The 245,425-nt window shown below is 42.5% G+C and overlaps 2 protein-coding genes across 2 annotated transcripts; both read right to left on the reverse strand.

Annotated features, from left to right (window-relative positions):
* Positions 1–15,004: 15,004 nt before the first annotated feature.
* On the reverse strand, positions 15,005–17,433 carry MRLN (myoregulin). Its single transcript, XM_088842463.1, has 2 exons — positions 17,328–17,433; positions 15,005–15,481 (listed from the first exon to the last, which is right to left on the reverse strand). The coding sequence occupies exon 2, from the start codon at positions 15,459–15,461 to the stop codon at positions 15,321–15,323; it is 141 nt and encodes a 46-aa protein (XP_088698589.1). The 5' UTR covers positions 15,462–15,481; positions 17,328–17,433; the 3' UTR covers positions 15,005–15,320.
* A 41,568-nt stretch (positions 17,434–59,001) lies between these two features.
* On the reverse strand, positions 59,002–171,444 carry CCDC6 (coiled-coil domain containing 6). The gene is made up of 9 exons (XM_055425668.2): positions 170,314–171,444; positions 116,657–116,806; positions 101,686–101,814; positions 87,614–87,717; positions 82,762–82,922; positions 76,882–77,038; positions 73,303–73,403; positions 64,415–64,539; positions 59,002–63,356 (listed from the first exon to the last, which is right to left on the reverse strand). The coding sequence occupies exons 1-9, from the start codon at positions 170,620–170,622 to the stop codon at positions 63,162–63,164; spliced, it is 1,431 nt and encodes a 476-aa protein (XP_055281643.1). The 5' UTR covers positions 170,623–171,444; the 3' UTR covers positions 59,002–63,161.
* Between the last annotated feature and the right edge of the window lie 73,981 nt (positions 171,445–245,425).

The following is a 245,425-nucleotide window of genomic DNA, read 5'->3' on the forward strand; positions in this document are numbered from 1 at the left end:
TGAGCCACCTGAGAAGCCCAATGATGGGTAGGCTGGGGTTCAAATCAGGCATCCAAGCTCTGAACCACCACCCTGTTTCATGAAAATAGAAATCAGAAATGTAAAATTATATAGAATGTGCATGCCTTCTGTGTGTGTGTGTGTACATATATACCCAGTTTACATCCTTCTGCCCTACGTTGCATGGTTTCAAGGCCATAACCAAAAGGAACCGACATCTTTATGCATACCATTTCCAAAACCCTCAGTTTATCTCCAGGTGTTAGACTGACAGCATCTGTAATGTCCTCACTGTCTGTTTGCATAGCAAAACTATAACCTCCTGAGAGCAGGTACCAGATGTGTCCTGTTCATCACTGTTCCCTAGAACACAGTGGCAGCAGCAGAACAGAACTTCACTTAATGAGCTTTTGTTGAAGGAAGGAAGGATCGAACAAGCAAAGGAACGGGTGCATGCTCAAAGTATCGGCAGTATTTTTGCTACAGCAGATAATTGAAATTCTTCAGTTGCCTTACTCTGCCAAGCTCTATTCTAAGTAATTATTGCAATCATCTCATTGAATCTCATAGGGCAACTACTACTTTTTACTCCTGTTACAGTTGGGGAACTAAGGCCCCCTGACGTTAAGTGAGCTGCCCAAGGTGAGGCACCAAAGCAGAGGCAGAGGCAGGAGGTAAACACAGGTAGAGAAGTCCAGGATGCATGCTTCTAAGTCTAGGCTGTGGCCCCTCACTCTGCTAGTTCACAGCTTACTCTAGCCCAGGATCAAGTATGGTGCTTGGGACACAGTCGACTCTCCATAAAGGTATTAACCAAGAAAAGGAGGAAACTCCCTCATGTTTCCAGGATGGTTTAAGACCCTTTACCACATTTAAATTCACTCATGAAATCGTGTCTCCCACAAATAAACAAGAGGCACCCAGACTGGACAGTGGGCAGTGATTACTGATTCTGGGCTTTAAGTAATAAAAGGAAGATCTAGTGTTACCAATGCCTGGGAGAGAAGAACCTGAAAAGCAGGATCACCCAGTGGGAGCCAGAATTTGGAAGAGATTTTGTTTTATTGCCAGAGACAGAGTCCAGGTGCGTGTGCAGAGAATACTCCCACCTCTATCTTTGCTTTCAGAGTTCTTGGTGGCATCTACCATTGGCCAAAACCAGGCAGAAGCCAGGCCCTGAGAGAGGCCAGAAAATGCTGCCCACCCAGGGTCAGCCTCTGGCGCACAGAGCAGGGCAAAGAAGGTAGACGCTGGGTTGGGCTGGGGAGAGTGGCAGAGGGAGAATGACCAGGACCACCAGGCACTTAACTGAGCTCTGCATCTACCACATGACTGAGGCCTTATCATTGCTACTTTGATCAATTTGCCTTAATCTTGTCAGCAATTTAGATTACAGGGAGTTTCATGCATTTTATGTTGATTCTATGGACTGCAACTTATAAGCGATTTCTTGAATTCTGGAAATGTGCCTCAATTTTTGCTTGTAACATAAATCTCCACACAGGGACTCCAAACTATACAGTCAGTTCTTCTTTGTTCATTCATCCAAATAATTCTTAATCATTATGCTGTGCCAGGCAGTATATGAAAACAAAGAGTCTTGCAATCAAGGGGGGAAGAGCTTCAGGTGAACAATCACTAGAATGTGTTAAGTACCTCAGTCAAGGTACTTAGGCTCTGTTAAGAGAGCAGAGAGGAGGAAACACTGCTTGAGTTGGGAAGGGGACATTCCAGGACTGACGGAAGAACATTTACAGAGTCTTAATGGTGTAAAATGCTCCTGGACTATGGAAATACAATGGATAATTACAAGTGATCCAAGGTCAGAGTACTTATGGGAAGTGGGAGGTAAACAGGAAGAGGCCTTTTGATCATCAGCAACAGCTCCTATCTCTTGGCTGCTGCTGCTGCTGCTGCTAAGTCACTTCAGTCGTGTCCGACTCTGTGTGACCCCACAGACGGAAGCCAACCAGGTTCCCCCGTCCCTGGGATTCTCCAGGCAAGAACACTGGAGTGGGTTGCCATTTCCTTCTCCAATGTGTGAAAAGTGAAAGTGAAGTCGCTCAGTCGAGTTTGACCCTTAGCGACCCCACGGACTGCAGCCTACCAGGCTCCTCCGTCCATGGGATTTTCCAGGCAAGAGTATCTCTTGGCAGGACAACATAAATAGAGAACTGGGGAGAACTCTGGTGTACTTGGAGATCTACAGGACAGGGGCTACATTGCCTCAACAGGAAATGAATGGTCTCTGTCTGTTTTCTCCAGCCTTACAGGATTTTGTTAAGATTAAGTCCCGGAAGAAAGAGTGTGACTGGCCTGGTGTGGGCAATATAACCATCACTCAGGAAGAGGAGGCACTTTGAGAGGACTCTCCAAAAGTACATTGGAATGCCACCTAGCCTAAACATGTAAATATCCTCTTCAGTGGGTTAGACTCTGTGTCTCTATCATGAAAGGGTTCTCCAGGAAGCAAAGAGGAACCATCGAAGGATTCTAAACCCTGGAATAATATAGTTGGCTTTGTGTTTCAAAACCATCACTCTTAGAAGCCATGTTAAAAGACGGATTGGGAGAGAAGTAGTCAGAGTCTGCTTTAACAGCTGAGGCAAAAATACATATCTGAAAATTTATTACCTAGAAAATTTCAAAATAAGGGGACCAATTTGAGAGATTAAGAATTCAAAGTGAAATTCTTAATGCACTTATGAAATTAAGTGCCATATAACTGATGGATACAGGGATGAGTAGAAAGAAAGGCTGGGAGTGGCTTCCAGGTTTCCCATAAGAGCTTGTAAAGAACTGTTGTAAAATTTGTAAAATTAGGGTAGTATGCCTCACACTGCAGGATCCTCTTCAGTTCAGTTCAGTCGCTCAGTCGTGTCTGACTCTTTGTGACCCCATGGACCGCAGCACGCCAGGCCTCCCCGTCCATCACCAACTCCTGGCGCCTACTCAAACTCATGTTCATCGAATCAGTGATGCCATCCAGCCATCTCATCCTCTGTCGTCCCCTTCTCCTCCCACCTTCAATCTTTCCCAGCACCAGGGTCTTTTCAAATGAGTCAGTTCTTTGCATCAGATAGCCAAACTATTGGAGCTTCAGCTTCAACATCAGTCCTTCCAATGAACACTCAGGACTGATCTCCTTTAAGATGGACTGGTTGGATCTCCTTGAGAGTCCAAGGGACTCTCAAAAGTCCTCTCCAACACCACAGTTCAAAAGCACCAATTCTTTGGCGTTCAGCCTTCTTTATAGTCCAACTCTCACATCCATACGTGACTACTAGAAAAACCATAATCCTCTAGAATAGTACAAATTTCAAACACTGGATCTCATTGTTCCAATAAAACATTAAAAAATTTCCAAGAAACCTCAAGTTAAAATACATCTCTAACATTCTTTTTGCAGTTGGGTATGGTTCAAAGTTCTTTGGTCTGACTCTCCTGACTTCTGGTATGGATAATATGATCATGGATGAGTGAATATATGCAACAGAAATAAAAAGCAGGAAACATTCAATATCAGTATAGGGAGTAGTGGGCTTCACTGGTGGCCCAGACAGTAAAGAATCTGACTGCACTGTGGGAGACCCAGGTTTGATCCCTGGGTTGGGAAGATCCCCTGGAGAAGGGAATGGCAACCCACTCCAGTATTCTCGTCTGGGAAACCCCACAGATAGAGGAGCCTGGTGGGCGACAGTCCATGGGGTTGCAAAGAGACAGACACAACTGAGTGACTAACACACACACACACACACATAATGAGTAGTGGTGCCTGAAAGGTATATGCTAGGGTTTTACAGGAAAAAGGCTTATTCTAATTGAGAAGAATCTGGGTTGATTATCAGGTTAAAGAGACCTTAGAAGGAAAGAGCCAGATCCTTTGGCAGCAACAAGCAAACATCGATAAAATACCAGATGTACAGCTGGCTCAGATGGAGAAATGCCAACAACACTAATATCAACAAACAAGATATCCACAACCAAATCCATCAGTCTGTATATAAAGAAAAATCTACATTTCTAAATCTGGTGTGGTATGACCCACAGTACAAATACTTGGATTGATCAAACAGACCCTGGCACTCACCAAGTGAAAGCTGAATTAACTCTCAATATCATGGACAATAATAATTGCAGGCATTTCCTTCCATTGAACCTGGTCCTCCTGACCCTGTTGGACAGCCAAAGAGGCTGCTTCTGGGTATTTCAACAACATACTTTGTGTCTTGATTGTTTCTCTTAGTTACACAGTCATGAATGCTTCTTTAGAGACAGGTGAATTTGAATCAGAGTCTAAGAACTGGAAGAGGTCTTGAAGATTAGCAGGTAGAACATCATACTTGCTGTAGCATTTAATCTACTAATTTTTCAGATGAAGAAACAGAGGCCCCAAGAGGTTGAATGATAAGAGGTGGAAAGTGTAGAGGATATGAGCACACAACTTGAAGCCAGAATGACTAGCTCTGTAACCTTGACGAGGTTCCTTCTCCCTGTGTGGAGAATGATACCTATCTCGTATGATAGTTAAGAAGAATCAGTGCATTAAACCACATAAAGTGTTCCTAACACATAATAAGTGTCATATAAATGCTTGTATTCATGAGCCCCACTTCAACTGGGAAACTGATCCTACCTTTCCTATACATAGTTAAAAGAGGAAATTTTTACCTACTGGCAAATTTACAATGATTACAGATAGCTGTCATATATAATATCTTTTAAGGATGTCTTATCAAAATTCGCATTTGAGTTCGTAAAATTCACTCAAGAAGAGCTCCTTGACAGGCAGGAATGATAACCAACCCAGGAAATCAATAAAGTCCAGTGACCAACAGAGTCTGAAAATGATCGTTTTTACCAAGTAGATCCTAATTGCTCCTCAAGTGTTAGCCTCACTCCACATCACATGAATATTTCTACAACTTGGGTCTATCTCTGTCAACTATGGTCTTAATGAACTGAAGATGTTTGGCTCAGATGCCGTTTCTGGCAAGACTCTTAGTTCAACTTTTCTTTGGCTGGTCAAGATTATTTTTCAACAGGTTCTTTAGCGGACAATGTTACAGTATAGCTCCAAAGAAATCAAAAAATGAATATTGCTGTGGGTGGAAAAAGAAATACAGAATAGAACTCCTGTCATGCTGATAATTATAATCTACAACATGTTTGATTTACTGAGTGTGGCCAAAGCGCACACTTTATAAGGAGAAGTTTGAAGCATAGATATCAAAGGTTAAAAACTCAACTGGCAAAAAGACTGTTTATGGAAAATGACATTTAAGAGTCACTTGCACCATAACCATATGACTAATGAAGTTGATTACATCACTGCAGATGGTGACTGTAGCCACGCAATTAAAAGACACTTGCTCCTTGGAAGAAAAGCTATGACCAACCTAGACAGCATACTAAAAAGCAAAGACATTACTTTGCCAACAAAGGTCCGTCTGTCTAGTCAAAGCTATGGTTTTTCCAGTAGTCATGTATGGATATGAGAGTGGGACCATAAAGAAGTCCAGTTCTTCGGCTGAGCGCCAAAGAATTAATGCTTTTGAACTCTGGTGTTGGAGAAGGTTCTTGAGAGTTCTTGGACTGCAAGGAGATCCAACCAGTCCATCCTAAAGGAGATCAGTCCTGGGTGTTCATTGAAAGGACTGATGCTAAAGCTGGAACTCCAATACTTTGGCCACCTGACATGAAGAACTGACTCACTAGAAAAGACCCTGATGCTGGGAAAGATTGAAGGCAGGAGGAGAAGGGGATGACAAAGGATGAGATGGTTGGATGGCATCACTGATTTGATGGACATGAGTTTGAGTAAGCTCTGGGAGTTGGTGATGGACAGGGAAGCCTGGTGTGCTTCAGTCCACGGGGTCGCAAAGAGTCGGACACGACTGAGTGACTGAACTGAACTGAATGAAGTTGAACCTCCTAGAATTGAAAACAGCCCAGAAAATATACAGCACCTCAAACATACTTGGCTTAGAGTAGGTATCCAGTGAAAATTAATTGAATAAATCTAATCTTCATCAATTAAAAATTAACTCACATTAACTTGGATATTTATTATCTGACCTACGGTACTTGAAAGAAATGTGATAAATTTCTTATGTAATGAACTCTTTGATATGGAATGGGTAATAACCTAGATAGCATATTAAAAAGCAGAGACATTACTTTGCCAACCAAGGTCCGTCTAGTCAAGGCTATGGTTTTTCCCATGGTCACGTATGGATGTGAGAGTTGGACTGTAAGAAAGCTGATCACCGAAGAATTGATGCTTTTGAACTGTGGTGTTGGAGGAGACTCTTGAGAGTCCCTTGGGCTGCAAGGAGATCCAACCAGTTCATTCTAGAGGAGATCAATCCTGGGTGTTCATTGGAAGGACTGATGCTAAAGCTGAAACTGCAATACTTTGGCCACCTCATGCGATGAGTTGACTCACTGGAAAAGACTCTGATGCTGGGAGGGATTGGGGGCAGGAGGAGACGGGGACGACAGAGAATGAGATGGCTGGATGGCATCACCGACTCTGTGGACTTGAGTTGGAGTGAACTCCGGGAGTTGGTGATGGACAGGGAGGCCTGGTGTGCTGTGATTCATGGAGTCGCAGAGTCGGACACGACTGAGCGACTGAACTGAACTGAACTGAATTAAGAAGACCAAATAATGAGTTCTGATAGTAGACAGCATAAAATAGAAATTTAAAGAAAATCGATAAAGGTTTTAATACTGTAATGAAGAGAGTAAATACTTTCATTTTTCACCTTTATTTCATAACCTACCTGTTTAATATTTGAAATCCTGAGGATTATCAGGATGACAAAAATTTTCTCTTTCCTTTAGAGATCAGGAGACAACCTTCTCAAAGATTATAGTTGCAGGCGTCTGCCTTGTAAAATCGGAGAAGGCAATGGCAAGCCACTCCAGTACTATTGCCTAGAAAATCCCATGGATGGAGGAGCCTGGTAGGCTGCAGTCCGTGGGGTCGCTAAGGGTCGGACACGACTGAGCGACTTCACTTTCACTTTTCACTTTCCACTTTCACACATTGGAGAAGGAAATGGCAACCCACTCCAGTGTTCTTGCCTGGAGAATCCCAGGGACGGGGGAGCCTGGTGGGCTTCCGTCTATGGGGTCACACAGAGTCGGACACTACTGAAGTGACTTAGCAGCAGCAGCAGCAGCCTTGTAAAATAGTCTGGCAGTTTCTGAAAAGGTTAAAGGAAGAATTACCATCAGTTCTGTCCAGTTCCGTCTGACGCAATAATTTCACAAATTGATGTATATCCAAGAGAAATGAAAACATATGCCCTAGCAAAAATTAGTACATGAGTTTTCATAGCAACTTTATTCATAGTTGACAAAAATTAAAAAACTGCAAATACCTATCCACTGATCAATAGATAAATAAAATGTGGTATATGCATACAGTGGAATATTATTTGGCCATAAAAAAGACAGGCATAAAAGGCTATATATTGTATGACTGTTTTTATATGAAATGCCCAGAACTGGTGAATCGATAAAGAAAAATGTATATTAGTATTGCCCAGGGACGGCAGCAGAGGTGGTTGGGGGAGGTTAGGTTGAGGGAAAATAGGAAGTAACTGCTTGCTCATGGGGACTAATAGGTATGAGTCTTTTTAGGGTAATAAAATTTTTCCAAAATTGATTGTGGTGAGAGTTGCACAACTCTATAAATATACTAAAAAATCATTGAATTGTACATTTTAAATAGATTAATCATATGGTATAGGAACTATGGCTTCCTGGTGGCTCAGTGGTAAAGAATCCACCTGCCAATGCAGGAGATGCAGGTTTGATTCCTGTGTTGGGAAGATTTCCTAGAGTAAATGGCAACCTGCTCCAGTATTCTTGCCTGGGAAATCCCATGGACAGAAGAGCCTGGCAGGCTACAGTTCATGGGCTTGGAAGAGTCGGACACAACTTAGCATCTAAAAACAACAAACAATAATAGGAACTATATGTCAATAAGGCTGCTATTAAAATAAGTTACAAACTGATGCAGTTTTAGCTCTGCTTACATTATTTTTAAAAAGCTGTCCCCAAAAGAGAGCTTTTAAATTCATCTAGTAGAGCAACAGTACTCCCTAACACCTGTGACAAGTTAGAGATCAGACATGATCTGCCTAGAATAATCATGAAAAGAACTGCAACCCCCAGAAAGAGGATTTCGTGTTTAATTTAAGCTGTGATGTACACCGTGCAAAGGACAAAGAACACTAGAGAGTCTCATATTCTCTCTTTAGTCTGCCATGAGAAAATTTCACTAAACCCGAGAAACTACGTAGAAGCTGATTTTTATCAGTCCTAAAAAATTAACTCCCAGGTTCTTCACTAAGTTGTACTCACACTTGTCTTGCTAATGCTTTGCTGAGCCCTCTCTACCTCAGGGCTCTTGAATCGGCTGTTCTCCCCGTATGAAGTCCTCACTTGTCCCCACATCTCCACCAGCTGACTCCTCCTTGATTAAGCCTCTGCTCCAATGTTGCCTTCTCAGGAAAAGTTCCTTAGCTCCTGCAGTTAAAATTTTCTTCCCCCATATAAACCCTCTCTTATGCCTCACTTTATTTTCTGTACAGCATGGCACTATCTGAAATTCTCACATGTTTATCAATTATTGTCTGGTTTCCCTGGTGGCTTAGACGGTGAAGAATCTGCCTGCAATGCAGAAAACCGAAGTTCCATTCCTGGGTCAGGAAGATCCCCTGGAGAAGGGAATGGCGATCCATTCCAGTATTCTTGCCTGCAGAATCTCATAGACGGAGGAGCCTGGTGGGTTACAGCCCATGAGGTCAGAAAGAGTTGGACACCACTGAGCAACTAACCCTTTCACTTTCCTCCAGCAGAAGACAAGCACTATGAGGCTTATACCCGAGCAGGACTCTCTGGGTCTCCTGGGCATAAAAGCCTTTCTGTGTCCCTATTTCTCGATTACAGAAAATAGGCATCATTCAGCCTCAAGGACCTTCGCAGAGTTCCAAGAGCAGGTTGGAACAGATACTAATCAGTGAAGGGAGGGGACGCAGAAAAAAGGGAGGAATAGTTAAGGAACAATAGTGCAGTCCCGGGGTTGAGTCCTGGTTCCCCCTCAAGGGATACACATAACAATGTCTTTGAGCTGATTTGCAGATAATGAAACCCCCACCAGGTGGGACTAGTTAAGTTAAAGTATGCTGCCCACAAGCATAGAGACTCCAGACTGGTTGGAACCAGAAGGTTGAAGATGCTGACTCCTACTTAACTCATGGCGAACCACTCAGAAGAATGTCCACGAGCTGATCACGCCCTCTTTGAACCATTACCATGGAGTTCCTCACCACCCTCTCCAGGCTGAGACACAGTTATGAGGGCATTAGCCTGCTGTGGCTCCCTTTGCCTGGCAAAGCAATAAAGCTATTATTTTTCAGTTCAGTTCAGACGCTCAGTTGTGTCCAACTCTTTGAGACCCCATGAACCGCAGCTCGCCAGGCCTCCCTGTCCATCACCAACTCCCAGAGTCCACCCAAACCCATGTCCATTGAGTCAGTGATTCCATCCAACCATCTCATCCTCTGTCATCCCCTTCTCCTCCTGCCTTCAATCTTTCCCACCATCAGGGTCTTTTCAAATGAGTCAGCTCTTCACATCAGATGGCCAAAGTATTGGAGTTTCAGCTTCAACATCAGCCCTACCAATGAACACCCAGGACTGATCTCCTTTAGGATGGACTGGTTGGATCTCCTTGCAGCCCAAGGGACTCTCGAGAGTCTTCTCCAACACCACAGTTCAAAAGCGTCAATTCTTCGGCGCTCAGCTTTCTTTATGGTCCAACTCTCACATCCATACATGACCACTGGAAAAACCATAGCCTTGACTAGACGGACCTTTGTTGGCAAAGTAACGTCTCTGCTTTTTAATATGCTGTCTAGGTTGGGCATAACTTTCCTTCCAAGGAGTAAGTGTCTTTTAATTTCATGGCTGCAATCACCATCTGCAGTGATTTTGGAGCCCAGAAAAATAAAATCAACCACTGTTTCCACTCTTTCCCATCTATTTGCCATGAAGTGATGGGACCAGATGCCATAATCTTAGTTTTCTGAATGTTGAGCTTTAAGCCAACTTTTTCACTCTCCTCTTTCACTTTCATCAAGAGGATCTTTAGTTCTTCTTCACTTTCTGCCATAAGAGTGGTGTCATCTGCATATCTGAGGTTATTGATATTTCTCCCAGCAATCTTGATTCTAGCTTGTGCTTCCTTCAGCCCAGTATTTCTCATGATGTACTCTGCATATAAGTTAAATAACCAGGGTGACAATATACAGCCTTGACAGACTCCTTTTCCTATTTGGAACCAGTCTGTTGTTCCAGACTGTTGTCCAGTTTTAATTGTTGCTTCCTGACCTGCATACAGGTTTCTCAAGAGGCAGGTCAGGTGGTCTGGTATTCCCATCTCTTTCAGAATTTTCCACAGTTTCTTGTGATCCACACAGTCAAAGGCTTTGGCATAGTCAATAAAGCAGAAATAGATGTTTTTCTGGAACTCTCTTGCTTTTTCCATGATTCAGCGGATGTTGGCAATTTGATTTCTTGTTCCTCTGCTTTTCTAAAACCATCTTGAACATCTGGAAGTTCACAGTTCACGTATTGCTGAGCCTGGCTTGGAGAATTTTGAGCATTACTTTGCTAGCGTGTGAGATGAGTGCAATTGTGCAGTAGTTTGAGCATTCTTTGGCATTGCCTTTCTTTGGGATTCTTTTTTACTTCACTCAAAACTCTGCCTCCAAAAATTAACTCGGTGTTGGGGTACAGAGGCCACGTTTGTCTTCAAGAACAGGGACTGAAATATTTCCCTGTGCCCAGAGAGCTACCAGATTGTTAGTGAATGCTTGATAAATATTTATTGAGTACATGATCTCCACGGGGCAAGTCATAATCAACTTCGTAAGCAATACCCGAAAGGTCAGGCTCTGTACCTTGAGATCACACCTCAGACAGGAGTCCTGGGACACTGACTCTTCAGAGAACAGTCTGTAGCCACCTCCAAGCTGAAAGGGCAAAGGGCTGAGTCTGAAAGCCCAGTTGGCCACCAAGGACTTCCTGTGTTCCTGCACCAGTATTCCCTCACTGCGGTCCCGGGTCAGGTGGTGGATGGCTCTGGGGCCTTTCCTGTGGGTTTATAAATAAATCTGGGCTCATGGCTGACCCCAGAGTGGCCCACATGGCAGCTTGCCCTCAGTGTGCTCCATTAGTAGGACTGCTCACGGGAAGCACAGCAAGCAAGAGCCATGCAGCAGCAACCCAGAACAGCAGCCTGCGTCTGTGCGGTCACACACACATCACAGGCTTCAGATTCTCTCTCAAAGGACCTACTGTACAGCACAGAGAACTCTGCTCAGTATTCTGTAATAACCTAAGTGGGAACAGAATCTGAAAAAGAATAGATATTTAATAACTGTGTATGTATAACTGAATCACTTTGCTGTATATGGAAAATAAACACAACATTGGTAATCGACTTTCAGTTCAGTTCAGTTCAGTTCAGTCACTCAGTTGTGACCGACTCTTTGTGACCCCATGAATCGCAGCACACCAGGCCTCCCTGTCCATCACCAACTCCCAGAGTTCACTCAAACTCATGTCCATCGAGTCGGTGATGCCATCCAGTCATCTCATTCTCTGTCGTCCCCTTCTCCTCCTGCCCCCAATCCTTCCCATAATCAACTTTACTCCAATATAAAATATAATCTGATCTCAGTCTTTACAGAAGCAGTTCATCCACATCATACCCCAAAGTTAGGAAATATCCATTATAAATCAGAATGGCTTTCTGGCTCAGTATTCTTGCCAGTCATTTCATTCAAGTGAATATTTAATCATAATGTTTCATTGGTTGTAGAGGGCTTGTCACTCAGTTCCAGGAAGTACCTGTTTACCTAACCCAGACTGCATACATACTTATATGCCGTGGGTATTGCGTGGATATTGTTGCCACTAAGGAAAACAATCCTTTCCCAATCATACTGAAGGTAGTCACAGGTCCCTTACTTTACAGAGCTACTCCTGTCTTCTTGATATTTAAACAACATCTTAGATTTCTAGAACTCCTTTCTGTTGTATGTCTTCCTGCAAATAGCAGTCCAGTTCATTTAATAACTATGGTGTTTCTATGTGATATACAAAGCCAATGGTATTAATGCCACTTTTGATCTTTTCTTGGTTCTGTTTTGACACGGGAGGCATAGGAGACCCAGAGAAGTTAAGCGGTGTAATCCGAGGTCACAGATCTGTTCAGTAGCCAGACAGTAGGAACATGTAGTCCGTGAACTTCCCTCCGCATCAGCATTTCTCAAATGCATAGTAATCTCTGGGGATCTGGTTACAATGCAGATTCTGAATATAACAGGTCTGGGGGTTGAGGGGCAAAACTGGGATCCTGTGTGTTTCCTAAGCTCCCAGGACTTGTTGCTGCTGGTGGTCCTCAGAACATCTTTCCCCACACCCTTATGACACCCCAGACATGTCCATCCTACTGTCTCCTCCAATGGCAGTTGTAGTATTTGGGTATTCTTTAATTTCCACCACTAACGTATCAAGCTCCATGAGAGCAGGAACTAGGTTTTTATTCACTGCTTTGACCTGGCCACCCAGCACCATGCACACCAAAAAGAAACCAAATGAATATTTTTGAAAGGTAAAGTGACCTATTTCCAACTGCACAGGCATAATAATTAAGACTCTGATTTCTGATACAAATGAAATTATTTACAAAACCAAAACAGACTCATGGACTTAGAAAACAAATTTATGGTTACCGGAAGGAAGTGATAAATTGGGAGTTTGGAATTAACATATATACACTACTACATTAAAAATAGATAGCCAACAAGGACTTACTGTATAGCACAGGGAAATCTGCTTAATATTCTGTAATAACCTAAATGGGAAAAAGAATTTGAAAAAGAATAGATATATGTATATGTATAACTAAATCATTTTGCTATACACCCAAAACACAAAACTATAAATCAGCTATAGTCCAATATACAGTATAAATTTTAAAAAGAATCAGCCATTTAATCAGTCTTTTAAAAGGCTATTCATCAAGTATCCTTTGTTGTCTGGAGTCTCATTATGATATCCAGTTGTCATCGCCAGGTACCAAAATAACCAAATAAAAGCCACATAGGGTCAACCAGTTTATACTGGCTACAGAACACTGTAAGGGGTCAGGGAGACAGAATCACATCCTTGGGCCTACAGGACTGGTTAACCTAAGGTCATTCCAAGGGCAAGGGGAGGGTGTAGAACCGTTAGGGTAATGGAGGCTCGCTGAAACTCAGCATCACCTGTGGATGCTGACAACCCCAGTCCTCCATGGATGGCGCCTTTTTCATATGCCAGGCACTCAACTAAGCACTTTGCACCTATCATCTCATGCCATCCTCTGGACAAACCTATGACACAGGCACTTTTTTTTTATAGGTAAGGAAGCAGAGACTTAGGGTTATTAAATCACAGGAGATGAAGCCAAGATCTGGACCTGGCAATGTGGCTTCAGCATCAGTGCTTCTAAGCATATCATTGATTGCTAGAAATACACAGGGAAAAGAAGCAATTGCCCAGGCCTGGGAGTGACTCAACTGGCCTCTCAATAACCTGATAACAGGCTCCAACAAATCCCAAATAGAGGAAAAAACATATCATATCCATATTATATCCCAAAGGATGTCCAATGATATAGCATAGGAAAAAAGATTCTGTTACAGCAAATGCTCACATAGTGTGATTCTATTTGGCTTATGGTTAAATATACAACACCACTGAAAGGTTAAGTAAGAGTCAGTGAAGTAATAAGTCTCAAAGGCCTCAGATTCCTTTCACACTTCATTAGGTTTCTTATGAAACCTTGCACTAATGTCTGAACCAAAGCTGAGAAGATGGTCATCACATGGAAGAGATCAGGATTTTGTGAAGCAAGTGTGTCCAATGTAAAAAGTCAAAAAGTCTAAAGGACAGAGAAAACTCCATTTTTCAAAGACTTAAAGAGCAGGATTCAACAGTTATCGTTTAATACTGTCAGAAAATGAGGCAGTCAAAAAAACAGGAAGAGAACACATTGTTCAATTGGATATGAGAAAAGGGTAAATTTAATCTGTTTTTGATAGATTTTTAAAGTGGAATAAGAAAATAAATCAGGACTATACTAAAATATACCCACAGGGTCTTGAATAAAACATTACTGTGAAAAAAGCTGAACTGTATAGTTTTTTAATTGCACTTGTTTCATTATTATTACCTTTGGGGGCAACATGATATGATGGATTGTGAAGGCACAAGGCCTGGTTCTGCCACTTCCTAGGTATGGTCTCCAGCAGCATAAGTCTTCCAGTATTCAGTGTGCTCATCTGTGAAATGGGACAACACACTCTTGCCTCCTAGGATTACTGGGAGTCTTATGTTAAATGACATACTGTGAGCATTTAGTTCCAAACAGAAAATCAACACAGGTTGCATCCTGTATTCTCTCCTTTCTTATAAGTTCTGTTTTCCTAAAAGAATCTCTTTTTAAGCATTTCTATTCCTAACTTAAAGTTTTGTGTGTTGGTAGAAACATAAAACTGTGGAGGATTAAGAAAAACAATCTACCTACACACAGAGGAAATGCATATATAAGAAAATGAGAACAAACTATTAGTATATCATATGGAAAGATTATCTTATGCTAAGTTTGGTGTGTTAAAAAATAAAATCACATAATAAAACAACAAGGTCCTATTGTATAGGAGAGAAAACTATATTCAATATCCTGTGACAACACATAATGGAACAGAATATGAAAAAGAATGTATATATATGTACAACTTAAACATTTTTCTATATAGTAGAAATTAATACAACACTGTAAATCAGCTACACTTCATAAAATAAATTTTAAAAACAAATTAAAAATTTTAAAATAGAACCATATAAAATTTCACATAGGTATGCATCCGTAATAAAAAAAAAACACTCATAATTACACTTACACATTGTAGTCAGTCTATTAACTATATCAATCATGTTAAAAATCAAGAAGTTTTATGACAGTAGTATAGATTTTTGAAAAAAATTCCATTTCAATTTATGTGAATGTTTTATAAACCATAAAGTTCTAAATAAGACACAATGTTGTTTTTATTGCAATGTCCTATTAGCTTTTAGAATAACTGGAAATGTCATCAAATTAAAATCACTCAATGTATTAAATTATAAAATTTTATTCACTGGAGTTAAGTATGAAATTCACAAGTAAAGTAAAGGAAGTCAGTTTTCTAAGAAGTTATAACAACATATATAATAGACAGGAAGTCAACAAAGATTACAAACAAAATTTTTAGAAGTCTTCCCACAATTTCATCTTCTAGACTTGTGGGGGTAGTAGTAGAAATTAATATCCAATTTTTACACGTCATATCCAAAATGCTTCTGCTTCCTAAGAAGTAAAATAAAGAGAAAATATCCTTGAATAAACACGTTTGTAATCCTGATTTTTTTTAACTCAATCTAATAATTTGCACAGTAAAGAAACAGTGATCAAGAAGTGTCTTTCAGTCAGGACTTTGTACATTTTAGTAACCAATCAATGAACTAAAATATTTTTCTCCTTAATGAATTAATGAACTTTTACCCACTAATTTTGACCATCTTATGTCATAATCATTGAATTTTCTTTTTGTTTATTTTTTGGCTGAGCTGTGAAGCCTGTGGGATCCAAAGGGGGATCAAATCTGGGCTGCAGCAGTGAATGCACAGAGTCCTAACCACAGGACCACTAGGGAATTCTCTTATCTTTCTTTCTTCAAAAAAAAAAAAGCAAAAAATTTTAAAAAGCTCAAGAACTACCAGAATTACCACTCTCTTCCCAATGATATAAATTATCAGTTTATTTTTGAAGTCTTTTCTGCAAAGTCATTTATAACAGTTTTTATGGCATCAGTGAAACTGCCACTTTTCTAACCTACAGCCAGTATTACCAGGAAATAAGAGTTTGAAGACATGCAAAAAGACAGGTGATAAAATTTTTAAAAATTAAACAAAAGGTTTGTTTCATTTCCTTGATCTTTCCTCAAAATCCTCTTTCTTATATTTTGGTCACTTATTAAGACATTAAATATTTTCATTTCCACCACACTTCTATGTTCAGATGGTAAAGAATCCCTCTGCAATGCAGGAGACCTGGATTTGATCCCTGGGTCAGGAAAATCCCCTGGAGGAGGGAATGGCTACCCACTCCAGTATTCTTGCCTGGAGAATCCCATGGACAGAGAAGCCTGGCGGGCTACAGTCCTTGGGGTCGCAAAGAGCCAGATACCGCTGAGCAACTAACACTTTCTGTGTTAATCAGTTTTTTTAAAAATGTCTGGAATATTTTAAAGTATTATGGAATTACAAAAGGTATTAATTTGTAGTCTGTTGAGCACATTGTTGGAATGTTTTACTGAATGCCTGTCAGGTAGGGAATTTAGAACCATTCCCAACTCCTTTTTCCAGGAATGTAAGGTCAAATGAGTTAAGTAATTTTCAAAGCCTTGTATCCAAGTCCCTTATATACACTCAACTTAAAATGAGCATCAGTACTTTTTTAAAAGTGGCAAGATTGGGGTGGGAAAATATTTTCTCCAATTTTTGCTCAAACCCAAAAAGGCAGGTAGAGTTTTAGGAGAGAACATGAAAGAGAAACAGGGAGATAGATGAGATGTATACAAATACCTCTCCCTCTTTTGATTGACACCTTCTCCCTTTTGATTCATCTCTGTGATAACTAACCCCTCCCTGAAGCAGGGGATGATTTGCCCAAAATTTAGCAGCAATCATTGGCAAAGTGGTGATGGTGGTTTGTGACCATAGAGAGCCCTTCAGGATCCTCTGTCCATGGAATTTCCCAGGCAAGAATACTGGAGTGGGTTGCCATTTCCTTCTCCAGGGGATCTTCCCAACCCAGGGATGGAACCAGCATCTCCTGCACTGCAGGTGTATTCTTTACTGCTGAGCCACCAGGGAAGCCCACATTGGCAAAGTAAACACCTAGAATTTCCCTTCAGTTCAACAATTCCTTGTGCCGTGTTTGGGAAGCAAGGGGTAAGAATAACACATGAATTTGCAAAGTGATTTTCCTTGCCTCGTATTTCCTCCACCTCCAGCTTGCGTTTCTTCAGTCTGTACTTCGAGGGGTACCTTCAATTTTATCCAATTACAGTAAGAGAGAGACGGAATAGGAAGCACGGGAAAGATCAGATGAGTGGTGGGGATTGAAGAGTGCACAGAAACCCGCTTCTCACCTGATGTAGTCCGGATAGAGGCAGATAATGCTGCTCCTCGGTTTTCTCTCTGGCCGCCCTTCCTAGGACAAAGTGCATTCAGCACAGGTGGTCTCTTAGCAAACTTGGTTCCTGTGTCAAAGCACATTAAAAGCCTTTATTGAATGGTGAGGTGGTCTGGGAAGTGGACAGGCAGGGAGCCTGCGTGGAGAAACTCGCGAAGAAGTTGGAAAAATGGGATACATTAATTTTAGTGGACTACAGAAACTACAGCTAAAAACTACACCTTTCACAGAAAAGTTAAACAGAATTCTAGAATTTTCCTGACAGGGCAAACATTTACCATTCTTTTAAAACAATAGTTCTTGGGGGGTGGGGGGAACAGAAGAGATGCTGTTTAAGGGTTACATATATGCAGCTGATAGACAAGTAAGTTCCAGAGAGGTAATACACAGCACAGTGCGCATAGTCATAAAAGTGTATTATACACATTGAACTCGCTAAGAGACTAGATGTCAATTGCTTTCAGCACAGAAGAAATGACAATCATGTGATGTGATAGAGGTGTTAGCTAACGCTACCACGGCAGTCATATTACAATATAAACCTATCAGATCAGTATACTGTACACCTTAAACTTACACAATGTTTGTGTCAAATATAACTTAAATTTTGAAAGTTCCTGAAATTATTTTTAAAATATATGTTTCATTATCTTCCATAGTACAACACACAAAATTTCTCTTTCTGCATGAGAAGGAATACTTCATGAGAGTTTATATCTGCTATAAATTTGGTAAGTTTTAAGATTTTGTATCACTTTTACAAACAAACTAGAAAGTGGAGGAGTGAATTTATTTGCAAAGACCAGGCTGTAAAATTCAGACACAACTGAAAAATTATTTATCCAACAAAATGATGATTATTACAACTACAAAATGACAGAAACATTACTTAGAAAATCATGTTGAAATATTTAAGTATGACTTAAACGAATACCTTAGGACCAGTCATTATACTCCTAGGTATATACTAGAAATACAAGCATGGATATCCACAACAGGACACACATTCAAACTTTATTTGTAATACATTGAAGTGACTTAGCAGCAGCAGCAACTTAAAAACAAACCAAATGCCTATTAGTGGATAGATAAATCCATATAATGGAATATTATACAATAATGAAAATTAAGTTACAACTACATGAAAATACAGTGGTGAATTTTACAAACATAATATTGAGTTTTTAAAAAGCAAGACACAAAAGAAAACACATGGTAAATATACATATGTAAAGTAGGGAAACGATGAAACCTGCATGACTTAGGGGTGCATAATATGGGTAGCAATGGTGTAGGTGATTAATTGACCAAGTAAAGCAAAGGACTGACTACCATAAAGTCAGCATAGTGGTGGTGTTAATAAAAGGGGTGGAGAGCTTCCAGAAGCATTTCATTTCTTTCTTTCTTTTTAAATCTGGCCCGCCACGTGCCATGCAAGGAGCTTAATTCTCCCTGCAGTGGAGGCGCTGAGTCTCAGTCTTCATCACTGGACCACTGGGAAGCCTCCTTCATTTTAAAATTTTCACTTTCTGTCCTTGGTGGTGGTTATGTTGATAATAAGTTTTTAATTACTTCCTAAACTGAACACAGAAATTGTATAGGCCTTTCTACAGGTATGTTCAGTTCAGTTCAGTTCAGTCGCTCAGTCGTGTCCGACTCTCCGCGACCCCATGAATCACCGAACGCCAGGCCTCCCTGTCCAGCACCAACTCCCGGAGTTCACTCAAACTCATGTCCACAGAGTCGGTGATGCCATACAGCCATCTCATTCTCTGTCGTCCCCTTCTCCTCCCGCCCCCAACCTTTCCCAGCATCAGAGTCTTTTCCAGTGAGTCAACTCGTCGCATGAGGTGGCCAAAGTATTGCAGTTTCAGCTTTAGCAGCAGTCCTTCCAATGAACACCCAGGATTGATCTCCTTTAGAATGGACTAGTTGGATCTCCTTGCAGTACAAGGGACTCTCAAGAGTCTTCTCCAACACCACAGTTCAAAAGCATCAATTCTTTGGCGATCAGCTTTCTTCACAGTCCAACTCTCACATCCATACATGACCATGGGAAAAACCATAGCCTTGACTAGACGGACCTTTGTTGGCAAAGTAATGTCTCTGCTTTTCAATATACTATCTAGGTTGGTCATAACTTTCCTTCCAAGGAGTAAGCGTCTTTTAATTTCATGGCTGCAATCAGCATCTGCAGTGATTTTGGAGCCCCCAAAAATAAAGTCTGACACTGTTTCCACTGTTTTTCCATCTATTTCCCATGAAGTGATGGGACCAGATGCCATGATCTTTGTTTTCTGAATGTTGAGCTTCAAGCCAACCTTTTCACTCTCCTCTTTCACTTTCATCAAGAGGCTTTTGAGTTCCTCTTCACTTTCTGCCATAAGGGTGGTGTCATCTGCATATCTGAGGTGATTGATATTTCTCCCGGCAATCTTGATTCCAGCTTGTGCTTCTTCCAGCCCAGCGTTCCTCATGATGTACTCTGCATAGAAGTTAAATAAGCAAAGTGACAATATACAGCCTTGACGTACTCCTTTTCCTATTTGGAACCAGTCTGTTGTTCCATGTACAGTTCTGACTGTTGCTTCCTGACCTGTATACAGGTTTCTCAAGAGACAGGTCAGGTGGTCTGGTATTCCCATCTCTTTCAGAATTTTCCACAGTTTATTGTGATCCACACAGTCAAAGGCTTTGGCATAGTCAATGAAGCAGAAATAGATGTTTTTCTGGAACTCTCTTGCTTTCTCCATGATCCAGCGGATGTTGGCCATTTGATCTCTGGTGCCTCTGCCTTTTCTAAAACCTGCTTGAACATCTGGGAGTTCATGGTTCACATATTGCTGAAGCCTGGCTTGGTGAATTTTGAGCATGACTTTACTAGCGTGTGAGATGAGTGCAATTGTGCAGTAGTTTGAGCATTCTTTGGCATTGCCTTTCTTTGGGATTGGAATGAAGACTGACCTTTTCCAGTTCTGTGGCCACTGCTGAGTTTTCCAAATTTGCTGGCATATTGAGTGCAGCACTTTCACAGCATCATCTTTCAAGATTTGAAATAGCTCAACTGGAATTCCATCACCTCCACTAGCTTTGTTCGTAGTGATGCTTTCTAAGGCCCACTTGACTTCACATTCCAAGATGTCTGGCTCTAGGTCAGTGATCACGTTATCGTGACTATCTTGGTCGTGAAGATCTTTTTTGTACAGTTCTCCTGTGTATTCTTGCCACCTCTTCTTGATATCTTCTGCTTCTGTTAGGTCCACACCATTTCTGTCCTTTATCGAGCCCATCTTTGCATGAAATGTTCCCTTAGAATCTCTAATTTTCTTGAAGAGATCTCTTGTTTTTCCTATTTTGTTGTTTTCCTCTATTTCTTTGCATTGATCGCTGAGGAAGGCTTTCTTATCTCTCCTTGCTATTCTTTGGAACTCTGCATTCAGATGCTTATATCTTTCCTTTTCTCCTTTGCTTTTCGCTTCTCTTCTTTTCACAGCTATTTGTAAGGCCTCCTCAGACAGCCATTTGGCTTTTTTGCATTTCTTTTCCATGGGGATGGTCTTGGTCCCTGTCTCCTTACAATGTCACGAACCTCGATCCAGAGTTCATCAGGCACTCTATCTGTCAGATCTAGTCCCTTAAATCTATTCCTCACTTCCACTGTATAATCATAAGGGATTTGATTTAGGTCATATCTGAATGGTCTAGTGGTTTTCCCTACTTTCTTCAATTTAAGTCCTAATTTGGCAATAAGGAGTTCATGATCTGAGCCACAGTCAGCTCCTGGTCTTGTTTTTGCTAACTGTATACAGCTTCTCCATCTTTGGCTGCCAAGAATATAATCAGTCTGATTTCGGTGTTGACCATCTGGTGATGTCCATGTGTAGAGTCTTCTCTTGTGTTGTTGGAAGAGGGTGTTTGCTATGACCAGTGCATTCTCTTGGCAATTTCAATCCTATAGGTATGTAGGACTTCACAATTGAAATATTCTTTAAAAAGTCAAAGAATTCTCTACAAATGTCAATAATGGCTTTCAGTTCAGTTCAGTCGCTCAGTCATGTCCAACTCTTTGCGATCCCATGATCACAGCATGCCAGGCCTCCCTGTCCATCACCAACTCCCGGAGTTCACTCAAACCCACGTCCACAGAGTCGGTGATGCCATCCAGCCATCTCATTCTCTGTCCTCCCCTTCTCCTCCCGCCCCCAACCTTTCCCAGCATCAGAGTCTTTTCCAGTGAGTCAACTCATCGCATGAGGTGGCCAAAGTATTGCAATTTCAGCTTTAGCATCAGTCCTTCCATTGGGTGAAGGACTATACGTGATTTTTTTCCACTTGTTTCTTTCATTTCTCACATTTTCATGTAAAGGATGTTGCTTATGAAACTTCAGAACACTAAAGAAAAGTCTTCTAACTCCCTGTCCTCTTTCTTGTCCATCTATTTAAAAGTAATGACCTTATTTTTGTCAAACAAATCATTTTAACAAATATGAACTCAGGAAAATTAAATGTATCAGTGAGAGATTTGAATGAAAATATGTAACCTACACTTTATCCAATAAATTATGCATTTTCATTAAAATGTTTCACTGACCCATTTATTTTTCTTGAGTTTATATTAAATCTCTTTGGCTAAAGAACATGTTCTTGCTTCATTCCAAAATGCTCATGAAGAACAGGAATGTGGGTGGTTCCTGTTTGGGTCTTCTCCGTAATGTTAGATCTGTTTCTAGAACTAAATCACTGGAAGCACTCAAATCTGTACCACAAGTTTACTAGCACACTCAGATCTTACTGGGGATTAAATGATGCTTGATTTACATTTTGCCTAATTAGTCCTTGCTATGCTAGAAGCTTGCTAATCATGTGTTTTTTCTCTTAGGAACATTCTTTTGGAGGAATGGCTATTTCACAGCAGCCTCTTCAGAAAAAAAGATGATTTGTAGTGTTTTTTATTGGATAAAACATGCACTGAATAAACAAATTTCAAAAATAAGTTGATTAATTTTAAACAAGCTAACACACTTCTTAAAGTGTAATAGAATGTATTGAGTGGAACTATCTTATTTTGAATATACCATTTAAAAATCCTAGCTAAAATAACATTAACTCCAATTTCTGATATAAGACATCCTAGGGTATTTGGGACCTAACATATTTCATGTTGAAATTTCAGATGGCTGCAAATAATTGCCCCTATCTTTTGAATGTCTCTCTATACCTTTCTTTTCCCTATTTCCAAAAGGCAGTGAGAAACAATTTATTTTGTAGAAGTTAATTTCTATAAAGTTATACTGAAAGTAGTATGAATAATCTCTTATCTAGTTTTCAAAACTTGTCTTTATTTTATTCTCTTTTGACTCCACCAAGAGTCCAAATAATCTAACCCAAATTAATCTGTTTATTGAATGCTTGAACAGTGGTATCCCACAAAGAAAGATAGACAAATGTCTAGTAGTAGTCACTTTTGGTCTCTGGAGGTTGAATTTCATTGCATTCTCTGTTTTTTACTCTGCCATCAACTTGTAGGCACTAGTCTTTCAAATCTCTACAATCTTGTAGATTGTAGAGACTCCTGGGACCCCAAGAAGGGTGTATTTGCTAAATGGTTTGGTCCCCTAGGGAAATAAAAACAATGGAAATGAACCAGTAAAACCCCCTCTATTTCATAAAATTATTACTTGTCCTAAGACTTAACCCATTTTTCAATCTCTCCCAACCTATACTATTTCCACTTTTTAGGCGTGGAGTCTCAGTCAAGACAAAGAAGAGAACATACTTTGCAAAGTCTGTTTTTCCAGTCAGAAGAAAAACACTTTTTATTGGATTCAAGATTATAGTCTTAAACACATGAGTCACATTTCAAAAATATTTTCTGCTTTGATAAGAATTTCCTAATCCTACTTATTTCCATCAATATCTAATGGTCAAGATAATATTCACAGAAGTTCCCTAGAGACACAAATAGAAAAATGAGACACCATTGACATCTGTCTACTCTTGCTTAACAAGTCACTTGAAGTGGCTCAGACAGTAAGGAATCTGCCTGCAATGCAGGAGACCTGGGTTCAGTCCGTGGATTGAGACAATCCCCTAGAGAAAGAAACAGCTAGCCACTCCGGGATTCTCACCTGGAGAATCCCACGGACAGAGGAGCCTGGCAGGTTACAGTCCATGGGGTCATGAAGAGTTAGATAGGACTGAGCAACGACCTCTTCCACTTTTACTTTTAAGTAAAGTATAATAATGGCCATTTCTCATGGGTCTAGTATGTGCCAGGTTGTGATTAGGCACTCTTGGGACATGGAGCAACTGCCCAAGGTTCGAAGCTAGAGCCTTGACACTAGTAACCTAGAACTTTAGCCCCCAGATGCCACTCTGCTTCAACTACGTGGATTTATTAATGCTTTCAAATGAAAAGGAAACTGACTGAAATGGAAATATCCGCATGTAATTACCAACAGCCATTCTTTCTCTTTAGTCCTGACTCCTTTCCGTATATGTGTACTGCTGGGTGAACAAAGGGATGGATAGTCTTGAAGTTTCCTCTCTGGGCCTGATAACCCCAAATTTGCTGGAATACTGTTACAACAGCCAGTTTTATTCACATCAAAACCATCTTCTCTTTATAAATGGATTTTTCACAGGCCACTACTACAAGTTTACTATCTAGCAACCTGATTAGCTGAAAGTTCAGTTTTTTTAATCTTTTTTTGTGTGTGTGAGTTTTTACTCCTGCAATTTTATTCTCTCCTATTATTAGTTTTGTTATTGACCCACTGATCATCTTATGACTGACAAGTTTGTCCCCTTGATGTTTTTTTTTTTTTGGCTGTGCCAGCGGCTTGTGGGATCTTAGTTTCTCAATCAGGGATTGAACCCATGTCCCCTGCAGTGGAAGCAAGAAATCTTAACCACTGGCCCACCAGGGAATTTCTCCTCTTGATCTCATTAACATTAGCTGGATGGAGAAATAACAAGAATGCTTCCAGGACTTGGTAGTTGAGAGATGGGTCAGGAATAAGATTGGTGGTATTTGACTTGGATCTGCCACTTACCAGGAGACCCTGGGCAAGTCATATTAACTCTCTGTGCCTCTGTTTGTTCAGTTCAGTTCAGTCGCTCAGTCGTGTCCGACTCTCTGCGACCCCATGAATCACCGAACGCCAGGCCTCCCTGTCCATCACCAACTCCCGGAGTTCACTCAAACTCAAGTCCACAGAGTCGGTGATGCCATCCAGCCATCTCATTCTCTGTCGTCCCCTTCTGCTCCCACCCCCAATCCCTCCCAGTATCAGAGTCTTTTCCAGTGAGTCAATTCGTCGCATGAGGTGGCCAAAGTATTGGAGTTTGAGCTTTAGCATCAGTCCTTCCAATGAACACCCAGGATCAATCTCCCTTAGAATGGACTGGTTGGATCTCCTTGCAGTCCAAGGGACTCTCAAGAGTCTTCTCCAGCACCACAGTTCAAAAGCATCAATTCTTCGGCGATCAGCTTTAGCACTTCTATAAAACGGAGATGATAATAACTGTGTGTGTGTGTGTGTGTGTGCGCACGCTCAGTTGTGTCTGACTCTTTGTGACCCCATGGACTGTATCCCACAATGCTCTGCTGTCCATGGAATTTTCCAGGCAAGAATACTAGAGTGAGTTGCCATTTCCTACTCCAAGGGAATCGTCCTGAACCAGGGATCGAACCTGAGTCTCTTGTGTCTCCTACACTGGGAGGCGATTCTTTACTACTGTGCCACCTGGGAAGCCCAGTAATGACAGTAGCCACTTCTCAGGGCAGTGTGAGAATTAAATGAGATAATACTTGTGCCTAGCGAGTAAACACTTAATAAGCAAGGATAACTATCATTATCAATTATACTCTACCATATTACCTCCCTTAAATGAATCAGTTTCCTCAGCTTCTCTTTAGGTATCCAAACATGCAAAACTGTCACACACCTACTCATCATTTGAAGCCCAACATATCTCCTCTGTGATCCTGCCTGATGTCCTCGGGCAGAATTTAGTATCCACTTATCTGGAATGTATTGAAACTCACTACAGTGTATTATGGTTATTTGTTTGCATGCAACCCCCATGGGCAGTTGCTGTCTTCCTAGAAAGTGGGGATGGACTTACCCATCCTGAATCCCACTGCATCATGGTATTTGATGTTAATCATTTTTAACAATATGATTTAATAATTGCACATCAAGCAGAAGCTTTCGTGGAAGACTGAAAGCTCATTTTGCCCAAAAGATAACTACAACAAGAAAAACACATATAGTAAGTCTACTTTTACCACCAAAATTTCAAAAATAAAATCCCAAAGTTGGGTAGTTTCAATTTTGTCTCCGGAAAATGTCTCTCTCCCACAAAATTTATGTTTAATGAAATTTATCTTTTAGAAACCTGAGAAATCATATAGGAATCATACCTTGTTGATGTTTTTTCTTTTTTTTTTTTGCCCTGTAATTATGAGACCTAGTCAAATGTTGGAAGAGAACAAAACCCTTACAGTGTTTCATGATGGAAATGTCCTGTTGGGATGGTTACTGTTTCTCCAGCAAAATGGTGATTTGTCTCCTTAAGGTTCTAGAAACAGACGAAAGCCTGGTAGGATAGGAGACATCAACTCCTTAATTTTGAGTCATTCAGAAGTTAACTAAAAAATCAGGCATATTCAATAGTTAAAAGGATTTTGTGCATTCTGTAAGTTTCCAAAATAGAGTTCAAGGTGCATTTTCTGAATTAATTATGTGAGGAATTACATGAGGAAGAGAATTTAACAGATGTCTGAGAAATTAACTCATCAATAATATGAGCGTTGTACAGAGAAAGTCTGAACGAGAATAATAATAAATGGCATACGGTTTTACACCGAAGTGATTATGAGCATGATTGTTAAGCCTTGATTCCTCATTAAAATACGATTTCAAGGAGACCTTTCTCTCTCTAGCTAAGAAAAACAACTGTAGTGAAAAAAATCTCAACTATGATAGAAATGTTAGCACTGGCAAAGAAATTTGAGATTTCTTCCAGCTTCTCATTTGACAAGCGAGGCCCAGAGAAGTACAGTAACTTGTCTGAGGTCACACAGTTATTTTTCTTCTGAGCTACCATATTAATTGCCTCAGCAAGTTTTTGATACATTTATGATAAATTGGATTCTGCATTTCACCAGACTTGGCTATTTGAAGATATTCTACATTCACCACCTCCCAATTGCTTTGATTCAGGCCAAGGGAAAGCCAATGTCCAGGATAAAATAAGCCACAAGGAGAACTTGGAAACTTGGGAGGTAAGACTTGCCAGAATTGACAAAGTGGACTTTGCTTGGAGACAGAAACACATGCCCTGTCACAGAGATGGGGGTCAGGAAGGTTGTGGAGCCAGATGGAACTGGCTTGAGATCCTGGTTCTGGCTGGTATTAGCATGATAGCCATTGACAAGACATTTAACCTCATCTGCTATCTCATCTGGAGATAGACATAACCAGTCTTGCATGGGATTGAAAGGGTTTTATTGATGACTATAGTTAAGAAGGGCCTGCACATATTCTGATTTTAATCTCATAAAGCCACGTGAGGTGAGTGCTAATGCTTCTATTTCCTTAGTTGGAGAGACTGATGACCAGAGACCTCAGGGAGCTATTTGAGATCAGACTCCAGGGGATGACCAGGGATTTGAATGGAAGTCAGTTTGGCTTTAAAGTCTAAGCCACTGCAGCATCTCAGGAGTGGTCAAAAGAAAAAGGTGAGCTAAGAGCCCAGCATGTTGCCTGGCAATGGATAAAATAACGTTGATATGATGAAGCTTGGGAGTCAAAAAGGTGGACACTTCCTGCAGTCCGACAATGATGGAGGGAAGTGAGGGACTCAGATGGACTTAAGAGATGGCAAGCCCCAGGAAGCAGAGACAGACGCACAGACATGTGGGCCAGAGGGCACTGTCTGGCCCGGCAGAGCCCCATGAGGGTCCACGTGACCCCCCAGGAGTGCAGAGAGGGTCCCAGACCTCTGTGGAATCCCTCTGCTCTCCTCCCCTTCGACTAGTTCTCATGCTTTCTCTCTATGTCAATAGCTGTCCAATCTGGGCTTTCCCAAGCCATATATGACCAGGCCTCACAGTTTTTAAAAACATTAATTAATTAATTAATTGTTTTGGCCATGTGCACAGCATGTGGCAGGGCTTCCCAGGTAGCTCAGTGGTAAATAATCTGCCTCCCAATGCAGGAGATGCAGGAGACTCAGGTCAAGAAGATCCCCTGGAGGAGGAAATGGCAACCCGCTCCAGTATTCTTGCCTCGGAAATCCCATGGACAGAGGAGCCTGGTGGGCTACAGTCCAAGGGGTTGCAAAGAGTCGGACACGACTGAGTGAGCACACAGGCACACACAGCATGTGGGATCTCAGTTCCCTGACCAGGGAAGGACCCCATATTCCCCGCTTTGGAAGTGCAGAGCCTTAACCCCTGGAGCACCAGAGAAGTCCCTTGCCTCACACATCTTGAGTAAATATTCCGGCCCTAAAATGAACAGTTTTTCTACCTATGAACAAACATCTCCTCTTAATCATCCAGTACCAAGACTCCTGAAGGCTGAAATTTTCCGAGACCTTGTTCCTAAACCAAATAGGAGATTGCACTGCCCCTAAGAAGACATGAATTACTCAGTCACAGGCACTTAACATTAAGAAAGATTCTGGAACCAAAACAATCAAAATGTTTTCAACCTTCTCTCTGCCAAGTTCCCCAACCCTTGCCAGGAATCACAGCTGTAGTGCAGTCTTATGAGGCCAGACGAACTGTCCAGAGTTGTGGTGAGGACCAGCTTCCTTGTGGAGCCCCACAGGGTGGTCCCACATGACACCTTCCATGGTGTGATGAGGCAGGAGTGGAGCTGAGGCCAGGTGCTTCTTTGTTGGATTTGGGGGTTTTATCTGCAGAGCTCTCATATCGAAACAAGTGTCCTCCCAGGTTTGGCGAGTGGAGGGGAGGTCTCTGGACCTGTTTGGCTTCTTAAAAGCATTCAGGAAAACCTTTTAAACTACTTTCTTGGCCTGCAACACACACTCCTTTGCCTGAATTCATTGCTAGCAGTTTTGTCATTTTAATCTAATATTTGATTTTTGAAACCAGCTAAGTGTTATTTGGAGTCAAGTTAAGCTGAGAAGGCAGATGGCCAGGTTGGAGAACAGAATTTCAGGTTCAATGAAAGACTGTAACCTCTTCTAAGGCCAAATTAAATTTCTAGCATTTAGCACGGGACTGGGGCTTCCCTGATAGCTCAATTGGTAAAGAATCCGCCTGCAATGCAGGAGACACTGGTTCTATTCCTGGGTTGGGAAGATCTGCTGGAGAAGGGATAGGCTACCCACTCCAGTATTCTTGGGCTTCTCTTGTGGCTCAGCTGATAAAGAATCTGCCTGCAATGAGGGAGACGTGGGTTCAATCCCTGGGTTGGGAAGATCCCCTGGAGAAGGAAAAGGCTACCCACACCAGTATTCTGGCCTAAAGAATTCCATGAACTGTATAGTTCACTTTCATTTTGGAACAAAACAGGTACTCAAAAAAAAAAAAACACAAAAACTGGGGTGGGGAGGATGAGATTTTACTTTATGGTGAGTTTTTCTGTGCCTCCCAAGCTTGTTGCACAGAAGGTAAACACAGGGAGGAACACTGAAAAGCAATGAGTTGTTTTCTAAGAACGCACAGCTCTCCAAGGTGAGGTCTGATGATAATACCCATCCTCAGTGAATAAGTTTTGGGGATGATGGCCCTGTGGAATACCTGCCCACTGTTTGTACTTCTCATGTACCATGGATCAAGGCCATTCTGACTTATATCAGTTACTCATGAAATGACTTCTCTCTCCTATTTCTGAGTTTAGTGACCCTTTGCTAATCTAGCACTGTGTATTCACACAGTGGGAATTAAATAAACATTTGCAGAATGAAAGCTTGCAGTGGAAAACAAAAATCTCATCCTGTCTCCCGAGCATACAGGGTACCACTTTGGGAAGTAGGTATTCTCTGAAACAACCTTCCTTTCTGTCTCATCCAGACACAGAATTGGAGCTAGGAAGAGGGGTAATCAGTCTTTAGGAACCACAGAAGCATGGAACAAAAAGAAAAATTTCAGAATGCTGATTATAGAAAAGCAGAAAAGTTTATTAAAATAATAGTTTGTGTTTTGAAATCATTTTGAAAGTTTCCCCAGCATCATTGATCTTGTTGTAGTTGTTTAGTCACTAAGTCACGTCCAACTCTTTGCGACCCCATGGACTGCAGCATGCCAGGTTCATCTTTCACTATATCTTGTAGTTTAGCCATAGCCTAATGTCCTGAACTGCTCACCATATGGCATCCTCCAATGGTCCCAGCCTCAGCATTCCCCTGGCTGACACGATCCTAAGGATGATGTTATTAAAAGCACTAAAAGCCAATTATTGTCTCTACAGTTTAAACTTTCCCATCAAAGACCATGTTGGAGGTTCTAGGTTAAGAAGATTCAAGAAAAAAATTCAAATGAGGGACTTCATCAATAATGTTCCCATACTCGGCCACTTAGAAACACTGTGAGTAAAACCCACCACCTTATCAAAGAGGTTATAACTCTCATCTCATAAACAAGGAAACTGAGGCTCAGAGAGGCTGAGTACTTGCTTAAGGTCACACAGCTTGTTGAGCCAGGCCTCAGTACCAAGCCAGCATCTGCCTCCTTCCCGTTCCTTGTGATGCCTCTCTCATTTAGAAGCCTGATGCCCGTGTTCAAGAGGACTGAACACACGTAACCAAAGCAGAAAGCTCTCTTAGTCTGTAATCCTGAGGAGGGACTGGAGAGTCAGCTTTCATCTTTTCTGAGAGGGCTGGGCAGGGCCCCAGGTTCAGGGTCCTCCTTTTCCAGACAGAAAACACAGTGACCTACTTTGCAGGACTCTCAGAAACAACCATTATTTCAAAAGAAAACCTTTCGCTAAACACTCAAGAAGGCAATAAATTCAAGCAACATGACAGGTGCCCTCTCTCTGCAGCAAACCTCAAACATGGAAAAATGACAGATAAGGCCCAAGTGTCCAGTCCAATATTCCCCTGCAGACGCTTTCCATACGTGAAATTTCTCTTTGAAATCACTGAAATCCTCTCTTTGGGGAGGGAACACAGAAAGGCAGAAATAATGTTAATAATAATAATTAATATTATAAAATAATCAATAATAAATACTAATATCTGGTGTGACCACAAGGCTGGGTCAAGCTTTGAGATCATATTAATCCCTTGCTTCTCCTTCTGTCTTTATTAAGCCAGAAGGAAATGGAGGGGATAGAATTCTAATTCATATTAGATCATATAAATAACCTTATAAAAACTGGAGAGACATTGAAAGACAGGGAGAGAAAACAGGCTTCCAGAGTCTTTGAGCTTCCTGTATTCCCCTACCAGAAGCAAGCAAGACTTCTGCTAAACTTTCCTCTTGTCAACATTTTAAAAGGCCACTGAAAAAAAAAAACAACTTACTGTTCAGGGGTTCGATAAGTGAAGTCCAAAGTCAAGGAGATGATCTCTCTCTTTTGTGAAAAACACCATCTGCTCCTAGGTGGCTCAGGAGACTCGCTGGGCTGTTATTAATAACTGGCTTAGCGCTTTCCTGAGAAACATGAGCCAGGCTGTCGTGGGAGGAGGCGAGTGGGGAGGAACTGACAGACACAGGTGGGATAAATGATGACAAAAATACCCTTAGGCCCACCGAGGAGTGCAAATAACCCATAAGTAGGGGGTGGGCCCCTCCACAATCAGTACTCATGTCAAAGGTGCTGAAAGTCCAACATCAACTAACCAAACACTCTACTATCTTACTCTCTTGGAAAACGTCATGACTCAAGCAATATCAAGCTTTCCTTTGTTCTTCTGAGCAATTCTTTTCCATGGATATTAATATTTGAATATCTTCTCAAACTACACATTTTTGCTTTGTTTATGTTGAATTTCCTGTTTTTCAAATACATAAACAAATGGATTTTCAAATGCACATTATCAGTTTGTTAAGGTTTGTTTTCTGTGAACGTATCAGTCTCTCTCCCTCAAATAATCCCCAAACCTTTCCTGGCAAAGTGCATGTATATGTGTGTTGGGGGAGGGGTGCATTGTGACAGCATCATAATAAAGGGAAACCTGTAGAATTCAAGTTCAAAGAATGGAAATAGTCATGACCTGGCTACTGGTTTACAGTGGGTCTTCCCTTTTGAAAAACTATCAACTATTTCCAAAAAATCTAAGTCTATGCCTCCTTTCCCCTAACCACTGACACCAAATTGTTCAGACCAACAACTACCTGTCTTCTAACTTACATGATCTAACTTACATTAAACACTGGTTCTGTATCTGTCTAAAGCATTAAAAGAAAACTGAGGATCACACAAAAGTTATTAGATTATATAAAGATACAAAATTGAAGGGAACAAATGCTCATCAATTGTCCAATTTGTAAGGATCCAGCTGCCACCCTGGTTCAGGCCTGGTAACTATTCTTTTTTTCAAACTTGACTGGGGCTTCTCCTCTCCCGCCAGGCCCCTGACATTTGACCCACCTTCAACCTGAATCGGCATAATTCAGAACAACCCTTCCTTAATCATCCTCCCCCAGCCCAAAAGCTGACCATGAACATGGACCTTCCCTGATCAATGGTCCAGCCATCAAGTCGTTCACTCCATAGGCAACATCCAGCTCCTTCTGGTCTGTTTACTCCCCTTTAGGGAAACAGTGGAAGCAGTGACAGACTTTATTTTCTTGGGGTCCGAAATCACTATGGATGGTGACTGCAGCCATGAAAATAAAAAACACTTGTTCCTTGGAAAAAAAGCTATGATAAACCTAGACAGTGTATTAAAAAGCAGAGACATCACTTTGCTGACAAAGGTCTGTATAGTGAGAGCTATGGTTTTTCCAGTAGTCATGTACAAATGTGAGAGTTGAACCATAAAGAAGACTGAGCATTAAAGAATGGATGCTTTTGGATTGTGGAGCTGGAGAAGACTCTTGAGAGTTCCTTGAACAGCAAGGGGATCAAACCAGTCAATCTTAAAGGAAATCAACCCTGAATATTCATTGGAAGGACTGATGATGCTGAAGCTGAAGCTCCAATACTTTGGCCAGCTGAGGCGAAGAGCGGACTCATTGGAAAAGACTCTGATGCTGGGAAAGACTGAGGGCAGGAGGAGAAGGGGGCAGTAGAGGATGAGAGAGTTAGATAGCATGGACATGAATTTGAGCAAACTCTGGGAGATAGTGAAGGACAGAGAAGCCGGATGTGCTGCAGTCCATGGGGTCGCAGAATCAGACATGACTTACTGACTGAACAACAAAATTAAAAAAAGTCATTTTCCACCTGACCTTTGAGATGCTTGCAATCTTGTGGTCAATGTGTTATTTTGCAGTGGGCCCCTTCCCCATATTATAAGCCTTTCTCTTTTTTGAGTATTTTTTTAAGTTGTGGTAAAAGGCACATAGCGTAAACATTAGCACCCTAAACATTTTTAAGTGGGTGGTTTGGTCATGTTAAGCACGCTCACTTTATTGTGTTACAGATCTCCAGAACTTTTTCATCTTGCAAAACTGAAACTCTCATCCCCATTAGAGAGCCACTGTCCACTGCCTGCCTTTTCTCCAACCTCTGGCAACCACTTACAATAGTCCTTTCAAATATTCCCCCTTACCCAAATCTGGATTTGTCTTGGACAGTTTGCTGGTGCTATGTCTCAGACCGAATGCCAGCCCTCCCGTGGACCATGCCGTCTTCACCTAGGTTTTCACATTGGCTTCTCTGATCCTCTGTGTCCTGGGGATCTGGGATCTTCATTCAGGGCTTTGGATGGCCATCTCACATGACATGCTGAGTTCAGTGATTCTTCCAGGCAAGGTGACTTTCCTCCAGCTCTTCTGCAAGGCCCCTCCTATTTCTCTTTGGTTCCTCTTGTGAGATTTTTCCAGGAAGTTCCTTCAGCTCCTCAACTGAAGATTGAATGAAGGAGGATTCTTTGCATTGGGACAGTGTGAGAAGCATTAGAGCAGTAACATGAGGGGGATTTCCTGTCTTCTTTAAGGTCTTTATGTCTGATGTGATTATCTAATCCCATGGGTTACTAACTGGATGAGTTTCCTAGGGCTGTCCTAACAAAATGCTATAAACTGGGTGGCTTTGAGCAACAGAAATTTGTTGTCTCAGAGTTCTGGAGGCTAGAATCTGAAATTGAGATGTCCGCAGGGCCATCCTTCTTCTGCAGGTTCTAAGGGACGATTTTTTCTTGTCTGGTCCTAGAGCTTGGTGACTGCCTGCAGTCCTTGGCATGTTCCGGTTTATGCTAGATGATTTACATACATCATTTCCTCTTTTTTTTAAATTTCCCTGTCCAGTTCAGTTCAGTTCACTTCAGTCACTCAGCCGTGTCTGATTCTTCATGACTCCATGTATGGCAGTACGCCAGGCCTCCCTGTCCATCACCAACTCCCGGAGTTCACTCAAACTCATGTCCATCGAGTCAGTGATGCCATCCAGCCATCTCATCCTCTGTCAACTCCTTCTCCTCCTGCCCCCAATCCCTCCCAGCATCAGGGTCTTTTCCAGTGAGTCAACTCTTCGCATGAGGTGGCCAAAGTATTGGAATTTCAGCTTTAGCATCAGTCCTTCCAATGAACACCCAGCATTGATCTCCTTTAGAATGGACTGGTTGGATCTCCTTGCAGTCCAAGGGACTCTCGAGAGTCTTCTCCAACACCACAGTTCAAAAGCATCAATTCTTCAGCGATCAGCTTTCTTCACAGTCCAACTCTCACATCCATACATGACCACTGGAAAAACTATAGCCTTGACTAGACGGACCTTTGTTGGCAAAGTAATTTCCCTGTAAACCATCTCAAATAACTATTTTTAAAAAATAACTTTATTTATTTATTTATTTTTGGCTGTGCTGAGTCTTCATTGCTGTCGGGCTTTTCTCTAGCTGGAGAGTGGGAGCTACTGTCTAGTTGTGGTACAGGGTCTTCTCACTGTGGTGGCTTCTCCTGTTGCATAGCACAGGTTCTAGGGCACAGGGGCTTCAGTAGTTGCAGCACGTGGCCCAGCAGTTGAGGCTCCCCGGCTTTACAGCACAGGCTCAATTGTTGTGGCACATGGGTCTAGCTCTTCACAGCATATGGGATCTTACAGGGATCAAACTTGTGTCTCCTGCATTGGCAGGCAGATTATTTACCACCGAGCCACCAGGGAAACCCTACATCATATCTAATAAGATAAAATACTGAAATATTAACAACTAAGCATACTTTTAAGCCTTTATATATTTTGATCTGTTAGTGAATGTGTTTTCTTTTGCCACATCAAGAAGTTGTACTGTAAAGATGTATATGGCCATAAAAAGTTGTGAGATGTACATTCATAAGCTTTGCTATAAAATGGTGTGTGACAGTTCACAATTATCCACTTTACAGTTACTTCTGTGGAACAGAAGTTGCTGGGGTTAAAAGTTATGATCATTCTATGTGAATGAGTCTCTGGGAGAAATAACTGCATAGGAAAATAAATTTGTATGCAAGGTATTCAGGATGTGCTTTTGTTAAGGGAAAGAAGAGTAGCTTTGTCCTAAAGTAAGATGACTCATTGTTTGAGAGCAAGCAACAGGGATGCAGAGGACAAAATCTGCACGGATATAGAAAGTTGTACAAGGTTCACAGAAAGGGAACTGTATTTGTCATGGTCAACATTTGTTAAGGGTTGGTGGTGGTTTAGTCACTAAGTCGTGTCTGGCTCTTCCCAACCCAGGAACTGAACCCAGGTCTCCTCCATTACAGGCAGATTCTTTATCAACTGAGCTATGAGAGAAACCTCCTTTGTTAAGGGTTAATGAGTTTATTATAAGATTGCCTTTAAAAGATCACTAGTATCAAATATTATACTGGTGAAAAACTGAAATTCTATTTTCTTGTTGCCAAATGACAAAATTTTCTTGGATTACTCATCTGCTTCTTAAGAGATTAGAAAAGTGTTCTCAGTCTGCCTAAAAGGCAAAAGATTCTACGTCTTACCGGGATACTTTCCTGAGCCTCACTCTGACTTTACCATGTCCTTGATGACTTAAAGGAACAGAGTTTTCTCACTTTGGGAAGAGCTAAAGTTCTTTACAATCATCTCATCTTCTACTTTAAAAAATATTTGGCACTTTGATTTCAAATTGATTTTATTTTGTTTTACATGGCTAGAAACAACCACATTTCTTCATCAATTGCATTGCTTTTGTAATAAACTTTTAAAAATTGATATATAGATGATTTATATTTTTTATTTTTTTTTTTACAGTTTCTTCCTAGCTGCATATTTCAGCCCCCAAACAAACAACAAACAAAACATTGTTGTATGTTAGGTATAAAAGCTGTTAAGAGAGTAAATCCTAAGAGTACTCATCACAAAAGAAATATTTTTTTCTATTGCTTTATATAAATATAAATATATATTATATATGATACATATAGGATATGATATATGATATATATATGATGATGGATGGTCACTAAACTCACTGTGGCAACCATCTCATGATATATGTAAGTCAAATCATTATGCTGTACACTTTAAACTTAATATAGTGCTGTATGTCAATTATATCTCAATAAAATGGGAAGAAAAAAAACACCCTTCATGTAACATAGATAAGATTCATATATACTCTCTCATTTACTTAGGATGAAGCCAGACACAAATTCCAGTTCCCCTTATTTGTCTATCAATGATTAGCTAAATTGTTTGAGCCCACTGACCATCAGGCGTCCCTGGTGGCTCAAACGGTAAAGAATCTGCCTGCAATGCTGCTGCTGCTAAGTCACTTCAGTCGTGTCCGACTCTGTGTGACCCCATAGACGGAAGCCCACCAGGCTCCCCCGTCCCTGGGATTCTCCAGGCAAGAACACTGGAGTGGGTTGCCATTTCCTTCTCCAATGTGTGAAAGTGAAAAGTGAAAGTGAAGTCACTCAGCCATGTCCAACTCGTAGCGACCCCGTGGACTACAGCCCACCAGGCTCCTCCGTCCATGGGATTCTCCAGGCAAGAGTACTGGAGTGGCTTGTCATTGCCTTCTGGAGACCCCAATCTCTGGGTCGGGAAGATCCCCTGGAGAAGAGAATGGCTATCCACTCCAGTATTCTTGCCTGGAGAATTTCATGGACGGAGAAACCTGGCAGGCTACAGTCCACAGGGTCATAAAGAATCTGACACAACTAAGCAACTAACACTATCGACCATTGTGGACGAAACACCTGCTGACATGACTTGACCTAACTTTGCTCTGGCTTCTTCCCTCCCCTCAGGGGCCTGAACTTTGACCCACTTTCAACCTGAGCCAGCATCAGAATACCGCACAGCCCTTCCTGACCACACCTGTGGGAGACCCTTGCAAATCTCCGGCTCCAAGCACTCTATTACAACAGTGCCCTCCCCCCATTGCCATGGTCTTCTCAAATAAAATATCTCCATATCTTCCTCTAGAAATTTTTTTCTTAATTTGACTGTAAGAAAGTCCTGAGAGGTGCACCCAGTGTTATAAACATTGAGGGCTATGGAAAGTGAAAGTGAAAGTCGCTCAGTTGTGTCCAACTCTTTGGGACTCCATGGACTATAAAGTCCAAGGAATTCTCCAGGCCAGAATACTGGTGTGGGTAGCCTTTTCCTTCTCCAGGAGATCTTCCCAACCCAGGGATTGAACCCACATCTCCCGCATTGCAGGCGGATTCTTTACCAGCTGAGCCACAAGGGAAGCCCAAGAATACTGGAGTGGGTAGCCTATCCCTTCTCCAGCAGATCTTCCCAACCCAGGAACAGAACCAGTGTCTCCTATATTGCAGGCGGATTCTTTACCAACTAAGCTATCAGGGAAGCCCCGAGGACTATGGGGTATGGTCCAAATACTTAAGCAGACAATCATGTCTTAGTCCTATTTTACAGATAAGGAGATGGAAGTAGCAGAAGTCTAAAAGACTTGCTGACTCACAGCACCGAGCACAGATTTGGGAATCCAGGTGTTACTTCTTATCTCCTAGAAAACAGTGCTCTTTCCAGCACGTGCATGCATGCTAAGTCGCTCCAGTCCTGTCGAACTCTTTGTGACCCTATGGACAGTAGCCCGCCTGGCTCTTCTGTCCATGGGATTCTCCAGGTAAGAGTACTGGAGTGGGCTGCCATGTTCTCCTCCAGGGGATCTTCCCGACCCAGGGATCGAACTCGCGTCTCCCATGTCTCCTACATTGGCAGGTGGGTTCTTACCACTAGCACCACGCAGCACAAACATGCTCAATTCTGGTCATTGTTTAGAGTAGTTTTGGGGAAATTATTGAAAAGCGTCGGTTAGAAACAATCTCGTGTTTAAAGAAAGGGAAATTGTATCCAAGAGTGAAAAAAATCCATGGAACACCCTGAGCTTCAGGAAACTTCTGATCTGTGGAAGTGAATGAAGACCACCCAAATGAGAACAAGCAAAGGCCATTGATTTAGAGCTTGCTGTAGCAAGGGAGTGGACTACCATCCCTTGCATGTGACAGAAACTGAAAAGCAGGCAGAAGGGCTTCCCAGGTGGCTCAGTGGTTAAGAATCCGCCTGCTGATGCAGGAGACATGAGTGCAATCCCTGGTCCGGGAAGCTCCCACCTCCCATGGAGCAAGTAAGCCTGTGTGCCACAACTCCTGAGCCTGTGCTCTAGAGCCCGGGAACTAGAACTACTGAACCCATGTGCTGCAACTACTGAAGCCTATGTGCCTAGAGTCCATGCTCAGAAACAAGAGAAGCCACCACAGTGAGAAGCCCACACACCTCAATGAGGAATAGCCCCCGCTCACCAAAACTAGAGAAAAGCCTGTGCAGCGACACAGTCACAAATAAGTTAATAAAAATTATTTTTTAAAAAAATGCAGGAGTTAGAGTGTGACAGTTTTCTGGTGGATAAAAAAGGTAGGAAGCCCTGACTGGAGGTTGTTAGCGTGGAGGAGCAGTAGACAGGCCAGTGAGACATGGAGCTTTCCTGCATAATTGGTTAGGGGTGCATTCTGGCTTTCTCCTGTCTGTCCTATAGCGGAAGTAGGTACAAAAATTAGGGAGGCTGTCAGTTATTAATCAAGTCCTGGCTGTTTGGGATCAATTGCCACAGGGATTAAGATTTGGCTTTCTGGACTGGCTACTATTGTCAGGAGGATGGCTTCCTGGGCAGACTGCAGCAAGCTGTGGGCCAGGGTTCTATTTTTATTTATAATCTGGCCAATGTATGTTCAGTCTCTCAGGGCTCCCCAGGGACCCTGCATTTAGAAGAGGCTTTCAGATATCTGACCAGTCCTGCAGAGGAGTCTGTACACAGGCCAGGAATATTGGCAAGAGGTTTTCCACTTCCAGTCTGGAGAAGGGAAAGTATTGTCGACTTGTAAAGTATCTACAATTTCCTACCTGACAGAAGGGGGTGAAGGTGGTCACTTGCAACCCAGCAATCCCACTGCTGGGCATACACACCGAGGAAACCAGAACTGAGACACACATGTACCCCATTGTTCATCGCAGCACTGTTTACAATAGCCAGGACATGGAAGCAACCTAGATGTCCATCGGCAGACGAATGGATAAGAAAGCTTTGGTACATATTCACAATGGAATATTCAGCCATTAAAAAGAATGCATTTGAATCAGTTCTAATGAGGTGGATGGAACTGGAGCCTATTACACAGAGTAAAGTAAGTCAGAAAAACAGCAATACAGTATATTAACTCATATATATGGAATTTAGAAAGATGGTAACAATGACCCTGTATGCAAGCAGCAAGAGACAGAGATATAAAGAATAGTCTTTTGGACTCTGTGGAAGAGGGCGAGGGTGGGACGATTTGAGAGAAGAGCATTGAAACATGTATATTATCATATGTGAAACAGATGACCAGTCCAAGTTTGATGCATGAAACAGGGCACTCAAAGCTGATGTACTGGGACAACCCAGAGGGTTGGGATGGGGAGGGAGGTAGGAGGGGGGTTCAGGATGGGGGACACATGTACACCCGTGGCTGATTCATATCAATGTATGGCAAAAATCACCACAATATTGTAAAGTTATTAGCCTTCAATTAAAATAAATAAATTAATTTTAAAAAAAAATTAGTTACAAGCTATAAGTTGAGAGTTATATTTTATTTGGTGGGAATTTTTAGGGCTTCAAGCCCAGGAGACAGCATCTCAAGGGACTCTGAGAGAACTGTTCCAAGGGGGTGGGGAGAGGAGTCAAGGCAAACATAAGTTTGCAGCAAGGGGCAGGTCCACTGAGATCTCTGTGAGTCATGCAGAAGGGACTTGATATCCTCAAGTTCAGCCAAGTGTGAGAGACAAGCAAATAGATGAATGCACTCAATTATTTCCCCAGGCCTACCATGAGCTGTCTTGGCTCTGAGCTTGCAAATGGCCATTCCTTCTGTCTAGATGGCCTTTCCTTGCCCTAGTTCCTCACTGTGAATTTCTTTCTAGTTTCCCCGAGCCCCAGGCTATAGTCCCCTGAGTGACCTGTGTCCACCTTTCCAGGATTGCTTGTGCTATTCTGCTCCAGGGTTTTTGCCTCTTTTCCCTAAATGATTCTGAAATCCTGAAAACCACCTCTCGATCTGGGTTTCCATCATCTGTCTCATTCCTAATTCAAGGCAGCCCTTCAGATATTTGAAGGTGTGCATGGAGCACAAGTGCAACCCAGATGGGAAGACTGAGTGGTGGAGGTGGTGATGCCAGGGTCAAGTCTGAAAGTGATGCCAAAAGCTCAGCTTCTCTGTACACCGGTGCCGAATAAAATCTCGGAGACAGAGTGTTTGGGGGCAAAGTAGAAAAGGATAGCTTTATTGCTTTGCCAGGCAAAGGGGGAACCCAGCAGGCTCATGCCCTCAAAAGCATATGTCCCCACTTGGGAAAGACTATGAGAAGTTTCACGGTAATTGTTCAAAGAGGGAGTGATTGACTCTCATGAACATTCTTCTGATGGGGTGGTGGTGAGGTAAGGACTCTGCATCACCAACCTTCAGGTCCAACTGGTCTGGGGTCTACATCCTTGTGGGCAGCATACCATTGTTGTTAACCTGTCCCACCTGGAGGGGTTTCAATATCTGCAAAATAGCTCAAAGATATTGTGTGTATCACTTGATGGGGAAACAGGACCCTGCTCCAAGGCTGCTCTTAGCTATTTGTTTCTCTCTGGTCTCGTCTCCTTTCCCTTCCCTAATTAACAACTGCTTGAATCGACCCATTGGAACTCAGGGAAGGTCATGGAGGCTGAATGAAGGCTGTTTGCTATAATCAAAGAAACTTTGAGAAACTCTGTGCCCAGGAACCCTAGAGGACCCTGCTCAGTATCAAAAGGATAAGTAGGAACTTGCCAGGGAGTCAACAGGAAACGCATTCCAAGCAGAGCTATTAACGGAAGCAAAAATATGGGAGGAGGAGAATGGATATGGGTGGGAGGAGGAGAATGGATATGGGTGGGATGAGAACATCAAGGGGCTTGCACACCTGAAGGCTAAAGAACAAGGCAGGGACTTCCCTGGTGGTCCAGAGGTTAAGAATCTGCCTGCCAATGCAGGGGACACAGGGTCAATCCCTGGTCCGGGAAGATACCACATGCTTTGGAGCAACTATGCCCATGTACATCTACTGATGGAACTGCTGAAGCTCACGTGCCCTAGAACCTGTGCTCCGCAACGGGAGAAGCTATCGCAACGAGAAGCCCATGCACCAAGAGTAGCCCCTGCTTGACACAACTAGAAAAAACCTATGCACAGACGCAGCGTGGCAAAAAATATATTAAAAAAAAAAAAAAGAACAAGGCAGAAGTGGCCAGAGACAAGACAGACTGAGAAGAGACGTATGAAATTTTAATATTCTGCGTTCTCATTTACTAGCAGTCTAACTCCAACCAAGTTATTCAACCTCTCTACACCTCAGTTTCTTCATCTGTCAACTAAAAATCAGAACAGACATCATCACATAAAAATGTTGCAAGGATTAAGTAAGTTAACATACACGACCCCTTTATCAATAGAAGAGCACAGAGTGAGAATTGTAAGATTGCTTGCTGTTTTTATTATTTTATAGGCAAGATCTGGCTAATTCTCCTATTCTTAGCAGGAGTGAGAGATGGTTATTGGAGCGGGACCTGTGGCCAGCACAGAGGAACGATTTCCTACAAGAGTCCAGTGAACAATAAGGGCTGGACTGACCTGGGGCAGGGGTGGGGAAGATAAGCAGGATTCAGCAGCATTTAGCAGGTAAAACTGGTCAGACTTACTGCCTGGCTGGAACTGGGTGGGAAAGACTACAAGAAGCCCAGGAAGCATCAGATGTGTGGTTTAGAGTGGGTAAGACACAGAAAGATAAGGCGTTTGTAAGCGCTTCATATGTGCTAGGCACATAGCTAGATGCTTGATGCCAAGAGATGCTGAGGAACTGATCCAGGGCCAGGACAAGCAAGTGGCCAAAGAAGGCCTGAAACTCTGTCTCCTGAAACCCAGTTTATGCTCTTTCCAACACACCCCACTCCAGTCAGAGAACGGGGTCCTTCCCATGGATAACATGTCTGCCTCGCATATCACAGCTCTTAACCCCTAGGAACCAACAAGGAAAATTCAACACTGGGGGAGATGACAGGCGGTATTTTTGAATTGTCAGGGCTTTCCACAACAAAATAAATACATAATAGAAGTGTACCTCAAGCCACTTTCCCTCCGCAAATTCCTTTATTTATTTTAGCGTAACCCATGTCATATAAACTTAAATACCTCTAACACCCATTTCTTATTCCTGGTTCAGTTCTTCGCATCAGGTGGCCAAAGTATTGGAATTTCAGCTTCATATCAGTCCTTTCAATGAATATTCAAGACTGATTTTCTTTAGGATTGACTGGTTGGATCTCCTTGCTGTCCAAGGGACTCTCAAGAATCTTCTCCAACACCACAGTTCAAAAGCATCAGTTCTTCGGCACTCAGCTTTCTTTATAGTCCAACTCTCACATCCACACACAACTACTGGAAAACTATACCTTTGACTAGATGGACATTTGTTGGCAAAGTAGTGTCTCTGCTTTTTAATATGCTGTCTAGGTTGGTCATAACTTTCCTTCCAAGGAACAAGTGTCTTTTAATTTCATGGCTGCAATCACCATCTCCAGTGATTTTGGAGCCCCCCCAAAATAAAGTCTGTCACCTTTTCCACTGTTTCCCCATCTATTTGCCATGAAGTGATGGAACCAGATGCCGTGATCTTAGTTTTCTGAATGTTGAGATTTAAGCCAACTTTTTCTCTCTCCTCTTTCACTTTCATCAAGAGGATCTTTAGTTCTTCTTCAATTTCTGCCATAAGCAGTTCTTTAATTCCTTCTAACAGCCCTTTTCACTTTCCTCTTTCACTTTCACCAAGAAGCTCTTGAGTTCTTCTTCACTTTCTGCCATAAGGGTGGTGTCATCTGCATATCTGAGGTTATTAATATTTCTCTGGGAATCTTGATTCCAGCTTGTGCTTCATCCAGTCCATCATTTCCCATGATGTACTCTGCATATAAGCTAAATAAGCAGGGTGACAATATACAGCCTTGACGTACTCCTTTCCCAGTTTGCAACCAGTCTATTGTTCCATGTCCGGTTCTAACTGTTGCTTCTTGGCCTGCATACAGATTTCTCAGGAGGCAGGTCAGGTGGTCCGGTATACTTACCTCTTAGAGAATTTTCCACATTTTGCTGTGATCCACACAGTCAAAGGCTTTGGCATAGTCAATAAAGCAGTAGTAGATGTTTTTCTGGAACTCTCTTGCTTTCCTGATGATCCGATGGATGTTAGCAATTTGATCTCTGGTTCCTCTGCCTTTTCCAAATCCAGCTTGAACATCTGGAAGTTCTCAGTTCACGTACTGTTGAAGCCTCACTTGGAGAATTTTGAGCATTACTTTGCTAGCGTGTGAGATGAGTGCAATTGTGCAGTAGTTTGAACATTCTTTGGCATTGCCTATCTTTGGGATTGGGAATGAAAACTGATGTTTTCCAGTCCTGAGGCCACTGCTGAGTTTTCCAGATTTGCTGGCATATTGAGTGCAGCACTTTAACAGCATCATCATTTAGGACTTGAAATAGCTCAGCTGGAAGTCCATCACCTCCAGTAGCTTTGTTAGTAGTGATGCTTCCTAAGGCCCACTTGACTTTTCACTCCAGGATATCTGGCTCTAGATGAGTTATCACACCATCATGATTATTGGGTCATGAAGATCTTTTTTGTACAGTTCTTCTGTGTATTCCTGCCACCTCTTCTTAATATCTTCTGCTTCTGTTAGGTCCATCCCATTTCTGTCCTTTATTGAGCCCATCTTTGCATGAAATGTTCCCTTGGAATCTCTAATTTTCTTGAAGAGGTCTCTTGTTTTTCCTATTCTGTTGTTTTTCTCTATTTCTTTGCATTGATCACTGAGGAAGGGTTTCTTATCTCTCCTTGCTATTCTTTGGAACTCTGCATTCAGATGCTTATATCTTTCCTTTTCTCCTTTGCTTTTCGCCTCTCTTCTTTTCACAGCTATTTGTAAGGCCTCCTCAGACAGCCATTTCGCTCTTCTGCATTTCTTTTCCATGGGGATGGTCTTGGTCCCTGTCTCCTGTACAATGTCACGAACCTCCGTCCAGAGTTCATGAGGCACTCTATCTATCAGATCTAGTCCCTTAAATCTATTTCTCACTTCCACTGTATAATCATAACGGATTTGATTGAGGTCATATCTGAATGGTCTAGTGGTTTTCCCTACTTTCTTCAATTTAAGTCTGAATTTGGCAATAAGGAGTTCATGATCTGAGCCACAGTTAGCTCCTGGTCTTGTTTTCGCTAACTGTATACAGCTTCTCCATCTTTGGTTGCAAAGAATATAATCAATCTGATTTCAGTGTTGACCATCTGGTGATGTCCATGTGTATAGAGTCTTCTCTTGTGTTGTTGGAAGAGGGTGTTTGCTATGACCAGTGCATTCTCTAGACAAAACTCTATTAGCCTTTGCCCTGCTTCATTCCGTGCTCCAACGCCAAATTTGCCAGTTACTCCAGGTGTTTCTTGACTTCCTACTTTTGCATTCCAGTCCCCTATAATGAAAAGGACATCTTTTTTGGGTGTTAGTTCTAAAAGGTCGTGTAGGTCTTCATAGAACCGGTTAACTCGGCTTCTTCAGCATTACTGGTTGGGGCATAGGCCTGGATTACTGTAATATTGAATGGTTTGCCTTGGAAACGAACAGAAATCATTCTGTCATTTTTAAGATTGCATCCAAGTACTGCATTTCGGACTCTTTTGTTGACCATGATGGCTACTCCATTTCTTCTAAGGGATTCCTGCCCACAGTAGTAGATATAATGGTCATCCGAGTTAAATTCACCCATTCCAGTCCATTTTAATTCACTGATTCCTAGAATGTCAGCGTTCACTCTTGCCATCTCCCGTTTGACCACTTCCAATTTGCCTTGATTCATGGACCTAACATTCCAGGTTCCTATGCAATATTGCTCTTTACAGCACCGGACCTTGCTTCTATCACTGGTCACATCCACAACTGGGTATTGGTTTTTCTTTTGCTCCATCCCTTTATTCCTTCTATAGTTATTTCTCCACTGATCTCCAGTAGCATACTGGGCACCTACCGACCTGGGGAATTCCTCATTCAGTATCCTAGCATTTTGCCCTTTGATACTGTTCATGGGGTTCTCAAGGCAAGTATACTGAAGTGGTTTGCCATTCCCTTCTCCAGTGGACCACATTCGGCTGTGGTCCATGTGATCAGATCGGCTAGTTTCCTGTGATTATGATTTCAGTGTGTCTGCCCTCTGATGCCCCCTAGCAATACCTACCGTCTTATTTGGGTTTCTCTTACCTCGTTCGTGGAAAATCTCTTTACAGCCTCAATTTATGTCCTTTATTGTGTCCATTTTTGCATGAAATGTTCCCTTGGTATCTCTGATTTTCTTGAAGAGATCTCTAGTCTTTCCCATTGTATTGCTTTCCTCTATTTTTTTGTATTGACCACTGAGGAAAGCTTTCTTATCTCTCTTTGCTGTTCTTTGGCACTCTACATTCTAATGGGTATATCTTTCCTTTTCTCCTTTGCCTTTAGCTTCTCTTCTTTTCTCAGCTATTTGTAAGGCCTTCTCAGACAACCATTTTGCCTTTTTGCATTCCTTTTTCTTGGGGATGGTCTTGATCACTGCCTCCTCTACAATGTCATGAACCTCCATCCAAAGTTCTTCAGACACTCTATCATATCTAATCCCTTGAATCTATTTGTCACTTCCACTGTATAATCGTAAGGGATTTATGTTATACCTGAATGGTCTAATGGTTTTCCCTATTTTCTTCTATTTAAATCTGAATTTGGCAATAAGGAGTTCATGATGTGAGCCACAGTCAGCTCTTGGTCTTGATTTTTGCTGATTGTAGAGAGATTTAAATTGCACTTTCAGAAAGTAAACATTAAAAAAGAAAAACTTGGAGCTATGAGAAGTTGATATCTATCATTAGAACTTAATATGATTGACAATCCTAGAGTGGTAAAGTCATGGAATTCAGAAATGTTTAATACCCATTCTCATATAATGAGGGTTTAACTGGTTCTAAGTTCCTGACCTAAGAGCTTCATCTACAGTAAGATATTTATTCCACACAGCTCTGTGAAGATGTGAAAATGGTCTCTGGCTGGTTATGCAAACTGTCCAAGGATCTAAATATCAGATCCAATATCTAATCAGGCACTCAGGTACGAATGCCTAGTCTCTCACCTTTGCTTTCAAAATATACATGGGTAGCTATAACAGTGGGCTTTCCTTGTGGCTCAGCTGGTAAAGAATCCGCCTACAATGCAGGAGATCTGGGTTTGATCCCTGGAAAAGGGAAAGGCTACCCATTCCAGTAGTCTGGCCTCAAGAATTCCATGAACTGTATATAGTCCATGGGTTGCAAAGAGTCAGACATGACTGAGCAACATTTTTAAATTTGGCCATGCCATGCTGATTGTGGTACCTTGGTTCCCCAACCAGAGATTGAGCCCACACCCTCTGTGCTGAAAGTGTAGAGTCCTAATCACTGGACTGCTAGGGAATTCCCACAAAGCACATGTTTTGATGCAAAGGAAAAAGGAGAGAAGAGCCACACCTCAAACCAGCTGATCAGAGAGATCATTATGATGAGCACCAGCACCCTTTTTAAATACCACTGAACTTTCCGTCAGAGACATAAATAGGCTGATCCAAGCTTATAGATAACCTGGGGCTCAGGTTTGAAGGGCATTTCACGCCTAATCTTTGGAGAGAGACAGTGAATGCAGTTTTAAAAAGCCAATAACATGAATAATGTGCACTTCAGCTAAATGGTAATAAAACTTGTTTAACCACTGAGGATCTTAATGACAATTTAAGGCACTTGTTTTCCTAACACACAGAGAGTAATTAACATTAAAGAGCACTTGGTTTTTAAATGTTTTACAAATAAAATCATTCCTTTTCCCTTTTAAGCTATTACAATTGCCATCTGGTAAATCAACTCTGTAGATGAGCTAATGTTAAAGTATTTTCTTTAGTATCAAGGAAACCAAGGATCTGAAGCCAAATATTTCAGATGAGGGATTGGAATTTGAAGACAGGGTTCCTCAGGAGAGGAAAGTAAAAATGATAGTCACTCAGTCGTATATGACTCTTTGTGACCCCATAGACTGAAGCCCACCAGGCTCCTCTGTCCATGGAATTCTCCAGGCAAGAATACTGTAGTGGGTAGCCATTCCCTTCTCCAGGGGATCTTCTCAATCCAGGGATCGAACCCAGGTCTCCTGCATTGCAAGCAGATTTTTTACTGTCTGAGCCACCAGGGAGAAAGGTGGCTAGAAATCTGGGGGCGTAGAGTCTAACCAAACTTTCGCTGATTCCATGGCTCAGTGTCACTGTCCCAAACTCTCACCCAATCGCATGAACAAAATATACCCTTGGGGGTAACTAGGAGCAGAGTAGAGAATTTAAGAGCTTTCTTCCCATCCTAAAATTCTTTACATTTAGTTTTATTAAACCATTTGACTTAACAGCCAACACTAAATATGTGATGATCCCTTCAGAGAAGGAGCTCAGAGTATCAGAAATGTGCTATCCACACTCATGTGGTCATTTAGATTTTTTAAATGACTATTCTTAAGTATTGACCTGGGGCTAGTGGGACAAGACAAAAGCTGCTCCCAAGGTATGGAGCTGGTCAGACTTGATATTAAGATACTTTAGAGCTGGACTCTCAGAGGACCAACCCTTTTCTGCATCTCACCTTACTTTATGCCCAGCTGTGCTACCCAACCCGGAGTCATATGTTATATAACCTGAAAGGCTTATACAGTGAGTCACGAACACCCACCACAGGGAAAGTTCAGCAACTTAAAAACCATCTACAGAGGAGGCTTCCCTGGAAGTCCAGTGGTTAAGACTCTGTGCTTCCAATGCAGGGGGCCCAGGTTCAATCCCTGGTCTGGGAACTAAGATCCCACATGCCCATGGCTCAGTCAAAAAATAAATAAATAAAAGCAACCAGAAGTTGACACTCACAGTCCCACAAAGAGATTGAAAAGCCAAAATAAAATGAGGCCCAGTGATTTCCTTCCCCTAATCTAGTCATAAGCTCAGGTGTTCTAATGGGAGTCTCACTTGATACTCAGGTACAGATTGTCTCTTTAGAAACCTTATTACAAAATATGCTTTCTTTAGGACTCCCAAACTACATGAATTTATCGCAACCCTCTTATGGTCCCAAAGTTCCATAAGGCCAACCCCAAATGTAATGACAGCAACCTTACATCTTGACTGAAAAAATGAGAACTCCATAGGACACCTGCAAGCAATGGCCATTCTCAAGCAAAAGAGAAGCCCCACCACACCAGCCAGCCCTGCTTTCTGTGGAAATATGGATATGAGATCAAAATGGGAGAAAAGAAGAGGACATCCTCGTGCAGTGAATTTCACTAGGTTATCAGTCACTCCAAGCCAGTTGCCCAGAGTCCACAAGTCCCAAACCCAGAAACTCACACTCAGTTCAGAGCAACTTCCCCCCAGGTTCCTCACATTGGAGGGTGGGGTACAGAATACTCCTGCTTTCCTGCAAAAATGAGAATTTTCTATGGTGGCATCTCTAGCACTGTCTTTCCTGAGATGCCCTTCCCCCTTTCTATCCTTAAAATCTCTTGATCCCCTCCCTTGTATTTCTGAAAAATTTACTAAGAAAATCTCAAACATACAAGAGTCTAGTGTAACAAACTCTCAGGTGGCCATCACCTAATTCAGTATTCTCCCCTTCTTGTTTTCTCTATACACACATCAACCTGCCTAACCCCCATGAACCGTTTTAAAGAGAACCCCAAATATCATATGATTGCATCAGTAAGTATTTATGAACTTCTAAAAGACACAGATCTTTTAGAAATATTTACAGATAAGAAATAGGATGAAGGCATCTTATATATAAATAAGAAACAGAAAACAAAAAAGGAAAATTATAGAGAGATTTAGGAACTTCCATGAAGTCATGAGTCAGGCAAGAGTTAGTCTATCTCTAAACTGCATCTTCTGTTGCTTGGAATTCTGCCCTTTTGCAGTTATACTTTGTGACCTCTCAGCAACCCTATCTCTGATGGCTCTGCTGAGTAAGGCTCTGAACTTAATGTTTAAGGGCAAAGCTCCCCCAAGTAAATAACCCACCCAAAGCCCTGAGAAAGGTCTCTTGGTGAATCTGGAATCTTTCCTGGATGGAGTTCTGTTTCTGTGGCCCTCTCTAGCACCTTCATTCCAGGGTCCTGATATTTCTCATGGATCTGGGACCCAGGTTCTATGGGAAATAGTCATTGGCTAAAACAAAAACTTTTTTTTTTTTAAAGGGAAATAGCTATAATACCATTATCACAGCTGGGAAAGAAATCAACAATATAGGAAGAAAACCCAAAAAAGAGAGGATATATGTATACATGTGGCTGATTCACTTTGCTGCTCAGCAGAAACTAATACAACTTTGGAAAGCAACTATACTCTAATAAAAATTTTTAAAAGGAAAACGAAATTAACAATAATCCTTCAGCATCAGCTATCCAGGGGGTGTTCGATCCACTTCTCCTTTGATCTAGGTGGCCTTGGGGTCTTGGGTGGTATACTGGAAGTGGAGAGAGGAGGCCTCTGTTTCTGAGAGCCCAGTTCCCTCTACCCACCCCACACCTAAACACACAGATGAATGGTGAACCAAACAACGTTCATAGGCTTCCCTTCACCCCAATCTGAACCAACACCCCCAACCCCAACCCCGCTTCTCTGCTCTCATAGTCCCAACATCTCCCCAAGGATTTTGAGCAGCTGCAAATGACCACTGCTCTGGAATTTCCTGTCATTAGGAATGATACACCCACCCAGTTGCCACATTTCTTTTTCATGGTGAAGATTGCATGCTCTGGAGCCAGACGGTCTGGCCTTGCCACTTACTGTGTGATTCTGGGCAAGTTATTTATTTAAAAATTTTTTTATTTATTTTTGGCTGTGCTGACTCTTCACTGCTTGTCTCTAGTTGCGGTGAGCGGGGGCTACTCCTTGTTGCAGTCCTCGGTCTTCTTATGGCAGTGCCTTCTCTTGTTGCAAAGCATGGATCGAACCCATGTCTCCTGCATTGGCAGGAAGATTCTTTACCATGGAGCCATCAGGGAAGCCCTGGGCAAGTTATTTAAATTTTACGTGTGGTGTTCAGTTTAATAGTCTGACCCAGACAGAGAGGAACAGGACAAGGGGAGGCCAGTCTCAAGTACAGCTGAGGGACAACCCGTACCCCCTACAGAGCTCCTCAGCCCCTCTGGTAACATCCCTGCTTCTGCTGAATGAAGTTCCAACCTCCTCTCCCCGCTGAAACTTAGGATGGTGAGGAGGGAAGCAGAGCGCAGGGAAAACTGACTGCAGAGACTGTGCCACCTGAGTGTGACTGAGGCCAGTGTGCCTGGGTCTAATCTTGGGGTCTCTCCCACAAGGGCAGCTGCCATAAGATCCCAAAGGGAGTCTCACCCTCAACCTTTGTCTTCTGCAAAGTCCAGATCCAGCCTTGCTCGGTGCTTGCACCTGTGCTTGGGGTTTGAGAGCCCCCAAATAAATCACTCCCTCTCCCATCACCCCTTGTAATGGGACTTGTAAACACTAGAGGCCTCTGATACAGAAGCCTCCTTTGACCTTTGGCCCAGAGGTATCATAGAGCAAGCTCAAAAGTCTCAATAGAGTGGACTGTTAAACTGCCAGGAATGTTGTGAGCTGGTTGTTAAACACAAACACTATTAGAATAAAATTATTTAAGATAATTTGAAAGATTGTATTAAAAACACAGGTTAAGCGACTTCCCTGTGGTCCAGTAGTTAGGACTCCATGCTTCCACTGCAGGGGTCATGGAGTCGATCCCTGGTAGGGGAACTAAGGTGCTCTGCTGCTGCTAAGTCGCTTCAGTCATGTCCGACTCTGTGCGACCCCATAGACGGCAGCCCACCAGGATCCCTTGTCCCTGGGATTCTCCAGGCAAGAACACTGGAATGGGTTGCCATTTCCTTCTCCAGTGCATGAAAGTGAAAAGTGAAAGTGAAATCGCTCAGTCGTGTCCGACTCTTCACGACCCCATGGACTGTAGCCTATCAGGCTCCTCCGCCCATGGGATTTTCCAGGCAAGAGTACTGGAGTGGGGTGACATTGCCTTCTCCGAAGGTCCCTTATGGCCACCCAAACCACAAAACTCATAAATTAAAAAAAACACATCGGTAACAAATACATAAACCACCCCACTTCCTAACGATTTTACTCTATTTTCACTGTTTGTTGTTTAGTCGCTAAGTCAAGTCCAACTCTGTAACCCCATGGACTGCAGCATGACAGGCTTCCAGATCCTTCATTCTCTCCCAGAGTTTGCTCAAACTCATGTCCCTTGACCTGGTAGTGTCATCCAACCCTCTCATCCTCTGTCGCCCCCTTCTCCTCCTCCTGTCCTCAACCTTCCCCAGCATCAGGGTCTTTTCCAAGGAGTCGGCTCTTTGCATCAGGTGGCCAAAGTACTGGAGCTTCAGCTTCAGCATAATTTTACTATTATTATGTATTTAAGGTTAGAAGGAAAGTTATGACCAACCTAGATAGCATATTAAAAAGCAGAGACATTACTTTTTCAACAAAGGTCTGTCTAGTCAAGGCTATGGTTTTTCCAGTGGTCATGTATGGATGTGAGAGTTGGGACTGTGAAGAAAGCTGATTGCCGAAGAATTGATGCTTTTGAACTGTGGTGCTGGAGAAGACTCTTGAGAGTCCCTTGGACTGAGGAGATCCAACCAGTCTATCCTAATGGAGATCAGTCCTGGGTTTTCATTGGAAGGACTGATGCTAAAGCTGAAACTCCAATACTTTGGCCACCTCACGCAAAGAGTTGACTCACTGGAAAAGACCCTGATTCTGGGAGGGATTGGGGGTAGGAGGAGAAGGGGATGACAAAGAATGAGATGGCTGGATGGCATCATCGACTTGATGGACATGAGTTTGAGTGAACTCCGGGAGTTGGTGATGGACAGGGAGGTCTGGTGTGCTGTGATTCATGGGGTCACAAAGAGTCGGACACGACTGAGCGACTGAACTGAGCTAAATATATCTGTACAGTAGAAATACCATATAATGGTGTTACTATTGTACCGCTCTCTCCAAGTTTAGTGACTTCATATTGCTGACTTATAATCGGCCATGGTGGGGAGAATTTACACCATGACCATTGGCATGCAATACAAACCAAGGCTTATTCTCCCAGAAGGCAGACAGTTACACTTCTCAACATCCCTTTCTGACTCATCTCTTCTACAGTTCTCCATCCATGGGCACATCCTCCTCCTCAGCCTGCTGAAACCGTGCTGTCTGTTCTATTTGGAGAGAGCAAGGGGCAAATTAGATGGCACCACAGCTAAGAGAATCCAGGAATACTTTCATATCTTCTCAAATCCTGGCCAATCTTCCCTATGAGGCTCACAAGTAAGAATGATTACCTGAGACTTCCTTGTTGGCCCAGTGGTAGAGAATCCACTTTCCAACGTAGGGAACATGGATTTGATTCCAGGTCAGGGAACTAAGATCCCACATACTACAGGGTAACATGCCTGCCTGCTCCAACTACTGAGCCCATGCAACTAGAGAGCTCGCGCACCACGACGAAGACCCAGTGCAGCCAAAAAGACACACGTACGTAAATGAAAGACTAACTTCCCAAAGTCCACTGTGCGTCTCCAAGCCACCTTCTTACCAGCTGGACTTCTGCTGGGAGCTTCTGGTGTAAGCCTCTCTCCAAACAGTGCTTCAGTTTTCACTTCTCATTCACTCTCCGACTCTTCCCCCACCTTTCTTTCTCATTCCTAGAGGACCCTATGCCAGGGGTTCAGAAACTCAAAGCCTGCAGGGCCCACTGTGGCTCTGGGGCAGATGTTCTCTGCATCCTGGGCATAGCTTCTGCTGAGCCTGGCTGACTGAGCAATGGAGGGGTGAGGCCCTGCTGAGCTCTTATTTTTTTGAATAATCAGAAATCTGGACTTTTTTAAAAAAGGCTCCCTTATTGTAAATCCCAAGGTATTACAAATTTCATAAACTGTAAGTAACTATGTGAGGTGACAGACGTGTTCACCAACCTTATTGTGGTCATCATTACACAATATAGATTAAACTTACACCACGTGATGGGTCAGTTATTTTTCAATGAAGCTGGGAAAAAAGAGAAAAAAGGAAAATAAAACATATTACAGGGACTTCCCTGTTGGCCCAGTGGCTAAGACTCCACGCTCAAAATGCAGGAGTCCTGGGTTTGATGCCTGGTCAGGGAACTAGATCCCACATGCTGCAACTAAAGATCCTGTTTGCCACTAGTAAAACCTGGGGCAACCAAATAAATATTTTTTAAAAAACACATTACATCTCTCCACTTTGGGGGGAAAGTGTTTTTCATGCATACTTGGGTCAAATCAAATGATTTTTGTTGTTGTTCATTCTCTAAATCACGTCTAACTAACTCTGTGACCCCATGAACTGTTCTGTCCTTCATTATCTCCTGGAATTTCCTCAAACTTATGTACACTGAGTCAGTGATGCCATCCAACCATATCATCCTCTGTCATTCCCCTACTCCTCTTGCCTTCAATCTTTCCCAGCATCAGGGTCATTTCCAATGAGTCTGCTTTTTGCATCAGGTGGCCAAAGTATTGGAGCTTGAGCTTCAGCTTCAGCATCAGTCCTTTCAATGAATATTCAGGACTGATCTTTTACGATTGACTGGTGTGATCTCCTTGCTGTCCAAGGGACTCTAAAGAGTCTTCTCTGCTGCTGCTGCTAAGTCACTTCAGTCGTGTCCGACTCTGTGTGACCCCATAGATGGAAGCCCACCAGGCTCCCCTGTCCCTGGGATTCTCCAGGCAAGAACACTGGAGTGGGTTGCCATTTCCTTCTCCAACAAAGCAGGTAACAGTAATTGTCACTCCAGGCAACAATGCTGGTTTGCCAAAGAAAAGTCAGCCTCTACTTTTAAAAGTCTGGCAGCTGGAAAAACTGGAACTCCCTCCAAAGAATATAAATTCCCCACTGTTAAAGAGTGGGACAAGTTTCAGAACCAGCCCAAGGCCTCTCCTTTCTGACTGGTGAGGCTCTGGCTAGTAGAGATGTCCCTGGGCGGTCATGTGGAAGGTACGGACAACCCCAGGGCTGCCTTTCCCTATTCCTCGCCTGTTCCCACGTGTCCCCGACTGAAGCAGGAGGTTACCAAAGAACTGAGCTACCTGCACAATTCAAAAGCATCAATTCTCCAGCACTCAGCCTTCTTTATGGTCCAGTTCTCACATCCATGCATGACTACTGGAAAAACCATAGTTTTGACTATCTGGACCTTTGTCGGCAAAGTGATATCTCTGCTTTTTAATACTCTGCCTAGGTTTGTCATAGCTTTCCTTCTAAGGAGTAAGCATCTTCTAATTTTGTGGCTACAGTCACTGTCCCCAGTGATTTTGGAGCCCAAGAAAATAAAATTGGTCACTGTTTTCACTTTTCCCCCATCTATTTGCCATGAAGTGGTGGGACCTGGTGGTTAGAGGTATTTAACCCCCAGGCCACCTGTAGCAGACCTGATGCAATGCGTCACACTCCCTGGCTCACCTCATTTTTACTGAGATCCCTCATACACCTTTTTAGCACCCCTCATCAAACACGGGATGGCCATCATGGGGACACAAAACAGATCAGTAGCTGCCCAGTAGTGGTGGAAGGAGGTGACTAGATATAAAAGGGAAGAAGGAAACTTCCAGGTAGACCATGAAAATGATCTACTGATAAAAGAGAAAACTGCTGCTGGGTCTTGGGAGATGGTGTGAAAAGGGACAAAGGATATTCTTGGAAGGTTATTCCAACATAGATTACAGTTCTGTTGTCTTCAGAAATAGGGTCATTTGCCGAGGCTTCAGCACATGGCACAAATTTCATTCCTATGTCCTTTAGAACATCAGTGAGGAGCTGGAAACACAAGACTCTGTGGAAGACTGAAAATACCCTGTCAGCTGAACCTCAGTTTTATCTTCAAAAGGCCCTAAATGGATTAAATTATGGTTCAACATTTTTTTCCCCTTTGACTGCACCATGCGACACGCAGGACCTTAGTTTCCAGACCAGGGATTGAAACCCAGGCCCCTCTGCAGTGGAAGTGCAGAGCCCTAACCACTGGACCACCAGAGAAGGACAGGGAAGCCTGGCGTGCTGCAGTCCCTGGGGTCTCAAAGAGTCAGACACGACTGAGTGAGGGAACAACTACAAGAATGAATGAAATACTAGAAGCAGTTAAGAAGTGACAACATGAAGACTTAGATTCTCCCAAGTTTTAACAATGTTCACTGGATCCCAACAATTCCATTTGTAACAGAGAACAAATCTGACTCCACATTGAGTCTATGCCTTTAGCTCAAACCCTTGGGCTCCGTTGACTGTGCTTACTCGTGCTGATTCTCCATCTTTTGAAAAAAGAATGTCATCTACAGCCTGAAATATATAGGAAAGCCCATTCTCAAGGCTCTGACCTTGAAAGGTATAACACTTTTCTCATCATATAGAGATGAAAAGTTGCAGAATAGAGAAGAATATTTGTGTTGTCGGAGGTTTATAGGAACAGAGTGACCTGACCTACATGGACAGCTACAAGAACAAAGGATTCTTGACACCAAATAGTTTGCAACAACCAACCAACCCCTGTCCCCACATCCATCCCTTTCTATCTCATGAACATGGTTGTTTGGGACATGAGTCCACCATCTTCTCAGTTTGCTGGCTTTCCAGATAAAGTTGCTGTTCCTTGCCCCAACACCTTGTCTCTTGATTCACTGGCACTGGCCTGTCGTTCGGTAAGAAATAAGAATTCTCATTCTTATTTTACAGGTGAGGAAGCCAAAACCCAGACAACTGAATTTAGACCAGATCTGAACTCACAGGACACTTTTTACTCCACCTAGCTACAATAAATCTGAGGCTTCATGTCCAGCATTAATGTGATGAACAGCAGTAGTCAGGTAGTTTCCAAGATTAATAATTTCCCAAAAGCATTTAACCAGCACCCAGACAAAGCCATCTCAGGGGAGAGGGGTGGAAGAAAAGTAGGTTAACTGGATTTAACTTGAATTTCATCAGTTGCCTTTCAAAGGAACATTTAAAGAGCACAGATGCAACCCCACAGGAGTTAAGACAAGTTTTTGTTGCTTTACATATTTCAGATGCTGTATTTCTTTTCTCTAGAAGTTGAAATCTTTTTTATATGTTCCATTTTCTTCATCATGCTCATGTAGTCTACCTTCCAGAACATGTAAAGAATGTCTATAATGGCTGTTCTTACATCCTTGTCTACTAATTCTATCATCTGTTTCACTTCTGAGTCTGGTTTTTTCTTTCTTGATTTTTAATATGAAAAATCTTCAGATTAATGACTCAGATCTCTTTTTGGGATAATTGAAAGTCACTCAGTCATGTTCGACTCTTTACAACCCCGTGGACTATACAGTCCATGGCATTCTCCAGGCCAGAACACTACAGTGGATAGCTGTTTCCTTCTCCAGGGGATCTTCCCAACCCAGGGGTTGAACCCAGGTCTCCCGCATTGTAGGCAGATTCTTTACCAGCTGAGCCACTAGGGAAGCCCAAGAATACTGGAGTGGGTAGGCTATCCTTTCTCCAGTGGATCTTCTGGACCCAGGAATCAAACCGGGGTCTCATGCGTTGCAGGCAGACTCTTAACCAGCTGAGCTACCAGGGAATCCCTTAGGATAATTAGTAGTCTTAAAAAGTTGCACTCAATCTAGCGTATCAGAAAATAAGATCTTTAGAAAAACAGCTAATACATTTAGTTCAAATGAATTCAATGTAATATGGAATTAGGGGAGATATGAAAGACAGAAAAGTTTTAAAGGACAGAAACTCAATGTCAATGTTGACATAAACATTTGACACAAACCATACCTTCAGAGTCCCTTGGACAGCAAACTAGTCAATCGTAAAGGAAATCAGTCCTGAATATACATTGGAAGGATTGATGCTGAAGCTGATGCTCCAATACTTTGGCCACCTGAAGGGAAGAGCCACCTCACTGGAAAAGACCCTGATGCTGGGAAACACTGAGGACAGGAGGAGAAGGGGGTGGCAGAAGATGAGATGGTTGGATGGCATCACCAACTCAATGGATATGAGTTTGAGCAAATTCAGGGAGAGTGTGAAGGACAGGGAAGCCTGGTGTGCTGCAGCCCACAGGGTCAGGAAGAGTTGGATACGATTTAGCCACTGAACAATATTTACCAAGCACTGACTTCTTCCTCTATTTCTAAGGAAAACGTTTAAAAGTTTGGGTCTGAATTGTATCAATACATTAGTCACTGAAAATAACTGTTTTTCCCCAAGTATTTTTAAATTCAAACAGCTTATACATTAAAGCAAGGGCCCAGATTTACCTATAGAGTTTTACATAAACACCAAAAGTTTCTAAACCATTTTGATTTTAGAAGCACCATGTAAAAAAAAGAAGTGCATATATAGCTTAAACTTTATAACTTACATGTTGTTGAAGTACTCTGCTTGAAATCCCATTTTCTTCCAATTCTACCTGAAATAAGAACAGCTATTTCCAACATGTAGATTAGAAAACAGAAGCTGGCAAATGAAGCCAAGTCCTGAATTCAGAGGTCATGGGTAATTTCTTGGTCAATATTTTCAACTAAAACCTTGCTGCCTCGAGATTTTGGTCAACTCATCAAACGACCAATCAAATTGAAAACTCTTCTCATTTTTGCTTAGTCACTCAGTCGTGTCCAACTCTTTGCAACCCCATGGACTGTAGGCCCCCAGGCTCCTCTGCCAATGGGATTCCCCAGGCAAGAATACTGGAGTAGGTAGCCATTTCCTTCTTTAGGTGATGTTCCCAACCCAGGGGTTAAACTTGGGTCTCCTGTATTGCAAACAGATTCTTCATCATCTGAGCCAGTGAAGGAACTGGTACTCAAACCTAGAACTGACCCTAAAGCTATGCTTCCTACAACTAGGAAGAGAAAACCCTACAGATGGATTTAAGTATATCCAATGTATTTTCCCAAGCCTGACTGTGTATGTGTGTGTACATATAATGAGATTCCCAGGTGATGCTAGTGGTAAAGAACCTGCCTGCCAAACTTATATGCAGGAGATGTAAGAGACACGGGTTCAATCCCTGGATTGGGAAAATCCCCTGGAGGAGGGCATGGCAACCCACTCCAGTATTCTTGCCAGTAAAATACTATGGGCAGAGGAGCCCGGAGGGCTATAGTCCATGAGGTTGTAAAGAGTCAGACATGACTGAAGTGACTGAGTACATATATTGTGTGTGTGTGTGTAATGAAATTACATAACCAGGTTATGTGCTCATAGTGCTACAAAGGTTCCCTAACAGAGTAGACTGTTTGGACTCAGACATCCATCTCTCCACTTACAATGCAGGGGGCCCAACAATGCAGGTTCCTCATTCCTCACTCTTGCTGAGACCAGAAAATTTTATCTTCCTGAGGAACAGAAAGGCACTATGGAGCCACACCCACTCAGATCCTTGCTCCCAAGTATACCGATCACCTTTGTAGGGTCGAAGAGTCGGACACAACTGAAGCTACTCAGCACGTGTGTGTGTATATATACATGTATCTAACTGTTTATGGGTAACATTTTGAGAACAAGTGTGGTTTTTCTTTCCTTTTCATAATCTCCCAGGTTTATGGTTTTCAAGTGAAATACAACACATATATGGTACAGAGCACAGATCATAAACTCACAGTTCAATGTAGTTTCAAAACCTCAGTACATCCAGATAACCAGCATCCTGATTAAGAAACAGAGCAGTACCAGTCTCTTGTTTCTTCTTCTTAAGGTCACTTTCTAAGGCAGCTTTCAGTATTCAGAATCCAAGATGAATGTCTATCAGGAGCCACAGGGAAACAATATTCATTTTCTAACTCAAAGACCAGAAAGAAAGAGATAGGGTATAAGGCTCAAGAGGTTCATTTTAAAAAATTATCTTTATTTAGGTTCTGATTCAGCACATGTATCAAAGGCTAATCAACATAAAGAAGTAAATAAGACATTAATTGGAAGTCTTACATCTCTCTAAATTCTGACCAAGAAATGTCAAGATTGCCACTATTAGCAGAACTCCAACCTAGTCAAGTTGTAGACAAGCTATTATGAACGACACACAGTGTGCACAGATACGCAGAGGCCAAAGACATGCTGGCACTTGGCTCTCTCCTCTTCCTTGCTGATGTCTTTCCTTGGGACAGTCCACTTTTGCTTTCCATGCCTCGTTCCAAACAAAGTCCAAAGGCTCAGGGTCAACCTGATCCAACACTCTTCTAGAGGAATGCATTCTCAAACTGTTGTGCCTGCAACTTTGCTTTTGCCAGGATGAAGTTCAGATCGAGATGTACAATACAATCTAGATGACAGTGCAGACTAGGTCAAGAACTAAAGTTGAGCAGTAACCCAAGTTAAGGCATGAATGCACACACACACGCTTGCACACACACATCACCCACACTATCATGAACAGAAGATTCCTTCCATTGCCTAGCAAGAGGCAACCAGGGCTTGGCAGTTAACCAAAACTGCTGAGCACTCTGGAACAAGCTCCTGATAATTTTATACTAACAGCTGTGTGTGTTTTATCCAAAAAAGAAAAAAAGAGAGAGAGAAAGAAAAAGGAAAGAAACTAAAAAAAAAAAAACAAAAACCTAACAATAACAAAAAAGCAAAACCAAAACAAAACCCCAAAACCTAAAAACCCCTTAATCTCTTACAATGGCTCTTGAGCATGGAACTCACGTAGCAGCGTCAATGGCTGGCTCTTTAGTAATTTGGAAATAAAAGGTTGTTTTACTATGCATTTCTTTGGTAGTCATCGCTACAAAGTTATCAGTGTTGGTTACCTATAATACAAGTACTAGATAGAAGAATCAAGTTACGCAGAAATTATTTCTTCTGTATTGGTAAGATAAAAATAGTGAGCTCTCCAAGCACAAGTTACTATGCTTTTTCTTGCCTTATTGTAAGGGCATCCTCTACAAGCAAGGCTTCGTGCAGGAAAAGTTCATGTCTACCTAACAAAGGGCGATAACATATTCTATCTTTCTACAAGTGAACGGTTAACAAAAATTCACATTATCCATTATTTCTGGTCACATCAGTGAGAAGCCAATTACAAAGGGGCAGCAGCAGCACTTGGTGTCAAAGCCACATTCTGGTCACACATTCATTCCATGGTTGTGGTCAGGCTCTCAGGAGATCAAAATTTCAAACTCCTTTCAATGAACAAAGGAGTGAGTTAAATCAAATCTTAAATACTTCCACCATCTGCCACATCACTAGAAGTCTGTCTAGAATGCCAGCATGCTGGATGACAGAGAGCAGTTCAGAGCCCAGAGAGGCATCAGGTGTTAGGGAAAGTAATTTGGTTTTGTATAAAAGGCATGGTCATCTGGCGACAAGTACTTATTCTATTAGCAGCACAGTGATAGCCAAGGGTCTCTGTCAGTGAGACAGGAAAACGAAGCTATTGAACCTGCTGTGGCTCCCACCTGCCTTCCAAGGCCTCTGGGAGTCAGTCCAGGGTTGCGGCTGGGCAACAGGAATAGCAGAAACTGCATTCAGCCCCCAAAAGACATGCCCCAGGTATGTCAGCTTCCTGTGGGCGAGGGGGCTTTTGCCTTTGTGGGCTTGAGGTGGAAATCTTTGGGTCCTTGGGGGCTAAACAACTGCCAAGGAGCTGCCCTAGCAGGTACTGCCCAAGTGTGACAGGCTCCCCATGGGGTTATAAAACACTCAAACAGGACCCGAAATGGCATCAGTTCAAAAGAGTAGTGTTTGTTCCATCAATCCAGAATGTCCACTGGGAGAGGCAACAGATTTATAGTGAAAAAGTGCTATTTGAAGGAGCTGTGTATTATTTTTCAATGAAATGACTAGTCTAGGGAAACTGGTGTCACCTTCCTGTAGAAATCTGAATGTTAAGAACCTGTCTCTAGAAGGCATTTATCAGAACTGTTTGCTCCTCCAAGTGCTTTTTCTGTCACCATAGGACAATGTTTTAACTTTTGTGCTTTCCGGAGATCACTAGCAAGCAGAGGGAAGGTCATTAGATTTTAGACCCTCTTGTTTGCGTGCAAGACCCTCCATCCAACAGCACTGAAACCTACAGTCTTGTAGAAAATTCCTGTAAACAGAGACCATAATTATCCTATAAGAAAAACTGAGAACTGTACCATGCAGACAACACCTGTTTGCCTGCTCTCAGAATTCCTCAAAATGGCCAGGTGCCAGGAGGGACAATGAGCCAACGGCGAAATCCCCAGGTTAGACAGGACCCCATCTGATTGAATTAAAAACCTCAAGCCTCAATAATCAAATGCCAAACTTCTTCCCCATATTTGAGAACTGTACTATGATTATGTATATTACACATTATAAATAAAATTTACATAGATTTATGATTTCTTTTAAACAATTGAGGAGCGATGCTCTCAGTTTGGGGGTGGAAACTGAAAGAGCCAGAAAAAAAAAATCCTATTGTTGCTTTTACTCTCAAGCTCTTAAGATGCTAGTCAAACACTATTAGCCAACAAGACTTTTTCTCATCCTGTAACTCTTAAATATGCATTTGAAGGCAAAAATGGAGGTTTCTCTACTGTACAATATTAAGTATCTACAATGTTATGGTTCCTTATACTTAGGAGTGTGTTCAGTAAAGAGCTAGCTATGAGAGGTGGTAGTCACAAAACATGGACTCTTAAAAATTACGGATAAATTAATTTTCAGTTCTCTGATTATATCCAACAGATACACATTCTTATCATAAAATATACATTCTCTAGTAAGTTATTTCCATCCACAGCATATATAAATATGCAAACACAGGTGGTAAAAATCACTTTACTACCAAAGTACAAAACAGTAACTGCTGAAAAGCCAAAATAAAGGTGTTCTAAGTGTCAAGAAAAGAGTGACTTCACAGTGTTCCACTTTAAAGTGAAACCAAACAATTTATTTGTGCTGAATGAATGAAAATAACGCATTCAGGATATACTTCTTTGAACACTGCACTTGTTTTTACTGGGCAAAATAAGCAGTCCTCAAGGCTAATGTGCTACTTGCCTCTACAGCTCTTTCCTGCTAAGAGATAAAGTATTTTGTGGCCATTACGCCAAGGTATTCCTATAATGTTCATTTCAAACAGTATTTTCTAATAGTATTTTTGCACCTTTAAAATATCTGTTCGAACTCTATTTTAGGGGAACACAAGTAAAGAATGGAAAGGGAAAATAGCTGTTTTTGTTACAATCACACTGCCTTTGGCAGCAGAAATCACACGGCACGTTCTTATCAGCCATTGCAACCACCGGTGGGTAGTTAGCAACTCACAGGAGAGGGGGCCAGCGTGGGTAGGTTAACATCAGGGTAAAGACAGAATCACACCTAGATATACAATAATTATCCATCCCATGTATATGGAAAAGATACAGCCATGTGAGCCAACACTTTAGGTGACCTCTTTTACAAGAGATGTGGGTGTTGAGATATACTGAACATACCCCATACGAAGCATATCTAGCTCTATTAAACATGATCTTGGGCACTGTTCCAGCTAACTTTCTGTTCTGTACTGAGAGCTAGATTTTCAAAGGTCTGAACTGTAGTGCTGAATTATTGGTATGCTAGGTAAACACCATTATATTGGGGGAGATGGGGGGAGTCAACATCTCAGTAATTTTCTGCAAATTCATGGGAAAAAATATAAAAAAAGAGATCCCTTTTTATTTTACAAACCTAAAAGCCAGGAAAATGAAGCTCTGGGGGCCAAGCGAAAAATTGCACACTGCTGCTTAACTACCAAAGAGTCGAAAAGCCGAGGTCCCAGCCAGGGAATGGACGCACATGTAGATTCAAGTAGAACACCGATGGAAAAAAGCCGTCTGTTTAGTGTTGTAGACCCACAACACTGGCTGCGTTTCCGACACACATTTACAACACAATGAATAGTGAAGCCTAGATAACCTCAGTGCAAATAAGTCAGATCCGAATATGCCAGGGAAGGAAGCCTTTGGCGTCGAGTCGACGGCTCCACTGTATGAACGAGTCCCCGCGAGGGGTCTGGACTAAGCACATGCGTTAAGGCTGGGAGGAGGGGTGCACCGAATGTTGAGAGGGGGCAGGCTGCGAGGTGGCTGCCGAGGGGACCGCGGGCTGCATGGGTGGCGGAGGTGGAGGTGGCGGTGGCTGGACGGGGGTCTGTGTGTTGGGAGACGGAGGCGGTGTGGGCCGTTTGAATTTGTCAGGACTGTTGCTTCTCCGCGGTGAAGGCCTCTGTAGAGAGGACAGGAACAGCAGGTCAGACCAGGCATACAGGCTCACCCCTAACCCAGCCTGACTCGGGCTAAGGCTGCCCAGAAGCAGACCCACAGAGACAAAACACCAGCCATGTCCTTATCTGTCCCCAGTGGTTTTCAAACTCATTGTGAAAACTTCAACAACGTAGAGTGTGCATTGACACCTATGAAAAGGCTACACAAAATCACTATGAAATGTGCATTAACCAAACGACTGGACTTGGGTCCTTCAATGAGACTGTCCAAAAATGAAAAAACAGCTTGTCACATCCTCCCCTTAAATTTTTTCTGTTATGTGTCTCCAGCTCCTTCCATCCCTCAAACAAGTTTTCGATGTCCTGAAAGCTATGGCCCAACCAAAAATATCTGCTTTTATGTAAAGCTCATCAAACCAGCATAACAGTTTCAGAAACATCGTACACACTTTTTTTTTTTGTAGAATAGGGTTATTCTTTTCAAGATTCCCTCATTGGGAACATCCTCCATTCTACCCTGTTCTCAAACCTCTATTAGCAACATTTCCAACAAGCCTCTTATTCAACTACATAGCCAGCTCTAAAGAAAACACTCCACTGAGTAGGGTCCGAACCAGATACACATAAGGTTCCTTCTAATTTCAGGAAAGAAAATTCTGGATGAAACTAGAAATGAATCTAATTTCAGGAAGAATATTGAGGGTCAGCGAACTGTGAAGATGCAGATAATAAATACTTTTAGATGTGATGGCAACCAACAATAATTCACTATAGCAAGGAGCTGGATAGAGTTCAATCACGGCATTGGCAAGAGTTCAAACTACATTTCATGAAGGGCAATTTTTCAAAGAAAGTGAAGGTCAAGTTTCTGCCTCCTGAGAAGGATTTTAGTTTCAACACCACAATGCGGCATTGAATCGTTGGGAGATATCTAGAAGTTTAAGATGAACTGAAGGAATAAGAGAGGTAAAGTGCCAAGGGCATCAATACCAGCTCCCATGTCCCTATACCAGTCGCTACCACCATCAGCCATAAAGTGCTGCTTCCTGCAGATACTTACTGTGATACCATGGGACGCTCCCATATGCTGCACGTGAAGACCGGGGGAATTGTAATAAGACATTCCGGCTCGAGTCAGTGAAGTTGGTGGCGTGAAACCAACTGTGTGACTTGCATATGAGAGACCTGAAATATAACAACAACTTGTGAGTATTACTCTGGACTCGACTCTCTGGTGTCTTAAGCATCTAGGAGGCTTAAAAATAGGTAAGTTCCTGGTGGTCTAGTGGTCAAGACTCCATGATGCCAATGCAGGGGGCACAGGGTTGATCCCTGGTTAGGGAACTAAGATCCCACATGCCTTGAGGCCAAAAAAAAAAATAATGTAGAAGTTCTTATTCATCCACAAAAATGCAAAAGGATAAGAGGAGTGATGGGCTCACCAAATGGCCTGATGGATGGATAACAAAGGATATAAAAGTCAAGCCCTAGAACAGACTAGACAGTCCAGATAAAAGTCCATGTATAAATGGTCAGATGATTTCAACGAAGGTGCCGGGAAATATGCAATGGTAAAAGGGTGGTCTCTTCAACAAATGGTGCTGGGAAAACTTGACATTCACATGCAAAAAGAATGAAACTGGAGCCCTAACTTACACCACACACAAAAATGAACTCAAAATGAATTAAAGACTTACACATAAAACCTGAAACCATTGTGCTTTGTACCATTTATTAAATAAAAACTATTTAAAAAAAGAATAAAACCTGAAACCATAAAACTCCTATAAGGAAACACAGGGAAAAGCTTTATAACGTTGGTATTGGCAATGATTTCTTAGATATGACACCAAAAACACAGCCACAAAAGCAGAAATAGCCAAATGGGACTACAGCATACTAAAAAGCTTCTGCTCAGCAAAGGAAATAATCAACACAAAGGTAACCTATGGAATGGGAGAAAATATTTATCAATCATGTATCAGATAAGGGAATAATATCCAAAATATGTAAGGAACTCATCCAATGCAAAAGCAAACAAACAAATAAGCTGATAAAAAATGGGCAGAGAATCTCCGCAGACACTTTTCCAAAGAAGGCCAACAGATGGCCAATAGACACATGAAAAGATGCCCAACATCATTAATCATCAGTGAAAAGCAAATCAAAACCACAACAGGATATGATCTTACATCTGTTAGCACAGCTATTATAAAAAATAAAAATAAACATTTTTACAGGTCGGCAAAGATGTGGAGGAAAAGGGAACCCCCTGCACTGCTGATGGGAATGTAAATTGGTGTGAATGCTACAGAAAACATTATGGAGCTTCCTCAAAAATCAAAAACAGAACTACCATAAATGATCCAGCAATCCCACTTCAGGGTATTTATCCAAAAGAATTGAAAACAGGACCGTGAAAAGAAATTTGCACCCACAGGTTCATTGCAACACTATTCACAGTAGCCAAGACATAGAAACAGCCCGAAAGTTCATCAGCAGATGAGTGGATAAAGAAAACATGATATAAACATGCAATGTTTATATTGCATAATAATGAATAGCCTTTAAAAAGAAGAAAACTTTTTTTTAAAAAAGAACATGGATGAACCTGGAGGACATTATGTTAACTAATGTAAGCCAGGCACAGAAGGATGGATACTGCACAACAACACTTACACAAAGGGTCGAGGTCTAACTCACAGAAGCAGAGAGCAGGAGGGTGGCTGGCAGGGGGCTGGGGTCGAGGAAACAGGGGAACTGTTATGTGATGGGTGCAACGTTTCAGTTTGATAAGAAGAGTAAGTTACAGAGATATGCTGCACTACACTGGACCTATTTAACAATACTGTACAGAACAGTTAAACAGGTGTTAAGAGGGTAGATCTCATGTTAAGTGTTCTTATCGCCACTAAAAAAAAAAAGTCAAGGCTTGAGAGGAGTACAACTGAGACATTACAAAAGTAGAAGACAGGAGAAGAAATAAGAGTAAAGTGGAAAAAATAGAGTGAAGAGGTAAAGACCAGATGCAAGGAAAGGGAAAGTGTCAAAACATACACCAATAATAACAAGACCAAACCTCCCTGTTTGCTGTAGCCACAAAGGCACGCAAAAAGCCACCACTGAAAACTTGGCAACCTCAGGATAATACATGAAGAAAACAAAAACCCCTATATATCCCAATGTTCCTCCCGAAAGAAACAGATATTTAACCACTTCCAGAATCGAAGTTTTCAAATTGTGGTGCTGGAGAAGGCTCCTGAGAATCCCTGTGACTGCAAGGAGATCAAACCAGTCCATCCTAAAGGAAATCAACCCTGAATATTCATTGGAAGGACAGATGCTGAAGCTGAAGCTCCAATACTTTGGCCACCGGCTGTAAAGAGCCGACTCACTGGAAAAAACTTTGATGCTGGAAAAGTCTGAAGGCAGGAGAAGGGGATGACAGAGGACAATGTGGTTAGAGGGCATCACCGACTCAATGGACATGAATTTTAGCAAACTCTGGGACACAGTGAAGGACAGGGAAGCCTGGGCTGCAGTCCACAGGGTCACAAAGAGCTGGACACAACTTAGCAACTGAACAACAACAACCTCTCCTTCAAGGCTCGTCTCAAAAGCGCTCTTAGCTGGTAGCTCTCTCTCTTTTGAAATTCACTTGAAATTAGTTTTTTTAATTATAGCTTCTAATTTTATCATAAATTTTTTATTTTGAAATAGCTTATGATTCATAAGAAGTTGCAAAAATACTACAGGATCTTTGTCTACCCTTCACCCAGCTTCCCCCAAAGATATCTTACATAACCGCAGTACGTTGTCAAAAACAGAAAATTGACATTGGCCCCAAACAAGTGACTAAGATACAAACTCATTGTGTGTGTGTGTGTGTGTGTGTAATTACGTACAGGTGTAACTCTATCACTTGTGCTGATCCAAGTAATTATCACCACAATCAGCATACAGAATTGTTACAAAACCACAGCAAACTCTTTGTGTTGTCCCTTTAATTGTTATGCCCTCTCTCTAATCCTAACCCCTGGCAAGGACTGATCTGTTTTCCATCACTGTAATTTTCTCACTTTGAGCATGCTGTATTAATAGACATGAAATTATACAGTATACAATCCTTTGAGATTAGTTTTTCATTCATCACAATGCCCCTGTGATCCTTCCAAGTCATTGTGTGTATCGAGTTACTTCCTTTTTAGTGCTGGGTAATACGTCACTGAGTATGGATGCCCCACAGCTTAACATTTTAGGGGAGATAAAATATATAAAACTCATTATATTTGGCCTTGCATTAACAGTATCTTATTTCTTATGTTTCCTTAGGCCCTGTTGTTGATCATAAGCATTAGAGGCCAGAGACCATGTCTTACAAATTTTCTTTTTCTCCTAAGTTATAATCATCATACATCTGTCCCTCAGGCCCAGGAATATAATAAAGGATAAAAATCCCCCAAAAAACCTAAATAGAAAATGCCTCCTAAACAGAATACTGTGGCTTTATGAAGTTATTGTTGGAATAAATTGCTCTTGCTCTACTACAGAAATGCATTGCCTAGAGAAAAATTTTAAGATTTCATTGTCCACTAGATCAAGATTGTGAATTTTTAAAAAATGATTCATTAAAAGCAATTCATGACAAAATACCACTAAGCAAAATGAAGATACCAACGTATATAACCAACAGAAAATCAACTACGGAAAGGGAAGTTGCAAGACGTGGGGGAGGGGAGGCATGGTGAGAGAAGACACTGGAAAACACTAAAGTACCAACACTGACTTTGGGTGCACGGATTCTGGATGGTTTTACGAATACTTCTGCTTCTTCCAAGTGCCCCCAAATTCCCTCTATTACACCTCTGCTAAAGGAAAAAAAAAACAGCAATCAACCACCATACAACCAAACAAAAGGCAGAAGTTTGAAGATTCTGTTCCTTTGGAGATTATTTTAGTTCTACAAGTCATTCATGGAAACACCGTCTCTGTGAACACTCACACCCTTAGAGATGCGAATTCTTCTTTAGCTCTCCCTGATCTAGCTCTGTCCTCATCAGTCCATCAGGGCTGCTCTGGCCAACGTAGGCAGCGTTTCGGTGCTGCCAGCTGCACTGCTACTCTCTGCTCGTTATTGCAATTGACCTTGGGGCAATGAGGGACAGAGCTGACCCTCCCTTCTTGCTGAAAGGCTCTGTCTTCACCTCAGTGATATCAGATACTGGTTTTCCTTCCCCTTCCCCGGGAGCAACTTCCCAATCTCCTTCGCCAGGTTTCCTTCCATACATGACCTCTAAATATTACAGTCACTTGTGGATCAGATGGGAGGACTTTTCTCTTCTCCCTCTACCTTCCATGACTAGGTGATCTTATCTATTTTAGTAGCTTTAAAATAGAGTTTTTATTTTAGGATAGTTTTTGGTTTACAGAAAAGTGGCAAAAATAAGTATAGAGAGTTCCTGCACTTCACACAGTCAGATTCCATATTATCATTATTTGATCACACCACATGATTTGCAGGATCTTAGCATCCCACTCCAGTACTCTTGCCTGGAAAATCCCATGGACGGAGGAGCCTGGTGGGCTGCAGTTCATGGGGTTGCAAAGAGTCGGACACGACTGAGCGACTTCACTTTCACTTTCATGCACTGGAGAAGGAAATGGCAACCGACTCCACTGTTCTTGCCTGGAGAATCCCAGGGACAGGGGAGGCTGGTGGGCTGCCATCTATGGGGTCGCACAGAGTCGGACACGACTGAAGTGACTTAGCAGCAGTTCCTCAACCAGGGACTGAACCCACGACCTTGGGATTGAAAGAGTGCAGTCCTAACCACTGGATTGCTGGGGAATTCCAACATACTCCCTATTATTAACTTTTTATGCCACTGTGGTACTTTTGTCACAACTAATGACACATGACTACTAACTCAGTTCATACACTATCTGGATTTCCTGAGGTTTTCCCTATTGTCCTCTTCCTGTTTCAGGAATCCATTTAGGATACCATGTCCTATGCATAGTTGTCATGTCTCATTAGGCACCTCTTGGCTGAGATAGTTCCTCAAATTTCCTTGTTTTTTTATGACCTCATCAGTTTTAAGGTGTACTGATCAGGTATTTTACAGACAGAGTGCCCCTCGACTGTCTGACATTTTCCACGTGGAGTGATGGGCTTTGGGGAGGAAGACCGCAGAGGAAAAGGCCTCTTCTCATCACATCATATCAAGGGTGTGTGTGAGCTAAGTTGCTTCAGTCATGTCTGATTCTCTGTGACCCTATGGTCTGGAGCCCACCAGCCTCCTCTGTCCATGGGATTCTCCAGGCAAGAATACTGGAGTGGGTTGCCATGCTCTCCTCCAGGGGATCTTCCTGATCCAAGGACCGAACCTGCATCTCGTATGTCTCCTGCATTGGCAGGTGGGTTCTTTACCACTAGTGCCAAACGGGAAGCCCTCATATCAAGGGTACATACTACCAACATGACTGACCACTGTCGATGTTGACCTTGATCTCCTGGCTGAGGCAGTACCTGTGAAGTTTCTCCACTATAAAGGTATTCTTCCCCCTTCCTTTTCACACTGTATTCTCTGCAAGTCCTCATCTGCGATCCACATTTAGAGATCAGGGAGCTAGTTCAACTTCCATGAGGACAGAGTATCTACATCAATTATTGGGCATTCCTCTGTAATGAGAGATTTATCTCTTCTCCCCGTTTACCTGCTACTGCTGCTGCTACTGCTAAGTCACTTCAGTCGTGTCCGACTCTGTGTGACCCCATAGACGGAAGCCCACCAGGCTCCCCCGTCCCTGGGATTCTCCAGGCAAGAACACTGGAGTGGGTTGCCATTTCCTTCTCCCATGTGTGAAAGTGAAAAGTGAAAGTGAAGTCGCTCAGTCATGTCCGACCCTTAGCGACCCCACAGACTGCAGCCTACCAGGCTCCTCCATCCATGGGATTTTCTAGGCAAGAGTACTGGAGTGGCTTGCCATTGCCTTCTCCGATTACCTACTTAGTCATTTAGTGCGAACTGATGGATATTTGTTTTCTGTTTGGGTTACAATCTACTATTACACTATTTGTCGTTCAAATGTTCCAGCTTTGGCCTTCGGGAGCCCTTTCAGTTAGCTCCTGTGTCTCTTGGAACTATCCTTATCTTTGTGTTTTTTGCGCTTCTCCTTACTATGTTGGCATTACTGGAATATCCACATTCATTTCATACATTCCGTGCCCCAGGCCCCAGAAACATACATTTCTACAAAGAGCCTCAGTTCTTTTAACTGGAGAATGGAATCAGAAACCAAGATAGGGGCAGCAGCTTTATTTGTTGCTAGTGCGGTACACATCCTTTTAAAAACTTCATTATTCCCCATGCCTGATGCAGGCACATGAAAACGTGCTAATTGGGAATGGCTTTTTCTTAGGCTATATAAAATAGTGAACAACTTAAAAAAAAATTGCTGGAAAAAATAATACTCTATATAATCCACACGTAGAAGTCCACATATAAGCAAGAATTTTTCGTTAAGTTCTGGGAAACGTTCCTTTCAATCAAGTTGTGAGATAGCCCTCAAAATATTCCAACAAGTTAGTGAAAATACAAGACTGCCAATGATAACCAGAAATGGTAAGGGAAGAAGAGCCAAAATACTTAAAATGGAAATGAAAACTATACAAACAGCACAGTTCCACTAAAGAAGTGATTAGATATTCATAATATTGAGAACCACAAATTCTTTCAATAAAAAATGAAGTGAAAATAAAACTTGAAAATTCAGATGTTGCTCATGTATCATGCACGTAATGGACTAGAAATGGGAGTAATTCCACTGCCAAAAGGAGTTTATAATCTACTTTGATGATATTCTAGAATTTCAAAGATGGTACAAATGTTCTCATTAAAGCTGGCTGAAATTTAAAATGAAAAAATCTAGTTGTTACTTACTATGATGTAGTATTAATGGGCGACCAACTAGCTTGCCTATACCAGGAAGCCCCACATTATAGCAACAGGGGCAGCAAAAGCCAAAATTCTGTGCGTGCAATACACCTTCCTACAGAGTATTTGTTTCCATAGCAGTTAATACTCCCAACCAAGGTCTCACTTTTGTTTTTGATTTCTTCAGTGACCACAACACTACATTTAATGAATCAGAAATCACATGCATTTAGGTTTAACTAAATCAAAGAAAACACTAAATTATACTTAACATGAATCAGCATCACTATGAGCTATAAAAGCCTTCCTCTTTCTTGCTTCTTCCTAACTCATGACTTTCTTCCCCATCAATAAATCAGAAAGCAAAGAAGACCTTTATCCTCCTGGTAGTGAAACCCAAACGCTCTTTGGGGAAACCTGAGAGACAGCTCAGGAAAGAAGCTTCTGGAGAGATCTCAAGGCCACTGCAGAGCAAGAGAAACAGACTCAGGAACATCTTTTGGGGCAAGAACAAGTGATGATTGTGCTGAAGATCCACAAGAGAACCCTGTCAGATGCCCGAGAGCATGCCGACCCCAACTGGACAAAATTTGCCACACTTTGTGTTGGGCTTTTAAAAAATGACCCTTCTAGAGATGTCCTTGGTGGGCCAGTGGTTAAGACTCTGCACTTCCACTGCAGGCAGCATGAGTTCGATTCCTAGTCGGGGAACTAAGATTCTGCATGCCACGTGTGGCTTGGGCAAAACCAGACAGACAAACAAAACCCAAAAAGTGTGACCCCTCTTACAAAAAGTCATAGCAGCATAGTGCTGGGCTGGATCCTAAACTCACAAAACCAAGCCATTTTTGCCTCCTGCTGTCCCTCAGCCACCTGCATCGCTGCGGCACTTCCCCTGTCAACCTGAAGGGCGTCCATCCTTGGTGTCGCATTATTACAACAGACAAAATGAGATGACAGCCTAACGTGCAGCTGTTTCACAGTCCCAGGCCACAAAACCTTCATTGCTGCCACGCTTTGAAGCCATCACCTCACTTTATTCTGCTGTGAAACTGTCCCTCCAGCTCCCTTCCCCCACCCCCCACACTTTTCCCCCCAGCTCTGCTGAAAATCTGTTTACCAGCAAGCACAAGAAGAGCAGCCTGGACACTTCAGTCACAAGACACAAGCCCTTGGCCGGCTGCCTTTCTTTCCTCCCTCCACTCACTGCCCTCCCTCCCTTGCCTTCCTCTTTCCTCCCTGCTGGATCATTAATTTGCCCTCCTGGCCCGAGAGTCCCAGGCTGTGTGGGTATGGAGCCAGGGACCCCGGAGAGAGAGTTTTTTGGGGTCAGATGAAGACAAGCCTGCCTTTGAGGGAAGGTTTCTGAGGAGCAAAGCCAGAGACAGAAGCAAAGCCAGTTCCTTCTTGCCCAGGCTGCGTCCCAGGGCCGAGGCCCACTCACCATCACTAGAAATAGCAGGAGGCAGCCTGTGCTCGGAAGGACTCAGGCCTTGGAAATAAGACATGCCCTGCCTCGCCGCCACTTCCTGGCCATCTGACCAGTAGCTATGGAACCTCCGCATCACTGCTCCCTCAATTTTAATATGACACGTGCATTAATTATGCTGAGAATAAAAAGGAGATGTTGAATACAGAACATAACGAGAGAACCCATAATAAGCTATGATGCATCTCAGAAAAATCTACCCAAGGTTCTTGTCAATTCACTGGCACCTAAAATCATAGTCAAAGATAGTCTTTTCACAAAGGATTTTTAGAGTTAAATTACATTTTTTGGTTCCAGAAAAGCTGAAGAAAACCACCCGCTGGCATTACAACATTTGTGCTTAAAAATCTGAAGCAAAGACTCTATTGCGATGGTATTGATCATTTTTTTTTTAATGTTTCTGGACAACACATGAGCCCTCTCTGTTTACAAGACTTGTATATGCTGGGAGGGAACGTATTCGGGGTACCTAATAAATACAGCAGAAATGAGTCGCAGAGGCAGCTGAGAACACATACTCACCGGGTGATATTGGCCGGCTTGAACTGGGAGAAGGTGTGTAAGGGATCGGGCTGGACACAGTGCGAGGTCTTAATCCTTGTGCAGACATCTCGTTAAAATACCTAAGAGGCAGGATGACATGGTTAGCGCTGGCTGCATCCCAGCAGTGCCTCAGAAAGCTCCCCTGAGAAAACGCCAGACGTTCGCATGGTGAGGCAGAACTCCTGAACGTGCAGAAAGTGTCACTGCCGCAAGGACACGTGTATAATACAGTCGCCAGAGCCATGCGGCTGCACTGCCTGGCACAGCTCTCTCTGCAGGGGCACGGGTGAGGGAATCCAGGCTGCCTTTACTCAGGATGGAGGCCTGGTGACAGGAGCATCACAGAGGACCAGGCTTTTCTCCATCACAGCACAGTTATGTAGGGATTCATTGCCCCTGTCCCAAGAGTGATACACAACCATGTTCTAAGTGTGCGTGGTGTGTGTGTACGTTAGTTGCTCAGTTGTGTTGGACTCTTTGTGACTTCTGCCAGGATCCTCTGTCCATGGGATTCTCCAGGCAAGAATACTAGAGTGAGTTGCCATTTCCTTCTCCTGGGGGACCTTCCCGACCCAGGGATCAAATCCAAGTCTCCCACATTGTAGGTAGATTCCTTATGCTCTGAGCAACCAATGGGGCTCAGTGGCTACATGTAAATGCTATAATGGCTACATGTAAATCATTCCTTGAAAGGCCAAACCAAACAAGCCTTCTGAAATGTATGTCATCAAATTAAAGGTATGTGGTTCCTTGAAGTGGATGTCAATTGTTTACAAGGCAGGCCTTGCTTAACAAACAGTCACGTGTTTGAATAGGGGATGGAATAAAAGACACTCGGGTGAGTACCTCGGCAGGTTCACACCGTGCGCGTCAGACTTCTTCCTGGACTCAGAAATCACACTAGACCTCACTTGGTGAGCAAGCACAGAGAGCTGACGAGGGCGAATTTCTGCTTGAGAGACTCTCTAATAAGCGATCCTTCCCAGGCTTTCCAGCCAAAGGAAGGAACACGTGCAGACACGTCTACCCTAGAGGCGATCTTTGCCCTGACGTTTAATCAGTTCACACGAGGAACTTGAACACAGTTATTTCTATGCCGGTTTAGTCAACGCGAAGAAAACAAGGCTCCCAAGTTTGGCACGCACCTGTCAGTGAGCTGCCCACCACCGATTCTCCCTGATCTCTTTAGCGCAGCCCACCATGGTGCTGCTAGACCGGATGCCTTGGAATTCTGCAGCCAGCAAGGCGACTAAGAGCACTTCTTGGTCTTTAAGGAATTAAACATATATAAGTCTCAAGTGTCTATTTTCTTTCTCCCAAATGTGATATTATCCCCAGCAGGGACAGCAGACGTCTTTATTGGGCAGCTGTACTTGACTCCTGATAATCCAACCTAAAAAAGGTAACATGGACCTACTGCAGAGCACAGGGAACTACATTCAATATTCTATATTAACCTATATGGAAAAGAATATGGAAAAGAATAGATAGATGAATACGTGTTAGCCGCTCAGTCACATCTGACTCTGCAATCCCATGACTGTAGCCCACCAAGCTTTGCTGTCCCTGAACTTCTCCAGGCAAGAATACTGGAGTGAGTAGCCATTCCCTTCTCCAGGGAAATCTTCCTAACCCAGGGACTGAACCCAGGTCTCCTGCATTGCAGGCGGATTCTTTGCCATCTGAGTCACCAGGGAAGCCCAGATATCTGGATTTGTGTAACTAAATCACCTTGCTGTATACCTGAAACAAACACAATGTTGAAAATCAACTACACTCCAACATTTAAAAAAAAAAAAAGAGTGGGAGAGTGGGACTAAGAGTCGAACCTTGTTTCTGATGCTACCATGCACACTGGACAAGTCAAAAAAAAAAAAAAAAGAAAGAAAGAAAGCATGGCAAAGCTGCAGTAAATACCAATTCTGGGGAAAAAACGATTTTTGTCCAGAAGCCTGAAGTAGCCTTATTGCTGTGACTGTAGTCAGAGAACTTGTCCCTCAGAGTGCGTCATATTAAAATTCAAAAAGGAGGGGATATATGTATACAGACAGGTGATTCACTTAGCTGTACAGTAGAAACAAAAGTATAAAGCAACTATATCCCAATTTAAAAAAGAAAAAAATCAAGCACAGGGTGCTGTGTATATTCATACACCCTCTGCTCCATGTCTTCAGGTAGTTGATAAAGCAGTAAGTTAACAAATATTCTAGCTGATGGTTTTAGTCAAAATGGTTTTCAGAGGATAAGCATTTCAGGAAGAATGAGACGCTGTCAGAAACAGATAAGTGAAATTCAGAGTTAAGGATGAGAATTTTAGAATATAAACTTCTAAGAAAAAAAGACTCACTTTTACTCTTTTCAAACAAGGAAGATAGTTTTAAAAACAGATTTAAGTCTGTTTTTATTAAAATATTTTAAATGATAAAAGTAGATCTTCATTATAAAAAAATCATACATTTTTCATGAAATATTAATACTACCACTGTCCACAGAGAATTAATCAGAATGCCTGTTGGCCCTCTGGATCTGTTCAATAAGAGAAATGGAGTGCTGATCTGCTAGAACTGCCCACATGTGTTCAAACAACGTGCTCTGGTGTCAACAGCAAGTATGAGTCATCACAGCCATTGGCAGACCCTGGTCAGAGACTGGCTGCCCAGCCCAGTGGGACGGTGGTTGTCTTAACAATCACCTCTCTTCAAAGAACAGAGCAGGAGGGCGGGCAGGGAAGGAAAGGAAAATCTGTCTAGCTAACCAACGGATGACTCTTATTCCAAACCATTTCTCAGTGGGACAACGAGGGGTCTTGATATTGAGGCCTGGGCAGATAAATTTATTTGTTTTTGAAAAATAGCTACAAAAAGGCTGAAAAGTCACCAAGTGTGTTAAAGCAAAACCTCTGTGGCTTTCAACAACTTTCGCCCATCTCTGGCAGATTGTTTCACCCCCTGGACACATTTGCTTTCTTAGGCTGTACCATGCATGGCCTGCTCATCTTTTCTGTGAATTAAGATGCTCCCACCCATACTCTAAGGGCTTCCCCGGTGGTTCAGTAGTAGCAAAAGAAGGAGATGTGGGTTCAATCCCTGGGTCAGGAAGGTTCCCTGGAGAAGGACATGGCAACCCACTCCAGTATCCTTGCCTGGGAAATCCCATGAACAGAGAACCCTGGCAGGCTACAGTCCACGGGGTCGCTAAAGAGTCAGACGTGACTTAGCGTCTAAAGAACAATCGCCCATGCTCTAAAGAGACATGACACAGGATCAGACGATTTCAACAACACACGTCGATGCTGCCTCTCTACACATGGCCTGCCCCACTTCTCTCCTATCAATAATTTGGGAAAGGCGATTTTCTTCATCTTTCTGTGTTTAAGAAGGATGGTCAATCGTCTTCATTTATCCCATTCTCGGCAATCACTTTGAGGTGACAGTATTCACCGTGACAATAAACAAAGGTTCCAGCCATCTCCCACCACATCTCACAGGAGGTGCAGCGGGGCTGGAGGCGGGTTTCTGTTGCTGTCGTTAGCGCGAGGTTTGCAGGCCGTGCACGCACCTTTCATCGTCCATCTCCAGGCTGGACTCGCTCTCGGAGAGCTGCCGACAGAGCGCCTCTCTCCGCTCCATCTCCCTCTGCAGCTTCCTCTGCAGCCGCAGGTTCTCCTCTCTCATGTGGCGCTCCTCCTCCAAATACTGCGCCATCTTCTCGGAATCTGAAAAGCCAGAGTTCTCGATTAAACCGAGGTCCGCGCAGTCAGAGTTCGCTCTTAAAAAGACACGGCTTGTCCAGCCTCTGTGCCACAGACCAAGAACAAGACAGCCCTTCTCACTCCCCACACACAGATGACACCCGGATTTCAGGTTTATCCCAAGTACCAAGGCTCACCAAAGACCTGCACTTAGGGAAAACCAATGTGAAAAGCAGTGCTGAAGGGTTGCTGCTGCTGCTGCTAAGTCACTTCAGTCGTGTCCGACTCTGTGCGACCCCATAGACGGAAGCCCACCAGGCTCCCCCGTCCCTGGGATTCTCCAGGCAAGAACACTGGAGTGGGCTGCCATTTCCTTCTCCAATGTGTGAAAGTGAAAAGTGAAAGTGAAGTCGCTCAGTCATGTCTGACTCATAGCGACCCCATGGACTGCAGCCTACCAGGCTCCTCCATCCATGGGATTTTCTAGGCAAGAGTACTGGAGTGGCTTGCCATTGCCTTCTCCGGCTGAAGGGTTAGGCAGCATCAATTCCACCTCCTCGCTTATTCTAAAGTGCTCTATGTAGAGGAAGACATGCTGGGGGGCTCTGTCTGGCCTGAGTGGTTACCAGAGCTCTCACTACCTTGCTGGAGTGGAGAGGGGGAGGGCTCTGGATAGGGAAATAAATTCAGCCCCTGGGCTCCCCTCAGGGCACCAATTCTGCTGTCAACACCAGACACAGTGGGGCAGGCCATCTATGGGAGCACACTCAGAGATCACACTTGTTAGCACACCCCCAGTGCAAGTGGTGGCGGCGGGGGTGGCTGCACATGGAGAACCTGTATACGCAACGAGCTAGGTAACAGTTATAAATCTTTCTATAAAACCAGAAACTGACAATGTGATCAACATTTCCAACATTAGATCAACATTTCCAATCAGTCTAAGTTTTGGTGTATGTGTTACCATCTCCTAACTGATGCACCGTTTTGGAGGCAGACAGCAAATCAAGACCTACGTGCAGCCAGGTTCTTGGGATGGCTCTTGCTTATGACAAGTACCCCTTCCTCGGGAGCTGCTCCATATGTGCTGCAGTCAGAACTAATCGGCCCCAGGGCTAGACACTATAGACTCAGGCTGAACCAACCAGATTATCTGCTGGAGGAATCTGAAACATGGAACCAACATCTTCCTGGGGCTTTGGAATCCCCTTCTGCTGAGCTATCTGCCCTCTGGAGTGACTCTGCAGGATTCTGTGGCATCCTTGCCACCAAAGAAAAACATGACCCTCTGCCCTTTCCTGGTTTACCCTAGACAGACCTCCCCCTCTTTCCTGGTTTACCCCAGACAGAATGTGTTGTTACTAAGTAACAAAAATAACCTTCATAAAAAATTCAGTGTCTACCCATCTTCTTGGCTCCTTCATTTTCCCGTCTCAGCCAAAGAACTTGAGAAAAGTACAATCTCCATCTACTTCTCTTTTCCGAAAAGTATTTACAAGTTTAGAGTGGAGGTGATCACGTCTAACAGATAGTCCTACAGGAAACTACCCCATATTATCAGTCTGGTTCAAATTTAAGAAGGAAGGAAGGTGGTGACTGCTACACTGACAATTTCTCTCCCATAGACTGAAGCTATTTCAACTCCCAAGTCTACCAAATTAGTTCCAGTTTTACATAACTCAAAGGAGGTCTGGCATTTTTAGCAAATAATGACTTCTGATAAGTACTCAATGATTTCCAAGAGACCATCGTGACAGAATGCATCCAAATTTTTGAAAATCCTTATTTTAGAAATTCAAATGAAAACACCCAAATTATCAAACACTGTTATGTGCGCTAAATCTCTCAGCTGTTTTCAATCTAACCAGAAACCCTGCTGTCTAATCCAGATGCAAAAATCTCCTTAATTGAAGGCATGCTGGGAAAATATTTACAAAGTCCACTTTTAATATAAATGATTAAAGGTATTTCATCCCAAATATGTTCAGGGGCAGCATTTTTCACTTGCTCTACAGGAAGTGCTCTATAAGCCTCTTGGAATATTTATTGTTTCTAGAACGAGAGGGGCAGCTGTCAGAGCAAGTTGCCTTTCTTTTCCATAAATAGGAGAGAACTGAGGATTCTTGAAACTTTGAGAATAATTATTTAAGAGGAAACCCTGTCTTTCAAAGAAAAATGGCAATCCTTTAGCATCTGGGGAAACCAGCAGGGGGATCCTTAAACAATAAGCTATAGACAAGAACATCAGTCACCAGGAGTGAAGGCTGAAAAGACTGCCTGGCAGCTTGGCAATTAACCCAGAAGCCAGAGGCACAGAGAAGGCACCAGGCCCACAGCCTCTGGGTGTGAGAGACCCAGGCACAGATGGCTGAGACCGTGGCGTTCTTTGGCTGCCCTCTACCGGCAGGTCACCACACCTGATTTCACGGGGCTGGATTTACTCCTGGGGCTCCCATGGTGGCTCAGATGGTAAAGAATCTACCTGCAATGTGGGAGACCTGGGTTCAGTCCGGGGGTCAGGAAGATCCCTTGGAGAAGGAAATGGCAACCCACTCCAGTGTTCTTGGCTGGGAAATCCCATGGACAGAGGAGCCTGGTGGGCTACAGTCCATGGGGGTGCAAAGAGTCGGACACAACTCCGCAACTAACATTTCATTTACTCTCAGGAGTCATCCTCCTCCTCCCACGCTGAGCTCCCGAAGGCTCTGAAGTCGCAGTTATACTTCCGCCATCTTCAGCCACCTCACAAATTCAGTCAAAAATAATGGACCATCAGGGAAGTCCCAAAGCCTGTACCTTCTGCCTTCCCTTTCAAGTTTATGGTAAGAAAAATACTTCTGCCCAGATCCCATCCAAACCAATGAAATTAAAATCTACGAGGATGAAGCCTCGCCACTCGTCTACAAAAACTCCCCTGAGGCTTCTAACGTTCATCCAGAGTTGAGAGCCATTTGGAGAGAGGTTCAAGCTCAGACTCAGCTTGACTTACGGCAAAAGGCCCAAGTGCCCTAAGAGCTTTCAAAGGGGACTAGATTACACGACCCCAGGAGGCAGATGCAGGTGGATGAGGAAAGTCTCATGAACTCATCCTCTAAACCCAACCTAAATCAACTTTGAGCAGCTAGGAGCCACACACAGCTGCTTCAGGTCAGCTTTCCCTGTCCTCTCAAAATCGAAACAGCATTTACAGATGCCTCTGCTGATATCCACAGTCTCTCCGGGGACCAAACATTGCAGTAGGAAGGAAGTAGAGGAAATAAGATACCCGTCCCAAATTTCTTCCAAAAATGTTGTCTGGGGAACAACAAGGCAAGTATACACAGGAAAGAAAAATAGCACTGGAAAGATTTCAGAAAGGGGCTAAAAGACCTTTGCCTGTCCAACACAGCAAAAACTCAAAAAACACCCAAACCTAAAACAACTAATACTTGAGAACTCTTTTGAGTTGTTTTCACGGAATACACATCCATGGTGATTCTGAAACTGGGGTACATGATCAGAATTGCTTTTAAAAACAATACAGACGACAAAGCTCCACCCCTAGAGTAAGCCCAGAAGCCTGTATAGGGTTAGACAGGATGGTGGCCTACAGATGTCCACATCCTACTCTCTGAAGCCTGTGGCCATGCTGCCTGACATGGCAAAAGAGACCTGTCAACATGGTGAGGTTAAGGCCCTGAAATGGGAACTCATCCTGGATTATCTGGGTGGGTTCGATGCAGCCCCAGGCTCTTTCAGGGGCAGGCAGGAGGGTCAGAGTGAAAAGATGTGGCAAGGGTGGCAGAGGTGGGAGGGGTACCCATGCAAAGGAGGAGTCATGAGCCAAAGAATGCAGACGCCTTCAGAAGCTGAAGCAAGCAAGCAAGCAGTTTCTCCTTTCGAGCCTCTTACAAGGAAACGAGGCCTGCTGACACCTTGATTTTAGCCCAGTGGACCTGTTTTGAACCCAGACCTCCAAAAACTGAAACAATAAATTAGTGTTGTTTTAAATCACTGAGTCTGTATCTTTTTTCTTCTTCACCATCCTAAGTGTGGTTGAATTTATTTCTCGCCATGTCTTGCCTCCCACGAGACTTTCGGGGTCAAGTGATTCCTGGCCAAGAAACAAAAGCAGAATTGTCCCACTCCCCAAAGGATTTGAATGAAAACTGGTAATAAAATCAGGTACAATTTCAAGAGAATACATGCTGGGTCTAAGGAGCCTCACACATGAACGGCACACATTTATGCCATGTCAAGGTCACTTTCATCCTACCGTATCATTTGCATCTTAACCACACAACTGCTATCTGAACAGCCGCATGTATTCTATAGAAGAGATGGAACGGCTGGTTCTCCTGTTGGGTTTCTCAGCTAGTACTTCATCTTACTAACAAATACGTGAGATCTTTTGTTGAAAATAAATGACTAAGTTTGTGTTCCTTTGTTAACAGCAAGCAATAGGACATGAAACACATTGTATTTCTTAAAGGTTCCCAAGATGACCTTGATGTCCCATCCCAGACACTGTACTGAACTAGAGCCTGCAATACACTTCAGAGAAGAAAACAAAGATAAGAATCACTGAAATTTTAAATGCGCATTTCATCTGACTCAGCAAATCCATGCCCTGGAGTTCACCCTGAAGGTATTCTTACACAGGTATCAAAAAATGTGCAGAGATGTGCTCTGTGGTTGCACAGGGCAGCTCAAAGGGGTCTGTTGATAAGCTACAGCATATCCATACAATCAAATACTGCATAGCCTTTAAAAGGAGTAAGGCAGTTCTGTATGTATCCACCAGGGAAAAATTGCAAGAGAGAGTAAGTGAAAAGAGAAAAATGCAAAGAAAAAAAAAAAGTATGTTCATTGTGCTACTATTTATAAAGAAGTCTATACACACACACACATCTGAGGACTATATTAAAAATGTATTAATTGTGAAAATTGGAAGGTCGGGGGTCAGGGGTAAAAGAGACTTATTTTTTCCCTTCATACTTTGTACTATATTATCTATTCAAATAAATTTGAACAAGCTGAAATAGGAGAAATGCAAGCAAATACACCGTGACCGATCATGTATCCAGCAGTTAGTTCCTTTGCTTTCCAAAAATAAAAAGAATATACTTCAAAAGCATTAATTTGTCAAGTACCATGAACAACTGTTAGCTGAGGCCCCATTTTGGTAGTAAAGAAGATAAATACTCTTCTCTGCATTAATGCTCCCAAAGTACACTGAGGCCTCCAGCATCGCTTCTGTTAGCACCATCTAAGAGATGAACACCAGGGGTAGTACTACCTCTGATATAACACAGATAACTAATGGGGACCTACTGTATAGCACAGGAAACTCTCTATTCAATATTCTGTAATGACCAATATGGGAAAAGAATCCCCAAGAAAGAGTGGACGTATGTAAATGGATAACTGATCAGTCTGCTTGCTGTATAACAGAAAGTAACACACACTGTTAATCAACTATATCCCAACTAAAATCAATTAAAAGAAAAGAAATAGTGCCTCTGATCCTGGACCCTCCTGAAACTATGTGATTCTCTAGTATTCTTAACTATTTGCCCTGCCCTATTATAATTTTTTAAAAAATAAACTATTCCAGGATGACAGACATAATTCTGTACTGGCAATGAAACACAATATGAATTTAATTTATACGAATTCAATGGGAAATATACGTATTTAATAAAACGCTCTTCTTGGTAAGTGGATTGCTTCTGCGGACAGATGACAGGGACAGCAAGCCTACGTACGCTGTAACTGGGCAGCTCTCAGTTGCTTCTTCAGCCTCTCCACTTCATTCTTTAAAAACCTGATGTGTCGCATCATGTTTTCCGGAGAGTCAATCTCCATGGAGATGTCTCTAGGCGATGGGGGAGCAGACACCGGCTGGTCTAATTTCTCCTGCAGGATTCTTTATTGAAAAGAAAAATCCAACAATGAAAAACAGCTTGTCTTCAAAAGAGAAAACATTGATTTGATGCTCACCATAATCTATTTTAAAAATACGCACATAAATTCTTAGTAATCGAAAAATAAATAAAGACAAAACAACATATTCTAGCTGGGAGGTTTGTTTTAATAGCACACTCATATTAATCACCAAAATTCACTAAACTGTTTAACTCCTCTGCCCATTTTCCAGTACTTTCAATCACCCTTACTTGACAGTCAAGTCAAAGGACAGAGCTGAAGAATCCACCTTCCCTTTCTTCCTGTTAAATGGCCGCTGGTAATTAAGCCTTACATTAAAAGTCTCTAACACTGGTTTCTGATCATCATGCCGGGCATACCCTGGGCAGTCAGGATGATTTGCTGACTAAATGGTCCACATGTTGGGCATGAGGGAATGGAGACCCTGGAGGAATTTCCTCTCAGTGCTTTTAGCTGAAACGTTTAAGAACTATAGATCATGAATCTCTTTGGAGGATTGTGTCAAATAGACAGATACACTTCTCAACTTCCCTCCTGAAAAACCAATCCTAAGATTTCCCTGGTCCAGTGGCTAAGACTCTGTACTCCCAATGCAGGGGGCCCAGGTCGATCCCTGGTCAGGGAACTAAATCCCACATGCAACTAAAGATCCTGCTTGCTGACACTAAGACTTGGCACAGTCAAATAAATTAAAAAATAAATATTTTCAAAGAGAGAAAACGAGGGCAAGGCTAACTGGATGGAAGGCCCTTTGCTTCTGGCCACAGCAAGAGTAAAAAGAGTTAAAGACAAAACAACAACAACAAAAAAAATGTACTGGGTTAATAAGTGGTGGTGCCACCTTCTCTATCAATTATTTTTAGTCTGAAGTACATAAAGCTCTAATATGTGACAAAATGATAATTTCATAAAGTTCCATGTAATAATCTGGTTCCGTTCCGTTGCTCAGTCGTGTCCAACTCTTTGCGACCCCGTGGACTGTAGCCTACCAGTCTTCTTCGTCCATGGGATTCTCCAGGCAAGAATACTGGAGTGGGTTACCGTTTCCTTCTCCAGGGGATCTTCCCGATCCAGGGATCGAACCCGAGTCTCCCGCATTGGAGGCAGACGCTTTAACCTCTGAGCCACCAGGTAATCTGGTGTATATATATATATATATATATATGTGTGTGTGTGTGTGTGTGTGTGTATATATATAACCTTCCACTGCTTTCTTCAAAGAAACATTGGCAACAGACCTCTCTGACTCCTTTTTATAAACTGTTGGGAAGTTTTTGGTTTAGTTTGGTTTTTACCTTTGAGTTTACCCCTTGCTGAGAAAACTAGTTGGTTAAATATTTAATGGTCTCTCCATCTATTAGATGAAATAACTTTTCATGATTCAATTAGTACTACTATAATAAGGCAAAACATAACTGATTTAACTACTGCTTGAATAATTCCATATAGGTACACCTTGGATCTTCACTTTTTTTAAAGCCTGTGGAAGATTCCCTGGAGAAGGGCATGGCAACTCACTCCAGTATTCTTGGCTAGAGAATTGGATGAACAAAGGAGCCTGGCAGGCTACAGGCCATGGGCTGCAAAGAGTCAGACACAACTGAGCGACTAACACACAACCCACACATGAATCTGTTTTGCAGATCTTGAGATGAACTCAATCTATGGTTATTCATACGAACCAAATATTTATGGCAAATATTTCTGGTCAGTAAACTAAAGTTCCTGGTGAAGTAGGTGAATGAATATTTTCAAGAAGTTTCCTTTCTACACCCAAACACACATCCCATCTACAAAACTTCCCTGCCATTAGCCCTGTTCCACCCACCCCAAAGCACACATGCTTAAATCTAAGGACCCCACCAGATCTTTTTTTGGTGGGGGACTGTGTGGCACAGCATGGAGGATCTTAGTTCCCCAAACAGGGGTTGAACCCATGCCCGTTGCATTGAGAGCTCAGAGTCTTAACCACTGGACCACCAGGGAAGCACTACCACCCCAGTTCTTGCACAAAGGGATTCAAGATGACATGTGTTGCTGAGTTTTTCATATCCATGTACATACATTTAACAGTAAAAACACTAACCTTAAATATGTACAACTAAATCTATAAAAAACAAAGTTTTATAGACTTTAGTAAGTCTTAATACACAAAGATGAACGTTTTGCTATTAAAATCTTAGCCTTCCTAACGAAGTATGCTCTAGAGATATGTGATCAGTCATGGTACACAGCACACATCCTAAGCACTTCAGAAAATAACTGGGGAAGCCAGTTCAATATGGTAAAAAGTTGCAATTGCAGCTATCCTTCAGAACTCAGGGGTGGACAACAGCTCCTTAACTAATTTCTTCATAGCCTCCAACGTCAAATGAAAAGAAATCCTACCAGGACAGTAAGAGGGCAGTATAAAGATGGACCAACAGAAGGATAGTTCAATTCAGCTGCTCAGTCATGTCTGACTCTTTGTCACCCCATGGACTGCGGCATGCCAGGCTTCCCTGTCCATCACCAACTCCCAGAGTTTGCTCAAACTCATGTCCATTGAGTCGGTGATGCCATCCAACCATCTCCCCAATCATCATCCCCTTCTCCTCCTGCCTTCGATGGTTCCCAGCATCAGGGTCTTTTCCAATCAGTCAGTTCTTCCCATTAGGTGGCCAAAGTATTGGAGTTTCAGCTTCAGCATCAGTCCTTTCAATGAATATTCAGGACTGACTTCCTTTACGATTGGCTGGTTTGATGTCCTTGCAGTCCAAGGGACTCTCAAGGATCTTCTCCAACACCACAGTTCAAAAGCATCAATTCTTCGGTGCTCAGCTTTCTTCACAGTCCAACTCTCACATCCATACATGACCACTGGAAAAACCATAGCTTTGACTAGATGGACATTTGTTGGCAAAGTAATGTCTCTGCTTTTTAATATGCTGTCTAGGTTGGTCATAGCTTTTCTTCCAATTCCAAGGAGTAAGTGCCTTTTAATTTCATGGTTGCAGTCACCATCTGCAGTGATTTTGGAGCCCAAAAAAATAAAGCCTCTTACTGTTTCCATTGTTTCTCCATCTATTTGCCATGAAGTGATGCCATGATCTTAGTTTTTTGAATGTTGACTTTTAAGCCAACTTTTCCACTCTCCTCTTTCAACAAGAGGCTCTTTAGTTCTTTTTCACTTTCTGCCATAAGTGTAGCATCATCTGCATATCTGAGGTTATTGATATTTCTCCCAGCAATGTTGATTTCAGCTTGTGCTTCATCCAGCCTGGCATTTCACATGAGGTACTCTTCATAGAAGTTAAATAAGCAGGGTGACAATATACACAGCCTTGACATATTCCTTTCCCGATTTGGAACCAGTCTGTTGTCCCATGTCCAGTTCTAACTGCTGCCTCTTGACCTGCAGACAGATTTCTCAGGAGGCAGATCAGGTGGTCTGGTATTCCCATCTCTTTAAGAATTTTCTAGAGTTTGCTGTGAGCCACACAGTCAAAGGCTTTGGCAGAGTCAATAAAGCAGAAATAGAAGTTTTTCTGGAACTCTCTTGCTTTCTGATTTGATCTCTGGTTCCTCTGCCTTTTCCAAATCCAGCTTGAACATCTGGAAGTTCATGGTTCACGTACTGTTGAAGCCTCACTTGGAGAATTTTGAGCACTACTTTGCTAGCGCGTGAGATGAATGCAACTGTGCAGTAGTTTGAACATTCTTTGGCATTGCCTTTCTTTGGGACTAGAACGAAAACAGACCTTTTCCAGTCCTGTGGCCACTGCTGAGTTTTCCAAATTTGCTGGCATATTGAGTGCAGCATTTAACAGTATCATCTTTTAGGATTTGAAATAGCTCAGCTGGAATTCCATCACCTCCAGTAGCTTTGTTCACAGTGATGCTTCCTAAGGCCTACCTGACTTCACATTCCAGGATGTCTGGCTCAAGATGAGTGATCACACCATCATGGTTCTCTGGGTCGTGGGGGTCTTTTTTGTACAGTTCTTCTGTGTATTCTTGCCACCTCTTCTTAATATCTTCTGCTTCTGTTAGGTACATATCATTTGTGTTCCTTATTGTGCCCATCTTTGCATGAAATGTTCCCTCGGTATCTCTGATTTTCTTGAAGAGATCTCTAGTCTTTCCCATTCTATTGCTTTCCTCTATTCTTTGCACTGATCACTGAGGAAGGCTTTCTTATCTCTCCTTACTATTTTTTGGAACTCTGCATTCAGATGGGTGTATCTTTCCTTTGCTCCTTTGCCTTTCACGTCTCTTCTTTTCTCAGCTATTTGTAAGGCCTCCTCAGACAACCATTTTGCCTTTTTGCATTCCTTTTTCTTGGGGACAGTCTTGATCCCTGTCTCCTGTACAATGTCACAAACCTCCATCTATAGTTCTTCAGACACTGTGTCTATCAGATCTAATCCCTTGAATCTATTTGTCACTTCTACTGTATACTCGTAAGAGATTTTATTTAGGTCATACCTGAATGGTCTAGTGGTTTCCCCTATTTTCAGGAGGAAAGGCTATCAACATTTTCCCCATTTGTCAAATTAAAACAGCGTGCATCCACCAAGGCATTAAAATGTCCCACTTTACTCCTTGGTCACATTCAGCATGGTCCCCCGACCTCACCTCCAACACACACACATTTACATACACTACACTCAACAGCAAGACTCAACAAACCGCTTTTCAGCCTCAAGCTTATCCATCCTCTTCCAGAGACGGTTCACTAGTGCTTCTTGTTCTTGTTCCAAAGTATTTTCAAGGTCAATCTTCTCCCGTCTCAACTGAAGGAAAAGAAAGAAATTTTACTGAGAATTGTAGGCCAATTAAACTTTGTTAATTAGATTTTTTTATTGGAACACTAGGATCCCTTTCCATGGAGAAAACTGCAAAGAAATGGTCAATTTTCTGGCACAGACACATTAAGTGCATTTAGTTTTTAAACTTTAATTGAGAAAACTGAGATACGTTCATTCTCTGATGTTAACGCTTAATTGCTCTCTGGTAGGGGGATCACAGTGGTTGCTTCAGCAGTTACTCAAGGTACATGGAAAGTCTTCTTTAAAGAGAGTTTGAGGAGCTTTGCTTGCCAGTTGTCCCAGGACATAAGTGAATTTGTCTCCCTATCCCTGCATGCATTTCAACATTAAACCAGAAAGGTTATACTTCCACTTACAGAAATAACTCCAGCACTAAAGACAATTCTACCAAGTGGTTAATGGGTACATAGAAATGTGTCCTAAGATATAAAAACATGTGCAAAAAGGATAAACACCACATTCCCAATACTGGTTACTTCTGGGGAGGTGGGGAAGAAGGAAAATGTGATTTAGGGGAAGGCAAACGGTAGCAGAGGGAACCCCACACTGCATTCTGCTTCATAAAAAGAAGCAATTTGGGGAAGCAATTAATTTAATCTATTAACATAGAAAGTGAAAGTGTTAAGTCACTCAGTCCTGTCTGACTCTTTGCAACCCCATGGACTGTAGCCCGCCAGGTTCCTCTGTCCATGGGACTCTCCAGGCAAGAATATTGGAGTGGGTTGCCATGCCCTTCTCCAGGGGATCTTCCTGACCCAGGAATCGAAGCTGGGTCTCCCGCACTGCAGGCAGATTCTTTACTATTTGAGCCAACACAGAGCAACATGCAAATACTGAGACCAACAGCAGACACAGGTTAATAGGGATGTAGCAGAGAATTTCACGCATTGGAGAAGGAAATAGCAACCCACTCCAGTGTTCTTGCCTGGAGAATCCCAGGGAAAGCAGAGCCGGGTGGGCTGCCATCCACGGGGTTGCACAGAGTCTGACACGACTGAAGTGACTTAGGAGCAGCAAAGAACTGAGAAATCAGAAAGGTCTGCCCTCTGGGGACTTCTTTGGTTGGCCAAAAAGTTCGTTCAGGTTTTTCCATTACAGTTTGTGAAACCCAAATTAACTTACTGGCCAGCCCAATACATTCTCGTAGTGGTGAAGACATTAAAAGAAACCATTTATATGTTTTAGTATAGAGAATGAGACAGATATGAAGAAAAAGAGGGCTGGTGATGGGGACAGAAAGTGCCATGATCAACAGAATTCACAGGACCAGGAAGGAGGAAACGTGTGGAATCATCTTTTGTATACTTGTCTATCGGCTTGGGATAGTAAGTAATTTTAACAGAATTCAGTTTTTAAAAAGGGGGCAACATTATGTTACTGCCCCCATACTGTCTCTTCAACCAACTGGAATTTATCATTTCAACCACTGACTTAACAGATTATTTTTGATTGCACAGCTACACAGCTGTCCAGGTATTACTAGCAGAGCTCACACTTCTTTAGCAGGTGAGAGGCAAGCTCCTCACTGAGCAAAGACCCCTATGTAGACACAAAGTGAGACCAATTCCATGGACAAAAAGCAGCCTTTTACAGCAACCAAAGCAGACATACCTTACTCCACCAGTCAATGAGCCAAGATCACAGAGTCAACGGAAAACATAGCTTCACTGTATTTCCTTTGTGTGAGCAAAGGGAGAGGAATCAGACTAAGCTGGAAGCATCCTGTGCAGTGAAGCTGGGAGGGGGCTAATAGACAAAAGCTCCTCAAGATATTAAACAGTTCCTTTTCCCTGCAAGGAAGAAAAACCCAGGAACACCTCACAGAACTCCTATGAATCTTTGTGACACTCTGACCACATTTTGGGTCAAGGTTTGAAGTACTGATACAATTCACAGTCATTTATTTAAAGAAACAAAATGCCAAGTCATTTACCCTTTAAGGACTCTATTGCCATGTTTAACTAAAACATGACAAGGGGTACTTGGTAGGTGAGAAAAAATTCAAGCAAGGCATCGTTTTGTAGTAGAGATGCCTAGTAGAGAAACTAATGCCCAATGGCTTATTTTTAGAGTAATTATGCACCATGCAAATCTATAACTCTAAAAAACAAAATCAAGACAAAGCTGTCTTTACCCACATATGACTGACTCAGCATGTGGTTTTGAGGAGATACTAACCTGCCCTCAGGCTTCCCAGGTGGTGCTAGTGGTAAAGAACCCGTCTGCCAATGCAGGAGACATAAGAGACGCAGGTTTGATCCCTGGGTGGGGAAGATCCCCTGGAGGAGAGCATGGCAACCCACTCCAAGTATTCTCGCCTGGAGAATCCCATGGACAGAGGAGCCTGGAGGGCTAGAGTCTATAGGATCAGAGAGTTGGACATGACTGAAGTGACTTAGGATGCACGCACACAACCTGCCCTCATCTATGAAATGAGAAGGCTGGCCTCGATGACATCTGAGGTCCCTTCCAGGGCCACCCATTCTATCATTCTGTCAGACTCAAGATGGCACATGTCTCAGTCTGCGCTAGTTCCGCTCAGATTTTTAGAAACAGAAGCAGCAAAAGAAACCATCTAAATCCATTCTTTCATTTGAGAGTTGAGGGACCACTGATTCGGAGAAAGAGATGCTGCCAGCATAGGAGTGGGGATCAGTCACCATGGTGACCAAAGAAGCTGGGCCCCATCTAACCAGCGAGTTCAGAGCATCTGGAGGGGCAAACAGGATTTGGGATAAATTATCCAGTAATTCTTGGAAGTAGTGGAGCAGGGGGTACCTTAGTGAATCTTAGAGTATGCAGGAGCAGATAAGAAAGCAGGAAAAACAGAAGTTGAATGTGAACCTCAGCTTCTTTTTGGTACCAGTTAGTACAGCTATGTGTGAGTGTGCATGTGTGTGTCTGTTAAGTCACTTCAGTTGTGTCCAACTCTTTGCGACTCTATGGACTGTAGCCTGCCAGGCTCCTCTGTCCATGGGATTCTCCAGGCAAGAATACTGGAGTGGGTTGCTATGTCCTGCTCCAGGGGACCTTCCCGACCCAGAGATTGAATCCACGTCTCTTATATCTCCTGCATTGGCAGGCAGGTTCCTCACCACTAGTGCCACCTGGGAAGCCTGTTAGTAGAAACCAAAGTTTCACTCTCTGGAGGCCTTGGTTCACCGAAGTGGGCAGCTGAAGAACTTCAGAACCTCCTGAAGTTCTTTATCAGTGCTGCCCTTCCAACTCCTGTCCATCTAATCCCACAGCCTATTTATTTATAGCCAAAGAGTATAAACCAGTACTGCCGTTTCAGACCTAAGTAGATTTTCTGTGCTTGCTCTGCCATGATATCAAACAACCCTCAAATCTGACAGTGTGTGTTAAACTGACAGGGTACAGGGTCAGAAATTCTTGCTGGCATGGGAACATCAGCTCAGGGCTGCATTCATTGTTTTGCAGTGCTGATCTCCATCTCCAACAGTCTTCCCTATCTCCTTTTAAATTCAGCGTTCATGCCACAGGTACCCACTCTTCCATTACCAAACATCAAATTCTCAGGCAAACCCAAGCCCCTGCTGACTACACTGTCTATGAGCACGCAGCACCAGTGGATACAGCTGATTTGTAGAATATTCATTTTAAGGGTGGCTTTGTAATTAAGTCAGGTCAATGGACTGTCAGCCAAACTCCTTACTCGTCTTCAGTAGCTCTTCCTACCACTGAAAGTCAATTAACATTGTACCAAGAGTTCTTATTATGTTTCCCAAATAAATAACTTCTTTAATGGATAAATCTAGTGTATAAAAGTAGAGCTGGCTCATTTGAATTCACAGCCCTTCTCAGTGGGCTGACACTCACCACCCAAATAGCAGAGAAAGCAGGGGGCAGCTCCATTACCACACTTCTCTCTCAGTGGCGCATTTTCCCACTTACAGAGAACCAGGATGCTCGCAGAGGTCAGGGAAAGGAATACTTGGCAAAAAAGCCTGATGAGAACTTTAGCATGATCATGTGCTTAACTACAGAATTTTGAAAGATTTTAGTGGATCATTTCAATCTACCTTGAAAAGTTTTAGTCTGACCACTAAATTACCATCATTCCTATGTGAAAATATATTTTGAACTCCCAACGTTTGACTTAAAAATCCAATTTTGGAAGGCAGCCCATGACAACTGCCTGTCCTATGTGCACCAGAAATATACAGAGGAGGGAATTCCCTTGCGGCCCGGTGGTTAGGACTCCACTATGTTTGCTGAGGCCAGGTATGGTCCCTGGTCAGGGAACTAGGATCCTACATGCTGTGCAGTGTGGCCAAAACAAAAAGAACAGAAAATATATATATATACTGATAAAAAGACACACAAAAAAATCACAGAGAATAGCAAGATAAATAGGGTTGGCCCTTGGGTGAAAGTATTAATTATACTGGTGGTAATTTATCTTCATATCTTCTCCTGCTCCCACACAATTTTTAAAAATATTTATGTATTTTGGCTGTTTTGGGCTTCATAGTTGCAGCTCACAGGCTCGGTTGCCTTATGGCACATTCCTTAGTGGGGAACTAAGGAACTGCCTTAGTTCCCCACCCAGGGATCGAATTCGCATCCCCTGCATTGACAGGTAGATTCTTAACCACTGGACCACCAGGGAAGTGCGCCCCACACAATTTTTTAATGAACACTTACTATGCTTATAACAAAAAAACGGGAAGACAATCAATCTCACAAATTAACAATTTCCTAATTTAGGATATTAATTCATATACCTAAAACACAGAATGAATTCATACACTCTAAGAGGAGAAATTATACTGAAGGCTCAGCTAGTTATCTGGAAGACTGAGAATCTTCCAGAGAGCCTTTAGTTATTAACCTTCTTTACCAGAGCTTGTGCATCTGTATAAAAATTAGATTTGTTCTTTGAAATGGGTAGCACTTCAGGACAATAGTAATACCTTATTAATATTTAATATATGAAAAGTGACACTTTCATAGTTTTACCAGCTCAATAAATTTTGCTTTTGTTCAATGATATTGAAAAATGAAGGTCTTTTATGAAACAGATACACATATAATTAGTCATATTTATATGGTTTCCAGGCTTAAGTTTTCATCACTTTGACATCAGTGCAATATTATACAAATTTGCACAACGGGTTCATAATTCTAGGGGATTCTTTTACCAAATAATTACCATCAGTGGAAAGCAAGCAGGTTTCAAAGTCTTGGGTATACAGGGTTTTTTTACTCCATCAAGAACACAGTGGAGAAATCCTCGGGAAAGAACACATACCACAGTGCATGCTGCAAATACACTGTCACATCAGGGGCTACCTTCAGCTCATCATCTAAAATAAGCCTCTGTGAGAGACAAATATCATGTATCATGCAGAATTCAAAAAGGATACAAATCAACTTATTTACATAAACAGACTCACAGACAGAAAACTTACCATTACTAAAGAGGGAAGGCTGGGGGAGGGATATATTAGGAATTGGTGGGTAACATAGAGATGCAGGATTTAGCCATTCACTCATTTGCCACATATGTTTAGCTAAGGAGAATACCTTTTCTAAGTTACCCACCAAATTCTTGTTCTGTTTTTTTGTTGTTTTTAAAGTCGACTTCATGAAATGAACTTATGGTTGCCAGACGGAAGGAATAGTTAGGGACTTTGGGAAGGTCATGCATATACTGCTATATTTAAGTTGGATAACTAACAGAGACCCATTGTATAGCACATGGAACTCTGCTCAATGTCACGTGCCATCCTGGATGGGAGGAGGCTTTGGGGGAGAAAGGATATATGTATATATAGGGTTGAATCCCTTCACTGTTCACCTGAAAGTACCACAACATTATTAATTGGCTATACCCCAATCAGAATAAAAAGTTTAAAGTTACAAAGAACTGACTTCACCCATTCTAATTACAAGCAACTAGAAAGTCTCAATACAGTATCTCTGGATTCTATTGCCCTTACTGTACATAGCACACCCATGCCCTACAATTTCACAGGCAAAGTCTTTACCGCCAGTGCATGACCAGGAACATACATGGTTGGATCACGGTGAGGTACTTCTTTCTTTATAAATAAAACTCATTTTTAATTTTGTCCCTGCCATCATCTGCTCAAACTGATGCATAAGGCAAATGTCATCTTGGTGTTTCAAAATAACACCTGACAAGATGGAATCCAGTCTTGGTACTTAATTGAAACAAGGCCTAAGGAAGGACTTCTTTCATTCCACATCCTGCAGAGGGACTTGTCTGTGTCCCTGACGGAGCTCAATGTCTGCTCTCACAGGTGTGGAGGGGAGGCCCCTCAGCTGGCTGCAGCACACTCTGACAGCGCCTCAATTACACAACAACTGAAAAGGGAGCCTGCTGAAGCTCCTTGAGTGCCACTGACTACTGCCCCTGGCTTGTTTACGATCAAGGCACAGACTCTCACTTACATTCCAGTATGCTCTGAGGCTTTTCCCCACCTCTCCCTGATAAGCAGTAGGTAGGGCTTCCCTGGTGGCTCAGACAGTAAAGAAACCGCCTGCAATGTGGGAGACCTGGGTTCGACCCCTGGGTTGGGAAGATCCCCTGGAGGAGGGCATGGCAATCCATTCCAGTGTAGTTGCCTGGAGAATCCCATGGACAGAGGAGCCTGGCAGGCTACAGTCCATAGGGTCATAAGAATCGGACATGGCTGAATGACTGAACAAAACACAGCACAGGATGTCTGTACTTGAGCTTCAGGTGACCCACACATCCTCAAGGATTTGCTACAAATCCCCATCAAGCTGACTTCAAGGTTTACTGTGATTATGTCTGGCTGTGTACCTTGTCTCAAACGTGCAGAAACAGGTTGTAACATTTTACTTTATAAAATTAAAAGCAGGGCAGCAAATTACAATACACCATTATTCAGTTCAGTTGCTCAGTTATGTCCGACTCTTCGTCACCCCAATGGACTACAGCACGCCAGGCCTCCCTGTCCATCACAAACTCCAGGAGCTTGCTCAAATTCATGTCCATTGAGTCAGTGACACCATCCAACCATCTCATCCTCTGTCGTCCCCTTCTCCTCCTGCCTTCAGCATCAGGGTCTTTTCCAATCAGTCAGTTCTTCCCATCAGGTGGCCAAGTATTGGAGTTTCAGCTTCGGCATCAGTCCTTTCAATGAATATTCAGGACTGACTTCCTTTAGGATGGACTGGTTGGATCTCCTTGCAGTCCAAGGGACTCTCAAGGACCTTCTCCAACACCACAGTCCAAAAGCATCATTTCTTCAGTGCTCTGCTTCTTTATAGCTCAACTCTCACATCCATACGTGGCTACTAGAAAAACCACAGCTTTGACTAGATGGACCTTTGTTAGCAAAGTAATGTCTCTACTTTTTAATATGCTGTTTAGGTTGGTCATAGCTTTTCTTCCAAGGAGCAAGCATCTTTTAATTTCATAGCTGCGGTCACCATCTGCAGTGATTTTGGAGCCCCATATATAAAGCCTCTCACTGTTTCCACTGTTACCCCATCTATTTGCCATGAAGTGATGGGACCATGGGGTCATGGATGCCATGATCTTAGTTTTTTGAATGCTGACTTTTAAGCCAACTTTTTCACTCTCCTCTTTCACTTTCATCAAGAGGCTCTTCAGTTCCTCTTCGCTTTCTGCCATAAATGTAGTGTCATCTGTGTATCTGAAGTTGTTGATATTTCTCCCGGCAATCTTGATTCCTGCTTGTGCTTCATCCAGTCCAGCATTTCGCATGATGTACTCTGCACAGAAGTTAAATAGGCAGGGTGACAATATACACCTTTGACATACTCCTTTCCGAATTTGGAAACAGTCTGTTGTTCCATGTCCGGTTCTAACTGTTGCTTCTTGACCTGCATACAGATTTCTCAAGAGGCAGATCAGGTGGTCTGGTATTCCCATCTCTTTAAGAACTTTCCAGTTTGTTGTGATCCACATAGTCAAAGCCTTTGGTGTAGTCAATAAAGCAGAAGCAGATGTTTTTCTGGAAATCTCTTGCTTTTTTGATGATCCAACGGATATTGACAATTTGATCTCTGATTCCTCTGCCTTTTCTAAATCCATCCTGAACATCTGGAAGTTCATGGTTCACATACTGTCGAAGCCTGGCTTGGAGAATTTTGAGCATTACTTTGCTAGCATGTGAGATGAGGGCAATTGTGCAGTAGTTTGAGCATTCTTTAGCAATGCCTTTCTTTGGAATGGCAATGAAAACTGACCTTTTCCAGTCCTGTGGCCACTGCTGAGTTTTCCAAATTTGCTGGCATATTGAGTGCAGCACTTTAACAGCACCATTTTTCAGGATCTGAAATAGCTCAACTGGAATTCCATCACCTCCACTAGCTTTGTTCATAGTGATGCTTTGTAAGGCCCACTTGACTTCATATTCCTGTCTGGCTCTAGGTGAGTGATCACACCATCGTGGTTATCTGGGTCATGAAGATCTTTTTTTCTATAGTTCTTCTGTGTATTCTTGCCACTTCTTCTTAATATCTTCTGCTTCTGTTAGGTCCATACCATTTGTGTTCCTTATTGTGCCCATCTTTGCATGAAATGTCCCTTGGTATCTCTAATTTCTTTTACTCTTGTTGCTGCTGCTGCTAAGTCGCTTCAGTTGTGTCCGACTCTGTGCGACACCATAGACGGCAGCCCACCAGGCTCCCCCGTCCCTGGGGTTCTCCAGGCAAGAACACTGGAGTGGGTTGCCATTTCCTTCTCCAACGCATGAAAGTGAAGTAGCTCAGTCATGTCCGACTCCTAGTGACACTGATTAGTGTTATTACTAGTGTTAGACAACACTATATGTTGTTGACAACACTATCCCTTGGTATCTCTAATTTTCTCTATTATTGTTAGACACATTATTATTAGTGTTATTACTAGTGTTAGACAACAGTATGTATTATTCACAATACTATTGTTGGAGGAAAAAGAAGACAAAGGTAAGGAAGATGATGAAGAAATACGAATAGCAGTTGTTGGGGGGGACTGTAGTCCAGGTGATGCTTTTTCAAAATGTTTGTATTTCCATGTTTAGGTTTTCCACATTTTCTTGAAAGCGCAATGGATTAGTCTTATAATTTAAAAAGTTTAAGACTTCCATAACTTAGATGAGTCTGTGAAATCAAACTTCAAAAGATGCACAGGGGTCACTAAGTTTCCTCTATGCACGCATGTGTGCTAAGTCGCTTCAGTCGTGTCCGACTCTGCGACCCTGTGGACCACAGCCTGCCAGGTTTCTGTGGCCATGGGACTCTCCAGGCAAGAATACTGGAGTGGTTTGCCATTCCCTTCTCCAAGGGATCTTCCCCACCCAGGGATCGATCCTGCATCTCCTGTATTGGCAGGCAGGTTCTTTACTCGGGAAGCCCCAAGTTTCTTCTCCTTAATGCAAATGAAGGCTCATGGAACCTGGTCGTTCTCCAAAGCCAGCAGCTGCTCCTCAGAGCTCCTGCAACAGAGCCTGCCAGGGCAAGCCGCCAGCAAGAATGGAATTCTAAGAAAACCCAGTATGCCCACATTACCCATGAACTGAGGAAATACCTTACTCCAACTTAAAAGAAAAAATCAACCAATCAAAGATGCAGACCTGAACACAAGTCACTAGCCACTCAATTAGCTGCTACGTCACACGGACAACAGATGATCTGTGTAACTCACTGGAATTAGTCATTGCAGCCACTAAAAATAAGCAGCATCAGAATTGTACGTGGACCGCTTGTGACGTCAGTTGGCTTGTATCACCTGCTAGACCAGTAAGCAGAAAGGCCGTCTTATATTCTTAACTCAGAACCACTGTACGAAGAGCTAGAAAGCGACAATGTTCCTTTCTTCTTTGTGGAACTTAAAATACTCTAAATGTCTCCTTATTACCTTTTTAAAAATTGAACAAAAAAAAACCACTGGACTTCCCTGATAGTCCAGTAGTTAAGAATCCAACTGCCAATGCCGGGGATACAGGTTCCACCCGTGGTTCGGGAAGACGCTCCAACTCCTGAACCCAAGTGCCGCAACAAGAAAAGCCACTGCAATGAGAAGCCTGCACACTGCGACTGAGCAGCCCCTGCTCCCCTTGACTAGAGCAAGTCCAGGCAGCAAGAAGACCCAGCGCAGCCATCAACAGATCAACAGAGAGAACAACAACAAATTTCGTGCTGAGGACTGACATTCATTCTAAAGCCTTGCTTCTAGGATAAAGTTACATATGGTGATGGGCACTGGGAGAAGTGGGTGCTGCCCCTGGAAGATGGGGTCTTCTCAAACCTCTGCAGTCACCTGACGTTGGCTAGTGGCTGACGGTAAGCGCTGGGCACCGTCCAACACAGGCCTGCAAGAGTCATACTACGGCTACGCGGCTGCCTCTGCAAGACAGGCACTGGGAAGACAAGCGTACGCCCTCAAAGACACCACACGTGCAGTCTGCCGAAAGCCAGTCTCTTCCGCTGCCCAGTAACAAAGAAGAGGGATTCAACTTTACATCTTCACCATCTTTTCCGTGTTCTCAGCACCTCTACACCGTGCAGAACCTCTATTCACTTGTTTACTGCGGAGCTATCCCATTTCTGGCTCCTCACACATCCCTGCTCCTGCAGCAAGGCTGGCATTGGGTCTATCCAAGTCCATCACTCATGCCCTGAACCAACCCGATCCTACACTGCCTTCGGAAGTACAAATGACAGCTCTCCAGTAACCTGTCCAAACCCACACTTTATTTAAACTCTTCCAACAAAGCAGTGCTAAGGTGCCAGACCCAAAGGATAAATGCTTTCAAATAGCTTTTAGTTCTAAAAATGTGTTGTCAGAGACAAGAGCAAAGGCATGTACCACATATATATCCTCATAATGAGTAATAGAACACCTGTCTTGGCTCTTCTTATAGTAACTTTACTACAGGATATATTATACAGACTATGACATATATAGTAAATATTATAATACAGATGACAATCCCAAAAGATGGCCACGAGAGGGTCAGAGCATATCCATGGAAACACAGAAGAGATTTGTTTCTACTGTAGAACATAAACGTTTTCTCCAAACACAGACTAAAATTACTTGTAGCTAAACAAAATATAGTGAAATCCCCAACATTTAATCATCCTGCTGCTGCTGCTAAGTCACTTCAGTCGTGTCAGACTCTGTGTGACCCCTTAGACGGAAGCCCACCAGGCTCCCCCGTCCCTGGGATTCTCCATGCAAGAACACTGACATACCCAAAAGAAAGGGGGCAATGTTTCATGATGATGTTACATTTTTCCATCTTAATTAAAACAAGGACTTGATGTAATGATCTCTATGGGAAAACAATCTAAAGAAGAGTGGATTTATGTGTATGTATAACTGATTCACTTTGCTGTATACTTGAAACACAACGTTGTATATCAACTATACTCCAATAAAAAATTTTAATTAAAAAAATAAAATAAAGACTTGATATCCCACAAACACTTTCACTTTTTTTCACTTCATCCCACACCTGAAGTTAAGTTTCCAGTTAAGGACTTTACAATGTACACGTTCCACTGTGGAAATCCATTTCTTTAGTGTTGAGGTATGATATAAGTCTTGCTGCTGCTGCTGCTGCTGCTGCTAAGTCACTTCAGTCGTGTCCAACTCTGTGCGACCCCATAGACGGCAGCCCACCAGGCTCCACTGTCCCTGGGATTCTCCAGGCAAGAATACTGGAGTGGGTTGCCATTTCCTTCTCCAATGCATGAAAGTGAAAAGTGAAAGTGAAGTCGCTCAGTCATGTCTGACTCGTTGCAACCCCATGGACTGCAGCCTTCAGTTCAGTTCAGTTGCTCAGTCGTGTCCGACTCTCCGCGACCCCATGAATCACAGCACGCCAGGCCTCCCTGTCCATCACCAACCCCCGGAGTTCACTCAAACTCATGTCCACAGAGTCGGTGATGCCATCCAGCCACCTCATTCTCTGTCGTCCCCTTCTTCTCTCGCCCCCAACCTTTCCCAGCATCAGAGTCTTTTCCAGTGAGTCAACTCGTCGCATGAGGTGGCCAGAGTATTGCAGTTTCAGACTGCAGCCTCACAGTGGACTAAATCACTAACTGGGGAGAAGCTATGCCTTGTGCCTAGTTTTAAAAGCATTTAGTTACTAAAGTTTCCAATGAGCCTTAACACGGGGAAGCCATCCATCCTCTCTCCCTTCTCTTTCTGACTCTAGGCCACTACCTCCACCTTGTGGCCACAGCTAAACTTTGGGGGTCAGGGTTCCAAAGTCTCTTCTAGAATCTATAAGCAAATACAAGATAGAAGCTGCTTCCATTACTGAGAGCCATCACAGAGAAGGTGTTGACCAAGTAAAGTTCTCACAATACCAACCAGGGTGAGAATTCCACTTGGTCACTTGGATACATCTTGATTAACAATTACCAGTCACAAGTCTGTGAGACGTCAGGGGCTTACACAAGAATTTTCAAAACTAACGTGAATGGAACTGGCTACCGTCTATCCTGGAAATTAAACAGGAGGACTTCGGAACAAGATGTTTTTAAGCTGTGAGAGGTGGAGGAGTCTTCTAAATTTGGAAACTACATCTGAATTCCAAAGAGGAATAGTAGGACTAGATTATTCTGGATTTTTGCAAAATAGCCAGCCCATAGAAATGGAACTTTTTTGTTCTTTAACCTAGAAGGGATGGAAAAAAAAACTTCAAGCCCATTATTCAAAGTCTTGGAAAACACTGTAACCCATCCTTTGATATAGGTAGACAGAAGAATAACACAAAAAAATAAAAGTCAGTTCAATTAGTTTAAAATAAACCCTCACTTTCTCTTACACCTGATAATCCCACAACAATTCAGTCTCAAGTACAGTGATAAAATGAGAATGGTCCTGAGGGTGATTCAAAAACCAGTTAGCATGGACTAAGATCCACATATGAAAGACACTAAAGTTGGGATAAATCAGACAACTTTGCACAGAAGCCTTGGCCAAATCATCAAAATGACATTTGGGATCCAAATCGTTAAGAGATAGAAAATGTCAATATACTGAATTTTATATGGAAACCAGGGAGCAGTACACTATGCTTGGTCTCTTCCAACTTCAGGAAGATAAATTAGCATGGGAACAGCATTAGGGGCACTTAGGCCAGAGACAACAGGAACTTCTGTCTGACACACCAACCCGGCAGGACCGATAATGCTGAGCCATGATTCTGGGTTGGCAGATAAGGACCAGCCTGGCCTCCTAAGGCAAATACTAATGTCTACCAAGGGGGATGGACAAACAGACTGTGTATTGTTACCTTCCACCTTTTGTACCTTTCTAAGCTTTCCACTCCTGAATGGAGCTTGTGCTTCTCTTGTTTACAAATGGAAAACTTGGACCCCCGCAAAGTTAATGAAGTTAATGCAAGGTCACAAAACTAATTAGTGGCTGAACCAGGATGAGTGACTGAGTCTAGGACTCCATACCTGTATCCACAAATCTAGGTGGGAAAAGACAAGGTTCATCATACAAGGTTGCTAATAATTCAAAGACAAAAATGCTAATTGTTCTGAAGAACCCTTGAAAGAGAACTTTTTGCTCCACAGTCCCACTGTCTCAGGAACTTTCACAGAAGCGATCCTGTGGTTCAAAACATATTCTTCCCTCTTTTGCAAAAGGAACCTAACATTTCCTGCCCATAAACCAGTGCATCACAACACATCTCTTAAAACCTTATTAGTTGTGGTTAAAAAGAACAAAAGAGTATTTGAGAGTAAGGAGGTGCTATGCAGAACTGTCAATGCATACTTCAGATAGGAAGTCCCCACTGTGTGAAGAAAAAGTTGAAAAATGTTTTTCACTGATATGCCACAGAACCTTTAAAAGTCTGAAAGAACAGTTGATGATATGAGAAAAATAAAAAGAACTATCCTAATTAAGGATACAGAGAGAGAACCATACATTTTTACCTGTTCTAAGGTAAGCTGTTTAGAAATGGTATCATTCTCCAGTTTTTTAATTTTCTTCATCAGTTTGTTGACCTGGAATTCCTGCTCCTGCTCAAGATGCTGTTCTAGTTCAGCTTTCTCATGCTGCAACTGGAAAATGAAAAAAAAACACAGATGTGGAAATCAAGACACTCAAAAGCCATGATAATGCTGGCTCTAAAAGCTGGTTAAACCAAGGATAGGAGGTCATCATAAAGGTTACCTTACTCATTTCTGCTCGTATATCTAAATGTACACCTAGTAACCCACTCCTGATTCCTCTAACTTATAACCAAAAATTATAGTGTATAATCAGAGGCACTTGTCTGTATGTATGTATACGTGTGTGTATACAAATATATATGTGTATGTATATATATGTCTATCAGAGCATCAAACCATGATTAAATACCAATTTCAATTTTGAAGAACATGTAAGTGGTTGTCTCTGTAGGGAAGAACTGGGGATGAGGAAAGGAAGGAAACGTACTTTTCAGCATACATATAACCCTTGGAGACTTGAAAATTTTTATACCTTGGCCATAAAAATTATTTAAAAAATAGAAAATGTGCAACTGTCAGTTTTTATTTAATGAATTACAGCTTACTTGCATTCATGCAATTTACTTGCATTCATACAATGTATGTAGACAGGGAAGAGAAGTTACAATCACAAAAAATATCTGGTAAAGTATCTGAATGCTATTTACGAGTGTACTAGTAAGCATACTTGGCAAAAATCAGTATACATAATTAACTTCTTGTAATCAGACCAACCTCACACCTTCTGCATCTTTTCTGAAAACCAAGAGGGAAAGCCTCTTATTTATGCAATTAAAAGATAAGGTTATGGTGCCATTGCAAAAGAAATCTTAAAAAAAATGTACTCCAAACTTCAAAACCAAAAGAGAATAAAAGAAATTCAGTGGACACACAGCTGGGGTTCTCATGAATCACTTATTTCCAATGTTCTCAGCTGGGAGGGGCTATTGATTCATAGTAGAGGTTAATAGGAATGAGCCACAGGGCCTGATATTTTCAGAACCATGGGCAAATTAAGCAAAAGCTATTAAAAACAATGAAGCACACAGTTGGATTCTGAGGTCTAAGATGACCAATGCTCCCTAATTCTACCTCCAAAACCATTTCTTCAGGCAGGCACTGCGTACCATGCTCGTGTTAGGCAGGCATGACAACCCCCATATCTAATGTGATAAAACAGGTTACCAGACCAAAGTAATCCAGCTGGAGAATTTGGCAGAGACTGGGGCCCAAACCATGCTCTCAACTCTAAACCAGAGTTCTCCTACCAGATCCTGAGCTAATCTCAGAGGGGCTGGCTAAATACCCTTCCATCCACAAGTGCCCAGTGCGCCCCAGGTGTTCGGAAGGTTAAATGGCTAAATACAGACATGGATGCTTGCCCAGGGAAAGCTATGTCTCTTTGTGAACCCGCAGAGGATGCACTGGACAAGAGAGAGAGCTCAGTGGGCCTAAAACCCTCAAAAGGTTACACTTAATCATCTCCTCATTTGAAACAGTTTCCATTGCTCTGAAAGTACCATCAGTTCTGTTCAGTTCAGTTGCTCAGTTGTGACCGACTCTTTGCGACCCCATGAATCACAGCACACCAGGCCTCCCTGTCCATCATACTTGGTGTTTAAAAAGAAAACAAAAATGTTCAAAATTTGACATTGTCTTTCAACACGGGAAATGTTGACTAAACAGATGCTGATTTTCCTCCACCTGTTTTTTACAGGCAACTCCAAAAAAGCTGGTCAATCTTGCAGGGACTCAGAAAGCAAGCAGATGTGAAGAGGTGCTTACAGTGACAAGTCTATTTTTAGCTAGCCCATTAAAATTCAGGTTCTGGAAGATCAAGCAGTAATTAAAAGAACTAAGAGGAATGGTCAGAGACTGAGAACAGTTCTCAGCATTTCAGACACAAACACCCACAATGGGACAGGCATCAGTTACGAGTGAAAAAACAGCAACAAGTACATCTTCATCTGACTCTTGCATTCTATAAAAATTACCTGTGTGGTGTGTCTTCCACCTGCACAGTAGAGGCAGAAGGGAGTGAAATCTATAGTTAAGACATTATCTTTGCCCTAAAATAGTTTATGTATGCTAAGCTTAAATGATATCTACTGATTTTAGAAAAATGAACTTTTGTCTTAAAGCTTTTAAACCTTTTGCATAGTTTTCTTTAAATATTAGATGTGTTTTCCTCCAATACGCTTTTCAAAATATTGGCTGCGCCGTTCTCAGCTGCGGCACACAGGATCTTTGCTGCATCGTGCGTGATTTTTCACTGCACAAGGATTCTCTAGTTGTGGTGCACGGGCTCAGTAGTTGTGGTGCACGGGCTCAGTAGTTGTGGCACATGGGCTTAGTTGCTCCACAGCATGTGGGATCTTAGTTCCCCGACCACAGATCGAACCTGCCTCCCCTGCATTGCAGGGTAGATTTTTAACCACTGGACTACCAGGGAAGTCTCTCCAATATGTTTTCAACTACTGCCACTTTTATTTCAAAGAGCCTCCTTCTTCCCTTTTTTTTTTTAGTTTTATACTTGTGCTCTTAAGTAAATTAAAACAATAAAGAGAAAGTGTTCATTGCTCAGTTGTGTCCATCTCTTTGCGACCCTATGGACCATACCCTGCCAGTCTCCTCTGTCCATGGAATTCTCCAGACAAGAATACTGGATGGAGTGGGTAGCCATTTCCTTCTCCAGGGGATCTTCCCAACCCAGGGATCAAACCTGAGTCTCCTGCATTTCAGGTGGATTCTTTACCATCTGAGCTGCCAGGGAAGCCCAAAACAATAAAGGATGCAACCTAATGCCAAAAAATCTCTCCCCCGACCCAGGCAGCAATTTGTCACAGAATATTAATCTGAGCAAAGGTAAGATTCTCATTGTCCTAGAGGAAAAGACTCATATACAGACAGATGGTCTAACACCGTCAATAACTGGATAAGGTATTTCCTTTAAGAATACTGATTCAGCTAGTAATGAAATCTATAAAAGCTCTCAATTTTAAAAGGCTTTTTCCTTTCAAGAGCTATACCCAAAGGAAAATGTGATGGTGCAGCTGTCGTTACCAGAACTCAAGCAAGGTCCCTGGGTTGTATGAACCATTTGGAAAATATCAAGCCATCCTGAGATATAACTCAGCCAAACACTCACAGTTTTCAACATTCCCCAAAGACAGACCTGGAACAAACAGCTTTGCTGCCTGTTTTGTTCTGCCATCTCTTGGGTGACAGGCAACTTAGGGGCAGGGCACAGAGTTAGTATTTGGAATTCACTGTTTCTAGAAACAGAAAATCTGGTTCTCCCTTGGAACCAAGAAATCATCAATAAAAAGAGAAATACAGCAAGAAATACAAAAACAACCCCCCAGAACAATCATGAGAAGAGAGTTAAGATGGCAAGAAGAGAGGGCAGAGAAAGAGATATTCAGGAATTAATAGCCAGAGTTTTCCTCATGACAACGAGCCTGAGAAAATTTCAGAAATTATTTGTTTCAAACAGATACCATGTAAATTCAACTATTTGGCCCCAACAGGACTTGAACCAACACCCTGAATCCATCTAGTTTATTTTTCTTTTTAGTTTTTTTATTTGGCTGCGCCTCACGGCATACAGGATTTTAATTCCCCAACCAAGGATAGAACCCATGCCCTCCATGCAGTGGAAGCATGAAGCCCTAACTACTGGACTGCCAGGGAATTCCCTCCACGTGCCTGTTTTAAAGCTGTAGTCCATGATACCATAAACAAAAACCGACTGGTTTAGGCTGACCCAGGACATATCAGAGATGATTTCCTGGTGGCTCAGTGGTAAAGAATCTGCCTTCAGTGGAGGAGACCGAGGTTGGATCCTTTGGTTGGGAAGATTCCCTGGAGAAGGGAATGGCTACCCACTCCAGTAGTCTTGCCTGAATAATCCCATGGACAGAGGAGCCTGGCAGGCTACGGTTCATGGGGTCACAAAGAGTCAGACACGACTGAGCGACTAACACTTTCACTTTTACTTTTCAGGACCTATTAGGAAAACTAAACTCCAGTTTCATTTCTGAGTAGCATCTTAAACATGGGCATAAAATTTAAGACGTGATTTTAAATTTCTAATCAAAGGTCTTAACGTCGTAAGCAATTCTTAATCTTACTAATCAGGTCAGAGATCCTGAACTGGAACAAAAATCATTCAAACTGAGAAGTAAATAGGCAAGTAAATTCTATTAATGTGTTTGGAAAAAAAACCTCATTTGCTTGCCTTTAATATATCTAAAGTAAAATGCTTAGGTAGATTAAAATTTGTTGTCAGAATCAGCATTTTCTGTAAATATACTTCTTACAAAGTCAATCTCACAGATTATGGAAGAGCTTTAGAACTCTTAACCGTGCAATATATTGTACCATTAACAACAAGAAACCTTGTAGAATGGAAATTACATAACTGACGATCCACAAGCAGCACATTTACAATGGAATTAGGGTTATATAAATAAAGATTTGTTCCTTGGGATTCAGCATGAAAAATATATTAACATAAGTGAAAAAGCCATAAGCAAAAACACAACTACAAACCTGGAAAATTCTAAGCAGTCAAATGTGAGCATTTTCTCATTGTATCCACTCACATATGAAATCCCAAAGCCAATTTCCAGGCCATTAAAAAACATGAGTATAGCATTAAGTTGATCTAACACAGACTAGCCTAAGCATCATTGAATTACCAATAATTGTCTTTCTCATAATTTCCAAACTTCTCTGGAGCCACTTCAGTGAACCAGGCTTCTTATATCAGAGATTCAAAAACTCTTCACTGAATGGCTTTTATTCTGGGCAAAACCGTCTCCAGCAGGTACAGGCACCACTGCAGGTGCCCGTGGAGGCTGGCTGCTAAGCCAGCCCACCCACCCAGTATGCAGCAGGTTTGCCAAATCCCAGGCTTGGCGAAGCGTGTTTGCAAGTCTGGGCCTGTTGTTGGTCCACCCAGAGCCAAGGGAGGCACACCTGCTTGCCACCAGCCCAGGACTCAGCTTTTTCAATTCAACTTGAGGATAAACCCAAGATGCCCCCAGTTCTGTTTACACTAGTCAATGCTAACCATTCTCTGTATGACCTGAAGTTTTGCAAAAAACATCCCTCATTTATTGACAACTACCAATAACTAGAGCCACCTGCACTGAACCAGGTAAAGGCCACCACAGGACAGTGACTACATTAATTCACTGGATGGCCAAAAATAATTGTCAAGCAGTTAACACAGTAAGCCTTCTACATACGAACAAGTTTTGTTCCAAGGGCATGTTCTTAAGTCCAATTTGGCAAAGTAAGCCTAGGTACCTGACTAACATAATCAGCTCTGTAGGGCTGCTTTTATCCTTGCTTCCAGACATCTTTGGCTTGAAATAAAGATATTGTACTCTATACAGAACTGCACAGCAAGTACACAAAAGCACAACCACTTGTAGAGGAAGCATGCGTGTGACAGCGTACGCTGGACATGTGAACTAACTAACGTGAATGGACAAGTGAACAAACATTCGCATCTTTTGAAGTTTGCAGCTTAAAGGTTCATGTGTAAGGGACTTACTGTTGCAAGTAGTTAACACGGGCTTTGAAGAAACATTGAGTCTCTCACAGCATTGAGTCTCCAAACCAATCTGAACAGCTGCTGAGCAGAAAGTCAACCTCCCACCTTCAATTCAGTGCATCAGCACTAAACGCCTCCTGGGCCCACACTTAAGCCCACCTCCTTCCCCCTTGGGTTACTGGTACTGTTATTCTCAGTCAATACCTCCCATCTCATCAGTTACCAAATGGCATTAAGTCAGCCCCCAGAACAGCTGTCCAACACACCCTGCGCTTTCTGTGCTCTGGTTCAAGTCTTTTACTCCTCTTCACTGGGCCGCTGCCAAAGCTCCTAATCGATACCCCAGGTCCAGTGTAGATCATGCTAAACTAAACTAGTACGGTTTTCTATTCATTCAACACCCTGCTCAAAACCTTATAATGGCTCCCTCATTCCTGCAGAGTAAGCCCAAACTCATCGGAACGATGTTCAAGTCCACCTTCGATCCAGCCCCCTTGCAAGTTCTCCATACTTTCACACAGCCCAAGTGACAGTCTAAGGTTCGCACACACAAATGCCTTCAGGGTCCAGGCACCTGACAAACAATGATGAATCTCAGCACAGAGAGTGGCGGTGACTATGATTAAAGGCCCATCTCATGTCTTTCTCTAAAGACCCTTTTCCTGGAGGAAAAAAAAAAAACAGCCACATTTTAAAAACTGAAGGGACTGCCCTGGCAGTCCAGTGGTTAAGACTGCACCTTCCAACTCAGGGGGTGTAGGTTTGGTCCCTGGTCAGGGAGCTAAAGACCACATGCCTCATGACCAAAAAATTAAAACATAAACCAGAAGCAATATTGTAACAAATTCAACATAGACTTAAAAAAAATCGTCCACATCAAAAAAAGAAAAATGAAACCCATCATCCTGGGCAAACATGTCTGGAGACCACTCTGGTCCAGGGGCTTCCAGACCCCAAGTCCTGCTGGTCACCAAGCTAACAACAAGAGCCACTGCACCGCAAGCCCACAGTCCTGACCATGCTGTATCCTCTGCCTAGAGTACCTGAAGCCGTTTCCTCCAAATTTCTGGAACTTTGGGACGGCTCCAAAGACACCTCCCACAGCGCCTTCCCACACACGCTCAGCATCATGTACACTCCCCCTCCTTCAGGCTGGGATGAGCATGGTCTGCCTTAATCCAAAACCAAAGTTTTGTGTTCTCTGATTCATCCAGATGAAGCAAAAAAAAAAAATTCACTCTTTTCTGACGGAATAGCTCTTCATGATTCCAGATTCAAGTGGGGGTGATTTATCTTTGTCCCCACCTTTGGCCAGCCCTGAGCTCTGACTTCTGAAACCCCAGCTCCACACAACTGCCAAAAGCACAATTCAGCTTCTCAGCTGTTCTGTAACAAATAAATAGCAAATGTGCTCAGGAAAAAGGGAGCCTTGGGTGCTGGGTCTCCTCTCAATTTCCACCTTCCCCAGATCTCCCCCCAGCAGTTCTTCATGATCTTGTTAATTCTTCCACTTAGCTTCAGTGAAGCTTGCCTGAACTATCTAATTGTCATTTTCAAAAAGGGAAAAAGTATACATAACTTTGCAAGGAAAATAAATCGGTAGGCCCTTCCACAAAATAAATTATTTTTTGGGTGTTATTTTCTTGTCAGCCTCCTCAACACTGAGGACAAGCTCTCACCTGAGTGGAGGGCTCCAATACGAGGCTTCCTGCCTACTTAGAATACCTCAGGGGCTAAGTCTGACCTTCCGAGATTTGATTCCTAATAGCATCATGCTGCTTAAAGTGTTAACACCTTTGAAAAAATCTAGTTAGGAGGAAGGTTTAAAAAAGATGCTCCATGAATAAGATAAAGGAATTCTTGAGGCTCTGCAGTCAACCTGCAAAATAAAAATCCTTTTTATAAAAATTAACCCTTTCTTCTTTGAGGAGTAAAGAATATTTAACCCAAAGAAAGAATTTATTCTAAGCTGAGACCTTATCATAAATTAAAAGGAAAATAAAAAAACAAAAGGAAAGTAAAGATAATTAGTAGTAGGATATATCTCTGTATTTTAAGGCAATTACTAACTGGGCTGACTGTAAACTTTTTAAAACGAAAAAAAAAAAAAATTACCTAAGAAATGCAAAACACTGCGACATTTATAACTGCAAAGTTTTGAAACCATCTGCACAGCATTTCCAGTGATAGTTCAAGTCCCTCTACAGTGCAGCCAACTATCTTTCAATCTCCAAGATTCACCTTTTCAACTAGAAATAACAATGCTTACTTACCTCTACCCTAGTGAGTAAAGCAACTTCTCACTCCAGCTTCATCTTATTATTTTTCATTTCCTTCTCATACTTTTACTTTCTACCTGCATTTCTCCATATTTTGTCAAAGAAGTCAACAGCCCTGACCCTTGCTCTTACATTTTGGGGAATCCAGGCTGGCACATTAACTCCAGCCATAATGGTAACATACTACACACATTTTTGGGAAAAAAAAAAAACAACAAACTCAGTGATCTGTGAAGACTAAAAGAACTGCCTCAAGTTTACTGTATTTTCTAATCATAATGCAAATTACATTGGCCTGAGAGATTTCTGGCATCCTGCTAACAGGAAAATTCTGCCTTATAATTTGGCCTCTGGTGGTTGTGGCATTTAAAATGCAATAAACACATCCCAGAAGCCCTCTGCAGATGTATCATGAACACAATGTATAAGCCCCCTGTTCCATGAAAAGAAACAAAGAACACACAGAGCTGAGAGTCAGATAATGTGGAATGAAAAACAAGGAGAATGACAAAAAAAACCACACAACTCAACTTTGCCCCAAATGTTCTGTTAGCTACTAGGTGACGGGCAATTTTTCCGCTCGGCATTAATAGCCCTGAAAAACTAAAAGCCAAGAGGGCCACTGGTCGAGCCAGCTTAATGAAGAACATATTTCAAGGTTTCTTCTCCCCTGCCACGGGAGAACAAGTCTTCACCTGAATGGATGTGACAGCAGTGTTCGCCTCGGTGCTTTAAAATGAACTAAACAGGGTTTCATACATATTTATCACCCTGACATGTGATTCTGCTGCCTGAACAAACAAGATCACTACACTGCCATCTTAGCGACTTGGAGAACTTGGAGTAAAATCTGTATGCCTCAGATTCCAGCATGCAGGCTTGAGAAGAGAACTGGGCCTCTACGCTCACTTCTAGGGCCTGAAGACAAGTCTGCCCTCCACGGATACTGCCTTGAAGGGACTAAAGAAGGGCACACCGCAGAAGAAAACCTGCCTCCGTGCAGAAGGGAACGGAAGGAGACTACTACTCCAGGTTGAGGGGCGGGGAGAGAGGAGGTACGTGAATGTCAGCCTTTGTCTAGGTCAACGGGCAGATTCAGGGACTTCTCGCAAGCCTTACTCTGTTTCATTCCCGTGCGAACACAGATGGAAGAATAATGCTCTTACAGAACAGCCTTCCGAACGTCTCAGCTCTGTATCACTTGGCAGTGGCGGCTTCAGCAGTGGTTTTTGCCCACAACTTCCTTCCTTCCCTCCATCTATCATCTTTCCACAGATGCTAGGAAACTGCAACTGCTGTAATTCCCAGAGGCGTTCTCACCTCGGGGACCAAGTCAATAATAGGAACAATAAGTCGTGCCACTTAACAACAGATCCAGAAAACTTTTGTCTTTGAGTGCTTTCCGCCATCAATAAGAAAAATGTGTCTCCTCAGTAAGAGAATGAGTACCATCATTTCTACTATATTAATAGCTACAGTGGCATTGTTTTCTGAGGACCAGATCCAATTTCAAATGTGACTCTACAGGACAAGACTACAAACTTGTTATTTTAAGGTCTAAAATTTGAAAACTGGATTAGAATGAAAACCAGAGATATAGAATACTCGGTACTCCTATCTCAGTCCTGTTCCAGGCTTTTAAATAAAGAAAAATATATATATTCATTAACTTTTGGCAGCAGTATTGGTGGAGAAAAGTGTAGGCAACAATTGAACAGGGCTTCCCAAGAGCAGGAAGTGAACCTGATGCGTTGGGCTTACATAAAAGCAAGTGAGAAAATCCACAGGGGCTAAAATAGCTATCCACCTCAGCAACAATAGGTCTTCCAGTTGGTATTGGTGGCCGGTGCTTAACTGTGAGCCAGAGGAATTAGGGGTTTTTTTTGTTTTTGTTTTTAAAAGCGGCCAGTGGAATGAATCGTATCACAGCTGACAAGACAGTTAAGCCAATCATAAGAGCATTTTTTTTATGCTAGCTCTAAATGAACAATCTGGGTAGTCCAGAATCCTCCTGACTTTGCAAGGAAGGGGCTCCAGTGCACTGCAGTCTATGCGGTCTATAATAAACTGATGCAATTATGATAGTGAAACCGGGTAAGACCCTGCAGGACCACCCTAGGGACAGACCTCCATCTTACCCCGCCCCCGGCCTTGGCCCCCCTGCCTCTTGTTTGTAGAAAAGCTTTAAATTTGCTCTTTGGTTACAGACCAGATTTAATTTAGAGAAGTGAGAAAATAGTCAAGCAAGACAAAATAATAATAGTTAAGCCATACAACAAAGACAAAGACCTTTATTTTATTTCCTCCTCAGGGCTATAAATAATATCCTGAGCTGAGTCCTTGAGTTGTTGTGCAGATACTAAAACCCCCACTAAAGGTGGAAGAAGTTAGCTGCATGCTGACCACCAGTACACATAAATCCCAGACTGGTTGGAACCAGACTGATGGCTGAGATTCCTGAAACATCACTATTTCCTCACCATCAACCCATCAGAGAATTGTGCATGAGCTGATCATGCACCCTGTATCTCTCTCCCCTCAATGTCTTTCAAAACCCTTCCCGAAAAGCCATTGAGGAGCTCGTGTCTTTTGAGCACAAGCTGCCCATTCTCCTTGTTTGGGGCCCTGCAGTAAACACTGTATGTTCTTTCACCACAGCCCTGTCAGTGGACCAGCTTTGCTGCACATCAGGTAAGCAGACCCCAGTCTGGTTTGGTAACAACTGCAAGACTGTGAGCTCTCAAGTTCAGTGATACAGCTGGAGGTTTCAAAACATAAGAACAAAATAGGTATTTAAAAAATTTTCTTCTTAGGAAGTAAGATGTTTTCTAATTACAAAAGGAATGCATGTTGCTTCTACAAACTGAGAAGGAAAGGAGCACAAGAAAATTAACATCCCTAAGCTCAGCACCCAAGAATAATTACAGCCAACATTTCAGAAAATAGTCTTTTAGACTTTTTTTTCCTAGCACAGATATTAAGAATCAAATTCTGATGAAGAATTTGATCACAAAACATTCCTTATACATTTTAATTACAAATTATGATTAAGCAATAAACATCTCTTCAAGGCATTCCAGAGCTGAATTTAGTTCTAACAGCTTGGCATTAGACTAGAAGGCTCCTTTTTAGGACAATTCTTACCAGTCAAGTCATCGATCCCATGGTCCAGGCTCAGAAGGAAGCAGATTTTTCAGACAAGAGTCTTTGCAAAACCAAGGTATCTATCTAGCAGATATACACAAAAATAAAGGAGGGAACCTGCATGCTGTTTTGTGCATGTGTCTTTGTTATATGCTTCAGACAGGATTAACATATTTGGAGGTGGTCAACCTATCTTCCAAACATGATCTTTTAACAGGGCAGAGAGATTTCTATTCATCTACTTAAATACATTTGGTTCAGTTTTTAAAGGTATTCGATACCATCTGTATCATGGCAGATGGGAAAGGAGGTATCTCCTTTATAGTAATAATCTCATTTTGTTCTCAAGACCAAAGAATTCCTTTGAAATGCACATAAAAGCAACACTCAGTATCAAAGACAACAGCCACAGCACAAGCAACAAAACCAAAATTGCTCCATAAATAGCCTCTAAGCGGCCTGTGGGTGAAAAATGTTAAACACTTCCCTGGTGAACAGGTCAATTTACTCCTCTGTCCATCAGTGCCACCAGCAGCACGGTTTCTCTTAGTAGGCTATCATAACAAGTTCTTATCCAGAAGCAAGCATCCTAGAGAGTCATATTAAAGTAATTACACAGTTGGAAAAGTCTATTGGTACCAATTACTCTAAAAATCTTCCAGATGGAGATTAGTTCTACCACACTGGGTGGCAGAAAATGTGAGACTGCAACAAAGGACTGGCTGAAATCCTTCAGGAAAGCCTGGGGGATGGGCACAGCAGGCCTACGGCCCTTCTTTCCAGCGGTTATACAAGAGCCTGCCAGCTGGCCAAAGGTACAGGGATTTACCACAAAATGGCGAGGAGCTGATACCTGGTGTCTAAAGTGAGGGATCACTATCATGTCACAGTAGGCACAGCTCTGGAACTTGCCAGAGACCTCAACCTCACACTACCTGCCACCTGCGTCTTTTCAAAAGTCTTAGAAAGAACCAGGAGCATGGAATAAGGGGTCATTTCTTATGGATTCAGTTTCAGTTTGAAAAAGTTATTGGGGCTGGGTGGTGGGAATGGTTGTACAACAGTGTGAGTGTACCTAATGCCACTGAATTATACACTCAAAAATGGCTGCAGTGGGAAACTTTATGTCTATGTTATATCTACTTTTGTGAAAGTTGCTCAGTTGTGTCCCACTCTTTGCGACCCCATGGACTGTACAGTCCACGGAATTCTCCAGGCTAGAATACTGGAGTGGGGAGTCATTCCCTTCTCCAGGGCATGTTCCCAACCCAGGGATCGAACCCAGGTTTCCCACATTACAGGTGGATTCTTTACCAGCTGAGCTATGAGGGAAGCCCAAGGGTACCGGAGTGGAGTCTATCTCTTCTCCAGAGGATCTTCCCGACCCAGAACTCAAACCAGAGGCTCCTGCATTTTATTACTATATATACATGTGGAATTCCCATATATATGGCTTCCCTGATGACTCTGTGGGTAAAGAATCTGCCTGCAATGCAGGAGACACAGGAGACATGGGTTCAATGCCTGGGTTGGGAAGATCCCCTGGAAGAGGAAATGGCAACCCACTCCAGTATTCTTGCCTGAAAACTCCCATGGACAGAGGAGCCTGGTGGGCTGCAGTTCAAAGGGTCACAAAGAGTCAGACATGATTGAGAGACTAAGCACACACACTCTCTATACACACATATGTGTATATATACATAATATATGAAAATAAAACCTAGGCACCAAGTGGGGATTTATGTCTCAGAGACATGTTGACCATCCATTTGCCCATATTCTACAAGTGGGATTACTAATGAGCTACAGACCCACCTAGAACTCCCCAAACAACAGACTTACATCCTTATACTGAACACTTTGTTTTGACTGAGGGCGAACCTAAGACCCAGCCATGTGAAGACCAGGGCTCCACATTACAAACTACTTTGGATAACATTTTTTTGCATTGTCCAGTTTGTATTAATGTGTTACCCAGTCTCTTCAGAAAGATTCATGCACCTCAAAAAATTTGTTTTTAATATATGAAAAATTTTCTCCTGACCAAGCAAAACTATTTCTTTTAATGTAGGAATTCTGAAAAAATAATCTGGAAAAAATAATAATCTGAAAAAATAATTCTGGAAAAAAAAAACACGCCACCTACATTTCTCCAAGTTATAGCTTTATTTATGGGATGTTCAGAGTTTAAATTTTCAGTTCAAACCTTCTCATGCCAAGTATATTACTATAATTAACCTCTTTCTGTTGCACATGGCTCTTAGGCGTTCACTCTATCCAATAGCTTGCTTTAAGGGACATCAGTGTCCTTGGAAAGTAGGTGGGTCATGATAATAAGCTAATGAGAGGCTAGTTTAAACTACACATTACAGAACAACTCACAATGCAAATTATTCTTTCTAGAGAAAAAGAAGGCATGATCTGGCTAGGATATTGACTGCTTTATAATGTACTTTAATCAAAGATTCCAAATACCAATGAGTATGCAAGTTGAAAACAAAAAAACGTTTCTCAAAATGTTAAAAATTAGGGCATCTGATTACATACAAAACTCAGAAAAGGAAGCCATAATCATATCCTTACAGTTCTGAAAGCAACATGCAGAATAATTAGTCTAACGTTGCCAAGGTGTGATAAGAGTCAAAAGTCAAACTAATCTTCTACCTCATTTTTCCTCTAAAACAGATGCACAGGAATAAAGAAACATTTCAACACAGGAATTCCACCATAAATCTCCACTAGATAATACTGACCAGGATCTCTATCCTTCACATTGCAACAGCTACCATATAAATCAAATTTTGTACAAGCTTATAGTGGTATCTTTATTCAGTAATTAGGTAGGAAAATAAGAATAAAAAGATGGGGTAAAAGGTGCCTAGACCATTGCATGGTCTTAACACTAGAGTTTCCGGTCTCTTCTTCCAACATTTGATATGTTAGAAGGTAAGAGAAGAATTTAGGAAGGCTTTTTAGGCTCCAAATACCCTTTTGCTATAATCTCATTAGAATACATATTTCGATCAAATTAATGAGTTAAATTGTTAGTAATACCAGTGAATAGAAAATACAAGGAAAGATTTCTACCTTTTACAGCCACCTGAAAAAAATACCAATAATGGTTCTCTTTGGATAATTTTATACCTACTCACTATTTTGGACATGTTGTGTTAAATAATGAAAACTCAATGTCCCACTTGTTCTCAAGTTCATACTAAATAACCTGCATGATATTTGCCCTAAACAAATCTTACTTTTGTAATTAGGAAGCTTCAAGGAGAGGAAAACAAAACAAACAGGAGGGGAAGGTAGAAAAACCTAACTAGAAAAATAAAAATTTCTGTATGTTTTGTGTGTTGCTTCTATACACTATTAGTGATTAATGTTAAGTTTCAACATTTTTTATATGCTCAGTAACATGTTATTCACCCATCTGAACACAACTGATTGTGCATAATTTTAACTATCACAGATATATATATTTTTCTCCCCTCAAAGTGGCATTTCCCTTTGTATCTTCATATATTAGTTCAAAAGTCCCACTTCTGGTTGCCAAAAATGTCCATATATTCATAGATTCAACATAAAAGGAGAAAGAAATCTCACATTTGGCATTAATTCTCATAATCCCAAAATACTGCATACATCACTGACTCCTGTGCTAAGGCCTCAGGCTCATCAGCAATTTCTTAAAATGGTCAGTGTATAAAATATCTTACCTCACCTAAGCAAATGAGCTGGGAACCACAGTCTTGAGTATTACACTGCTGCCATCTTCACTTAGGTATTTTAATCTCTAAAAGAATTTTAGCTACAACCTCATCAGCAAATATTTCAAGCAAAGTGCTAGATCAAAGTCATCTTTTTTCCCCTAGAGAAGAAAACAGGCAGGGAAGATAAGAGGGGAGAAAAGGTAATTTACCTGCATCAATTTTCTGGAGAGCTCATTAGTAAGGAACTCTTCTTCCTTCTCGTAATTTACAGCAAGGGTTTCTTTCTCCTTCTGCAAAGCTTGAATTTTCTTGAACAAAGTGTTACTTATGAATTCTTCTTCCTGCTCAGCTCGGGCTTGCTGTTAAAATTTTCAAAAAAAAAAAGAGAAAAACAAAACAAAACAAAAATATGTTAAGCAAATAGGAATTTACTAATTGAAATATAGTTCTTATTTTCAGGGAGGGCACCCATTTTAATTAGAACTCTATTTTTAACTGTGAACCAATATACCCCAAGATGACAAAACAGAGGAACTGAGTAGCAACCATAAAAGTAAATGTTACCCCAAAGGGACTCCCTGTACTATCATCTTAAATGGACAGTGTGTCAGTCGCTCAGTTGTGTCTGACTCTTTGTGACCCCTTGGACTGTAGCCTGCTAGGCTCCTCTGTCCATGGGATTCTCCAGGCAAAAATACTGGAGTGGGTAGCTATTCCCTTTTCCAGGGGATCTTCCCAACCCACGGGTCGAACCCAGATCTCCTGCACTGCAGGCAGATTCTTTACTGTCTGAGCCACCAGGCAAGCCCTATTAAAGGGATATTTCAAAGAAATTAACAAAGATAGTTTGCAGTTTTTAGAAGCTATCCCAAATCAATCACCAGAATACAGAAACCTCCTTCTCCTGTGGCAGACGGGTCCAATGCTGAGGTATGAGTATCAATTCATGACAACTCTCCACAAGTCTCCTCATTTGAAGGGTTCAGAGTTAAAACACCTAGGTAACATCTTTTACTGAAGCAAAGAAGTACCGTTTACCAAAAGTAAAATCATGTCCTTTTCAAGATGTTACTGAAAGGGTTTGGGTATGCAATTTGAAAAGCAATACAGATAGACACAGATTAATTTGCTGCTGCTGCTGCTGCTGAGTCACTTCAGTCGTGTCCGACTCTGTGTGACCCCATAGACGGAAGCCCACCAGGCTCCCCCGTCCCTGTGATTCTCCAGGCAAGAACACTGGAGTGGGCTGCCATTTCCTTCTCCAATGTGTGAAGGTGAAAAGTGAAAGTGAAGTCGCTCAGTCGTGTCCGACCCTTTAGCAACCCCACGGACTGCAGCCTAACAGGCTCCTCCATCCATGGGATTTTCTAGGATTAATTTACATGTTCATTAAATACTTATTGGAAGGAAATATAGCAAACAGCTAAAAAGCAGCTGTTGCAAAGAGTCCAGGGGATAGAAGACAAGGATGCATGAGAGGAGTGTCGTTTTTCACTTATTTATTTCCCTACTGGGAATTTTTTGGAGGTGAGGGCAAGGACAGGCATTACTAAATGTTAAAAACAGAAGAAAAGGGCGTCAGGCATCCTTCAATGGAGATGAAAATATTCTCCCCTAGATTCCTCCCTCCACTTGTGTTTTAACAGAATAAACAGAAAAACCTAGTCATCCTTGCAGGAAACTAATTTTTTCAGAAAACAGGGGCTTGTTCCAAATGGACTCAACTCTCTTCAAAGTACCTTTTAAATTGCAACATTTTGATGCATGAGTCCCCAGTAACGCAGTCCTATTTCATCTGCCAAGTCCAGGAAGGAAAGAACTGCAGCAATTCCAAGCCTCCAACACCTGTCACTTACACAAGACAGCCAGAGGGCAGGAGAAGAAAGGGCACCTACCTGAAACAATCGCCACCTTTTATTGTAAAAGGTCTGACAGCCACTCCCAACTCGCCTGGCTGGGCTGGCTGGGATTGCCACCCCCACCTGGAGAGTCCTGCTTTCTGGGGAGTTCATCCTTCCTGCTCCCCATCACACGCAGGAAGGACGCCAGTGCCTGGAACTGCCTGCCAAGCAAATCTACCAAAGAAAGTCACGTGAATGTAGTACTAGGACTGAAAAAAGAGCTACATAGAAAATGGAAGCTTGGGGAGGAGGTCTGGCTCTCCAGTTATTTAAGACACCATCTGGCAGAGGCCGGGAGAGGTAAGCAACAAAGAACGCATCACCCAGCTAACAAGGTTTTATGACCAGCCAGGCGCACCCGGGGAGCAGGCCGGAGGTTCCCAGGGTTCCCTTATACACTCAGTAATTCATCAGCGCTTCTCAAGGTCGTGCTCTTTACCCAATGGTCAAGGGAGCACAGCCCAGGACTGGCACTTCCTCTCCCCTTTAAATTGACCCCAACTCGGCTTCAAAACTCGCAGACGTCAAGATCTCATACTAGTGCACTGGGCAGGAATCCAAAGCATTTCTTTCGGGCATATATGACACACATATCCAAGCCCGCAATCTGTTCGAGTTACCTGTTTTTCTGGTTTTGACTGACAAAGTTCTATATGATTTGAATTCTGATTATTCTAAAAGGGACAGGACAAAAAGGTAGAGAGGGGAGCTGTAATGCCTTTGCAGGTGATTCTGCACTTAAATTTCCAAAGGATGTTTACCATAAACTCACTTCATTATCAGACCAGACTCAACTTCTTGTGTGTTACCTGGCATTCTCTATTTAGATCACTGGTAAATTTACCCACAGTCCAGAAACAGAGAACCAGGCTCCAAGGCCCAGCAGACTACCACTCCCTTTGCACAGGGACCTAGAAGTGAGAATCTGAAAATAAGAAGCCACGCCCTAAAAGTTTAAAAATAAAAAGGATTGGGGGCAAGCTAGGTCTGTTCTGTAAGTGCCTTCCAAAGTAAGTGACGGTTGTGAGAGACCCAGGCTTTAGTCCACAAAACTTGTCACCATTTTAGAATGGCCACTTATTTCTAGGCAATAGAAATAGAAAAAGCCCTCCAAGGACCCACCAACGACATGAGGAACTGTTCTATAGAGGCTGGTTAAAGTGTATCTAATTTAACAAGGGATTAACCAGGCCTGACACAGACCTCCTTTCACTAACTTTTTGCACTAGGGACGGTTTCTCTGCTTCCCATAGCATCTAAACACACAGAGGAAAAAACATCTATCTGGGGGATAAGACTCCAGGTCCCCAAACATAAAACTAGTTCACCCTTTCTCGAACTGGTCACACAGCATTTTTAGGAATTAACTCACAAATGAGGGAACAAAACAGGGTGTTATATCCAATATGGCTCCAGAGAAAACGGTTTTAAAACTCAGCTCTAGTGTACTGATGACCCTGGGTAAGCATGATCATCACAGTAGGTGCCATGTATCACAGACAAGCAAGAAGTATCCATTTGGATTTTCCCTGCAGCTTTCCCCCTACTCTTTAGGCATTATCTTCTCACTCTTCATCTCAAATTCTGGCTTTTTCTTCCGCTTAAGTCCAAGACAGGCTTTCCAGGTGGCGTTAGTGGTAAAGAAACTGCTTGCCAATGCAGGAGATGTGAGAGACAGAGGTTCGATCTCTGGGTGGGGAAGTTCCCCTGGAGTAGGAAATGGCAACCCACTCCAGTATTCTTGCCTGGAGAATCCCATGGAAAGAAAGAGCCTGGCAGATTACAGTCCACAGGGTCGCAGAGTTGACCAGCCTAAAGTGACTTAGCACGTATGCACACACACACATTCCAAAACATATATTCCTTTTCATTTAAGCTGTAAAAGCAATCACTTTTCCAATTTATCTCCCCCAAAGAAGACAAAAGCTAAGTAGACCACAGCCTAGGAGCAAAACAGGCCACCTGCTATTTGCAAGGAGCTTGGGGTTGGACAGGTGGACAGACAGAGATAAAACCAGCTGACATGAAATCTCAGTTTTATCAATCTATTTCCCTTTTATCTGAAATGCTTGAAAATCTCAGCATACCTAAACACATCCAAATTCAAAAATCAAAATCTATTCTCAAAACTGAAAAAAAAACCTCAATCAAGGTTAGCTTCAGTTTAGTTCAGTTGCTCAGTCATGTCCAACTCTTTGCAACCCCATGAACTGCAACACGCCAGGCCTCCCTGTCCATCACCAACTCCCGAAGTTTACCCAAACTCATGTCCATCAAGTCGGTGATGCCATCCAGCCATCTCATCCTTTGTCAGCCCCATCTCCTCCTGCCCTCAGTCCCTCCCAGCATCAGGGTCTTTTCCAATGATTCAACTTTTCGCATCAGGCGGCCAAAGTACTGGAGTTTCAGCTTCAACATCAGTCCTTCCAATGAACACCCAGGACTGATCTTTAGGTTGGACTGGTTGGATCTTCTTACAGTCCAAGAGACTCTCAAGAGTCTTCTCCAACACCACAGTTCAAAAGCATCAATTCTTCGGAGATCAGCTTTCTTCACAGTCCAACTCTCACATCCATACGTGACCACTGGAAAAACCATAGCCTTGACTAGACGGACCTTGGTTGGCAAAGTAATGTCTCTGCTTTTTAATATGGTATCTAGGTTGGTCATAACTTTCCTTCCAAGGAGTAAGCGTCTTTTAATTTCATGGCTGCGGTCACCATCTGCAGTGATTTTGGAGCCCCAAAAATAAAGTCAGCCACTGTTTCCACTGTTTTCCCATCTATTTCCCATGAAGTGATGGGACTGGATGCCATGATCTTAGTTTTCTGAATGTTGAGCTTTAAGCCAACTTTTTCACTCTCCTCTTTCACTTTCATCAAGAGGCTCTTTAGTTCTGCACTTTCTGCCATAAGGGTGGTGTCATCTGCATATCTGAGGTTATTGATATTTCTCCCGGCAATCTTGATTCCAGCTTGTGCTTCTTCCAGCCCAGCATTCCTCATGATGTACTCTGCATATAAGTTAAAGAAGCAGGGTGACAGTATACAGCCTTGACGTACTCCTTTTCCTATTTGGAACCAGTCAGTTGTTCCATGTCCAGTTCTAACTGTTGCTTCCTGACCTGCATACAGGTTTCTCAAGAGGCAGGTCAGGTGGTCTGGTATTCCCATCTCTAACTCCCTAAACTCTCAAAAGAAAGATGAGCCAAACAATTATAAACTCTTTGTTTTGCATATGTTTGTAGAGTTGAAGACTGCAGAAATCTGGGGGAAATAAAAAATCTGTGATTACAGCTATAAAGAACAAACTAGTGGTTACCAGTGGGGGAAAGCGACTAAAGAAGGAAGGAAATAAGAGGTACAAACAATCAGGCATAAAATAAGATACAAGGAAATATTGTACAACATGGAGGATATAGCCAATACTTTATAATAACTATAAATAAACTTTAAAAAATTGTTAATCACAATATTGTACACTTTGAAATGTACATAATATTGTGCAGCAACTATACTTCTGTTTTATAAATGTGGTTATATTTTCATGTTCGATAAGGTTCTAACTGCTATGTTCAGAAGTTGAATGAATGCTCGCATTACCTTTTTCATTGATTGGTGTCTGCTACTTTGCCCCCCACCCAGCAGGGCTCACCTGACTTCTGCTGATGTGAGGAGCACAAGGAGTGCAAAGCAAATCTCAGTCTCCATCACTCTGTACTCACTCTACAAAAGTCTGATCAAAAAAAAGAAAATGAAAAAAAGAAAGGGACGGGTAGGGGAGACACAAGGGCAATTTACCAAGGTCTTTGGAAAAAATGTCAGCCCACTCCAGCATTCTCGACTTCTGATTAAAAAAAAAAAGAAAATGAAAAAAAGAAAGGGACGGGTGGGGGAGACACAGGAGCAATTTACCAAGGTCTTAAAAAAAAAATGGCAGCCCACTCCAGCATTCTTGACTGGAGAATCCCATGGACAGAGGAGCCTGGTGAACTACAGTCCATGGGGTTGCAAAGAGTCAGACAGGACATAGCGAGTAAACAACAAATTGGGAAAAATAAACATCCATCAAAAAATTCTTAGAAAACAATTATTTTCTCCTGAGTCACCTCATATTTATTTAGGCAACCATACTCAAATGAGTACAATTTTCTGCTGATAAGGAAATCATTCTGCCCCACTGCTATTATGAGCAGGGCACAAATTTGATAGGAGATTCCCCTGTGATTATTTAGTGCTTCTGTTCTCTATCAGTGATGTTCTGGACATCAAGGGTTAGTACGGAAAGGAGAATTTGAAAACTCTCAACAAGAGCGCTCACTACTGGCAAGAAAACCCAAGTACCAAGACCAAAATTATGTAAGATGATGCAACTCATCATCTGTCAAGAGTAAGAAAAGGATGGTTTCCAAAGCAAAAAAAAAAAAATACAGGCATTTATCTATCTGATAGCAGGCACAGGTAAAGGATATAATGAAGAGAAAGCTCAAGTGCCTACCAAGATTTTGCAACTGTTTTCCAAAATTACCTTTAATTTGAATGCTGTTTGCTTTAATAACAAAAAATCGTAATACTAAGATACCTTGGGGGTTGGGAGGGAGGCTCAAAAGGGAGGGGGAATATACACACATACTTATAGCTGATTCTTGTTGTTGTACTGCAGAAAACAAGACAGCATTGTAAAGCAGTTATCCTCCAATTTAAAAAAACACCTGGAAGCTCTAATTTTTAAAATTCAGGCAGACTGGTATTTATTATTTAAATTCCTTAAATTTAGGAACCTATTTACATACATTATTCTAATTATTTAAATTTATTATTCTGTTGCTTAGTAACTTACGATTCAAATTTTAACGATCTTAACACCTCAGTTTGAAAAAGCATGTGAAACCAAATTGTCAGGATGGCAGAAACCAATACCAAGCCAGGAAACCGAGTAACACTGTGTTCTCTCTCTGCTCTCATTTATGAGGTACACCATTGCCTGCATCGATTGTTCTGGGAGATGCTTAGCATTCAGTGGAGCTCATGACAGAGGGCTGGCACCTTTTACAAGATTAACCTGGACATCGGTCACACCCACGGGATTTATCAGAACAAGCTACTATCCTGCAATGGTCCTGCACTGGCTAACGTTTTAAGTGCCAGTAGCTCCCCTGGAGAAGGGAATGGCAACCCATTACAGTATTCTTGCCCGCAGAATTCATGGACAGAGGGCCCAGCGGGCTACAGTCCATGGGTCACAGAGAGTCAGACAAGACTGAGCGACTAACACAGACACACTGCAGTGGGGGTGACAGGGACGACATGCGACAAGCCCAAGCCCACACCTGTGATTCCTCTACTAGAAGAACTAAGGAAGTGATGTCAATTACATGCCTGAGAATCACAATCCTCTATTTAGGCCACGGAAGCACCAGGTTATCTTGTGCTCCCTGCACACACTGTGCACCAGCCCACAGGAAAAGCAATTGATAACTGATAGATGAAAGCATTTGTATTATTTATTTCCTCCCAGGATTCTCAGCAGATCACTAAGTACATGGGGTCAGAAAGGACTCATTATTAGCCCTCACAAGTGTGCTAAGCTGCCCCAGACACCGTGTTCAGGCCATTGTTCCAGGACTGCAGGGCAAGGGCGGAAACAGCAACAACAGGGGACTTTCGGGACAAGAACTCAGAGAATCTCGATGTTAAAAAGGACCTTAATGGTTAACCAGTTCCATCAAGCTGCAAGGCCTCTCAAACCAGCTTAGTGAAAGACCAGCCATCACCACCAGTCTGCAGGGGACAACACGTGCACGTCCTATTGGACACGAGCAGAAACAGCTCTACGGACAAGCTTCGCCCCATGAATTCAACAACACCCAGACTGGTCCATGCCCAGTTCAGGAAGATAAGTGCCCTGGTCACTTGCTTGGATACAGAGCAATGAGAAATTGCTAGGGAAGTTACTAAATGTTTACAGTGAATGATGGGTTAAGAATTTATCTCCCCTTGGGCCAGTGACACACAGAACAAGTCCATAGGCCAAACTTTGCACAGTATGGCTTGGGGTGGAGAGGGGGACAGTGCAGACATGCCATCAGACTCTGGAGTCAGGCTGCCTGGTTTATAAGGCGCCTACGCCCACCTCCAGCTGTGTAACCCCAGCTAAGTCACGGGACCTCTCTGGGCCATGACATTCTCCTCTAGAAAGTGAAAATAATAGCACCTCCCTCCAGGCTGGCTATGAAGATAAATTCACACAATTCACATCAAGAGCTTATCATGCTCATACCTTGCATGAGTAAGCACTTGAGAGACATTTAGCAGAAGAGCTTGAAGGGGGGTATGTACAGGATGATTCATGAGAAAACAGTGACATCTTAGGGAATTCTCGCTTCATTTAGCTAAAAGGGGCGATGGACCTATTTGCAAAAGCACAAATAAAGACAGAGACGTGGAGAACACACACACGGACACCAAGGGGGAATGAAGGAGTAGAGTGAATTGGAGGACTGGGAATGACATATATACACACTACAAAACAGATACCGAACGAGAACTTAATGTACAGCACAGAGAGCTCAACTCAATGCTCTGCGAGGACCGAAATGGGAAGGCAATCCAGAAAGAGAGGCACTGTCTGCATACACATAGCTGAGTCACTTTGGTGTACAGCAGAAATTGGCAAAATATTGTAAAGCAACTATACTCCAATCAAGATTTTAAAAAGAAAAAAGGAGAAATGGACACAGTTGTGGCACAGAAAAAAATATATATAGTGGAAGAATTAAAAAAAAAAACAACAACATGATTTGTATGCACTGTCATAAAAAGATGTCTAGGGACTTCCCTGGTGGTCCACCGGTTAAGACTCCGCGCTCCTGACGCAGGGGGCCTGGATTTGATCCCTGGTCAGGGAACTAGATCCCACATACCACAATTAAAGATCCCAAGTGCTGTAACTAAGACCCAGTGCAGCCCAATAAAGAAATAAAATACTTAAAAAGATGTCTAGCAAAAAATGGTTAAGTGAAATAGAGAAAGTAAAGGTGGGAGGGCCCTACATTGAGCTCCCAGACAAAAACCACACACCAAGGACACAAAACACTTGTCAGTCAGTTAACAGAAACTGTTGATAATTCCACACAGACACTAACCGCCCTACTCTCATGATAGGCAATGGCTGCAGACCTCCAAATTCTCATAAACCATAAAATAATTTTACCTAAAACATGTACAAACAAGAAGACCAAAAATATGGAAGATATCAATAGATATAGGAAGGAAAATGAAAAGATTTCACGCACAAGTAATTGTAAGACTAGGAAGAAAAACAAGAAAGAGAAAAAGAGATGGAGTATTTAAAAAGATGATGGCTTCTATACAATCTGAGAGTACCCCACAACCAATCCAGTGAAAGACTGTCCAATGGTTAGGACTCGGCACTTTCACTCCAGGGACCTGGGTTCAATCCCTGATCTGGGAACTAAGATCCTGCAAGCCGAGGGGTGTGACCAAAAAAAAAAATAAAATAAACCCAGCTCCTCATCCTGCGTTTGTTTTGGCCGAACCTGACCACCCTATCTGGTTCCCAAGTGGCTCTCTCTTAAAAGTTCAGGTTTGGGGGTACAGCACCATACTCACATCCTTGCCCCTTCTTTGGCAAAAGACTGCTGTTCAAGATAGCTTTCAAAAAGTTTCTTTAGTATTACTTTCTCATTTTTTCCTCTCAAAATTTTTTATCTCCTACTGCAACAGTTCCCAGATCTTGTAGTATACAGGAACACTGAGTTTCGAACCATGTCCCCACTGTTGTGACACAAGCAGTGGTCAGCCTCAACACTACTTCTAGAAGCGCCTCTTCCCCCAGTAATAAACTCCCAACCAGAACCGCTGACAAGTAAAAGCAAACTATAGTCATCAGATTTTTAAAATGTAATCCAACACTCATGACACAGCATCTCTTACACAGGAAGCTCTATGTGGATATGGCAGTGAATACCACAGACATTGCCCCTGCCCTGAAGGGATATATAATCCTTCCAGCAATTAAAGAAAAGCAACACAGTTAATCCATACATTTAGCAGTTGGCTTTGGAATACTCTTAGCTCTATAAAACAGCCTGAAGAACCAAGGAATTTAAAATGAGATTGAGTGGTCAGATGGTAAAGAGTTTGCGTACAATACATGAGACCTGGGTTTGATCCCTGGGTTGGCAAGTTCCCCTGGAGAAGAGAATGGCTACCCATTCCAGTATTCTTGCCTGGAGAATTTAACAGACAGAGGAGCCCAGTGTGCTACAGTCCATAGGGTCGCAAAGAATTGAACACAACAGAGTGACTGATACACACACAACATAATTAACCCTTACATTTAGCAACTAGCCTCAGAATAATCTTAGGCATATAAAATAGCCTGCAAGAACCATGGGATTTAAAATGAGATTGAGATGCACAGAAACTGGAAAATACTGAAAGAGATGGGCATACCAGACCACCTGACCTGCCTCTTGAGAAACCTGTATGCAGGTCAGGAAACAACAGTTAGAACTGGACATGGAACAACAGACTGGTTCCAAATAGGAAAAGGAGTACGTCAGGGCTGTATACTGTCACCCCGCTTATTTAACTTATATGCAGAGTACATCATGAGGAACGCTGGGCTGGAAGAAGCACAAGCTGGAATCAAGATTGCCGGGAGAAATATCAATAACTTCAGATATGCAGATGACACCACCCTTATGGCAGAAAGTGAAGAAGAACTAAAGACCCCCTTGATGAAAGTGAAAGAGGAGAGTGAAAAAGTTGGCTTAAAGTTCAACCTTCAGAAAACTAAAGATCATGGCATCCGGTCCCATCACGTCACGGCAGATAGATGGGCAAACAGTGGAAACAGTGACAAACTTTATTATTCTGGGCTCCAAAATCACTGAAGATGGTGATTGCAGCCATGAAATTAAAAGACACTTACTCCTTGAAAGGAAAGTTATGACCAATCTAGATAGCATATTAAAAAGCAGAGACATTACTTTGCCAACCAAGGTCCGTCTAGTCAAGGCTATGGTTTTTCCAGTGGTCATGATGTATGGATGTGAGAGTTGGACTGTGAAGAAAGCTGAGTGCCGAAGAATTGATGCTTTTGAACTGTGGTGTTGGAGAAGGCTCCTGAGAGTCTCTTGGACTGCAAGGAGATCCAACCACTCCAACCTAAAGGAGATCAGTCCTGGGTGTTCATTGGAAGGACTGATGTTGAAGCTGAAACTCCAATACTTTGGCCACCTGATGCGAAGAGCTGACTCATTTGAAAAGACCCTGATGCTGGGAAAGATTGAGGGCAGGAGGAGAAGGGGATGACAGAGGATGAGATGGTTGGATGGCATCATCAACTCGATGGGCATGGGTTTGGGTGGACTCCGGGAATTGGTGATGGACAGGGAGGCCTGGTGTGCTGCGGTTCATGGGGTCGCAAAGAGTTGGACATGACTGAGCAACTGAACTGAACTGAGATGCACAGAAGAAAAAGCTAAGTATTTTATCTACTATGGTAACAAAAGAAATGCCCTAGTACATGAGCACCCATACACCTGTTGAATAATGAGGAGCATAATCATATATGATGATATAAATTCTATATTATACACATATATGTGTGTTTGTATATATATTTATAAATGAATACTTAACTCTATGGACTCTCTCTCAGTAATAAATGATAACAGCACTCAATGTGAAGGAATGATTATATTTCTGGCACTGCAGCAGGCTCTTTCATACAGTCTCTCATTTCATCCACACCTTGGCTCCACCATTTCAGCTCTACATCATACAAGGGGAGACAGGAGCGGAGAATGGCCAAGCAACTTGCGCAATGATCCAAACTACTAAATATCAGGGTTACAATTCAATCCTCAATCCTGGACTAGCTCCAAAGCGCCGAGTCCTTCTATGGACCCCACTATCCAAGAACAATGTCTTTCACTGGTTCAAGAGATGTAGAACCAACCAAGCTCCAGAAGGCAAACCCGCTAACTACTAACACCAACATCATCTGCACTGTCGCACAGTGCCTGAGCATCCCAAAGCAGCTCACCTTTGGGAGGAGACATCCTGTAATTTCCTTGCCTGAACAAGGCAACAAAATGTTAAGTGAATGGCAGGTGATCTTTTAGAACTGAAAAGAGCCACTTTCTGCCACTGCTGCTACAAGAAGGAGACCACATGTATCCTGGTGGCACACGCATCACATGTGTACGGGAATGTGTTGCTTCCGGGTGCTAACAGGAAGCTCTTCTCCCCTCCTCCTTCAGACAGTGAATGAAGGGGTAGTTTTCAGGGCTACAGAAAGGCATGTCAAGGAGACCAGGGGGACAGGTTTGCCTTAAGCAGGTCAATGAGGATATGGATTCAAGTCTACAAGGAAGAACTGCAGGATAAGAAAAGTCACATGCTAAGTAGAAAAGAGTTAAAGTAGTAGGCTGAACTCCTATCTTCTGGAAAACTGTTTGCAAAGGTAGCTCTGGGCTGGTGACTGAGAACTTGGATTTGGGGTGGGTTCCCATCAGGATGGTGAAAGTGGCTCTACTGTGTCAAAACTTTTCAAACAAAATGGTCTGTGGGACTTTCCTGGTGGTCCAGTGGTTAAGAATCTGCCTGCTAATGCATGGGGCATAGATGCCCTCCGTGGTCCAGGACGATTCCACGCACAGGGGAGCAACTAAGCCCACGCATCACAACTCCTGAGACCACACGCTCTAGAGCCTGCGCTCCACAGCAGGAGAAGCCGTGACGACGAGAAGCCTGTGTCCTGCACTAGAGAGTAGCCTCCGCGTGCTGCAACTAGAGAAAGCCCATGGACAGCGATGAAGACTCAGTGTAGCCATAAATAAATTAAAAAAAACTAAAAAGAATTGGTTTGTGATGAACACCTGCTTTCCTGAAGGAGTCTAGAATTTTGGTGTATGTTAAGCAGAGGGTACCTACAGGACCAGCCCCCAAATAAAAAGCGTCAGTGCTGTGTCTCTTAGTGAGCTTCCCTGGTAGACAGCATTTCACAGGTGCTGTCACGACTTGCTGCTGGGGCATTAAGTACATCCTGATTAGCTCTCCCAGGAGAAAACTCCCAGAAGCTCGTGCCTGGTTTCCCCTGGACTTCACTCTGTACTTTTCTCCTCTGCTGATTTTGCTTTAAGGCCTTTCACTGTAATAAATCTTAGCCACAAGTATGACTAGATTCTGAGTCCTGTGAGTTCTCCCATTAAACCAGAGGGTGATGTTGGGGACCCTTGACAACCCTGTATCTAAAAAGAATCCCCTGCTCTGTAGTGACCTAAATGGGAAGCAAATCCAAAAAAAGAGGGCTTATATGTATACATGCAGCTGATTCATTTTGCTATATGGTAGAAACTAACACCACACGCCAACAAAAATTAATTTAAAATTTTGTTTTAAATATAAAAAAAAAAGAATGCCCTTTCATCTTTCTAAAGCCACAGGGAGCCATAGAACAGAGCACACCTCACACCTACTGTGCCCTAATGATCTCAGTGCAATGGTATAAGCTATAATCCAAAGACCTGAATTTAAGTGCAACCTAAGATGGACCTGAGACCACTTAGCCAGAAAAATCTCCCCCTATCTCCAGACTCTGGAGATCATTAAGGCACTTCAAACAAGCCAAACCCGTCTCTTGAGTGGACCTTGGTTTTTCTTTTCTTCCCTGCTATGTGCCCATGCAATCTATCAGAAAGCCCCATTTCTAACTGAAACAGATCCAGAATGTTCCTTTCTCCTCATCACCTAAAGGGCAGAACTGGCACCACCAGTTCTCTTCATGTTTACAACAGCCGCCTTGCTGGCCCTGCTGATTCTTCTACTCTTGTTCTCACACAATCTACACTCCAGCCAGCATCCACAGTGTATTAGAGGCAGAAAACTGATCACTGCCCTGCTTCAAGCTCTCCAAAGACTCCTCACCATCCTCAGAAATAGTGATTTCCTCCCAAATCCACCAGTCCTCCCACCTGTGATGAAGCCTCTGCCTGCCTTCTGCTCAAGCTCACAACACATGGTCCACACCAGCAAGCCTATTCCCACCCAGGCCACGGTCACGGTTCCTGCGGGGGGAGTTGGCCACCTGTCATTTCCCATCTCCCCAAGAGGCTGGCTCTATGCCGAACAGAGTCAGCCCTAAGTCGTCTGCCCCCCACCCCCATGACCTTGCTTTCTTTTCAGCAGGGGATCCACTGGGATTTCTTTTTCTCTTTTCTTTCGTGTTTGCCACCCTGCCACTCCTCACTAGAAGACGGGCTTATGAGGCAGGGCTGGGTCTGCTGGGGCCTGACGTGGGCTCAGAGCCTAGAACTGCACCTGGCAGAGGGCAGCCACTCAGACGCCGGATCAACGTGCTTACAGGCAGGAAAACCTCCTCTTCATCTTCGGGCCTTTTCCCCCTCCCCTCCTCAGTTGGCCAGCTCATGGTCAAAGCATCAGGAAAGGTTCTCAGGACAGAGCAAATGATGGAGGTACTATCACTGCTCTTGGAGGAGCTCACAGTCCAGTTTCTCCAGACCCTTCCCAGCCCTTCATGACCCAACATCAGCTCTCACAGACGCTGTCACTGCCAAACTGTAGCCTGTGCTTGGCAGCCTGGACTTCCATCCTGTTCCCCCATCGTCGGTGCTGCCATGCTCCCGCTGCACCCGACAGTAAGCGACGGACCACCCACATGCACTCCCTCCTTCCTAACAGTATCTCCCACATCAGAGCTGAACACGTGTCCACCAGCTGGACTACACCTCCCAGCCTCTCCGCCAGCTAGGTGCTGCCATGAGACTCATTTCTGGTCAACAGGAGGCAAGTAGAAGTGGCAGGCGATAACTCTGGAGACACAGCTTTAAAAAGGGAAAAGGTTTCATCTAGGCTCATGTCTGCTTCCCACAGGCTGGAACCAGACCTGGCAGATAGGAGCCGGCTCCCACCCCAGAGGCCAGGTTTACCACCCCCTCACAGTGCCCCACTGGCAAGAGAACAACCTCATGGAGCCCTGGGCGGTTAAATGGGAGCAAAAGACACACAGAGCCACCGAAGTTGTGGGGGGAGGTGGGGGGGGGGTCAGGTCTCCCTTTCAGCAGTTCAGCATCTACTGTAACTAACACAATTTCTGAAATGAAAACTCATCAGTATGAGAGGAGAGGCAGGTCTAAGTTTAGAAAATCTCCCCCAAATTAAAAAGACAGAAAGCTACAGCAGCATTATGATCCCATGAACAAAGGTTTTTAACGAGGACATGTAAAATGCACTCATTTAATAAAAAGTATAAATTATAACAAGTGTATTATATAAATGTATATAAATACCACACATCCAAATCACTGTAAATATTTTAAAAATTAATAAAAGTGCACCCCAGAAATGTTAAAAGTGCCTTCAGAGCTGTTAAGTGACTAATTTGTCATACAACATCCACTAGTCTGAGAGCATCGCCTTGTACATACTAAGCACTCAAGTACTATAAAAATAAATGCTCATCTTGGATCTGTATTTGTGTATGTACACACACACACCCCTACCCCTGGCAGGGACTGCCTTGCAGGCAAAGAAAGGATTCCCGAAACCCAGTACCAAGAATTAATTGTGCTTAGTCGCTCAGTCGTGTCCAACTCTTTGCGACCCCATGGACTATACCCTGCCAGGCTCCTCTGTCCATGGGGATTCTCCAGACAAGAATACTGGAGTGGGTTGCCATGCCCTCCTCCAGGGGATCTTCCCGACCCAGGAATCGAACCCAGGTCTCCCACACTGCAGGCGGATTCTTTACCATCTGAGTCACCAGAGAAGCCCAAGATTGCATTAGCATCACCAAATAATAATTTAAAAACGGGGGGCGGGGGAGGTGGTGGTAGTCAAAACTACTGATGCCCAGCCCCTTCCCTGGCACTCTGGGCCAGCTCTGAGAAGGGGGTCCAGAGGTTCTGGCCAGCAGTCCAGTTGGCAAACCAGGAGCAGAAGAATGGACACAGTAGCAGACCTTGGAAGACCTCAGAACTGGTCTTGGATTTGCTGTTAATGTCTAATGAACCTCAGCAAGCTTCCTTCTCCCCTAACCAGACACTCACCCTCTGTAAAATTGGAGATAATCTTTTATGACACAGCAGTTGAGAAAAATCAGTCACCTACTCAAAAGGGACTCTAGGGAAAACCTGTTGTCATGGGAGGAACTGAGGCCATGCAATTGGGCTGCTCAGGAGGGAAGCAAGAACCAGAGCCAAAGATCCCCTTCCCCCATCAGGTTCTCTTTCTCCATCACCATCCTGCCCTGGGGGTACTGGGCATCCTGCTTGGAACAGTAATTTCTATGACATCCCCCAAACTCAGCTGATATCTGGCCGCAATGAGGACAGTGCTGTGATTGAACGTAAGAGAAAACAACTTTCCCCGCAAGGACAGCAGGCCCCTGGACCAAGGGACTTAGTTGGGAGGAGGGGAAAGAAAAGAGAAAGAACAGATTTATTACAGAGAAGCAGAAGACTCTGAAGTAAATAAGCAGTCTATTACAAAAAGCATTGTTATCCATCCCTGTTAGACCTTATACATTTGATAAAAATTGGTGCATCATGTTATAGGGCTTCCTGATAGCTCAGCTGGTAAAGAATCCACCTGCAATGCAGGAGACCCTGATTCGATTCCTGGGTCGGGAAGATCCCCTGGTGAAGGGAAAGGCTACCCACTGCAGTATTCTGGCCTGGAGAATTCCATGGACTGTATAGTCCATGGGGTCGCAAAGAGTCAGACACGACTGAGCGACTTTTACTTCACCAGATAGGTTTACTGTGTCCCTCCACCACACTTATCATATTGTAAGTATTCTTTTTGACTAAATGTTCCTCTGAAGATTTCTGATATCACAAATGTCCCATCTCACTGATAGGCATCTCCCTGACATTCCAGATGTTTTCAACACTTCTGCCCTAAGGACTGTTACAACGAACATGCTTCAGCAATGTCCAATACTGTTCTGGATGGATGTTCCTTCTAGCAGCTTTTGGTAAGCAGTTACGACATGGGAATGTAAGCAAACTGCTCCCACTTTCGCAGCTACGAAGCTGTGTCTGTCTCCTCTGCTGCTGCTGGCGGGGAGTGGCAGCCAGTTGACTCCCCACTCACGCTCTGCTTGCTTCTTCTAAGGTAGCTCGGGGTTTGGCTTCTGTGCTGACGTTCTGTGGACGCCAGCCCCTCTGGGGAGGGGAAAGGCATGGTGCTTTGGTTAAACCGAAGCCTGGCTTTGTGACTTGGGGGCTGTTGGTGTCTAGAGAGGATCTGCTTTGCTGTGAGGGAGACAGAAGGTTTCACATCAAGCAAGGGATGAATTTTCAGAATAAAGTTTCTATTCTGGTTGGCATGAAGATGTGGTGGTCAAACTAAGTCAGCGTCTTGATACCTCGGGTTGAGTCACTTTCCAGATAGGGAAAGAGGAAAAAAAAAATTAGTCCATGTGTAGTAACTCTCCCTTGACAGAAGTGTCCAGAAAGCTCACTATAACGAATCAAGGATCGATTGGGTCATTGATCCAAATCCAAGAGATTTTGAAAACCAAAAGCTGCACCTATTGGGCAGGAAGCCAACCAGCCTGACCTGCGTTCATTTGGTGGTGAAGCCTGACCCAAAAGCACATGAGGCTACTTGCAACTTTATTATGAGCCCTTGAGTGGGCTGCTCATGCCTGCTTGTGCGTTTGATGATGGACCACTGTTCCAACCCAGTGGAGGTGTTGTGCTGTATGTGACAGATGCTCAGTGTGACCTTTCCACAGCCCACCCGGTTATTGGCTAAAAGTGTGCCCCCCGACCCCCACCACAAAAAAATACACTGAAGGCCTAACCCCATGGTACCTGTGAGTGTGGCCTTATTTGGAAATAGGGGCTTTGCAGATGTAATGAAACTGAGATGAGGTCATTAGGATGGGCCCTCATCCAACATGACTGGTGTCCTTACAAGAAGGGGAAACACAGACGCACAGGGACAATGCCACGTGACTGCGGAGGCAGAGACTGCAATGCTGCAGCTGCAAGCCCAGGAACGCCTGGAACTACCAGAAACTGGCAGAGGCAGGAAGGATCCTCCCGCAAGGCTTCCGGGGAGCACAGCCCTGCCAATGCTTTGATTTCAGACTGTTAGCCTCCAAAACAGTGAGAGAATACATTTCTGTCATTTTGTGTGTGTGTGTGTGTGTTTGTTTTTTTTTCATTTTGGCTGCACTGGGTCTTCGCTGCATGCAGGCTTGTACCCTGTAGCAGGTGGTAGTTCCCTGACCAGGGTTTGAACCTGTGTCCTCTGCATTGGAAGGTAGACTCTTAACCACTGGACCACCAAAGAAGTCCCAAATTTCTGCAGTTTTAGGCCACCAAGTTTGTGGTACTTTGTTATGGCAACCCTGGGACATGAAGACACATTCATTCCTCCCACCCAAAAGCCTTAATTCTCAAAGACATCTGGTCCCAAGGAAAAAGGGTTGTGTAAGGGTCATTTCAAGCATTGTTTTATTCTGACTATATCAAAGTAATGCTTGGTGTCATTCGTTCTTTCTGATAACTGGTATTTAAATAAATTTGTGGAGTTCTTATGATAACGTTTTGTATTAAAAAAAGAAGAAAGGAGGGAATGAGAACATAGGACACATGCTTAGCCTTTAAAATGAGCAAAACTGGGGAACTGCCTGGCAGTCCAGTGGTCAGGACTCAGTGCTTCCACTACAAGAGGCACAGGTTTGATCCCTGGTCGGGGAACTAAAATTCTGGATTCTTCACTGTGCAGCCAAAAAAAAAAATTGCAAAACAGAACAATTAAAATCATCCAAGTACATGCTTGGTATGAGAACCAACGGCCCTCATATATCCATGATGTTGAGACAGTACTACATTTAAACACAAAACAACTGGCAGTGTCCAAAACACTAAAGAATTAACCATGGTAAATCTACTAGGATTTAATATTAGAAAAGAACGGAGTGAAAAAAAGGAATTCAATGGTGAAGTGTGTGTGTGTGTGTATGCACGTGTGTGTAACTTCCTTACTTATTTAGCAAATAGATACCAAATAAACATGTCTAACATACATCAGAAGCCACAGGGAATACAATAAAGCTCTAATGAGAAACAGAACCGTACACTCTAAGTGGGATGCGACAGAGGGTCAAAATGATCCCCTCCCAGCTCTGCAAATCTCTCTTCAGCACTAAACTTACCTCCTGTTCTCCTACACAGTCAAGACTGGAGTTTTAATATTTTGACTTTTTGTCAAGTGTATGAAAACGCTTGAAATATTCCAACTTTGAAATATTCCATTTACATGAAGGTGGTCCATGGATTAACCAGAGATACACAGAGATGGACATATGAAGGCATTCACTGAGCTGTCATCCACACTAATGCAAACACCAATTCATCAACCACAGGAGACAAGCAAGGGCAGAATAATGCCTCCTGCCCCGCCCCGCCCCAAAGATATAGACATCTTAAATCCCAGAGCCTATGAATATGTAACTTACATGTCAAAGGGGAAATTAAGGGAAGAAGGAATCCAAATGGAATCATCTGACCTTAAAATAAGGAGATTATCCTAGGATATCTGAGTGAGATTAGTGTAATCACAAGGGTCCTTTAAAATGGTAAATAGAGGCAGAGAAGAGGTTAGAGTGAGGCCAAGTGAGAGGGACTTATCCTGCCATTGCTGGCTTGGAACACGGAGGAGGAACCACCAGCCAAAGAACAGAGGCAGCCTCTACAAGTGGGACCAAGCAGAAATGGATTCTCTTGAACCTCCAGAAATGAAGGCAGCCCTGCCACACCTTGGTTTTAGCTCAGGGAGACCTGTGCTGTACTTCTACGGAACTGTAAGAAAATGCATTTATGTTGTCCCAAACCACAAACATGGTGGGCTACAGATCATGGGGTTGCAAAGAGGTGGACACGACTTAGCAACTAAACCACTACGTGTGTGTGTGTAATCTGTTACCGCAGAAGCAGGAAATATAGGCACCAACAAATATTAGTTTATTCTAACAAAGGAATAATTACACTACCATAATTAAGAACAAGCAATGACTGTCACTGGCACTCAAAAGCAGAAGAACAGGGTGGGATGAACAACACGATCCCCATTTTGGTTGCTGAAAGATGCACATCAATCCTTGGATGCACTAGAAATGATAGACGCACATAACCCAGAGCAATAAAGGGGTTCTGCGGGATGGCACTGATGACACAGTCTTTGTACAATGAATCTGTTTTTCAAAGTTTCTACAATAAGTAGTTGTTTATCCTCCAGAAAAAACATACTGAAAACAGGCAGAGGTCTGGTCATCTAGTGTGACTGTAACAGGCCCCTTCACGCCTGAACCAGGGAAGGCCTGAGACAGACAAATTCTAAGGGGTGACGAAGAACTTTCAGAGGGACTAAGAGGTCAGAAGACCATAGAAGTTCAAAGACTCTTGTCCAGGTGAACTTCAAGGACAAAGACCTTTTTTATCTTTCTATCTCCAAAGGCTGAGTCCTGGGCACACAGCGGGGACTCCGAACATTGGCAGTTCACTTGAAAGCTGCTGATCTATTGAAAACTACTCCACAAGTCCAAGTTACATCTCCCAAGTTACCAAAACTGTCTGGTTTGTTCTCCGGTTACATGACATAGCGACTGGTCTGCCTTAAAACTATTGTCCCCGTAAGCCTTGATACCTTTAGTGTGTGATTTTGCAGAATCCAACATTTTTAAGGAACACATAGATCATGTTAGTATGTTAGAACAGAAATCCTATACTCAATTGGATGTTTTGAGACCTGCACAGGCACTGAACTGGCTGAAACTAACCAAGCCTAAAGCTCTGACCAGCCCAAGTCTGCCAAATGGTATTCTGAATAGGTCTGATGATAATTATGCAAAGAACATTGATACGTGGACATAATCTGGTACTATTTACTCCGACCAAAATACTAAGGTAAATTCTGCAATCCTGAAAAAACAGTGGTTACTAAAAAGCCTTGAGGAGCATTTTCATGACCCCAACCGTGTATGAGCAACACACACACATTTTTGTCTCAATACAGACAAGAATGTGTGGACACACCTGTCATTTTTTAAAAAGCATCATCACTGATGTGTGACATGCCCACCTGCATCCCTAATAGGTTACTTGCCACAACTATTTTCCCACCATGAAATCGTCCGTTTCTCAAAGTCTCTCCTATCTAGAAAAGATACAATGCCAGATTTTTTTTACATAAAGTTCCACCAAATATTCATGATAAAGATAACTGCCATGTTATACAAACTTAAAAAAAATCAAGAAAAGCTACCCAAAATGACCCTGCTTCCAAAACTGTACAACAAAGAAGCCAAAGGCTATTTCTGTATAATATATGTAAGGAAATCTTGACTAAAATATCAGCAGAATGAATACGAACACAGCAATGTATTAAAATGAAAAATATTACCTAGTAAAGTTCATCTCAAGAACAAGTGGATAGTTCAACATGAGGTGTTGTATGACTGTATTTCATTATACTAAGATTTTTAAAGATATTAACAGATGCAAAACATTCACCAAAAATTCAGCTCACATGAGATACCAAACAAAGCAAAATCCGACATTCAGACTTCTACCCAAATGCTCTTGTCAGACAACGTATTCACCAATAAGGCACTAGAAGCGCTCCCAATTGAAGCAGTGAAGGTGGGAACAAGTGAAGGACACCCGCTATCGCCAGTGTCATTCAACTCTGTACAAACTCTGTACACAACGTCTGAACACAATTAACCCGGAAATACGGTGGGGGGAGGGGGCTCTTACAATTAGGGTTAGCTTCCAAAGTCGGCTTGTGAGTGGGAAATGACACAGTCAGTTTTCCTTTGATTATGATATGGTTGGGATATGTGTGTTTCAAACAAACAAAAAACACATGCACTTGTGCAAAGGTACAAGGAAATATCAGTAGCCAACCAAGGGAAGGAGAGACTGACCCAGGGCCCAGAAATGCTCCTGGAGTAAGAAAGAGGAGCCAGCATTGTTGAAATCAATACTCTCTTCTGTTTACTAGGTGTAAATAGCTGAACGTGCTAAGTCGCTTCATTCGTGTCCAACTCTTTGTGCCCCTATAGACCGTAGCCTGCCAGGCTCCTCTGTCCATGGGATTCTTTAGGCAAGAATACTAGAGTGGGTTGCCATGCCCTCCTCCAGGAGATCTTCCTGACCCAGCGATCAAACCCATGTCTCTTATGTCTCCTGCACCAGCAGGTGGGTTCTTTACCACTAGCGCCACCCAGGGAGCCCCAAGTAGCTGACATATTCAGTTAAATGTATGGCCTGATTCTACAGTAAAAGATTAGAAGTTGCTAGAAAGGAGTCTGTCATTTTCAGATGTCACCCACCTAGAAACCGAGAAACAACCAATAATTGTTGAGAAACACAGAAAAAAAATACATACACAGAAATCATTCCTGACTATGATAAAGTAAAACAGAAAAATTTCTATTCATAATGGCAAGAACAAGGTACCTAAGAAAAACATGATGAATTTGCAAAACCTACATGAAGGAAAACACTTTAGAAAGCCTCACGAGAGGGTTAAAGAAGAAGTGTGTGTGTGTCTGTGTGTGTGTCTAACTCTTTGCGACCCCATGGATTGTAGCCCTCCAGGCTCCTCTCTCCATGGGATTTCCCAGGCAAGAATGCTGGAGTGGGTTGCCATTTCCTCCTCCAGGGGACTTTCCTGAAAAGGAAAATGATGGAGAGTCTGCAAAACCTAAATGAAGGAAAACAGTTTCAAAAACCTCACTAGCAGATTAAAGAAATATGAACCTTAATCAATGGACAAACGGGACATTTTTTAAGATGTTAATTCTTCTCAAACTAAAACTCCCACAGGATTTAAGGGCTGTGACTGTTTCTTTCACCTCCTCACATTGGTTTGAGGCTCTTATTCAATTGTTCCAAGTCCTCCTCTCTTCTCCCTCCCTTTTCTTGAATATGGTCAGGCTGGATGATGCAAGGTAAAACTCACCACTCGCACCAGCTGGCTTCCCATGCTGGTCCACGAAACCAGATGAGAAGTCACACACACAGCCGCAGCTCACAGATAAGGCTACATTTACAAGCATGGAAGCAGCAAAGGAGGGGCCAGGAATCAGGAAGTAAAATGCTCTGTTGGACAAGAAAATTAGAAAAGCACGTGCTCATCAAGCCCCGTCCCTTGCCCCTGTGAAAGGGCAGGAGTCTAAGAGGATCCCATGTGACACACAAGCCCCTAACACTTCATGAACAACCAGAATGCAGGGTTCATCCAAGTAAGAGACTTCTGCTCACTCCCTACTTGAAAAGCCATCAGGGACTTCCCTGGCGGTTCAATGCCTAAGACTCCATGTTCCCAATGCAAGGGGCATGGGTTTGATCCCTGGTCAGAGAACTAAGGTCCCACAATGCCACAACCAAAAAATCCTTGGAGCTGCAACTAAGACCCGGTACAGCCAAATAAAAATAAGCATTAAAAAAAAAAAAGAAAGCAATCAGAACATATATGGTGAATTAATGGCTACCAGTGGGAAAGAAGGAAGGCCAAGTTAGGTGTAGCAGAGTAAGAGACACAAACTATTATGTATAAAACAAGCTACTGCTGCTGCTGCTGCTGCTGCTGCCAAGTCACTTCAGTCGTGTCCGACTCTGTGTGACCCCATAGACAGCAGCCCACCAGGCTCCCCCATCCCTGGGATTCTCCAGGCAAGAACACTGGAGTGGGTTGCCATTTCCTTCTCCAATGTGTGAAAGTGAAAAGTGAAAGTGAAGTCGCTCAGTCGTGTCTGACCCTTAGTGACCCCACGGACTGCAGCCCACCAGGCTCCTCCGTCCATGGGATTTTCCAGGGAAGAGTACTGGAGTGGGGTGCCATTGCCTTCTCTGAAATAAGCTACAAGGATACACTGTACAGCATAGGAAACACAGCCAATACTTCACAATAGCTAAAAATGGAGTATAACCTTTAAAAGTTGTGAACCTCTATGCTGTACACCTGAAACATGATATTGTACATCAACTGCACTTCAATTTTTTCTTAAGTTAAAAAATTATGAAAAAATTTTAAAAACATTTTAAAGCAAAGACAATGAATTATTTCAGTACTTCCATGGGGTATCCTTAGATGTAGTTTTCTTACATGAAGAACCACCCCCACTTCCGAAAAATTTTGTGGGCAAAGAGCTGTCTCACATCATGACTGTTCATTTAGGCCATAAGGGAAAGGAAAGAAAGAAAGCGGGGAAAGACATGGCTGGAATGCTCAGTGGGAAGGAATATCACTTGGGGCATCTCGAATTCTTTTTGGAGGCAAGTACAGTATAAATTAGCAGGTATCATATAATCATGAGACTAGAACATGACATCACAGAGGGCCTTTAAGAAATCTGGGTCAGTGTTATAACTACCCTCACTCAACAGGTAAGGAGAGAAGGGTCTGGTATGAAAGCGCAACTGCCAAAGGCTCATGTGACTTCACGCGGATTACCTAAAACCACTAAAAACCAGTCCACGTAGGGCAACCCAGTCACTTAAGAAGCCTGGAAACAAGCATCCAAAGGGCAATGTTCTAAATATACTTTCTGTTCAGAATTCTTATCTAGCATCTTAAGGCATCAGTATCTACCAAAGGTCAATCCTATGTTAAGAACACCCATACTGTAAAGTGTAGATTTATGGCAAACAAAAGCCTCAAAGATTTCCTTGAGAAATAAAAAACAAAACAGCAGCCCCCGATATCCATGAGCTGATCTGAGGCTCACAGCCAAAGCTCAACATTACAAACCCATGTGACACAGCCAGGACATAATGTTCTCCCGTAGGATGTGAACAATTTCACAGAACGTCCACATCAAACAAGGTCACTCTGAGACCAGGACAGGATGAGACCAAACAAGATCACCGTGAAACCCACAAACTACCTAACATCCCCTCTCTCGGATGAAGTCAATGACTGCTGCTTCTTTTCCAATTACAGCTTCTGATTCTACTCTGCTCTCACTCGAAATGGTGGGTTCGATCCCTGGTCAAGGAACTAAGATCCCTGAAGCAAGTGGAGCATCTAAAGGCCCCCAGCCACAACAACTGAGCCAGTGTGCTCTGCAGCCTGTAGGTCACAACTAGAGAAAGACCACACGTGACAACAAAGACCCAGAGAAGTCAAAAAAAGTTACACAAGTACCTTCAACCTGTGAAAAATCACCAGGCTGTACATTGAGCATATGTGTAAATTATTTAAGTTATACTTCAAAATAATTTTGTGTTTTTTTTTTAAAGGGAAAGATGAAGCAGCGTATCACAGAGCAGCCTCCGCTTAACTAAGACTCTGGAGGCAGCACAGATCCACGTTTTAAGGCCGGTTTCTGAGCCTCTCTAAGCGTAAATTTTTCCATCCGTAAATGAGGAAAGCTCCTTATACCTCACAGGGTTCCAGGAGGGTTACTACACGAGACAGCGCCTGCACACAGCCCAGTGCACAGAACATGGTGGGTTCCAGCTGCATGTCCTGCCATCCAGCCTCTGCCCTCAGGGAGGGTGGTCACTCCTGGCATGATCCGAGCAGGTCAACCCCACGATCTGACCAACCCCATCTGCAATCCCTTTATCTCCCCTGCCCCCGACCTGGGTCTCTCATCCTGCTCAGCAGGTCTCAGCAAGCTCCTCCAGCTGCTTGTGCCTTCTGACCATCTCTATACTCATTCTGGCAATACCCATCCCCATTCTCAAAACCGCACAGTGCCGTCTGTACCATACAGTCAAGACCCTTCCTACTATCTTCACTTCGCACAGATGCAGCCCTCAAAGGATGCTCACTCCAGGTCCCACTGGGCAGAGCTCTCTCAAATAGACCGTGAGGCCTGGGGATTTCTCTGAGAGGTGGGTGTGGGTGCGTTGCAGTGTGACACGTCCTGTGAGACTTAAGATGAGAATGCCCTTAAGATGAGCATCGAGGCGGTATATTCAAAAGAAAAAAAGAAAGTAGTGGGGGAAATTCCACCCCCTTTGCCCTGAGGACCCAGAAGGAGCATGAAGAGGCTGGATAATGAGGACCTGTTCCTCTGGGAGGGGCCAGCTGAGGGCACACTGCAATTTCAGATTCACTCCGAGTTAAGCATTGCAGGGGTGGGGTAGGGGTGGGGGCCCTCGCTGTGCAGCTCATAGGATCTTAAGTTTTCCAGCCAGGGATTGAACCTGGGTCCTCAGCAGAGAAAGTGCTGAGTCCTAACCACTGGACTGCCAGGGAAGTCCCGAGTTAATTTTTATTCACCAATTCATTCTCAGGTTCATGGGGGTTCTCTGCATAAATATGTAAGGTTTTTAAAAGGAAAAGAGATATGAATGGTCATGGGCGGGGGAAGAGTCTTAAGAGTCAAATAAAGTTAAAAGTTATACAGATGCTAATCGACAGGTCCTATGCATTTTGAAAATCTAGTTCTGACTGTCCTAGCAGCCTAGCAGTTGGTATGGCCTGAAAGCTGAAGAGCTTTACTTGGTATTAAGACCTAAGAAAACAGACCCAGAAAGGGGACACAGTGTGACAGGGTGGATAGCAGTCTCAAAAATATTTTTGTTCTCATGTCCATGCTCCTGGGAGATGCACACTGAATACTTAGGAATGAAGTGGCCTGATATTTGAAACCTCCTTTCAGGTGGTTGGGCAAAAGGAAACAGAGAGGAAGGGAGGAACGGAGAGGCCTGTGTGATAGAATCCTGTGTTAAAAATCGGTGAGCTCAGGTGAGCAGTATACAAGTGTTCATTGCCCTGGTCTACATGTTTTGTTTGGACGCACAGTTTGTCGGACCAACCAGGGATCAAACCTGGGCCTGCAGCAGTGAAAGCACAGAGTCTTAACCACTGGACAGCCATGAAATTCCCTGATCTGTCTACATTTTAATTTTTAAAAAAAGTAATTCAGTAGGGAAAAGAAAAAAAGGGATATATTGTTACCCCCAGAGTACCGTGAGTAACCAGGATTCTAAAGGGTCACGTCACGTTAGTAATTGGCTCGGTTCACTACCCATGGTGCTCTCTGTCCATTTCTCTGTTCCAGCAATGCCCTCAGGATCCGAGGCTTTGAGTTCAGACACTATGAGTCTTTGCAATATACATCAGTTCTGCAAAAGACTGAAGTTTAGCCGTGAGTGTAAATGTGATAGTGACGCTGGGGGACTGGGAAGGGAGATAAATGCACCATTTTATGATCGCCAAGTGAGCGGATAGCACTGACACCTTGCAAAGGGTCAAAAACAGACATACTCGGACGCAGCTGATGACCCAACTTGTCACGAGCAATACTAGAAGTAGTGCTAGTACTTCTGTGGGAGCCACTACCTCACGTGGCTCTGTTTCCACAAATCCAGGCTTCCCTTCTCCCTCTCTTTGCATCTTCCTTTTCTGTCATCTGAACACATGCAAGCACAAGTTAATGATAGGAAACTATTATTAACCAATTAGAAAGTTTTATTGAGATGTTGCTCAAATTATAAATCCTGTCTGACCAAACCGTGATATTAAGAGTATTCCTTTTACTGGTTCAATTTATATAATTTGGAGTGAATTCAATTGATTATGTATTTAATGAGGAAATCCACTTTAAAACTCCCTAAAATATATTTGAGAACATGGAGCTAAGATTCCTATCATGACACTGAACTGATGGAGCTCGGAGTACAGCCCGTTTTGTGAAACTGAACCTATACTGTAAATCAATTATATGCCAATACAAATTTAAAAAATGAAAGTGTACCACTGACTTTGTACACACTACACACCAGACTGGACAAATTTCCTAATGTTTCCTAGCATTTTACAAAGACCATCACCTCTTTCTGTCAGTTGAAGCAGGAGGTCACACTAGTGACAAGTCTTGAGTGGTATTCCAAAAACAGTTTTGAACTTTTAATATCTAGCAATTCACAGGTTCTTAGTAAAAGGAGAGTTGGTCATAAAAGTCATGTGTTCAATTTATCTCTGTTCTCTCACTGACTTCTACATTGTTGAGACAAAAAAGAGTTTTCAGTGCGAAGTTTGGGGGTGAGGTAGGTAAGTAACACAGCAGTTATTTCGAAGGAAAACCAATCCCTTCAAAACTCAATAAAGAATAAGGGAAAGAGATAAAGAAAAGGCCAAAACACACGAGAGTGAAAAGAAGAAAGGATAACAAGTGCAGAGACATGACAATCAGCAAAAGTGACTTAAAACTGCCCAAGTGAATACACAAGAGCATTGAAGAACACACACTCGAACTCGGGCTTCCCTGGTGCTTCAGTGGTAAAGAATTTGCCTGCCAACGCAGAAGACACAGGTTTGATCCCTGATCCGGGAAGATCCCACATACTGTGAAGTCACTGCGCCCTTGCTCCGCAACTTCCAAGCCTGTGCTCCATAACAGGAGAAACCACCAAAATGAGAAGCCCACATATTGCAACTACAGTAGCTTCTGCTCACTGCAATGAGAGAAAAGTCTGCGCAGCAATGAAGACCCAGCACAGCCAAAAATAAATATATGAAATTACATATATATATATATATAAAGAACACATACTCTTTCAGACTCCCTTGGTGGTCCAGTGGTTAAGAATTTGCCTTGATGTGTAGGGGAAGCGGGTTCAATCCCTGGTTGAGGAACTAAGATTCCACTTGCCACCCAGCAACTAAGCCTGCGTGCCGCAACGACTAAGCCTGCACGCTCTGGAGCCCATGTGCCACAACTAGACAGTTTGTGTGCTGCAACTACTGAGCCCCTGCCACAACTAGAGAGTACGGGAGCCACAACAGAAGGCTCCCCAGGCTGCAACTAAAGATCCCACGTGCCAAAACTAAGACCCAACACAGCCAAATAAACATTTTAAATAAATAAAAAAACATCAAACCTACTCAAAAAAAAGAACCCATACTCCTTGAATCTATAATTCCAACCCCTAGATATTTATTCCATAAATACTCACCAACTATTGCTAAGATTTATGCAAATGTATTTTTAAAAGAATGTTTACTGTAGGGAATTTCCTGGCAGTCCAGTGGGTAAAACTCGGGCTTTCACTGCTATGGATCCAGGCTCAATCACTGGTAGAGGAATTAAGATTCCATAAGCTGAGCTAAAGCTGCCTCAGTCATGTCCGACTCTTTGCAACCCCATGGATTGCAGCTCTGCAGGGTCCTCTGTCCATGGGATTCTCCAGGCAAGAATACTGGAGTGGGGTGCCACGCCTTCCTCCAGGGGATCGTCCCAACCCAGGGACTGAACCCATGTCTCTTATGTCTCCTGCATTGGCAGGCAGGTTCTTTACCACTAATGCCACCTGGGAAACCCTATAAGCTGTGCAGTGTCACTAAATAAACAAATATTATTACAGGTGCCCCCTCCAAAAAAAAAATCAAAGAAAAGAATGTTTACTGTGGTTTTGTTTGTAAAAAAGCAAACTACTGGGAACAATCGAAAGAGGAAGAGTTGCAGAAATAGAGTTCCCATTTCATGGAACCCTTACGCATGAGTGTGTGCTCGGTCATTCAGTCGTGTTCGACTCTGCGAGCCCATGGACTGGAACCCTTTATAAGAATGAGGCAGCTCTATGGCCAACAGGGATGAACTCGTGAGACATGCTGCTAAGTGAAAAAAGCTCTCTGTTGTGTCTCTGTTCCCAGAGACAGAACAGCATGTACGGTGCGCTCCCATTTCTGTGTATGGTTTAAGGGGGACCACAGAGGCCCACAAGTGCATCTGTATAAAACATACCCAGAAAAACCCTTAAGAAACTGCCTAAGAAACTAGTGACAGTGTTTACGTCTATGAGGACAAACTAGGGTCCACAACAGGGGGGACCTATCTTTCACGTTTATGTGGCTTGATTTCTAAAAGCACCAACTATGTAACTTCTAAAACCCATCTTCCTTAAAAAACTAATAGAACCATGTATGTATTTTCAGTGTGAACACGGCGCCTGTGCATTTTCTATCAGTGAAAGAGGGGCCTCATATGACCCCCACAAAGCAAACAGCAGTAGAGCGCTCAGCCCTGGGGACAAAGCATGAACAGTTAGTAAGAGTTAATGACGCGGGACTTGTCCTGGTGGTTCAGGGGCTAAGACTCTGCACTCCCAAAGCAGGGGGCCCGGGTTCGACCCCTGGTCAGGGCACTAGACTCCACATGCCAAAACTGAAGATCCTGCATGCCGCAGTGAAGATCAAGGATCCCAAGTGACAGGTCCTAATTGCAGCACTTGGGATCCTCAATCCTCTCTGAGGCATGAGGGATCCAGTTTCCTGACCAGGGATCGAACCTGGGGCTCCAGTGTTGGGAGCATAGTCTTAGCTGCAACTAAGACCCAGCACAGCCAAAATGGACAATAATATTTAAAATAATAATATTCAGTGATGGAAGGGAGAAAAGAAAGAATACAGAATACAAAATGGAAAAATGCCAGTAGGACATTGCTGGTTGTCTTCATCTATAGACTTAAGCAGAGATTTGACAACCTTGGGCAGAAAATACAAAAAACAGCTTTCTACCTTCCCACCTTGATAAGCAAGTCCTGTCCAGACTCCTTGTGCCCTCTGCTGACCAGACCACTTCCTAGGTAACCTGACTCTTTTCCACTCACTTCCCCAGGCAGCTGATTCCAACAGGAAGGAACTTTCCTATGTCTGACCCCTGCCTATCTAAGACTCTAAAATTAATTGTTCCTCCCCACTCACCTTAACCTCCCCTCTGGTGCCAGCCTCTGGCCTACCTCATTGCTAACACCAGTACATCCACCTTTTCTTCCAGACTTTCTTTCCATTTCCCACATAAGCAGCCAAGATTTGAAACATGCACATGAGACACTTCAGAGGTAAATACAGCACAAAAATGTGTGTGCTAAGTCACTAAGTCGTGTCTGACTCTGCGATCCCATGGACTATAGACTGTCAGGCTCCTCTGTCCATGGGATTCTCCAGGCAAGAATACTGGAGTGGGGTACCACTTCCTCCTCCAGGGGATCTTCCCAACCCAGGGATCGAACCTATGTCTCCTGCGACTCCTGCATTACAGGCGGATAAATGTACAGGGTCCAATAAGGGAAGGTCTTGAGGCTTTGACTCACTCAAGGTGCAGGTTACAGGACTCAACATATTAATAAGATGTCAAAGAATCCCACTGAGGACTGGGAAGAGCCCTCCACCACCTAAGGACTCTTACAGATGTAGGAAGAACATACCCTTGACCATCTCCCCTTTTCCCTTCCCTTGTACAAAAAAAGCACAGAGCAGGCTTGAGTGAGTGAGTGAAGTCATTCAGTTGTATCTGACTCTTTGCGACCCCATGGACTGTAGCCTACCAGGCTCCTCGGTCCATGGAATTCTCCAGGCAAGAATACTGGAGTGGGTTGCCATTTCCTTCTCCAGGGGATCTTCCCAACCTAGGGATCGAACCGGGGTCTCCTGCATTGTAGGCAGACGCTTCACCCTCTGAGCCATCAGGGAAGCCCTCATCCTTTAACTTCAAAGGGGGACATCATAAAGTGTGAACTGGGGGAGGAGGACAAAACCCATCTGGACACATTTGCTACATACGACGGTCCTCCCGCCTTTGTTCTTTCTTCAGTCCTCCAGTGAAGTGAAGGTTTGCTTAACTAGCAGTAAATCTTCTTGCCACATAGGGGCTTTGAAACATGAAGATGATTGGCAAAAACGTCCTGAAGAAAAACTAAAAAAAGGATGGATTAAAATGCCATGTTTGCAGGCCAAATTCATTCATCCAAAGAATGTTCTAGATTGGCACAGACCCTGGAATAAACACCTATTCCTGATTTGAAAGACACACATGCCAGCACTGCTACTTGAATAAGACGCTCCAGATACTAAAGCATATACAGAGCATGTAAGATTAGAGGCACGCACAGTCTCAGTAGATCCCTCCATCGAGAAGACAGTCTCCGCTTTTGCATGGTGTTTTTTTAATAAATGCCATTCAACAAACTTCTTAAAGGATTTACTTTTCATACTGTCATAAGTGTCCTCATGAAAATCAGAAAAAAACTACACATCACAACACATTTCCATTTTTAGACAGAACCCATGTTCTCTAAGGGAAGAGGAAGTGCAGAGTACAAAGAACATGGTCTACAAACCAGGAGACCAAAGCTCAAGTTCTGACACTGGCTGCCAGCGTGCACTCCCACCAGTCACTGGCTTTCCCTGGACTGTCGTCTGTAAAAGTGAGCATTAGATTAGCAACAAGCAACACTGAAGGTGTTCTCCAGCTCAGAAATTCGAAGACAAAGCTAACAAGTACGTCTTTTCTCTTCAAATGGACATCTTACAGATTTCACTAAGTGGTCACAGTTTATTCAAAGGAAAACTCGGTAGCGTAGGAGGCAGACTGTCAACCTCATTAACATGGGCCCCACCTACTTCCAGATCCTTCCTCAGCCCACATCCAGACTGTGCTCTGATCACACATCTTTCAGTTCCTCAAACTTACCCTGCTGCTGTTGCTTTCAGGATTTTTGCATGGCCTGTTATCTTGGCCCAGAACATGTTTTACCAATCCTCTGTGTAGCTACCTTTTACTCATCTTTCAGAGACAGCAGCCTACACGTCGTCTCTGGGGAACTCTGCTGGGCTGCCCCACATTAGCTCAGTTCCCCCATCACATCCTCTGAGAACCACAGGCAGATTTTTGAAACCATCTATCACAATTTTAATTCTATAACTTAAAGTTAGATGTCTGATGTCTATTCCCCCTAGAATATGAGCTCCAAGACTCAAGGACTGTCTCCTAAAACCCAGTACAGTAGCTGGCACACAGCCGATCCTCAAAAATATTTGTGAGACGAAGTGACTTGCTAATTGGTCAATATGGAAGATGATTAAATTTAAGGTCCAGAGCTTCTAAGCTCTCTTTAAAGCAGGGGAAGTGGAAAATACAGCAGAGTAAAATAAAACCACCAGATAAACAGTCTGAAACTGACCAGGAGAGAGAAATAATGCCAATTAGATGTAAAGTCATTTAAGAAGGTTCTGGAGAAAGGAAACAGCTACAGTAATAATATCCAAAATGAACATAATTCAGGAATTGACCAGTTCCTAAGAGGATTTCTCCTAATTCAAGATATTACATGAAATATAAAGTGATACTGTAGAGGAAGATGTGGAGAACATTGTTAAATCAACCACACTCCAATAAAAACTTAAAGATGAGGCACACCAGTAGATGTGCCTTTACTATTCAGCTATGAACTCAAGTTTAACATAACTCAAGAGTATCTAGCATGCTTTCTTCTATGATGTCTTCTGAATCCCTTTTAAATGTACTGTTTACCATTGAAACAAAATCGTAATCATCTGTCCTACTTTTTTTCCAAAAGCAAAAATATACAGTAGTTTTACCATAATATCATAACAGTAATTCCTGTAGATTAAAAATTGCATCAAAAAAGCATAAACATATTTCACTGTGGCTTAAAAAAACCCACCAAAGCCAAGTCAAAAGATAAATGACAAGTGGGAAACTTTTTTGCAACTGGAAATTAGAAGAAAAAAAAAAAAAGGGCAATTCTCTGTAATATACAAAGTATTGAGAAAAATGTGTAAGAGGAAGACCAACATCCCCAAAGATAGATGAGAAAGATTATAACCAGGCATTTACAGGAAAGGAAGTCCAAATACTCTTCCACATATATGAAAAGACGTTGACCCATTTCTCCTTGAGAGAAATGCAAACAGACTATGTCAACATCACATTTTTGATCTACCAGACTGGCAAAAATTCAAGTCTGATAAAAATGAGGTACGGGCCACACACACCCTCTCTCATACCCTGCATGTGGAAGTGTAAATAAATTAGTATAAGACCTGTTGAAGGCAATTTGGCCACATCCATTCAAATTACACATGCACAGTGCATCTGACCCCACAATGTCACGTCTGGGAATTCACCCAGAAAGGCAGTATCTCAGAGTGAAGGAACTCCTCTGCAATTAACTTGCCTAAGTGTGAATTTTGACTCTGCCACTCTCTGGGGTGTGACTTTGAACAAATCACCCAACCCACTCTAAGACTCAGTTTCTTCATCTGTAAAATAGAGGTAATAACTGAACTGAAATGAACACTGGTTACCTCACAGACTAATGTGAGTACGGTGCCAATATAAGAAAATGGCCTAAGAGAGTGGCCAGTGTGTAATATGTGGTAGGTAAGCATCAATAAATGCAATGTATCCCCTTAGAAATACTTACGCATGTAGAAAATGATCCAAGTTCAAGGTTAGCATAACACTGTTTGTGAGACCAAAGACTGAAAACATGTGAGATGCCCAAAAGTAAGAGCCAGTCATACAATGGATTACTATGCAACTGTAAAAAAGAATGAGGAAGCAATCAGTGAATTGTTATGAAAGATCTCCAAAATATAATTAAGTGGGAGAGGCACTGAACAAAGACTCAATTAACCACCTTTTGTATAAAAAAGGAGAAAGCATATAATGAGCTTTCTCTGCTATTCAAAAAACACAATTAAAAAAATCAAAGAACATTTTCAGTAATTACATGACTGACGCCATGCAGGTAGTTAACTGATGCTGTAGCAGTTAATCATTTTGCAATATAAAAGTCTCTCAAATCAACACCTTCAACCTACACAATGTTTTATGTCAACTCCATCTTCAATAAAGCTGAGAAAAAATAACCAATAGGGAAAAAACCACAAAAGAACTGTTTAAAGGGGCAGTATTTTTTTCTCAGGGCTTCCCAGGTGGTGCTAGTGGTAAACAATCTGCCTGCCAATGCCAGAGACATAAGAGATGCAAGTTCAATCCCTGGGTCAGGAAGATCCCCTGAAGTAGGAAATGGCAACCCACTCCAGTATTCTTGCCTGGAGAATTCCATGGACAGAGGAGCCTAGCAGGCCACAGTCCATAGGGCCAAGAAGAGTTGGACAAAACTGAGTGCACATACACGTGTTTTTTTTCCATCAAGCCTCAGATGAGATTAATATATACTCACAAATGTATACTTCAGATTTTATTGCTGGGTCCAAAGCAACTTTGAACTTACCAAGGAACCTTAAACAACAACAACAACAAAAATAACACCTGGCTCTGATCCCCAGACTTTGAAGGATGTGACACCAGGTATCAGGATGTGTGAAGTTCTCCAGGTGACTTATCTGGAGAGCAAAGTCTGGGAATCACACAATGAAAGGTGAAAGGCTATTGCCTGCAGAGGTCAAATGATTCCCACAAAGGGCAATGGCTCTGAAAGTAACCAGAGGCCCAAGCCCCCCAAGTCAGTGGCCCACTAGCTGACGTAAGAGCAGAGTCAAATAATCCGGATCATCCCTTGGATGTCAACAGCTGGGACTGCCCACTCTTTCTTTTCCTAGACTCACATACCTGAAGGGCCTGGCCATCCCGCCCCAACCCCCACTGAGGCTTCATTACCCACATGGACTGGTCCTAGCTGGCAAGAGATCTGGCAAGTACTTGGGTAACTTTTGGTAAAAGAACACTCGCTGCTAGTCACCTCACTCTCCTTCACAAATTACTGTCAAAGATCCACTCAGTTCCCCTTGTTTCTAAGTGCTGAACGAACAGATCCCTTTTTTTCCCCTTTTCCGATGAAGAGCTGACCAAACGGAAAGCACCTCTGCCTGGGAGTCAGGCCACTACCTTGCAATCCCACTGCTCCACTCACCAGCACTCCTCCCTGGCCAGGAATTTCAGTTTCCCCTGAGCCCCAGGTCCTTTGTTTTTCAGGTGAGACTCCCATTGAAGAGACTTTGCTGTGAGAGTCCAGAGAAATAACTTGAGTTGGAACCATTCTGTAGATGCTGCAAAAGCTGCAGATTTCTAGCTGGAGATTCTGCACCAGGATGCTCATTTTCTACCTGTCCAGAAGCCATCTGCCTGCACACGCTGCCCACGGCTTCCTGTCTGGTGCTTTCGAACCCTGAGTGGCCTCACACCTGACACTGCGCCAGACTTTCCAGAAGCCCTCGATGCCAGCCCACCTTGCTATGTACAGCACGATTCCTCACAATACGCTCGGTGGACGCTTCCCAGCTCAAAGTTTCCAGGGAAGACTGTGAGATTTTCCTGCAGCAGAGCCGCAAATGCATGCCAAGATTCTCACCCTGCATACGCAAGGATGGTGGATGACCTGAGACTCATACTCCCGTGTGGGAAGCCGGTCCACATACCTTCCTGAGGAGAGGCAGCGACAGCATGACTGAGATGCTTGTACCGAGAAACAGGGCAGCAGGTAAAAGGTCCCAGAGCCTGCAGTCAGCACTCTACAGAGAAAGAGATTTCCATCTGGGGCCAACAGCTTCGGGTCACGGGGGCAAAGCTTCAAAGCACAGGGGAAGCAAGGATAACACATCTGATTTCCAGAAAATTCTCTGCTGTTGACTTTCCAAACATAAATGTACTACACTGGAAATACTACATTTTTTTTTAATAAATGAGATAATGGTGCGGTGGTTATAAAACCCTTATCAGAGATGTGAATGCAACTATCTCCGGGTGAGACCACTTGAAGACTAACTGTGATGGTCACCGGTGAAGCTGGGTGGTTTGTACGTTCACTCCACTTTTGTGCATGCTGGAAATTTTACATAATAAAGAAAGTTTCAACAATATCCTCTATCATCATAAAAAATGAATTTCACAGCAGGGGGATGCGAGAAACATACTCTAACAGCATGACTGAGTGCCAGCCATCCAGGGCCCGGAGACAAGTCACTGAAAGTCACTAACACGAACAGCTCTGTTTCCTCCCAAGCATCTGCATTTTCATCAGAGCCCTAGGGGCGTGATGGGTCCCAGGCATCAGAGGTAACTCTCATCGGCCCTGAACTGCTGCTGTCTGGGACTTGTGAAGCTCCCCAGGCGTGAGCACTGTGAAAGCACGTGTGTTCTGTGAACGAGGCAGTGTGTCCTGAGGATATTCATGGTGCAAAGCTGCCTACCCAGGTTTTCCCTGTGTCAAAATCACATCAGACATAAATGAAAACATGGACGAAAGAAAGCACTCTGGGAAAGTGGCTTCTGAGGCAGAAGAAAGAGGGACAGGAACAAGACCACAGGCACCCCTGCAGCCACTCGGAGCCGCCTGCGATGCTACAAGCGGAGCCTGCGATTCTGGCTGCCGGGCCTTGATCCATGCAGGTCCTCCTTCCTGGAATGCCCTTCGCTCCCTCACCTCCTCCAGAGGGAATGAAAACCTCCAAGTCCTCCAACATCCTGTCATCTGTGAAGCGTTCAGCAACCACCCCGATCGACCGTCATCATTGTACTTTTTCATTTCTGCTGAGCCGGTCCTGCGTTGATCTGACCCAAGAGTCCCGCACTGCCCTTGTCCTGCTCGGCAAGGGATGGGGGAAACCTCTGTGGGCTTCATTTCCCCGCTCCCTCAGGTCAGAGACTTCCAGGCTTCCAGCCAAATTCAGCCAATGAAAAGCACAGGCAAGAGGCTGGAGGTTGGAAGGAGGGAGGGTAGGGGAATTTCTCCCTTCTTCCCTTCTTCTCCCCACCTTGGGCAGCATTCCGGTCTCAAGGCCCTCGTGGTTCCAGCTCTCTCTCTGAGTGACCCCTGCCCTGGGCTCTGATAACACCACCTCCACCCTTTGTGCTCCAGAGGAGTGGTGTCCTGCTGCTCCAATCCCCTGGGCTGTCTCACTGTACCTCCTGGTGAGCTCTATTCTCAGCGATGCTACCAGTAGGATAACCAACTCCCTAGATTGAATTCTCTCCCTCCTGCTCTACAGGGTCTATTTTCCTGTGTGAACCCTAAATGGGTTCCATCTTTCTTCAACCACGCTACCGGTCATCACCTTCTCACCCGTCTCCCAGCAGCCTCTGAGCTCCATCACAAAGTCTTCTTGGGCTTTGGATGTCCTCCGCCCAGAGCAGGGCACTCACCCACTATTTTATACCCTGCCTTGCTCCTCAACGGACAACTCAAGCATATAGCTGGCACTTAGTAGGTGCCCCAAAACTAAACTTACTTAAGTGAATGCCAAGGATACCTAATCATCTATAAAGACGCCAGGCACAGGAAGAGAAAACTCTTGGAAACATCTTTACAGTATATGCAGATAGAGTAGGGGGTTCCTGGAGAAAGACAACCAGCAAATGACGTTCATGACAGAAAAGAAGCCATTGTTGGCTTAAGCCACTCTGTGACCTAAGCCTGGCCATACATAGTACCTTACTTGAACAGGTCTCAGTAATTAAAGATCTTAAGGGAAGTGAGGGAAGCAGGAACAAAGGAAAAACAGTCAAGAAACAACAATCCAGCGATATACAGAATCCCAGTTCCTCCTCCAGGGGTATATATTACAATCTGATCTTTGAGTTCTGCAAGAACAAAGGCCTCAACCCAGTGGAAGATGCAGTGATGAAGTTGACCTTTTCTGACCCTCACAACTTCAATCAACTAAAGCTTAGACTCTTATTAAACTTTGCCCCAATTCTACACTGAATCCTCTGCCCCAGCCCCTTCACAAGTATAAATGTTGCTGTTATTTAGCCGCTAAGTTGTGTCTGGTTCTTTGCAGCCCCATGGACCATAGCCTGCCAGGCTACACTGTCCATTGGATTTTTCAGGCAAGAATACTGTAGTGGGTTGCCATTTCCTCCTTCAGGGGATCTTCCTGACCCAGGGATCGAACCTGGGTCTCCTGCATTGGCAGGCAGATAAGATTCTTTACCTTCTGAGCCACCTGGGAAGCCCTGAATATATATGTACCCTGAGCTTAAAACTTCCCCAGTTTTGCTACTGGGGAGTTGCTGCTTTGGGGAAGATCCCAGGTGTTCTCCTTACTTGCTACAAATAAATCCTTCCTTCTGTGGATCACTGCTTGGCTTTGTCTTGTGGCTCAGCACCCACTAAGACGTGAACCCGGCTTTCAGGAAATGAAGAACAAGAATGATCCTTGAGAGGAAACAGAATCTAAGGATTCACTACCCAAGAATATAGAATCGAGGGCAAGGACTGGAGATTATGAACCTAAAAGACAAGCAAACTCTGCTCTAGTCTACTCTGAACTCCTGCAAGGAATTTCATAGACCCTCACAGCTGCACCTGGTCACAGAAATACAACACAGTGGTTCAGAACAAGGGCTGCCAATCCAATGACTCTGGCAAGGTAAGTTCTCTCTACCTCTGCTCTCCCAATCTGTAAATTTGCACCAACTGTGCCCTGTGGCTTTGTTTCAAGAGCTCAGCGAAGGACTGCATGCTGGCTGCATCAGTCATTATCTGCAGCAGAGGTCAGCAGTCTCAAACCCAAGTGCCATTAGGGAACAAAATGAATCAGCCTGGGAAGCTGACAGGGAGGTCTGCCCAAGGCAGGCGAGAGCATCCGTGCCTTTCCTTCCCTAAGACCTCTCTTTCCAAGGGCTTTTCAAAATCTGAAGCCAAACCACTCACCTATGGGCCAAAGGCAGCCTGCCAGCCTGCAACCCCTGAATTCTCAACAAGCCGTCTCAGCAAACCGAGGAGAAAACCAAGGACCTGAAAGGATATGTGAGTGCTGCCTGGAGCCCCAGTGAGGCCAAAGGGTCCCATTCTCCCTGAGTCACGGTAGGCTCAAGGAAAGGAGAAACTGAACAAGAGCGTTGGTAACATGCGGCCAAATAAAGGGAGCTACTTGAGGCATATAGTCAAAGTCGGTTTCCAGGGAAAAAGAAAAGCAGAAGCTGGTAGAGGAAGGGCAGAAAAAGTGAAAGCGAATTCAGAGCTGCTTGAGGAAGGAGAGGAGGTGATATCCTGAGAAGACCCGAAAAGCCACACTAGGTAGTCCAGTGGTTCAGGCCCTGCACTTCCACTGCAGGGGGCATGGGTTTCATCCCTGGTCAGAGAACTAGGATCCTGCATGCCAGCGGCACAGCCAAAAAACAAAAAACCGGCCACACTAAAGGAGAGGGCAGTGGGTTGGCTTCACAGGGGAGGAGAGGAGGAAAAGGCAGGCAGGCAAGAAGCAAACCCACCGTCACTGCATAAAGGCAGGAAAGGAAGATACTGAACATGTCCTGAGGGCTTTCATGAGCCTCATCGTGAAACTGGTATTATCCCTCAAACCTGAGTGCTAAGAGACCGTGAGCCCTTCTGAGAGAAGACATGGTGGCTGAGAGGTCAGGTAAGATGCCATGTGATCACAGAGGGAGGCAGGAGCAGAACTGAGATTTTTTTTCTAAATCTGAGGGTTTCAGGATTTCTAGGTGAAATACAAGATGCCCAGGAACTTCCCTTGCAGTCCAGTGGTTAAGACTGTATACTTCCAATGCAGGAGGGTCAGGTTCCATCCCTGGTTGGGAAACTAACATCATGCCAGAAGGCAGAGCAAAACAAAACAAAACAAAAATCAAGACACCCAGTTAAGTTTGCATTTCAGGGAAATACTACATATAATTGTTTTAGTACATACATATTCCATTTAGTACATATATGTTCCACAGTGGGAACACATATACCCTAAGAAACTACTCATCATTTACCTGAAATTTAAACATGGCTCCTCATCTTGTATTTTTGCTGAATGTGGAAACCCTACCTGGTTTCTGAGTCTTCATTATACCAAGCTGTCTCCAAGAACCCCGGTGTAGAAAAATAGAAAAGAGTTAATGAATGAAAGGAAAAAAGGGATGATTCACACAGACAGCCTTATGGCGAATGCTAATCTACAACACATCACCTTAAAGCTGAAGAACAAAAAAGGGGGAGCAGTGGAACCCACGGGAATTTGAGAACAAGAACGCATCAGGTTTATGAGAAGCAGCGCAGCCTACTGGCTTCCACGTGTGGGCTGGCAGGTGGATTCAGGGTGCCTCTTCACATCCCCCATCGGGTTCCAAGGACCCAGAACTGCAAGGCACGGGGCCAAGAAAGAACCACACAAACCAGGGATTCAAAGTCATCAATGCTGATCTCCTTCAACCTGAAAGACTCTGACAGGCAGGCCCCCCAAGGGGTCTGGGAAGGAGGCAGGGAGAAACCAAGAGACTCCAGCAACCTTGGCTGAAGCAGACAGGTGAGGAGGGGGGAAGGGCACTCCTGGCTCCCAGAAGGCTTACTTCAACTTGTTTATGACTTCCTGAAATACACCTACTGTCTTCTTGCCCCCTCTCATCACAACCAACGCCTTCACACCAGGGCACTAAAACCCAACCCAACAGTCCCCCTGGTGAAAAGCACGTTCCTTCAACCTTCATGAAACCCCTAGGCTGCCGTTGCTACAGCTACAGAGATAGCCAGAGGCGACAGCCAGAAAACCAGTCCCACCGCAGACCTCCACAGACCCGCCCTGGGCTCCCAGACAGGCAGTCCCTCCAGCACAAGGGCACCGCAAGCCTGCACAGTCGGGCAGCTTCAAAGAGTCCCGTTGCGCTTTTTTTCTGTGCTTCAGAGCAGCCGCTAAGCAGGAGTGGAACGCGTGTCTCAGCCATCAAAGTCCACCCTCTGGAACCCACACCCCCATGGAAAAGGGTCAAAAGTCACACGACAGAGAAGCAGGCTGTCTGCCTGCTGCCCACGGCACTAAAGGCAGAAAACTGGGCAAAGGTGCACAATGGGTCTTTTTTCATGAAATAATGGAAAGAGCCCGACAACTGGCCTATAAGAAAAAATGGATCTTTTAGGAAACTCGATTGCCTCTCATCACTTATGCACAGCCACACAGGGCGGTTTTATCCTGATTCACCAAACCCTAGGAAATCGGCCCAGCTCCCAGGCATCCCCAAGCACCAGAAAAACACAGGCCCTGAGAAGTCAGACTGCAGAGCTCCCCAGGCTGAGGTCTTCAGAGAGATCGCCCCTCTCAGCAATTCAGACTTTTTTTGCACCATCGTATTACATATAAACAGGGTTATCAAGAACACCTTTGATTCTGAAGCACATTTTGGAGAACAAGAGAAAGTATGTATGTTACATGTGTGGGGTGGGTGTTTACAAATTATTTTAATATCATTTTCTACAAGAATAATTCACAAATTATCAAAATACTTTGACATGCACTGTTTCATCCGATCCTCGTAATGACAGTGGGTGGAAGCAAGACTGGTATTAACCCTAGAGACTATGGTTTTACCAGGTAAGTCCATGGAGGCTCAAAGGCTCTGAGGGCAGCATAATGAACTAGCAATGTAGCTAGAACCTCAACTAACTGGAAGCCACATTCTATTGGGCCCGTGCTGCCTCCCAACGTCCAGTGATCAGCACTAGGGAAGGAGGTGGGGCTACGCAAGGGGCAAAGCTAAATGAAACGCAATTCCACAGTGGAATACTGCACAGCTGCAGCAAAGGACCACTGCCACAGGCAACACGGATGCTAATGTTAGTCAATGTAGGAACTAAGATGTGAAATCAGAGAATCTGCACGGATACAACATACATTCTGTATAAAGCTACTTACTATAAAGTTCAAAAAGAAGCAAAAAACTAATCCACAGAGTTAGAAGTAAGAACAAGTCACTGTGGGGGTGTGGTGAGTGGAACAGAGTACAAGGGAACTTTGGGGGGTGTTGGGGGTGCTGATACTCGCATGCATCTTAAGTGTGGTAGTGATTTGCACTGGTGAATTTACAGGTAAATTCACTGAGCACTTTTGCATAAGTTTGTGCATTCAAAGCTTGGAGACTTTATTGCAGTGGTCCCCAACCTTTTAGGCACCAGGGACTGGTTTCGTGGAAGACAATTTTTCCAAAGGGCTGGGGTGGGTGGTGGGGTGTTGGTCTGGGGATGATTCAAGCGTATTACATTTATTGTGCACTGTATTTCTAATCTAATGCTGCTGCCGTACTGGTCCATGGCTGAGAAGTTGGGGACCCCTGCCTTATTTTATGTTATACTCCATTAGCAAGTTTATCCAAAGTAAACCTGGACATTCCCCAAATAAATTCCATGAACTTTACTGAGCAGTGGCTGTGCTAAGACTGTGGAAAAAGGCAAAAGATGCTTCAAATGGCAGGGTTTTATATGATGGTCAAGCTACCATCACAGACTACCTGGCTCAAATCACTGTCCTGCCACCCATTGCACCCTTCACCAGGACACCGAGGCAGTTCCACCTTGTTTCTTCATCTGGGACACAGAGGAAGCAAAGGGGTTGCAGTGAGACTCAAGTGAGGCCCTGAACGTAAGGTGTTTTAGAACCATGCCAGGCCCAGAGTGAGACCAAAATACCTAGCTGTTATTACCATGGGATAAGACAGATCATCTTATACATGACAAATAACACAGTACCTGTCTCCCAGTAGTTTAGAAGGAAAACACAAATGTCTCCACTAAGCAGCCAGAGCAGATTAGGAACATCCAGAAACGTTCCAACTGTTTCCCCCTCCCTGCCTGTTTCTGTCATCAGCCCCCAGACGGGACCCAAGAACAGAGGCAGCCAGGCCCTGCTCACCACCCCCCACTTTCCTTTCTTTCCCCACACTGACGAAATGCCTCCTCCTTCCACCACTCCCGCCCGCACCTAGATGAACTTCATCTGTCAGGTTCTCACTTCCACAACACCTCCTGAGAGAGGGAGAGAGCCCTCCGTGGCTGTGGTCCCTCTCCCGGCCTGAGTCAGGGGCCCTCCACCAGCTCTCCTCGCAGCTGCTATCCGTGGCGCACTGCCTGGCATACAGTGGGTGATCAATACAGTGGCGGAAAAAAATCCACTCCTCTTGCGCTCGTCAGACTATTTTTAAGGAGAGGTTATAACTTAAGTATAAAGAGACTGGTTCCAGCCGGGGATGAGGCAGGAGAGTGGAGGAGGGGGCCCCGATGGCAGAGCTATGAACAGAAGTGGCACACTCTGCGGTAACAGGAGACAGGCTGAGGGGTGCAACAGACCCAGGCCCAACACTGGAGGCCAGTCAGCCAGAAAGTCTGCACACCCTACGCACTGAAGGCGCCCTCTTTATCGTTGTTTCTTTTCCAAGCAGAGAGTTTGCAACCCTGGAAACACTCCCTGAGGCCTGGGCTGGCATCCTGGGAATGTGTGGCGGTAACGGGGCAGCCCTGACTACTCTAAATGAAGGAACACAGCAGTGTGGGAACCCAACTAAGAGGAAAACGCCCCCAACAGGATAAAGACACAACTGTTCATAAATTTGTTTATGGGTAGCCTTGTGCTTAAACTCAGGTCAGAGTTCCAATTCTAGCCACAGGTCCTCAGGCAAGTTGGAGAACGTCTCTGGGTGTAAATTTGCAAATCTGTAAGGCTACACATCAGTGGTGCGGATTAAATCAGGATATAAGTAAACCCCTCCCAACAGTACCCACGCCATAATAAGCACTGGGTAAACAGAAGCAGTTGTCATAGCAACATAAAACTACTTGCAAGTAGTTCAATGCTGATAAGGAAGAATTTCAAGCATTTTTTTTCTTTTTCAGACTTTCTTAAAGTATGGTTTATCTGAAATGCTATCAAGGAAATTGAACATAAGTGTTTTTTTTTTTTAATGGCAAACATCATCTACAAGGTGCTAGGGCTAAATCCTTTTTCTTTCCCAGAAGACAAGCTTTCCCTGTGCATTAGTCCCTCCCCAGTTCTCCACATCTGGGTGCCCACTCTGAGAGCAGATTCAGACCTATGGTGTGGAGCCTAGAGATAGGGTGCCATATGTTTGCTGAATGACCAAAAAGAACCAGATACGGATTAGCCAGGAGGCAATAAAAACTGAAGTTGGAGCAAGATATCAACAGCATTTTAAATAAAGCTTTAGGTCCTAATTCACAACTTCAACACTAAGACAAGAAAAAGCAGCTAGCTGCTTTTGCACACCAGACTCCATTTTTTAAAAATTAAAAAAAAAAAAAAAGTTTAAAGTAACTTGAAATAGAGGTTACCAGGGGCTGGAGGTAGGAGGGAAATGAAGAGTTACTGTTTAATGTAAACAGTTTCTTCTTGGGATGTTGAAAAAGTTCTGGAAATGGACAGTGGTGATGGCAGCACAACACTGTAAATGTAATCGTACACTTAAAAACGGTTCAAGGGGCAACACTTATATTGTGTATATATTACAACCAAAAAAATGTCATAGTATCGTCAGTACTTCAAAATAATAAGCTACATGCACTCAAGGTTTAAAATGATGTGAAATAGCTAATAACGCTTATCAAAAGACATGGCACCTCACCAGGTAGTTACTTGGACCCAAAGAATTCCAAACTGCTACTTTATAGCATGTACACTTAAAATTGTACTCTTTGGTTAACAAAGACATTAAAATAATCTAGCCTATTTTTTTTTCTCTCAAATTTTTGTTTCTATAATCAGAGGTTACTAAACGAAGCAGAGACACAATGTTTTGACTCATAGCAAATGTCTTTGTTTAGATAAATTAAGGCCTGCCTAGTGAAGAACCAAAAAAAAACCCCAAACAAAAAAATCTCAATAGAATAAGTTATTACTTGAGTTAGTGTATTAAGATAACTGAAAAATAAAAAAAAAAACATTGTTTACATCCAAATAATTTCATAAGTTGAGAAGCTCTTTCTATAATTAAAACACCAAATAATTTTTCTCTCAGGACTATTTTAGCTCTTCTAACTCAATCTCAAAATCCTTGACTGCCCAAGACTCTACTCACTAGTGAAATAAACACATGAAGGGTTTAATGAAGGTACTAGATTTCTAAGAACTTTCCTTAGCTCACCCTTAGTCCATGCTGTTTTCATTCTTTCACTTTCTTCTTTCCTTCTATGGAAAACTTTTTTGAATTATGAGCTACTTCTGTCTGGCTGAATATCCCAGCTCTGCTTCTCAGTACCGAATGGCCTCATCTGATCCCAAGTGGCCCGAGATGCCCTGGAGGGTGTTAACCCGCTCACTCAGGACACACACCTGGCATCCATGGAGGTTGGTCTGATCTGGAACAGATGCGTGCAAGATTATCCCATCCATCAACACTGCTTTTTTATAAAACCCGAGTTTGCAACTGCCCATAAACTAGTATCTCTAATCCATTTTAACCTTAAGAAGTCTTTGTTGTCACAGTTTCCATTAAAGATTTAAGAAATTTAGTCCATCCAATAATGTCTGTGTAAGGAAAGTGGGTGGGCCCCAGAGTGTAATAGGAATAGATGAAAAAAACCACTTGGATAATTTCTGTCTATGGGCAGATGTAAATTATGAAATTAAAAACATCACTGACATTTCTTTTCAATCATCACCACATTAAAAGAAAATTAAAAACAAACAAAAAGCCTTTCCAGTGCCACCTGGACACAGACAAATTGAGCAACAGTTCTCTCCATTGCTGCCTTACAAAATAAACTCTAAGCTAATTAAACTGTGAGTGAATATGACACATTGTTTCCCTTCAAGGTATTCACCAAAAGAGATGAACTTTACTTTGGAAGGTGGAAGGTAAGCCAGCCCTCCCTGGAACCTTGGCACCAGTCAGCCTGGACAGCCTTTCTGGCTTCCACTTGTATGTTGGTTATTTCCGCACCTCACAACTCTCTGGGCTGCAAAGTGCTGGAGAGGGAAGGCCAGTTCTCTCTGCTCTGAATTCCCTGCCGCAACCAGCCAGGGCCAAGCTGAACACCAGTCAAGTGCAATCCTGCTGGAGAAGCCCTTACATTCCTTCTGGGTATTTTGGAGTATCTGGCACCCAGTAGGCAGTTTCCAAGTACTTGTAGGTTGAATCCTGCCTGTTGAGGGCTGTATTTATGACACACCATTCTGTGCCTTACTTTAGAGGTGAAAAATTCCCAGAGTTAAACAAGTGAGTATGAAAATGAATTTTAAGCACTAATCCGCACCCAGTGCCTCACATCTAGGGATGAATAATAAGGGGGTGAATTCATTCTTAATAACCATCAAACTATTAATCCTTTGCTAGTTCTCCCTAAAAGAGAACACCTACACAAAGTGACATTTGCAGTTTATGAGTTGGAGCACTGGGATACAATCCACAGCTGTGGGCTTGACAAGCATGAAAGGTAAGAAAATCTGATAGCCTTGGGAAGGTAGAAAGAGCCTGCAAGTTAATACCTTTCCAAGATCCTGACTATTAGAAATACTTTCCAGAGCATTCGTTTCCCTGTCAGGAAAATTTCAACCACCACTGAGCAGGAACACCCTGAACCTGTGATCACCAGCTCTGACGATCATTCAATCCATCTATTAATAAAAGCAACTAACTGCCTGTGATTGAAAACAAAAAGCTACACCTACCCACTGAGGGACAAAGTACACGAGGGAACAAAGAAGGTGACCTTACTCCTTACTCAACCTGGCTGTATGAATCTAAAGGCTTAGATTAGCATTTCTAGGAGTAAATGCTGCAATGCATGATTTGAGGAAGAAGAAAACAAGAATGCAAGTACACATTGTGTGACACTATCAACCCCCCCAAAATCTACTCTGCAAGCCACACGTGGAAATCCACCAGGATTCAACAAATCTCGCCATCCTGTTTGCAGATGCTGCCCCCATTGGAGCTTCAGGTGCCTGCTATTTGCACTGATACTTCCTCCCCATGATGGCCCACAAGTTGTTTTCCAGAAGCAGCGATGGAGCATTTCAACATCAAATAAGGTTATGAGGAATGCCTGGAGTGACCTGTCACCATCAACAAAACAGAAGTGGCAAATCTGAACCCCACCAACAGAGCCACTTTCTCCCCTAAGCCTTGCTCAAACAACCCTTGCAAAAGTGAACCCAAAGACACTGTGTCCCCTTTTCGAGGTGCAAACATATCAACGAATGACTAGGTATGTGCTACAAGGTTGCCTACAATATCACCCACAACCAGAAGGCAAAGGTTTGGGACACACACTAATTGAGGTGGTCCCCCCAAGTATACAGTGTATCCATTCATCCATGCAAGGATGGTAAAGATGGTGTTTACTGTTGCTGCTGACACAGTTAAAGGGAGCAGCACAAGGATTGGAGAGTCTTGGCTCCCTCGCCCAGGCGAAAACAAAACAAAAACAACTCATCACTTAATGCCTCTGAGGTCAGCCAGCATACCCCTGAGTGTCTACTGCATGCCAGGCACCGAAGAATGGAAGTGACCAAGGCAAATTCTGCTCCCAAAGGGGAGACCATGCTGGGGGCCCGGAGAGGAAAAGGTCTCATGAATGGGCAACTAACCCAGTGTGTGGCTGGCAAAGAGGCTGGAAGAAGGAAGCACAGTCGATTTGGATTTACAGGTTGAAGGGTAGGGAAGGACATTTAAGGGCAAGAGGTACATCTTAGAGAAAGAAGCCAGAGAAACCTACTGAGATTCGGGAGCCGGCAGTTGAGCAGAGTGAGAGCTTTGAGAATGTGAGGGGTGTGTCTCTGAAGCAAGCAGGGGCCAGATCACAGAGAGCCTGGTAAACCACAAAAAGTTCACCTGGAGCCAGAGGGCAATAGAAGCCATTGAAAGTCCGTGAGCAAGGAACAGTTTCTTCAGATTTTTGCTCCAGACCAGAGTCTCTAGTCTTGAACAAGAGTCACCACAAACCAGATACTGGTGTGTCTCTGAACTATTCCCCATCCTCAGCAAAATAAACAAAAGCACTAGAAAAGACTGTCTCAACCTCCTCTACACTTTTGTAGGACTTTTTAAAAAATCAAATACAAAGAGATTATATGAAACACACAGAAGAAATCTAAGAATAGCCTCTGTAAGAAGACTGGGTTTGTGTATAATCAGACCGAACTGTGAGGTTATACTTTTCTCAAAGTTGCAGCTAAAGTTGGGTGCTTTCACTAGAATCTAAGGGGGAAAAAAAAAATTAAAGCAAGGAAAAAAAAAAAATCACACACTACACCTTTTTAGAAGGGCAATGTTAATCTGACAGCTTCATAATCTGCCAAGACAAAATCTTAAGAAATGGAAAATAGTGTATTGGGCTTCCAGAGTAAATAATATGAAATACACAACGTTAACTATATGGTGGCTTTTATTGGTTAATGAAATTGTTACACTGTTGATATTTAAAATAGCCAAGTTTTCTAATCTAAATGCCATACCAACATGTTTTCCCTCTATAACTTCAAAAGATCTTTGTATTCCTCTGTTTCCCTCAACTTCTATAATGAAAGACTAATTTTATGGATAGAAAAAGACACTTAAATTCGAGTAATTTGCCATGGGCCTTACTTCCAAACCAAACACAGGTCTGAGCTGGTCCAGAAAACACACCTTGGTGAACTAGCATCCCAGGCCTAAGACCCTGCTTATACTTGGAGAAACTATCCAGAACTTAGAAGCCATTCAATTACTGCCCACAACTACATTTCATCTTCTCAGAGACCACGACCCCTGGATTCCTCTCACTACGTTGACTCAGATAATCTCCTATTACATTTTAACCCACAGGACAAGTCAGAAAGATCAAGCCTGACATCTAAAAGCTACTCAACAGTGTAACTGAGCACTTTTTGTTTTATTTTCTCCACTCCAAAGAAGACGTTATGATTGATAATCAGCAGTCTGGCTCCACTGCTGATTTACTGGGAGAAACTGGATAATCACTCAAAACATTCCATTCCACCACTAACCCAAATAAAACACACCAGGGGAAAGCTGTGGCAGTGGACACTTGTAGACCAGGATGAAGGGCCTTGGACAGTTGATTCTTCCCCACAGATGATGTTTACCTGTATCATACAGATGTAGAGAACACAGACCATGAAACCAGTCCTTTATTAAAAGGGTAGCTTGACCAGAACAAGCGCGTACACACCAAAAGAGACAGAGATGACTTGTGGTTAAGAACTTCTATTGGCCTTTGGATTTGGCTTAAAAAGTGAGGGCCCAATGAGATATCACTACACACCTACTAGGATGGTCAAAATGCAAGACAGGTGACACCCAAATGCTAGCAAGGATGTGGAGCAACAGGAACTCTCATCACTGTGGGTGGGCATACAAAACGGTAGTCACTCCAAAAAGTCTGGCAGTTTCTTAACAAAACGAAAATACTCTCTCACCATACTACCAACAATTAGCTCCTCCCTACTAACCCAAATGAGCAGAAACCTTCTGCCTACCCCAAAATGTGCACACAGAAGTTTACGGCAGCTTTATTCATAGCTGCCAAAACTTGGAAGTCACCAAGTCCTTCAGTAGGTAAAATGGATAAGTAAGCTGTGGTACAGCCAAAGAAATATCATTCGACATAAAAAAGAAAGGAGGGACTTCCCTGGTGGACCAATGGTTACAAATCCGCCTTCCAATGCACAGGACGTGGGTTCAATCCTTTGTCAGGGAACCTGCACCTCAACTAGAGAAGCGTACGTGCTGCAACAAAGACTCAATGCAGCCAAAAAAGAAAAGAAATAAGCTACCTAGCCATGAAAAACCAGGGAGGAAACTTAGATGCATCTTACTAAGTGAAAGAAGTCCATCTGAAAAGGCTACCGATTGTATGATTCCAACTATACGACTTTCTGGAAAAGGTAAAACTATGCTTTCACCTGATGCAAAGAACTGACTCACTGGAAAAGACCCTGATGCTGGGAAAGACTGAAGGGAGGAGGAGAAGGGGACGACAAAGGATGAGATGGTTGGATGGCATCACCGACTCCACGGACATGAATCGGAGCAAGCTTCAGGAGTTGGTGATGGATAGGGAAGCCTGACATGCTGCAGTCCATGGGGTTGCAGACAGTCGGACATGACTGAGCAACTGAACCGATAGAAGACAGAAAAAAGACTGGTAGTGGCCAGGGGTTAGTGAGGGATGAAAAGGCTGAGCACGGGGGAGTAGTATGGCACTGGACCTGCTCTATACACTATCATGGCGCTACAAGTCACTATACACTTGCCCAAACCCACAGAATGTACAACAAGAGTGAACCCTGTAGACTTTGGGTGATTATGTTGCTTCAGTGTTGGTTCATCGGTTGTAACAAATGTACCATTCAGGTGGGGGATGTTGATAATGGAGGAGGGGAGGAAGGGCAGGGAGTATTTGGGAAATCCTGATACCTTCTGCTTAAGTTTGCTGCTAACCTAAAAATACACCCCCCCCAAAAAAAAAGCAACACCTCTCTCTTCCCAGGGTGTAGCTAATCAGCAAGGTACCTTGCTGAATACGTTCAAGGAAAAGACATCCACAATCACCTTCTGTGCTCAAAAATATTAAAGTTAATATCACAATTAGAGGAACTAGTAAGAGCCATGAAGACAAATATAGGATTCTGGTACCATCTTCTCTTCAAATAAAATTAGTGAGAAATCTACCAAGGCCTTCACTTAACTGAATATTTAAGTCTTTTCACAAACTTCATGGATTGCTAGCAGCAAATTTCATGCAGCTTAACCCTAACACAAACTATGGCACAGTGTTGTTCAATGGAATCCTTACATCCACAGACTTACTCCATGTAGTCACACATTTTTCCTCCCAAATTACAAACCCTAAAGGTCAAACCCACTCACCACAATCTGTGTCCTAAGTCAGTCAACTCCAACAAAACAAAGGAATCTCTCCTCTGCATTTGCCTGAGTAACACCTGCCAAGTATTCAGTTCAGTTCAGTTCAGTTCAGTCGCTCAGTCGTGTCCGACTCTCCGCGACCCCATGAATCACAGCACGCCAGGCCTCCCTGTCCATCACCAACTCCCGGAGTTCACTCAAACTCATGTGCATCAAGTCGGTGATGCCATCCAGCCATCTCATTCTCCGTCGTCCCCTTCTCCTCCCGCCCCCAACCTTTCCCAGCATCAGAGTCTTTTCCAGTGAGTCAACTCGTCGCATGAGGTGGCCAAAGTATTGCAGTTTCAGCTTTAGCATCAGTCCCTCCAATGAACATCCAGGATTGATCTCCTCCAGAATTAGGGAACTCAATAGACCACAAGCACTTTTTATTTATCTCCCTGATAAATTCATCAGAGTTTAAAGAATGGAGAGGCTTCTGGTACCTATAGGCTGTCATTCAAAACAACTTTAAAATTTGACTCAGTGAGGCCGCAGAACTTTTCACAAAGCATATTTGATGAGATGTCAGTTTTAGTTGAGGGAAGTTCCAAGGAAGCCACCACCTCGCACAACTCTTCATGCCAAGTGTTCAGTGGCCTGCGATCTTACACACCAGGAATGAAAGTGTCTGTGCACAATTTACAGACCTACTTTTAATATAGTCAAGTGTCAAACAGCTAACCCTTTTATAGTCTCTCCACCAGGCCATCCTCCTTCCCAAACAAAAACAGCCTGAATTGCTCACAGTATGCAAGAAGCCAGAGATTCCATTTTATTCAAGTTTTACTACTTTCAGTGGTTCATATTCTCCAAGAGACCAGACTCACCCTCTCATTTACTAACTTCAATCTTAAATAAGCTGCTTCCACCAACTTCCCCCTCATCTCAAACCTCCACTCACCAAAGACATCTCTCTCAGCCAAGAAGGCTCCAGAAGAGGCTTGGAAGTAGCAGCCTCTGCAAATTCCTCCCCATCCTACCAAAAGGGCACTTCAAGAACTTTACAGTCTGAATATTGCTCCAATGCCATTCACCAGAGCTGGATCAGAGCATGCGGGGTATCTTTCAGCAATCAATTTCTATTTAGGCTGCCCATCACAAAGAAACTTTGGTGAAAACCTGCTTTCTATGCAAATTCAGAATGCCATCCAGTCCTCAAGTGGGAGCCAACACGGGGTGGGGGTTGGGGGGGGCGGTATGGATACACACAGTCCATCCTCCACTGAAGACTTTTTTCTGGTACAGGGGCATCCTAAACTTGCCGCATTTCCTTTGCAGAGTTGTGATCTTCCATCCATCCCCGAATGCACGATTTTTTCTCCATCTGAAGGCTCAACCTAATCAGCTATTGTAGAATAGCTATGGCAATTCATTCCCTTGCTTTCTTGACATTTTCCTCTCTTCTCCTGGCTGGGAAACTGTTTTGATCTCAACAGGGTTGCCTGTATGGGGATTCTGCATGTTAATGATGTGGCTAGCCGGCAGGGATAGGTGAGAGCACACACTGTACTTTTCCCAGTTATGTTTCGCCTCATCACAGCTAATAGTGGCCTTTCTAAAGGCCTGCTACACGAGAAGAGAGACCTACACACCTAATCTTATCCTCTTTGGGGGAGCCTCCGGGGACCAGGTGGAAACAGAACAGACAGCCCGTTCTCCCGTCAAGTATCTAGACGCCGGACCAAAATATCCCCCAGACAGACACTCCACCGCCAAGGAAGCAAACACACGCAAAAAAACAAAAAACAAAAAACAACTCCCTCTTGCTCGGCGAAGAAGTCAGTCGATCCCCTTCACCCTGGTTTCAGCCGGTCCAGGCTTCATACCCTTGCTCTGTCCAAGCTGGTATAAGATGCTGCATTCTCCTAGCAGTACACGGCCGCCGCCACCCCCCACCCAGGGAAAGGACTTCCAACGGAGGTGGGAGCATCAGCTCCGGTACCCGCCCTTCCCTCTCGATCCTGGCCAGAAAAACTGCACTTCCCGGATTCCCGGCCACTCTCTCCCGCCCCCTCCCCGGGCGATCCAGCTATGCCAACCAAGTGCCCAGCCCAGCTGCACACCCCCCGCACCCCCGGCCAGGCCCCCGGAACAGGCCCCGGCTTCCAGCCTCTCCCTCAGCCTAGGACTCCCCCATTCTGGACGCACCCCTCAAGCAAACTAGGACTGAAAAAAGTCCCACCCCGCCCCCCCCCCAGCCACGCCGCCAGCTCCCAGCTCCTCCAGGAGGAGCCTCCTCCCCCAGGGGCGACAAGGGAACGCGGGGGGTGGGGGTGGTCCCAGCAGCCTCCTCCCGCACCCCGCGAGGGGCCTGGCCCCCAGGGAGGGCAGACCCGCGCGGCCCCGAAGGGACACCTCCCACTCCCTCCACCCTCCGGGGTCGGCGGGTCTCGGCAGCGAGTGTGCTCGCCGCAGGTCCTCGGAAGCCTGGAGGAGCCCGGGGGCTGCCCCGGGTCGGGAAGCAGCATCTCCCAGGGGCGGGCGGAGGTCAGCACCGCGGCACACCCCGGGGGGGCACTCACGATGGTCACGCTGGCTTTGCGCAGGTCGCGGTTCTCCTCCTGCAGCGCCTTGCACTTGAGTTTGTAGGTCTCCAGCTCGATCTTGAGCACCTTGTTCTCCTGCTGCAGCGAGGCCAGGCGGTTGGTGAGCTCCTCCAGGCGGAACGGCGAGATGACAATGCCCCCCGACTTCCCACCGCCGCCGCCTCCCCCGCCGCCGCCGCCGCCGCCGCCGCCCGAGGTCGACGAGCAAGACGACTGCATGGCGGCCGAGCCACCGCTGTTGCCCCCCGCCCCGTCCGTGTCGCTCTCGCTGGCGCTGTCCGCCATGGCCGCGGCGGGCTGGGGAGGCGCGGAGGAGGAGGAGCAGGGAGGCGGCGGCGGCGAAGGCTGGGCTGCGAATGAGTGGGCGCCGGGGCGAGCACAGGGGAGCGCCGAGCTGGGCGCCTGGCACCAGGGCGCAGACTCGGAGCGGCGGCGAGAGAAAGAGAGGGAGCTTCCCGCTGCCAAGGGACCTCCTCTGCCAGAGAACAGAGACCCCGCCCGGGCTCGGGCAGTATTGCACTGGGGCTCGCTGCAGCCGGGCCTGGCGCGCTCGCTAGGCCGCTCGGCTAAGCCGGCGGAAAGCTCCGAGACCCACCCGCCACCGCCCTCCTGGCGTCCGCCGACGGGCTGGGGCCGCGCTGGCCGGACGCGGCGGGAAAGCCGGGCCAGCCTCCGCGCCAGCCGCGCGCGTTCCGAGCGAGGGCCTCCCAGCCCCCTGACCTAAGCCCGCGGCCGCCCAGCCTCTTCCGGGCTCGCGCCCGCTCCTGGGAAAAAGAAACCTAACGCCCCGCTAGCCTCGCAGGTGCTGGGGACACGTGGAAAGGTCGGCCCGGCTCAGGCATCCAGCCCCCGCCGACTCCGTGGCCCCATCTCCCGCTGACCGTGTGTGCTCCTGTCTCCCTCTGTCTGTTTCAAACAGACACGCAGCCCTTTTCGTTTGAGCTTGCCTGGGAAGCTTCGGATAGCGCTCACAGAACAGAAAGTTCCCCTGCAAGGAGCGGAGGAGGGCGACGAGACGGGAGCCACAGGTTAACCTCGTTAAGAAAAGATCTGCAGAAGAAACACACCGCCCTCTTTACTCCCGTAAACCACCCTGCGCTCAATTGTCTAAACAAGGTGGAAGTTTTTTCTTTTCTCTCTGCATCTTGCAGACAGTGCCAGAACCTGTTGGGCAATAGGATTAAGACAGTAACATTTATCTAATCCAAAAAGAAAAAAAAGACAAACAATTTTTGTGGATTAAAATATCTGTTTTAAGTGCCAGTTTTCCAAAGCAACTGCAGGCAGAGCATTCTGCTATACAAATAGTAATGATTAAGTGGGAATGCAACATAACCATCATTTTCTTTCCCATCATCTTGCCCACTCCTAGAAAACTTAGGTAGGTCAAAACTAAACACAGATTAATTACGCTAGTGTGGTCTAATTCGGGGTCCTAGTTTTAAAGCATAAGTAATTCAGAATCAAAACTTGCATTTCCCCTTCTCCCCTCCCAAACAAAGGCTTACAGGAAATTGGCCCAGCAGGTGAGATGATTCTTAACACTTTACACTGTTGACACAAAACAGCTTTCACTTATGTATGAAAATCAGAAAATGAAACCGACCAGACTAGTTTTATTACCCAAGCTTAGTCAACAGAAGAACAAACATATGGAAACAAAATATAGAGGGAAAATGGGGTGAAGTTTTTTCCTTGAACTTTGGGGAAAGTTTGTAATGTGTTAGGAAGGATAAAGGAGTGGCTTTAATGATTTTTATTTCAGCTCCTCCATTATCTTTAAAACTAAATTTAGCCTAATGATTACTGTTATTCAATGGCTAATGAAAACTGGTACCCAGGAATAAAGTGAAACCTCCAAGTGTTCCAAATGACATCATCCTTTACCAAGATGGCTGCTTTCTGGCAGCCGGCTCCAAAATGCCAACCACAATTAAACCCCAAATTTCTAATTATTTTTTAGTTTAAAGGACTTCTGAATTAGTCACTGTTGGTGTAGCAGGAACAACAACAAAAGGGTTGACTTTGCTCTTCAGAAACCTTCAGCCAATGTAAATAAATCTGTTAGAAGTGACCAGTTTAATTTTCACTGAAACTTGCTCTTCTCCCTGACTTTTCCTTTGGGGAATCTGCTAGAGGAGACAAACAGCTCGTTAAACTGGAAACAGCTTCTGGAAAACTCACTTGCTGGGTGAAATGGAGGAGTAAAGCTAGCAGGGAGCAACACCACAGGGGGAAACCCAGACTTAACATTCTTTCCACTTTATCCAGCACTGTGATAGAATCTTTTAAGAGCCAGTCTGGCTTCCATTCTTCACAAGTTTCCACTGTTCCCTATCCCATAGTATCTTAAAGCTTCCACCTCTAGAGCTTACTTAGAAACACTCAGGAGACAAGTTGCCTTTTCTCTTAGCTTTATCACCAACTGCATTCAAAGAGAGGACTTAACTGCTACCAGTTGGCAGAGGGGTGGGGTTTAAAGTGCTTGACTTTCTTAAAGGGCCCATGGTTACTGTAAATGGATTGGTTTTGAATTGGATTTGAAGGAAAACTGCATTTTGACATGATACTCACAGGCAGTAACTGTGTTTAGAAGGCCTTAGGGAGAAAGTCATCTTCTAAAGCTTCCCTGCTGATACAGATGGAAATAAACTGGAGAATATTTTTTCACTGTGGTTTTTATTGTTATTGCAAAGCAGAAGCATGTCTAATTTTCTACTTCTTGTAAAAGTGGTTCCCCTTATAAACAGACCATTTATCACAACATTGGTTCAGTAATAGGATTACAATGAAAACACTAGTTACAAAACCAATAATATCATTATAAAACTTCTTCTCAGCTTTCCCGGGGAAATGAATCAGAAGAATAAATGGTAGTATGGAGGAAGAAGAAACAAATACAGACCATCAGTTCCATTGGAGGAATAACAAGATTTACCTTTGTCCAAAATGCAAGCTGCAAAGATATAACAACAAAGAAAAAGACTACATATAGTCTAATTGCAAGGTACAACGTCTCTTTGTCTAATGCCATTTATTCAGCTGATTTACTCTGTGGCCTTGGAATGTTCAATAATAAAGTTAAGGGACTTCCCTGGTGGTCTAGTGGTTAAGAATCCACCTTCCAGTGCAGGGGCTGCGGGTTCCAGCCTTAGTCAGGGAACTAAGATCCCACATGCAATTGAGTCTCCGCACTGCAACAAAGAATCTGCATGCTGCAGCAAAATCCTAGTCCAGCCTAAAAAATAAAATTTTAAATTAAAAAAAATAATAATGAAGTTAAAATATAGATATAAATCACTGGTGATTTTTGTTTAATTTTTAATGGCTAACAATAAATTGCTGTATATATTACATTAGTATTAGACACAAGTGATTTCACTCAAGCACTGAATAGACTTGGTGGTTGCAGAACCTATCATTACAGTTGTTGTTGTTTTTTTTCTAATTTATTTGGCTGCAGCAGGTCTAGGTGGCCTTCGAGATCTAGTTCCCCTTCCAGGGATCAAACATGGAGTCCCAGCCACTGGACCACCAAAGAAGTCCCCAGAACCCATCAATACAGTTTTAAAAAGAACTGGAGTGGCCCATTGCCTTCTGAGACAGCTGACAATCTGTCTGTAGAATGTGTTTCTCTCAAAATAAATCTACCTCTTACATATCAAAAAATAATAATAATTAGAGTGAGCCACATATGACCTGGCTTTCACAGAGTGCCTGAATTTGGATAGAATCATAGACTGTGCCACTGTGGTGCTATTATTTCTTGAAAGGTAACCAATAGTAGAGACAACTGGAGTAACAGGCAAGTTTGGCCTTGGAATACAAGATGAAGCAGGGCAAAGGCTAACAAAGTTTTGCCAAGAGAACACACTGTTCATAGCAAAGACCCTCTTCCAACAACACAAGAAACAACTCTAACATGGACATCACCAAATGGTCAATACTGAAATCAGATTGATAATATTCTTTACAGCCAAACATGGAGAAACTCTATACAATAAGCAAAAACAAGCCCAGGAGCTGACTGTGGCTCAGATCATGAACTCCTTACTGGAAAATTCAGATTTAAATTGAAGAAAGTAGGGAAAACCATGAGGCCATTCAAGTATGACATAAACCAAATCCCTTATAATTATACAGTGGTGACAAATAGATTCAAGGGATTAGATCTGATAGATAGAGTGCCTGAAGAACTATGGACAGAGGTTTGTAACGTTGTATAGGATGCAGTGACCAAAAAGAAGAAATGACATCTTAAAGAAAAAGAAATGCAAAAAGGCGAAATGGTTGTCTGAGGAGGGCTTACAAATAGCTGAGAAAAGAAGGGAAGCAAAAGGCAAAGGAGAAAGGGAAAGATATACCATCTGAATGTAGAGTTCCAAAGAATAGTAAGGAGAGATAAGAAAGCCTTCTTAGGTGAAGAAGAGGTGGCAAGAATAAACAGAAGAACTGTACAAAAGTGTCTTAATGACCCAGATAACTACAGTGGTGTGGTCACTCACATATAGCCAGACATTCTGGAGTGTGAAGTCAAGTGGGCCTTAGGAAGCATTACTATCAACAAAGCTAGTGGAGGTGATGGAATTCCAGTTGAGCTATTTCAAATCCTAAAAGATGATACAGTTACACTCAATATGCCAGCAAATTTGGAAAACTCAGAGGTAGCCACAGGACTGGAAAAGGTCAGTTTTCATTCCAATCCCAAAGAAAGGCAATGCCAAAGAATGTTCAAACTACTGTACAGTTAGGTTCATTTCACATGCTAGCAATATAATGCTCAAAATCCTTCAAGCTAAGCTTCAACTATATGTGAATCAAGAACTTCCAGATGTTCAAGACAGATTTAGAAAAGGCAGAGGAACCAGGATCAAATCCCCAATATGCATCAGATCATAGAAAAAGCAAGAGAATTCTAGATAAACATCTACTTCTGCTTCATTGTCTACACTAAAGCCATTGACTGTGTGGACCACAACAAACTGTGGTAAATTCTTAAAGAGCTGAGAATACTAGATCACCTTACCTGCCTCCTGAGAAACCTGTATGCAGGTCAAGAAGCAACAGTTAGAATCAACATGGAACAACAAACTGATTCCAAATTGGGAAAGGAGTCCTTAAGGCTGTATATTGTCACCTGCTTTGTTTAAATTATATGCAGAGTACATCATTTGAAATGTGGACTGGATGAATCACAAACTGGAATCAAGATTTCTGGGAGAAGTATCAACAACCTCAGACATGCAGATGATACCATCATAATGGCAGAAAGCAAAAAGGAACAAAAGAGTCTCTTGATGAAGATGAGAGAGGAGAGTGAAAAAGTTGGCTTAAAACTCAGCATTCAAAAAATTATACATGGCATCTGGTCCCATCACTTCATGGCAAATAGATGGGGGGGAAATGGGAACAGTGGCAGATTTTATTTTCTTGGGCTCTGAAATCAGTGCAGAATGGTGACTGCAGCCATGGAATTAAAAGACACTGGCTCTTTGGAAGAAAAGCTACAACACACCTAGACAGCATATTAAAAAGCAGAGATCACTTTGCCAATAAATGTCCATATAGTCAAAGCTATTGTTTTTCCAGTAGTCGTGTATGGATGTGAAAGTTAGACCATAAAGAAGGCTGAGCACTGAAGAATTGATACTTTTGAATTGTGGTGCTGGAGAAGACTCTTGAGAGTCCCTTGAACAGCAAGGAGATCAAATAAGTCCATCCTAAAGGAAATCATGGAGAAAGCAAGAGAGTTCCAGAAAAACATCTATTTCTGCTTCATTGACTATGCCAAAGCCTTTGACTGTGGATCACAATAAACTGTGGAAAATTCTGAAAGAGATGGGAATACCAGACCACCTGACCTGCCTCTTGAGAAACCTGTATGCAGGTCAGGAAGCAACAGTTAGAACTGGACATGGAACAACAGGTTCCAAATAGGAAAAGGAGTACATCAAGGTTGTATATTGTCACCCTGCTTATTTAACTTATATGCAGAGTACATCATGAGGAATGCTGGGCTGGAAGAAGCACAAGTTGGAATCAAGATTGCTGGGAGAAATATCAATCACCTCAGATATGCAGATGACACCACCCTTATGGCAGAAAGTGAAGAGGAACTCAAAAGCCTCTTGATGAAAGTGAAAGAGGAGAGTGAAAAGGTTGGCTGGAAGCTCAACATTCAGAAAACAAAGATCATGGCATCTGGTCCCGTCACTTCATGGGAAATAGATGGGGAAACAGTGGAAACAGTGTCAGACTTTATTTTTTGGGGCTCCAAAATCACTGCAGATGCTGATTGCACCCATGAAATTAAAAGACACTTATTCCTTGAAAGGAAAGTTATGACCAGCCTAGATAGCATATTAAAAAGCAGAGACATTACTTTGCCAACCAAGGTCCGTCTAGTCAAGGCAATGCTTTTTGCCGTGGTCATGTATGGATGTGAGAGTTGGACTGTGAAGAAAGCTGATCGCCAAAGAATTGATGCTTTTGAACTGTGGTGCTGGAGAAGACTCTTGAGAGTCCCTTGTACTGCAAGGAGATCCAACCAGTCCATTCTAAAGGAGATCAGTCCTGGGTGTTCATTGGAAGGACTGATGCTAAAGCTGAAACTGCAATACTTTGGCCACCTCATGCGACGAGTTGACTCACTGGAGAGGACTCTGATGCTGGGAAGGATTAGGGGCAGGAGGAGACGGGGACAACAGAGAATGAGATGGCTGGATGGCATCACCGACTCGATGGACATGAGTTTGAGTGAACTCTGGGAGTTGGTGATGGACAGGGAGGCCTGGCATGCTGTGATTCATGGGGTCTCAAAGAGTCGGACATGACTGAGCCACTGAACTGAACTGAACTGAAAGGAAATCAACCTTGAATATTCACTGGGAGGCCTGATGCTGAAACTGAAGCTCCAATACTTTTGCTACCTGTTGTGAAGACCCTGATGCTGGGAAGATTGAGGGCAGGAGAAGGCAGCAACAGAGGATGAGATTGTTGAATGGCATTACTGATCTAGTGAACATGGATTTGAGCAAACTCCAGGAGATGGTGAAGGACAGGGAAGCCTAGCATGCTGCAGTCCATGGGATTGCAGAGTCAGATATGACTTTGTGACTGAACAGCAACAACTAGTTCCTAGGTCTGGAACAGAGTTTCTCACCCTTGGCATTATTTACTCTTTGAGCTGAAAAATTCTTTTGGTTTGTTCGCTTTATTGAAGTATAGTTGATTTACAATATCATGTTAGTTTCAGATGTATATCACAGAGATTTAGTTATAATTAGATGTGTTATAACTATATTTGTGTGTTTATTCTTTTTCAGATTCTTTTCCCTTATGCATTATTACAAAATATTGAGTATAGTTCCCTGTGCTATACAATAGGTCCTTGATAATACAGTAGTATGTATATGTTACTCCTGTTGTCCTAATTTCTCCCTCCCCCCATTTGTATCTTTTTTTTATTCAGGCTCCATATAAGCGATATCATGTTATTTATCTTTCTCTGTCTGGCTTACTTCACTTAGTATGATAATCTCTATGTCCATTGGAAAATTCTTCACTGGGGGCATGGGGAGAGGGGCTGTCCTGTGAATTAATTGTAAGATGTTTAGCAGCATTCCTAGCTTCTACCCACTAGATACAAGTACTGTGCCAACCAAGCATCTCCAGACATTTCAAAATATTCCCTGAGCGGGGGAAAAATGCCCACAGTTGAGAAACACTGATCTAGTGAAACAATCACTTTTGGAGGGCAAAATCAGGCCCACTTTGGAGTGGCTCTTCTGGCAACATATTGATAACCTAGCACTGAGCCATTAAGAGAGGTTCCCTCTCATTTCAAATTCCTAGTGTCAAGTAGCCAAGAGATTCTGTACCCAAATAGCTACATCCACACTGCTCACTCTTGTTTGCCTTCAATCACCCATTTCTTTAACATGCCTTTTCAATATTTTATACTTAGTCACTGGAAAAGACTTTGATGCTGGGAGGGATTGGGGGCAGGAGGAGAAGGGGACAACAGAGAATGAGATAGCTGGATGGCATCACCAACTCGATGGACATGAGTTTGAGTGAACTCCGGGAGTTGGCGTTGGACAGGGAGGCCTGGCATGCTGTGATTCATGGGGTCGCAGAGTCGGACACAACTGAGCGACTTAACTGAACTGAACTGAACATTTATCTAGCCTTGTATATGTAGTAAGCCACCCAAGGCAAGAGATCAAACCTAAAAATTAATACATATCTCATCTGTATCCTGCTATTTCTGTTCATTCGTTATTTGTCACAAGAATCAAGACTATTTCTTCCAAAAGCAGTCTAAAGAAATGAGTCATCAGCCTGAGTAAATCAGGTGAAAATCAAGGATTTCAACAACAAAAAATGAAATATATGACTTGTATGTCTGAAGATTTGGCAATCTACAAAACCTAAAACATGTCTCGACACAGATCATACAGGACTATTGAGCAGGAAATGCTTTTTAAATCCTACTAAATACACAGCAGAGCTTGAAAGAAAGAAAGGGAAATCCCAGGCTCCAAAAGAAAAGAGGAAAACTGGACACAAACCGAATGTCCACCTACAATATAAATCCTGTTGTATTCATGCAATGAAATAACATACAGCAACGAAAATAAACTACAAGTACATGAAACAATATGAGTGAACTTCAGAAATACAATGATAAGCAATGGAAACCAGACACAAAAGAATATATGCTATATGATTGCATTTATATAACATTCAAAAGTAGGCAAAATTAATCTATGATGTTAGAAGTCAGAATAATGATTCTTCTTGGGAGGAGATATTGGTTGGAAAGAATAATAGGAAATTCCTAGTAACCTTTTTTTTCTTTATGTGGGTACTTGTTACCTAGGTATATTCACTTGTGATATTGAGCTATGTGTTTATAATCTGTATGCTCTTCTATATGTATGTCATACTTCACTAAAATGTATAAATCAAAAAAGGGGAAGGGAAGAGTACGATAAGCCAGAGTAGTGACCTAGTAGCTGAAACAGGAGCAGTAGCACTGTGAGTCTTTCTAACCATGATATTTGAGTTTAATGTCCATCAGGGATAGGACTTTGAGGCCTTGGGCCTTATAAGGCAGGATAATGTGACTGCTGCTGCTGCTGCTGCTGCTGCTAAGTCCCTTCAGTCGTGTCCAACTCTGTGTGACCCCATAGACGGCAGCCCACCAGGCTCCCCCGTCCCTGGGATTCTCCAGGCAAGAACACTAGAGTGGGTTGCCATTTCCTGCTCCAATGCATGAAAGTGAAAAGTGAAAGTGAAGTCGCTCAGTCGTGTTCGACTCTCAGTTCAGTTCAGTCGCTCAGTCGTGTCCGACTCTCCGCGACCCCATGAATCACAGCACGCCAGGCCTCCCTGTCCATCACCAACTCCCGGAGTACACTCAAACTCATGTCCACAGAGTCGGTGATGCCATCCAGCCATCTCATTCTCCGTCGTCCCCTTCTCCTCCCGCCCCCAACCTTTCCCAGCATCAGAGTCTTTTCCAGTGAGTCAACTCGTCTCATGAGGTGGCCAAAGTATTGGAGTTTCAGCTAGCTCAGATACCTATAAAATGGCAGCCTGTCAAAGAGCTACACCACACTGAAAGGCTGCATTGCAGGGATGGCAGTGGGGTGGGGCTGGGGAGGAGTCTTCCTACCAGCAAACAGGAAGATAACAAGGAATACTGTTTGCCTTAAACTGAGTTCAGAGTTTACAAGAAAATCTCTTTGGAAAATTGATAATCTAGACCCAAGCCTCATGGAGTTAAGGACGTCACATATATACCTCATACTACAACATGGTCCAGAAATCCCCCAAATATCTTAAAAGTTGGGCTGGCATGGAAACTTGGTGGGTGATGGAGAGGTTCTATGTCTTGACTGTGGTGATAATTATGCAAATGCATACATTTGTCAAATCGTATCAAACATACTTTAAAAATGTATTTGTATTCTGTGTAAAATCCTACCAAAAAACTAAACTGACAAAAAATAGTTGGCATAGAGATGGTAATATTCCTAGTGCAACCTGGCAGAAACAAACTCAAATTCACTCTGGAAGTGGTTTCAAAATGAAGATGGGGTTGCAGTGAAAATTACAAAACACATAGAGAAATAAACCACTTTGAACAGAAATTAGCATATAATAAACAACAGGATGGTATTACTATCCCTACAACTTCAGTTAAGACTAGTATTAGATAGCGGACTTCCCTCATGGTCCAGCATCTAAGACTCCAAGCTTCCAATGCAGTCATCCCAGGTTCAGTCCCTGGTGAGGGAACTAGATCCCACCTGCTGCAACTGAGGATCTTGTGTGCCATAATGGAGATCAAAGATCCCACGCACCACAACAAAGACCTGGTATAGCCAAACAAATAAACAAATATTTTAAAAGACAAGTGTTGGATAGAGTTGAATTGGATAAAATTAAGTATGTTTAAAATAACTAGCCCCATAAAAGAAGGAATAGAAAGTATAAGAGAGAAAAGACATGATCAAAATTGAAGACAGAACAGTCAGAATCACAAAATAATTAACGAGAACATTTAGAGCTTAAAAACACAGTAAGGGAAAACACATTAAGCAGGAACACACCTGTAGTCGAAAACACTCGCTTTATCTAGCTTGTTGGGGCAAAGGAGAAGGTACACCAGAGCAGCTGTGAGAGGGGTTTACTATAGGATATATGCTTGAACTAGGTGAAATATGTAGGGTTTAAGAAAGCAGAGGCTGGTTCTGAATCAGATGTTGTCAAGAAGTGGAGGAAATTTGGCAACTGATATCTTGATAATTTTAATCTGAAAAGCAGGAGCATTAAAGCACGACTGGAATTACTGGCAAAGAAGCACTAGTCACTCATATTAGTCAAAGATGCTTTGTTATTTCTATGGCTGCAGAGGGTCCTTCTTTCGGTCTTGCTCCAAACACTTAGATGGAGGAGTTTATCTGCTCTTTGTTTTTACTCTGTTAGCATTATCTTCTTTCAGTTAGGAACACCTGAACTGCCACTTGGTCAGTTTTTCAGTGATTAAATTTTAAAACCCTCAAGGAATTAAATTATCAATATTTAGTAGGTTGACATAGCTAAAGAGAGAATTCACAAAGCGGAATAAGACTCAGGACTCCCCTGGTGGTCCAGTGGTTAAGACTTCATGCTCCCAATTCATGAGGTCTGGCTTTGATCCCTGGTCAGGGAACTAGATCCCACAGGCCGCAACTAAGAGCTGGTTCAGCCAAAAAAAAAAAGACTCAACTAAAGACGTTTTAAAATAAAAACAGACTACTAACAAAGTCCAGGTGAAGAATTTCTAGATGTTCTACTGAAAGAATCAAGATACATGAAAGAACCATGAGCAAAGGAACTGGGAAGTTTAAGTGAATAACTGCCAACATGAATGTATAATAATAATGATAATGAATAATGGGAGTAAAAACCAATGTAACAATAGTTACTATTTAAGGAAGAACTAAAATCCTGAAAAACAATAACAAATTAGTAGAGAGGAATTAGAGTTAAGGCAATCTAAAAACTTTATGTTCAATAGGAGAGTAGAGATAATGACTCGTGTTTCTTTAAATAGAGTAATTCATGTTAAAAATTTAAGGTAAACTACTAAAGGAATAGAAATGGAAATTTAAAATTTCAAATCAGTCAAGGGAAATAAAAGAAAACAGGAAAAGCTTGATCAATTCATGAGGAGATTTTTAAAAATAAAAGGAGAAAAGAGAACAGAGAAAATCATAATAGAAATCACACACATAAACACAAAAATTAGAGAAATTTGTGCAAAAATATGAGACACATAATAACTGTAATTGATTCTACCTATAAAAAGACAGAGATAATCACACTGGAAAAAAAAAAAGAAAGGAAAACTCAGCCACTTAAAAATAAAATTATAAAACATTAAAACTAAAGACTTTAAAAAAAAATGAAAGAATGAAAAAATAGATATTATATTAAAACCTACTAAAAGAAAACTGACCGTCCTCAAGAAAAAGAAATGCAAAAAGGCAAAATGGTTGTCTGAGGAGGCCTTACAAATAGCTGAGAAAAGAACAGAAGCGAAAGGCAAAGGAGGAAAGGAAAGATACACCCACCTGAATGCAGAGTTCCAAAGAATTGCAGGGAGAGATAAGCAAACCTTTCTCAGTAATCGATGCAAAGAAATAGAGGGAAACAAAAGAATGGGAAAGACTAGAGATCTCCTCAAGAAAATTAGAGATACCAAGGGAACATTTCATGCAAAAATGGGCACAATAAAGTACAGAAACGTTATGGACCTAATGGAAGTAGAAGATATTAAGAAGAGCTGGCAAGAATACACAGAAGAACTATACAAAAAAGATCTTCATGACTCAGATAACCACAGTGGTGTGATGACCATTTGGAAATGGTGGAATTTGGAAAACTCACCAGTGGTCACAGGAATGGTTAGTCAGTTTTCATTCCAATCCCAAAGAAAGGCAATGCAAAGAATGTTCAAACTACCACACAATTGCACTCATCTCACATGCCAGGACTAAAAGAGTCTCTTGTTGAAAGTGAAAGAGGAGAGTGAAAAAGTAGGCTTAAAATTCAACATTCAGAAAACTAAGATCATGGCTTCTAGACCCATCACTTCATGGCAAATAGATGGAGAAACAATGGAAACAATGACAGACTTTATTTTCTTGGGCTCCAAAATCACAGCAGATGGTGACTGTAGCCATGAAATTAAAAGACGGTTACTCCTTGGAAGGAAAGCTATGACCAACCTAGACAGTTTATTAAAAACCAGAGACATTACTTTACCGACAAAGGCCCATCTAGTCAACACTATGGTTTTTCCAATAGTTATGTACGGATGTGAGAGTTGGGCTACAAGAAAGCTGAGCACCAAAGAATTGATGCTTTTGAACTGTGGTGTTCGAGAAGACTCTTGGCAGTCCCTTGGCCTGCAACGAGATCCAACCAGTTCATCCTAAAGGAAATCAGTCCTGAATATTCATTGGAAGGACTGATGCTGAAGCTGAAACTCCAGTACTTTGGCCACCTGATACAAAGAAATGACTCATCTGAAAAGACCCTGATGCTTGGAAAGATTGAGGGCAGGAGGAGAAGGGGACACAGAGGATGAGATTGTTGGATGGCATCTCCTACTCAATGGACTTGAGTTTGAGTAAATGCTGGAAGTTGGTAATGGACAGGGAGGCCTGGTGTGCCAGTCCATGGGGTCACAAAGAGTCAGACTCCACTGAACAACTGGACTGAACTGAACACACACGAGCAAAGTAATGCTTAAAATTCTCCAAACCAGGCTTCAACAGTATGTGAACCATGAACTTCCAGATGGTCAACCTGGATTTAGAAAGGGCAAAGGAACCAGACATCAAATTGCCAACTTCCGTTCGGTCATTGAAAAAGCAAGTGAGTTCCAGAAAAACATCTACTTCTGCTTTATTGACTATGCCAAAGCCTTTGACTGTGTGGATCACAACAAACTGTGGAAAATTCTTAAAGAGATGGGGATACCAGACTGCCCAACCTGCCTCCTGGGAAATCTGTGTGCAGGTCAAACAGCAATAGTTAGAATCAACATGGAACCCAGACTGGTTCCAAATTGGGAAAGGAGTATGTCAAAGCTGTATATTGTCACCCTGCTCATTTAACTTATATGCAAAGCATGAGAAACACTGGGCTGGATGAAGCACAAGATGGAATCAAGATTGCTGGGAGAAATATCAAAGAAACAAATAGCAAGGAAAATTTAACAATTACAATGTTTTTGTACCTACTAACATAGCCTCAAATATATGTATTAAAAATTAAGAGAATTATAAACAATTAAGATTTATTAATATAAGTATAAATGGACAAATCCACAATGATTTGTGATGTGTGATCACAGCACATCTCTCTGTTGAAAGATTAAGCAAATGAAAAATTGAAAAGAATATGGAAGATGTGAACACAATAACTTGATCAAGTGTGTGTGTATACACCTGCACCTAGAACAAATAGAACAAGCATTCTATTCAAGCTCACAATTAATCAAAACTGACAATTAACTAGGTCACAAAGCATGTCTCAACACATAATATCTAATATTTATTAGGTGCTTATTCTGTGTCAGGCACTGGCTAAATGCTTTGGTGCTTCACACATACTAACTTGTTTAATCCTCACAATAACCTTACTGGAGTAGATACTATTATCATCCCATGTTAAAGATGAGGAAACTCCGGCTAAAAAGAAAGAAATAAAATTGCCTGAATTTATCAAATGATAAACTGGACTGTGGTTCAAACTAATGTGGTCTGCAGATACGCAATTTTTTTAAAAAAGAGAAAATTTGATACATGCCAGTAGGCATCCTAAGCATCCTGAATTGACCCAAGTTTTACCATTTGGTCATTTTTCTTCTAGTATTTTCCTTTTTTCAAAAAGATACAGAAACCTCACAGTTAAGTCCTCTTTAACAACCACTCACAGTTTGATTTCCAATCTCTTCCCAACGATATATATGAATCCTTCTGGCTTTATATGTTTTATAAATTTATAATGGCCAATATGGGACACCGTTAAAATATTTAATATTGGTTTTGGTGACCATGTATTTATGTGCGAATGTACACATATACATGGACATCAATTTTAACAGTTACATGGAGAAGGTAAAGAAGGGTAACTTACATAGAAAAAAATGACTTATGGTATAGACAAAAAAAGAAACAGATTTAGTGACTTTAGAACATAAGGTATGTGAGAGCAAGGGACTAGAGATGTAAATTGAGATCAGAGTTTGAGCATTTTTCTGTGCCACAGGAAGGGGTTAGAATTTTATCCTGTAGGAAATAAATCGGTACTGTTGATTTTTTTCTTTCTAAGGAGGAAAGTGATTCGTTGATCATAAAATAAAATAGAGACATCATAATGCTTCACTCCAAATAATTTTCCTATATAACCACAATTATTATCCTAATAAAATTAACTGCAATTCCCTTAATATCATAGAATATTCTATTGATATCAAAAATTTTCCTGTTGTCTTTAGCATGCCATTTACTGGTGGCTTATTCAAAGTAAGATTTACTTTTAAAAAAGCACTCATTGCTTTGCATTTGAGTTTTATTTTTTTGTCTCGTCTCTTTTATCTTAATAAAGCCCTCCCATCACTTTTTCGTGCCATTAAAATATTAACAATAATTGTAGAATATCCCGTTTCTAGATTTGTCCAATTTTTTCTTTAGAAACTGTTTTAGTATTTTTCTCTACTTTTTTGTGTATGCTGCTAACCAGAATTTAGCTCTAAAGGTGGTTGAGAGTCAGGTCTATAGCTTGTTTATATTCAGGTTAAATATTTTAAGCAAGAACACTTCATAAGTTATTCTATGTGCTTCACGTTCCAATACATTAGGAAACACATCATATCTGATTGCTGACTAAAACAGAATGCTAAGATTAATCACTGAGTTAAAGTGGTGACACCCAGGTTCCATTATTGCAATGCTATGGTTTACCTTTTTCTTTTTTCCAGGAAATAGTTGGTGGGGTGGTAATTTGGCAACAGATATGTTGTCATTCTGTCTTCTATCATCACTTGACCTAATGGTTTCAACATTCATGGATGACCTAGTTTCAAGTAATCTTTTCTTGAAGAGTTCCAAAATGGTTATTGTCTATCTCTGTCATTTCTTCTACATCTGTATTAGTGGTCATTCTTTTGTAAAGATGAGACTTTTCTCATTAGCTGAGATTATTTGGTTGCCCTGAGATGATTTAGTTGCCCTGATAATACAATCCCTACTGGAAATGGAGGATAAATGCTTAATTATATGGCATATACTCTTTTTAAGTATCTTTATTTATTTATTTCCATGTACAGTTGTAACTGTTGTTTCCTGAAGTGCATACAGATTCTCAAGAGGCAGGTCAGGTGGTCTGGTATTCCCATCTCTTTCAGAATTTTCCACAGTTTGTTGTGATCCACACAGTCAAAGGCTTTGGCACAGTCAATAAAGCAGAAGAAAATGTTTTTCTAGAACTCTCTTGCTTTTTCCATGATCTGATGGATGTTGGCAATTTGATCTCTGGTTCCTCTGCCTTTTCTAAATCCAGCTTGAACATCTGGGAGTTCACAGTTCACGTATTGTTGAAGCCTGGCTTGGAGAATTTTGAGCATTACTTTACTAACGTGTGAGATGAGTGCAATTGTGCGGTAGTTTGAGCATTCTTTGGCATTGCCTTTCTTTGGGATTGGAATGAAAACTGACCTTTTCCAGTCCTGTGGCCACTGCCAAGTTTTCCAAATTTGCTGGTATATTGAGGGCAGCACTTCCACAGCATCATCTTTCAGGATTTGAAATAGATCAACTGGAATTCCATCACCTCCACTAGCTTTGTTCGTGCTGATGCTTCCTAAGGCCCACTTGACTTCAAGGAGCAAGACAGAGAGGAGAGGGAGATGACTCCAGGGATGGGCTGGCTTCAGTTCAGTTCAGTTGCTCAGTCGTGTCCAACTCTGTGACCCCATGGACTGCAGAACACCAGGCTTCCCTGTCCATCTCCAACTCCCAGAGCTCGCTCAATCTCATGTCCACTGAGTCAGTGATGCCATCCAACCATCTCATCCTCTGTCGTCCCCTTCTCCTCCTGCCTTCAATCTTTCCCAGCATCAGGGTCTTTTTAAATGAGTCAGTTCTTTGCATCAGGAGGCCAAAGTATTGGAGCTTTAGCTTCAGCATCAGTCCTTCCAATGAATATACAGGACTGATTTCCTTTAGGATTGACTGGCTGGATCTCCTTGCAGTCCAAGGGACTCTCAAGAGTCTTCTCCAACACCAAATTTCAAAAGCAACAATTCTTCAGTGCTCAGCTTTCTTTATGTCCCAACTCTCACATCCAAATATGACTGCTGGAAAAACTATAGCTTTGACTAGATGGATATTTTTCGGCAAAGTAATTTCTCTGCTTTTTAATAAGCTGTCTAGGTTGGCCATAGCTTTTCTTCCAAGGAGCAAGCATCTTTTAATTTCATGGCTACAGTCACCATCTGCAGTGATTTTGGAGCCCAAGAAAACAAAGTCTGTCACTCTTTCCATTGTTTCCCCATCTGTTTGCAATGAATTGTTGGGACTGGATTCTCTGATCTTTGTTTTTTGAGTGTTGTTTTAAGCCAAGTTTTTCAGTCTCCTGTTTCACTTTCATCAAGAGGCTCTTTAATTCTTCTTCGCTTTCTGCCATAAGGGTGGTGTCATCCTCATATCTGAGGTTATTGATATTTCTCCCAGCAATCTTGATTCCATCTTGTGCTTGATCCAGCGTGGCATTTCACATGATGTGCTCTGTATATAAGTTAAATTAGTAGGGTGACAATATACAGCCTTGACATACTTCTTTCCCAATTTGGAACCAGTCCGGGTTCCATGTTGATTCTAACTATTGCTTCCTGACCTGCATATAGATTTCTCAGGAGGCAGGTCAAGTGGTCTGGTATTCCCATGTCTTTAAGAATTTTCCACAGTTTGTTGTGGAAAATCCACACAGTCAAAGGCTTTGACTTTACTGAAGGCTAGTCAATAAAGCAGGAGTAGATGTTCTGGAATTCTCTTGCTTTTTCTATCATCCAATGGATGTTGGCAATTTGATCTCTGGTTCCTCTGTCTTTTCTAAATCCAGCTTGAACATCTGGAAGTACTCGGTTCATGTTCTGTTGAAGCCTCCCTTGGAGAATTTTGAGTATTACTTTGCTGGTATGTGAGATAAGTGCAGTTGTGCAGTAGTTTGAGCATTCTTTGGCATTGCCCTTCTTTGGGATTGGAAAACCTTTTCCAGTCCTGTGTCCACTGCTGAGTTTTCCAAATTCGCTGGCATATTGACCGCACCACTTTCACAGCATCATCCTTTAGGACTTGAAGTAGCTCTGCTGAAATCCTATCATCTCCACTAATTTTGTTCATAGTGATGCTTCCTAAGGTCCATTGACTTCGCATTCCAGGATGTCTGCCTCTAGGTGAGTGATCACACCATTGTGGTTATCTGGGTCATGAAGATCTTTTTTGTATAGTTCTTCTGTGTATGGCAGAAAGTGAAGAGGAACTCAAAAGCCTCTTGATGAAAGTGAAAGAGGAGAGTGAAAAGTTTGGCTTGAAGCTCAACATTCAAAAAACAAAGATCATGGCATCTGGTCCCATCACTTCATGGGAAATAGATGGGGAAACAGTGGAAACAGTGTCAGACTTTATTTTTTTGGGCTCCAAAATCACTGCAGATGCTATTGCAGCCAGGAAATTAAAAGACGCTTGCTCCTTGGAAGAAAAGTTATGACCAACCTTGATAGTATATTAAAAAGCAGAGACATTACTTTGCCAACCAAGGTCCGTCTAGTCAAGGCAATGGTTTTTCCCGTGGTCATGTATGGATGTGAGAGTTGGACTGTGAAGAAGGCTGATCACCGAAGAATCGATGCTTTTGAACTGTGGTATTGGAGAAGACTCTTGAGAGTCCCTTGTACTGCAAGGAGATCCAACCAGTCCATTCTAAAGGAGATCAATCCTGGATGTTCATTGGAAGGACTGATGCTAAAGCTGAAACTGCAATACTTTGGCCACCTCATGCGACGAGTTGACTCACTGGAAAAGACTCTGATGCTGGGAAAGGTTGGGGGCGGGAGGAGAAGGGGACGACGGAGAATGAGATGGCTGGATGGCATCACCGACTTGATGCACATGAGTTTGAGTGAACTCCGGGAGTTGGTGATGGACAGGGAGGCCTGGCGTGCTGTGATTCATGGGGTCGCGGAGAGTCGGACATGACTGAGCGACTGATCTGATCTGATCTGATCTGTGTATTCTTGCCACCTCTTCTGAATCTCTTCTGCTCTGTTAAGTCCATACTATTTCTGTCCTTTATTGTATCCATCTTTGCATGAATTTTTCCCTTGGTATCTCTAATTTTCTTGAAGAGATCTCTAGTCTTTCCCATTCTATTGTTTTCCTCTATGAACTGATCACTTAGGAAGCTGTTTCTCAAGTAACTTTATATCAAAATAGTCAATATCCCATTGAAGCATATCTTGGGGTGGCCTACTCTGAGCCTCAACAGCTAATTATTTGTGGACACAGTATAGATCATCATTACCATGAATAATAAGAATCAACTTATTGAATTTTAAATATTATGACATTCCCAAGAAAGGTGCAGGCTGTCGTATCTCTATGCAACTCCACTCTTAGGTACACACTGAAAAGAACTAAAAACATATCTTCACACAGAAACTTGGATGCAAATGTCCACAGCAGCAATATTCATAATGGCCCCAAAGTTACAACAATTCAAATGTCTATGAACTGATAAATGGATGTATTAAAGTGGTATATCCATACAATGAATAGCATTCAGTCATTAAAAGGAATAAGACAGGCAACAATATGCATGAACCTTGAAAACATTATGCATGAAAGAAGCCAGACATAAAAGGCACGCATTGTACAATTCTATTTCCATGAAGTGTCTGGAACAGAGAGCTCTACAGAGAAGAAAGTAGATTAGTGACTTCCAAGGACTTCAGGAAGGGAGAAATGAGGGATGTCTGCTAAAGGCTATTGTTCAAGGCCACATATACAAGACTTCACAGTTCATTTTTTTTTAAGCCGTGCCACTCAGCCTGAGGGATATTAGTTCCCCAATCAGGAATTGAACCCATGACCCCTGCAATGGAAGCCAGCAGTCTTAACCAGTGGACCACCAGGGACATCCCCACAGTTCATTTGCTTTTGAAGTGCTCATTTGGGGAAATTCCCTGTCAACCCGGTGGTTAAGACTCTTTCCTTCCACTGCAGGCGGTGAGGGTTCAATCCCTGGCCAGGGAGCTAAGATTCCGCATGCCATTCAGCCTAAAAAATAATAAAAATCCTAAGAATAAAATGCCTGTTCTCATGTGATGAATCAGTGGTCACAAAGCAAGGTCTTTTAAGCCTGAGTGACCATCTGATTTGGGTTTGTCACTCACTCTTTTCTTTCCTTCCTTCCTCTCTTCCTCCATCCCCTGCTTCCTTCCTTCCATTTTGATTTTTTCACTATGGAAGTTTTAACACAGATTCAAAATGGAAGTATAATGGCCTTCCTATTCATTCGAGAGTATAGTGGATGGTCAGACAGACCGATGATCTACCTTCAACAATTGCCATCATTATGTGGCCATTTTTTTCCCCTATGTTCCCTTTGATTCTTGTGTTAGGTTTGGTACTCTGACAAACAAATGTAAAGGCAGAATAAGATGAACAAAAGATTTATTGGGGAAAATACTTGAGGGAAAAGTGGAAGAGCCAGAGGAGGCTAGAACTGCCAGACTGCAGTGCAAGGTCTAAGCCCTGTGGAGAAGAGAAGGGAGGTTAGGTAGGAAACGTCTTAGACCTTGCTGCAACTTTAGGAAACTTTCAGCAAAGCTAGTGTGGATTTTTGAGCCAAGGTGACATGTCAGATGAGTCCCCTTCTCCTAGAAATTGGTCTGCTTTAGATCGCTACTCTCCGCTGTGCTCAGTCTGTCTGCAAACAGGCCACGAGAAGCACAGCCTAGGTGTAAACTGGTAATTTCACAGTACAGTTCAGCTGCGTGCTGTTTTCTATATTCGCCTAGTGTTTTCACAGACAAAATTGCATACAAATTCCAAATCTGCATTATGCTGAAATCATTTCCTAAGAAATCAATTGCTCTGGATGAAATTCTCATTTTTAATACAAGTGTTAAATAGCACAACTGATAAAATGGCAAAGGGCATCTTCACCTTCCCTTCAAGTAGAACTAAGAACAAACATTGAAAAACAAGGGGGTGCCTGATCAGTCACCCAACTTATACCTACTCTGGAAAGATTATGTAAGGGTATTATTATTATTTGGTCATGCCAAGGCGGTTTGTGGGATCTTAGTTCCTCATACAGGGATTGAACCCAGGTCCTTGGCATTGCAAGCTCCATGTTGTAACCACTGGACTGCCAGGGAATTCCAGTTGTCATTTTAATTTTTTTGGTTTATTTTATTTTATTTTTTTAATTTTTATTTAATAAATGGTACAAAGCCCAATGCCAAAAACACTAACAGTTAAAATTTCACCAGATGAAAAAATACTATAGAATACACAGTTGTAAAAAGCTATATTAAGTCATTTTACAACTGCCTCAAACTGCAAAAGAAAAAAACCCAATGCCATACCTAAGTTATCCCTCTTTCAAAATAATGCCATTTATGTTATAAACCATGAGCACACCATCAAAAGATGGGAACTGCTTTTGTTAATTCATATATATATATATATATATATGACTATCACTTTGCTATACACCTGAAACAAACACAACACTGTAAATAAAATATGCTGCTGCTGCTGCTGCGTCACTTCAGTCGTGTCCGACTCTGTGTGACCCCATAGACAGAAGCCCACCAGGGTCTCCTGTCCCCGGGATTCTCCAGGCAAGAACGCTGGAGTGGGTTGCCATTTCCTTCTCCAATGTGTGAAAAGTGAAAGTGAAGTCGCTCAGTCGTGTCCGACCCTTAGTGACCCCATGGACTGCAGCCTACCAGGCTCCTCCATCCATGGGATTTTCTAGGCAAGAGTAGTGGAGTGGCTCGCCATTGCCTTCTCCGAAATAAAATATAGTACAATATAAAATAAAAATAAGTAACAGACCTTTGGGGCTTTACACCGAGTTGGCAATGGCAAGCCACTCCAGTACTCTTGCCTAGAAAATCCCATGGATGGAGCAGCCTGGTAGGCTGCAGTCCATGGGGTCGCTAAGGGTCGGACCCGACTGAGCGACTTCACTTTCACTTTTCACTTTCACACATTGGAGAAGGAAATGGCAACCCACTCCAGCGTTCTTGCCTGGAGAATCCCAGGGACGGGGGAGCCTGGTGGGCTTCCATCTATGGGGTCACACAGAGTCGGACACGACTGAAGTGACTTAGCAGCAGCAGCAGCAGCAGAGTTCCTATCAGAGGGATAACAGCACCACAGCCGTACTGAATCCTCATGAAGGAGGCACACGAATGACTGGATTACAAGAGTTACAGGAATGAGAGCTGCTCACTTCCCAGAAACTACAGCTCACAGAAAGCCAACAAAGGCACGAGATACAGACCATTTACTTATGAATGTGTAAAACTCAAGAAAGTTTTACAGGGAATTCCAGTTGTCATTTTTAAAAGAATTTTTTCTAAGGTTCTCTGGAATGGCTCACCACTTAGGAATATATTTCTTCTGTCCAGGAAAGTACTAATCAAAATTTTTAAGGGCCTTGAATTCTCTATTCCCCCACAAGCAAAATAATAATAAAACATTTAATGTTGGCAATATCAGCACAGTATTTCCTTAAATCAACAAGTGTATAAAGTTTTCTTCATATTTCTGTAATTTGGGAAGAAATGAAACAGTACAAGAAAAGGTACCAAATGGACGTAGGAGATTCAGTTATGCAGGTTTTTTTTTAATTGTGATATATTCATAATTTCAAGCCATACAACATTCCCCAGAATAATTACTAACTGGAGCCTGTGAAGTGAAAGTCGCTCAGTCATATCGGACTCTTTGCGACCCCATGGACTATAGCCCATGGAATTCTCCAGACCAGAATACTGGAGTGAGTAGCTGTTCCCTTCTCCAGGGGAATCTTCCCAACCCAAGGATAGGTCTCCTGTGTGGCAGGCGGATTCCAGCTGAGCCACCAGGGAAGAAGCTACTGGAGCCTACTTAAAAATAAATTTTATCTTTAAATTCTCCCATGTTGTCCCTTTTTCCATGTTAAACCATTATGGTTCCTCTAGCCATTCCTTATTTGGCACAGTCTTAAGTTCTTTCATTACCATCTTTGCATTTCTTCTGGAAAATCTTCTGTTCTTCAATGGCCCAGAGTTCCTTACTTTTGAAACTACTAACATTTTAGATGGGATAATTCTTGGCTGTGGGAGCCTGTTCTGTGTGTTGCCGGTAGCATAGCCTTTATGAACTAGATGTCAGTTACACAACACCTCCCTCCCGCAGCTGTGACAAACAAGATTGTCTGCAAATGTCCCCTAGGGACAAAATTAGCCTTGGTTGAGAAATACTGGTCTAGCCAGTGGAGAAGAACAAAGAAGAAATTTCAAGTGTAATAACGATTTTAAACTTTCTATTTGAGAAACAAAAAGCCCTGGCACTTTGGGAACAGCAGGTTGCTCTCCATAATAAAGAAGGATTATTTGTAGTTTAGAAAGGACAGGATGAAAAGAGGAAAGATCCTTACCCCAGGAAATCCTGTTTTCCTGTCTGAAGGGATTTCAGTACAGAAATATCTAATATGTGATTATAGAATCTGCTGCCATGCTTACTGTATAACAGATCTCAATGAAGTTTACTGGAAAGCTTTGGGTCAGATTGTATGATTTGCCAACTTAAGAAAGGAACTCAGTTCACCATCTGAGTTGATACAATGAAATACAAACAACTTGTACACACGGCAGACTGGAGACTGTGGAGTCTACAGAACTCTCCTTTGACATTCCTTGAGATGTGGACTCCAATCAGCTCAGGTACTTAAGGACCTGTGCAATTCCAGCTGACATTTGTATATTATGTGCATCTTAACCATCAGAACAGGAGACAAAAATATGAAATATGAAACTGTGTGTGCTACGTTGCTTCAGTCATGTCCAACTCTTTGCAACCCTATGGACTGTAGCCCGCCAGGCTCCTCTATCCATGGAATTCTCCAGGCATGAATAGTGGAGTGGGTTGTCATGTCCTCCTCCAGGGGATCTTCCCAACCCAAGGATCGAACCCAGGTCCCCCTAAAACTGAATTCCTCTGCCAAGTTAATGATTAATCTCTCTATCCAAAATGTTATTCCCTTTCTGGTCCAGCACCTGTTCCCCTCAAGACCAAGGAGTATCAAAGAAACGGGGCTGAAACTGAGCAGGACCTTGTGGGACACAAGGGCACAAAAGCACTTCCGTGTCCCCCATATCTTGTTTAGAGGAAAAGTTTTCAGCCTCCAAGACCTTCCCTGAATTCCAAAGGGCAGATGCAAATAATTACTAATTAGAGTGAGGGAATTCAGAAAAAAAGGAAAGGAAATAATAGCGCAGCAATGGAACAGCGTCCTGGTTCCTCCTCAGGAGATATACGTAACAATCAGATACATTTCTGAGTTATTCTACAGGAACTAGGTGACCCCCCCAAACACACACCTCACCCCAAATAGAGGGTGGTAACTTCAGATTGTGCATAAACCCATGGCCTTCAGACTGGCTGGAACCAGAAGACTAATGATTGATATTCCTGGAACACCATCCTGTAACTTCCCTACCAACCAATCAGAGGAATGTCACATACCCTGTAGACCGCCCCACCAACCCCAGATTTTATCTATAAAAACTCTTTACCCAAACCTATGCAGGAGTTAAGGATTTTTGAGCATTATCACCACTTTCATTCACCACAACCCGAGGTCAGTAGATTGGCTTTACTGTGCACAGGTGAGTTGACCTAGTTTTGCTGGGTAACATATACTCTAGTATTCTTCTCCCAGACACATTATTGTGATGGTTCCTTTATGTGCGTGTGTGAGAAATATTATTTAGTAGCTCAGAGCATTGACTCTAGAGTCAGACTTCTTGAATTCAAAACATGGCATTGTCACTTTACCTCTGCCACTATGTTATGCTATGTCCTTAAACATCAATGTTATTGTACTCCAAAATAGGGATTATAATATCTATCTTGTGGAGCTACTTGTGAGGATTAAATGCATTTGTGTACCTAGCATATTTGAAAAGGTGTAAGGCCTCGACAAATGTTGGCTAGGATTATTTAGTCCTTACTCAACTAAATACGTTTTCTTCCACTGGTGCAAACTCCTAATTCTCTCACCTCGGGCTTATACTTTTGTTGTTTGGCTCAAAGTGCAGGAATTTACATTTATCTCTTAGTCTCATCTTGATGAGAGCTTGGCACTCAGAATCAGGTAGCTTTGGTTTCAATTTCAACTTTACCTACCTCTTACCAGAATTACAAGAGTTAAATAAAAACAATATGTGGCAAAAGACCAAATCAGTGGTTCTCAACCAGGGGTGATTTATTCCCAGGTGACACTCAGTGTTGCTGAAACTTGACCTCTGTACACTGTAGGGTGCCAGATTAAATCTGAAAGACTGAATTTTGGGGTGAAGTAGAAAAGAAGCGCTTTATTGCTTTGCCAGGCACAGGGGGCTACAGTGGGCTAATCCCCTGAAAACTGTGTCCTGCCCTGGAAATGATAGTGGTGAGTTTTACAGTGTTCAAATAGCAAGGCATGATCAGCTCGTGGACTTTCTTCTGATTGATTGGTGGTGAGGTAATTGGGAGTCAGGGTCATTAACCTTCTGGTTCCAACAGGTCTGGGATCTACATGCTTCTGGGTGGCATACCATTAACTTCTTTCACCTAGTAGGAGTTTCAGTATCTGCAATTCAGAGGATAGCTCAGAATATAATCTATAGTCCTTGAGGAAGAACTAAAGATCTTTGACTTTGTTTAATGGCTAAAGTATTATTCTTTTGTCTTGCTTGCCTGTTTTCTTTTCTGCATTTTCTCACTTCTCTAATTAAATTTACTCTTTGAAGTTTTTCTATAGACAAAAAGCAATAAGAGGACATGGATGGGGGTCTATTCTGGGAAGCCCTCATTAGGTCCTACTCAGTTACATTGGCAGTGTTTGGAGACAATTTTGGTTGTCACAACTGGAGGCTGTTACTAGCATATAGAGGCCAAGTTCAGTTCAGTCGCCAGTCGTGTCCAACTCTTTGTGATACAATGGACTGCAGCATGCCAGGCTTCCCTGTCCATCACCAACTCTCAGAGCCTACTCAAACTCATGTCCTTTGTGTTAGTGACGCCATCCAACCATCTCATCCTGTGTCGTTCCCTTCTCCTTCTGCCTTCAATCTTTCCTAGCATCAGGGTCTTTTTAAATGAGTCAGTTCTTTGCATCAGGTGGTCAAAGTATGGGAGTTTCAGCTTCAGCATCAGTTGTTCCAATGAATATTCAGGACTGATTTCCTTTAGGAGGGACTGGTTGGATCTCCTTGCATTTCCAAGGGACTGCGAAGAGTCTTCTCCAACACCAAAGTTCAAAAGTATCTCTTCTTTGGCATTCAGCTTTCTTTATGGTCCAACTCTCACAACCAAACATGACTATTGGAAAAACCACAGCTTTGACTAGATGGACCTTTGTTGGTAAAGTAATGTCTCTGGTTTTTAATAAGTTGTCTAGGTTGGCCATAGTTTTTCTTCCAAGGAGCAAGCATCTTTTAATTTCATGGCTGCAGTCACCATCTGCAGTGATTTTAGAGCCCAAAAAAATAAAGTCTGAGACTGTTTCCATTGTTTCCCCATCTCTTTGCCATGAAGTGATGGGACTGGATGCCATGATCTCAGTTTTTTGAATGTTAAGTTTCAAGCCAAGTTTTGTACTCTCCGCTTTCACTTTCATCAAGAGGCTCTTTAGTTCCTCTTTGCTTTCTGCCATAAGGGTGGTGTCATCTGCATATCTGAGGTTATTGATATTTCTCCCGGCAGTCTTGATTCCAGCTTATGCTTCATCCAGCTTGGCATTTTGCATGATGCATTTTGCACTCTGCATATAAGTTAAATAAACAGGGTGACAAGATACAGCCTTGACATACTCCTTTTCCTATTTGTAACCAGTCCATTGTTCCACGTCCAGTTCTAACTGTTGCTTCTTGACCTGCACACAGATTTCTCAGGAGGCAGGTCAGGTGATCTGGTATTCCCATTTCTTTAAGAATTTTCCACAGTTTGTTGTGATCCACACAGTCAAAGGCTTTGGCACAGTCAATAAGGTAAAAGTAGATGTTTTTCTGGAACTCTCTTGCTTTTTCGATGACACAGCAGATGTTGGCCATTTGATCTCTGGTTCCTCTGCCTTTTCTAAAACCAGCATGAACATCTAGAAGTTCTTGGTTCACATACTGTTGAAGCCTAACTTGGAGAATTTTGAGCATTACTTTGCTAGTGTGTAAGATGAGTGCAATTGTACAGTAGTTTGACCATTCTTTGGCATTGCCTTTCTTTGGGATTGGAATGAAAACTGTCCTTTACCAGTCCTGTGGCCACTGCCGAGTTTTCCAAATTTGTTGGCATATTGAGTGCAGCACTTTCACAGCATCATCTTTTAGGATTTGAAATAGCTCAACTGGAATTCCATCACCTCCACTAGCTTTGTTTGCAGTGATACTTCCTAAGGTCCACTTGACTTCAAGCGTTCCAGGCCAAGGATGCTGCTAAATATCTTACAGCGCACAGGACAGGTCCTCACAGCAAACGATTATCCAGCCCCAAATGTTAACTGCTTTGAGGGTGAGAAATCCTGCATAAATAAATTGTAAATGTCAGCTGTTATCTGTTCTAGCACCACAAAAAACCTATTGATATGATTTTGAATCCTAGGCTGACCTTTCTAAAATTTTAGCTCTTCCTCCCTGCTATAGATTAGGCTTAAATTTGATCAGCACACCGTGTATATTTTTATCCAAACTATAAATAAAAATTGACAGTGTATAAGGACGGAGTGCTCCAGTCAAGTTGCTGTTGAGACAGTATGCCTGGGAGTTAACTGCACTGATAGGAATCTGTTAGAGTCCAAGTTCCATTTCTATTGATTACTAGTTGTGGACTGCAGAAGTTATTTAACTAATAAATGCCTCAGCTTCCTAATTTGTAAAAGAGACAAGGAATTATAATAAACCTATAGAGTCTCAGGGAGGATTAAATGGGATTAAAGCAGGTAAACCATTTAGTCTGGTGACTAGCCCATAGGTACTCTTCAGTATTAACCAATCACCATCTACTAACTGAGTATTCTTCAGGTGTACTTGTTCAAGAAGTTACACATTCTTTGCTCTGTACCCCAATCCACACCACATTTCAACATTTTGTCAAATAACATTATGCTAATACTTTGATTATGTGGATCACAACAACAAACTGTGGAAAATTCTGAAAGAGATGGGAATACCAGACTACTTGACCTGCCTCTTGAGAAACCTGTATGCAAGTCAGGAAGCAACAGTTAGAACTGGACATGGAACAACAGACTGGTTCCAAATAGGAAAAGGAGTATGTCAAGGTTGTATATTGTCACCCTGCTTATTTAACTTATATGCAGAGTACATCATGAGAAACGCTGGGCTGGAGGAAGCACAAGCTGGAATCAAGATTGCCAGGAGAAATATCAATCACCTCAGATATGCAGATGACACCACCCTTATGGCAGAAAGTGAAGAGGAACTAAGAAGCCTCTTGATGAAAGTGAAAGAGGAGAATGAAAAGGTTGGCTTGAAGCTCAACATTCAGAAAACAAAGATCATGGCACCTGGTCCCATCACTTCATGGGAAATAGATGGGGAAACAGTGGAAACAGTGTCAGATTTCATTTTGGGGGGCTCCAAAATCACTGCAGATGGTGATTGCAGCCATGAAATTAAAAGACACTTACTCCTTGGAAGGAAAGTTATGACCAGCCTAGATAGCATAGTAAAAAGCAGAGACATTACTTTGCCAACCAAGGTCCGCCTAGTCAAGGCTATGGTTTTTCCTGTGGTTATGTATGGATGTGAGAGTTGGACAGTGAAGAAAGCTGATCGCCGAAGAATCGATGCTTTTGAACTGTGGTGTTGGAGAAGACTCTTGAGAGTCCCTTGGATTGCAAGGAGATCCAACCAGTCCATTCTAAAGGAGATCAATCCTGGGTGTTCATTGGAAGGACTGATGCTAAAGCTGAAACTGCAATACTTTGGCCAGCTCATGCGACGAGTTGACTCACTGGAAAAGACTCTGATGCTGGGAAGGATTGGGGGCAGGAGGAGACGGGGATGACAGAGAATGAGATGACTGGATGGCATCACCGACTCGATGGAGGTGAGTTTGAGTGAACTCCGGGAGTTGGTGATGGACAGGGAGGCCTGGTGTGCTGTGATTCATGGGGTCGCAAAGAGTTGGACACGACTGAGAGACTGAACTGAACTGAACTGAATACTTGTCATAGAATTTGTTGAAATCCTCTCCTCCTGCACATTTTATGAGAAATATTAACTCTAATGACCTTCCTTCTTTCCTTCCTTCCCTTCCTCCCTCTCCATCTCTCATTTTTCTAGGACTACTATCAGTATTGCAGAAACCTCAACTATGATTACCATCAACTCTTTCTGTGAAATTACTGTAGATGCTTCCTAACTTACTAGTTAAAATTCTATTACAAATTTAATCAGACAATGGATGTAAATCACCCACCACCAGGCTTGCCACATCCAAAGCTCTAAAAAAATGTTAAGAATGCTTTAAGAAAGCCAGGGAGTCCAAGGAGAGGCTAAAATGATATAGGGAAGGGCCATTATCAAGGAATGGGGCTTGTATGTTGTAGAAAGATGGGGCTGGCCGCAGTGCCTTGGGACCTGGGCAATAAAAGAATTAGTTTCGTGCAAGAGCAAGGTTAGGGGAGGTATCCTCCAGGCCCTGCTCAAGGGCAGGGATACTAGTGAGGCAAGGCAGGGCGCCAAGCAGGTGCAGGGCCGAGCGGAAGACCTCTCCCAGGAGGCACCACGCCCCCCCCCAGAGGATGTCGGGAAGGATGGCTTTGCGCCTGTAGACGCGAGTGCTTCATAGCTGACCTGCGACCGCTTTCCCCTGGGTACTGAGTCACAAACGGTGAGTCAATACATGAACGAACGCATGTACGAGTAAATAAACACACAGGGCCCACACTCAAAGCCCGGGCTCATCCCCTGAGGTAGTGTAAAGAGGGAGGTAGATGGCCGCAGGCCTCTAACTCTGCTCACCTGGATCTCTGAGGTGCAGGCGGGAGTTGGGGGTGGAGTGGTGGAAGCCTCCAAGCCTAGTGAAGGTTATGTGCCTGCTTCTAGTTCCTTGACGAGTCCAATGTTGATTCTGTGTTTTTGTTATCAGGCAATACACGTGACATAGAACTTAACTTTTGAATCACCTTAAAGTGTATAGTTCAGTGTCATGAAGTATATTGACCACCGATTTTTATTTGTTAAAATCAGCTTTAATAATAAAGAGCATTTCTTGAACTCTTACCGTGTTGTAGTGCAGCACTAAGAATAAAATTCAGAGTTCTTATTGTGGCTGACAAGTGAGTTGTTTTAACCTTCAGGAAGGATTGGATGTAGTGGTTCTTTAAATCAGTATGTATATCGATCACCAGTTGGTCTAAGTGTGATGGGGAGCATATCAGTCACCCAGGGAAAGGATGGGAGTGCCTTTTTACAAGGGCTTCCCTGATAGCTCAGTTGGTAAAGAATTGGCCTGCAGTGCAGGAGACTTCCGTTCGATCCCTGAGTAGGGAAGATCAGCTGGAGAACAAAGGATAGTTGCATCTCATCAGGTAGAGGTCACTGGATGGACGTTCCCATCTACATGGTTATGGATGGATGAGTAGCTGAGGGGAGAACAGTGTGGACTTTCAAACTCAACTCTGAGTAGCCAATCTGTAGAAAACTCAAAAAGGCTGATTATTTGATTCTTGCCATGTGCAGGCAATCAGCAAAATCAGGCTTTAGGAAACTGAAGACCTGAGGGAGTCAGGGAACATGCTTGCCAGGGGAATATTTTGGGAGATAGCAGTAGGGGAGTGTGCCTTCCAGGCAGAGGAAGCAAATACAAAGCCTCCAAGACTGGAAGATCCTGATGTGATTGAGAGGTAGGTGGGAGCTAATGTGACAGGTGAGGGAGACTGAGAACACTTGAGCGCTGCCAGAGGATTCTGAACTTTAAAAAAAAATATTTTTAAGGTTTTTTTTTTTCTTTTGGCTCTGCTGAGTCTTAGTTGCAGCTCACAGTGTCTCTGATCTTAGTTGGGGCACGCGAACTCTTAGTCACAGCATGTGGAAACTAGTTCCCTGTCCAGGGATCAAACCAGGCCCCCTGTATTGGGAGCACAGTCTTTAACCACTGGGCCACCAGGGAAGTCCTTGAATTTTATTTTGAGTCATTGGAGGGTTTGAACAAGGGTTCCATTGTGGCAGACAGAAAATAGATGGTGATAAAGCTGAAGCAAGAATGGCCATACACTGAAAGCTGTCAAAGCTGGATGATGGGTAAGTGTGGGGTTTCATTATGGTGTTCTTCCTTCTTTTGTATTTGTTGAAAACTTCCAAAATAAGTAAAAACTTAAAATAAGAACTCCTCAGCTGCTGTTTTATAAGTAGTTGGAAGGCGGCCAATTTAGAAGCAAAGAGGGTCAGTTAAAAGTCTCCTATACTTCTGCAATACTTTGGCCACCTCATGCGACGAGTTGACTCACTGGAAAAGACTCTGATGCTGGGAAAGGTTGGGGGCGGGAGGAGAAGGGGACGACAGAGAATGAGATGGCTGGATGGCATCACTGACTCTGTGGACATGAGTTTGAGTGAACTCTGGGAGTTGGTGATGGACAGGGAGGCCTGGCGTGCTGTGATTCATGGGGTCGCGGAGAGTCGGACATGACTGAGCAACTGAACTGAACTGATTCTTACCCAGGAGAGTGCTGATGGTGGCTTGGGGTGGTTACAGTAAAGGTATTGAGAAGCGGTGGGTTATTTATATATTATAAAGGGAAATTAGAAAGGATTTCTTTCGATTTGGATGTGGAGTGAGAGAGAAAGAAGAATCAAAGGTGATTGTGCAACTGGAGAAAATGTTCTTAACTGAGATGGAAAAGTATGAGGGATGTGGGGAAGATCGAAAGTTCACTTTCAGTTTGTAAAGGTTTAAATGTATATTAAAGTGTAGATGTCATGTAAACAGTTGGATATAATAATCTGAGGTTCAGGGAGAGGTCAGGGCTCGAGATATGACTTTGGAGCTAGCAGTATATATATAGGGTTTAAAGCCTTGAGGCTGAATGAGATCACCACATTTAATTCTCTAATGTTCTATGATTCTTTTGAAAAACAGATCTTTCTCCTACAAAGCTCACACACACAAAAGTTGGTTCCCTGAGTACAGAAACAATAGACTGTCTGAAAAATGACTGTACTTAGAACTGAGTGCACATATATTAATCACTTTTATGAGGGCTTCCAAATATCATTTAATAAACTGTATGGTCCTCGGCCACACTAAATGGAGTCCACTTGTTCTGGCAGCATGAAAAGAAATAATTTTACATCTTGAAGGGTACAATGGAAGATAAATTAAGTCATTCTCTTTTTCAGTGTCAGTAATCTCAGTGGTTTTATTGAATATAAATTGTTTCATTTATTAATATGCTAGTCACCCTTCTAAATAATATGCCAGTGAAAATGTCCACAATTATTTAAGCCAAAAACCATGTGTGAGTGGTAAAAGAGTAAGGTTGTGTTTTCTCAATCTAGGCTTGGATAGGTATCGTGTTCCTTGGGTATTCTAGATTATTCTCCACAAATATATAGTGTTTTCCACATTGGCTGATTATTATCACTAGAGGTGATTTTGGGGCCCAGCCGTAGATAATCTGAGTCAGTATGTCTGGGGTGGAGCACAGGAATTTGTATATTTAACTAGTGGCCATGTTTGGGAAATACTTCTAAGTAAACAGTTTCAACGGAGAAGGCAATGGCAAGCCACTCCAGTACTCTTGCCTGGAAAATCCCATGGATGGAGGAGCCTGGTAGGCTGCAGTCCGTGGGGTCGCTAAGGGTCGGACACAACTGAGCGACTTAACTTTCACTTTTCACTTTCACACATTGGAGAAGGAAATGGCAACCCACTCCAGTGTTCTTGCCTGGAGAATCCCAGGGAAGGGGGAGCCTGGTGGTCTTCCGTCTGTGGGGTCACACAGAGTCGGACACGACTGAAGTGACTTAGCAGCAGCAGCAAACAGTTTCAAGAGCCATTTGATTTCTTCTTCTTCTACAGGTGTCCTTCTCATGTCCCATTTTCCTGTCTTATTATAAGGTATTTAAAAAAAAAAAATCTACGACTCTTCTGCAGTTGTTCACAGGGAACCAGAATCTGAGATGAGTTGGGGTGGACTGTGGACCTGCTGAGTTCAAGTTCTGGCGAGTCGTCTTACCCTGACCCCAAAGTCACTCTCAGTCTGGTTACTTGACATAAGACTAGGTTTGTCATTGAATCTAAACCTTTTAAGTTAGTGGGCCTCCATTAGGGTTTAGATTTAAACACTATCTTAAGGGAAAAACCAGAAAAAAGGAAGAGCCTGCCTATAAAACAGGGAATCCTGCCACTATGGCACTCTGGAAATCAGAGAGAATATTTCAAAAAGAGGAATTGGAGCACAGACAAAATAGAACCATATTGAGAGGTTTTATGTCTTTAAGGGGCCGGGCCAGGTAATTTTCTCCCATTTAAGGTAATGAATGTCCTGATTGTATTTGCGGACTTCTTGGGAATGTCTGTGTACCACATGACCTCATGTTGGGAATCTTTGCTCTTAGTATATTCTCCACAGTGAAGCCAGAATAAAGACTTAGAACATACAGATCAGAGCGTATCACTCCCCTCTTAAAGCTCTTCAGTGTCTTCCCCCCTGCACTTAAAGGCCGAATTCTTTTGACATTCTTCTTCCCAAAGGAAGGATGATGTCGCATGCTCCATGATGTTTCCCTGGCTCCTGTCTTCAACAGCATCTCCTAACTCCCTCCCTCCATGTTATGGAGCCACACTGGCGTTTTTGTATTTCTTTAAGGAATCGCATCCTCCCTGCACCCCTCCCTGATCTCCCCAGTCTTCACTTGGATGATTTTATCTCCACAGTATTTAATCTCAGGTATTATAATGCCATCTTATTTTCTATATAACATTTATTACTGACATTTTTCTGTTTATGTATTTGTTTTCTGGTTTATTGTGAGTTCTCTCACTACGGTATAATCCCTGGGAACAGAGATCTTACAGCTGTGTCACTGGCATTTAAATCTGGTGTTTAGAGTCTTGGTCCAGGGTGCCCACTCAGTAATATTTGCTGGAATCAATAACTGTATGAATAAGCAGGAGAGAAATCGGCAGGGCCGATAAGGATCAAATCAGTAAAGATGGTTATCTCGGGGAAGGAGTTGGTGAGATTGCAGGGGAGGAGGAAAAAGCTTGCATGTTTTACTTTATACTCTTCTCACCATAAAAGGAGAAAAATGACTATGGATAATTTTAAGTTTCTTTTTCGTGTTTTTATGTATTTTCCAAATTTTCTTAAATAAACATGTTTTACTTTGAAATCAGAAAAGTGAAATAGAACACAAATAGTGATTATAGTTACTTAGCAAGATTTGCACTTTCAGTGAAACAAGCTTTCACATTTTTGCATCAACACCATTGCTTTTGTTTTCTGCAGAGAACCTAGTCCTTCATTTTGGTGTGAAGCCGTGTATTAGATTATTTTCTGAATAGGTATCTGGGTTTTCTTGGACATCTCTAAGGAAAATCATAAGATTTAGGTGGTCTCCATGGTAACTAATTCAGAGCCAAGACTGATCCTTAAGGGTAATAGCAATGGATATTCTAGCACTAGAGAAATGTTTGGATTTCTCTCAGGTTGGGTAGCTTTGTATGTTTAGTTATCTGAGTACCAGTCTCAGGAATCTTCTTTAGACAAAGACTTTGCTTTACAAATGTGATCTGAATGCAAACTGGGGAAGAGCCTTTGGGTTGAAGTTGCTGCTTCTGTCTATAATCCTGCCCCCCAAATAACACAATCTTCTCTTATCAGAATCTTGTCCATCCCTCATTCCTCAGGTAAAAAGTTAACTCTTAGAGGAAGTGAAATGCGAATCCTGAACACCCCTCATTAGCCTTATTTTACTCTGCTTTATAAATATGATCTTTATGTGTTTGTTCTTCTGAAATATGGATGGCAAAGACTAGTGCAGACAGAAAAGTGTTAATTAATATGACAGTTAATTTTATGTGTCAGCCTGATTTGGCCACAGGGTGCCCAGATATTTGGTTCAACATAATTTGGGTTTTTCTGTGAGGATGTTTATGCATGACTTTAACAGTTGAATAGTAGGCTGAGTAAAGCAGATTACTCTCTAATGTGGGAGGACCTCATCCTATTAGTAGAAGGCCCAAATAATACAAAAAGGCTGAATAAGAGCGAACTCCTTCTGTCGAAGGACTTCGAGGTAGAATAGCTGTTCTTTCCTGCCTTTGGAGTTAAGTTGAAACCTGGGCTCTTCCTGGGTTTTAAACCTGTTGGCATTTGGTCTTGAACTACACTATTAGCTGTCTTGGTTCTTCTTAGGCTTCTCGACTTCATCATCAGCTTGGCTGTGTTTCCGACTGTATAGGTGTGTGTGTGTAGACAGACAGCTATAAAGTGCAAGTCGTGCAGTTGTGTCCCACTCTTTGCCACCGCATGGACTGAGCCTGCCAGGCTCCTCTGTCAGTGGAATTCTCCAGGCAAGAATACTGGAGTAGGTAGCTGTTCTCTTCCCCAGGGACGTTCTCTTCTCCTAACTTAGGGATCGAACCCAGGTCTCCTGCATTGCACACAGATTCTTTATGGTCTGAGCCAGCAGGACAGCCCAGATAGACAGCTGTAGACATAGATATGAAAAGATATAGCTATATTCCTATTGATTCTGCTTCGATGGAGAAACCCAATAATAGAAATAAGATCCTGTTATGTGACAGGCCCTGGGCTAGGAGAGGGGTTCCCCAGCTCTCTAACTTTAAAGAGATAGTAGACTAACTTCAATGTGATAAGTGATCTAGTCGAGTTACAAACCTACAAAGTGCTGTGAGATGAAAAGGAGCACCTTAATTGCATAAGGAGTTGAGAGGGATTCACTTGAGTTGACATGATTGAGATTGTGAAAAATGACACCAGACTGAGAAAACTGAAGAAATTGAACTACTGATGTCTGCAATAACATAGATGTATCTCACAGTTATAATTTTAGTGGAATAAAAATCAGAAAAAAAGGACATATGAATATAGGTGCGATGGATATCATAAATAAAGGACTTTGACAATGAACTTGGGAGGAAAATATCCAATATCTTATCATTCAGTGTTGTGGTAGCAATGATCACCAAGTGTATATGATGCCCTAAGAGAATATTGTTTGTTAATGTCCCCCTCCTGTCTATGACAAAAATAATTATTTTCTTGATTTGTTCTTCAGGTTAAAAACAGTGGACAATTTTGAAAGAATACCTTTCAGTTTTACAGATATTATTGAAATTTAGCAAAATATTTCTTGAACTAAAACTAATTCTTAACAAAAAATTTACATGGAAGAGTTTACACTGTTTCATTGTTTTACATTTTAAACAAAAGTACTTGAGTTCTGTTTGTCTCTACGAACACTGTTCTATCATTTTATTTTGAATCCACTGTTTGAAAGTAGGAATATGTAATAATACAGAGGTGGAGACAGAAACTATGCATGAGGTAAGCTTGAATGATTCTGAATTGAGAATTTACTCTGAAAAGACATGCATGTAACGAGTCTGTGTGTAGTGAGCTAACTGAAGAAGTAAAGTTCTTTGAATGAAATTCCACGTAGAATAAATGTTCATTACAGAGAGTAATAAATATGTGCTAATTTAATGCTTAAATGTATTACTAAAATTCAACAATATTAATAGCAGTTGTTCTAGAAGAGCAGTGCTCAAACTTTTTAGTCTCAGGACTTCATTGCACTCTTACAAATTTTTGAGCTCTTTGCATTTTGTTTTTTTTTGGTCTTGCCAAAGGGCATGTAGGATCTCGGTTCCCCAACCAAGGATAGAACCCAGGCTCCTTACAGTGGGAGAGTGGGGGTCTTAACCACTGGACTGCCAGGGAAGTCCCACTTTGCTTTTGTTTATGTGAATTATATCTATTGACATTGACCTTTTTAGAAATGAAAACTGAGAAAAAGTGTAAATAATTATTTCAAAAGCAGATTTCCATCTTAAATTATATAATAAATCCACTGTATATTAACATACATAGTAATGTCCATAAAAGATAATTTCCCAAAATAAAGGAAAATTTAAGAATATCATTTTACATTTATGCAACTGGAGTCTTATAGATGCTTCTGCATCCAATCTGTTGCAATGTGTTGTTTTAGTTAATGTATATGAAACAAATCTAGTTTTATACAAATGTGTAGCTGGAGAGGGTATTTTAATAGCCTCTTTATTTTATTTAACAATAAAAATAATGTTGGTACTCTTCTTTAATACTCCACCAAAACTTGACAAAGGAAGTAGTCTCTTACACATTAATTTCATGTTTCCTGAAATCACATAATTGAACTTTGCATACTGTTATATTAAAATCTGTTGGTCTTTCTTACATTCTGAGTGAATCTTTTTACTTGTGTTTGACTTTGTAGCATTATGCATTAGTGATTTGGAAGATATTGCTTACTTCCTGGAGTTAATGCAGCTTTTCTAAATGTTGACACGTTTAGTTTTTGTTTTGGCGTGTTTAGTTTTATAATAGCGAAAATATCACCTTTGTTAATATCATCACTGATCTCATCAGAAGAGTCTGTAATTTCACAGAAGCTTTCAAGCTCATAGTGTTGCCAATGTTTTATTTGGTTTGAAAGCTCAAATCTTAGCAGCAGATATTTAAGTTGTTTTCCTTGAAATGCCAGACTCACTTAGTTCATTTTCGAGAAAAATGCCTGCTGAATCACCAGGTCTGATTCACTATGGTCTTTCAGTTGTCTTTTCAAGTCAAAATGGTGTTTTCATTTAAAAGTGGATAAATCGGCTCACAATTCAAATAAGCACCATTGAGATGGCAGAAATTGTTTTCCATTTCATTACAGAAAAAAGATCAGTGCTCAAGGGTCAAGATTTAGTAAAATGTTTACTGTTTCATTAGGGCTATTTTTCAGTGAGGCTAGGTTTTTTTTTTTATTGTTGTTAATTGTGTTTCGTGGTGAAGAATGCAGTGCTCCAGTTCAGCCTGTGACACTGCCCTGACTGGTGCTGAGGAGCTCTACTCGTCATTGCTGCTGGATCATCAGTGCACACAGTTAACACAGTGAGAAGGCAAAGAATTTTTATACTATTATGACAATTGTTTACCCCATAGACTCTCTGAAAGGACCTTAGGTTACTGGAAGTCTGTGGACATTAACAAATTTGTTTGTTTGTTTGTTTTTCTAGGTGAGTATTTTATTGACATGTTTGAAATTTCTTGTCATGGTAATAAAGTATAGAATGACTTTCAGTCAGCTTAATTATTGCTTTTACATTCTCTACAAACAGTACGCTATTTTATTGTCTGTACCCAGGGCAGACTTTCCCACTGCCCTACCCATGGTATACCACTGGATGTATGTGTATATATGTATATATATGGAGGAAATGGCAACCCACTCTGGTATTCTTGCCTGGAGAATCTCACGGACAGAGGAGCTTGGCTACTGCAGTCCATGGGATCGCAAAAAGTCAGACACAACTGGAGTGACAGAGCATGTATATACCCTCCTCCCACACACACACACATTTGTGTCTATGTCTATATATTATGGGGTTCTCAAGGCAAGGATCCTGAAGTGGTTTGCCATTCCCTTCTCCAGTGGACAATATTCTGTCAGACCTATCCACCATGACCCATCCTTCCTGGGTGGTCCCACACGGCATGGCTTAGTTTCATTGAGTTAGACAAGCTGTGGTCCGTGTGATCAGATTGGCTAGTTGTCTGTGATTGTGGTTTCAGTCTGTCTGCCCTCTCTCAGCGCCTGCCGTCTTACTTGGGCTTCTCTTACCTTGGATGTGGGGTATCTCTTCATGGCTGCTCCAGCAAAGCGCAGCCACTGCTCCACACCTTGCATGTGGGGTAGCTCCTCTCTGCCACCGCCCCTGACCTTGGGCATGGGGTAGCTCCTCTTGGCCGCTCCTGCGCCGTCACTCCTGCACTGTTGCACAGAGTACATCATGAGAAACACTGGGCTGGTCCCATCACTTCATGGCAAATAGATGGGGAAGCAGTGGAAACAGTGACAGACTCTATTTTGGTGGGCTCCAAAATCACTGCAGGTGGTGATTGCAGCCATGAAATTAAAAGATGCTTACTCCTTGGAAGGAAAGTTATGACCAACCTAGATAGCATATTAAAAAGCAGAGACATTAATTTGCCAACCAAGGTCCGTCTAGTCAATGCTATGGTTTTTCTTGTAATCATGTATGGATGTGAGAGTCGGACTATAAAGAAAGTTGAGCACTGAAAAATTGATGCTTTTGAATTGTGGGGTTGAAGAAAACTCTTGAGAGTCCCTTGAACTGCAAGGAGATCCCACCAGTCCATCCTAAAGGAGATCAGTCCTGGGTATTCATTGGAAGGACTGATGTTGCAGCTGAAACTCCAATATTTTGGCCACCTGATGCGATGAGCTGACTCATTGGAAAAGACCCTGATGTTGGGAAAGATTAAAGGCAGGAGGAGAAGGGGACGACAGAGGATGAGATGGTTGGATGGCAACACCGACTCAATGGACATGAGTTTGGGTAGACTCTGGGAGTTGGTGATGGACAGGCAAGCCTGGTGTGCTGTGATTCATGGGGTCGCAAAGAGTCGGACATGACTGAGCGACTGAACTATATGGTATGTATTATATATGGGTTTTTTTTTTTTAAAGAATTGAGTTCTTTATTAGATGTATTTATTGCAAATGTTTTCCCCCAGTCAGTGTTTTTGTCTTTTCCTTTCTTTAATGGTCTTTTTTTTTTTAAATGTTGTCTTTTGATGAACAGAAATTAAAAAAATAAACTTTCAATTTAGAATGGCTTTAGATTTACATAAAACTTGTATATTTAGTACAGAGATTTTCTGTATATCTCTCACCCAGTTTCCCCGAGCATTAACATCTTCACTTAGCATGGTGCATTTGTCACAACTAGCAAACCAACATTGATACATTACAATTAACTAAAGTCTAGAATCATTTAAATTTCAGTCATTTTCCACTGATGTCGTTTACTGTTTCAGAATTCCATTCAGGGTACCTGATTACATTTAGTCATTTTGTCTCCTGGTATGCTCTGTTCTGTGGCAATTTCTTAGTCTTTCTGTGTTTTGGATGACTGACAATTTTGAGGAATACTAATCAGATGTTTTGTAGAATGTCTTTCAATTTCTGTTTGTCTGATGTTTTTCTCATAGATTGGAGTTGTAGGTTTGATGAGGAAGGTCACAAAGGTGAAATGCACTTCTCATCACATCATACCAGGGTTATATGATGGCAACATGGTATAATCACTGGATGAGGTAGAATTTGCCAGGTTGAAACTGCTTAACTTGATGGTGTATTTATCCTTTTGTGATACGTTAAGTTCTTGCTTTACATATTTCATAATGTTGAAATTATTATATAATATTGAAATTATTATGTTTTCCTAATAATTGAAACTTTTTTTATTACACAGTAACTATGTCTAGCAATCTTTAAACAATGTGCATCTTTGGTTTTAATGTTGGTATACTGGTTTTTATTAGGGTTAGTGTTTTTCCCTTAGTATATCCATCCATGTAGTCACAAATGGCAAGATTTTCTTTAATCTGTTCATCCATTGATGGATCCCTGGATTGTTTCCATATCTTTTCATTCTTTTATTTTTAAAGTTTTTTAAATTGAGGTATAATTGACATGAAATATTATGTTAGTTTCAGGTGTATAACATGTTATATTTTTATGTGTTGCAAAATGAACCCCACAATAAGTCTGGTGAATATTTGTTAACATACACGGTTACAGTTTGGTTTTTTTCTTTTTGTTTTACTCTACTGGATCTTCATGGTTTCCCATGGGGCTTTCTGCAGCTGTGGTGAGCAGAGGCTACTCTTTGTTGCAGTGTGTGGGCTTCTCATTGCGGTGGCTTCTTTTGTTGCAGAGCATGGGCTCTAGATGCATGGGCTTTTGTATTTGTGGCTCATGGGCTTAGCTGCTCTATGACATGTGGAATCTTCCCAGACCAGGGATCAGTCCCCTGCATTGGTAGGTGGACTCTCACCCACTGAACCACCAGGGAATTCTTGGTTACAGTTTTTTTTCTTGTGACGAGAACTTTCAAGATTTATTCTGTTCAGTTCAGTTCAGTCGCTCAGTCGTATCTGACTCTTTAGCAACTTTTAAATATACAGCACAGTATTATTAGCTTACTCACTATTCTGTAAATACACAGCAGGCATGACTTCCATACATCCCTATGACTTACTATGACTTTTTTATTTTATAACTGAAAGTTTGTACCTTTGGACCCTCTTCACCCATTTTGCCCACCCTCCCTAACCACCACCTCTGGCAGCCATGAATCTTTTCTCTGTATCTATTAGCTTGGTGGGTTTTAAGTGTTTTTTTTTAAATTATTTTTTAGAATTTCAATTCCGCATACAAATGAGATCATACAATATTTGTCTTTCTCTGTCTGATTTATTTCACTTAGCATAATACCCTCATTCATGTTGTCACAAATGACAAGAATTTCTATATCCGTTCATCCATTGATGAATCCTTGGTTTGTTTCCATATCTTGGCTTTGTAAATAATGCTGCAATGAACGTGAGAGTGCATATATCTTTTCTAGTTAATGTTTTCATTTTCTTTGAATAAATACTGAGAAGTTGGATCATGTGGATCCGTATCCTAGTTATTTAAAAAATTTTGAGAAACCTCCATACTGTTTTCTATAGTGGCCACACTGATTAACATTCCCACCAACCGTGCTCAAGGGCTCCCTTTCCTCTATATCCTTGCCAACAATTGTTATTTCTTTTTTAGACAGAAATTCTTTAAATTTAGTGGTCTAATTTAATAGTCTTTTATAATTTGTGATTTTTATTCTAAGATAACATTCCTGGCATAAATTCCACTTGGTTGTAACGTGTATATGTGTACTTAGTTGTGTCTGACTCTTTGTGATCACATGGATTGTAGCCTGCCAGGCTCCTCTGTCTTTGGGATGCACCAGGCAAGAATACTAGAGCAGGTTGCCATTCCCTTCTCCAGGGTATCTTCGCAACTGAGATGGAACCTACATCTCCTGTATCTCCTGCGCCGGCAGGTGAATTCTTTCTTATCGAGCCACCTGGGAAAGCCTTTTGTCACAATATATTATCATTTTTACATAAAGGAGAAAACCCCATAGTCATCTCAACAGAGGCAGAAAAAATTTTATATAAAATTTAACAATTAAACGCTCAGTAGTATTATTGCCTAGAAAATCCCATGGATGGAGGAGCCTGGTAGGCTGCAGTCCGTGGGGTCGCTAAAGGTCGGACACGACTGAGCGACTTCACTTTCACTTTTCACTTTCACACATTGGAGAAGGAAATGGCAACCCACTCCAGTGTTCTTGCCTGGAGAATCCCAGGGATGGGGGAGCCTGGTGGGCTTCCGTCTATGGGGTCACACAGAGTCGGACACGACTGAGGTGACTTAGCAGCAGCAGCAATCTAGTGATAGAAGGAAACTCCACGGTTATGCTAATCTTATAAAATGAGTTGGAAAATATTCCTCTTCTCTAGCCTCTGAGTGAGTTTTTTGTTTGTAAGATTGGTTTTATTTTTTCGTTAAGTGTTCAGAAGAATTTACTAGAAGCTGTCTTGACTTGAAATTTTCTTTGTGGGAAGGTTTATGCTTAAGGATGTGTGTCATAGATCTTTAATTTCTTTCAGACTTTCTATTTCTTTTTTAAAAAATTTTATTTATCTTATTGAAGGATAGTTGATTTACAATGTTTTACTAATCTCTGCTGTACAAAAAAGTGATTCAGTTATGAACATGTAGACATTCTTTTTTTATATTTTTCACATTATTGTTTCTCACAGGATTATTGAATATAGTTCGCTGTGCCGTACAGTAAGACCTTGTTGTTCATTCATCCTATATGTGGACATCTGCTAATCCCAAACTCCCAGTCCATCCCTCTTCCACCCACTCCCCCTTGGCAACCACGAGGCTGTTCTCTGTGTCTGTGAGTCTGTTTCTGTTTTGTAGATAGGTTCATTTGTGCTATATTTTAGATTCCACATATTATGACTCAGTAGAATTACATTGTATGTATGTACCATATCTTTATGCATTTATCTGTCCGTGGACATTTAGGTTTTTTCCACGTCTTGGCTATTGTGAATAGTGCTGCTATACACATAGAGATGCATGTATCTTTTTGAATTATAGTTTTCTCCAGGTGTATGCCATTCTGGGAATTTTATTTTTTGGCGGGGTGCTATTTTAAAAGGTATTTTTTACATTCCTTTTCTAATATTTCATTATTAGTGTAAAGAAATGCAATTGATTTTTGAATGTTAATCTTGTATCCTGCTACTTTGTTGAGTTCATTCATTAGATCTAGTAGTTTTTGTGTGGAGTCCTTAGGGTTTTCTATATATAGTCATGCTATCTGCATATAGTAATAATTTCATGTATTAGATTTGGTAAGTTGTCTTTTTCAAGGATTTCATCTGTATTTTCACAACTTCATTGAGATTATAATTAATATGCCATAAACTTTGCTATTTAAAGTGTACGATTTTTAAAGTATACGATTTTTAAAGTATATTCTCAAAGTTGTGCAACTATCACCACAGTCTAATTTTAGAACATTTCCATCACTCCAAATAGAAATTTCCTCCCTATTTGTAATCACTCTCATTTCTATCACCAGGCCCAGGTAAGCACTATTTACGTTCTGCCTCCAAAGAATTGCCTTTTCAAAATATTTCATATAAAAGGAATCAAATAATAAATGATGTTTTATATATTACTTCTTTCACTTAGTATAGTATTTTTAAGGTTCATCTATATTGTAGCATGTATCAGTACTTTGTTCCTTTTTTTCCCTTTTAAAAATGCATTTTTATTTTAAAGTATAACTAACGTACAGAAAAATGCACATATTTTAGACGCAGTAAAAAGTTTTTAAGTGAATATTTCCATGAAACCACTAGACACATGAAGAAATAGCATATTTCTAGGATCCTAAAAGCCCCCTTGATGTACCATTTCCAAATTTAGCCCTTCTTTACAAGAAGCTAATATCCTTAATAATACCATGGATTAGTTTAGCCAGTTTCTGAACTTATTAAAGATGGAAATATATAGAAATGCCTTATTTTGTACCTGCTCTTAACCATTTAATTTTTTGTTTTTTAACCATTAAAAAATTGAAGTATAGTTAACTTAAAATGTTGCGTTAGTTTCAGGTGCAGAGCAAAGTGATTCAGTTACACATATATATGTGTATATGCTCTAAGATTCTTTTCCATTACAAATTGCTGTTGTTCAGTTGCTCAGTTGTATCCAACTCTTTGAAACCCCATGAACTGCTGCATGCCAGGCTTCCCTGTCCTTCACTGTCTCCCAGAGTTTGCTCAAACTCATGTCCATTGAGTCAGTGATGCTATCTAACCATCTCATCCTCTGTCTCCCACATCTCCTCTTACCCTCAGTCTTTCCCAGCATCATGGTTTTTCAGTGAATCAGCATTTCGCATCAGGTGGCCAAAGTATTGGAGCTTCAGTTTCAACATCAGTCCTTCCAGTGAATATTCAGGGTTGATTTCTTTTAGGATTGACTGGTTTGATCTCCTTGCTGTCCAAGGGACTCTCAAGAATCTTCTCCAGCACCATAACCTATTACAACATATTGAATATAGTTCATTGGTTCCTTGTGCTATACAGTTGGTCTCGTTTATTTTATATACAGTAATGTCAATTTCAGTTCAGTTCAGTTGCTCAGTCGTGTCTGACTTTGCAGCCCCATAGACTGCAGCACGCCAGGCCTCCCTGTCCATCGCAAACTCCCAGAGTTTACTCAGACTCATGTCCATTGAGTTGGTGATGGCATCCAGCCATCTCATCCTCTATCGTCCCCTTCTCCTCCTGCTTTCAATCTTTCCCAGCATCAGGATCTTTTGAGATGAGTCAGTTCTTCACATCAGATGGCAAAGTATTGGAGTTTCAGCTTCAGCATCAGTCCTTCCAATGAATATTCAGGACTGATTTCCTTTAGGATTGACTGGTTGGATCTCCTTGCAGTCCAAGGGACTCTCAAGAGTCTTCTCCAACACCAAAGGTCAAAAGCATCAATTCTTCAGCTTTCTTTATAGTCCAACTCTCACAACCATACATGACTACTGGAAAAAAAATAGTTTTGTCTAGACGGACCTTTGTCGGAAAAGTAATGTCTCTGCTTTTTAATATGCTATCTAGGTTGGTCATAACTTTTGTTTCAAGGAGCAAGGGTATTTTAATTTCATGGCTGCAGCCACCATCTGCAGTGATTTTGGAGCCCCAAAAAATAAAGTCTGTCACTGTTTCCCCGTCTATTTGCCATAAAGTGATGGACCAGATGCCATGATCTTACTTTCCTGAATGTTGACTTCAAAACCAACTTTTTCACTCTCCTCTTTCACTTTCATCAAGAGGCTCTTTAGTTCTTCTTCACTTTCTGCCATAAGGGTGGTGTCATCTGCATATCTGAGGTTATTGATATTTCTCCCTGCAATCTTGATTCCAGCTTTTGCTTCATCTAGCCCAGTGTTTCCATGATGTATTCTGCATATAAGTTAAATAAGCAGGGTGACAGTATACAGCCTTGACGTACCCCTTTTCCTATTTGGAACCATTCTGTTTTTCCATGTCCAGTTCTAACTGTTGATTCCTGACCTGCATACAGATTTCTCAAGAGGCAGGTCAGGTGGTCTAGTATTCTCATCTCTTTCAGAATTTTCCACAGTTGGTTGTGATCTACACAGTCAAAGGCTTTGGCATAGTCAGTAAAGCAGAAATAGATGTTTTTCTGGAACTCTTGCTTTTTCGATGATCCAGTGGATGTTGGCAATTTGATCTCTGGTTCCTCTACCTTTTCAAAAACCAGCTTGAACATCTGGAAGTTCATAGTTCACATATTGCTGAAGACTTGCTTGGAGAATTTTGAGCATTGCTTGACTAGGGTGTAAGATGAGTGCAATTGTGCAGTAGTTTGAGCATTCTTTGGCATTGCCTTTTTTGGGATTGGAATGAAAACTGACCTTTTCCAGTCCTGTGGCCACTGCTGAGTTTTCCAAATTTGCTGGCATATTGAGCGCAGCACTTTCACAGCATCATCTTTCAGGATTTGAGATAGCTCAACTGGAATTCCATCACCTCCAGTAGCTTTGTTTGTAGTGATGCTTTCTAAGGCCCACTTGACTTCACATTCCAGGATGTCTGGCTCTAGGTGAATGATCACACCATCGTGATTGTCTGGGTCGTGAAGATCCTTTTTGTACAGTTCTTCTGTGTATTCTTGCCACCTCTTCTTAATATCTTCTGCTTCTGTTAGGTCCATACCATTTCTGTCCTTTATCGAGCCCATCTTTGTATGAAATGTTCCCTTGGTATCTCTAATTTTCTTGAAGCGTTCTCTATTCTTTCCCATTCTGTTGTTTCCCTCTATTTCTTTGCATTGATCACTGAGGAAGGCCTTCTTATCTCCTTGCTATTCTTTGGAACTCTGCATTCAAATGGGTATATTTTTCCTTTTCTCCTATGCCTTTCACTTCTCTTCTATTCACAGCTATTTGTAAGGCCTCCTCAGACAGCCATTTTGCCTTTTTGCATTTCTTTTCCTCGGGTATGGTCTTGATCCCTGTCTCCTGTACAAGGTCACAAACCTCTGTCCATAGTTCTTCAGGCACTCTGTCTATCAGATCTAATCCCTTGAATCTATTTCTCACTTCCACTGTATAATTGTAAGGTATTTGATTTAGGTCATACCTGAATGGCCTAGTGGTTTTCCCTACTTTCTTCAATTTCAGTCTGAATTTGGCAATAAGGAGTTCATGGTCTGTGTCACAGTCCACTCCCGTTCTTGTTTTTGCTGACTATATAGAACTTCTCCATCTTTGGCTGCAATGAATATAATCAATCTAATTTCAGTGTTGACCATCTGGTTATGTCCATGTGTAGAGTCTTCTCTTGTGTTGTTGGAAGAGGGTGTTTGCTATGACCAGTGCGTTCTCTTGGCAAAACTCTATTAGCCTTTGCTCTGCTTCTGTACTCCAAGGCCAAATTTGCCTGTTACTCCAGGTATTTATTGACTTCCTACTCTTGCATTCCATTCCCCTATAATGAAAAGGACATCTTTTTTGGGTGTAAGTTCTAGAAGGTCTTGTAGGTCTTCATAGAACCATTCAACTTCGGCTTCTTCAGCATTACGGTTGGGGCATAGGCTCGGATATCTGTGGTATTGATTGGTTTGCCTTGGAAGTGAACAGAGATCATTTTGTCATTTTTGAGACTGCATCCAAGTCCTGTGTTTTGGACTCTTTCGTTGACTGTGATGGCTACTCCATTTCTTCTACGAGATTCTTGCCCACAGTAGAGGATATAATGGTCATCTATCAGAGTTAAATTTACCCATTCCAGTCCATTTTAGTTTACTGATTTCTAAAATGTTGACATTCACTCTTGCCATCTCCTCTTTGACCACTTCCAATTTCCCTTGATTCGTGGACCTTACATTCCAATTTCCTATGCAATATTGCTCTTTATAGCATCAGACTTTACTTCCATTACCAGTCACATCCACAGTGGGTGTTGTTTTTACTATACAGTTGGTATTGTTGTTTATTTTATATATAGTAACGTCAGTTTAGTAATCCCAAATATCTAGTTTATCAACTCTGTATTTTTTAAGAGATTTTACTTTTTAGCGAAGTTTTAGTTTCACAACATGATTGAGAGGAAGATAGTTTTCTCATATATCGCCTGCTCCCACACATGTATAGTCTCCCTGCATTATCAGTGTTACTCACCGGAATGGTAATTTGGTGTATTGTACCATGCTGAAGCTGAAACTGCAATACTTTGGCCACCTCATGCGACGAGTTGACTCACTGGAAAAGACTCTGATGCTGGGAGGGATTGGGGGCGGGAGGAGAAGGGGACGACAGAGAATGAGATGGCTGGATGGCATCACTGACTCTGTGGACATGAGTTTGAGTAAACGCTGGGAGTTGGTGATGGACAGGGAGGCCTGGCGTGCTGTGATTCATGGGGTTGCGGAGAGTCGGACATGACTGAGCGACTGAACTGAACTGAACCATTGTATTTCTGTACATTGTACACTGTTACTGGGGATGGGCCTCCATTGACACTAATCACCCAGAGTTATCCATCATTTATAGGTTCACTTTTGCTGCTATACATTCTCTGGGTTTGGACACATGTATACTGACAAATGGTTAGATAGCATCACCAACTTAATAGACATGAACTTGAGCAAACTCTGGGAGATAGTGGAGGACAGGGAAGCCTGGCATGCTGCAGTCCGAGGGGTTGCAAAGAGTTGGACATGACTTAGCAACTGAACAATAACAACAACAACATATTGACATATATCCATCATTATAAAATCATACAGAGAATTTTCACTGCCCTAAAAATCTGCTTTTTCCTTTTTAATTGCTGAATGTGGTTTCATTATAGATATATACTGCATTTTATTTATCCATTGACTAGCTGGTAGACAGATTGTTTTCACTTTTTGGTTGTTATGAATTTGCTGCTATGAACAAATTTAAGTACTAGTTTTTGCATGGAACATTAATTTTTCTTGTGTTGATACCTGGGAATGGAACTGCTGAGTCATACAGAAACTCTGTTTTGTGAAACTGTTTTCAAAAGTGGCTGATATCATTTTATATTGCTGCTAGCAATATATAACGGCTCTAATTTCTCAGCAATTTTGCCCAGACTTGTTATTTTGTTATTATTTTATTTTATCAATCCTGACATTTGTGAAATGGTATCTCATTGCAGTTTTGATTTGTGTTTACATGATGACTGATGATGTTGAGCTTCTTTGTTATGTTTATTGACTATATGCATATTCTTCTTTGGAGAAATGTCTGTTGAAATCTTTTCCCTGTTTTCTTTTTCTGATTTCTCCAAGTGAATCTGTTCGATCTCTTGGTTGCATGTGACAGAAACCGCTTGTGAAGCACAGGAAAGGCTGGACACGAACGCTGGGCACTGGACGTCCTCTGTCCTCCGTGTCTCCTCAGTTGCCCCATTCTTATCATCATCAAGGTCTGGTCTTCCATCTTCAGGCCACATGGCAGAACGCAGTGATTGCTAATTATTCTAAAGTTGCCTCTCTTCATTTTAAAAGAGCAGTCAGTTGTTTCTTAGTCAGAGTCTAATTTTTCCATGGAAAAGATTCTAATTGTCACAACTAGGATTATGTACCCATCTCAAGACCAAATAAATAACTGTGGCCAAGAGAGTGGTAATCCAAATGATAGAATCTCGGACATTTGTGGGCAGATATGACCTAGCACACGGGCCATTGAGCAAAGAATGTTTTTTCTTTTTTGTTTTTCATTTTTAAAGAATTGGAGGGGAAAAAAGTGAACAAAGAAGAATATGTGATAGGGACATATGTGGCAAGATCTAAAATATTCTCTGATCCCTGACAGAAAAAATGTTACACATCCTGATCTAGGGGGAGGGGAGAATTTTCTCCAGAAGAAGGATGAGATGAACTGGTCTGGCATTCTAAGAGAAGTGGCAGACCAACAGCTCTATAGAATATTAACAAATGACCCCATGTTCAATATGCTTGGGAAGCCAGATGAAAAATTTAAAAAGACTTCTGTTTTGAAGGATTTCTCATAGTATTTGATATGCTAGAAAACACTGTGAATCTTCAAGAGGAAGAAAACGGTGTCTTTTGTTTCTCTAACTTATTTGATCATATTTCCTCCCACCACCAAAGAAGTACCATTTCATGGAGCACACTTTGTGAAGACTTTTATATATGAGCTCTCACATTTAACTAATATGGACCTTATTTCCAGTCTTCCTTGAAACTGAGTTCAGGAATGACTATATGCTGGGCTTGTGGTGCTATGTGTAATGGAGGCCCACAACGAATGAAACAGATTCTGTCTTTAGTAAGTTTTTGTCCTGTGATGGAGATCAATTGAAAAAAACCCAAGCTTTAAAAAGGATATGAAGAATGCTGTAAAGCATAACATACTGAATCAAGAAACGCAGTGAAGGGACACCTCCTCAGCCTCATGGGATGGCCATGGGGAACTCAAGGAAGGCTTTCATGAAGCATGGTGACTGAACCTTCAAGGTCATCCAGTAGGAGTTAACTGAGGTGGATGAAACTGGAGCCTATTATACAGAGTGAAGTAAGCCAGAAAGAAAAACAACAATACAGTATATTAACACATATATATGGAATATAGCAAGAGGATAACGATAACCCTGTATACGAGACAACAGCAGAGACATGGATGTGTGGAGCAGTCTTTTGGACTCTGTGGGAGAGGGCGAGGGTGGGATAATTTAGGAGAATGGATTGAAACATGTATATTATCATATGTGAAACAAGTCTGACGTGGTTGGGGGCTCCCCACCTCAACACTCTGTGGATTCAAGAGGCCGTTCCTTCTGGAAGTGTATAAATTAGCCTGGAATAGAACCTGCACACTGAATTTACTAATTAAGAAATGAGAAACCAGAACTATAAAGGTGGCATAGAAATACAAGAAACCATTCTTAAGTAATCTTTTAAAACTTTGAACAGAGTTACAGGTTTTACCATTTGTTCTAAACTGGTATTTAACCAGAACCAAAAGAAAATTAGTATTGTGTGAATTCTAAAGCACTTTCAACATGTTGTAGGAATAATGTGGACTTTCTTGAGTTTTACACATTCATGAGTAAATGGTCTGTATCTCGTGCCTTTGTTGGCTTTCTGTGAGCTGTAGTTTCTGGGAAGTGAGCAGCTCTCATTCCTGTAACTCTTGTAATCCAGTCATTCGTGTGCCTCCTTCATGTGGATTCAGTACGGCTGTGGTGCTGTTATCCCTCTGATAGGAACTCTAACTCTGTGTAAAGCCCCAAAGATCTGTTACTTATTTTTATTTACATTGCACTATATAAAAAAAATAAAAATAAAAAGGATATGAATAATTCTGTAAAGCATAACATACTGAATCAAGAAACGCAGTGAAGGGACACCTCCTCAGCCTCGTGGGATGGCCATGGGGAACTCAAGGCAGGCTTTCATGAAGCATGATGACTGAACCTTCAAGGTCAGCCAGTAGGAGTTAACTGGGTGAAAAGGGAGACCAAGAGGTGAACTTCTGCATAGAAGCCAATGGAGGAGTGGCGTTGTGGATCATTCTGAGCATAATTGAGTAAGACTCAGGGATTGATGGATATAGGAGATGAGAGAAGAGAGGGGACAGAAGATAACTCAAGATTATGAGATAGACAGCTTGGTGGGGACCCATAATTAATTCAGTGTGGAGTCTGTAAGTTTTTATTTGTCTCACAGACTGTCCTACAGGAGGTGTCCTGCAAGGATCTGAAAGGCTTCAAGGAGTGGTCTGGGCTGGAGATACAGATGAAAGGAGTCATTATTATACAGAAGGTAGTTGAAACTATTTGCTTATTTTTTAAATTAGATTACTTTTCTTCTCAATATTGAGTTGTAAGGTTTGTTTTAAGGATACAAGCCCCTTACCAGATAGAGTTTTGCGAATAGTTTCTTCCACTGTGTGAATTCTCTTTCAATTTTTTTAATGGTATTGTTTGAAGCCCAGAACCATATTTCTGTGGTTTCTATGTGTCTGGCTAATGCTCTTTCTATTATCTACTGCATAATTCTGTGTAATTTTGAAATTTAAAGAGGTTTTAGTTCCTTTAACCATCACATGGCAAAATGCTTGCTACTGCCTCCTGGATTCCTGCTAAGAGCTCTTAATTTTTTGCTCCTCTACTCTGTGTTTTGTGGACAGAAACTATAGGAAGTAATTTTATATTAGAAAGAGTTTTATAGTCCACCTTAGCTTTTTGCTGGGACAGGAACAACTTTAAAGTCATAGCTATTGGTTTGCGGATTATGCCCAGATCTGTGCATCCAGTACTGACTGTTCATCAAAATTGGCTGGGTAGTCTCAAAAGTGCTAATCCAAGGCCGCAGCCAAAACCAATTTAATCAGAACCTCTGGGGTGTGGAGAGGGGTAACCCAAGCATCAGTGACTTTGAAAGGTATCCAGATAAGTTCAATATTTAAAGTTGAGAATCATGGTGATTAGAGTCCCCTGCTGGACTTCCTTTCATTGATTCATTAGTTCAACAAATATTATTTGAAAACTGGCTATACCCTAGACGCACTGGCAGTCAGGTGCTGGGTATTTAGTGATCAGTAAAGGAAATAATCTCTGCTCAAAATCTAGCAAGGAAAGATAGACACTGAACAAAACATTGTGTAAGTGAGTATTTAATTGCCGTTGTGACCTCGGTGTCTGGTAGGTTTCTCCATTCAGATTCCCTCAAGTTAATTATGTCAAAAACTGAACTCTTAATCATGTCATCCTTCTATAGTTTTTAACGTGGTTAATGGCAACTTCAGTCATCTAAACCTTGATGTTTGCCTTACTCCTTTAAGTTTCTCATGTAATCGGTAAGTAGGCATCCGGTTTCTGCCTACGCATAATGTCCTGTTACTACTTTCCTCTCAGTTCCCAGTGTTCCTGTTTCAGGCCAGGCCCTCCTCACCTCTTGCCTAGATGACTGTAGTTACCTGTAACTGCTGTCCCTCATTCTGGATTGGTTCCCTTCCAATCCAGTCTCCATAATCCTGTCTGAAATGATTGTTCAGGAAGGCAAGTGTTTCATGGTCCCTCAAGGTTTGTTAGATAAAATCCAAACCCTCCAGGATCTGCTAGTTTTTCTAGTTTTATCTCCAACATAACATCCACTCTCCTCCTATGGGAAGTGTTTTGGTTATCTATTGCTACATAACAAATCATCTCAAAACTTAGTGGCATAAAACAACAACCATTTATGACCTAAGAACTCTAGAACATCATTTCCACTGCATTTTATTGATTAGGCAAGTCAGGAAGACCCATCCGGAGGAGGGGAATTAGACCCCACCTCTCGCTAGGATAAGTAGGAAAGAATGTGTGTGCCTCTAATCTGCTACACCAAGTAGACCACATCTGTTGAACCTTAGGTATGTATTTTTCTAATACTGTTCCATTTGCATCTTCTGCAGTTCCTCAGCTTGGCAGATGTATGCTCTTCTAGGCTTAAATATGGGCTTCCCTGGTGGCTCAGAGGTTAAAGTGTCTGCCTGCAATGCGGGAGACCCGGGTTCAATCCCTGGGTCGGGAAGATCCCCTGGAGAAGGAAATGGCAACCCACTGCAGGATTCTTGCCTGGAGAATCCCATGGACAAAGAAGCCTGTTGGGCTACAGTCCATGGGGTCGTAGAGTCGGACACAACTGAGCAACTTCACTTCAGGCTTAAATATGGTGTCACAAAGCCTGTCTTGAGTAAGAGTGCAACTGTGTGCTGTTTATCTGTGACTTAGCATTTACTGAATCCCTAAAAAAGAATAAACCAAGCCCTGGCTGATGGACTGGGAATCATCCAAGCAGAGCTGATCATTCTCTCTTCTGTGCTGTGACTGTATATTGTATTTTTGCCCACATAATTTATATATAATTATATTTATGTAATTATAATTTTGCAATTATTTGTATATATGGTTGCTCAGCTACTAAATTGACCTCCTCATATACTTGACTTTATCTAAATTCTCTCAGCTGTAGGTGGCTAAAATCAGTATAAGGGAAAAGAAAACTCTGCGTAGGGGGGAGGGCAGGATTTATGGGCTCAAGATCGTGAAAGTGATTTTTAAAAAGGGAGAGGTGGTGCTGGTATTTGACATGACTGGATCCAAGTAGCAAGCAGTTCCCGGTGGTCTCTCTCTTACCCTCCTTCCACTCCTTCCCTGTCCTTCAGTTTCTGTAATGGCTTCCTTTCCTCCTACTGCAGACAGTGTTCTTCCACATGATGGACAATTTAGCCATGATGGTACTGCTGCTGCTGCTGCTAAGTCACTTCAGTCGTGTCCGACTCTGTGTGACCCCATAGACGGAAGCCCACCAGGCTCCCCCATCCCTGGGATTCTCCAGGCAAGAACACTGGAGTGGGTTGCCATTTCCTTCTCCAATGTGTGAAAGTGAAAGTGAAGTCGCTCAGTCGTGTCCGGTACTACGTTTCCAGAAAGGTGTCCCCAGAGACAAATGGCAGTCTTTTCTATTTGTCCCGGATAAAAATTCCTCTGACTGAGGACAGGGGCATCGTGCCCAGTTGTTGGTCAGCCCTGTGGTTCTGGGGGAGGGCTTATCTGATGTCAGAAAAGTATCGGGGCGTTGTCCCAGGTGGAAAACCATAGGCTACATTATATTTGTCTCTGTTACCCCACCCCTCTCCTGTTACTGGCACACAGCAGGAGCTTCCTAAATGTTATTGAAGGAAATGAATGAATGATGAATCTTTGCCTTGAAATGTCCCCCTCTTCACATAGAAGTCCTGACCCTGTGATATTCTATCTCAGACATTTTTCACTGACTACAGAAGTCGGGGATTTTGCTGTTTAACTATTTCATGGTCACCGTGTGAGCCTACCTTAAAGGTACTGACACGTAAAAGTACATGATTAAAATGCTAAATCCCTAGGTTTTTTGGTTTTATCCTCAGTCTGGACTAGGTCAAGAAAGGTTTAGTAAGCGTAGGTATCCTCATGAAAGATCTTTCAGGAAGTCAAAGAGCTTGCAGGTGAGTTAGTGCTGAGATGCAGATTTGAGTCTCAGCAGTTCCTCATTCCAATAGCATGGACTTACCTTGAAAGCTTCATTAGTTTCTATGGACCTTACCCCTTAATGCAGTGGTCAATCCATAAGTCTTCCCAGAATCTGGTCAGTGAGCAACTAGCTTTGTGAAGACTTTTCCTGAGATCGTTTATTCACATTCACTGTGTTCAGAGAGGTGGGAGAATTTCAAATAGCCGCCATCATTTCATTCTCACCAGATTGTTTCTTTTGTCATCAGTGAGAAAAAATAGAATCTTATGGAGAAAGGAAAAGAAAGGCTAAATGATTTCCACAGCTCTCACACCTCCCAGAGTAATTCTGAGCCTATCAGTTAGGGCCCAGTTCATTCCCTTTTAGAACATGTTGCCTGTGGTCAATTATTGTTCAGACATAGAAAAAGCAACATATAATGCTCTCCTTTTCTAAGAAACACTGACTACTGGACTGTCACCTAACGGATCCCTGAATCATTCAAGACACTGAGAGAGTGATAAATAAACCAAGTCCCTGAGTGTAGTGGCCTTGTTTAAATTTTCTAGAGGACACAATCAAACTTAAATACATGGAAACAAATTGTTTCTGTTTATGATAAATTTTCTAAGTGTTTCTTACAATGTGTTAAATGTGATAGGAATTAGGGCAGACTAGGGATGCCACCAGAGAAGGCTCTCTGAAGAGGTAACATTTGAGCAGAAATTTGAATAAGAAGAAGGAGCTGATTATGTGAGGATCCATGGCAGAAGGAACAGCAAATGCCAGAGATAGTGAACGTGATGTATTTGAGAGACTGGCTGAACTTGACTTTTGCCTGGAGTGTATTGAGCTAGGGGGAGAAGGTAGGCAGAGCCAGACCATGAGGGACCTTGTGGGCCAGGAAGGGACTTTATATTTTATTTTAATTGCAGTGAAAGATATTAAGCAGGTAAATTGTGTGATTTGACTAGTGTTATTTATCTGTGCTGTCTAGTATTGTTGCCGCTAACCTTAAGTGGCTACTTAAATTTAAATTAAAGTTTAAATTTAATTCTGCAGTTGAACCAGACAGATTTAAATAGTTACATGTAGCTAATGGCAACCATATCGGACAATGTAGATATAGAATTTTTTCAGCACCACAGAAAGTTCTGTGGACACTGTTATTACAGAGAGTGAAAGCAGGGAGACCAGTTGGAAGGCTATCGTTCTGGTTCAAGTGAGAGACGAGCGGCTGTCATAGTAGAGACGGTGAGAAGTAGATGTACTTAGGGTAGAATGTGAAGGTGAGGACAAACATGACTTGCTGATGAGTTTTTCATGAGGGAAGAAAGGAAAGAGATGAATTAGTTATGTTTACAGTTCTACTTTGGGGAGGTGGAAGAATTAGAAATGTTTACATACAGCAGAAATAAATCTCTGTCGGCTCAGTGGTATAGAGCTCATCATTTACCTCTGAAAGAGCAAGAAACTTTAAAAATAACAGAGATACATTCATGACCAAAAAAATTTCTGCAGGACTTAGTGGGAAACTGTTAGGTTTAGGAACTTGTAAATACCTGTGATTGACAGACAGGTCAGTGGGGTCTGTCAGTAAAACGTGGTGGGAATCATTCTGAGAAAATTTGGGTCATTGCTGAATCAGTCACATGGATTCCCCACCAATCTCATTTTTTTTTTGAAGATTGATTTATTTATTTGGCTGTGGTGGGTCTTCATTGCTATGTAGGATTTTTCTAGCTGTGCAAGTGGGGGCTACTCTCTGGTTGCAGTGCACAGGCTTCTCATTGCAGTGGCTTCTCTTTTTGTGTCACACAAGCTTTAGAGCATGGGCTCAGCAGTTGTGGTACCTGGACTTAGTTGTGTCCATGGTATGTGAAATTTTCCCAGACCAGGGATCGAATCAGTGTCCCTTGCACTGCAAAGTGGGTGCTTCACCACTGGCCCACCAAGGAAGCTCCCTTGAAACCATTTCTGATTTCACAGAGAAGGTTATCTTTTCCAAGTCTCCTCCAAGGAAACAATTTTCTTTGCCATTAAAGCTGAAACTGCAATACTTTGGCCACCTCATGCGACGAGTTGACTCACTGGAAAAGACTCTGATGCTGGGAAAGGTTGGGGGCGGGAGGAGAAGGGGACGACAGAGAATGAGATGGCTGGATGGCATCACCGACTCTGTGGACATGAGTTTGAGTGTACTCCGGGAGTTGGTGACGGACAGGGAGGCCTGGCGTGCTGTGATTCATGGGGTCGCGGAGAGTCGGACACGACTGAGCTACTGAACTGAACTGAACTGAACTGAACTTTTTCTCAAGTTCATCCTGATTCTTTAGTTACTGAAGATCATCAGCAGGAAAGACTTGGGCACTGGGAGGCCAATTGTGCACTTTGGTGGGAAGTTAGTAGTTGGAAAACTGTAGGAGAAAACATTCCACTGTCCCTTGCTCCTGTTCATGAAGGGGTTTATTTGTGGAGAATAGGCATGCTTTGGAGAAGCGTTCACAGGGTCGAGTCTTAAATGCTCAGTTGACTTCCTAAGGACTCTGCATATTGGACAAACCATTTGCCATCTCTTATCCTTCATTTCCTCATCTATGAAATGAGATTAGAAATTCTCTGTTCTGTCTTCCTTATATAACTATTATGAGCTTTAAATTAGATGAAGATAATGATAACACCACTTGCTATTTATTAAAGACTTACTGTGCGCCAGGCACTGTGTTAAGCAGTGTGATGAAGCTGAGACAGATGCTGTGCTACACTTAGTGGTTTAAAATAACAAGCATTTTATTTATACTCACTGTTCTCTGAGTCAGCAGTTTGGGTTTGGGTCATCCTGGTGGTTTTTCTGCCTTTCTTGCCTATGGTTGTGCATGTGGCTGCAAATTATCTGTCCACTCTAATGGCCTGATTGTCCCCTCTCAAATGTCTGGCACTTGGTGGTAGCTGTTAGCTGGGTGGTCTAAGGGGGCCTCAACTGGGACAGCTTGTGTCTCCTCTATTGATCTTTCATCCTCTAGTAGACTAGACTGGGCTTCTTCACATGGGAATTTCAGGGAAGAATTCCAAGAGGTGAGAGCAAAAGCCTTAAGGCTGGTTAAGTTCTAGGCTTAGAAGTCCGAACATCACTTCCACCACATTCTATTGGTCAAAGCAAGTTACAGGTGCAACCCAGATCCAAGGGCATGGAGATAAACTACATGGAGATAGGAGTGGAAAAATCACATTGCAGATGGGCTTGTGCCCTGGGATAGGTTCAGTTCAGTTCAGTTCAGTCGCTCAGTCGTGTCCGACTCTCCGCGACCCCATGAATCACAGCACGCCAGGCCTCCCTGTCCATCACCAACTCCCGGAGTTCACTCAAACTCATGTCCACAGAGTCGGTGATGCCATCCAGCCATCTCATTCTCCGTCGTCCCCTTCTCCTCCCGCCCCCAACCTTTCCCAGCATCAGAGTCTTTTCCAGTGAGTCAACTCGTCTCATGAGGTGGCCAAAGTATTGGAGTTTCAGCTTTAGCATCAGTCCCTCCAATGAACATCCAGGATTGATCTCCTTTAGAATGGACTGGTTGGATCTCCTTGCAGTATAAGGGACTCTCAAGAGTCTTCTCCAACACCACAGTTCAAAAGCATCGATTCTTCGGTGATCAGCTTTCTTCACAGTCCAACTCTCACATCCATACATGACCACGGGAAAAACCATTGCCTTGACTAGACGGACCTTGGTCGGCAAAGTAATGTCTCTGCTTTTTAATATACTATCAAGGTTGGTCATAACTTTCCTTCCAAGGAGCAAGCGTCTTTTAATTTCATGGCTGCAATCAGCATCTGCAGTGATTTTGGAGCCCAAAAAAACAAAGTCTGACACTGTTTCCACTGTTTTTCCATCTATTTCCCATGAAGTGATGGGACCAGATGCCATGATCTTTGTTTTCTGAATGTTGAGCTTCAAGCCAACCTTTTCACTCTCCTCTTTCACTTTCATCAAGAGGCTTTTGAGTTCCTCTTCACTTTCTGCCATAAGGGTAGTGTCATCTGCATATCTGAGGTTATTGATATTTCTCCCAGCAATCTTGATTCCAGCTTGTGCTTCTTCCAGCCCAGCGTTCCTCATGATGTACTCTGCATATAAGTTAAATAAAAGTTCTCTCCTGATTAATGCAAACTTCAGAGTATTTTCTACTTAAAACTGAAGCCTTCTACTTAAAAGTGAAGCCATAATCTTGTAAAATTTTAATTAATCAGAAAATAACAAGAACTTAAAAATCACTTCAAAAAAATCACTTCAAATCCTACAATCCAGGGTCAACAATTTAAATATTTCAGTGAATATCATTCCAGCTAATTCTCTGAGTATAAGAATGTACACAAAATTCATGTACCTAAGGTCACACTCTCCAGATTTCCTGCTAGCCTCCTTTTGTCATGAAACAATATAATTTCATAATCGTTCTTAGTCAAGTAAACAGAGACCTACATAGGAAGTTCTTTGACATAGATGATATATAAAAGGAAGGTTTTTTAAGAACATACGAAAAAAAAAAAAAAGGGTTAAGAGTATGGGTTCTCCATCTGAGTGCTTGAATTCAAATCCTCACCCCACCACAGACTTTGAGAAAGTTACTTAATCATTTTATGCCTCTATTTCTTCAGCTGTAAAAGGGGATAATAATAGTACTTATTCACAGTGAAGATTAAGTAAAATAAGGTTTGTGAAACACTTTGTGTGGTACCAGGCATGTAGTAACACTTAATAACTTAATAAATGTTAGCAGCTATACCAGGGTAGCAAATTTACACATTCTACCAGATGTCCAAGAAAGTGTTGCTGCTTTACTTCCTGTAAAAGATCTTTCATAATTACTTGCTAGGCAGCAGAGGGCTGCTCCAGCTGGGTGGAAGAAACTATGTTACCTTTTGGTTTTAAAAGGCTTCCCAGGAAATAGTCAGAGGTCCATCTTAGTAATGGGGGCACTTGGCCCCTGCCCTTATTTTTTCCAAAGATGGTATAAGGAAAACCTCAGTCTTCCTCTTTGAGGAAGTATCTCTTTTACTCTCACATCATTTCTAACAAAAGATGTGTGTGGACATCCCCCCCCACACACACAAATTTCCCCCCACACAAGCAATTCTCTGCAGCAGCATCTGGGTGTCCTACAATTGAATTCTATCATCATCTACCTGGAGACAGCATCACATCCTACAGGTTAAGGACTCAGTCCCACTAGACTGCTCCCGCCTTCCTTTAGATGCCAATCACAAGTCCAGGTTATCCCCTGTACTGCTGATCCATCTACTATAAATCAGAGGTTACTATGACTCCCTGTTTGGGTTTCATTAATTTGCAGGAGTGGCTCACAGGAAACAGGAAAAGAGTTTACTTAGTGTTTACCTGTTTATTATAAAACGATATGATGAAGGCTACAGGTGAACTTTCAGATGGGAGAGATGCACACATAGGCCAAGGTGTGTGGGAAGGACACTGAGCTTCCACACCCTTCTGGCCTGCCACTCCCCCAGGACTTTCTAGTATTCACCAACTTGGTAGCTCTCCAAACTCCATGCTTTTGAGATTTTTATGGAGGCTTCATCGTGTAGGTGTGATCGATCATTAACTCCATTTCCAGCCCTTCTCCCCACTGGAGAATGGGGATTGGCTCTGAAAATTCCAAGCTTCTAATCATAGCTTGGTCTTTCTGGTGACTGGCCTCTATTCAGGGACCCACTTAAAGTCACCTCAGTAGAACAAGAAACTCTGCTATCACCCAGAAAATTCCCAGGCGATTTAGGAGCCCTGTGTCAAAGAGCTGGAGTCAGAGATCAAATATTAGAAGAAAAGACACCCCTAATACTCGTAGCACTTAGGAGATTACAAGGGTTTGGGGAGCCCTGTGCCAGAGACTGGAAATATAAAAACTTTCTATTATCTCATAGATGGTTTCTCTGTATAGGGGAAAAGCTTATGAGGTTTCCTGGTAATAGGGGACGGTTACATATTCTCTGTCTTAACTCATCTTGCCATGGGATGGATGGTTTGGTCTGAATGGCATTCGTTACAGGAAAACTAGTTTCATTTGATCTTTCGGTGAACAAGGGGATCCACTGCTGTCTGTTGGTGACTTGACATTGCCACCTGTCACTGAAGGTCTTTTCCCAACTCCAGGCCTCGGCCGGTCCCGTGATCCTCCCAGTCTCTCTCCAGACCCTCACCGGGGCACAGGGGGACTTTCTGCACACACCATGCGCCAGACCATAGGGAGCAAAGAGCACTGCCTGTCCTCCTGTGCCCAGCGCCTCACCAGAGATTGACAGAATCCCCTGAGTAGATGCCTCATTCCAGGATTCCAAGTGGGGAGTGGGTCAAAAACGACTCTGAGTTTGGGCTTTTATTCAAACCTGCGTAATAATCCTCTGCCCTGTTTGTCAAAGTCAGATCATGGGTCAGATAGCTTACTTCCCTTCCCTCCCCAACCATGCCTAACATGATCTCCAGGTGCTGACTGGAGCAGACTTTCTCCTTCATCTTCTTGTCTATAGGGCTTTGCTTATACCACTAAGCCTCGTTGCTCAACTTTAATGACAGAGAGGAAAAATCTCTGCATGAGAACAAAACTACATGGCTCTTAATATGAGGGCAACAAGTCAATTAGGAACTCGAGTTAGCTATGAATACAAATACATTCATTTAATCTCCAATGTTGATTCATAGCAGTGTATTATCATTATTATTATCAGCATGTAGGAAGTGCTTAGTTCTTCCTCAGTGCCCCTCTGTCTTTCTTGTGGATTACATTGCCCACCAGATTCAGGAGTTTGTAGCAGTTAAAAGGCAGTCGGAAGATAATCCACCTGCCATTTGCCTACCACTCAGGCAGTGAGCATCTTACCATATAGGCTCTTCAACACACACCCACCCACACAGTCCAAGACACAAGCAGCAGATACTCTAGCAACTGTGGGCCAGGCACCGTTGGGGTGGCTGCTTTGCTTGGGAATAATACATTAAAAAATTTCTTCTTAATTGTGTTTTTATTCCCCAGATACAAAATTAAATTTCTTTTCTTTCCATTATCTATTAACTGACCCAGAATCTCTCTCTGATTGTCCATTCTACACATAGCCAACAAATGACCATGAAAGTTATGTCAGTGGCGGAGGCATAATTAACACTCTCAACCAGCAGTGCTAACCTTATATAGACTGAGTTAAAAAACTTGTCTAGGTGTGAGGGCAGAAGCTGCCACTAAGACCTCTCCTAACTATGTGCTAAGGCCTCAAACATCACACTTTGGCATTTATTTGTTTGAATTAAGACATGGATTTTGTATTCAATGGATTTATCAGGCCATATAGGAACTCAGGGGGTGAATCCTACTTTTAGCCAGCACTCCAGGAAGTTATGATCAGCTTCAACTACAGTTCTTTCTTGATGACTGTGTATTATTTAAAAACAAAACTTTATTTATTTGCTTTCTCTTTAAGGTTAAATGATCTCAAATGAGTCTAGTTAAGGAGAATTCATGTGTTTTTCTTGAAGCAGTGGTCAGAAAGATCCAACAAAGTGCTTTGGCGTTTTTGAGCTTGTTTCTCTGACTTCATTGTATCTGAAGTTTTGCCAAAATGAAAAATTAAGGCCTGTACCTTGGAGCAGAACTCTAGAACTGGAGCATGACTCATGCTCCATTTAAAAATGCTCCATGTTTTCATTTCAGACAAGAAGGCCGTTCTGGAAATCAATGTATGCCTGCCCTCACACATTAATTAAGCACATGGGTGGGAGTGCATGGGCAGCACAGTTGAAACTTGCTCCACCTCCTCCACCCCCTGAGATCCCAGGTTGGATATGTTTTGCTGGTGTGATTCCCCACTGCTAGGATTCCTATGCCTATCTTCAGAGACTTGCAGAAAGCTGCCTGAGGTGCAAATTCCAAGATAAGAAAGTGAAAGTGAAGTCATTCAGTTGTGTCCAAATCTTTGCGACCCCATGGACTGTAGCCTACAAGGTTCCTCCATCCATGGAATTTTCCAGGCAAGAGTAAAGGAATGGGTTGCCATTTCCTTCTCCAGGGGATCTTTCCGACCCAGGGATTGAACCCGGGTTTCCAGCATTGCAAGCAGATGATTTTACCGTCTGAGCCACCAGGGAAGCAGAAAGCTGCCTTGAGGTGCAAATTCCAAGATAGGATTTATCTAATTTCTTTTGAGTTAGTGAAAACTGTATTGAGAACTAGAGTTAGACTGTTTCTAACCTCAGGAGAGCCACTTCTGCACTGTCCATGTTAATAGTGATCATAGATACTGACTTTCCCTGGAGGAAAGTCAATGTAGACAGCAGTGCTGGACAAAGTGTTTTGGCTTCAACACACGTGAATGCTGATGCTGCTTTCCTACCCATAAGTTTTTCTTTCATTGTGTCTAAAGTCAGCTATTCTTTCTTTCAAATGCTGGTTGTGCCTTAGCTTTTTTCGTTACGAGGATATGAGAGATGAACGTGGTGTTTGGAAAAAAGTGTCAAGCAGCAGTTTCAATAACCAAGTCTCATTTGGGGCTACTAGGAATACCTGTGGCATGCAGTTTCTTTAAAGCAGGGGTTTCTAAACTCATAATCCTAAGCCAAGTCTTGGATTCATCTTGGGGTCATCAGAAAAGAGGAGTGACTATGTGTGTGTATGTAAGGAGGGGGACTGTCACCCGCTACTCGGCTCCAGTTCTCCTGGCTGGACTAGTAAACTGGATTTGAAGAATGACACACAAGACAGATTCAGTTCAGTCGCTCAGTCGTGTCCGACTCTTTGCGACCCCATGAATCACAGGATACCAGGCCTCCCTGTCCATCGCCAACTCCCAGAGGTCACTCAAACTCATGTCCATCGAGTCGGTGATGCCATCTAGCCATCTCATTCTCTGTCGTCCCCTTCTCCTCTTGCCCCCAATCCCTCCCAGCATCAGAGTCTTTTCCAGTGAGTCAACTCTTCGCATGATGTGGCCAAAGTATTGGAGTTTCAGCTTTAGCATCAGTCCTTCCAATGAACACCCAGGACTGATCTCCTTTAGAATGGACTGGTTGGATCACCTTGCAGTCCAAGAGTCTTCTCCAACACCACAGTTCAAAAGCATCAATTCTTCGGGGATCAGCTTTCTTCACAGTCCAACTCTCACATCCATACATGACTACTGGAAAAACTATAACCTTGACTAGACGGACCTTTGTTGGCAAAGTAATGTCTCTGCTTTTTAATATGCTGTCTATGTTGGTCATAGCTTTCCTTCCAAGGAATAAGCATGTTTTAATTTCATGGCTGCAATCACCATCTGCAGTGATTTTAGAGCCCCCCAAAATAAAGTGTGACACTGCTTCCACTGTTTCCCTATCTATTTCCCATGAAGTGATGGGACCAGATGCCATGATCTTAGTTTTCTGAATATTGAGCTTCCAGCCAACCTTTTCACTCTCCTCTTTCACTTTCATCAAGAGGCTTTTTAGTTCCTCTTCACTTTCTGCCATAAGGGTGGTGTCATCTGCATATCTGAGGTGATTGATATTTCTCCCAGCAATCTTGATTCCAGCTTGTGCTTCTTCCAGTCCAGCGTTCCTCATGATGTACTCTGCATATAAATTAAATAAGCAGAGTGACAATATACAACCTTGACGTACTCCTTTTCCTATTTGGAACCAGTCTGTTGTTCCATGTCCAGTTCTAACTGTTGCTTCCTGACCTGCATACAGGTTTCTCAAGAGGTAGGTCAAGTAGTCTGGTATTCCCATCTCTTTCAGAATTTTCCACAGTTTATTGTGATCCACACAGTCAAAGGCTTTTGCATAGTCAGTAAAGCAGAAATAGATGTTTTTCTGGAACTTTCTTGCTTTTTCCATGATCCAGTGGATGTTGGCAATTTGATCTCTGGTTCCTCTACCTTTTCTAAAACCTACTTGAACATCTGGAAGTTCACGGTTCACGTATTGTTGAAACCTGGCTTGGAGAATTTTGAGCATGACTTTACTAGCGTGTGAGATGACTGTAGTTGTGCGGTGGTTTGAGCATTCTTTGGCATTGCCTTTCTTTGGGATTGGAATGAAAACTGACCTTTTCCAGTCCCGTAGCCACTGCCAAGTTTTCCAAATTTGCTGAGTGCAGCACTTCCACAGCATCATCTTTCAGGATTTGAAATAGCTCAACTGGAATTCCATCACCTTCACTAGATTTGTTCGTAGTGATGCTCTCTAAGGCCCACTTGACTTCACATTCCAAGATGTCTGGCTCCAGGTGAGTGATCACGCCATTGTGATTATCTTGGTCCTGAAGATCTTTTTTGTACAGTTCTTCTGTGTATTCTTGCCACCTCTTCTTAATATCTTCTGCTTCTGTTAATTCCATACCATTTCTGTCCTTTATTGAGCCCATCTTTGCATGAAATGTTCCCTTGGTATCTCTAATTTTCTTGAAGAGATCTCTTGTCTTTCCTATTCTGTTGTTTCCCTCTATTTCTTTGCATTGATCGCTGAAGAAGGCTTTCTTACCTCTCCTTGCTATTCTTTGGAACTCTGCATTCACATGCTTATATCTTTCCTTTTCTCCTTTGCTTTTTGCTTCTCTTCTTTTCACAGCTATTTGTAAGGCCTCCTCAGACAAGACAGATTACCAGGAGAAAAAGAAACACATTTTAATTTGTGTGCGTGGAGACCTCATAGAAATAGGACTCAGAAAGTGGCCAAAGAAGGCAGATTTTTATTTTTTAGACAAACAATAAAAATGTGAGGAATTGATGAAATTCAATAATTGGTAAAAGAAATTTAGGCTTTGAGTGCTCAATTAGTAAAGAATCTGAATAGTTTGAGCTTGGAATAGTCAGTTAAAAAGCAAGGTTCATTACTACAGGCTTCTTCACTTGAATTTCCCTCTCTCTGGCAATAAGCGTGTCCTTCCACCTCCAGATGCAGGGAGTGCACCTTCCACATGACAGATTTATTTCCTGCTTTCAGGGAGGCAGAAATGGGGGTCAGAGTGTCCCTCTGGCATTGGCCACTTCTTAAGTATCTTTAATTAAAAATAATCACTCTGCCATTGTGGCATTTTTTGGGGCACCCTGCCCTGACCCCAGACAGGACATGGTGGCCGCTCTAGTTTGGTCGAGGCTAGAGGAAGAAGGGAAGGCCTGGCACAGATCTTTAAAATGATAGACACTACGAAGGGCAAAGAGCTGTTTCTTTTCTTTTTTTTAAATTAATTTTTATTGGCCTATATTTGATTTACAGTGTTGTGTTCATTTCAGGTATACAGCAAAGTGAATCAATTATACAGATATCCATTCTTTTAGATTCTTTTTCATATTGATCATTAGAGTGTTGAGTAGAGTTCCCTGTGCTGCACAGTAAGTCCATATTAGTTATCTATTCTATATATAGTAGTTGTATATGTCAGTCCCAATCTCCTGATTTACCCTTCCCCACTTTCCCCCTTGGTAAGCATAAATTCAAAGAGCCGTTTCTTGTTTAGACTCTCCTCACTTCTTCAAGTTTGTCATTCTCTGTCTCAGTTTCTTGTGTGTTTCTTCAGGGACTTACTGTCATTTTCTATTATTACATTTGTTATATATGTTAGTTTCATTTAATTGTATGTATTGGTCTGCCCCATCTGGTTTTACCTCTGAAAGTGTGTGTTGCCAGAGGGCAAGGACCTTACTTACTCATGACTGAATTTCTCACTTCTAATAGGTACTCAAGGAGAAGGCAATGGCAAGCCACTCCAGTATTTTGCCTGGAAAATCCCATGGATGGAGGAGCCTGGTGGGCTGCAGTCCGTGGGGTCGCTAAGGGTCGGACACGACTGAGCGACTTCACTTTCACTTTTCACTTTCACACATTGGAGAAGGCAATGGCAACCCACTCCAGTGTTCTTGCCTGGAGAATCCCAGGGACGGGGGAGCCTGGTGGGCTGCCGTCTATGGGGTCACACAGAGTCGGACACGACTGAGGTGACTTAGCAGCAGCAGCAGCAGCAATAGGTACTCAATAAAAATTTGCTGAATGAATGATGGGTTGAGTCACTCCGTCCTTCACATACATTGCCTCTCAGTAACCTACAGTGTAGAATAGTTTGCACTAGAAAGATTTTTTAAATCTTTACTTTTTTTTTTTTTTTAACAAAAACCTGTGGGTGAATAGTTTAAATCCAGAAGTTTAGAGGATGGCATTTGGAATATGATCCTTATATCAGTAGATATGTGGCACTTTATTACTTTTATGAAGTCTACGTACATGTCTCTGATAAACAAGCAAAGAGTTGAAAACTGTCTCTCAAGTTTGCATCCAGTCTATTTTAGGACTTCTAGTCTTTGCAGTCTGACCACAACTGTTTAATGTGTCTGTCATTTCACCTTTCATTGTCCTAAGTCTAGCCCAGAGCTGCTCCTCATTCTTGGCAGAATTCCAATGTTAAAGATTGTTTCAGAGCCCACATCCAAGGACCCTGTAACCCATCTCAGCCTGTTACTGCTTCCTCAGTAAAGCAGCTTGGAGCTTTACAGCTTGGATACAAGGTTCAAATTTGGAAAAGAGAAGGTAGATGTGTAAACTGTCAGAAAAACATGGGATATTTTTGGATTATATTGGTTCATAAATTTTAATCCCTCTTCTTTGTGACTCGGTAAAACCTCTCAAAGGAAACCTCTAGGTTTTCTCTTCTGTGACTTTTACCTTTTGTTACTTATGGTTTTGTCTTTTGTAAAGTATACCTCCTTCTTGGGAAGAGTGAGTTTCTCTGGCTGTTCAGGCAGTAAAGAATCTGCCTGCAGTGCAGGAGACCCGGGTTCCATCCCTGGGTGGGAAGGTCCCTGGAGAAGGAAATGGCAACTCACGACAGTATTCTTGCCTGGAGAATTCCGCGGACAGAGGAGCCTGGTGGGCTACAGTCCATGGGGTCACAAAGAGTTGGGCACAACTGAGCCGCTTACTCCTTGGAAGGAAAGTTATGACCAACCTAGATAGTATATTAAAAAGCAGAGACATTACTTTGCCAACAAAGGTCTGTCTAGTCAAGGCTATGGTTTTTCCAGTGGTCATGTATGGATGTGAGAGAATTCATCACCGAAGAATTGATGCTTTTGAACTGTGGTGCTGGAGAAGACTCTTGAGAGTCCCTTGGACTGCAAGGAGATCCAACCAGTCCATTCTAAAGGAGATCGATCCTGGGTGTTCATTGGAAGGACTGATGCTAAAGCTGAAACTCCAATACTTTGGCCACCTCATGTGAAGAGTTGACTCACTGGAAAAGACTCTGATGCTGGGAGGGGTTGGGGGCAGGAGGAGAAGGGGCGACAGAGAATGAGATGGCTGGATGGCATCACCGACTTGATGGACATGAGTTTGAGTGAACTCTGGGTGTTGGTGATGGACAGGGAGGCCTGGCGTGCTGTGATTCACGGGGTAGCAAAGAGTTGGTCACAGCTGAGCAACTGAACTGAACTGAGCAACTAACACATTCACACTTTCATAAAATGACAAACTTGCATCCTTATTTTAATACTCTATGAAACAAGAGTCCTTATTGGAAGGATAGTATGTATGTGCAAAACTACCTTCTTCTTTATAAGTTATGATGTCTAAAAGAGGGAAAGGTATTTATCTTGCCAGTGGTAAAGGATGGGGGAGGGGATAGTTGGAGAGTTTGGGATTGTTATGTACACTGTTATATTTAAAACGGATAACCAAGGTCATGCTGTATAGCAGGGAACTCTGGTCAGTGTTATGTGGCAGCCTGGATGGGAGGAGATTTGGGGGGAGAATGGATACATGTATATGTATGACTAAGTCTCTTTGCTGTCCAACTGAAACTATCACAACTTTGTTAATCAAGCTATGTGCTGTGCTGTGCTTAGTTGCTTAGTTGTGTCCAACTCTTTGTGACCCCATGGACTGTAGCCTGCCAGGCTCCTCTGTCCCTGGGGATTCTCCAGGCAAGAATACTGGAGTGGGTTGCCATGCCCTTCTCCAGGGGATCTTCCCAACTCAGGGGTTGAACCCAGGTCTCCTGCATTGCAGGCAGATTCTTTATCAGCTGAGCCATCAGGGAAGCTCAGGAATACTGGAGTGGGTAGCCTATCCCTTCTCCAGGGACCTTCCTGACCCAAGAATCGAACTAGGGTCTCCTACATTCCAGGAGGATTCTTCACCAGCTGATCTACCAGGGAAGCCCCAATCAGGCTATAATCCAATATAAAATAGTTAAAAAAATAAAAAGACTGAGTGAGTCTCAGATTTCAACAGTGTTTACAATGGTTCACAATTCAACAAGTGATGAGGTTAAAATATGGAAAGAAATAATAAACAGTATAGGTTAATACTGTTAATTTAAAAGAGATTTAGAAATAGAAATTTTATATACTTACAAGCTTTATTTTTGTTTCCTTTCTTTGGTCTTAATTATTGTCTTTCTGAAATTCAGATTTTAATTTATGTGGTATTCATTAAGTAGTAACATGTTCCATAAGAAAAGAAAAATAATACAATACGAAAGGATCTTATGTTTTACAAATGCAACATCCATACACATATCCCCACACTTGGTGGTGGTGGGGTAACTGAGGAAAATTCTTTGGGTAATTTTACATAAAATGGCAAGAGTTGCTTGTAGAGTTTTGACCCAGTAATCCCACTTTTCATTCCAGCATTCATAATCTATTTGGGTAAAAATAAAGATATCCAACAGCTGGAGAATATAAATTAGATATATCATATCAGTTATATCTACTGGAAGGAATAGCTAGAATTATTAAATTAGATATATATAGAGTTATATTACTTATATACTTATTAATGAAGATCAGGCATGTAGAAAGACTTTATTAATATAAGTGATGAAACAAAAAGACAAAGTTATATCACTGTGATTTCACCTATGGAAAAAATATGAATACAGTAGATACAATTTGGAAATAAATACATGTCGTCAGTTCAGTCGCTCAGTTGTGTCCGACTCCCTGCGACCCCATGAATCACAGCACGCCAGGCCTCCCTGTCCATCACCAACTCCCGGAGTTCACTCAAACTCATGTCCATCGAGTCGGTGATGCCATCCAGCCATCTCATTCTCTGTCGTCCCCTTCTCCTCCTGCCCCCAACCCCTCCCAGCATCAGACTCTTTTACAGTGAGTCAACTCGTCGCATGAGGTGGCCAAAGTATTGCAGCTTCAGCTTTAGCATCAGTCCTTCCAATGAACACCCAGGATTGATCTCCTTCAGAATGGACTGGTTGGATCTCCTTGCAGTCCAAGGGAGTCTCAAGAGTCTTCTCCAGCACCACAGTTCAAAAGCATCAATTCTTCGGCGATCAGCTTTCTTCACAGTCCAACTCTCACATCCATACATGACCACGGGAAAAATCGTAGCCTTGAATAAGGTGGAATTAAATGAGGTTTGTTTTTTAGTGTTTTCCCTCCTCCTTGTAATAAAAAAAAAATTTTTAAAGATTCTAGGTCATGTGATTTCTAGGAAATGACTACACATTGAAATAAAATTGGCAAAAGCTTTAATTGAAGACATGAAATGAAACAGGTGCACACTGGTTGCACAAAGTATTCTGTTGTTCAACTTATTCTTCCAATGCATATATTTAGAACCCAGTTTTTTTTTTTTACTCTTACAGTTTATCTGCACTTTTTTCAAAAGTTATTAAATATTTGAAATTATGTTTGGTACTGTTCAAGATGTATCTAACAACATGGAAGGAAAATAAGACCCAGATTACACAACTAGTAAGGGTGCTGCACCTAGAAAAATGGCATTTACCCCTCATAGGCTAACTCCAGAGAGAGAAATTAATCTAGGGGCACTGGCCATTGTCACTCCTAGAGCTGCCCTTGGGACAAAACACTGAGGCAGAGAGGTCAAACTCAGGGAAACCAGGTGAAGACATGCTGATTGACGAGGGAGAAGACAAGCAGCAAATAAACCAGTGAGTGAGTCTGAGACTGAAACTGTGTTAGTCAGGGATCTTGTTTACAAGGGACACGAAACACAATTCAAAGTGTATTACACACAAGGAGACTGTCTTATGTAACTAAGTAGTAACTTCTAGGAGCTAGAGTGACTTCATCAGAATCCCCCGCCCCTTTCTCTCTCTCGGTCTCTATTTTATTGTCCATCTTTCAGATCAGCTTCTTTGTGTGTTGGCCTCCCTCCCTCCTACTTCTCTTGGCCTTCCTCAGCAGGCAGGCTTTGCTACTGACTGTCCCAGGTATGTGTCGTCTATCTTTGCCGAAGAATGAGAATAAGGGGGCTCCTTTTCTGTTGTTTTACATGTGCAAATGGTGGCTAGGGTTTCGTACATGTGGTGGCCGTGAATTGTACTTACAAGTGGTGAGCATGCTGTGCTTAGGATGCTGACTACCATTATGGATGACAAAGTCAGAGCACCTTTCTGTCCCTGATTAAAATACTGGTATTAAGAATCGTATCATGAGTGAAAAGTTAGCCTCAAAGTAATAGACTACTATTGCCAAAAATCCCATTAGAAGTGGTTGTCTTTTTCAGAAGTCCTGCCTGCTAATCGTGGCCCTCCATAATTACAAAATCAGGCAGTAATACGGAGTTCATGCTTAGGAAGACGAGCTATTCTTTTCTCAGTTTCTTCCCTTTTATTTTGAACCCCCTGATTTTCTAAAACCTTAGTTTTCTTCCCCCTTCCTGCCCCTAGAGGTTTCCATGGCAATAGCAACTTGCTGGGTTGGGATTGGGGAAGGGAAGTAGTGTGTGTCTGGGTCATTTGTAAGCAGAGTGTTTATAAGGTGGGAACTGTCTGTACTGCATTAGTCATTTGTATCTCACCTTTAAGTAGGTCAGTTGTCTCTTCTTCAATGAGGAAGCATTTGTTCTCTTAACATTCTGGCAGTCTTGTTTATTTATCCTCTTTCTCTTCCAAGACATACAGATGAATATGTCCTAGGCTTTTGCTCCTCAGGAAGTATATGGAGTGAAAGGAAACCTTGTGGATAGAAAAGAGGAACAGGTGGGAGTAGCAAAAGTAGAAAAGAACAAGGCAAGAGTACCAGTGTCTGTAAGAATGTTAGTAATTCTGAAATGATTCAGTGATGCAGAGTAAATTATCATGACAATGAGCATTATCCACCCCTCAGTCAGGTTCTATGTGAAAGATCAACCATTTGATGGACGTTCTTACTAGTTCTTCCCATCAGAATGTTAGTGAACCTTGACACACTGTAAGCATGGATGATTTGTTTTTGAAAAGGCAAAATTGCAAGAGTGGTGGTCACATTTTGTTTATTCTCATACCTCCTACACCAGCTCCAGTGCACAATAAATATTTTGTAAATGACATGACCAACATGATCTAAGAATGGTTCACATTCAGTGTTTTTATTACATATATTCCAGTCATTTATTTAATTGCCCATGCAGTGAATATTTTCTAATGATGAAGATAATAAAAATGTTTATTGTACAGGTACTGTAAGTTAGGCAATGAGCTAGTAAGTGTTTTATGTTCATTATCTAAATAATCACAACAACCCTATGAGATAAATTACTGTTTTTCAGGTGAGGAAACCTAAACTCGACTATATGTTTCTCTGATACTTAAAGTCTGTACTTTATCCCAGTGCTGTTGAGTGTTAGGAGATAATTCTCCATGGCTATTTTGCATTTTCTCCTTGAAATTTATTTGTTAAAGAAACTGGAATGTTTGTCCTATAAATCCAGTCTGCATTTTGCTGATTACATTCATGAAATATCTTTGAATAATTTTACCTTTCTTCTTTATTTTCTGTAAATCAGTAGTTAATTATAGCAGCTTGAGCTCAAAGTTTCGGGCAGACCTACTAAAATAGGTGTTATTGTCTTCTTCCTTATGCCATAAGACGTATAATATGATTATGACTCTATAATTTTACCAGCCATTCATATTGAAACATCTGGTTCAGCTAGTTATTTTGGAGATTGAAAGATGGTATATTATATTGATTATATGTATGCATATATATGGAGAATGTGTGTGTGTTTATAAACCTCTTTAGCTATGATAATTATATAAAGAGTATTCTCATCAATTATTTGGTTGATGCTTCACAGTATACTTTGTTCAGGATGAATGTTTATCTTTCACTTACACATTTTCAGAATAGTAAGCTGATTCCCAAGCATATTCCATGGATATCAGTTAATTGTCTTATTATGAGTATGGACACACAAATTTAAATATATTTGATGTCTTTAATCCATTGCAGTTCTTCTTGTTGATGATAAAATAATTACACATTACCTGTCTGAACTTCAAGTTTCTCCTGAGTCATCTGATACCACCTTTAATAGTCTTTTGTAACTTCTTTCCTATCTTGTATGAAAAGATATCCCAGCTCATCTTTTAAGACTTCCCATCACTGCAGATGCTGATTGCAGCCATGAAATTAAAAGACGCTTACTCCTTGGAAGGAAAGTTATGACCAACCTTGATAATATATTGAAAAGCAGAGACATTACTTTGCCAACCAAGGTCCGTCTAGTCAAGGCTGTGGTTTTTCCCGTGGTCATGTATGGATGTGAGAGTTGGACTGTGAAGAAAGCTGATCGCTGGAGAATTGATGCTTTTGAACTGTGGTGTTGGAGAAGACTCTTGAGAGTCCCTTGTACCGCCAGGAGATCCAACCAGTCCATTCTAAGGGAGATCAATCCTGGGTGTTCATTGGAAGGACTGATGCTAAAGCTGAAGCTGCAATACTTTGGCCACCTTATGCGATGAGTTGACTCACTGGAAAAGACTCTGATGCTGGGAAAGGTTGGGGGCGGGAGGAGACGGGGACGACCGAGAATGAGATGGCTGGATGGCATCACCGACTCTGTGGACATGAGTTTGAGTGTACTCCGGGAGTTGGTGATGGACAGGGAGGCCTGGCGTGCTGTGATTCATGGGGTCGCGGAGAGTCGGACATGACTGAGCAACTGAACTGAACTGAACTGAACCCAAACTTGGGATTGTGATCCAGAAACAGATATCTGAAGATTCCTGAATTTTATATTGGTGACTAATTTTTCAAAATGTCTCCTGCCTAAATTCAGCTTGTGGATTGTCTGCTGCTTACTCTGCGAAAATTTAAGTAATACAGTGAAATTTAAGAGAAGAGGGTGGATGATGAAGGTGTTTTTTGGTCCCCCATTTAAAAAAGAATCTTTATTGAATGTGTTACACTGTTGCTTCTGTTTTGTTTTTATTTATTTTTTGGCCACTAGGCATCTGGGATCTTAGCTCCCTGAACAAGGATCAAACCCACAACCCTTGCATAGGAAGGTGAGGTCTTAACCACTGGACTGCCAGGGATGTCCCTGTCCCCCAATTTTTTATTCTGGGCATATACCCAGAAGTGGAATTACTGAGTCATATAATGATTCTATTTTTAATTTTAAAGGAATCTTCATACAGTTTTCCACAGTGGCTGTACCATTTTATATTTCCACTAAGAATGCAGAAGAGTTCTGGTTTCTCCACATCCTCACCAACACTTGTTTTTTTTTTTTGGCTGTGCCACATGGCATGTCTGATGTTAGTTCCCCAACCAGGAGGGAACCTGGGCCACCTGCAGTGGCAGCATGGAATCCTAACCATGGAATCCCCAACACTTGTTGTTTTATGTTTGTTTTTAGATAGTAGCCAAAAAGTATCAACAGTGTGAGATGTTATCCTATGATTGTTTTGATTTGAATTTCCCTAATGATTCAGTTCAGTTCAGTCGCTCAGTCGTGTCCGACTTTCCGCGACCCCATGAACCACAGCACGCCAGGCCTCCCTGTCCATCACCAACTCCCGGAGTACACTCAAACTCATGTCCACAGAGTCGGTGATGCCATCCAGCCATCTCATTCTCCGTCGTCCCCTTCTCCTCCCGCCCCCAACCTTTCCCAGCATCAGAGTCTTTTCCAGTGAATCAACTCGTCGCATGAGGTGGCCAAAGTATTGCAGTTTCAGCTTTAGCATCAGTCCCTCCAATGAACACCCAGGATTGATCTCCTTTAGAATGGACTGGTTGGATCTCCTTGCAGTATAAGGGACTCTCAAGAGTCTTCTCCAACACCACAGTTCAAAAGCATCGATTCTTCGGCGATCAGCTTTCTTCACAGTCCAACTCTCACATCCATACATGACCACTGGAAAAACCATAGCCTTGACTAGACGGACCTTGGTTGGCAAAGTAATGTCTCTGCTTTTTAATATACTATCAAGGTTGGTCATAACTTTCCTTCCAAGGAGCAAGCGTCTTTTAATTTCATGGCTGCAATCACCATCTGCAGTGATTTTGGAGCCCCAAAAAATAAAGTCTGACACTGTTTCTGCTGTTTTTCCATCTATTTCCCATGAAGTGATGGGACCAGATGCCATGATCTTTGTTTTCTGAATATTGAGCTTCCAGCCAACCTTTTCACTCTCCTCTTTCACTTTCATCAAG

This window comes from Moschus berezovskii, chromosome 12 (assembly GCF_049115385.1).
Source record: "Moschus berezovskii isolate FMDL1 chromosome 12, NW_MosBer_1.0, whole genome shotgun sequence".
In the NCBI taxonomy this organism is placed as follows: Eukaryota; Metazoa; Chordata; class Mammalia; order Artiodactyla; family Moschidae; genus Moschus; species Moschus berezovskii.

Coding starts and splice junctions, on each gene's coding strand:
- CCDC6 (XM_055425668.2), bottom strand. CDS start 170,622: ATGGCGGACAGCGCCAGCGAGAGCGACACGGACGGGGCGGGGGGCAAC. Junction 116,807..170,313: donor GCAAAGCCAGCGTGACCATC/GTGAGTGCCCCC, acceptor AAATTTTAACAG/CAAGCCCGAGCTGAGCAGGA. Junction 63,357..64,414: donor GAGCGTCCCATGGTATCACA/GTAAGTATCTGC, acceptor TCCTCTCTACAG/AGGCCTTCACCGCGGAGAAG.
- MRLN (XM_088842463.1), bottom strand. CDS start 15,461: ATGACGTGTAAAAATTGGATATTAATTTCTACTACTACCCCCACAAGT.